General features: G+C 44.7%; 13 protein-coding genes, 1 long non-coding RNA gene and 1 other non-coding gene across 29 annotated transcripts; 9 read left to right on the top strand and 6 right to left on the bottom strand.

The window, feature by feature from the left end:
* The first annotated feature begins 45,120 nt into the window (after positions 1–45,120).
* On the top strand, positions 45,121–52,535 carry LOC148649639 (CD276 antigen-like). The gene is made up of 4 exons (XM_088602585.1): positions 45,121–46,509; positions 49,477–49,830; positions 50,644–50,925; positions 51,058–52,535. The coding sequence occupies exons 1-4, from the start codon at positions 46,467–46,469 to the stop codon at positions 51,177–51,179; spliced, it is 801 nt and encodes a 266-aa protein (XP_088458711.1). The 5' UTR covers positions 45,121–46,466; the 3' UTR covers positions 51,180–52,535.
* A 5,597-nt stretch (positions 52,536–58,132) lies between these two features.
* trnaq-cug (transfer RNA glutamine (anticodon CUG)) lies at positions 58,133–58,204 on the top strand. Its single transcript has one exon. It is a non-coding gene; the product is annotated as a tRNA-Gln (tRNA).
* Positions 58,205–59,838: 1,634 nt separating this feature from the next.
* Positions 59,839–69,683, bottom strand: tslig1 (tRNA splicing ligase complex subunit 1). The gene is made up of 7 exons (XM_088602586.1): positions 69,506–69,683; positions 66,902–66,926; positions 66,430–66,551; positions 64,856–64,938; positions 63,012–63,064; positions 62,287–62,323; positions 59,839–60,597 (listed from the first exon to the last, which is right to left on the bottom strand). The coding sequence occupies exons 1-7, from the start codon at positions 69,585–69,587 to the stop codon at positions 60,511–60,513; spliced, it is 489 nt and encodes a 162-aa protein (XP_088458712.1). The 5' UTR covers positions 69,588–69,683; the 3' UTR covers positions 59,839–60,510.
* A 415-nt stretch (positions 69,684–70,098) lies between these two features.
* On the top strand, positions 70,099–81,366 carry rbbp4 (retinoblastoma binding protein 4). 2 transcript variants are annotated; one of them, XM_088602582.1, is made up of 12 exons: positions 70,099–70,261; positions 71,420–71,564; positions 72,056–72,201; positions 72,738–72,911; positions 73,571–73,686; positions 74,695–74,855; positions 75,246–75,372; positions 75,933–76,010; positions 76,264–76,340; positions 78,880–78,937; positions 79,620–79,730; positions 80,097–81,366. In XM_088602582.1, exons 1-12 carry the CDS (start codon positions 70,246–70,248, stop codon positions 80,157–80,159), a joined length of 1,272 nt encoding a protein of 423 aa, XP_088458708.1. In that variant the 5' UTR covers positions 70,099–70,245; the 3' UTR covers positions 80,160–81,366. The 2 variants fall into 2 exon arrangements, with proteins under 2 accessions (XP_088458708.1, XP_088458706.1); XM_088602580.1 differs by having other exon boundaries at positions 70,100–70,261; positions 71,417–71,564.
* On the bottom strand, positions 72,395–77,434 carry LOC148649636 (uncharacterized). Its single transcript, XR_015925888.1, has 2 exons — positions 76,765–77,434; positions 72,395–74,902 (listed from the first exon to the last, which is right to left on the bottom strand). It is a non-coding gene; the product is annotated as an uncharacterized LOC148649636 (long non-coding RNA).
* Positions 81,242–89,468, bottom strand: sync (syncoilin, intermediate filament protein). 2 transcript variants are annotated; one of them, XM_088602584.1, is made up of 4 exons: positions 88,897–89,468; positions 82,417–83,197; positions 82,005–82,129; positions 81,242–81,593 (listed from the first exon to the last, which is right to left on the bottom strand). In XM_088602584.1, exons 2-4 carry the CDS (start codon positions 83,188–83,190, stop codon positions 81,539–81,541), a joined length of 954 nt encoding a protein of 317 aa, XP_088458710.1. In that variant the 5' UTR covers positions 83,191–83,197; positions 88,897–89,468; the 3' UTR covers positions 81,242–81,538. The 2 variants fall into 2 exon arrangements, with proteins under 2 accessions (XP_088458710.1, XP_088458709.1); XM_088602583.1 differs by lacking the exon at positions 88,897–89,468 and adding an exon at positions 85,545–87,296.
* nhsl3 (NHS like 3) lies at positions 87,366–171,483 on the top strand. 3 transcript variants are annotated; one of them, XM_088602577.1, is made up of 9 exons: positions 87,366–87,484; positions 87,835–88,001; positions 111,346–111,601; positions 162,070–162,225; positions 162,381–162,430; positions 162,621–162,747; positions 163,302–163,409; positions 163,823–167,449; positions 168,102–171,483. In XM_088602577.1, the coding sequence occupies exons 3-9, from the start codon at positions 111,370–111,372 to the stop codon at positions 168,143–168,145; spliced, it is 4,344 nt and encodes a 1,447-aa protein (XP_088458703.1). In that variant the 5' UTR covers positions 87,366–87,484; positions 87,835–88,001; positions 111,346–111,369; the 3' UTR covers positions 168,146–171,483. The 3 variants fall into 3 exon arrangements, with proteins under 3 accessions (XP_088458703.1, XP_088458704.1, XP_088458705.1); XM_088602578.1 differs by lacking the exons at positions 87,366–87,484; positions 87,835–88,001; positions 111,346–111,601 and adding an exon at positions 129,767–130,113; XM_088602579.1 differs by lacking the exons at positions 87,366–87,484; positions 87,835–88,001; positions 111,346–111,601 and adding an exon at positions 155,225–155,943.
* Positions 171,484–171,806: 323 nt separating this feature from the next.
* Positions 171,807–180,117, bottom strand: yars1 (tyrosyl-tRNA synthetase 1). Of its 2 annotated transcripts, none has more exons than XM_088602575.1 (14): positions 179,989–180,117; positions 179,041–179,122; positions 178,332–178,478; positions 177,528–177,703; positions 176,947–177,076; positions 176,430–176,510; positions 176,196–176,288; positions 175,660–175,795; positions 175,448–175,533; positions 174,933–175,068; positions 174,613–174,710; positions 174,327–174,520; positions 173,921–174,062; positions 171,807–173,138 (listed from the first exon to the last, which is right to left on the bottom strand). In XM_088602575.1, exons 2-14 carry the CDS (start codon positions 179,095–179,097, stop codon positions 173,028–173,030), a joined length of 1,587 nt encoding a protein of 528 aa, XP_088458701.1. In that variant the 5' UTR covers positions 179,098–179,122; positions 179,989–180,117; the 3' UTR covers positions 171,807–173,027. The 2 variants fall into 2 exon arrangements, with proteins under 2 accessions (XP_088458701.1, XP_088458702.1); XM_088602576.1 differs by having other exon boundaries at positions 174,613–174,707; positions 179,989–180,103.
* Positions 180,118–181,174: 1,057 nt separating this feature from the next.
* Positions 181,175–184,135, top strand: LOC148649631 (uncharacterized). Its single transcript, XM_088602574.1, has 8 exons — positions 181,175–181,633; positions 181,714–181,829; positions 181,921–181,988; positions 182,062–182,236; positions 182,338–182,434; positions 182,533–182,618; positions 182,940–183,028; positions 183,116–184,135. Exons 1-8 carry the CDS (start codon positions 181,175–181,177, stop codon positions 183,973–183,975), a joined length of 1,950 nt encoding a protein of 649 aa, XP_088458700.1. The 3' UTR covers positions 183,976–184,135.
* Positions 184,136–186,788: 2,653 nt separating this feature from the next.
* Positions 186,789–189,995, top strand: LOC148649630 (uncharacterized). The gene is made up of 10 exons (XM_088602573.1): positions 186,789–187,257; positions 187,337–187,449; positions 187,523–187,566; positions 187,662–187,836; positions 187,911–188,016; positions 188,091–188,176; positions 188,246–188,331; positions 188,492–188,995; positions 189,371–189,829; positions 189,921–189,995. The coding sequence occupies exons 1-9, from the start codon at positions 186,871–186,873 to the stop codon at positions 189,814–189,816; spliced, it is 1,947 nt and encodes a 648-aa protein (XP_088458699.1). The 5' UTR covers positions 186,789–186,870; the 3' UTR covers positions 189,817–189,829; positions 189,921–189,995.
* A 3,401-nt stretch (positions 189,996–193,396) lies between these two features.
* On the top strand, positions 193,397–211,804 carry LOC148649629 (uncharacterized). Of its 6 annotated transcripts, XM_088602568.1 has the most exons (13): positions 193,397–193,872; positions 193,952–194,064; positions 194,149–194,192; positions 194,288–194,462; positions 194,537–194,642; positions 194,717–194,802; positions 194,872–194,957; positions 195,118–195,999; positions 203,434–203,670; positions 209,836–210,387; positions 210,475–211,065; positions 211,231–211,638; positions 211,730–211,804. In XM_088602568.1, exons 1-12 carry the CDS (start codon positions 193,486–193,488, stop codon positions 211,623–211,625), a joined length of 3,654 nt encoding a protein of 1,217 aa, XP_088458694.1. In that variant the 5' UTR covers positions 193,397–193,485; the 3' UTR covers positions 211,626–211,638; positions 211,730–211,804. The 6 variants fall into 6 exon arrangements, with proteins under 6 accessions (XP_088458694.1, XP_088458695.1, XP_088458693.1 ...); XM_088602569.1 differs by having other exon boundaries at positions 209,836–210,123; positions 210,550–211,638; XM_088602567.1 differs by having other exon boundaries at positions 210,499–211,638.
* A 3,211-nt stretch (positions 211,805–215,015) lies between these two features.
* Positions 215,016–221,377, top strand: LOC148649628 (CD276 antigen-like). 3 transcript variants are annotated; one of them, XM_088602565.1, is made up of 5 exons: positions 215,016–215,223; positions 217,652–217,756; positions 218,321–218,668; positions 219,100–219,381; positions 219,639–221,377. In XM_088602565.1, the coding sequence occupies exons 2-5, from the start codon at positions 217,687–217,689 to the stop codon at positions 219,800–219,802; spliced, it is 864 nt and encodes a 287-aa protein (XP_088458691.1). In that variant the 5' UTR covers positions 215,016–215,223; positions 217,652–217,686; the 3' UTR covers positions 219,803–221,377. The 3 variants fall into 3 exon arrangements, with proteins under 3 accessions (XP_088458691.1, XP_088458690.1, XP_088458689.1); XM_088602564.1 differs by lacking the exon at positions 215,016–215,223 and adding an exon at positions 216,152–216,553; XM_088602563.1 differs by lacking the exon at positions 215,016–215,223 and adding an exon at positions 216,582–216,915.
* Positions 221,378–223,101: 1,724 nt separating this feature from the next.
* LOC148649627 (uncharacterized) lies at positions 223,102–226,394 on the bottom strand. Its single transcript, XM_088602556.1, has 8 exons — positions 225,761–226,394; positions 225,426–225,541; positions 225,201–225,301; positions 224,454–224,628; positions 224,146–224,263; positions 223,983–224,068; positions 223,737–223,825; positions 223,102–223,654 (listed from the first exon to the last, which is right to left on the bottom strand). The coding sequence occupies exons 1-8, from the start codon at positions 226,361–226,363 to the stop codon at positions 223,167–223,169; spliced, it is 1,776 nt and encodes a 591-aa protein (XP_088458682.1). The 5' UTR covers positions 226,364–226,394; the 3' UTR covers positions 223,102–223,166.
* A 1,560-nt stretch (positions 226,395–227,954) lies between these two features.
* On the top strand, positions 227,955–230,745 carry LOC148649626 (zona pellucida sperm-binding protein 3-like). Its single transcript, XM_088602562.1, has 9 exons — positions 227,955–228,143; positions 228,385–228,500; positions 228,593–228,696; positions 229,026–229,200; positions 229,286–229,400; positions 229,680–229,774; positions 229,840–229,913; positions 230,139–230,307; positions 230,442–230,745. Exons 1-8 carry the CDS (start codon positions 227,997–227,999, stop codon positions 230,300–230,302), a joined length of 990 nt encoding a protein of 329 aa, XP_088458688.1. The 5' UTR covers positions 227,955–227,996; the 3' UTR covers positions 230,303–230,307; positions 230,442–230,745.
* Positions 230,746–230,893: 148 nt separating this feature from the next.
* mfsd2ab (MFSD2 lysolipid transporter A, lysophospholipid b) lies at positions 230,894–269,492 on the bottom strand. Of its 3 annotated transcripts, none has more exons than XM_088602561.1 (14): positions 269,347–269,492; positions 253,724–253,849; positions 252,171–252,295; positions 243,016–243,139; positions 242,781–242,859; positions 242,367–242,542; positions 240,933–241,023; positions 238,930–239,051; positions 238,327–238,410; positions 235,832–235,915; positions 235,097–235,209; positions 234,741–234,884; positions 233,665–233,841; positions 230,894–233,385 (listed from the first exon to the last, which is right to left on the bottom strand). In XM_088602561.1, the coding sequence occupies exons 1-14, from the start codon at positions 269,389–269,391 to the stop codon at positions 233,331–233,333; spliced, it is 1,545 nt and encodes a 514-aa protein (XP_088458687.1). In that variant the 5' UTR covers positions 269,392–269,492; the 3' UTR covers positions 230,894–233,330. The 3 variants fall into 3 exon arrangements, with proteins under 3 accessions (XP_088458687.1, XP_088458685.1, XP_088458686.1); XM_088602559.1 differs by lacking the exon at positions 269,347–269,492 and adding an exon at positions 261,680–261,718; XM_088602560.1 differs by lacking the exon at positions 269,347–269,492 and adding an exon at positions 259,242–259,778.
* Between the last annotated feature and the right edge of the window lie 769 nt (positions 269,493–270,261).

Genomic DNA, 270,261 nt, shown 5'->3' with positions numbered 1-270,261 from the left:
AAAATACTCTGCCGTGTGGTTCGATTGGTTAAACAGCACGGTGGAGCATTGCTTTACTACATAGTCTCATCACTGATTTTCTCAGCTCTGGCAAACATGGGTTAACTTTTAAGGACAATGGGTTTAATTGTTCTTTATTCATTTTTCGGAATGCTTTACACTGTGTGTCCGGAAGGTGGAGCTTTTTTACTCTCTATAGGAAATACTGTGAAGTGTGTGCGATGCGTTCGTTAATCGCCCGCAAATCGTGAACCTCCGACCTGTGTATCAGGAGATGGATGATGCTGGGGTGGGCCTGATCAGTGCTGTTGTAAGCGGTGTTGATGGACCAGTAGGTGGCACTCTTCCCTCTGGGCCAGAATTTATAACCCGGTGCCCCAGTATGGCGATAAGAGACAATTTGCTACTCTGTAGGAGGTGCCGTTCTACGGATTAAATGTTAGATTGAGATCCTGACTGCTTGGTCGTTTAAAACTGCCATGGCGCTGTTAGTGTGCTTGTACGATCTGACCTCCCCAGAGCTCCCCCTTACTTCAACTGGGGAAGCAAATTCTCACCCCTCCCCTCCCACTGATCTGTGGGCTGCTGCGCGTCACCCTGGTGGGGGCGCACTTCAGTATTGGACGATGTGGGGCCCCTCCTGTAGGGAAAGCACCCTTGGGGTGAAAGGCACTCGTGCGGATGCAAGGAAATATTATTATTAAAACTAATTATTAAAATTTCCTTAAAATTATTTATGCGGGGGAGCATGGCAGTGCTCTCTCCAGTCTCCAAAGCTCTCTGGTCTGGTGTTCGAGTACAACATAGAGCACATTCTGCATGCTCTCCCTCTGGCCTCTGTCTCCAGCTCACCTTGGCCCTGTATAGGCCTACGTGGTCCGATAATAACTCTTTATAATAATAAAGATGGACGGATGACCGATATCTGTGAGGAACTGATGTATATAAAATGTAACACATCGGAACTCCACTTCTCTGAACTGAAAATATATAGTTATATAGTTCCTACAGGAATGTCAGTTGTGCTAGAAAAAGCACTTTGTTTACCTTTGGCTAAATGTGTCTAATGCATTTAATCTGGTTTTTATTTTCTTACAATATCCTAGGTGCAGTTTGGAATTATGGGCCCATGACAAGTCCCCCGTCAGTCTGCTGAAATGCAAATGAAAACATGGTGTATATCAAGACAATGTTCCCAGAGCTTAAGAGAACAAGTGTTTTGTCAATAAAATACTAATAACACTAAGCGGGAGTCTGGGCTCCCTCTCACACAGAGAATTAAAAATTCACATAAGGGAATGGGAGAAACAAAAACCTAAATCAAAACCTTTCAGGCTGGCGTCTTGTTTATGCGCCAGACCAATCCCCCCAAAATTAACTCTTTTAGCCTCCTCCAAGACAAGACTTCCCGAGTACAATTTTTAATTCCTTCACCACAAAATACCCAGTGTTGTGGTAACGGTATATTTTCCTTGAAGGGATGGGTTGTGTCAGACTGTCATTTTAAACTGTCAGACTGGCAGTTTAAGTTTAGAAACCAGTCCCACCCGGTCCCAGTTCTGTCCTGTTTTTGTCTAATGCCTTGTTCCTGAAATTAAACAAGCCCATTGTAGTCCACCCAGTCTGCCACCACCCAAAACAGAGATGCCTTAAATGCCAAGGAGACTTGTTTTCTGCAAAACGTGGCTGCAATGCACACAACCCAGGCAGAGTTTCAGTAAAACAAATATAGTTCATTAAAATATTGAAGATATGCAACCATTGGCTATTAGCGGTGTTTCTTTTGGTTGATTTTATATCTTACCCCCCTAAGCACATAAGTGATGTATGATGGTAAGTGGCAAATGATTATTTTAATGTCTCATTAATCTCATTTGTAATTACAATTGAAAAAAAAAACATATACCTCTTTTTTATTTCATCTTTACTGTAGCATAAAGCAACACTGGCTCACAATGGACATCCTCTGTTAACCTATGCAGTTGGACAACAGATTCTGTGCAATCAGGAACAAAACAGACAAGATAAAGAGCACAACTGATCTTCTGATATGGGAAAGCAAATGGATCATAGTCCAATAACTAGACTCATTATTGCAGTGCCAGACATGACCACTGGAGACATACCCAGCCCCTGAATACTGAACATCTGAATTGGTCTCTAATTTTGTTTTATTTCTCCAGGCTATAACTATAAAAGAGAACCCCCTTCATGTTAGTACAGTGTAAAATACCATAAAGTGACTTTATTTTCTGACATATATTCCATAGTACTAAAATGTCAGAACTTCTTTCATTCACGTTACTGAATGTTTCCTTTGCTTTGTCACAAACCATACAGCACACCTATTCTCTAGTAGAGCAGGCGTGAGGCTGTCTACAGTCCCTCATTGTTAATTGGGCTGACTGGTGTGACTTCTGCTGTCTTGCAAGTGCGAACACCTTCGCAAACGTCTTGGAAGCCTCTGAGACTTCCAAGAGCAAGCCTGAACGAGTGTGATGACTGCTGCCTACACAAAAGAGCCATGCCCATTGTTCACTTTTGTTTGCTCTTGTAAGGCCCCAGAGGCAGGAGTTAACAACTCCTCTGTAAATTGCTAGAGTTTATAATTCTGCCCAGCTCCTCTCCCCATTCATATTCACCCCATTCATGAGTTTTGCAAGATCAGGCAAAAATGAAAACTACATACTTTGCAAGCTTAATCAAACTGATTGATTACCTGGCTTCTTAACCTGAAGCACACATTGGCAGCCCATGATGTTGGAGGTGAAAGTACAGAAACAGAAGAGCTTTGCAAAAGTATCAAGAGACGAGAGTTAATGTATTATTTATCATAGGTCAGGCATTCAACTTGCTCCATTCATCCTTGAGAAGGATGTGCAGACTGAAGCAAAATGTTGACAAGCTGGCTCTTCCAGGCAACATTGCTGCTCGTAAGGAGGGTTTATCTGAATGATGAGAGTGTGGAAATGTAAGAGGGACTAAACAAGTCAGATTTAAATACAAATCATCAATTTGGTCAGTAGTTTATCGACAGGGGCAGCAGCAAGATTCTTCACTGAGATTGTGCCAGTAGAATTATTAGCTGTAGAGGTGGGGACTAATGCAAGTCACTTGGGCGGACACGTCAGCCACAGACCAAAAGTAATGAGCGTTTTCACTGTGCGATAAACACGGTTTGTGTCGGCCAGATAGCAAAGTGAAAGCTATAAGAAACATTGCTGTGCTGAAAACATTGTTTGCACCGTGACTTGGGCTGTATAACTTTTCAGCTTTGAAGGTACTAAAGCATTGTGATGAACAGAATTTACATCATCTCAACCCCCCCCCCCCTGAGGCACGGGCAAGGGGATTTGATCTAATCCTCTCCACGGTGACCTAATTCAATTCAGCGCTTTAAAACAACGGATTGAGTTCGCCCGTCATGCGATGGAAATGCAGACGTCTCTAAGAGATGAGTGAAAATTCTTTGACCAAAATGAGAATCTGATTCAGGCAGAAGTAACCCTATCCTTGTCTTATCCTCCCTATTCACTGTCTTCATTTGTTATACATTCTTGTTGTTCTGTGTGGTTTGTGTTGGGAACACCGCTTGTGCGAAGGAAGTCTGACACTGTCTTGACACACAGGACTACTGCAGATCAGGAAAAGCAGTCATAATCATTTTTTATCTATGCTGAAGCATTCGGTTTAGGAAAAATATTAGCATGGAATTTGGTAAAGTGCTAATGCAAATCCTAGGTGTTCAATTATGTAAGATCATGTGAAATAAAAGTGAGACTTTTTAAGATGACAAGATATTTGCTGGTGTTAACACCTGTGCTCTTAGGAATGGTCATGGGATCTTTAATGGGCAAGAAGACATGCAAAGTATCTTCTCAAAGCTGACACTTCCCACTGCACAGTTAACACATACTGTACACTATACTGGAACATTCTGGTTTGTAAATTCTGGTCCAGAGGAAAGGGTGCCACCTACTGGCTCTTCTGCACTAATTAAAAGCTCCAGCAATCTGGTTAATCCTTGGGGGCCTCCCATCCCCTTACTGGTCAGATCCAGCCTTGCTGGACCACAGAAACCCGAAGAGGTCAGGCTACTGGTGTTAACTCTGGTTTTTACATGGGTGGTAAAGCTGCTGTTTATCTTTCAAAACTGTGGTGCATCTTGGCAGCTTGTGGCTGGGGATGGATTTTTTTCCCCGGTTTCCAAACGTCCTTGGGAGATGACATTGTCAGCCTCCTTCATGTGAAAAGACAGAGGACACAGAAGGAAAACTAGCCTGCTAGTAAATCAGATGCCCAGTGAGCTCCTGTCTTCCTTTTCTTTTCTAATACTTGGAACAACAAGCTGTTTTAACTCTGTGAGCTCTCCTGGTTTGGCAACTCCAGTCGTTCATGAGCTCGCTAGAATAATGACCGCCTTCACAGGCCACCAGCACAAGGTGGGGGTAAAGACTGTGCACGCTCTCCTCCCACACTACCTGCTGGTGTCATTTGCTGTTTCGCACACAGTGCCTGTATGGGAGCGCAAGCCCTTCCCAGGGTGGGAGATGTACCCCTTGCTAGCGGGTGTCAGCAGTAAGCAACAGGGAGGCTGAGGTGCCAGAAGTCCGCGGTATTCTGTCAGACTCAATATTAGACTGAGCAAAAAAGAAAAATGTATTTGTAAAGGTATGTACCAGATAAGTCTCTTGGTATATGTGCACCTTTGAATACAGTATTTGCAATTGCTTTAGGGAAACGTGGAACAAATCTGTCGTGGAGCACAACAAAGCTTTGAAAATATCAATACTTACTTCTAAACACACAATGGCCAAATGTGAAAGTTAATTTGGTGGGCAGCAGTGTAGTTCTTATTACTGTAGGCATAAACAAATGTCATGGTATTCAAATATGTACATCGCTACACTAGCTAATGAGACAACTTCACAGGTTCTTCTTCCAGTGAAAACAGTCCCCTGCTAGAAAATACATTTTTGTTTAATGAATACAAAAGCAGCTCTACTGTTTTTTTTTTCTCCTTAAGCAGCTTTAAAAACAGCCCTGGCGTACAGCATGAGTAATTTCCAATATCCACTTGAAACGCTTACCCGCTGGGCTTAGAGGGGGTTTCTCTACCCATCCCAATGTGCTCCACATTCATTCCGACTCAGCTAAACCCTCCCTTCAAACAGAAATCGGGCAATTAGCCCATTTTTAATTTTCCTCATCCCCGAAACTGTTGGCGCATTTTAAGATACCTAAAAGAAAAAACAAACAAGCTTGAAATTAGAAATGTTGTAGGAATTATTTTTTTAAAGTAGTAATTAGAAAATCTTTAGATCAATTACAGATCCAATTAATTGACTGAGAGCCCAGTTGGATTAGAACACAGTGGAAGCTTGGATCTCAGCACTGACTTACACAGTGTGTATATATGAATGTATATTAATGTCCAAATGGAACAATTATCATTATAAATTATTGTAATAAATAAATTAATTGGCACCCACCTTTTAGGTTTTCTGTTTCGAGTAGACTTTTGTATGTTTTCAATTTGTTTTGTTACAAAGTTGCAACATCAAACATTTTAAAATGGTAGTACTTGTCTGCTTAACTGTAACTCCAGACTGCCAGTGTTCAGCTGAGCTGCGGTCTCATTTTAATAGTTCATTTCAGATAATCACATAACTGGATAATTTACCTCAAATTCAAAATTCAAATTCAAATTTTATTTTGGATGTAACTTAAAAAGTTAAACAGTGTCAGGTTTCTTAGCATATGTATTAGTTTATTTGAAGAATTAGCAGAACATAGTTACAGTTAATCAAACTCATAGTTCAGTTAAGAGTTTATTTAAGTAATTAAGAACTAAACTGCAAAGCAGCAGCTACAAACCCTTTGTATTAGTATGTACAAAAATAGAGACAATAAAAAAGACAAAAATGATTAAAAACCCAGTGAGACCTGTACATGGTTTATTGAGGCGAGGAACTAGCAATGTGGTGTAGCTGAAGGCCCAAGCTAACCTTTTCCAAAGCCAAGTGTTTCACAGCTGTCAGACTACTGCACGTCAGGTCATTAAACCAGCATCCTGCAGGTGAGTCCTCGCCTCTGTGTCCAAACTCCAGATCCACAGATGCTATTTTCTTATGACTTGCTAAAACACATCCACACACAAACTCCCGTTCTGAGCCCCCCTGACTCCAGACTTTCTCCTGTTCTTACAAATAGCAAAGCCCTTTGAAGAAAAACTCTTGAGCTCCAGTCTGTGCTTCTGAATTTCTTAGCCGAGCTCATAAAAATGGAGGGGGAAAAAAGTTATTTTATCCAATTTCAAGGGAAATAGTCTGTCATTTTCTTTCCCAGGAGCAATTACTTACATCCTTTCCTGCAATTTAGCTCAGGTCTTGGTTGTATTTAAATTTTAATAAGCCTACAGATAGGCCCAAAAATGCAGCCTCAATAATTCAGTCTGCTGTTGGATTTTTTTCAAATTTTCTTTCATAACTAGTGTCCCAGCCTGCAATTCCTCAAGCCTGTTCAGAAGCAGCCAATAAACATTCTCATCTGCCTGGGAGATGAATTCAGAGAAGTTATAGCGCCGAGAGTCGCTTTTATTCTTTTCCATTTTAATTTTTAGAGCAAATTATCTGCAGCCTGCTGAAAAAAAAAACGGTTTTGGGCCAGGATGAGTAAGAATGGGTTTCTTCTACCAAATGTCAAAAAATGATATTAATAGCTCAACATAACAGGATATGATTGCTGCCTGCACAATCAATTACACAGAGGGCACTTCTGAGCTGAAATGCAATAGTTCAGACAGGGCCCCAACTGGATTAGAAATAAATGACTAGACACCCCTAATCAATTAAAATGTGTGTAATAGATGAACTCAATCAGTTAGAGGAAAACAAATGATTTATTACTGAAATCACTACTCTGCTAACATAGTACTTCTTACAAGTAACCATTATTGCACTGTGCGCATTTTGTTTTCATTTCTTCTGAATAAAGGTATTTGCCTTAATGCGGTGCCCTCAACGTGTTTTGCAAATGCTGGGAATTACTGTTGACATAAACAACAGAAAAAGTTACTTTTACTGCGTTCTTTCTAAAAAGGACATTGTTGTTCTGGAACTTGTGAAAGGGAGAGCCAACATCCTTCCTCCTGGCCTCTCTGTCTTACAAAGATGATAAGCTTGAACAGAGAAGATAATGGGGGGGGGGGCTGGCTTCAAGCATTTAAACTCCTTAAAAGTACCATCACAATCAACACAGAGGGCTACTTCAGGACCATCAGTCAGACAAGGACACAAGTGGAAAATAAGAGCTCACACCAGAGCCCATCCATGCTAATGAAACACATGCCTAGGAATCCGGTAAGGAATGACTGGATGCGATTTTTGGATCAATGAGGCTCAAGCAGCCAAATGAGCCATGTGGGGGAACTGCCCTCTTATTTATAACCACTCCTATGTTGAGGGGACAGAGCAGAGGAATGTCCATTTAGATGAGTGTTTCCCAGCCCAGACTCTGATGCTGGAGTAGCCCTGTGTCTTCTGGTCTGCATCCCAGCCGAACCTTCTCAGTTTGGCTCAGTGCTCCCTCCATCAGAACAAGTTTGCATGTAGATTCAAAATTGACCAGGAGTCTAGGATTCAGCTCCATTCTCAGGGAGGCTTACTGTTTCAGTGACCTGCTGGGATTCAGCCAGCTGGCCCCTGTACCACTGAGAACACTTCTTGTGAAAGTGTCTGACAGTGACATTCCCACCTGTCCTATTGTTGAGCAAATTAACAATATGGAATGCATCATGAAATGTAAAAACGGCATATGATAAGAGTTTAGAAGTAATAAACTAAATCCCTGAAGAATATACATGTAAAATATATGCATATTATATACAGTATAGCCACCAGCTCATGTTGTCTGTTAGCAACATTAATTAACAGATTAACAAGTCACAGAAGAGCTGGTTTGAACACTGATAAAGAAAGGCATGCCACAACCTTTTCAGACTATTGCATTTCATCCTGAATGTGGTCTTTGCATAATGGATATGTTTCACCACACAGGCATTGCAAACATGAAAGCTTTCGTCAATATTAAAGAAGCAGAGTATACCGTGACACAGATTAGTCTTAATTGCATCAGTTTGTGTGGCTGACACAGAGGATTTGTGATTGATTTCGTTTTGGGTTTGTTTTAACACATCCCTCTTGGAGGTTACATGGTCCAGTGCTTTTAGAAAAGGGCTTGCTGTTCTTTTTTTCTGTCCCTGGCTCCGCCATCGACTCTCTGTGTTTCTCCCTGAGCGAGCTGCTAAACCCCCTGGGGTTCCATCCTTCAGGCTAGACCTCAAACCGAAGCCCTGCTGATGCGCATTTCTTCCCCCAGTTCTCGGTAAAATCACTTTGGTTGAAAACATCTGTTAAATGACTATTGTCCACACTCTGCCTCCTACTCCCACCCACCCTAGAAAATGACGAGAGGATTTCTTTTTTTAAGATTTGCTGCCACAAGGAGGGTCTGAAACTACTCTCTGTGAAAAGGCACTCAACTGGGCACAGGTGGAGCTCTAGGCTCTCGGGTTCGAGCCTGAAGCGTGTCACTAGCGGATTGTGACTGGGATTCCCCAAGCTGCAGTTGGCACCCAGTTCCTCGCGCTCTCCTGCGTGCTGTCACAAGGTTTCCAGCCGTGAGGTGAGAATTGAAACAGCACATAGCTGGCATTTCCAAAAAGGGAGGGTATAACAAAAGTAACTGCTGATTCTAAATTAAAATCTGGAATTTATTAAATTTAAAAGGTAAAACACGCATAACATTGACATAGATATTTTTAAAATAAGGCCCTGGATTAAATACAAGCTGACTAGAACTAATGCAGAAAAGTTTTGGTTTTCCAGATTGCTTGCTTAAACTCAACAGAAACTCATCACCTAGAGTATCTGTACTTTTAATATGAATATGAAGATGGGGGAGTCTGATTTTTCACATGAGCAAACCTATAGAAAACATACTTAGTTTATCTGTTTACTGTGAGTGTGCTGTTTGGCCCCCAGAATAAAAAAAGCGGCTCAGCGATTTCAATCCCCAGCCATGCCACAAGTAAGAGTTCAGTCCTTTGAGTCCAGCCCCTCACAGCACAATGCAACCATCATGGCCAAGTTTAGGTGATTTGCATAATTAGCATGTTCGCTATCTGCATGTAAATTTGTTGACATAAATAGATCTGCATCGTGCTCTCCTGACATGTATTAAAATTGGAATAAATCGATCTGCATGCACAGCTGTGAACCATTCTGTGTAAATGTTGGGGTTTAAACTTCAGAGGTCAGTTCCAAAGTCTTGACTTCCAGTCTGCACAAGTGCAGTAATTATATGGGGGTGGAGTACTAATGGTAATTATATGGATATTGTAATAGTAATGGTAATTATACAGATGCACAAGAGGATCTAGTGCTGGATGGGATGAAAACCGCAGGGAATATCACACTGCAGACTGCAAATCATGTGGCACCAGCCTAGTTCTGCGATTTTCATCACTGTGACCTAGTTTAACGCAATCTTTCATAGTTCTCAACAAATTATTTTATGCCACTTTAAAAAAAAATTTAAAATGCACTTCACAGTACAGTGAGGGATTCCTACAGATTGAGCAGCTGAACGGGGGGGAGGCCAACTGTCTTCTTGCATTTTTGCTCAGCGGGAAATGTCAAGGAAAGCACAAAATGTGAAGATGGAGAGAGGAGCAACACCATTCCTTACTGCAGGCTTTCAGCTAGCAAGTTACCCTAACTTAAAGAAAAAAAAGTCTCATTTGGCACGAGACAGACTCACGCGTGGCTGTTGCACATGTTTGGAAAAAGCACTGTAATGTTGGTTGTACCTGTTTAAGTAGGGTGAAAGGCAGTTGAAATGACTAGTGCAAAACCTCATTGCAGCAAACTGAATAACGATCTGGGGATGGGGAGAGGAGGAGTGGAGGAGGCTCTTTGGGAACAAAGTAACTCCAGTCACAGCTTCTGATCCCCAGAGGCTCACTGAAGACTGTCTAGGATATGAGTGTGCTTGTGAAATTGTATTTTATGAGCATCATTTATTAGCGCATGTCATGCTGCACAGCATCAAGAGTTTTCAAGTGTTTGAGAGTATAACAGACCTCCACACACATTAACTGTCGCTATTAATCCTGGTTTTTATGAGACCCGTGTAGTATATAAACACCCTCTTAATTCGCTTAGCCTCCAGGCACCAGATAAAAGTGTCAAAGTCACTGGCCTGAGAGTGTCAGAACTCTAGCACTCAGTTATTTTCACTTGGAATTCAGTGGAATTCGTTTTTGCCAAATCCTCCTGGCAGTGATGTGAATCTTTCCAGGCTTTGCACGTTTAAGTTTCTAATTAATCTTAGCAGCAATTCCGTTTGCCCATGCCTGGTCAGGGCTGAGACAACCAGAAGCCCATCCTGGGAACTCAGGACCATGCCCTGGATGGGATGTCAGTCTGTTGCAGGTCACACACTGACAATTTAGAGGCACCAATTAACCTTGCTAGCTTGTCTTTATAAATGTGAAGGGAACTGGAGAAAACACACAGTCCCACTCCGCAAAAGTAGGTGGTGCAGGCCGAAATCGAACAAAGGACACAAGAGCTGTGGGGGGAGTTGCACTAACCACCTCTTCCTCCCCCTTCTAAATGGTTTAGTACTCTTAATCTTAGAAAAGTGCAGTAAACAGTGGTTACTGTATTCTCATTCTTCACTGAGAGAGGGGTTAGGCAACTTCCAATCCATGCCATTTCAGCTGAATTACTGAACTGAGCCTGAACCTGTGAACTACCCAAGGTGTGTGATAACTAAGGGTGAGCTGGAGCAATGACCTGCAATGGAAGATGGAATAGCAGAGCCAAGGCTGACTAAATCCAGTCCTAGTGTTGCTCCACCCGTCTTACCAAGTTTCTTCCACCATACAGAGATAAGAATCATTTTCAGGAACTTAAGAAGCTCTGCTGTAATATATATTCTAAATTTTGTTCCAATGACTTCAAAACAAAAGCAAAGCCTAATAAATACCTCAAAAGCAAAATATTAAAATTATTCACATTAAAAAATCGCTCTTTGGCTTCGAAAACCATTTTATCTTTTATAAAAGGTATCCAGCTCCCTCTCGGAAACTGTAAACATAGTAACAAAAATCATTAAATGATCATATTAACCTCTAAATGAAATTGACACTTGGAACATTAATTCTTGTGTGTCACCAGTCCTAATCTATAAGATTTGATTAAAGCCATTTGTTGAATAAGAGCATTTGTATTCATGTTGTGTTTTAAGAACACACATAGTGTAATAATTCCAACATCATTCTCTTCCAACTAACAATTAGCCAATAACAATAAAAATCTGATAATACAGTCGTGACTCTGCATTTACAGCGTGAACAGCCACAGAACTATCATTCCATCATTGATACATCATTAATACATGAATACAGTCTGTTTGCGAATGAAAGACTATCACTTTATAAGCCCCACTAGCTGCCACGAACGACAGCTTGAAATGAAAAAGAAGGGGGAAGATGACAGCCAGTCGATGTAGCCACAGGAAGAGATCTGAATAAAAAAACAATGCAGGGTTGAAAGGCTATACTTGAGTGATTTGGGCAATAGAATAAAAGCAGCAGTAGAAAGCTTTATAATCCATAGTGTCATGTCGCTCAGCAATCCTTCCTGCTCTGCTCAGGGAAATGCTGTTAATAGTGGGAGCCAGAGGTCGACAGCAGTTAAATGGAGAGAGTAAATGAAGCAGACTCAACATGGACATGTACTGTAAGTGCTCTGTGAGAGGGCTGCAGGACAGCACCCACAAGTTCACATCCCAGTCAGCAGAGTGCATAGACACACACTGCCAACGCACCACCAGAGAGGTCTGCAGCTATCTGCATACTGTACTAACAGTACAGGAAAATGTACTCACAGGTCTAAACTATCGCATCACCGTGGAAGGACAAAAGTCCTGGGACCACAGCTGAGAGGCACGACCCCTGGAATAATAGAACAACTAGTCTTCCAGCAGCTGTTTGAATTCAAAGCAGTTTAGGACGGATTGAAGAGTTTGACATGCGTACAGAGAACTGCTCTAGTCTCATCTGAAGGACAGAACACAGAACTCCACTCGGGAGCAGAATGACAGTCTGAGCAGGGAATTTCCTGATAACAGCTCTTTCCCTTTACCTAGATCTCTCTCATTTAAGAACACGAGAAGAACCCACTCATGTTTGGTCATTAGCAACAAATCGATCTGAGGATCTCATTCAGCCCTTTCTTGCAAGAAGCCAGGGCATTGGCATCGCTTCAACAACATGACTTGAGAAGCCTGTTCCACACTCCCACAACCATTTGTGTAAAGAAGTGCCTCCCATTCTCAGATCTAGATGCCCTTCCCCATCGTGTCCACGTGTGCCCCCTCGTTGGACTTTTGCTGTTCTTTTACCCACAAATGTGCAAGAGCGACTCCAGGGAGTGTGCAGGAGCCCCTGGAAGCATTTCTTGTTCTGTTTGTGATGCCGGCTCGTCTTTCAGACACCTCAGCCTGCTGAGAAACAGGCAGCACGGAGGAAAAGGTGAGAGACCAGGGGTAGCTCCAACTCTGGGCTGTTGAGTGTCGTTTTCTTAACTTCCATCCTGTATTTCTCACTTAAAGAGTCTCAAAAAGCTGAAAATCCATTCAGGCCCATGTATATCCCCCAAGGCTTCATGCAAACAGCATTTAGATCGATACTGCAAATCTATGATAAGTAACATAACCTCTTAATTTGTTGTGATGCTGCCAAGTACTGTAGCTGCTGTTAGACAGCCGGCAATAGCTCTGGATGGCCTTTCTCCTTCTGCATTGCTAGATTGCAAACGATATTCCTGTCTGCTTTGTATCTGATTTCAGAGATTTTCATCAGCACGAAACGGAAGGTAAACAGCTCCATGTCGCAGGCTTTTTAGTTACCCTTGAGTGTATTATTCAAGGCAGTAATGGTGCTTGAAGACAAACGCGCTCTGTGTCTGAACACAGCAAGACGCATTAAGCCAGAAACAATTGATGGCTGTTTCGTACAAGTTTGCTTTGGAAAATAAAATCTCCAAACCTAAGGAAACAAATGGACGCGCACGAGGCAGATGTTAAAACGTGGTGGCTCGAAGCCCGGAAGAAGTCCAAAAATTGAAAGCTGTGTACTAAAATACTGTGGAATATTTTCCATGACATTCGCTGCCTTCAGGGGGAAAAAGTGCTTTAGAATGTCATGTTCTCCCATGGCAGTGAGACAAAGGGGCCTTTTTCACTTTAACCCTGCTGTGTGGCTGTGAGGGCTGACACACAAGGCACAGAGGTGAAAGCCGGCACGAAACGCTTATTTCAAGAAATGAAAGCAGTCAGGCTCACATCAGTCTCTTTCCCCTTTCTTCTCAGACGTATTTGTTCGTCCAATAAAACGGCGTCTTTTCGGCTCCGCGTTTCTTTGAAACGCAGCTCCACGATCCCTTTTTGAGAAATGTTAGAATAATGAATTAGGGGATTAACCGTGACATTTATATAGCGCTCTTCACCCTGCAGTAAGACCAAAGCATTTCCCGTGCAGGGGGAGCCGTTTCTCACGCTGCCGGAGTTCAGCTCCGGCCCGGCTGAAGCGCAGGCGCCGTCAAGCACAAAGCAGAGCATCTGGAGAAGCAAGAAGGGTTGAGCTAAGGGGAGCCGCTGTGGAGGTCAGATTGCGCGGTTCAGGGTGGAGTCTAGCCAGGACAGCGGTGCCCCTGGTCCCCGTCCTAAGGCAACGGTGCTCCAGAGGGAAGAGCACCTCCTACGGGTAAGAATGATAGCACTAAGTGGGTCACAAATGAATCCACAGTATGTGACATTCTTTCTGGTTTCATGATCAGATGCTTTGAAGAAGGAAAAAAACGGCTGCTACGTTTTCAAAATTGAATCATAACACAATGGAGAGTACATTGATCAGGAGTTAAGAGGCAAGCCAAGTGGGATTCCTGCTGGTTTGGACTGGACTTAACATGGTTACAGAATTCAACTGAAAATTAAGTGATTCGAGCGGGAAACCACGTTAAAGCTTAGCAGAAGCTGCAAATCTACTCAACACGTCGATAAGGTCCGACTGCAGTGCTGGATTGAAATATCCTAGTGTCTCGCTTTAGCAGGTAGAGTAATGGACTCCGCTCCTGGTGAGAGTGCCGGGGCTGACCCGCTCTAACGTCATGCTCAGTGTGTTTTATAGCCATCCTGTCGCAGCCAGTGACTTAACTAACAGAGGAGAGATCATTACCACGAATCAGTGTCATGCAAAGCTGTTGGTTTATTTAAGAATTACTTTGAGCATCCTTTTAATAATTTAACAATTGCTTAAATTCAGCTGATTTGCGGTACCCAATTATTTTATCCCTCGATATAATTAGATTTTAAACACCGTCCACAACCAGATAATATATCCCCCTTTTTAATAAAGCGCCTATTGAAGAGGATCTTTTTTTAGTCGCAAGGATTTGTAATTAAAGCATGTTTGTTCGGTTGGGGGGTATCCTAATTATAAGCAGTGCATTAATAAAGTAAATCTTGTTAAAACTCTGTGATTAAGCGCCTACAGCCTGGTGCTCGTTTCCAGTGTGGGTGGAAATTAACGCTTTAGCGCCCAAAAGCGATCCGACAACCTCAAAGCCAGTTTTACTACAGCGTCTGAGAGCAACTGGTCTTGGCTCCTGGTCTATACATCTGACAGCTTGGTGGTATCTGAAAAAGATTGTAACTAATGCTGTGCTAAGGTTAAGAGGGGGCCTATTTATCGCTCCAGACACCTGCTATCTAAAATTCTCTCTATCTTCCCGCAGCCAGATACCAATACGCCTTGATTTCAATTTTAGAACATGGCTCCCAGGACAGACCATGCGGTTATTGGCGTCCACATCTATCAGCACCCTGTGTCATTTTAGGCTGGAGTGAACGGTGCGCTTTTGCGAAAAGATCGCACATTCAGGCACATCGACGCAAAGAAACCAGCCTGGCAGCCGGTGTAAACATGAAACGGTGTGTCTGAAAAGTAAAAAAATACGAAACAAAACACGAATGTACAGAATGCTGGCTTTCATCACGGCGGAGACAGTGTAAAAAAACCATTGATCATCAGCCATGACCATTTTAATCACAGCAAGAGTTCATTTTTGGTTATTCTCTGCTGCTAAGAAGGAAAATATATGTTTGCAATTAAACACCAATGGCAGCAGCAACAAGAAGATTATTCTTATTGGGAAACAAAAATTGAACAGAGGTTGGAAGAGCTCAGTAACCCTCGTAAAACAGACTAGTTCTTTGACAGATGCGAAGAGGTTAAATGTCTTTGGGGTTTTTGTTAAAAAAAGAAAAGCTTCAGAGAGGAACTGACGGCAACAGTGGAACTGAAATAGAAACTCGACCATAAAATCTTAATAAACCATAATCATTTTAGGGCACATTAAAATTCTGGGCTGATCCTTGACAGTCATTAAATATTTAATAATCTTCAGATTATTACTTTATTAGTGGATTACATAAAAGAATCATTGTACCGCATAAAAATGAATACTGTTTAATTAAAGTACGTCGAGCGCTTCATAGCAATGTTTGACTGAATCGCCTTTATAAAGTTGTGTGTTGTGCGGTGATAATGTTAACGCAAGGACACTGAAAATGAAGGTTGTACATGGTGGTTTTATTTTTCAAGTGTGTTCTGCACTCAGAGAACAGTCTCGTCTCTAGCGGACCGCCTGTGTGTCACTGATTACGCGTTTCGTTGCCTTCTACCAAAAAGTACCAGATACGTTTCTGCGGTCTGTTGGGGTTCGTAAGCAGCTTATACGGGCTCTTTATTATTAGTTAGTGTTATTAACGAATTCATGCGTGGACAGGAGAACGTGGTTCGTGCGTCATGTGCAGTTCAGCCCTGTTCTCTTTGCCGAAAAGTAATCAATCCTGATGTGACCCACTCGGGGCGATGGCCACGGTCAAAACGGGTCGACAGGGACTATCAGACACAGACTCGGGCGCTGTTTGTTTGTTTGTTTGTTTGTGTGTGTGTGGCTGTTGTGTCTCTTTCTCCCGTCTGTCTCGAAAGCGCGCAGTCCTCCGGCGAACAGGGAGGTGCGGATTAGCGCCAGGTCCCGTGAAGACTCCAAAGACACCTCGACCATCTTAAATCACAGCCGAATAAAAAAATGATGATACGCTCCAACGACCTTGTCTTTACTACAGGAAAGCGAGAATAACCAGCTGTTCCGTTTGGAATCCCTCAGGACCAATCATTCCTGAGTGCCTTCTCCCGGCAGGCTGGAGATGGAGGCGAACTCCATCGCTGTGCCCGTGCTTGGGAACCACGGATTCCCTTTGGTTAACCTGTGATTCCGGAAGCCGGCCAGGGAAGGGATTGTGGGGTGCGGGACTTGTGAGTCCCGTGGGATATCACACGTTATTTGACACCGTGTCAACTAACACAGCTTTCATCTGCAGTAATAGTTCCTGAGGTTTAGGTGAATATTAAAATTCTGCTTTAGCGACACTGTCAGCCCCTCCTCCCGATCTTGTGTGGGATATGAAGAGGCAGTTACAACAGGAATCCTTCATTCTTCAATGGATTAGTAATAATTCCTTATATAGCACTTTACAGGTAATTGGGACTTCCCTCCACCCCCACCAGTGTGCAGCCCCCACTTGGGTGATGCAACAGCCAGTTCGCTCCCCACACACAGGCTCTCAGTGGAGAGGAGAACAGAATAATGAAGCCAGTTCAGAGATGGGGATTATTAGGAGGCCATGACTGGTAAAGGCCAGGGTGAAATTTGGTCAGGAAGCCGGAGTAACACCCCTAATCTTTTTTTTTTTCAAGAAACACCCTGGGATTTTAATGACCACAGAGAGTCAGGACCTCAGTTTTATGTTTCATCTGAAGGACAGTGCCTTTTTACAGTATACTGTCCCCATCACTATACTGGGACATTAGGCCCCACACAGACCACAGGTCAAGCACCCCCTACTGGTCCCACTAATACCTCTTCCAGCAGCAGCCTCAGTTTTTCCCAAGGAGGTTTTTCCCAGGTACTGACCAGCCTCACACCAGCTGAGCTTCAGTGGGCTGCCAGTTGTGAGTTGCAGGGTGATATAACTGCTTGCTGTAATTAAAGGCATGATCAAAATAAATATTGTTTTGAAATGTTTGTTTATTTTCTAAGTCTGACTTAATAAGCTAAATTCATGGTCCCCTATACATTGCAAATTGAATTTTCACCTATTTTTGGCAATAAAGTTATTCTTGTGTCCAGAATATACAGCTCATGTCAGTGTAGGTGAGGTTAACATCAGTTCCTGCTCCTTTTATTTTTGCAAATTCTGGGTCATTGCCTTCACTCCTAGATGCTCCGCGACATCAAAAACTCTGAACTGTCTATCTCCCGTCTGACTCATTTGCCTGCATGAGCCACAAATGCATTATTGACTAAGTTAATAAAACGCAAAGGGTCCATCTTCCATTATACAAAAGGAATAGGAAAGTGCAGAGAAAGACAGAGCAGGAGGAAACCTCTGGGGATTGAAATGATTGGAGAAAGGACCCATCTGCCAGGGGAGCAGTGGTGCAGGGGAGACACAGACACAGAAAGGAAAGGCGATGGCAATGTGTAGCCTGGAATTAATAGACTGTGTGATGGACAGGACCTCTATTCTCCAAGAGTTTTTTATGGGCTAGTTTTCCCTCATTATGCTGGCCATAGAAAATGCACAGCTCCCCCAAAACAACTACTGGAAAGAACTGTACGCTGACAGAAAGGGCTGAATGCAAGACAGTGGGGAAAACGTGGTTTGAAATGTGAAATTGCAGCTCTTTACTTAGATGTTTTGTCTTTGACTTTGGATCCCTAGCCCCAGTGCTTCCTCTGTTTGAGATCGAGCTTTAATACTATTTCCTGGAAAAAATAACAAATTGCTTTGCTGTGGGGAAGTGACTGGCTGATTCATTTGAGAAAGAAGCTCTCTGTGTGAGAGGTGGGGGCCTGCTTGAAAAACTGCTACGGTTATATACTGCTTTGTGCTGTTGTTAATTGGAGCTTGTTTCACAATCAATGTGAACTTTTCTAAAATTCATGAACAAATTCTTTTGCCATATACACATTGATTTTTTACTGTTTATTCTCACTGGGGGCTAAACTCATCCAAACCGAGCCACATTTCTGTTCCTTCGGATGAGGTCGAAAAACGTTAGGAAATGTTACTGTGTAAAATTGATGAAATTATTGATGTGGAACAAACGAGCACATGAATCAAGTACCAATTAAGAAAATAATGTATTTGTTGAAAGTGGGGAAATTAGAATTTGATAAGATTAAAAAACATAGAGGGAGATATAAGCAAATAAACAGATACATAGAGTTGGTAGATAAAACATGACACATGTAAAAAGAGCAGGTTGCACAGTGGCGTAGAAAGAGGTTATTTAAGCATTTAGACCTTGTGCAAACAATAACTTTAATTTTTAGATTAAACAGTAGATGGGTGGTCAGACACTGAAAAGTCAGAAAGAATCTGTTGGAAGTTTGTTAAGCACTGTTTCCATGTTCCTCTCCATAAACACACCTCTCCTGTCCTTCCTGGCAAAAACAGCAATGTATCCCAAAGAAACTGTGAACTTAAAAAGTACAAAATGGGTAAAAACACGTATCACTGTCATAAACCCCACAACCAAGTCTGTGGTCTAACTGATAGCCTGTTCTCACATACTGCAATGTGCACCAGATAGACCTGCACAGCACAGTCACAGGCAGAGGCAGCGGAGAGGACATTTCAGTTCATGCAGAAACCCATGAAGCTGCCCGGCACCTTTTCTGCTAAAATGTATTATTTCTGAAGCAATACAAAAAGGAAAAGGTCCTCAAGGTTTTAGAGGAGTAGCAAAGCAATTGTAGGAATGAAAAAATGACAGGAAAAAAAAACATTCTGAACATCCAATCCCTGTGTAAGGAGGTGTACGTGGTTGCATGGTTGTACAGAGGCTGCATGTAGTTCTGCCCAAGAGTCCCATTAATGGCTACCCCATCTGTTACATCCTACCCCTGGCAGAGCAGGCAGGGCCTTCTGCTGAGTTTAGTTCATTATGGACAGCAGCCGTCTGTCAGCAATGGAGCCAGCATGGGCACGCAGCTGATAGACTGAGGGTCTGCAACATACCCACACTTCTGCGGCTCCCCCATCACTCATTCTCAGGTAGCTGTGAAGGGTGGAAATGGCCTTGGTCGAGTGTAGATTTTCCCCCGTTCCCAGTGCAATTGTGATGAATAACTGGCATGCTCGAACCTAATAAATAAAACTGCAGCCTGCCCCCCAGTCTGGGGTTATAAACCAGAAAACACCATCCTCACAGCGTGACCTCCCACAATACAAACCCCCTTGCGTCCTCCAAGGTTTCACACATTTTATCTTGTCTGTCTTGTTAACTACCTCCTAGGGCACAGAGGATCACAAACAAGCAGCAGTGTTCAGACTTTGATGATTCGTGCCCTGTGCTAGGTAATGGGCAAGTAACATGGTGTGATTTTCTAGATGGATCTGAAGGTTTATCCTGCAAAGTAGCGGGAATGTCGTTTTCGGTGTATGAATTTTCACACTTTTCGGGGAATGAATTGTGTTCCTAAATCGGGTGATATGTGTACTTAATTGAGCTCATTATTTGGAAACAAAGTCTGTTTTACAAGATCGTAATCAGGTCAGCTGGTAATTGAGCAGGGCTCCTGGGTTCAATGGCTGGAACAGGTAACAGGGGCTGTTCAGTTATACAATTAACTGTCCGTATGCTGAGAGGTCATTGGAGATGCTAATGCTATTAGTTCTTACACTCATTTGTAGTGGTTCTAATACTTCTCAGTATAAGATATTATTCTGATTGTTTAAATGAGTATCTTTCACTGAATAGAGGGAGGCTTTGCAGCTATCTCCTTTGTGTTTTCAGTGTCTAGCCAGTGTGTGAGAGTTTGTATCATGTTCTCCAAGCCCAGGTGTGTAATTCTAGACCCCTCTCATCACTCATTACAGGAGTGACAGGCCAGCTACTACACAGAGGAGCTGTATTACATTAACAGCCTGATTATTGCCACCGTCCACACCGTGAAGGAATTACTGCTGCAAGTAGATAAATTTGCATCGCAAATGTCAGTGATCTCTTTAAACGATCGATATTCCCCCTTTCATTCTCTCTCTGTTAATGTTATTTTTATCTAATGCATTATTAAAGACTGCAGATCACCCCACTTTGTAAGAACAAAATGCTCAGGTTGCCCTTGGGACTGAGAGTCAATTAAACGTTTCCCGTTGTTCACTTGTTATGCCATTCTTTCCAGCCGCTGAGAGGTTTCTACTGAATTTCCTGGTGCCAGGTTTGAAAGTACAGTTTTCCCAGTATTGATTTTTTAATGCGTTATTCTTTTGTGCAACGTCTTCGGCACTGCGCTGTGCCCGAGACATCGAGCTGTGAACTGCGGCATGCTGTTCATGAGGAATCCTGTTCTGTGAGGCTGAGAAGTGGACAGAGGGCAGAAAAACAAAAACAGCACCAGCTCTTTAGAAATACTGACGGATTCAGCCGGGACAATATTCTTCAGAAAATGTGCTTCAGAAGATGCATAACTGCAACAAAAGGAACAGAAAAAAACGAAGTAAAAGAATTATAATTGACAGAATTTTACATTTGGATCCTAACATGTTTGTTGCACAGTTTTGATGATTAGGGGGTGTTTATTTAATAAAATGGTTTTTATAACTTCATTGTCTTCAGGTTTTCATTCAAGTCCCTGTTACTACATTGAAGCACAAAAAAGTTACCGTGATAAAGTGCTTAATCTTTCCAGCTTCCAAAAATGATGCACATTATACAATATGTTATGTGCCTTGACCTCTCCCAATTGGTCAGACATTAAAACAAGTACAAGAATCTAATTAAGAAAACTATTACATCAATTAAGGGTTTAGTTAAGTACTCAACAGTTCAGATACTATTAAATGAAATAACACAAAAAAGAGACTTACTGTCACCTGGCAGGGATGTCTTATATACTGTAGAAGTACCAAATGTTCTTCTTAAAGATAAATCAGAGCTTCAGCATCAGTAATCAGTTTAATTAACCAATTAATCGCTCATAATTAGCACGAGCTTCAAAATAAGATTTAAAACTCTTGGTGACTCTGCTGAATATTTGGTGACATATTTCGCCTGTAATTTCTGTATGCAACATTGGAGAAAAAGCACCTTCTAAATGATTGTTACTTCTTTTTTAATTATTAAAAGATTCACTGGTCCTCAGGAAATTAAAGAACATTGATGCCCATTCATTTTAATTTGGCATGCTCAAATACGGGTGGCACAGAGACACCGTGGTTCGCATTGTTGCCTCAAAGCACTTGGCCACTCGGTTCAATTCCTGGGGTACTGTCTGCATGGAGTTTGCATGTCCCCCCTGTGTTTTTTCTGGGTGCTCCGGTTTCCTTCCACAGTCCAAAGACATGCTGGTGGGTTAACTGGTCCTGGGGGGTGTGTGCATGTCTGTGTCAGTCACACACACAGACAGGGGCGTGTCCTGCCCTGTATCAGTTGCTTGCTGAGATTCTAAAGGGGTTAGAAAATGGTTGGATGGAAGGATGGTTAAAATAAAATACTGTTTCATTAAGACGAAATGCACTTACTGTACTGGTTTCAGTTATTAATGAGATATTCATTGCAGATGCTTATAAGATCATTCTGATTAAAAAATTATTGTTTGCTGTATTCTTTGACTCCTACAAAGTTTAGGTTTAGTTTACATTTGAATTGCAGTTGAATGTGCGCGGAATGAATTGAGGTCTCCACTTGATTGAGGATGCCTTTTGGGAAAAAAAAGAACAAGCCAATTTAAAATAAATAAAAAAGCACTCTAACATGGCCTTGAATTCATTCCAGGTACTCCCTCCATTTACATAAATGAAAAAATGCATTTGTTTTGAACAGTTTGAATGAAAAGCCTCTGATAATTAAACTCAATAAAAGCCTCTTCCTTTGAATCAAACATCTAATTTCATACTAGAGGTGAGTGAAATAAATAATTACCTGATGATTGCGATTAAATAGGCGACATTTAGCACAGACGAGCCTCATGGGTTAGCAGATGAGACTGAGATGAAACGAGTGTGTTATTGGGTTGAGGCTGAGCAAACTGGCACCCACTTAACGTTTTATTATTCCACTCTCAGCTTTGAACAGAGACAACAGCAGGCAGGAAGAGCTTTCTGTCTCAAAATGAGATGCTGCAAATATGAGCCTGTGTAAGAGAGAGTCTGATGCTGACGTTGACGTTGTCTGCAGACAACACAGGCACCATGTCTTTCACTGCCACAACAGCTATATCTGCAGAGAAAGAGTGCCCAGGCTCATTGTCAAAGCCTGGACTTACACACTTACACACTGCCAGTCAATGACAAATTACTAACCCAGTAGATGGTGTGTTTTCTGCTGGGAAGAAGTCAAAAGTCTCTTACAAACAACATTTTGCCACAGGTATCAAATCTGTCATTTTTGAAATGCAGCTGAGATGCTGATTGGGACCCAGGGTCTGGAAATAGGCTAATGTCTTCTCAGCCAGCACGAAACTAGAGGGAACGATCGTCTCGTATGATTCCTTAATGACATTCTGCATGGAATACCTAGAAGCATATAGAAATTAATTTAAAGGTCAGCAGGCGTGAACTTTAAATTCTTTCTGCAAAAAAACATTTTCCTTATTTTAGAATCTGTAATTCTATATAATGTAGTTCGTAACCTCTGCCTTCTACACCTGGAAAAACTATTATGTTTACCACAACCCTGATATTCATTTTATTTTGCTTTGAAAACGGCATTAAAATTGAATGTGTTCTTCAGGTCTGCATTATTTTCTTCTTTCTGATTTAGGATCTTCCAAAGCAGAAGTTAATATCCTTTCATGGTTAAGATATTACAGAGAAGCATGGTGGCAAGGCAGGTACTGTAGCCTCACGGCTTTTGGATTTTCAGCTAAATTCTAGCGAGGAGCTCCTTTTGTGTGGAGTTTGGATATTTTCGTCTGTAGTCTTGTCACCTGCCCCTTTCATCCAGTATTGGCTGTGGGGTGCCTTAATCCTTACCAGGAAGCAGAATCTTTCTGATAATCTGCGGATGTGTAACATGTCTTGTCTCTGACACAAGAGTTCAGTCTCAGAAGATGATAAATAAATCAGAAACCAGCAATGTTTAATGTTAACAACTTCAGCAACACAAGCCTCTCGGGACACTTCTTGGTTTTCCACAATCCCGCTGAAAGACTTTTCATTTTGTAGCACGAGAGTTAAATAAGACGTGATAACACAGATGTGTACAGATATGGTCTAATAAAATAAACGTCCAGGAAACATATGAGAATTGGAGGAGAAATCTTCTAATTACAAATCAGACTGGAACAATATTTAACTCTTTCAATTTCTTTTCTCCCTCTTTTTACTTTTTGTCCTTTCTAAGGAAGGGGGATTGAGCTGCTGTATTCTGCTCGTAGTTGTTTCGTTTTCAAATTAGTGGTGCATTTTCAGATTTTTAGGGGGTTGGAACAGAGGTTGTGTGTTTCATGGACAGATGTTGTATCAGGTACAAGGGAGCCAGAAGGTAATAACCAAATCTGTTTAAACTCAAAAAGTATCATCAAGATTGCTTTCATTCTGAGCGCAACAGGACACATTTTAAAAAGAATTTCTCATTTGAGGAGAACACTATGGGGGCAAATCACTTCCAAAATTTGCTGTGAAGGTGTTTTTACATAAGATCTTTTTTCAGGAAAGAAAGAGAAGTACTGTAAGTCCTATTAAAACACAAATGGCAATTATATCTAATTGGGTGGGAAAGATTTTAGGCTGTTTTTGTTTGCTTTATCAGGTTCTGAAACTCAACACTTTTTTCATATACTGGGCTCTCTGATCTACAGGGATCCTTCTGACTGGTATTTTCCTAGTCACACTAAAGGAAATGAGGAGTATAATTCATCCACCCCAAAGCTACGATATTTCAAATCCATCTGGGATGGGAGCAGTACTCACTGATTGGATAGTCGCAAACATAACATTGATTAAAAAAGAGAAAAAACTGAGCCAGAAAACTATATTCTTGTATGGTGGAGGTCTATGATTATATGCTATATCTTTTGTTGTGTAGCTCTTTTAGAGTGACATCGCTTGAGGAGACAGCAGATCCTGAGCATATATTTCTTAATGAGCAGAAAATGAGATTAAGTAAATACACAGCACAAGATCTTTAATACTTGTGTGATGTGTGATTGGTGTCAATATTTAAAGTTAAATGATTTAGTGCACAACATCCAAGTTCTATGGTATTGCGGGGCTAAGATCTCATCATGCTTTAGTTATTCAATTTATTCTTAATTGCTTAATTGACCCTGTGGTTCAAAATCGCTTAATGAATTATGGATGAGTTGGAGCAAAGACCTGTTCTGGAAAGGGAATGGAATGAGCTTCTCTCAGTACATGCTGTGTTCCTCAGTGAGCGCTGTCTTGTATTTTGAAGCTTTACCCGATGCTTAAAAAAAGATAGGGTCACTTTATTGGCCAGATCCAATTCCTTGCATTAGGAATTTGTCTTTTCACTTTCCCCAGCATGCTCTCCATGAGACACTCAGACAGGGAGAGAGAAGCTGGGGGTCAGAGCGCAGGGTCAGCCATTTAAACAGCACCCCTGGAGCAACTGGGGTTAAGGGCTTACACACTTACACTACCAGCCACAGGATACGAACTGGCAACCTTCAAGCTACAGACACAGATCCTTAGCCACAGAGCCACTGCTCTGCCCTGGCTGGGGCAGGAGGGGTTATGTAATAATAATAATAATAATAATAATAATAATAATAATAATAATAATAATAATAATAATTGCTTACACTTATATAGCGCTTTTCTGGACACTCCACTCAAAGCGCTTTATAGATAATGGGGATCCCCTTCACCACCCCCAATGTGCAGCCCCACCTGGATGATGCGACGGCAGCCATAGTGCGCCAGAACGCTCACCACACATCAGCTATCAGTGGGGAGGAGAGCAGAACAGAAGGGCCAATGGGAAATTTGGCCAGGACGCCGGGGTTACACCCCTACTCTTTTCGAGAAGCGCCCTGGGATTTTTAATGACCACAGAGAGTCAGGACCTCGGTTTTACGTCTCATCCGAAGGACGGCACCTGTTTACAGTATAGTGTCCCTGTCACTATACTGGGGCATTAGGACCCACATAGACCACAGGGTGAGCGCCCCCTGCTGGCTGCACTAACACCTCTTCTAGCTACAACCTTAGTTTTTTCCCATGTAACTCCTTAAAATCTTTTCAATTGTCTGAAACTGCAAGCCTAGCGTGTTTTCTTCTCTCTGTCTCAGTCACCGGCACACTGCGAGGGAAATTCTGCATGAGGCACAGCAGGCACAGCCCCGCTCACCTGAAGCGCGCAGACAGCTGTGCTCAGCCACACGCCACCTGGCAGGTGACAGGAGGCTGGGGCCCAGCTGTCACAGCCTCTGCAAATGAGCCAGCAGAGAGCCTGATGAACTGAGATCTATTTTAAAACAACTTTTCCTGGATCAATCGGCAGCTCAGTTTCACAGAACTCATTTGCAGTGCCATCAGAGGGGAGGGCTTTCTCCTGTGTCCCTAAGAGACGAGGAGGATCCATAGGGCTGGATTTTGGGCAGGGCCTCCCAGCCTGAGGCTTTCGAAGGGGGAGGGTGAAAGAGAGAAGGGGGAGAGGGGCGGCCAGGCTGGGGAGGGGGCATTTTTTCTCACTGGTGCATGAACCAGACGCATTCAGGCCTAATCAAGACACGACCAAGGTTTTAACAATAAAAAAAAACACAGAGAAAGAAAAGCCTGTCAATAAAATTGGCATTTCTATTTCCAGGAAAAAATGGTGAGGGTGTTGCAGTACGGGAAAGCTGTCATGTCTTTTCAGATCACTACTGTAAAGTTATTACTTCCTACAAACCCCCTTAGATATTTAAACATCCTTCCTATCCAAATTATTCAGTCTGTCTGCTGACCTCAGCTATGGCGCCATACTTGAACTGCCATTTATGCCTTTACTTTCTCATCTGGATATTCAGAGGCATCATTCCTACACATGTGTCTGCAGAATGGGATTGAGCGAAAAAAGCGAAAGGGTTGTGGTCATGTTCTGTGGTGGAAGCCCAGTGCGATCCTGCAGTCACAGTAAAATCGAGGGAGTGATTGTTAACCAAGGTGAAAATTGTGGTAAACCAAGGATAAGCACAGGAAGTCTTTGGAGAACCTTTTTAAAAAACCTTGATAACTCACCGCAAAAAAACATTCTGACGGGACTGTGCGCTTGATCGAAATGTGGAGAAATACAGCCATTTGCCTTTGCTGAACTTGATTAAACTGGCAGGAGATAATCAAAGGCCTCTAAAAGCAGGCTATCAAGTTAAGTGTTTGAGGGTTGTGGGTTTGGAGTCAGGAGGCCCCAGCTCCCTAAAAATAAACAGCCTTTCCTATTGAAACTGTTTGTTTTTGTTAAGGCTGAGTTACAAAGTGCCTTTCTTGACTCGGCAAATTACTGAGCCCGGGTGGAATAGAACATCTGGATTTCAGAAAATTAGAACACATGCTCTTCTCTTCTTTGCTAATTATCCAAAGCCAATGTGGATCTTTGAGCTGCTTCTGAAAAAAATCCCTTTCAGTTACACCACCCGACTTCATAGTGAAACTGAAGTTTGTCATTGCACTTCATAATGCAAAGCTATTAAAATCTGATCAATCGGTCAACCAGATCTTCTCACACCGCAGATCTACAGTGCACAAATGTGATTTGCAATGAAACGTATCCCTTCATTTTTTGTGATCTCCCTGGACCCCGAAAGATCCCTAAGACCCTTGAAAACCTGTTCTGGAACATCGGGTTTCACAGTTCTGTTTCAGAAGTAGATACTACTGTTCTGATTCAAGGCAAAGATTGAAAATGTACAAGACACTTAAGGCTAAGGTTTAAATGCCAAAAGTATTTTTCTTCTTTGCTTTTTTGTCCCCTTTAAGTTCCTCCTTCCATCACTGAATTACTGCCCTTAAATCAGCACCAGCGCTAAGGTTAATAGTCATTGCTTATTAACCTTAGCGCTGGTGTTTAAAATCTAATGATGAAATTGAAGTTTCTCTTTCTTTACTGGGCTTTAATTTACACTATTCCTCCATTAAATATACAGAAAGTCATGTCATTATGCATTTTTTATATGGTGCTTTTGTATCTCATAGTGGCCCCAGATTCACTCTGTTTTGTGTGACACTACGCTGATAAAGAAAACAGATCTGAGTAACTTCCTCGCAAACAAAAAAAAAAATACATCTGTGTGATGCGAGAAATCCTGCATCGCGATCATTATTGCATTTTATTTCATTCAAATGCCAGGAAAGTGCCTCTGACCTTGTGAGTCCTCTCCCATCTCAGAGTCAACTAATCAATTCCCTGCCGCCACAGTAAATTGCCAATTAAGATCAGTGTGTTCACACTCTCTTACTCGGCTGTGCCAGTCTTGGGCTCTATCGGAATTCCGGAGCTTTAAAACTGAGCTCCCATATGGTCTTGTACTGCAAGGAAAACAAAAAGCCCTTTATCGTCAGGTGATGTGACAGTTTACATCCAAGCTTTACAATTAGTTTTAACAATATAACCACTAACTCTGTTGCTACTACGCATGTAACTGCTATGAATTCTGCCGATATACATACTACCACCAATGATAATTTATGTAAGTGAAATGAAGATATTCCAGGTCTGTGTTTATATCTGCATACACCCGATACACCCGTTTATTTGATCGTTGTCCACTGCTGTGGTGCACAGACTTTGCAGATTCGCAGGGAGTTGATTTGGAGTGGGACATGGCCTGTGGTCACCCATAGAACGTGCTGCCCCAGGCCTGTGGTGACCAGGCTGTTAAAAACCCTGAAGCAGATAATCAATCACACCACCTCTCCCAGGTTCTGCTTGAAATTCTGCTATGCTGTACCAACCCGTCTGACCAGTTTCATATTAACTGTGAGTGCTACAGCGCATTGCACGCCGTGGTTTCCCGAAGGCACTGAATTTTCTAGAAACACAAAATTATTTTTTTTTTCATTTCAGAGGTACAGTATACTGGTACAATGTGGGCACTGTAGTAAAATATTTATGCCGTGAAATTGTTTAGGAGAAACTCTCAGCGTGGCAGGGAGCTACCTGTTAGTACTTCTGTAATCTGTAGCAATGGAAATAAGACAGATCAAGTTAAAGACGTTAAGTATCAATTCATCATTTTGACCTCTCTTCTCTTCTCTTGAGAGGACAGAATATCTGACTCCAGATCTGATCTGACTTCCTCATTGTAAAGAAGATCATGGTAATTTCGCACTGTAAAGGTGTTGAAAGAACAAAGTGAGAAAGATAACCACATCCAGGTACTGTATGTATATACTGAGAAACCTTTATAACTTTTTTTTAAATGCATGAGCTGAACATGAGATCCATCAGAGAGAACCTACAAACCACCAGGGATAACCTGACGACAGCTACACTTTTTGAAACATAAGTCAAAGCTGCTGCTTTGAAGTCTGAGGTAGTTTAATTGTTTTCACTAACCTATTGTATCTGATACCAGTGCCCATCTAAAGGCTGAACTCTAAGCAACAAAGATTCCCTCGTCTTTTGTCCTCTGTAATAAGGCTCGCAAGGTTAAGGCAGAGCAGGAACACTTTAATTAAGACATGAATGGAGCAACCTGCCCCCTACAGTTGTGGCTCCCCCAATCGTGATTAGAACATGACCAGCAAACTAATTGCCCTGCACTTAATTACTGGCATGTGGATCCTGGCATTAATCCTTAATGAGAATTTTGCAAGAGTTACACAGGGCCTTTGTTGAACTATTTCAAGGCCAGGATTATTGCTTTCCCAAAGTAACTCCACCTTCCTCATTTGTGGTGGACAAACGGAAAGTTTTAAAACCCTAGATCATTTTTTTCTGTTATTCAAAAACATATAACATACATTTTCACTCAAAATCAATTGGTTATTAAGGCCGTTTGCTCAGAGTGTGTTTGCTGTGGACTCAGTTTCCTCGATGTTCCTGGCTCTCACTCTCTAGTCTCTTGCACCAGTTCCTTTTCTTTTCTGAGCCTCTGAGTTGCAGGAGCCCTTATCAGTTCCACAATGTTATGATGTTTTCAGGACTTCAATGGTACCATGCTGTATCAGGGCCACACTGCTGCCATGCTGTCAGTGCCACACTGATGCTATGTTATCAGGGCCACAGTGTCTCTTGCCATTTTCCTGCCGGTTTTCAGAGCCCACTATTGACCCTCTGAGCATGCCTATTGACTGCTGGACTGCTGCTGGTGCCACACACCATTTGCTGGATTGGAAGGGGTCATTTGGCAATCCGCTGACTTTAACAATCTGAATATTGCTACACCAAACCAGGTCAGACATTGCGCCACCAAGGATGAAGGCGTTTTTATATTTGGGCTATAGAAAAATTTTTACAGTGTTGAAAACATGTTGAAATTTAATTCCATCGCCTTTTCTTGTTCATTTGTCATTATCCTCTATAAATATACACAACTGTGAGCCAACTTCGTATTTTCAGTAAAATTACTTTTAAAAAATATCAGCACAAGAGCCTTACTATTTTATCATATCAGAGTTTGTATAATGACTTTCTGGATTAGGCCTATACCATTATACTGTTTAATAAAAAAAAAAACATTTTTATTCTTTTTCTAACCTCAGTTGACATAATATACTCAGCTGCAGTTGCTAAACTTTTGAAATATGAGTGTGTGTGCACTCTTCCCTGAAAAACTAAAATAGAAAAATGGTACAGATAGGAAATGAGCCTAAAATTGAGTTATAAAATGAGAATGAAATGGAAAAAAATACTAAAATTGGGAAATGTGCAGCTACGAGAAACACGAGAAAAGAAATTCAATTAAGATGCAAGACATAGGACAAAAATCCTTTCACCAGGAAAGACATATATACAGCAAGGCTCAATTTCTGAGGAAGGACAGATCAGTTATTGTGCATGTCCCTCTTAACGGCTAAATAATTTCATTCTTTCTGAACAGTAGGGTCCTAATGGGGTCAGGAACACAGGCTGTATTGTATTAGCATAGCAGCTAAAGCTGGAGGTTTCTAATTGCCTCGTGTAAATGCATTCTCTTCCAGCGTGCTGTAAATGAGGGTCACGGGTCACGTGGTGTGCTGTGAATCACGCTTGTGAACGCGCCATTGTATTCAGGGCCGAATATATAAAGTACGTCTAGAGCTAGCTGCCTGGCAAAAGCTCAGCTGACCTTTGCGAACTCCAAATGGAAGGCAACAACTGCAGAGTTTATTAGTCTACATATTGTCAAAGCGTCAGGTGTTTGAAAAATGCCCGCAAGTAGATTGTACAGACCACATATCTCCCTCACGGCATCCCAAAGAAAAAAAACAGCTCTTGTCGTGCTGTTGATTCGGTTTTTGAAAAGGGTTGAAGAACAGTTGCAGACTGAGCATCACTGACACAGCAGATGTGTAAGAAAACTTGGTCCCTTACCATCTTCAGTCTGTCTGCCATACTGCTCCTCTTTTTGTCTTTAAGATCCAACAACAAAACAACTAAAAAAATGCTAGAAATTGACTTAAAACTATACTAAATTAGTAGCTGGTTTAGCAAGATTGGGAGATTCTTTCAAGAATCATGCAGCAAGCTTTACATAACTCAGGAGCTTTATGAATGCAGAATTTTGTGTTTCAATTAATCTTCTAAAATTAATTGTTTTTTCTTTCCTTAACTTTGTCACTTGACATTTTTAATGCTTATGCTTATAGTACTGTATAAAGGATTTTCAGGCAAACATGTGTTGTTTGACTAAGTCAGCGCTGTATTAAATCTCAGTGCGTGTCCATGAGAAATGTTTTTTCCACTTCAACTTATATTAAAACATTAATAAATAAATAATAATCCATTATTTCTACTATTACTATAGTACTATACCCGCCTCAGCCCCACTTTAATTTCTCTCCTCTGCTCTTACTGTCACTGCAAATTTAATCAGATTTTTTCCCATTTCTTTTTATAGGGGAGATCTTGTGGGTAGGGCACAAGATTGCCTGACGACACTTCCGAAATTATTTTTCACCAGCCCTTTATAAGCACTCTCCAAGGAGTTGGGACTGCATTTGAGAAAGGACATTGAAAAGGACAGAGGGCTTATCATCTCTCACGTGTGAGACAGATTGATTCCAGGCGACCAAAGATGTCCTAAGCTTTTAGGGAGAAAACGAAAGAAAACACTTTTGCATTACGTCAACAGTGTTATGCGCTGAGAAATGCCAAAAAATCTTTCCATTTGCACAAGTTCCTAGTTGCTAATAATTCTCAAATGCCTCTTTTGCATGTGGTCTTAAATGTGCTTAGACAGCAACAGATCATATAACGATAAGTTAGTTTTACATGGTGCTTTAAAAGTCATCTAAGGGTCTTAATGTGGTCATTAATGACCCAGCTGCATCAGCAAAGTTCCTTCAATAAAGCAGCATTAAAAATGTATCGGTTTGGGATAGCTTATTTGTTATCTGTGCCTTCAGAAACATAATGATACAGCAGACATCGTAGTATAATTGGAGAGTATGGCTGTAACTAGCACAGATGCACTTCTTCAGATTGGAGGAAATTGCACTTTATCTAAAACAGGAGTAGCTGTATCCCATTAGAGAGAGGTCATTATTCTTTCTCCTGTTGGATGGGCTGTGCTAAAAAATGGCCCCATTGACAGCCTTTACGGCTGTTTGTTTGAAATAGCATTCAGATACAGTCTAAACATGCTATTAAGAAGAACAGCAAGGCATACATAATATATACTGTTGTGCAAAAGTCTTAAACAATTTACTCAGATCCGAGTTTTCTTTGCTATTGTAACTATTGTGATTAATATTGTCCTTAACTGCTATTGCTATTAATATAGTTTATATTGTCAGAGAAGCTGCCAAGCCTGTTGTTTAGCAGTCTTTAATTCACACTGATCACGTTGATCCCAACTTGATTACAGCAGCTCAATGTAAACCGTACAGGAGTAGCCAGAATGAAATGTTGCAGTTGCCAACCCATCACGTTAACATGTCCAATCTAAGTGAACCAGGCATTCCTCATCTATAACATCATTTGTTCCTCTTGGCACATCCAAGAAGATGAAAGGCTACTTTTTGTATTCGTTCAAACACGTAGCTGTGTCAGCATGCATAGGCTGCACATGATTGAGAAAATATTTATTCTATGCTGAAAAATAAAGAACAGAGACACAACTTTTCAGCTGTGGAGCCTTCTTAAGGTGTGACACAACTGAAACATTGTGTCTGTGTTCTTTTCAGCATGGAATAAGCCTTTACTTGTTTCTTTTTGTATTATAAAAGACGTCCAGCCCAGGAATGACTGTCCACGTAAAACAAGGAGTTGAACATCTCAGCTTATGATCAACATAACATTGTGTTTTTGCAAAAAGAAGGAGAAATATTAAGTGAACAGAGCTGAGCAGTGCACAGCAAAGTGTCTCGGACTTGCGGTCAGCAGCAGGATTGAAAGAAGAGATCTGGATGTGAAGTGGCGTGTGGAGGGTGGGTCCTGATTAAAGCTGTGGAAGGGAGGGAACAAGCCGGCAGGCACTGTTGAAGAAGAACACAGAGAGTCTGCATCCCTCCAGAGAGGAGGTTGGGTTTATGTGCTCCCTGCACTCTAATAAACAATGGCAGCAGACGAGTCCTTCTGGATATGAATAAAATAAGCTGAGGGAAAGGAATTATAGTTGTTATTTCTTCAGATGGGGATTTTATCTCAATGGATTCTCATTCAGTCCTATTTATACAGCTGGGTATTGTACTAGAACAATCCCAGTGAAGGACCTTGCTCAAGGGTACAACAGCAATCTCCTCCCCATGGACTGGAACCCACAACCTTCTGGTTAGTTAGCTAGAGACACAAACTGCAGCTCCGCACTGTGACTCTCCCAGTATATAGAGAAAAGGAGACACCACGAAGACACAGGTGTAGACAGCTACAAGGCAGGAAGAACCTTTTTTATTAAATAGGGCACATTGTAAAAAAAAGGGACTTTGAAAAACACATGAACTTGCTCGTCGCAGTTTCAAGGGCAAACTCCTATGCCATTATCCTTCCACCACTAAAATCAGCAGTTTGTTTCTCGGTGCTCTGTTTCTTTTTCTCCAGCTTTCAGTGCAGCACGACTTTAAATTGAAAGTTAAAAAAAAAATGTTGGTAACTTAGAAGGATATACAGAACGTGTTTGCAGACTCAAAAAAGTACCCACCGCCCTCATATACACAGGAGAGAGAACGACTAAATGCACAAGAAAACACACAGAGTGGACCGTTTTATCACTGAGGCCCAGGGGAAGCTCTGTCACTGGTCTGTATATTTCACAGTGCACATCACTTCTAAAGCAATAAAAAGCAAGTTTTGGGAACAAGGCGCTTTAGCATAGCACACTACAAACAATGAGTCGGAGGTGCAAGACAACTGCTTCCAGTTGGTAGTCTTCCCAATGTCCCTAGCTGCTCTGAAGCAGGACACGTCGCACAAGTCTCTGGGGTAACATAACCGTGACTTATGGACCCTCTAGTAGATGGTCCATTAAAGAGACCTATTAACAGGCTACAGTGTGGCTCTAGCCTGTGTTAAAGGCTACAGAGCCATTAGCTAGACTCCGAAGGCTGGTCGTTAGTCCAGAGCCAGGACACTTTTACAGGGGAGATAATTGCCTCCAATGGGAGTTTTCCCTCGTGTTCAAATTGACCCATGCATGGTAAGAGTGGAAACAGATACATACAAGAAGAGTGATGAGGTCTAATCAATCAGGATAGAACTTGCTAATGCTTCCTGAAAAAAGGTACAGTATGTGTATATGGGTGTGTGTTGGGGAGTATAGAAATACATGTTAGTGTATGTCACTTGCTGTGTACTCTTTTCAAAACAAATCAATAAAACAATATTCCCTCATAGCTGATGAAAAAAATTGACTTTGTCAAGGGCAAAATAGAACTTATAAGCAGTGAAAGCAATAGTTTTGCAGCACTGACCTCTGATCCCTGTCTCCTCACTGCTCCAGATTAATGAAAATAAGTGAAAGGTACCAAAAAAACATCAGCATCACAGGCCTTAGGGAATAAATATACATCCCAGTCTGTTCAATTATATATAAGGAAAACAATACCTTTTGGAAAGAAGCTGCATTATCTGAAAACAATTCTTATGTAATAATAACTTAATAAGTTATATTATAACTTGTAAGTTACAATAATGAACACATAACAAACATTTAAAAATCTATATTCTTAAAATATCTGGACAATCAAGAGATTGAAGTGGGTTGCAGTGTTTTTCCTAATGTCCAAGCGCTGAGGTTATAAGATGTTTGCAGGCAAGAGCCTTTGTTTAGTTGCTAGCAGTTTATTGATGTGAGAGGCTAAACCCAGATCGGTTTGACTTCAACAACAGGGCCGAGCAGTGTGTTCCAGACAATCACCACACTGATAACGTACTGTAAGTGCAGTGAATTATGTCTTGTACAAGTTATCTATTGGAAATAAGAACCACACAGAATAATCAATCAGCATAGAGCAAGCTAGCAAAGGATTATCAAAGGATCCTCCTCATAAGATCACAGGGAAACTGCTGTCACTTGCTGTTGAGGAGGTGCCAGGGAATCTGCTTTGCCAACAGAACTCATTGAACCACTTTTCTGTGAGGTAAAAGATTGTAGAATGTTTTAGTACTTTGCCATGTGTACTATTATCGTGTTATATCCCTAACACCTTCAGATTATAAAATTCTCATTTGGGAAATACCTGCAAATGCTGTGGCTGGTCAAACACCAGCAGTCTTTAGTTGAATTAGGTCAAGACATTCTGTCAATCCTTGAACACTCAGTTGTCAGATCAGCTGAAATATAAAAGAAAGAATCGAAGAAGGCCCTGGCTAATTACCATACAGAAAGAGACACTGCTTTGTCTAAATGAGGAAAAATAACACAAACCTGTACTTTTAGTATTAACAATAAATTCATAGCCATAATGAGTTTCAAATGACTCAGATCCTGCAAAAGTATATTGCAAAGATAATAAATATAATTTAAATTTTGCTTCTAATAGAAAAAGAATAAGTTAGTTTAAAATGTAAAATTAGAATATATACATAAATACAACAGCAATCTGTACCTATAGGATTAAAAACTCTGCATCCAGCTGCCCTACATTACCTTTTTGGATGCATTGTGGAACCGGTTCTGTAGCAGACATGTGTGTTTGTGCGGTGCAGCCTGGTGCCAGTTGTGTATGAACAGTTGCTGGGCACAGGGCTGTGGACGGCCGTAGCTGTGCAGCACTCTGAGATGAGCAAACCTGCCCTCAGGGTGACACTGCCCGTCTGTTGCTGACCGTTGTGCCCGTCTCCGCTACACCACAGTCTGCTCCCCTCAGCGCTGTCACATCCTTCACCTGGCACACAGAGCCAGGGGCCTCCAGGAGGAAAGATTCTGCTCCGGGACAGAGCCGGACTTCTCCATCCGGCTCTTTATGAACGGTCACGTTCCATCCAGCCGCCCACACAGAAGGAAACAACAGTGGAACATAGTTACTGTGCCCCCCAGACACCTGTTTGTCAACCCCCTGAGGTGTCTTTTTAGCTCTGTGCTGGGCTGCCACCACTAAAGAGAGCAGAAGCTGTGATCCTCACAGAATATTCATACTGAGCTGCAAGCTGTGTTATGATGTTAGCACATATTACCTCAGATGTTCCACCTGACTAGGTTGGTATATATCCAGCGGCTCTGTGTTTGTATTTGTGTGGCAGGGTTACATACAATTGGAAGCAGCTCACATGCTTTGCATCCCAAAATCCACCTGGCTGGTATTTCCTATAGTCTATTATGCTTTTTATTGCTTTTCCCAGTTATTACATCATACAAATGCCTGTTTCCTGAACTCACATAATTTGTGTTACTACGGTAGTTTTGAAGTGCCTCTCATGAGCTCCTGTTAGATGTGGGGTTCAATTTCAGTTGATGGCAGGAATAGGGGTGTGAGTTTTGTTTCAAACTTTGGTGTCAAAAAACGCTGGTAATAAGGTTATTCTTAGGCCAAGTGATGAGGTAAGGTTGAAGATGGGAAAGAATTAGGTTCAGGGTGAGAAAAGCATTAGGAAAAGTTTAGGGCATGAACTAAAGTGAAAGTTTATCTACCCAACTGAATTCTGAATTCTACCCTAGTACTATTAGCTTCATGTGTAATAAACACAACTCTTAACCATCTGGATTACAATATATTGTTTTTATTTTCCAATAGGAATATCACCTACAGTACATCTGCACAAACAGCTCTTGGAGTAGTGCAGTCTTTGACAGGACTTTTTCTAGGTTCTTTTCCATCCGTCTCAGAGACACACGCCATCCACATGCCATGAAAATCAGTCATTCAGTCTCTCGTGGCTGCAAAGTTACACTTGCGTTCTGCCTTCCCTCATCCTCCAGACTGCCGTTGTGTTCTAGGCTAATATTAAAGCAGAGAACATCCATCGTTGAGTATTAAAACAGCGTGTGGCTGGAAAGAAATTGTTTATATCTATTATTTCCCATTGGCAAAAGGCATGCTCATTTAGACCAAGGTATTATTTGGAACTGAAAGGCAGGCCATACACTTCCACTCAATCTCTGTAATTTAAGGCAACGCAATGAGTTGTGTTGTGAAAAGTAATAAAGACCGACACTATAGACTCCAGGGGAGAAACAATGAGTGCAGAAGTGGAAAAATGAAAAAGCTGTGTTGTCACTTTCCTGTGCTGCCTCACAAGCAGAGAAATTCCACATGCTCATCAGTCTGCTCATGTGGGGAGGATAAGGATAAGACAAAATATTCTTTGTAGCAGTTGCTTTTTTTTGCAGCAGACCCAGTAAATGCCACTCTTTTGTATTAAGGACATAGGAAAGGTTACAAAAGAGAGGAGACCCACCCAGATCACATGGTTGCTAGTAGCTAATTAATCCCAGGATCTCATCCGGCTTCCTCTTGAAAGACGCCAGGTATCAGATTCAACAACATGAGTGGGAAGCGTGTTCCATACCCCCACTACACTTTGTGTAAAGATGTGCCTGCTGTCCTGATTGGTGGGTCTCATCTAGCTGCTTCTGGAAAGAAACCAGGGTATCAATTTCAACAATATAGCTGGGTATCCTGTTATAGAATCCCACCGCCCTTTGGGCAAAGTAGTGGCTTTAAAGTTCACTGAAGCTAAGGTCCACATAGAGATGAATTTATTTTCAGATGTATTTAATGTTTTAATGAAGACATTCAATTTTTTATTCTAATTCTTTGTTTTTGATCCATATTGAATGTACTGTGATGGTGAGCCAGCCATCTGCCAAGCTGGTTCTCTATAATCTCATCTTCCGTACATGTGGGAGAATTAAATACTAATCGAATTGAATAGATTGTTGTTGAATGTTATCTACGCCACTTGGAAATATCATATATAAGTCATCAACGTTTCATGTAATAACCCCATACTAGCCTGAAAGTGAGGAATAATGAATCCTCGAGGAGAAAGGAAACATTTTAAAGACAGCAAGTTAGAATCTTTATACCCTTAGATTTCACAACACAAGATAAAGAAAGCTGCCAAGTCAGAAATCTTCCAATTTCAGTGCACTTCTCATGAACATCAACATCATTAAATTCTTTGTGCTTGAGCAGGATTGATAATGAGACCTTAATGTGAAATTCTGTTTTTCAGATTAATGATGCACTGGGAACACAAAAAGTGAAATTAACGTTCATTATATCTGCATTTTTATTAACTCTGTCTACTTTGCTACTTTTCATCCATTTCATTTGTGCTGTGTTTTGTTTGTTTCCAATCTTTAAAAATGACTTTGGGAGGAAATTTCTTCTCTGACTGATCCTGATCTTATGTGAAACCTCCTATAGTGATGCCATCTGTCCCTGTAATTTCGAAACATTCAGAGACAGGTCAGGATTTTCAGCTTGTCTCTAAAGTAAAATCTGCTTTGTTTGAATGAGCACCCAAAGTTGAAGCCTAAGCCTCAGTGACACTCTTCATAATCAGACATATATTCCAGTGAGAATTACTTCCATCACTCAGACCTCCATGGTATTACCATGCCAAATGAAAGTGCCTATTGCTCTGCAGCTCAGATCTGCTTGAAGCAGACTGTCTCAGGCAGATTTTTTTTTCTGAGGTGTGGAAGCAAATGTGGTCCCAGATCATGTTGTGTTGCTCTGAGTAAAGACAAACTAACATGCAATTAAAGAGCAGAGCTAACCATCTGTCCATTAGCCGAACATGGCTTATTCCTGGTTCTTGCTAGGGTAACTCTCCTGGGACACAGGGATCGAGGCAGAATTACTGTCACAAAGCATTCTTTCAGGGCCCTGTGCAGACAACACAATCCAGGGGAGTGAAGAAAACCCGGGGAAAGAGGCATGCAAGGGGCTGGAAGGAAAACAGGGGGCGTGTCCACGGTGCGCTGGTGTTCCGGGGAGGTGTGGCCGAGGCAAACAGTCCGAGGGATTCCAAGGCAAATCCGAGGGTGTAGCAAATGTCCAAGACTGGGTGATCCATCCTGACAGGCAAACAGAGCCTGTCAAAAAAGCTGGAGCGGGATCCGGCGGAGGGTCGGGGGAATAAAATGGGGGTAACGGGACCAGACGCTCCCTGACCCCAGACCCAGATCAGGGCGCCGTTGTGAAGCCTATGTTGTCGAGTCGCTCCTGGACTCGCGGGTAGGCGGTCTTCCGGGCGTCCATCTTCCAAAGCTGAGCCCCGACAGGCAGGAACGTCTGGCTTATATAACACGGGGGCAGGACCCGGAGGCAGGTGCAGGAGATGAGTATAAACAAGGAAGGTCTGGAGAGTCCTTAAGAGGAGGGGTTTACGATCGGGACAATTACACCTCAGGTAGGACGTCAGTCCTTCACTGGGCAGACACACAGTTTGGACAGTTTTCTGAACACTGATTAACCTAACCAGCATGTCTTGTGGAGGTGGAAAAGAAAGAGGAAAACTCTAAGTGCAGTTAATTTAACACATCTGATGATATTTCCTGAAAGTATGGTGTGAGCCGGAATTCATATCACAGTTGTGATGAGATGATACAAGATGATATAGCTGGCCCCATCAAAACTGATCTTTCATCATCCTCTGGTAGGGAAACACTGCATGATTTAAGGCAACTAAATTGTTGATTTGTCCTAGTTCATCTTCGCTCTCTTAGGCAGACAGTCCTTTTGTGCCGTTTGCTGAAGAACGGGAGAATGAAGCTGATGTAGCCCTGCACTCAATGTAATCAGCCTGCGTGTGAAAAAGCACCCGAGACTTGTTTTAACACTGAAATGATTTAATCATGGCTGTCACTGATACCGGTTCATCTCTTATTGTCAGGTAGTTGATCCGACCAGAGAGCTGCGAGTCCTGGAGGATGTGTTCCTCTCTCTGACAGGTTTCACACATCACATCGACATTTTTCCTTCCAGCTGTTTAAGAAAAACAAAATCTCCTCCCCAAATTAAGTAACAAGGTCCCACGGTTCGAAGGAAAATGATCATCAGATTAAGAGAATGTGGGTGGCCCGGCCTCCCAGGGCTGGGGCCCTGGGCTCGATTTCTGGGGTGCTGTCTGCGTGGAGTTTGTATGTTCTCCCAGTCTTCATGTGGGTTCCTTCCAGGAGCTCCAGTTTCCTCCCACAGTCCAAAGACGTACTTGTCACGCCCTCTGCAGCCAGAGGGCGCTCCTTCTCTGTCCTGTCCCTAGTTTCCGGTCTGCTGTCCTTCCGGTCCCTCTCTTTCCCTTGGGCTATATATTTCCGGGTCTTGCACTCTGTCCTCGCTCAGCATTGACGTTCGGATGTCCTGAGACCCGCCTAGCACCAGGGCGCCCCACGTCTGCTCCCTGAGGGCATAGGTTTCTATACGGCACTTCTGAACTCTTTGCACTAATGAGCCCGGGCCTTTTTCCCGTCTCGCCGCTACGCATATGGGTCTTTTTCCGCTCTCCTGCTCCCCACGGTTAGTCCCTTTGGACGTCCGTGACAGTACTGGTAGATTAACTGGGCTTCTGGGAGAATTCACAGCAGTGTGTGTGTGTGTGTGTGTGTGTGTTTGAGTCTGTGTCTGCCCTGCGACGCACTGACGTCCAGTCCAGGGTGAGCCCTGCCTTGCCCCTGCTGCTTCCCGAGACAGGCTCTGGCTTCCTAGCGGCCCTGTACTGGATGAAGCGGTTAGCAAAAGGATGGATTAAGAGTGGAAACTTCAAGTCGAACATGAAGAGAATCTGAGCACCGGCTCAGATGCACTCACGCGCTCGCCAGGACGGGGTCCTAGGAGCCCAAGCACAAAGGGAGGGTGCCTCACTGCGGAGGGATCTGGAGAGATGTGTGCACAGCCATGCACTGGGGCCATCATGAAAAGAGAGCTTCTCGGCATTCGGGCGATAAGAGCTCCGCGTGGCGTTGGCGTGAAAAAGCTAGGAGCTTAGCAATTCACTTTGCGCAGGATAAAAAGCAGATCCTTGGCACTTCCCAAAGGACAGCTCATTTCCATTAAAAAGTCTGGAGATTTGGAAGTTTTCTGATGGTATTAGTGCAAGAAGCCTGTTTGCTGTGCTACCAAAGCTTGTCATGTGAATTCATTATTCCTGATCATGCTTTACAATATAACACTCCCCTGTGCCTTCACTATTCAACACCACAGTGAACTTTCAGACGAATCCTTAGAGGACATTCTAGTTCAAAAGGTTTTAGCTGAGGTGCAAGATGAGCAGGGCTGCAGGGCACCACCATCAAAATCCAGACTGGGCCACTTGGAATGGTTTTAACAAAGCAGGCTTCGCAAGACTACTCACGCTGGACAGGGCACCTGTCTGGCTGGCAGCGGTAGACTTGTGAAGAGAGCGAGCACTGCGCCTGGCTCCGTGTCAGCGGCGGAGGTGCCTTTCTAACCACTGACATCGAAATTCACTTTCAGATGCAGAATGGCGGTAGGAGAGAGAGAATTCTCCGTCTTCGCGCCTTCGAGGACACGCCGGGGGTGTGTCTGATTCTCGCGGGTCGGCGTGATCGGGGGTGTGAATGGAGAAACCACCTGAACAAAAGGAACAGACCGCGTTGCGCAAATTCCTCGGGGACAATCACAGCAGCTACCACACCGTCTGCAAAACGAACCATGAGTTCAGTTCCCCATCCCCCCACGCTACAAAGCTCTCGGCTGAAACCACGACAAGGTCTGTTCCCATGGGTCATGGGGCTCACACTCTCCACACCTGAAGGTGACGTTTTCAAAAATGGAGAAAAAAGCATTAAAGGAAGGGGGAACCTACAGCCGCTTAAAAGTCATAGATAAAAGGATCCTATTTCTTTCCGCTCGGTGTTAACAAAACGTATAAAAAAGTACAAAGCAAGGAAGTTAGACAAAGGTAAAGTACTTTATCAAAAAGCACAAAACCGCTGAGACAGTCTGATTTAAAGAAAATGCACTAAATTCACTGTGCTGTAAGAGTCCCTGCAGAGACACTTCAGTCCTTTGGTGACAAAGAGAAACATATCACACTGAGAGATCTCATTTAATACAAAAGCCTTTATTAATGAAACAAAAGTCTGACGGCTGAGAAATCTTTTGTTTGCCATCATGACTCCAGAACTTTGAATGTCAGGGAGCCCTCAAACAGCAGGAGTCACCTTCTTAGCATTCAAATCTGCAATGTCATGCACTTTTGCAACTTATGTCGCAGTCCACAATAAATGTTAAATTCACACAGCAAACGGGCATACAGAGAGATACGACAGGGCCAAAAAGGTTTTACTGCCCTCTTGTGGTGCAGATATTGGCAGCCACTCGGTTTGTTTCATTCGCCTCATTCCTAATAACTATGCATGCAGTCTATACGGACGCAGTAGTGGTGCAGTAGTGAGTATTGCTGCCTCACAGGGGCTCTGGGTTCAATTGCAGACCTGGGGTGCTGTCTATGTGGAGTTCGTATGCTCTTTTCCTCGAGGTGCTCTGCTTTCCTCCCAGAGTCCAGAGACATACTGGTAGGTAAACGGGCTAAGGGGAAAATCGGTTCTGCTGCCTGTGTCTGGGGGCCCTGCGATGGTCTAGTGTCCCATCCAGGTTGTATCCTGCCTGTCTGGGATCCCCCACGACCCTGAACTGGAAGAAGCGGATAGAAAATGGTTGGGCACTTGGATAAAATGGATGTAATTTATAAAGAACTGTCCATTCCGCTTTAATTATAGGAGGGGGTCCTCATAGGTGGCGTGCCTACTGGTTCTCCCACACCACTTGTAGCAGCAAAGTGGGCTTTTTTTAGAGGCCTCCCATCCCAGTACTAACCAAGCCCAGCCCTGTTCAGCCTGTGAGAAGCTTGTAAGACTACAAGGAGGGGATGAAAACCACTCTTAAAGGAGGCTTCATGAAGAATTTACACATTACGGGGGGACTTTTCTCCCAGGGGAGTAAATAAACCCAGGAGGAAAATAAATCCATTTTATATGGAAAACTAAACAAATTTTGGATTTCTCTTAAATAATGGGCTATTTATTTTAAGAGCTATGTATCACATATAAGGCTTATATACAAAATAAAAAACAGTTTACAAACTGGGGCTTAAACTGCAGTTAGTATTTCTATATTTAGAATGCATTTTTATTGCTGAGATAAAAATTGAAGAACTACTGATACCTAGGCAGGAGAAACCTTTCAGTGTGAGGCTCCTTGTTGCTATACCAACTAGCACTGTTCAGATTAGAACCTCACATTTTCCTCTAAGTGTATGATTCCCCCACTCAACTTCTTGTTGAAACTGTTTCCTAGAGCCTACAAAGTCATTTATGGTTCCAGTCTTTTTTCAGAAAAAAAGATCTTGTTTTACACATTTCAGAAAGAGGCCGAGGCACGTCAGCCTGTAGGTAGTCTTGTCCAGCTTCCGAAAGAAGACAGAGACACAGAGCAGGAAGAGCAATGGGCATGTGCTGAAAGGGGGGCATCCATACGCACATTTCTGCTCTTGGAAAATGTACTCAGGGGGCCACAGATTGTCTAAATGGAGAAAAAAAGAACCCTGAATTCTTGAAGAGGTGACCACCAGTTTGTCCGTGACCAATTCATCACTGATGGGGAGTTTGATAGGGAGAGTGATGATTACACCTGCACTATCATCCATCATTTCCCTCTTCCGTGAGGAAACAGAAGCCCTCCTATCACAGTAGGCCTAATTACTTTTATTAAACTATGTGTGGAGTCTATGTCAAATTCCACTACCCAGCAGAGCAACCCTCTGCCCCGTTAGTTGAGTGAGACTATTCTAAAAGTGCTGTGGCACACCCTTGCAGAGCGCAGAGCCTGTGCCCCGAGTCCTCAGACTGCCAACAGCGAGCCCTACAGAGGTGACACACCTGTGATGACGTCAGAAGTCAAAGACGCTTATACCACATAGAATAAGGGGTTCCAGCCACAGTACCTAGCGTCCTAGGTTTTTATTCTGATCCGAGCTTCCAATTAAACAATTAAACAAACGTTTTTCTTGGGTCTACACATATAGGATTCTTTTAAAGGTCTTATAAATCTGATTTCAATGAAATATTCATTTCATTAAAATGGTGAGCCACGTTTCTATGACAAAATATCACAATCGTGGATTTAATTTAGCAATTAGATCTACAGCGGAAACAGGAGACGTCAGACTACAGAAGTGGAGACCAGTGAGAGGCCAGGTTTCTGCCTGATGCCCTGGTAGCTAGAGCAAGTATGGGATTTTTTTCCCACGTTCACTCTTTCTGGTTCCCGGAGGATTCAGGAGGAACCCCCTGCCGTCTGTTCCAAATCCAGATCGTCTAAAACTGACCTGCTTCCCTGAATAAAACATTTCCACCTTCTTGAGAAGCTGCAATAATAATAATACAGGTAAAACATTGAGCTATACACTATTTTCTGACAGCCTAAATGTTTAGTTATTTTTCTTTTCATACGAAATTAAGAATCTGTTGCCTTTTTCCAGGTAGTTTTACGTTCTTTAACTTCCTACAGGTAAATAGGAACTCGTATCTGATGAAAGAGTTCCCTCTAGTGGACACTGTGCTGTATTAATGCTCGTTTACTTCTTGAATTTGCCTGGGTGAGCTATTTTTGCAGTTTCACTGAACCGTCAAACTGTCACAGCAGCTGCTACAGTGAAGACGGATCGCAGTGAGAAAAGAGATTAATGTTGCAATAACTCTGATGTTTGATAATTGATTAAACTCTAATGATTAAGGCTGGCTAGTAGCCAGTTCTTATCCCGTGTCTGGTAGAGGAATACTATTCCATTAGGCCCCTGAGCAAAGCCCTTAACCCCAGCTGCTCCAGGGGCGCTGTATAAATGGCTGACCCTGCGCTCAGACCCCCAGCTTCTCTCCCTGTCTGAGTGTCTCATGGAGAGCAAGCTGGGGTATGTGAAAAGACAAAGACAATCTTTACCCTGTCTTTCTCACACCTGAAGAAGGCTCCACAGCTGAAATATTGTGTTTCCTTTCTTCTCTTTTCAGCAGGGAATAAACCTTTTACTTGTTGCTTTGCAGCCTACGCATGCTGACGCAGCCACCCACTTGAACTAAATTCCTAATACAAGAAATGGTATTCGTGTATTGTGTATTGGCCAATAAAGTGATCTTATCTTATCACTCTGTTCTCCACCCCACTGGTGTGTGGGGGGCGTACTGGTGCGCTCTGGCTGCTGTCGCATCATCCAGGTGGGGCTGCACACTGGTGGTGGTGGAAGGGATCCCCATTACCTGTGCTTTGAGTGGAGTGTCCATATACAAATCTGAGGAATTATTATTATTGCTGTTGTTATTGTAGCGCCACGCCTGGGGACGGGACTATGGGACTGTATATAGTGGGGCGGAGGCTGGGAGACAGTCTCTTCCCTTCGTGTCTATGTGTTAGTGAAGGTGGAGCGCTGTAACCCCCCTGTCCCTGTGTGTGTACCTTTCCCCGGTTCGAGTTAATAAATGTGTTGTTCAGCCCCAGTCCTGAGTCCCATGCCTTCTCCATTCCGCACCGAAGCCCGCGGTCGTTACATAAATTAAACCTCTGCCGCGTGGCGCGTAGTTTCCTATTTTGCTGTGCATTTTATGTTTATATTTTTAACACTCCTCACAGTAAAGACATGCACCAGACGCGGCTTCGGGTAATCAAGTATTTACAGTCTTAAAAGTTAAAAGACCCAACGGACTCTCTCTCTCTTTCTCTCATGTATTCTTACTATACAGACAGACGTAAATATTAATGAATATAGTAGTCTTAATAGGAAACGGGTATACAGTATGTAGTGGTAAATATTATTATCCTTGTATTCCGTGTATATAATTTAACCATTACAATCGTCATACAATGCATTACTCACGCACAGCCTTCGTATCCACATGCCTTACTATGACTAAGGCAATGACAATTGCCCTCTTGTTCTGTAGGTGCTTAACTGATACCGTGTTTCAGGTTCCAGCCTTCCCTTCCTGGGCTTTTAAATCTCATTTCCTGAGTTTCATGCTCGATTCGCCTCACATCGGAGAACCAAATTAACGAATAATCCCGGGAAAATCGAATGGATTAACTGAAATGATTCGTTCCGGGCGAACAGATTGACTAATTGTGTGATCATCGTCGCGCCACTCGACTATTTCCAGTCTGCCCTGGCTTTTCTCCCTTGTGACTCCATTTAAATACCAGATGGGATGGCAAGCCAGCATCGTCAGGAGAAGTTCGCAACAGAAGCATATGGACTAAAACCCTGTTGCATTTCGATTTCCCTTCATCTAACTTTACGGTGTTTTTTTTTTTACTTTTCGTCTTTGCCAAGTTCAAACAGGAACAGCCTCAATCCACACCTGTTTGTAGTTTGGTTTCCTTCGTCGGAAATAACAGTACAGGAATGTTTTTTTTTTTCGGTTTGATTTTCAGGATGAATGGATCTGGGCTAGAATGGATTATTTTCACAGAAGAACCGAGGCACCACAGCTTGATGTGAACGATAGAACTTAATTTTGTTAATGTACTATCAATGCTTTGTAGCTTTAAAACAAAGTTACACAAGTTTTGAGCGGTCTAGTTTGCCGTTTACATCGAACATCGTACTTAGTTAAAAAAGGCAGAAAGTTGAACTACAGTATTCATTTTTGAAGTGGAATTTACTGCATTCCAATACTAAAAAAAGTCGTCAACAGCTTCGTTGGACGGACTGCAGACCGTGGCGAGAGAGATACCGAATCTGTTTCACATCTACTGTGACTTCCACATCCGAGATGCGCTCTGTCGCGGTCCTCGTCCTGCTGATCGGGATCACAGGTGAGAATGTCTGTTTTGTAATACAAGAGAAGGGTTTCGCAGCGCATTAAACGCAATCCAAAGGGCGAACACTGGCAAGGACTTGACGCGACAACAACGAGGCTCCTTTGTGTTCGCAGAAGGCTGTACAGCAGATGGTTTCGCTAAAGAGACTTCCTAAAACGAGCCCTTTATTGAATTTGATGGTACATAAGGTATTAGAAAGTTCCAGCCTTGGGGCTCGATTTTAAAACTTTTTCTACGTCAAAAGCCAATCTTGTGGGTTTCTGTGTCGACATCACGGCAAAAATCCGGCCTTGGGTGTATTTAATATTCTTTATTGCAGGATCGGTACTGCTTAAACCCGTCACTGGCGAGGAAACTTGTGCTTCCTTAAATCCGATTTGCTAGCGCAGTGCCACGGCCTTTTTTTTTGCTGAATACCTTAAAACAGCCTAGATAGAGACAGAATATCTGTGAGCCAAGGTCTCAGGAGCTTTCTAGTCAAATTACTGGTGAACACAACTTCAAATCTGTCATTGGCGTCAGTATTTTTATTGGATTTTTTCCCCCATCCATATTATAGGCCTCTTGAAAAAAAACATGTAATGAAAGTTGTGTTGTGTTTTGTGTAACCATTATAATATAAAGACTTATGTCTATGTGTGAGCATCAACCAGCGTTTTCTATTAGTAGAACAACTTGCTGTTATTAATACAACACTTTGGGTGAGAATAGGCCAGCTTTTTTTAGAAATCTTTAATCCACATTGTTCGTGACCTTTAAATATGGAAACAAAGCAACTTTGGGTAACTGTATCCGCGTGGCCAGAATTAAGTGCTGCAGTACATATTCCATCACACTCACCAGCCACGTCTACTGGAGTCATTGTCAACTGTTTTTCTGTCAGTATTATTGAGTTTTTGTCTCTATATCCAGGAAGCTACAAGGCCACATGCTGTTTTGCGCAATCTAGATTATGTCAGGATTAATTGTTATAGTAAAATGAAATGGCTGGAGAATTTTGAGGAAGAATTGGGTCTCTATAAAGAACAAAACACATTTAGTAATCCAAAATATCTGAGACCTTAGCAGAGCAGTCTATATATAGTTCATGCTGGGAACTATCTCTGTGAAGAAGTAAAATAACACCATTATAACAAATTACTGCTGAGTTTAAGGTCTCAGTGACCACTGAAATAAAGCTGACAGATATCTGTTGGTGTGTATCCATTGTCTTCACAAAGCAGCCTTGTCCTGCACTTGAACTCTGGCATACTTTGAATTTGCTGAGGGAATTCTTACAAAAACAGCCTTCGCAACCTTAAAAGTCTGCTTTGTAATTCTGGTCAACACATTGATCCATACGATACAAAAATACCATCTGACACCCTCAGCTCTTAAACCCTTCCTTATGTCCAAACTCCTGTGATCCTCATTTTCCATACCCTTATCCTCAAGTCTCTTTTGTAAACATTACAGGGTACGTCATGGTAAAAACAGTCAAACCCATCAGCAGTGGTGACTATACCATATTGAATCATCACAAAGCAAGTACATAATAAATCATTCAGGGTTCCTGTCTGTTGCAGTTAAAACCACATTCTTTAGATATACATGGTATTGTAGAATTTGCATGCAGTTGAACTGCTAAGATTAAATTTCAGTCTTGACTTTACAACCCTTATTGAAATGAGACGTGGGAGGGTTTTTCTCACTGACTGTGGGACACAGACAGCCACTGTTATTTGAGGGGACAAAGAGGTGCAGTGTTATTATATAGGACTTGGTAGTTCATCAAACTAAAGACAGGTACACTAAGTCTTCCGTTTTTTGTATAATTTGGTCTGGTTAAAAAAAAAAACTACTGGTACAGCTTATTGGCATGTAATACCAAAGACTGGATACAAATGTAAATATGTAACTACAAATGTTTAACCTATAATGAAGACTATCTAGCGAATATATACCAATATTGGCTTGCAAGTCTTCATTATTGTAAATCAAACAAATCCAAAAACGTCCTCTAGTTTGTGTTTCATTGTTCACTGTGTTGGTTTTGCCAGCGTCTTTCCGACTCTGAATGCTTGCATCAGGTTCCCTCATAGTCTTCTCTGTTCAGGACAGGGTTCAGTCCCTTCAGCCTGTCAGTGTGGGATATCTCCTTTCAGCCCCCCGAAATGTGTCCTGTTGGTTTTCGCTGGACTGATTCCAGAGCAGCAATATCTTTTCTATAAACATTGTGACCAAAAACAGTGCACGATGTTCTAAATGAGGCCTTGCTAGTGTTTTTTCCCCCTCCAAGCGTTATCTGGATCCCATGTGAATTGTCCCTCAAAATATTCAGATGGAGCCCAACGCTACCGCCAGCAGACACAGACCCCTTATGAACCAGGACCCTTAGAACAGAGAGGGACTCCTGTGTGATATAGAGACTCCTGTGACTTCCTACTATGTGAAATAGTGACTCTTGTGACTTCCTGTGTAAAACAGTGACTCTTTTGACTTCCTGTGTGATACAGAGACTGCTGTGACTTCCTGTGTGATATAGAGACTCCTGTGACTTCCTACTATGTGAAATAGTGACTCTTGTGACTTCCTGTGTGATATAGAGACTCCTGTTACTTCCTGTGTAAAACAGTGACCCTTGTGACTTCCTGTGTGATATAGAGACTCCTGTGACTTCCTGTGTGATATAGAGACTCCTGTGACTTCCTTTGTGAAATAGAGACTCCTGTGACTTCCTGTCTGATATAGAGACTATATTCAGATGGAGCCCAACGCTACCGTCACCAGACACAAACCCCTTATGAACCAGGACCCTTAGAACAGAGAGAGACTCTGTCTCGCGAAGGGTTCATGTCCTCTTTCTGATTCCTGTCTGGTCTGTAAAGCATGACCTCTTTGAGCAGATGTGGTCTGTTTGGCCTGAGCCTTTTCCTCTTGACTCACGTCCTGTGTTCTCCCGTCTTGGTGCTCCTTACCCAGGGGCCTTTGAGGTTCTGGCTCCCCAGGGGCGCGTGCTGGCGGTGTACGGCCGGCCGGCGGTGCTGGGCTGCCGCTACTCTGTGGACCCGGAGTCCCCGCTGGACCGGCTGGTCCTGACCTGGCAGCGGGAGGACAACGCGGACGTGCTGCACAGCTTCTACTACGGGGAGGACCAGCTGGAGAGGCAGAGCCCGCGCTACCGGAACCGGACTGGCCTCTTCGCGTCCGAGCTGCTGAGCGGAAACGCCTCACTGCGCCTGGACCCCGTCAGGCCCCAGGACGTGGGGACCTACCTGTGTTTCGTGAGCAACCTCGGGGGAACGGGCAAGGCAGCTGTCCACCTGAGCTTTGCAGGTAGAGGGTGTGGTCATATAACACGGTAGATCCCAAAGCACCTCCCTTTCCCACGACTTCCCCATAGGGGTTACAAGGATGGTGCAACCCTTGAGATAAAAGTGAGATATAAAATTATAATGCAGATAATAGCATGAGTCAGCCACGTTACAAACAGTTATTCATTCCCAGAACCAAAAATCCCCTAAAAAGGGAGCCAATGTCCTCAATTCAGAGGACAGAAACACTTAGCAGCTTGGTTTCAGACTGATGTGCCGTGATGGCAATAACTTCCAGAAAATGCAGTAACCTGCATGATTTCCTTTACTGAGCATAACATGTGTCCATGAACGTCAAGAGTTGACTGTGTAAACAGACTGGCTAGTCTGGACCTGTGTGCTTCTTGTCTTGATGATTATATTACAGCACCTCAAGACCTTTTTGTGTCAGACAGTCCTGTTCGCCACTTATCTTTCTTTCTGCTTGAGTATTCTTCTTCGCTTGCATTCATATGAAGAAAGGAGGAGCAATTTTTATTTTGGCAGTAATTCATAACAGAGGAAAACAAAACAGGCTATTTTAAAGTCTTGGCACTACACAGTGCTTGAAACACCAGAGGCTCGTCTCAGGCTCTCCTCTTACTGATGGAAACCTTCTTGATTGTGCTAAAAAAAACCAGCTGGATGTGGTGGTAGATTGGATGCACTGTAAAGTGTTAGAAACTTAGATGACCGGATGAGAGAAGCAGTTGAGAGCTGAGCTTGAAGAGAAAGAGGCCTCGAGCCATGTGGCACTTCTCGTTGTGCTTTTAACCCTTATCTCGCTGTCTCGCAGGCTACTACACAGAACCTCGCCTCAGCATTGAGCTCCGCTCCACCTCTGCCACTTTCCTGTACGAGAGTGAGGGGTTCCCGGAGCCACTGGTGAACTGGCAGAACTGGGAGGGCAGAAACATTTCTCACTTCACAGAGGTCGTCCAGCAGCCCAGCGAGGATGGACTGTTCTCTCTGAGAAGTCAGATTGAGGTGGACTCTGCTGCAGGGGCGAATTACACCTTCATCCTGGAGAATCAAATTCTCAGTCAGGTCATCACAAGGAATGTGTGCTTAAGAACAGGTAAATAAACTGCACAAAGTGATGCTCCATCCTGATTTCCTTTAGTTATTCTCTTTGGATTAATGCAGAAAAGGAAAGGCTATTTCAAATGGGGAACACAAAAAAGAAAATGACTTCTTTGTTTTCTTCTAGATGTGGATAGAAACAGCACGGCCTGCAGGAGGGAAAGATGGACAGTTCTCGCCCCCCTTTCAGTGGCTCTACTTTTATATTTTGGATGCTTTTTCGTTTTCCACTGGATGAGAAAAAAATAATAACTTCTCTTTCGTTAAATCCAAAAAAAGCAAACTGCACATTGGTTTTTTCTGAGAGTTGCTGAAAAACACCACGGATATCTGGTTCCCTTTTCTATTTATGGCCTAAAATGCCAGAAGTTTACATCCCGTCAGCCAGTGATCCCTGCCATGGACTCGCCCTGCTGAGGATTGACTCCTTGTTCCATGGGATTCCTGACTTTCTGATATCAATCTCAATATTTATTCTGTGATACACCCAAGACCTAGGTGGGGTTTGCACTGGGATTTCAGACACATTTCTGTTTTATCTGGAAAACCTACGCGACTAAACAGCCCACAGCTAATTTTGGGACTCACTGCTCATTTCCGAATGAAACGGCACTAATGGTGATCCCTTTCAACAGTGCTGCTACATGAGCAGCCCGAGAGAAGCTTTTGCAGATTCCAGAAAGATTCTGTCAACTGAATGTGGAGGAGACCGGGATACCCCTCACGCCACAAAGATTTCTCTATGTCTATGTACTGTACCTCTTTACATGAAGGGTTTAATGAAGATTCCCTAATCCTAGCATTGCTTTTTCTAAAACAAATTAACATGCAAACTGCATCAGGTCACAACTCGCACAGTTTAACTAACAGAGGCCGTGCACTCATAAATCCTTCTTGGTTACTGTTACTACTGTGTTTTATGTACATTACAGTAGGTCATCGATTTTTCAAGGATCGGTAAATATCGGTAAATGTGATCATCACATTTTTCGACAGATGTTGGGTTTTTTTTTTCGTGACATAACAATGTTCCCTGACAAGTACAGTACACAATGTTTACATACTGTACAGTGCCGTATTCCACATTAAGCCAGCCCCGTCGACAGAGCTCCTGACCCACACATTGGAAACGCAATCTCCTGCCTGTCCGCGGCACAGCTGAGACCTCTCCACGGCCCACAGCTCGGGATGAACGGGCACTCACCCAGGCTCAGGGGGGCTTAACGCATGGGGATTCGATGGGGTCAAGAGGAATGCTTGGGAGGAAAACATTGGGAGGGTTCATCTTCCTCCTTCTGACACAAGGCATCGAGTCATTGTCAACCACACAAAGCCTGGTTTTAAAACATGGAAGGCACCAGTTTTAATTGAGTAATCTAGAGAGATTTTCTTCTGCAGCTTAAGGCATTACAGCACCGAGTTTTAGAACCAAAATATCTGTTTTTTTGGATTTGTTCCTGCTGAACCATGTTTTCTAGTCCGCATGATTACTATTTTTTAACCCATAGTTTTTAAGGGCAGAAAGCATGCATTACACTTGTTTTAAATTATTTTCTAAGTACTTACACTTTAATGTATTTTTTCTAATAAAAAACAAAACCCTTTCTTTGTGACAGAAAATATTTTATTCCCTGCTTCTAGACATTCAGTGCTATACTGAAGGAGACAACGTGTGGTCTAGTAAGAATTGCATTTGAAGGATGAATTAAAATAGACCACTCAAGGCATCCAGGCAGTATCTGTGCATAGCAAATACAGTTATGGATTACACTGAAGGACAAGGCTGTTGTGTTCAAGGTATACAGTTGTTCCCCAGATAACGAAGAGGTGAAGGTTTTTCCCCAGATGAAAGTGTGCAGGAGAAGATAACCCTGAGGACACAGAAATGTGGAAAACTTTTATACTTTATTCACTGCTGCTTGCAGCTGTTGTAAGATAAGATAAGACAAGACCGTTTTATATACAATTTCTTGCATTAGGAATTTGTCTTTTCACAGACCCCAGCTTGCTCTCCATGAGACACTCAGACAGGGGGAGAAGCTTGGGGTCAGAGCGCAGGGTCAGCCATTTATATGGCACCCCTGGAGCAGTTGGGATTAAGGGCCTTGCTCAAGGTCCCAACGGAGTAGGATTCCTCTGCCAGCTGTGGGATATGAACCAGCAGCTTTCCAGCCACAGGCACAGATCCTTGGCCACAGAGCCACCGCTCTGCCTGTAGAGCCTGTTGGACTCTCTTTCAACTCGCAGGCTTCTCTTGGAGAGATTACCACACCTCAGCTCCTAAAGAAAATCTACACACAGTAACACAGCTGGTGGCCCAACAGCCTGAAGTCCAGACGCATTAAATCAGAATTTATTTGACCTTTCTCTTAACAAATGAGCAAACATTCTGAAAAATAATAACAAACGAAAGCCTGTAAAGATAGGTGTCCACTTCCCTGCTTTAGTACGTGGTAAAAGCACCGTTTTCTTGAATTGCGAACCACAATTCTGTTTGGAAAGGTCAGTACCAACAGAGCACACATAGACTTGGCAGTGTTTGCACATTCCTCTTTCACAGAACTGCTCAGACTGTCGGGGGTGTTGATGGACTGCAGCCAGCAAGTCTTTCAGCAGATTTTCTCTGACCTTCTCTAAACAGTGTTTTGTTCCCCAAAACGACTTCGTACAAGTTGTAAAAAACAACAACATATACGTTCATCCAGAACTGTGGAGTTAGAGCTACAGATAAAGGACGCGGTTTTGAATGTTATTCGGACGATATTCTTTTTTTGTTTAATTTGAGATTTGGATCCATTATATCTGAGCGCTAATTGATGATTTCAATTGCGAATTAAAATAAATTTGATCAAATTAATTCTTATTAGTTCTATCTGACATGTAGTTTTTAAGAACCCCTGAACAACGGTATTCGAAACTGAGTATAGTTGATTCGTCTCCAAAACACTATCTGGCCCGAAGGCTTCCACGAGAGGGAAGAATATATTTCCGTTTTCAAAGGTGTGAGCCTGGATAAAGAAACAGAGTATGATTTGGTTCAAGCAAGCACGAATCACCGATCAGGGGGCAGTTAGGTCAACAAGTGATCTTCTCCTTTTTTTCTTCTTAATTAGATCAATTGGAGTCTCTAAATTGCCTGTGTGTGTACAGTACGTCCTGCCCTGAACTAGCACTCTATCTGAGGTGTAGCTATGCCTTGCATTCATACACTACCTCCCAGCCCGGTTAGCATCCTGAGTTCCGAACCTTCCCCGGAATAAGACACTTCAGGACAACGGACGGAATTTCCAGACACGGGACGCACTTCGAGACACGATTTCTTGCATTGCCAGACCTTGCAATTGACCTTATGAAACCCAATGCTTAAAACGTCCAGAAAGAAAGAATTTTAAGTTAAACGAAACACAAAAGCCTTTAATGAACATTAATGCCAGACAAAGTTTTCATGCAGTGCCGGGTGGTCTCTGGTTTAAGCAGCCTGAGGGGCTCTAGGGAAGTGTTGCTTTTGCTTTGTGCTTGGTTAGTTAGGCACTGAAAACTTTTAAAAATTAACTTGGTCTCAAAACGGGTTCAGTTGCAGAGTCTGAAGCCGGATACACTCAGTTACCCCACAAGGGGCCGTGAAGCGATTTATATGGCTTTGGAAGAATACTGCTCTACAGTGATATAATTTAGTTGATCCCTAGCCTTGCTGTCCAGGTGGGAGTTTGCTAACCAGAAAACTGCATATTTTTTATTGTCTGAGGATTCATGCTGTAACTCGCAATTGAAATGGAGAGTCACCAGTTTAGGTTCCTGTTGCTTGCACAGGATTATACATTCTTCTTGACCTTACGGCAGCACCACCCCTATAATAATGCAGTTAACCTTTACAAAGCTTTCCAAGCCAACATGTCTCTACAGCGACTTTTAAAGAAGAGACCTTTGCTGTGAATGTTTCAAAGGTGACGATGGCAGTAGTTCTCAAGGAGTTCAAGTAGGCAGCTGCTTCAGCATGCGTGCGCTGATAAGGAACAAGTAAGGGTTTATTTCCTGCTGGAAAGAGAAGAAAAGAAACGCAACGTTTCTCGAAGAAGACTCCACAGCCGAAACGTTGTTTCTTCTTTTCTCTTCTCAGCAGGGAATGCACCTTACTGTTCCTTTGTAGTTCTCAAGGGCTGCACTCTGTGTCCAGGGGAACAAAACCACAGCACTGCAAAAGCAGGAATCAGCACTGCAAGCGGGCAACAGCTGTGCAGGTTATAGGAGTATGGTCCACCCGGAGTCCAGAAAGGTCTGACCCAACCCCAAACTCTCCAACACAACCGGCGAGCCCCAGGGGCAGTCAGACAGTGGTGTGACCCAAGCTCGGACCCCCGGTACAGGCTGAGCTCTGTGAGCCACCTGCTTGCGCCAGAACCAATACGAGCTGAGCTGTTCAGGAGCTCAGCAGCCTGTGGTCCTGACCGGCCTTGCGGATCTCTGATCAGATCTCCACAGCAATCACGAGGACACCCAAGAGTAAAACATGTCTGAGGATGTTTACTGGGTATTTAGGGAATGGTGACATTTGGCTTATCCAGCCTGGCGGGGGGCCAGCCCCCTAGCTGTAGGGCAGGGAGACTGGGACCCCCAAGCAGAGAGAGGTCTGTCTCTGTCTTTAATTCACTAATTCACATAGCTTTCACTTGTGCCCTCAACTTCATTTCACTGCTCACCGTGACGACGTCCGCTGGGTGGAATTTGTCGGCACCTTCGGGGATCGAATACATGGGTCAGGTCCCGTCACTGTCTTCTCTGTACACGCCTATAAAAGTGCAGTTCAGATTCAGGATTGACCTTATCTAACGTACAGAACGGAGAAAAGGGAGATCTTTGTCATTTGTTGTAAAAAAAAGGTATTAAACTGGGAGCAGGCAGGTGTTCATCAAAACAAAAACATTTTTGAATTTATATTGAATTTTGTTTGGAATTTTATATTTTTAATACGAAGATATGTTTTCCTACATTGCAAAGAGAACTTGTGTATCTAGCTGGAACAGTAATTTAAGTCCTTTCCTTTTAAATAATTTTACGCAATATGCTGACTATATTACTGTGAGTTCCATTCAAAGCAATTCTTTTGTTCGCCTTTTTGTAACAACTGTACCATCAGACCCCTTTGTGATTGATCTCTGCTGGCTTGCAAGAAAAAAGCCTTTTGTACTGAGTCTAAAAAGAGAAACAAAGAAATCCTGAAAGAAGAAAGTTTTACATTTCCCCCGTCGTTTATTCGGGCACTGATACTGGCTGACTGCTTAGGTGAGAACTGGCGCGGCACAGCTACGCCATGTGTGTTTTGTGATTAAATCGTACAAGTGCTGTTGTGTTACATGTGTTTGCATGTTTCTTCTTCAAAGGAGAAAAGCTGGGTGAGCCTCTTAATAGTCATTAGTGCTGAACAGATCTGCTTGGAAACGGTTGTAATTTATACTCAGAAATGACAGGGGTTCTACAGTTAATCGATGTGTGTGGGTGGGTTATGGAATCTTAAATCACTGCCTGTTGTCAGAAACCTCGGAGACCACCCAGGTTGCTCAGTCCTTTGAAACGTAAAGGTGTTACGACTTCACCAACCCCAACCTCTGCTCTACAGAAGCGCTTGAGTGTCCTGAGATAACCTCCTATTACTAGAAATACCGACAATCGTCGAAGTCCCCCCCGAGTCCTGTGTTTTTCTCCGCAGGTCTCCCACTCATCGGCTAAAGAATGAATACACGTCCGTCCGGTTTTACCTTTGCCAAAAGCCTTCAGCCTTTCCAATACCGTATTGTTTTGCGGTCGGAACTATAGACCGTTCTAAGAAACGTCTGGAACGGTTCATTCAAATACGAGTAAAAGACTTCCTGACCACTGAAACAGAGGGTCAGAGCTTTTCAGTCCTGGTGCCCGTGATTCCGGAGTCGCCACGTAATTTTAATACCAATAGGTAGCCGCATCAGTATGCGTAGGCTGCCAGGGAACAAGTAAACGGTTTATTCCCCGCTGAAAAGAGAAGAAAAGAAACACAACGTTTCGGCTTTGGAGCGTTCTTCGGGTGTGCATGTGCCGTTTTTACTTACATGTTTTTTCAAGGTAGAGAGAACGGAAAATAACAGGCATTTCATAGGACGGACAGTAGGGCAAAACAAACACCGCTAGATCTTACGGATGTGTGATTCACCCCGCATATCCTCATGATTGAAGCGCCTACATGCAGACCTCGCCCGTACGTGCCATTGCTTTATTAATGGCATTTTCCACTTTCCAGGTCGTCGCTGTGAATGACATAATTCTTCTCTGTTGACATAACTTGTAAAATAACTGTCGCAGAATAGAAGACAAAAACAAATCTGAAGGCAAGCTATGAAAATGAACCCGAACTTTAATCACTTTTTATGGGCCCTGGTTTTTTTTTTATTCCAGTCTGGTTTTGCTTCACTTTCTTCATCCAGTTTCCGTTTATAATGGAATTCAATTGACTTTTTTTTTTCAGGAGAATCAGGTTGAACGGTTAACGACGCGACCGCACGCCATAATAACACAATACTTAAGTTGTTGTTGTTTTTTGCTCTGGTCAGTACAACATTGAATTTTCCATCATTGTAAGCAGAATGGTTTTCCAGTTTGTGATTAAACATCGCATCGATCCTGAGTCAGAGTCACACGACTGTGACTCAGAAAACTAAGGAAGCGAGATAAAGTGACTGGACAACAGAGAATAACAGTCCTGTTAGAGATTCTTTAGAAACGATAAAACAACGGCCATCTCTACACATTCCTGACGCTGCTTCTAAAAGTATACATGTACTCATCCAGCCCGTGAATGGCCTACTCGCACAAGGAAATTAACTACAGCGTCCGCAGAAATTCAACCACATCACGGCGGTGGTCTCTAGTAGGAAAAGCCCACAGAAGTCAATAGTTTTTTTCCACCAGAGGTCTAAGCCGTAGACCTCCCAGTCCTTTAAAAACCGTAGTCATGTTCGTGTCTAAAAGCAGACAGAAAACACGCTGGGGTGAAAGCGAGGTGTGGAGCGGACTGAAGTTAAAGGTTTTGAATGAATTTCATTAGATCAGTCGTCGCAGTTTCCCCGTCTCCGCGTCTACTGTAGTTCTCTTCACTTGCGCGTCACTGCTGTGAAACAACCCGACACACGTTGTGATCTAGTAAGTAGGCGCACAGCCGGTCACCGCGCATGCCAGGTTCCATGGTGTAATGGTTAGCACTCTGGACTCTGAATCCAGCGATCCGAGTTCAAATCTCGGTGGAACCTGCCTGTTTTGCTAACCTTTTTCCAAGGTAGAAAGAAAGGAAAATAATAGACATTTTAAAGGACCTCTCGCAAAACGAACACCGCTCACATCTTACCGGTGTTAACTTGACTGACTCCCCCCGCCCGCAAATCCTCAATGACTGACAAATTCGTCTCCGTTGACGTAACTTGTAAAACAACCGTCGCACAACAGAAGATAAAAAAAACCTTTACAAACAAGCTGTGAAAATGAACCCGAAGTTTAAGCGTTTAGTCATCATTCCCAATAGAAGATCGTAGGGGGCAGCATCGCAGATTACATGCTGAGCAATATTTAATTCTTCAGTCTTCAGAAGAAAAGAAGTAGAAACCGACCCCTAAGGGTGGGGCTCTCATAGAAAATGTACACAATCGGACTCAAAAGAAGGGTGCGAATTATATATTGAGCTCAGGGGGGGACGCATCACGCGTGAAAGAGATTTATAAAAAAAAACCACATTACTAAGGCTCCCTCTCGGACAACTGTAAATCGATTCCGCGTCTGTGCCATCCGTCAGCTCTCTTATGTCCAAAAATACATTGTCCAATTCCCCTTTCCCACTCACAGCGCATCTCATGCATAGGATGAGATGAGCACGCCCGTGCGCTGTGCTTTCATCAATAGTGAGGCTAATTCGTGACTTGAGTTATTTTATACTCGATCAAGCTTGATCCGCATGTGCTTTGCGATATGACCTATACATTACAGCACAGGAATGGTCCGACTTATGTACAGTACCTACTTTGGCACCAATAAGCTCCTGTAACGTTATTATAGGAGTGAACTTTGTATAAGCTAGTCTTTCCTTGGCCACCATTTAGGCAGATCTGAATGAAACTTGCGGTTTCTTGAATTAAATTAGCATTCATTTCAAGTACCTTGTTTGGAATTTTTCTCTCCCCGCCAGAATGTTTATCTCCCCGTCTGTGTGTCAGTGTGTCTGTGTCTCATGGAGAGCGAGCTAGGATATGCGAAAAGACAAATTCCTAATGCAAGAAACTGTATATGGCTAATAAAGTGATCTTATTTATTTTTGCTTCGTCTCTTCAATATCAGCTGCCCTTTTATGTGATAAGCACTCACCGTGTTTATATATTTATTTCCGCAGCTGGTTCTGCAAAAGGCTACATACATCTCCATTAATCCGCTCCTCAGATAAATGTATGCCAAGTGCTTTTTCCGACAGCAGAAGACTCTTTGCATCTCAAGTTTCCATTCTTAGCGAAAAAGCACGGGTTAGATTTTTTTCCCACTCTGTCCACTGCTGGTTGCTCCAGTTAGCCCCGACTGGGGTCACAGAGGGCTCAGCCTCTTCCTCTGGGGAGCCAGCGCGTTTTTATTAACTCCTTAATATGGCAACTTTTTTAACACACACTCTAAATATTCACCAGATGTGCGCCCGCACTTGGAACAGCTGGACTTGCACCACGCCCCCCCCTTCCCCTCACGCACCGCGCGTACACAGCCCACGAGCCCTCGTGGCTCAGCCGGGGCTTGCAGGGGGCTCGGCCGCTGATTGGAGGAGAAGGGGGGGACATCCTGACGTCAGTGCGGGGGGGCTGTCTCGGCAAGAGCTCGCAGAAGACGGCGAACACAAATGCACCCCACACCTTCCTCGCACACAACCCTTTATTGGCCTCAAAACATTAAAAGAAAAAATGTGACTATCGGAAATGGATTTTCTTTATCACCAGCTTATGTACAGATGTGTCAGTTTTCTTCCGAAAAGCTCACAAAAGTCTCAATCACATTCCACTGACAGTGGGCTTCCTCCGACTGGGAGGAAACAGGACGTTCATAGACGGGATCAGGACCAGCTCGTGGGCTTTTACTTCCCCAGCAATCCGGTCGCCTAGCACAGGGTCCACAACATAATTCATTACATAAATCATAAATCATAAAACATACATCTACAAATGCCGATTTGTTAACTTATTTCAATGGTTTGAATGAACATCTTCAATAAATTAAGAGAGACGTTTAAATTCTGTGATTGGTGACGCTCAGAATGTTTCTAAACTGCAAGCTCTAACTGTAACCACACGATTTTATAATTATTCTACTGTTTTTATATGTGTGGGCTGAATTTCCTCCCAACAATGCACGGGAGAAAAGATCTGCCCCCATGGCATATTCAAACACAAACCCATCCTTCACTAAAATCAAGCTTTGACTTGTAGCGCCAGCTCTTGCAGACCTCTTGTCCTGATCCGGGATATCAGCCCTGCTGACAGTGACATAGATCACCGCCCACATCAACCGTCCGGTGAGGCACTAAGGTGTCCTGTTAAATGTCAATAATCACAAAAATCTCTGGCTTATTCTCCTCGTGAATCTGCATCGCTGAGTAGGTGATTGCTTTCACTTCCGTCCCCTTTTGAGGAAAGAAAAAGAGGAAAATGTTTTTTTTCTACTCATGAAACCTACTCATAAACAAATCAGGAAGACAATTCCAATAGTCCTCCATCATATATTTTCATAGTAATTAAACAAAACAATAGAGTTTCTCACAGTCCTGGCCACACAAAACACATTTAATTGCTGCCTGGATTCCTGACACAGACTGTAGCCTCTCTGGAACATCAGAACAGAATGGAGCCTAAAAAACAGACTGACGTCTTTATTGTTACTGCTTCAAAACAATTCAGGTACTGTCTGAGCTCTTAGGTAACAAAAAACAAGGGAGTACCCTCGGTTACGTATCTGTGCTCTATCTTTATTGCCTCACTTGTGTCTGTGGTCAGAAGGTTATGATATCCCTTAATCCACAATTAGCAACCACTGTGTAAGCCTGGTCTCTGTTGTAGTGCATCACTATTTCTGGGTGAGGAATCAAAACAAGACCCCCTGGAACTGCACTGTGTTACAGAAACCTTTTCAGAAAGAGGAAGTCTGCTTCTACAATGTCAGAGGGACAACGGAAGAAGAGATGCATAAGCGCCTATAGAAATTCACTCACAAGAGAAGTCCTATCAGCCACATATTCCTGTTTGGATCTTATCCAGCCATTTCTTGACAGAAGTCAAAGTAACAGCTTCAAGAGCATAGCTTGTTCCAGACTCCCACAACCCTGTTCTCAGTTATGAATGTTGTTTCCCATTTTCTCTTGTGTCTTCTGGGTCATGAGTTAAGGTGGAAATGAAGCCCACTGTGTTGATTATGTCAGCAGGATTTCAGGATCCTTTCAGGATCTTGAATGTTTCAATCAAGCCGTGTAACTTTTGACAAGTGTCATTTATGTTTGTGCTATCTGCATGTAGCACTCTGCACTTGTCTACATCAAATGCCATGTGCCAGGTGTTTGCTTATTCTTGAATTACCTCTAAATCTTTTAGAATTAAATGTGCAGTACTTCCTGTGTTTCCCAGATCTCCTATTTTGACATCATAAGTAAACATGACTAATTTGCTAAAGGTAGCAGAATCTAGATCATTGATCTTAATTAGGATAATCATCCTAAGATCCCTATACATCTACATTATTGCACAGCTCCAACTGTTCCTGTATTTTGTTCAGGAAACTTTTAACAAGTTAAGCAATACCTCCTTTTCAAACTCTGTTCTGATTATTCCTTAGAGTCCTATTACGATAAATATGATCTTCTAGCTCATTTCTAATTATTGTTTCCACAACCTTGTGTGAAAGAGAAGTGAGATGAACCGGTCTATAATTACTTTGTTTCATCATCACATTAATTGATGGGTGCTACATAATTCCCACTCAGGTATTTCCCTAACTCAGAGTTTCATCTATAGTCTAAGATTAATATATCTTTCTTTCAAAAAAGTTGGCAGCACATTATAAGTCCTGTTTACATATGTACTAGTAATGACAAGCTCATAACTAGCTCAGTTTCTCGCTTAAAGTGGGGGTATATAGTAATAAAGCACATGCAAACCACCTCCACAGTGTCTAGACATAACTCACATCTGTATAAGCAGACACTGCAGTCTTTGATTAAATTGGATGAAATCACTGTTATGCCTACAGATAAAAGTGAATGGTTCCCTTCAGCTTTCATGTTCATTCAACACTGAATCCATTTTCAAGAGGCCGTACCTACCTGGGGGTGTTTGGAGATCCTGAACTCTTCTCCCCAGCTAAAAGATAAAAAGAGAAAGAAACAAAAAACTCAACCTGGAATATCAAATGGCGCATATAAACACGCTCATTGTGACAAAGCCAAACCCACCCACCACTGTTTTATACATTATAATACGATATTATGTTTCTGAAATATGTCCTGATTATGCGGAAAGCAATTGCATGAGTGTAACTGTGTAGGTGGGAACACAGAAGCAGAGATGGGAAGATCAGTTCTGAAGAGACAAACTGCGTCATGTCTGGCAGCTGTTTGGAACTCCAGCTTTTGAATAATAGACCATTACTGGATAGGTGCTGGTTAAACCCAAATAGCCTACATAGAGCACTGCAGAAATACAGTCAAGGCTCTGTTCCAGCCTGCATTCGATTCAGTAGGGCAGCAAAATTAATACAGAACTGGAAGGGAAAAGAGTTTCTACCACAGAACCATAAAGTTTAACTGCTCCACCACACCGCTGCGAGAGAAATTCCCGAGCTGTGACTAAACAAGCACTGTTTGCTTTGGTGTTAAAATGCTTAAAATGCAGACACTCTAAGCCGAAGACCAAGGTTGCATCAGTTTTCGAAAATTAGATCATGCAGCTTATCTCAAGGCCTTGATTTCTGGCTCCAAAGCCTTTAAACGCAGACAAGAACAGAGTCATTTTTATCGATTTCGAAGGACAGGGGAGCCTCAGATCTTACCCAATGGAACGCATCCTGAAACGCATCCGGTCGATGTGAAGCACCTTCACTTCCTAAAACAAAAAAAGGTGTCGAGAATGGATGCCCCGGTTTTCCAAAAAGCTTTCCAAATCCAAGCCACAGAGACACGGTGTGGTCATCAGCAGCTGTGTGTCGTAATGTGCTCTTATCCCCTTTTTTCCCACTGAGTCAGGTTAAACTGTTTATTTCAAATGCTAATTTTAAAGCAATGCAAGGCACCCAGGTGTGGCTGCTGAGGCATTTAATTCTGGTTTGCATTTTGTTATAAGATCAACGTCTAAGCCATGTGTTAGTTCTTTACATTGTGATACAATTCCAGTTTCGTAATGGACAACCCCTGTATAACAGACACTCAAGTCAGCAGCCATATCACTCTGCAGCTCGCCACTGGCAGCCCACTGAAGCTGAGCAGGTCTGAGCCTGGTCACTACCTGGATGAGAGAACTCCTGGGGAAAAATCTAAGGTTGCTGCTGGAAGAGTTGTTAGTGGAGCCAGCAGGGGGCGCTCACCCTGTGGTCCATGTGGGTCCTAATGGCTCAGTATAGTGACAGGGACACTTTACTGTAAACAGGCGCCGTACTTCGAATGAGACGTAAAACTGAGGTCCTGACTCTCTGTGGTCATTAAAAATCCCAGAGTGTAACCCCGGCGTCTTGGTCAAATTTCCTATTGGCTCTTACCAATCGTGGCCTCCTAATAACCCCCTATGAATTGGCTTCATTACTCTGCTCTCCTGCACACTAATAGCTGATGTGTGGTGAGCGTTCTGGTGCACTATGGCTGCCATCGCATCATCCATGGGGGGCTGCACACTGGTGGTGGTGGAGGGTAGTCCCCATTACCTGTAAAGCGCTTTGAGTGGACTGTCCAGAAAAGCGCTATATAAGTGTAAGCAATTATTAATTATTATTAATCAAGTAGAACGCTGTGTCAGCATGTGTAGGCTGCAAAGGAACGGGTAAAGGATTATTCCTTGCTGAATAGAAAGAAATACAACATTTGAGCTGTGAACTCTTCCCTACAGTAGGTGTGTGCTGAAGGCTCCAAAGCCAAAACTTTGTGTTTCTTTCTTTGCCTTTCAGCACGGAATGAACATTTACCTATTCTTTTGGTCCTGTATAAATCTTAACTAGGCCTTTATTTCCAAATACACTAGCCTAACATATTTCATTTCCTGTAGTCACTAGGAAGTAATAAGTGAAGCCTGAAGAAGGCTCCACAGCCGAAATGTTGTGTTTTCTTTCTTTTTTCAGCAGGGAATAAACCTATACTTGTTCCTTTGCAGCCTACACATGCAGACGCAGCTACCCACCTTAACCACTTGTAATGCATACCACACATTGTTTCACTAATAAGGTCTACGTGTATGAGTCATTAAACAAGGTGTGACACAGTAATAAAAACTCTTATTCTGTACATGGTTAATAGGTAATGCCTACAGGTCTCATCTCCAGCACTTGCTTAGATGGCAAGGTGTTTTAAACGCTTAGTGACATAAAATCCCATGAGGAGAGATCCCCTCCTCATTGTGGATAATGAAGTAAAGAATTGTGCAATCCACCACAAACAGCTCAGTCTAAACCATGTACTACAAGATACTGAGCACTGCCAATCTAAAAACACACAAGTGCTAAAACCCTAGACCATGTAAAACAGATTCAGAAAGACTGTCCTTAGGACTGTGTCCTCAAGGTATATTACCTGCATAGTATTGAATAGGAAAATGCCTCATATAAAATGTATTATTATAATAATCTTATATCACCTGCCTTTAAGGAACATATAGTGAAACAGGAGTCAGGTCAGTCCAATTCTCACCTACCCTTGGGACGAAGAACTGATCTGCGCTAAATTTAAACAGCCAGTCATCCAGGAAGTGGAAGAGAAGAGAGAGAAGGTCTTCACCTGAAAAAGGGAAGAAATACAGAAAACAGATATTTTCAGCCAGTTCACATCAGCAAAACCAAAATGTCCCTTTAACTCTAAACTGCAAAAACATCTGTGGTTTTGTGGAACCAATTTTTAACTACATTTCATTTCGTTTGTGAACTTGAAGAACAAAAGAAAGGCCGCAGAAAAGCAGAGAAACTGTGACCCCTTGTGCTCATTTGGCTTCTAAGCTACTAAGCGATCCCAGGGAGTCACCCAGCCTGTTCTTGAGGGGTACCAACATTGAGGCAAGTTGAGCAGCTTGTTTCATGCACCCACCACTGCTTGCGTAAAGAGAAAATGCCTGTTCTCAATTTTAAATACAGTTTGTACTATATGAACCTCCACCCGTGTCCTCTAGTGCTTGTTCCACTGCTGAGCACAATGTAACCCACTGAGTTCAATTTCTCAACATTTTTAGCACTAAATCCCCTTCTAATCTCCTCTGTTGAAGACTGAAGAACGGCGTAGTTTTTGCATTTTTCTGACGTGGTCTGAAGATATGAAAATACATTTGCATAACCACACTTGAAATATTTAGCCATTCTTTTTCAGTTTCAGCTCCATTTCACCACTTGTTCTGGATTTTATTATGACACCTAAGTGGACAGACCTGTTTCCGAGGAATGTGGCTTTACACCTCCAGCACCCTCCTGTGTGAACTGTAACGTCTCGCAATATCTCTTGAGAAAAAGCAGAGCCTTCTGAAGCCCTGCATTCACTGCCACCAGAGCAGGAGCTTGGCTGGGCATTTTCAGCCCACAGTGCCACCTACTGGTCCACCGAACACAATTCAACACTTCACAGATACCTCACTTCCAAAAGGTCTGAGATTATATTAATATTCCTCTGCCACAATAAATTAACTTGATTCTTTTGGGAAAAAAAACTCTCACAGCCGCATAATTTCAAAGAAACAGGTAGACAACAAGCTGCAATATTCCTACTCCTGAAACAACACTGTGGCAATTAATAATAATAATGTTTCTTTATTAGCCCTATACAATTTCTTGCATTAGGAATGCATCTTTTCGCATACCCCAGCTTTTCTCCAGGGAGACACAGACAGAGACAGGGAGAGAAGCTTGGGGTCAGAGCGCAGGGTCAGCCATTGTACGGCGCCCCTGGAGCAGTTGGGGTTAAGGGCCTTGCTCAGGGGCCCAACGGAGTAGGATTCCTCTGCCGGCCGCGGGATTTGAACCGGCAACCTTCCGGTCACAGGTGCAGATCCCTAGCCACAGAGCCACCGCTCTGCCCCAATTCACAGGTTCAGTGTTATTTCCCAGAGAAAACAAAAAAATCACAAACAAAAATTACTATATTATACAGGTAGAGTGCCGGCATGTGTTTGTGGATTATACAGGCTTATACAGATCAGAAAGAAATGGTGAATCAGTTAACAAGGAGCCACGACCCACAGGCGAAGCCAGCCTCTTGCTGAGCTGAAAACCTGAAGCTGAGCCTCACCCTCCGACTCCACTTCCACTGTGTCGATCGGCTCCACTGTCTCAGTGTCAGTCATGTACCCAAACATCCCCATGGCGCACTGCTCAAACGCCTCCTCCAGAGTGTCGCCCCAGGAGTGGATCCTGCGCAGAGAAGAGTCACACGCACAAATCCATACAAATCAATACCTTTTATATCATTAAGACCCGGAATGACCCGGCTCAGCACACAAGCTCTAGCCTCTTGCAAACTACAAAGATGATCTCCTGAACAGAGCTCTACTCCTCACTTAGCAAAACGGTCTAAGTCAGAAGATTAATCTGAAGTATGATTTATGACAGGACTGTGAGTCAAGTTGGAATATGTTCCACAGCAGAAGAGATAAGGAAACTTATCACTGTATATAGAACACAATAGATGTACTGTGTTTAAATGCAAGAGGCAAAACATAAAGTAAGGTATCTGTACACTACAGGCAGGAAGGGAAACTTACTGGACATCCGCTGTGTGATCCAGGTCTGAAAAGACAAGAGGAAAAGAGGAAGAATGTTACAGAGGGGAATGCACTGCAGCTGTGAGAGGTGTCCTAGAGGCTGTGAGGGGAAGTGTGGTCACTCAGACCACATTCACTCACACACCTACCCACATCTGGACAGCTGCCAGCCCCAGGGAAAGAGCCATGGCAGCCCTTGAGCCAGCGTCATGGAATGGGTCGTGCCATAGGAAACTGGGGGGGCAGGGGAGCACCAGCAGGAAACGGACACACGCTAGAGCAGCAGAGCTAGCAGCTGCCCTGCCCCCAGATGAACTGGCTCAGAATAATTGCCAGCTTGGCACAGAGACCTAGCCCTGCACCGATTTGAGAACGATCAGTGTGGCCCGAGATTATCCGAATGGTTTTCATCCACATGAAAAATGAGCACCCTTACTATAAAAAAAGAAACCCAAGGGATTTTAAATACATATACACACTTCTTACAGTAGTTCAAATAGGCAGGCTGCGTCAGCATGCGTAGCCTGCAAAGCAACAAGTAAAGTTTTATTCCCTGCGGAAAAGAGAAGAAACACAACGTTTCGGCTGTGGAGCCTTCTTTGGGTGTGGAAGAAGGCTCCACAGCTGAAATGTTGTTTCTTCTCTTCTCTTTTCAGCAGGGAATAAAACTTTACTTGTTGCTTTGCAGGCTACGCATGCTGACGCAGCCTGCCTATTTGAACTACTGTAAGAAGTGTGTATATGTATTTAAAATCCCTTGGGTTTCTTTTTTTATAGTAAGGGTTGTAGTGATTCATAGCCGTTCAGGGACGCCAAATATGTAGTGATTCATATTCGTTCAGGGACTTCTTACAGTCATTTATTGTTTTTTTCTTTTAATTACTGCACTGAGAGATCGCTGAACAAACAAAAACACCTGATAAGGTGCCGAGTCACGTTTTATATTTAACAGCTATTGTCAAACTTTCAAGAGGTTTCATGTGAAACCTAACAAATGTGATGAAACAATGCTCTCCCACCCGCTGCTCTCAAGACAAAATAAACCAGGACTTTGTACCTTCCTGATAAGCTGGTTTAGCAAAGGGCAGAACGAGCAAAGGGGAAACTCGGACTCTTTTAATATGAGGTTCCACGTTTAAAAAAAAAAAGTAGTTTGTGTTTTTAGAAAAAAAACCACAATCACAACAGGAGGTCAGTCTTCGCCTCTTTCCCACAGGCTGGGTGGGAACAGGGCAACGGCTCCGCCTGAATCCTGCAGAACCTGAGTTTTGAGTCGTTTGTCATGTTCTAGTGAATCGTGAGCTCACGGAAAGCTCCAGAACAATGGCTATTCTGTTTGCTGGGCTCCAGGGGAAAGCATCGAACCCGTGGCGCTTCGCAGAAGCAATCTCGCACTGAGCGCTGACTCCGCTTCTGTCAAAGCTGCGCCTCTTACTCACCCTACAGCACAGCGAAGACACCTCGCTCTGTCCACAAGCACATGACAAGACACTCCTGCTTCTCACGCCCAGAGAAAAACACACACTACAGCCTGGGGTGAGAAAATGTGCCAAGCAAATTCCTTGATAATAAATGATTTCTCACTACCCATACCTTAAGACTGTCTCCGGAAGCAATAAGTAACACACATATTATAGAAATATGGAGGAATGCTCAGTGATAAAGTCTATATTGAGAAATGTCTAGGACTGTTATCTAGATATATATAATATACAGTAAAGGAACAAGTAAAGGGTTTATTCCATGCTGTATAATATACAGTATGTATATTAATCTAGTAGCGATAAAGTTAACTTGCCATCCCCAGGACCGAAGTTAGGAAGAGTTAGTGCGCCCCATAGCGGTACTCGCGGAATAATCATGAAAGTTCTGTTTCGGGGTAATAATAATAATAATAATAATTGCTTACACTTATATAGCGCTTTTCTGGACACTCCACTCAAAGCGCTCTACAGGTAATGGGGATCCCCTCCACCTCCAACTACGTTGTTGTTTATAGTAGCGTGTGAGCACACTACTACGGGGCGGAGCGGTGGCTCTGTGGCTCAGGATCTGCGCCTGTGACTGGAAGTTTGCCGGCTCAAATCCCGCGGGCGGCAGAGGAATCCTACTCTGTTGGGCCCCTGAGCTGCTCCAGGGGCGCCGTACAATGGCTGACCCTGCGCTCAGACCCCAGGCTTCTCTCCCTCTCTGTGTGTCTGTGTCTCATGGAGAAAAGCTGGGGTATGCGAAAAGACGAATTCCCAATGCAAGAAACATTACATTACATGACAGCACTCCTATTTTCTAACTTATATTGAGGTAAAGCAACAAGCCTGATAGGCGATCAAGGTCTAGTGTAGCTCGCATTTAATTCACCACCCATTTTCTCAGATTCTAATTCCAGCCGGCTTTTAATAGGAAACAAAAGCATTAAGTTATATAAGATATAATAAGGCATAAATGTAATGTCTAAGTGTTAATAAAGTATCTAAATGTTGACTGTGGTGATCGTAAAGAAAGACGAGCTTGAGTCTGGCACTGGTCAGCTGACAACAGCAACAGAACTTGAAAGCAAAGAATCTGTTGTAACACTAGGCCCTAGAGAAAGACGATCTCACTTACATTCATATTTTTTGTTGATTGAAGGATATTTCGCTTTTAGCGCCTTCTGCGCCTCTGTCAGATCGAGTTCCCGATCATTCATATTTGAAAATATGTATCCACTTCCTCGGGCATACGATTGAACTAACACCACGCATCTGTTACTCACACCAGGAAGTTACATGCAGTAAACCACTCCTCCTTATTTACCTTAAAGCGTGGAATAACAGCACATCCTTATTCTACACCTCACAAAAAACATATACAACTACATTCGTCGGGTAAACAGATAAAAAACACGTGTTTAAAAGTAATTGCTGTTGCGAGATAAACACCCGAAAAACGTTTATATTGTATTTCATTGCAAAACGAGTTACTTTGACTAGTAGGTTCGAGACTATTGCTGCTACACCCCTCCTGTCTGTGTCATCAATATAATCCTTACGTAGATATTTTGATAAAATAAATATATATTTTGTGTTTTTTTTTTCTTAAAAACACAAACTTTTTTTAAAAAAATCTTTAACGTGGAACATAATACTAAAAGAATCCGAGTTTCCAGTCGGAACTTTGAAGTGGAACACGACCGGCGGAGGTCGGGATTGGCCAGCAGATTTTTCCGGAAGTCCGTCGGAGCCTGGTGGTGTTGGCGCGAAGGCGATCATTCTGACAAAGAGCAGCTCTTTTCTTGTTTGTCTTGTATCAGTTTTTTTCCCCCCATTGTTATCTCTCGCCGCGGCTAAACAACCAGATACGCCGCCATGGCCGACAAAGAAGGTAATTAAGGCCTTCAGTTCTGTAAAGTTGTCCGTTTTACCGTCTGCGGTGTGTGAAAAAACCGCGGAATGAATGAATCGTGTCGGTCTCGTAGGCCCATTTTGTGTTCGAGACAGTTTTTGAGTTGAACTCCCCGTCACTGACAGCTAACCTCCTTTATTGCGCAAATCAGTAAAAATGAAATGAAAAGTTAAGAAACTGAAATAGAAACAAATATTTTAATCTACTTCTCGCATAGTCGATCTCCCCGTGGCTAGGTTGGCGTGATGCATATACACATCGGTTGACCGCGACATTGTGTTCTCGTTGGTGATGTGCGTGGTATCTGTGACATGTCGCCGGCCCCTTTCAGTGGTTTAATGGATTTCACGTTTTGATATTAAATGCCGCTTTTGAAAGTGGGAGGGGATTTATTTCTGAGTGAACTGGTTTAGCGCCAAAGTTTAGGCTCAACCTGAAAAAGTCAAGTCTTCTATCGAAAAAGTTTTCGCTCTGCGCTTCCTGCGTTTGCCGATACTCGAAGAGCCTAAACAGTATCAGTGTCGAGAATAATCTCACGAGAGGCTTCACAGCCCTTTCCTTTTTTTATAGCCGACAGTTGTGTGCTTGCCGGGTTCCATATGGAGTACGTATAAACGTTATCGTACTTGCATTTCAGTCTGCACTGATAGCTTAACAGTGTGTATTATCTGCTGCTTTTACTACAAACATTATTTTTGTTTGCTATTTTTTCTACTTTTGAGTAGCATAAAAATGCATAAACGTTTTGATGTATGCAGTAATAGCGTAAACGCCTGAATGCTTTCATCATAATTTAAAAAAGTTAAGAGGTGTACAGAGGACGTTATGTATGAAAACGTCATGTTTTGTTATTACCTACGTTATAAACCTGAGGAGGTCATTCGGAACCTCGAGCTCTGTTTGATTGCTAGAAGGTAATTGATCTATGGATCTAGTCCAGGCGTTTCTTGAAAGAAGGCAGGGTATCGGCCTCATCGCGTGGCTGTGTGGTTCGTTCCATACGCCCACTACCCTTTGTGTAAAGACGTGCCTCAGTTTAACACACTCTTGTTCCAGTTTAAAAAAATTGCACCTCCCTGTAGTTTCCGCTTCTTAGTTTGCGTTAAAATTATCATCCCTTTGGTTTTCGTACAGCAGCGTTTGATGATGCCGTGGAGGAGAGGGTGATAAATGAGGAATACAAGATCTGGAAGAAGAACACGCCCTTTCTTTACGATCTGGTGATGACACACGCGTTGGAGTGGCCCAGTCTGACTGCTCAGTGGCTGCCTGATGTCACCAGGTTTGTCCTCTGGACAATATGGTATCTCTTCATGGTGTCAACCCACATTGTGTTTTTCAGTTTTCCGTTCGGCACATAATATTACAACGAAGTATCCTGTTTTCTTGTGTGTCTGGTGCTTTTTCAAGTTCGAATGGGACGAGTTCAGAAGCGCTACACGTTTGCCTTTCCTCTTTTAATTTTGCTAACCAACCTAAATTGTAAAATAAACAGAAGAGCAATAGCCAGAGGGAACGGTGTATGTCTTTTGAATTCTAATCGTGGTCGTGGAAGTGTCCTCTTGAGTAGAAACCTGAATTTTAAAACTTGAGATGGAAGAAAAGCTTTTTTAAAGCCCATTGTGTCACAGAAGCTATCTTCTGGATACCGACGTTACGGCACCTGCAAAAAAAAAAAGGTTTAGAAAAAGCCAGCTAGGGCTCAGACTCCTGGAATTTGTCCATAGTGGTTGACGTGGTGCCGCTTTTATTTGCCGATTTCTCGTGCTGCAGACCCGAAGGGAAGGACTTCAGCGTCCACCGGCTGGTCCTCGGCACGCACACGTCGGACGAGCAGAACCACCTGGTCATCGCCAGCGTGCAGCTGCCCAACGATGACGCCCAGTTCGACGCCTCCCATTACGACAGCGAGAAAGGAGGTGGGAACGCCGCTGGCCCGCTTGAAATTGTAGTATGGAAGACTGTGCTCTCATACGTGCTGATGTGTAAAATCTAGTTTTTTTGTGCGTCAGGCAGGCCACAGTGTAAACTTAGCTTACTGCAGAATTATGAAGTGCACGTGCTGTGTTCGTGAAGTTGAGAAGGCTGTGATTAAATAAAGAAACCGTTGGCTTTTGGGAGGCAAAATATTATATTCTGTATTAACATAATACAGAAACAATCTGGACTCAGTAAGCCTTTATAATTTAGGGAAGTCCTTATTTGCACAATACAGCAGAGCCTGTGCACAGACGCATGTGTGTTGGGTGACTTCACGGGATGGCTGATGCTGTTTCACACAGTGACAGGGATGGAGAGGTGACAGTTTGAGCTTTCAGTCCGATCCCGCGTCCCGCTTTTCTCTCCCGCGCGGTTCACGGGTCGGGAACGGCAGGAGTAAGTCCGGGACAAGTCCCAGCCTTCCCGCCGGCAGCGCGGTTTTAACGAGATTCCCTTCCGGCACTCGGCGTTCCAGAGTTCGGCGGTTTCGGCTCGGTGAGCGGGAAGATCGAGATCGAAATCAAGATCAACCACGAGGGGGAGGTGAACCGCGCTCGCTACATGCCCCAGAACCCCTGCATCATCGCCACCAAAACCCCCACCAGCGACGTGCTGGTGTTCGACTACACAAAACACCCCTCTAAGCCAGGTAGGCGGGGCTATGTGTTATCCTCCCTGTTGTGCCACTTGACTCCAGAGAACAGATCTTTAGCGGGGGACCTGTACTTCATCGAACGCCTGTCATGGGTTTGCTGGCAGTTTCAGGTTTTGGGAACTTGAATTCAAATTCTGCTTGAATAGTATTAAATAGAATAGCAGCGTAATTTACAGAAACAATCTTGATTTTGTCCATCTCATCTCTTTCTTCCTCCCCAAATGTACAGAAGCCCAGCTGTCCCTCTCTGACAGCAGCATGTAGAAACTCCACTAGGTCTCCAGTGCGGATTCCCAAATGCACTGCCAGCCTTTCTCCCGGAACATTAAAAACAATGAATTGTTTTTTATTACATTGGGCGTTAGCTTCGTCTTCAAGTCTTCATAAGGATGGTTATTAAAAACCGCAAGTGAATCCCGTTGCCTTCTCCCTGAGCTGATATAGATACAGTGTGGATCATCTTATGCACTCCATAGCCACGTCCTGTATTCCCCTTGAGATTTATATCCTATTCAGTTATAACTCTTGTTTATAACTATAATAATTCACTGCCATTGTTTCCTGCTGTTATATTGATACTTGTGTTTTTCTTAAAACAACAGCGCCTCAGAGGTGCTGAGTTCTGTAACACTCGTGTCACTGTTGCTGTGCAGACCCCTCTGGCGAGTGCAATCCTGACCTGCGACTGAGGGGTCACCAGAAAGAGGGGTACGGGCTGTCCTGGAACCCCAACCTTAGCGGATACCTTCTGAGTGCATCCGACGATCACGTAAGAGGCCCATTCCTTTTGCTTACACTGTGTGACTGAGGAGTTCTTCGCATTTGCTTGAAGAAAGACATTTCCTTGATGGAACTCCCTGCATCTCATCAGTAATTATCCTCGGTACAGAACACGAATGATCAATGATGTTCAGCAGCAAAACCTGATCACTCAGTCAGCCTGCTGTAGTGAAATATAGATATAAAATAGTTAAAGGTTTCATCTGTTGTAATTAAAATCACATTAGTATCTCTGTTAAAATATAAGCTGTTTAGACAGGCTTGATGGTATAGGAACAAGGAAAAATCCTTGTTTTCTTGTTACTTTGAGTTTTGACAGCCACCACCTCGAGTTTATGTTGATCTTGACATTCCAGATGGAAATAATTATTTTGCATGTAAAGCCTGAAGTGGTTCGAAGTACTAAGTGCTGCCAGCTGAAGTCACATTAGCAATTGCTATAGTTGTTAGAGGGTAAATGAGTGAATAAGCTACCGTTCTTCTGTTGCTTTTTGTTTAACATTAAGTATAAAATGGAAGTTCATGTGAGTGGACCTCCACTGGGTATGTGGGAGTTCAGTTAAAATGAAACATAAGCCTGTTATCTTAGGGAGGCAAGTTAAGGAGTAGCCTGACATGGAGGCTGGCACCACCTGGCTATCAGGATTCATGGGAAGCAGGAGAAGATAGAAAATTCCCAGCTGTGTTTACTCAGGGTTAATGAGCAAAGGTGGCGTAACTGTCAGTAAGGTTAATACAGTTGCAATTTTCTTGCAATACTGCCCATTTCCCTGAATAAGAGCACAGACCAAGTCCCAAGGTACTTCTCGAGAGCTTGAAATTCAGTGTGTGTCTTTTGTTACTGGAAATTATATTCCTGAACTTCTGCCCAGCTTCCAGTGTGTTTATTCCCAGACCTCCACCTGATAAGGAAAGTCCTCCTACACCGTCCTTGTAGTGTGCGAGCTGACACACTTTCAGTCTCCCTCTCCAATGGTGTGCATTGTGTACCTTACAGACTATCTGCCTGTGGGATATCAGCACTGTTCCGAAGGAGGGGAAGGTGGTGGACGCCAAGACCATCTTCACTGGACACACAGCTGTGGTGGAGGACGTTTCCTGGCACCTCCTGCACGAGTCTCTGTTCGGATCGGTCGCTGACGACCAGAAGCTCATGATGTAGGCTCAAGTCCCCGCTACGACACACACCAATAGATACGTCAAACCTGCGAAAGAAACAAGAGTGCAAAAGCTAATAAACATCAGCAGCAACATTATTTCACATAGTGTCTTTGATGTTCTGATGCATCTGAGTTCTTTACATTTAGGCAAAAGAAAACTCATAAATTACAACTTGGAAAAAAACATTCATTCTGAAATGATGTAAGCTGTGATGAATGTGATTAACCTTTTCCCATTTCAGGTACTGAAAGCTTTGTCTCAGACGTTGCTTTAAAGGGGTAGTCATTATTTGTAAAAGACACACTTTAAATTTAGTTCACGGTGATGAGCTTTTTTGCCAAGTCCGCAGGAGGTGGAACCTTGTTTAATTAAAACATTTTTTTACAGCTGGGACACCAGGTCAAACAACACATCCAAGCCCAGCCATGCTGTGGACGCCCACACTGCTGAAGTCAATTGCCTGTCCTTCAACCCCTATAGTGAGTTCATCCTGGCCACAGGATCCGCAGACAAGGTGAGAGCAGATTCCTTACTGATGCCTCATGTCACACAGGCAGCAGGCCTGCTCTTCACCTCTTAATATGGGGACCTTTCATAGGAGAAGGTGGAAGTTTCACTCGTGCTGGGAGTGCTTTCACCAAAACTCTTCAAGCGTGTGAAGTGTCTGGCCCCTGGTATTGGCTTGTACAGAAAAGGGCTGCAGACCTTTTCTGATCTTAGAAGAACAGAAATGTCCTTTTAAACCCTCATTGTGTGATTTAAGTGTCAATCAGATACATCAATAAAATATATTTGTATATAGGAAATATGAATTGTTACCTCAAAATATTATGACTGCAGCTTAAAAGCAACAGCAGTTGAAGACATTGGGAAGCACTGTAGTTTTAGGATTGTTTTTCATTTAGTATGCTTTTTCTGATGCTGGATCTTGTTTCAGTGGAACATGTCTTTACATATTAACTTGAATAGAAATTACATACACCTTCATTTGGTTGTGTTTTGTATTTTCATAAATTCCTTGTGGTAATAATTTTGGCCTCAGATTTCTTTATGCTATTATCATTGCCTTTCCAGACTGTGGCTCTTTGGGATCTGCGGAACTTAAAACTGAAGTTGCACTCCTTTGAGTCTCATAAAGATGAAATTTTCCAGGTAGGCTTTCTTAAAACTCTGTTTTAATTCTTTGTGTGTTTAATGTTTAAAGTGTGTATTGCCCTTTTCCCTCAATTTACAAACATTCAATTGCGGATTCTTTTTTCCTCAACTCGTTTGAATAGTTAATACCCTTTTTGTTCTACGCAGCAAACTTGTGTGACAGCAGGAGTCTATGAAGCCTTGTGTACATTTCCAGCCCATCTTGATCACCGATTAAGTAACCATGAATTCTCTGCCTTTTCCCCTTCAGGTCCAGTGGTCTCCTCATAATGAAACCATCCTGGCATCGAGTGGCACTGACAGGAGACTCAACGTCTGGGATCTCAGGTCGGTTTTGTCAGTAAATCCTCACTGGGAGTGAGCAGCAGCATGTAGCCTGCCTCTCCTCTCTTTCATCAGGGATGGGTAGCCCTGGTCTTGCCGATTCTTGTAGATAAGCCAAATCACCTTTGCTAGGTTGTCATCGGGTAGTCATCCTAGTATCTATGCAATCTGTAAGGCTCTAGCCATTTAAGAGTGGAGTTGCTTATTCCCTAATTTAGATTGTGCTATTAGATGACTTCGTGTGCTTTGAATTGTTTCAGTCACTGATAAACCACCCCTTTAGAGCCTAAGACTCATGTCAGAGATGTATCTCTCAATTGTGTTTGATTGGTCCTTCGTTACATTAAATTACTGTATTCACAGATTTCTTTTGTTTAAACCAGTCTGCATTTACATCGTACTTTTCCTTGCCCACTGCTTCACTTACACAAGGGGAGCCACTTCACCCTCTGCTGAAGTGCAGGGCCCACCTGGGTGACCAGTGTGCACCTGTAGCACCAGAACAGATCAGTGGGAGGGATGAGAAACTATTTCATTGATCGAATTAAGGGGGGGGGGGGGGCTTTAGGCCAGATTAAATGAACGGGGCTCACTTTTGCCTGGACCCTTACTCTCAGCGTTTCAAGGTATCTTTAATGACCGCAGGTTAATACCCGGTTTGAAGGATGGCGCCCCCCAGTGGCACAGTGTCTCCATGATGGGATGTGGGTGTGGAAATTGTTCTCTAGAGAGAACAGCGCCTCCTGCTGGTCCACCAACACAACTGACAGCAGCATGCCGACGTTCCTTGGAGATCTCACGTCCCTCACGTTTCCAGGCCTGACATTGTTTAGGTTTAGACGTCAGGCTACAGGGGGATAAAGCTGCTCTTATTCTGTATATTATGCATTTTGCACTGTTTATTCTTGACACTTTGTAATTTATTTTGAATGTAAGATTAAGTAGCTAAAGGCGCCAGCTGAGGAAGCTAACACGTGCTGGATGGTGTGCTGCAGTGACTCTTCTTGGCAGTTGTCCACGAGTTCGCTTTTGGGTGGGGTTGGCAGATATGTCATTACAAAATACTTCAAAGGTTAAAGTACACTAGTAATTCAATACTCTTAATATAGAAATGCTAACTGTACAGTTCAGATATACTGTATTATCCAGTGTCTTTTTTTTAATCTGCCAGTTTAAAGCTCTAAAGAAATCTATTAGCAGAGCCAGTGAAACATTTTTACAGAAGGATAGGTTATTTTTCACATTCTCCCGAGTGGGTAGTTTGAAAACTTTAACCTTACAAACACATGCAAGGATTCGTAAGCACTGGTTCTTTGTTTCTTATCCTTTATTTCTCAGTTCATTCAGCCAGCACAATCTTAAAAGTGCTAGTAAGGATGTTCAGAACATGCAAAATAAATGGATGTTACAGTAGTCATTTGTATGAGTTTAACTTGGGCACAGACCCCTGTAAAATCTGAAATCCTTCATGTCAGTAGCTGTCCATGGTGATTTACAGAGCTCTAATGCTTGGATTCCCATTGGGTCTCTGTACTGTCTCTTACTAACGAACACTACGAAAATGAAGCCTCTGCTTTTGCTGACATCTGAGAAGAGTAGTATTTCATCACTCTGCGCACAATAGGCCTTTTGTTCTGAGGTTTCTTTGTTTTTTTGCCCCGTGTGTGTATTTAACCCAGTGATGCATCATATTGTTATTGATGAAATGCAGCCTCTGCAAATACTCTCGGAGTGTATTTTTAGAGGTGGGTTTTAAGAGCTGGACACTCTGTTGCACAACGTATAGAGCTTTAGGGATGGGTTATGTTACTTCATGCTTTCTGTGATCTTAAAGGTCCCTATTACCATTTCTCTATTTTGTGTAACTATAGAAATCTCTTACAATTTCAGCTTAAATCAATTTATCAGAAGAGAGAGCTAGAACAGATAGGACATTCAGCTAAAACCCTTCTCTTTTTTGGTGTTTTTATTTACTTGAGACCACAATTTTAAAACTACCTCTGCCACACAGTCTATATTTCAGCACTTAAAAGGATGGAAAAAGAAGTTGCCTTTATGTCAAGTTTTTAAACATAATTCCTCATTATTCTGATATTACAGTGAGTGTAATATCACAAATACATCTGTACTACCTCTAATCCATCTGTCCATTATTTTAAACCTGCTCATTCCTGATAAGGGTTGGTGCGACCCAGAATCCGTCAGCTGTCCACAGGAAGCAAGGCAGAACTACACCCTGAAGGTGCCAGTGTTTTGTAGGACAATTTAGAAACACCGGTTAGCATAGCCAGCTTGTATTTGGAAGGTGGGAGAGCATGCAAATGTCACACCAGGCTGAAATCACGCCCAGGACCCAGAAGCTCTTGGAGCATCGCTAGCTGCTCCACCACCATCTTTCATAATGGTCATTTTTTGCAGTAGATTTCAGACTTAATACTGCACTGGGTCGGAAGTTGTCATCTTGTGAGAAATGATGGGATTTGTCTACCCCCCTTTCTGCTCTCTCTGACCCGGTTTCGTTGTGCATGCTTCCTTTCTGCAGTAAAATTGGCGAGGAGCAGTCGCCGGAGGACGCTGAAGATGGACCCCCCGAACTCCTGGTGAGTTTCCGCTGGAGCAGGGACACTCAGCTTGCGGTCTTCCATGCTGCTTCATGAAAGTAGCTCCTTAATTACTGCTTACGGATTGTCAATAACTGAGGCTACTTATAGCAGAGTTGTGTAGTGGTGCATATTGGATGGGGCCACAGGTTGCTTATCGGTGCCCTACACAATCAGATGTTGGGACATTGTTTGGAGAATCTATTGAGGAATGGGGACTAAAGGCTCTTGGAACACCCCCTTCTCATCCTGCATGTCCTACAGCAGTTCCAATCTGAGGAAGCTGTATGGGAAGATGCCCTCTGTACTCACTTGCATTGTCATTTTGGTAATAGGACAAAATTTAATTGACATCTGGGTGCCTTCCCTCCTTGGACTTGGAGAATAATCTTTAATCATTTTTGAGCCCCCTGGGAAACCTCTGTTGTTAAGCTGGTAATGTTTCAAGAGAATGTCCTTGGGGAGAAAAGTACAGTACGACCAATATAAAGAGAGAAAAAGATTACATGCCGGCAGGTTCAGCAGAGATACCACTGGTTCCTGTACCTGTCCGCTGTCTGCTTAGTAGACGGGGATCTTGAAGGAGCCACAGACCCCTAACTGTGTTTCCCAAGGGCATCTCAGAGCCCCTGCATGAGTACTGAGTGCACCTCCTAATCCTTGCTCTTTACACACTTCTCAGTTCATCCACGGCGGCCACACAGCCAAGATCTCCGATTTCTCCTGGAACCCCAACGAGCCCTGGGTCATCTGTTCGGTGTCAGAAGACAACATCATGCAAGTGTGGCAGATGGTGAGAGTCTCTGTCCGCTTCGGCTTTCTCGCGGTGCTTCACTGTGACCTTTGCCTGACCTTGTTGGCCTTTTTAGTTTGGAGTTGCCCTGTGAGGCTTGACGGTATTTCACAAAGCAGCGAGGACGAGCGCTGCGTCAGGGCAGCGGAGGGGCAGAATGCACTTTTGCGAAGCCCCGGAGCTCCGGAGATGGTCTAGTCCTTTTTGGTCAATCCAAAACTTTTTATATCCCAAACACCCTGTAGCTAAATCCTGGAACAAAAATGTGCACGAGGGCTGGGGGACGCAAATAAGTGGGTCGCTCTTCTGAAAAAAGTACAGACATCAGATGCTGTCATCTCACGTGAAACATGTTTGCTTTTTCAGGCTGAGAACATTTACAATGACGAGGACCCAGAGGGAACAGCAGATGCAGAAGTACAAGGATGAGGAAAACGCAAAAAGCTTCTCCTTTTCCTGTCCCCTGTACTTGTAAGATTACAGACGCAGTGGCATACAAAGCTAATTTTAATTCACCAGGAACTGTTTTGCTGTGGAACGAACAGTGGCAGAGGCAACCTAAAGTGAAAGAAAAATCCTACATCCTGAAGAAAAACTGCCCCTCTTATTGCTGTAATATCAAGTGTATTTTTAACATGTGGACAACTAATTCCTCTGTATATATAGAAAACACAAAAAAAAGAATAATATTGTAATTTTTGTAGGGAAGAACTTTTTATAAAACTGACTCACGAGTCAAAGTTCAGGGGACCTTCTCAGCTGTTAAGGGTTGGTGCGGAGCTGACATTTGCAACACTGAAGAAAGAAACTTGCTGATTTAATGCTGTTATTTTCAGTCCGGGAAAATAACCGAAAAAAATGCCTGTTGTAGATTTATTGAGCCTTTCTTGCCCCTGCAGATTGAGATTGTCTATTGCACATTTTGGTCTCTGTGTTTTTTAATCAATGTACCAATTAATAGTTTATGGTTTTTGAATTAACTGTTAGCTTGGGGATCCAGCTCCCTTTTTCGTTCTAGACCTAGGGCTGACTCAGTGTGATCGGAAGTCTTTTTGTTTTTGTGGGGTAAGGAATTCTAAGGCTTCTAGAAAGGTGAGATGTCATTAGGCATTTACAAATTCCCCGTTATCTTCTGCATTCTTCATCGCATGTTATTCGTTATGAATTGTGGTGAGCATGCTGGTGTGTTATAAGCTGATTGGGCCCCAGTGTTGATGGGTTAGGAATACACATCCCTTAATCTGTATTAGTAAAGGGGTGGTAATTTTTCTCTTCATGAATTCAGCAAGTCTAGCTTCTGAAAGAAATTAAACTAAACATGGAGATTTGTGCTTAAATAATGTTGCTCCGATTAGACGACTCAGGTTTTTCAACTTTTCCATGTTAGCAAAACGTACGTCAGTTTTAAAAATCACTTTCTATAAGATTCAAAATGTTTTTATCTCGGAAAATTAGCTTTGTATTGTCTTTGTGGATTGATTTTATGAGCTGTTCTTTCTACTAGTGTCGTCTTTGTTTTTTTTTTTTTGGGTCAATTTCCTGTTTCAGCATTGTGACCTTTTTACATATGACTTTCCTGTATCATATCCCTCACTTCCCACTTAACTGCTAATTGTATAAAGTGCATTCAAATAGATTGTTTTTTCTATTTATTCTTAACCTGCTGTATTTTTAATAACTGATTACGTCTGCACCCTGCTGTCGTGTTGGGTTTAAGCTTAATGGCTGAGGCATGTCTTTTTTTTCCAGGGTATATACATATTTCAATTTTCAAAACTGCAAGAACATCCTTGAAGCGATTCAGATGGTCATGTTTCATCAGGCTTCTTTGTGAGAAGTTCTGCACATCCTTCAATATGGTCCCTGTAACACAGTGGGGAAAATTACTATAACATAGTTGCCCAGTAAAGGTCAGTGGAGGTCACATTATTAAAAAAGGATCTTGCATTCAAATACTAATTTTGAAGATAATTTGTAAGCACAGATTGCGGTCTGAGAAAAGATTTTTCAGATGATACTCAAACTATAAGGCTCTAACTTTTCATTTTTATGTGCTGCAGAACAAAGCTCATCTTTGACTAACGAGAATATTGGAATATTGTTTGAGCCAGGAAGTTCCAATAAGAGTGGTCAGAGTTCACACACTTGGCTGGACACTTTTATTGCTGGCAGATCTGGGGATGTAGAAGTTAAAAAATTAAAAGGGAGTTGAATGGGCCAAATCTAATAGCTGGGCAAGGATATGGAGGTGTTATGAAATACTATGATTCTTACTTGTAATCGGCTAGTTCCTTTGAAAGACTGTTCCTCAGGGATTCGATGGCTTCATTTCTTTGCTTCTGCAGATGAACTTCTGTTTTCAGTTCCCTGATGCTGTCCTCTAGTATTTCCATAGTCTCCTGATGAAATGAATAGAAGGAGAATGCAGTTCTTTTCTAGAGAAACAGCTTTGGGACACGGTGCCATCGCTGCAAAATCATAAACTTCCTTTTTTTTTTTAAATTCTTGTCGGGGAATTGTTAAAAAACGTGTTGGATACACTCGTGATGATGGTAGTGAACAAAGACAACTTAACTAACATTCACCTCCCCAACCCCCTCTGCTTACATCTTCCTCATCCATGCATTCTCAAACTGAATGGTAAGATCAGCGGGGAAATTATTTTTAAAATCCTTGGCTTCCTTACCCGGTACTGTAGGACGTCCTCACTCCTCCTGCTCCGCATGAGGGCTATCCGTTCCTCCAGGGAGGTTCTCTGCATGATCAGCCTCTGGACTTCCTCCTGCAGGGGCCACAGCCTCTGCCTCAAGCCTGCGGCCTGCTCCCTAGTCCTCCTCAGAGCCTCCGCGCTCGCCTGCTGCCTCTTCAGCAGCGCGAGCAGCTGGGGCTCGTAGAAACCCTCTAGGCTCCTCCTCTCGTCTTTCAGGTACCGCTCCAGGTCCAGGGAGGCCCTGCGGCACTCGGAGAGGTCACAGTGGTCCCTGGCTCTCCCAGAGCTGCTCCGTTTGTCCCGAAGGGCGGCCAGCTGATCCTGGTGGGCGGCCTCGAGCTGGGGCAGCTCCTGGGAGAGCTGGAGGAGCCGGGCCCGCAGCTCCTCCTGCGAGACCGAGAGCTGAGCCACATCGTGCCTCTGCTTCTCCAGGGTGTACTGGCACTGGACGCAGGCCCGGGCGGCCGCGAAGAGCCGGCGCTTGACCAGCCGGGTGTCCTCTCGCAGGCTCTGGCACTCCACCTCTGCCCGGGCTTTCTGCTGGTGGGCGGCCAGCAGCTCCTCCCGCAGTCCCCAGACCGCCTGCAGCATGGGCTCCTGCAGCTCGGCCAGCTCCCGGACCAGCCCGTCCCGCCGGGCCTCCAGCTGCCCCGCCGCCTCGATGCACTCCTGGAAACGGGCCCATAGCTGCGCCATGGCCTCGCCGTCTGCGCTGGGGCCCCCGGAGACCGGGGCATCACTCTGGTCCATCGCCGTGCTGCAGGGCGGGCGGGTCGCAGAAGGGTTAGGCCCGCCTGCAGGTGTCGCACTGTGCTCTTATTTGGAGTGGTGCTCAGGAATTTGAGATTTCAGGAGCCGAATCGACGCCCCTCACTCCGAATTAAGTTTCGGTTTTGTTTGTAAGTGAAAGGGGGAAGTGGCTGACCCACTTGGTGCTTTTTGCTGGCACAGCGTGGTCTCTGTCAAAGCCTTCGCAGATGCAACACTACCAGGTACTGCTGTCGTGGATGTTTAGTAGGGAATGGCCATCATGAATGAATCAGGAATTGGGTCATTTTGCATAGTACAGCTTTGGTGGCTAGAGAAGATTCTGTGGAGTGTATCGATATAGACCATCTACTGTATGTGTTTATGAACAGTATTCGGACATGGTCTCCACATTGCCTGGCTCAGGAGACTAATATCAAAGTCCATGACAGCAGTGGCTTATAGAAGTTTAGAAGTGGCTTATCTCTGCCAGCAGCACCATTCCCACTTGACTGCTCCACATGCAAGAGGTTGACGGTGAAGAAATTTGTGGTCTTGCAGGCAACAATGTAATCCTATTGCACAAGCGTTACAGTGTTTACTCCTGTCTGTGTAGGACAGATTTAGCTTTATCAGTCAGATAAGTTCCATTCAGCATTAAGCTTTTTGTCTTCACGAGGCTGTTTTCTTGGCTATGTTTTTGAACAGAGATTCCTCTGTTGTGGAGTACTGTTATTCTCTTTTTACCTTATTTTGGTCTGGACTGTTGAACGGTACAAAGCCAGCCCCTGCTGCAACTGTATACTTGGTGACTGGGAGGCTCAGGTCAGGGTTTGACTAACAGATTCCTAGGCTCAGTTTAGAATAAGACTCACAGTACAACTTTTCCCATGTGATTTCTCAATTATTTGTAAAAATAGAACATGGAATCCGTCCAATTCTGTTAAGTGAAAGCTAAGCCTAGTCTTTTTTTTTCCCTACATCACACAGCTTAAACATTGTCTGGCATCCAGGAATTGCCAGGCTTATATATTATCTTTTTTTTTAAAATAGGCTTTACACACAGTGACCAAAACGTTAGGGACCCAGGTCAAAGGCATAGACTGTACCAGGTGAAAAATGCGAGACGATTGAGGAGCATAAGAGAAACTTCCATCGTCTTCCGTGGTCAGAGAATTCCCAGCTGGAACTGGTGTGGTGTATCCTTCAATGCGCTGTGCCATTATTTCAATTAAATGTGATCATGTTGGAAGAATGTGATGGGTGTGGGCTGCAGGCTTTTCGGGACAAACCACATCTTGTTGATCTTGCTGCTCACTGAAGTTCAATACGTTTTCTGGTGGGACTGCCAATATTTTGGCCAGTGCTTCAGTTTTAATTGCATTCGTCATCCCTTAGTCAAAATTGGATCTGTTTCTAAGGTTGTGATGTGTGTGTATAGGAGGCTGTTTTGTAGCTGTGTAAAAGTTTCCAAAGCCTATGAATGCTGTGCGCCACACATACTTTTAAATGCATCAAGCGCACATCATCGGGAAAATGCTCGTCTTGTTGAAGCAGGTTCACTGGCATTGATGCAGATAGATTCATCCTGATGAACATCTGTCATCAACAGGAGGTCTGCAGCTACACTGGAAGCAAGTCAAGCCCTACATCTGTGTTGCTTGTTTTGCTTGTGTGGCAGATGCTGTCTGGTGGGATCCTCGCGGCGCCTGGCTAAGCATGTGCCCGATTCCTGAACCCTGAGCCCTGCTGCCACACATGGCCCCAGCTCAGCCCACGACCATTCAATGCGTTCAGGTCTGGCAGGCAGGGCCGATGTGGCAGTGAGCACTCTCACGGCAGAGAAGGGTTCAGGGCTCAGGCAGCAGCAACACTGGGGCCGATGTCATTCATGAGCACTCCAATCAAACTGAAGCCAGCTGCATCTATCCCCAATCAAAAACCGTCTTTGGTTTTGCCAGAAACACACACGCATTTTAAGAGCAAGTTTCTTCTGCTACTCGGTCTATATTCTACTCGTGTAGACATCGCATTCCAGTCGCTACAACTATGAGCTTCTGTTCAAGGAACTGGCTTTAGCCCTAACCCACCCACAACACAAAATTCATTTCAATTTTATACAGCTAGGGAGGCAGCGCTCCAAACTGACTGCTCAAAACAGGTTGTCAGGTGAACAAAACCACTCTTGGTACGGAGTAAATCTTTCCAGCTACAAGCCCCTGTTTTGCCTGTCTGCCGTCCATGAAATACATTTCGATATCGGAGGCCAAGTCACAAACCCTTCGATAGGTTTACTTCAGGTTTTCTTTTTCAAACAAGCAACATCGCGGGGGAGAAAAAGAAGCAGAATTACTGACCTCCGTTCTTCCTCGCAGCCCTGGTGTGTTGTTGTGTGTCACTCAGATAACGCGCAGGCTGGGTTTATTAATAAACAGGGGGGGAAACAGGAACCCCGGGCTCCAGCTTGTATTTTCTCTCCTGGCACGGCAGCTGCACGGCCATCTGTGAGCGGATAGGGTGTCTCGTGGCTGCGGGTGGAGCCCGGCCAGGAGGACAGAACCGATGCTCTCGCTGACGAGGCCGAGCCTGCCCGTGTGGCTGGGCTCGCGAATGTAACTCGCGCGAAGAGGGGAACCTCGCGGCTCGCTGCTGGGGCTCCCCCAAGACTGAGCTAACTGAACAGGGGGCCCCTTCTCCCAGCCTTGGCCTAGTGCGTAGTTCGGTCCATCCGTTTTCTCACTGCTTCTTCCAGAACAGGGTGGCGGGGGAGCTGGAGCCCATCCCCTCCTGCAACAGGCGCAAGGCAGGGTACACCCTGGGCGGGACACCAGTCTGTCAAAGGGCACACACACACACACGAAATCAGGGCTCATTTCCCCAGACGCCAGTTAACCCACCAGCATGTCTTTGGACTGTGGAATTAAGCCGGAGCACCTGGAGGAAACCCACATGACGTGGTGAGAACATGCAAACTCCACACAGACAGCACCCCGGGTCTGGAATTTGAACCCGGGGCCCCATTCCTGCAAGGGTGCAGTAACCACCACCGCGCCGCCATGCTGCCTTGCAAGCTTTCAATTTGAATTAAAAGTCACGTGGCTTCACATAGCTTCAGTAATGGCTGTCTCACCCATCCTGGTACAATGGAGTTCCATATGCTGACTTAATCGGATCTGTTTGCTTAGTAAATACCTTTGCTGTGTAATGCTAGAGAAAACTGGCTTATGCTGTATTTACAGTAACTCTGTTCTGTCTTTGCAGTCTTGATCGGTAGTCTAAGAACTCCATAAAGCTGAACTTGAGGAGGCAGTACAGCCCATTGAACTTTCAAGTGTTCAATAGAGAATCTCCTCCAGCCTTTCCTGAAGGACCCCATTGAACCTTCTTCAGTGGGATGGCAGGGTGGTGAGCTCCAGACACCTGCATCTCTCCGTATTTACAGCTTGTTGAACTGGTGCACTTGGGAAGGATACTTGTTTAAGAACATAATAGAAATCACTACTAAGAGGAGGCTGTTTGGCGCATCTCGGCTGTTTGGCTGTGAGACTTTTAAACAAATCAGGATGGAAATTTCGACCATATGTCTGGGTCGTTTGTTTCGCTGTCTTGTGTCCCTGCTGTCCTTGTTTCTCTGTCCGTCTGTAATCTGACCGGTGGGTTGACATCATTGATACATCCCAGGATCCTGAGACTTGACTCGACTCCCTTCTCAGTCACTTCTCTCCAGGACTAACAAGATTCGGTTTCTTCAGCCCCTTTGCTTCATTCGGAGAGCGATGTACACTTTGCACGGCTCTGAGGGCCAATAAAACCAACACTTTCATGTCACATTTCAGCATAATATCTGAGTAATTACAGCCATTTTGCCAGAACCACTTACATTTGAAAAACAACATCTAAGAACGTGTTGTTGGCACCATTGAACATCATTGATGTCACCTTTTCATCACTTATCATTTCTATAAATCTGTTCTTTATTTCTCTGTTGACGCATTTTTTATGTTTGATATTATCTGTGCCTATTTATTCATGATCTGGGCTCGTTGGTCTACTCAACATCAAGAACCGGACTATACTTAAACATTCTTAAGAAGTTCATTCCCGGCTTTTGGTTTCGGCGAGATGGTACTGTAGTTCGGACGGAAGAGACCAGGATCAATTATGGAACATTGAGACGTATTAACCAATTCTCGAGCGGACCACAAGAGGGCGATAAGGGACCAGTAAAGTGATGACTAGCGCGGCTGGGCAAAACCTTGTTTTAGACTTTTCTGCGGCGTCGGTGTGGGCGCAACAGGTAGGTAAACTGAAACATAACGCCAGAATGTAACAGCTTTTTTTTTTTAACTTTCGGCGTCTTTAACAGTTTGACGGGTACACGGATCACGCCACCGGGCTCTTTATTTTGGGAAATCTGATGAAAACGTTAAACGAGTCGCAAAAAAAAAAAGTGAAGTTTTCCATTCCGCACGTTATTCACCTGCGATCCAGCGTGCCTCATAGTGCGTGCTTTTTTTTTTAATTTGGAGCTTTAGGTCTGCCGACTTGACGGAAGTTAATTATTACCAGCAGGGACATTATTTCCGAGGAAATCGAGCGAGCAGTCGCGCTTTCCCCCGTAACACTGCCTCCGTGCCTGATTGCCAGGTGTGACGCTCCGACATCACCTGCCAAGCAGCCGCGGTTCCCGGAGACCATGACGCCGAGGCAGGAGCTGTGAGTCTCCGGTGAGCCTCCGAGTTCCTGGGAGCGAAAGAGCTGGAGCGCAGCGAGGACTTCCAGCGCCGCGACTACTAATTCCTTCGGACGCAAAGGTAAAGCAACCTGCGGGTTTCGTGACTACTGCTGCTCGGTGGCTGGGCTCGGTCAAAACTGATTCACACGCTCCGCTCCTGGTAGTTTCGGGCGCTATTGTCGGTCCCTGTTTCCTTGCAATGAAAAGCTCTGTTTTCCGCTCACGACGGACCGGGCAGCCGTTGGGAATCACGGATGACCACGGCAATGTGCGTGACAGAAAGAGGAAAAACATGTAGTATGCCGTTCTGTATGAGGAACTCATTGTATATATTAACTTTCTCCAGAAAGTGATTGAGCGTGACGCGACCCAGCTGGAGCTCCTTTCATTTTTAAACTGAAGAAATGTCGCATCTTCCTTGATTACTGGCGCAGCAGTGAGCTTGTAAAGATTCGTTTTGTTTTATAAGGCAAGAAGCGGCGTTACGGGTTCGAAGTTGTTGGGGGCAGTAAATAATATAAAACAATTATAAAAAGCAAGCCCCCCCTTCCCTCCCACCTTGTAAGTTTGAAACCGAAAGAGTCTTAGCTCAGGTAGGGGTGGGACTGCGTTCACAGGCGGAACAGCAGGATCTCTGTCTGAACAGGCACTGCTGCATTCTTGCAGCGGGCAGGGAGACGAGCTCCAGCCCCGAGTTTTCTTTGTGTCTGTGTTGGGAGGGAATTGCGTCCCGTTGAAACCCCTTTACCTTTTGTAATGCAGACATGCCACGTACACGCGTGGCAGTCTTTTAAGCGCATTTTCCGGAAAAAAAAAAAAAAAACTAGATTTTTCCTGCACAGCTCTGGGGATCGAGACCAGGATGCACTTGTGTGCTGGAAGACGGCTGGAATCTCCTGTGTGAGACAGGGAAAGCAGCGCTGCAGTGCTACTGGCCAGCCAGCTCAGGCAGAGAGGCCGGGTTCTTACTTTACCTTGTGGCCTCACTGCCTGCTTGACGATCAGTTCATTTGCTGGGTGACTTTCTCCCTTGGGGAGGAGTTAGTACCTGTATGTATTCAGCCATGTCCTGTGCCCGCTGTTGCTGACATTAGGCAGCACGTTGTCTCGGTTTCTGTTCGCCGATCTGACTGGGTCACAGTCCTGTGTTGGTGCTTCTGCAAGTTAGGAGAGAGAGGCGACTCCCGGGGCTCCGGATCTCCAACAGTGATGTGTTCCTTCCTCCTGTTCAGATCAGTGGCACCCTCTCCCCCCGCCCTGGTCAAAACCTGCAGCCCTTGCAGCTGTTCCTGCTCCTTGCTTCATTCAGCTGGACTGCGTCTCCGCTGCGGCCTGCTGCTCCGGCAGTGGCTGACTCTGGGCAGGTTATGGAAACGTCTCGGGGGAGAGCGCTTTCTGGGCCGGGCTGTACAGTTCCCAGCGCTCGCGGGCAAGCAGCATGGGCGACAGGCGGGCACAGGGGGGCTGGCCTGCACCCAGACCACGCGAGAGCTCGGCCTCAGTGCAGCCTGAGGAGCTGTGGGCTTGGCTCCCTGCTGGCTTGTGGTGTTGAAGAGAAGGGTGAAGGTGGAGGGAGACCGCACTGGGTTTTATTGACAGAACACTGGGCTGTTTCTCGGCCATTGCCCTCCAGCCTTTGGCCTTTATCTACCTAGGAGAGGTACTGATTAACTTGTCAGTGGGCCTGTGGTCTCAGGGTCAGTGCTGGAGGGCTGTGGGGGTTGTGGGTTTGTCCAGCCCTGTACAAAACCCTTTCCTTGTTGCTGTTCTGCAGGGGCTCTGAGAGGAGCAGAGAGGGAAAGAGTCTTATTGCCACCTGATGTTTCTGGCTATCAGTCTTAGTATGCAGAGGTGTGGCACTGGGAGATTTTCTCTTGGGCTTGTCTTGCTGTGACTTACACAAAGTGAGCTGCCATAGGCGCACAGAGCACAGAGCACAGAGCACAGAGCACAGAGCACAGAGCACAGAGCACAGAGCACAGAGCACAGAGCACAGAGCACAGAGCACAGAGCACAGAGCACAGAGCACAGAGCACAGAGCACAGAGCACAGAGCACAGAGCACAGAGCACAGAGCACAGAGCACAGAGCACAGAGCACAGAGCACAGAGCACAGAGCACAGAGCACAGAGCACTTGCCTTCTACTGGGGAGCTGGCTGAAGGGGAAGCTGGAGTTTGATTTCCCTTCAAAAACGTTGCTTTCTGCAAGCAGGCAGTGGGCTGCCATACTGTTATTTACTTTCAGAATACAGATACTGAGGTTTTTTTTAATTACCAGTGGGTATGACAAGTTGCAATTTGTAACAGGTTAGTTGAGGGGGTGGGAGGGGTGAGAATTTCAAAACTAGAAGCTGTTTGCTCAGCCTCTGCCCTGTCCTTGTGCTTGATGAGCCTTGATGAGCATCGCCAAAAGATGAAAATTAATGGCTGGTGAAGATTTCTCAGGGTTGGTTACAGAGAGCTTGATGAGGTTAAATGTCAACACAGCTGTAATAGTGAACCTTCCTGATCAAGATGTAAAAATATTTTTTAGGTAGCATGGATTTTTCTTAAAATAAAAGGCCCACCACCATCACCATAGCTTTTAACAGAAATCTGTCAGGAAGAGGCTCCCACCTTGGTCTCGAGGCACGTTTAATCTCTGTGTGGGAGGAGAAGTCTAGTGATGCGGGTTTCCCCTGCGAGGACGTTGGCATTGTTCTTCCACGACGTTTTCCCCTTCGTTCCACACTGGTCCCACCTCAGGGGAGCGAGAGGCTTGTCTGGGCTTGGGGTCCTGTAGGGCTTCCTGTCATTCGGGAGTCAGGGGTCAGGGGTCAAGATTCCGGGCTGGGGGCAGGGAGTCAACACGGACCCTGCTGCCCCTGATGCAGGCTGACCCTCGGCGGAGAGGCAGGGAGCCCCTGGCGAGCAGGAGTGAGGAGCTCTGAAGATGAGCACGTCGAGATCTCCATGGAGATTAATCAGACGGGCCAGCTGTTGCACAGCACTCCAGCTGGGCTGACTGAGAGCAGCATTCCTCCACAGCCTTTGATGTGCCCGTTAGGCTTGTGAACCTACTACCTTGCACAGAGACACCGGGTTTTTTTTAGATCGAGTCAGGGAAGCCTCGGTCTGCTGTAGCCACGTTGGCGGGTTTAAAAACAATCTTGTTTTTTTTTTTTTTTGGAGCCGACTGGTTCCAGGGCAAGTCTGTACCTATTGCCCATAAATAACAGAATGCAACGTAGACCAGCCTTAACGCACACGTGCAGGCAAGGGCCGTGTGAGGGGGAGGTCAGCAGGGAGAAGGAAGCACCAGTGTGCCGTAAGGAGGGTGTGAATAGATGGAGTGTGTTTGCTCTGAATCCAGCGGTTTTTGGACCCGGCTTTCAGGGAGAGTATCAGGACTCTGCAGGGAGTAATTTATCTGTTTGGTTAAAGAACAGACGGGGGCTCTGTTTGGGTGGTATTTCTTCAGTCAGATGGGGTTTTTCAGTGGTTTCTTTGATTTCTCAAGGCCGTGTAAGATAGCACCTCTCAGGTCTCTTCCTGGCACACTGAAGTCCCCAGGCCACAGGACAAGTGGGCTTGGAGATGGGGAATGGGGCCTGGTGTCCCACATATGCCACGTCTTTGTTAAAGCAGGGAAAACAGGCAGCATGGAGGAGATCATGTTGAAGTTGTCAATGTGCTGGACTCTCAGTAGAGGGCTGTGGAAACAGCTGCTCCTGATAAGTTCAGCTCAGTACCCTATTGCTTCGAAATTCTGTAAATGCTAAATATCTCAGCAGGTTGTTTCACACTGGTAATCCTTTGGAACCCTCTGCATGAGTGTAATACTCAGATAGACCGTGTTTTTTCCAGTGTGCCGCCTGGTAATCTTCAAAAATAACCTCAGTCGTTTCCCAGAAGGAAAATAAACGATGCCTACTGGAGCTTGGAGGCTGGTGAGGTCGGTGTGTAATCCAGTTTCTGGCCCACTGAGCGGAGCACGAGTACACGAGAGGTCCTGGGATGGGATGCTAGTCCATATGTTGGGACAAACAAAACTGGAACTGGTTTCCAGCTGGGTGGATGGGAGCAAAAGGGAGCAAAGTCAGGAGCACAACAGCAGCGTCTCCAGCAGGGACCTGAACCCACGACCGTCCATCCAAAGCCCAAACCATTGCTCTGCACCAGTGGTTCTGAATCGCAGCCCAGGAGTGAGAGTACGCCGGCTAGTATCAGTGCAGCTGAGCTCTTTCGTTATCAACAAGGTTTATTTTGCTCCAAGATAGATCTTAAGCTACTTGTGAAGCCCAATAGTTAAAAGTCCACTTCCAGCAGGTTTTAACTAATAGTTAATAGGACTGATAGTATGTTCAAATTAAACTCACTATAGTGCTCAGGTGGTACAAGAATCTGTGGAGATCCCCTGGACCAGGACTGGAACTGTTCTACACTGTCCCTGACGCGTGTCGTATACCAGTTTTCAGAGGGGCAACTCCAGTTCATGAGGACAGTGGGGACCTCTGGTTTCAAATCCATCTGTGAACTTACATACATAATTGAAAAATTATGTATTAAGTTCTTTTAATTCCATAAGAAGGTGAATCTTTTTTTTTTTGTCCTCTAAATCATTTGCCAACTAAGAAGATGTGCAGTGTCAGCAGGAATCTGGAACCCCCAGTTTTACACAATATTTTAAAGATCAATGATTGTAGTGCAGGTCTGTTTGGAGTTCACTAATATCTCTCATAGACACTGACAGAACTGCAGCAACCATAACACAGGGCTTTACTTTAAAATTCTGTCCCAGAAAAGACAGTTAATAGCTGCATTTGTCGGCCACAGACGGGGCTTGCGTTTGAGCCAGCTGTGGTTTCAGTGGCAGCATCACGAGGAAATCAGGACTAGAACTCTTAATTATTTTAATGAAGTACGGTTCAGACCAAAACTTTTTTTTTATGTTCTTTGTTTGGCAGTGCGGTGTTCCGTCACAGGGTAGTGAATCTGCAGACTTTTTGCGCCGAAGCCTCATTTGATCTTATTAAGCCATTATCCGCAGGATGAATTCCTTTCGTGAACTTCTCTTCAGATATGACTGTGCTGAATCACATTAGTATTAAATGAGTTCCAGTGAGAGTTTACCACTGGCCAGAGCTGCTGGCAGCTCCCTAAACCTGGCTTTTATTACCAGCATCACAGCTGACTGGGTCAAAGCTGGGAAGCAAGGAAACTTATTGCATGTTGGAATGCAGGATAGAGAGAATAGTCTTTCCATAGTTTTCCAGAGCAGAGCCTGGGGAGCTGGGAAAAGTTGTTAAAACTGATACAGATACACTGAACCTCCAGGAACAGGACTGGACTCCTCCAGACTAGATGAATGTTCAGGAGCACAATTTTTAGCAAATTGATAAATACCTGCTTTATTACAGGTCATTTTTTAAGTGCTAGAAAAAGAAAAGGAAAGATTGTTGGTCATGCCAATTTTTTCAGGTGCCTGTCTTCAGAGATGTGGAGATGTCCCCTTTTGATAAGAGTCAAGCTGTGCAGTTTGTTCAGCACATTCTTTGTGTGGGATCATCCAGCACGGGAGGCTCTTCGGATGTCCTGGAATTTGGTGTGTGGGAGGAGCAGGAAGGTGAATGTCACAGTGATGATGCTTAGCGGTTTTGTCACCGGTACTGACCACAGGAGAAGATCTTTCCTGGTTTTCACTGCTGCTGTAGTTCCCATTTCTCTGGCTGCTTGGCGGCAGAGTTCTGAGGCACTGGGCACTGGAATAACCCTCCCAGCTCTCCGGCTGTGGAGACAGCTTCTCCCAAGCGAGGGTCACTGGGTTGAAATGACAGAGGGCACAGTGCCCATTGGCCCGCTGTGTGCCCTCTCTGCCCCAGGTTGGATTAAACAGCTTTTATAATTTTCCTCTCTGGCGAATGTGCTTTAAAGGAAACAGAAGTGTGTCCTGTTTTCACCCAGCTCAAGGCCTCCTGTTCAACCCTTCCATAATGTACAAAGGCTTCCTGGGCTCTGTGCAGGTGCTAGAGACTCCACTGCCAGCCTAACTCTCCAAAACAGAAAAGAGCACTACAAATAATTAGCTTTTGCCAGGGCTGTTGCGGTTCACCAACAGAGAGCATGGTGTTACGTTAATTGCTTCTTGCTTCAGGTCTACATTGAAAAACTGCGGATTTCCTTTCTTTAAATTCCCCGGCACTTGGATAAATGTCCGGCTCTACTTTGACACCATTGAATCTGCTCATGCTGCTGGGATCATAAGTTCAGTGAGGAAATCATCCACTGTGGGAAGTGAACACATCCTGTCCTCAGTGTGGACTCCAGAGTCCAAAATACATTATGGAAAGTTCTGCAGTCCAACTTGACTTCCAATTCAGCTTTTCAGGCCAGCTTCCTGCAAGCAGGCCAATGCAATATGATCTCCACGGTCAGCCTTTAAATCGCGTTGCTCTTCTTTGGAAGCAGTTTTATTATTAAACCTCACCCAGCTTGTAGTCAAGGACATAGTCTGCTAGACATGGGTTTTAGCTTCCCATCTGTTTTTTCTTATTCGTGAACTTAAAATATTACACCCCTGGGATCAAAAATAGTCTTCCTTATAACAGGATGGGTTGACGTCTTTAGTGTTTTTAGGTTGATTGTTTTTCCCACGTTTTCTAGCGTAGTCTTAGCCGCTGCGTTGTTAGCGCTTTAAAAATAAAAAAAATCCTGTAATTGCACCACACAAGATAAGCAACTTCACCAGAAAGAGAGAGAATAATCCTCACTCGTGTAGGCCGAGAGAGGCCATGTCGGGGCACGTGGTCCCAGACGTTTCTGCTCGCCGGTTCAGGAATGCGTGGCAGTCAATGTGCTTTTTGTGTGTGAGAGAGTTTAGTCTCTCTTCCTGAGCTTTATTATTTTTTCCCCTATTGTTTTTCCTCCACTGATGAATTAGCTGCCTCCGGGAAGAGCCCGAGCCCTTGGCAAAACATTAATGTAAAATCGCTCAAGCGCTTTACACCAAAACTGGCTTTAAGTCATGCGAAGGACCTTTATTAATTTGTCTCCCTGGCCTCGCAGACACTGTCAGCACGTCAGTGGCTCGCTGGTATCCTCTCCAAACGCCACTTCACCGTATCCCTGCTTCCCACTTCAAAAAGCCCGAGACTGTCCGTTTCATTTTTTAAAACTGAATTGTCAGTACATAGTGGCCGTAACCTTGACGTCTGAGACGCTTGGTTCTGGTGAAGTGGAGCTGCGTCGTTCTTCAAGTATCGAAAGCTGCGCGAGGGTGCCGCGTAAAGACCCACTCTAATTAAGCTGTGATTACTTAACGAGTTATTTGTTTTGGTGAGAAAAATGAGCACAACCAAATCTGCCAGCCTGTTGTTTACAGGCTATATATAGTCTCACAGTGACATTTATCAACAATTTGCATGAGTTGCAACTAAGAAGATGAAGCTACAGACATCATGTGCGTCACGTCTCTTCCTTCCTTCCTTGTTGAAACTGGGGTCTGTGGCTGCCTTGGCCCCACAGCTGTCGTTCTCTCCTGACAGACTTCTCCCCTGTCTCTGCCCAGCTGTACCGTCAGGCTCTGCTCTGTTGAACCTCTGCATGGCAGCATCACATGGGAGTTCGCAAATAACTGTTCTTTGCAGTGAGATAAAGTAAATAACCATATAACTGAGTCAATAGAAATGGCTTGCAGCCACTTTTCACTTATCTGACAAATGGAAACGTTCTATTTTTTGTTTAGCTCATCAGAAAATATTTAATCTGCCCATATTTAAGAGCCTCTGGTATAGTGTGGTAGACACAAGCCTGAACATTTATCTATGCAAAGCAGAGTCTTTTCCTGTGCACTTCCTGGTGTGGCCTTCCTTGTGCTGCGGGTGTACGGAGCACTAGTGGGAATCTGACTGAACAAGGGTTTGGTTAATTGTCTTTGGCGTGTACGGCGCTCAGGAGCCGAGCGGAAAGTTTGCGTTACCTCGGGTGACCTGGCAGGGCTGCAGTGTGCGTGTTCGTCTATGGCCAATTAAAACTATAATCCGCAGACAGCAGGCTTCCTCCAGCTGTGGAAGAAAATGGTGAACAAGTTCCAGTGTCTAATTATTTAAAAATAATGTAAATATGCTCAGTTTGTGGTAGGGGATATTACACTCAGTAATTCAATTCAGTGTTTGTATCTTTAATTGCTGTGGCAGCTTTGCACTGCCTTGAACATTTGGATTTGGATAAACTACGCAGCCCAGATCCCTGAGTGCTGAGTAACACTGGGTTTTCCTGCTTTGAGAGACCTTTGGATCCTGTTTGTGTAGGTGGGGGTTTCATGGGACTCAAGAAACTGGCACCACCAAACACTTTTTTTTCTTATCAACTACAGCTGAACTCTTTGCAATTGATGTTATATGACACTGCTGAGGACAAGCCAATATCTGCACATACTATCAGTTTTTTTGGCTCTATAAATGTGCAAATGCTCTCTCCTTAAGATCCGTGTCAGAGGTCTGACAGCCTCTGGTGTTTGTATTAAGATATCACTCAGGGTAGCAATAAAAGTATTATAATGGTAATTCCTTTTTTATTGATTTTGTTTGGCAACAGAAAAATGGAGTCATCCTCCAGGTGTGGGGAAGGGGGTCCAGGTCTGACTAAGAGTTTAAGAGCAGAGCTGTAATTTTAGTAAAGAGTTCATGCTGGAAAGATTACCATCGCGATTCTTGAAATCCATATGGTCGCATTCTTCTGTAGTCACAAGGAGGATCAAGTTAATTCTCCTGAGTGAGGTTTCCTTTATCAGAATGATCTGCCTGTAGGAATGCTACTGCATTGCTACTATCTGCTGCACAGCAACACTCACAGCAAATGAGTGCAAATAACTGATGCATATTTAGTATTTATGTAGAAGACCTTGAGTAGGTTAAGATTTGCATTCAGCTGCAGGGCTGAAAAGAAAGTGAAATCAGAGCCATTTTTCAAAGCTCTGTTTTTGTCCAAGCACATGTGGAGGTGTTTGTGAACAGACCACAGTCTGCACCCAGGTGCTTTTGGGAGAAAAGGTTTCTGCGCACTCTGAGCTGGGAGGACAGGCATGCCAGGCGAAGGATAAGCTGCCAGTTTGTTGCTGGAAGAGTCGGAATCTGGGATGGGTCGCAGTGCAGTTTTCTGCTTGACAGGAGAAGGGTTCGGGAGGGTTACAAGCTGTCATTTTGCAGGTGCTGGTCTGCTTCTACAGAGGGTATCGGTGAACACATTACATGTCCTATTACCCTTCTGCGCAAAAGGTCGTTTAGAGGGTCAGCCAGCACAAATGCCCCATGAAGCCCCACTCCACCTGTTGTAGACATGGGGGATAGTTTTTTGCTTGTGATGACTTATGGTCGGCCTTTTACTGTCAAGGCCTCTGTCCCTTTTAATAAAAGTTACAGGCCTTGTACACAGCCTAGCACACACACGCTAACGCCACTCATCTTCACGGGGAATTAATGGGAAATTAGTCCTTTTCCTTGTCAACTTTTACAAATTTAGAATTGCCGACAGATAAAATATCCAATTGTGTGCGTTTCTCAACACGCAGAAGCCCACAGGAGAAGGAGGACGTGAAGGCAGGCTTCCTGGCCTGCCAAACTCTGTGCCCCTTGTGCTTTGACACAGGCCCATGCAGAAGGAGTGACGCGTCCCTTTCTGATGGTGCCCTGGAGACCACAGGTCTCTGTGTTGCAGAGTGAGCCCTCCTGACACAACCCAGGCTCGAGCCCGAGATCACCAGCTGAGCCACACGAGTTGCCCCGTTTATTGTTTCTAAGGTTTGAAAGAATGAAGCTTCCATATAAATTTAGGTTAAAAAAAAACATGGAATTATCCCTGTTTTGGAAAAACGAGACATCTGTTTCTTGCTTCAGTGCAATTAATGCTCATTGTGAGCTGTTCCTGCTTGTGATCTCACATGTGAGTGTGTCCCTGCACAATAACAATTGTCATCACAGTGCCACTTGCTCTTACTAGTCAAGGGAATGAAAACAAGTTCAATTCTCTGGTGCCTAATCACTGGTCTAACAATAGGAACCTGGATTAAAATGTAGCTTTGCGAACACAAATCACTTTCCAAGGGGCTTGGAATCACTGCAGGCTTTATGAGAACATGGCTATAAAAGGGGCATTTTTTCTGTTTCTTTTGATTTCAGCCAAAGGCTGGATTTTGTTTTTACATCTGAGTGGGCATATTTTTTTAATAGGTGAAAGTATTGCCTGTTCTTAATTTTATTTTTCCAAATGACTACACATTATAGTAATGAGCACTTTTGATATTTGCTCTCCAATTATACACCTTTGCTTGGGGTCTATTTTCCCCCACCACCTCCCAGCTCAAAGAAAGCAGAGCTGGCTTCCTCCAGTCCATGAATGAGGGCACGAGAGTCATTAACTTGAGATTAATTCTTTTTTGCAGAGCAGATCTGGGAATGCACAAGGAGCTGCTATGCTTTGTGCAGCACTATTATTATGTAGTGTGTTCTAGTCACAGTAGCTTTCGTGTCCACCAGTTTAAGGACTAAAGATTGCAGGGTGGGGCTAGGTTTTTTCATTCTGCTAGAAAGTAAACAGTGCGAGTGGGAGTCTCCTTCACTGTTCTGTATAAACTATGACTGTGGAGAGAGGCGGTGTAGAATTACCGGTTGTCACTTTTCAAAGTGCCGTAGGCTTGTTCGGGTGGTAAATGGGCACAAGTGAGCTCTAAAGTGTGTTGATGGTGAAAGAGCACAACTGCTCCCGGCTTCCGGCTGTGGAAGGAGCAGCCCCAGTCAAGCATGTGCTGGGAACATCGGCTCTTTCCTAAAGTAGTGAGGTTAAACATTATTACTGTTTCTCCGAGCTCTGGTGGCAGCTGTGGACAGTTCTGAGGGTGGGGAGGTTTATACCACCGTTGGGGTGAAACAAAAGAGCAGTGCCTGGAGTGCGTGTGTGACACTGCAGAACAGAGGGAACTTGCCTCTCCTTCACTTCACACGTGTTTGAAGTGGCTCTCTGTAGTCCGTTTTGTGTTGTCGGAAAGCAACGGGTCTTTCAATCTTGAGATTGCCGACTGATTAAGCTTCTCACTAAGTTTTTTAGTACGTAATGATCTTTTAGCTATATTCAGAGGTCGCAGTCATTCTACACTTTCTTACATAGGAAGAGGCTTTAAACAAAAAAAAATCAGATATGGACTTTTCTACACCAGACAACTAGAAAAGTTGGGGCTGTCAGTACGATTTTCCACATATATGAAAAGCATAAATTGATCACACCTAACTAGGACATGGACTCCTGCATAGTGGAGCTGTTGCAAAGGAACTTTTTTCCAAAATGTAGAGAGTAGTCTCCTTCTCACTCTGATACAGTAAGAAAACCGCCAGTGTCCTGGTGTCACTCCAGTTTGTCAAAACACTCATGATTCTATAACTGCTTTTCTGATATCAGTTTACCTTTTCTTAAAAACGTAGAAAGTCATCATTTAAGGCTAGAGCTGTAGAACTTTGTTAATGAGCTGTATATTTCTTCTTTCTAAAAAAAATGTTGTCTACATCAACAAACGTAGGCTGGTAAGTAGAGGTTTCACTGCAAACCTCTGTAAGCACTTAAACAACTGACCGCTTGTTTTGAATTAAGCAGCAGAATCTCAGCTGTGAGGGGGAGTGACATTTTCGAGTTCTAGACAAAATCCCAGCATTTCAGATCTTTAAAGTTTTCTCCTAATATCTATAAAACTGAGCAGCAGCTCCCCTGGAGACCTCGAGCTCTTTTCATCCAGTCTGATTGGAAGAAACATGGTATCGGCAATCGTATACTTAGAATTGTAGTCTCTTAATTGGGATTTTGAATTGTGTAGCAAGAGGTCCTATAAATTAGAGCATGTGTGTATTGTATTGCATGTTATTGCATGTGTGTACAGCAATATTACTAAATGTTTTCTTTTACGCAGCACTGCTCTGCTGATCTTTTGTGAACATCATCGTCCTCTCTTTGTTCTGCCTCAGTTTTTCCTTCATGCTTTTTCTATGACTTGCTGTTTAGGTTAGGTCCTAAAACTAACCAGACATGATTCAGAAACATCCCCAAATTACCATGTTGTTCCTTATGCTGTAGTATGATTTGATACTCCTACCCTCTCCATTCATCCTGTTAGAAATCTGAAATCTGAAACTGAAGCTCAGACAGTGGTGTTAGTATTCTGCCGCCATTGTATGTGAATTGTCGGAACAAAGTAAAAATTGAAAACAACCTGTCAGTGGCAGCCTTATGTAAAACTGTACGTTAGGCAGCTGGTCAACAGGGCCTGTCATGAGCTCTGTGCCGTTCTGTAGGTGGTTAAGAACAAAAGCCTTTGACCCAACAGCCTGTTACAGTCAGTTGGGTTCTGTATCAGTGCAGCTCGGAGCCCAGTTCAGGAGCCCAGCAGAGCAACACTGCTGCAGAAGATCCGGTCACTGGCTGAAAGAATGAGGCCAGCGTTATGTACGTGTATCGCCCCTGATGGAGCCCAAGAGTGTTGTGCATGTTGCTGCATTATTGAGGCTCAGGCAGTGCTCTATACATGTTTCACAGGGTGTTAACGTGATGCCAGCAGCATAGTAAAGGTCAAATAAAGACTAACGGTAAATTATATCAACTTAAACTATACATTTCATAAGGTGGAGCCCAAACCATTTAATTTTGAGACCTCACAGCTGCCTTAATATGCTGTATGTTATTAGAGCACTAATGTATTTTTTTGTGGGAGGACTGTTGCTTGTAATGGCTGAAGGCAGATGAATGGCGGTACCGCCCTGTACCAGTCTGCCACCTGATTGAAAGAGATGAGCGACGGACGATGGCCATGCTGCCCAGTAGTGTTAAACTCTGTCCTGGACACACGGTGTATCTGAGAGTGTGCTGGGGTACACCCTGAAACAAAATAGCTTCTGGAGCTGTGTGCTGTTTTCCTGCAATCTGGAATTTGTCAAGCTTAAGAACGTGAGGTATACATTGTGTTATTGGCGTGCTTCAACAGGACAAAGCCAAGCATTTTAATACGCTGATGTTAAAGTGAGAGAAACTGCACAACTGTAATGCATAAACCTAGCCAGCCCTGGTCAAGTCCCCATGGGTTTGTTTGAAACGGGGCCAGCCGAAGAGCAGGCCGGTCTGAATTGTGTTCTGATCTGAACAGAAAGTGCGAGGGAGAGTATTGCAAAAATTCTTAAAAGGGCTTTGCTTATCTGTGTTTATAAAAGGCCTTAACAGCACAGGAATCTGCACACGGAACACATGGGCTGCAAGTTATTAATTTGGCCGACTTTTTCTGTATCCAAAGCAAGTCAAATTTGTACTGATTTATGCTGCTTGAGTAGGGACCCTCTGAACGTGGATCCCTACTCAAGGGTACGATATTAGATCCCCACCTGGGAATTGAACCCGTGACCTTCGAGTTACAAGTCCAAAACACTAACCACTGCTCCTTACTGCTGCCTCATGCAGTTCGCCTGCCAAAAGAAGTCACCTGAGAGATTGAGTCGTGCCCCGCGCAGGAGACGAGGAAGGTCGGGTTACTGCACAACAGCAGTCCTGAGCTGCATTGTCCCTCAGTCTTGGCAAACATGCCAAGAGCGAGCACAGCATTTTCTCTGCATGGCTCCAGGTTGTGTGGAGGAGTTGCTCTTTGTTGCAAACTCTGCAATGGGGAACGGGTTCCTGGATGTGAGCGAAATGGGTCAGATGTGCGTGGGCGTGCTTTGGCCTCTGTCAGGAGAGATCTTTTTCTAATGGAAGTCTTTGGAACGAGTAAGCACCCCACCCCCAATAAAAGGGGTATGCAAGATATTTCTAATGTGGCAAAACTCTGACTGAACTTCAGTCATCAGTTTGAGTGTAGTATTTGAACTTCAGTTGCTCACTATCAACAACAACAAAATAAATGCCACTTCATCTTCCTGGATTCTAGTAAGACGCTTGACTGAATCGACAAGCGAATGTCATTCGGGGGGTGATTGTGAGCACCGAGGTCCGGATCTAAGCACTTTCATTCTTGCACAGTTAAAAAGCCGATGTCTTAACGTCTGGCTGCATGTTGTCGGAAAGGGCCAGGACTGTGACCATGAGGCCGAGCTGCAGCCCGAATCAAGTCGTGTTGCCTTGGAATGCCAAACATCTGTCTTTCATTCCGTTTTACTGCAGTCGCTGAATTTAGATAACCCTTAGGATAATTTAATATAATTAGGCAATTGTAAAAGACCTAATGTGCTGGGTGGCTCAACCAGTACATGCACGGAGCTCTGTAATCTGGCTTGTCTCGGGTTCGAGTCTGGGTTCGGTCCCAAGCCAGCTGTGACTGTGACCGAGATTGTAGGTGCGGTGGCGTGCAGTTGATGAAAACCTGGGACACAGCCCTCCACCACCTCCCAAGAGTCTCTGCAGAGCACACGCCGTCTCCAGAAATGACAGGCTCTGACAGGAGCCCGTCTGCCCTTCCTCACCCCTGCCTTGTGGGTAAGGAAGCTGTTCCCATGAGCCAAAATACCAAGAGGCAATTGGCGGTTCCAGCTCGGGTTCTAAAAGAATTGGCGACTTAAAAAATTGTCGCTCTGTGCAGAACAGATGAGATGATATTTTTTTCTCGGAAAAAAATTAACCCTGCTCTCATAAACTATACTCATGTTAAAAAAACTTGCAAGAAAAATAGATCTGGTTGCTCAGCTCCAGATTAAAGCTGTTATTCTTTTAAAGTAATTAAGTCCAGGCTCCTTTGGAAACCCAGGTATCGTAAAACCTGAAAGGATTATAGCAAGTGAAGTGTTTATCTTCTCTGCACCCAAATATTTTTATTCCTTGGGCTTGAAGAGATGCACTTGACATAGTTTATGGCTTGATCACGTCTTAATACGAAGTGCAGGCTGGGTGCCCAGAAAAACCGTGGGAAGCTTTTCCAATGCCCAGTGATTTTTAAGCACAACCATTAAAGGAAAATCCAGTTTTCTCACTGACTGAAGAAAATGAGGGCATCCTGTGGTGCCAAGGGAAATGTTGCAGTGGTTTAAGATGCTGAAGGATTTTCAGGAATCCGGGAGCCGTGTGGATTTTTAAAAACTGCCTTATTTAGCATTGAGGGCAAAAAAACATTTTTCTCAAGAAAGCAATCCAACATGCCAGAAACTTCACACAGAGCTTGGCCTCCTGTCACATTAATAACAGCCACTCTACATCAAGGAGACTGGAGTCCTGGAGCCTCAAACAGCAATAAAGTCATTCCGCCCAGAATCCTTCTATCAAAAATCATCTCCAGGATCTCCCTTTACTTTTGTTTTGTTGGGATTGGCAGTGGTTTCTTCGCGACTCGGATGTCGGCTGCAAACCCTGTGGCCGCACACGGGGAGAAAGAGGAAGCCCAGGCAGGCTCCCCTGGCCCGCCCGCCTTCGAGCCTCTTTTGGCACCGTACTCCAGCGCTGATTGGAGGAGAGGCTCGTCCCTTGCTGATGGCGTCGGATGCCCGTCTGTGCCCGGTTACCCGTGCAGCACTATGCCATTGAGAGAGCCCTGGCTGGCTTGATCCTTTACAGCACCACTTGGGGAATCCCTGTCACAGCTGATCAGTGAAACGACAGGCTTGAAGCCATTACCCACAGTGCTCCATCTGCACTTCAGTGTGTGCCTTGACCACGAGAGCCTTCTCCTGCGGGAGCGCTGCACAGACGCAGGCCTCCGGCCTGGCAAACACATGGTTTTTGAAGGCAACCCTAAACCATGACTAAATTGGGCAAAAGAAGATGGTACATGCTTTCATTCTTCAATTGAGGCAGCTTGTAGTAAACAAATCCATTCAAAAAACCTCCTTTGTATGAAAACCATACGTTTTTGTTATTCTTCTGAGTAATATATACTCTTGTTACTCAGTAACTCAGTAACTTATGGAGAAGGAACACGGAAACAACTGACAGACCTAAGTACTTGTTTGGGCTAAAAGGGTGCAGTTTAACAAGAACAGACCACAGAGTTGAAGCTGCAAGATCCCTTAACTAGTCACAGGTGCTCAATAAGTGGAACCAGACAGTGTAAGGCATTCTGGAACAGCAGCACTTGATCATCGTCTTACTTGCTCATTTCTTGGTACCTTTCAACTGTACCTTCAAACAACACATCCGTATTGCAGAAAGTAAAATGTTTTTAGATTTGTTTGTAAAATATCTGATGGGGTTTTGGTTAATTATTCTGATCTATGGTCACCTCTTTAGCTCAGCACCTTTGTGAAATGGACATCTGTATAAAAGGTGAAGGGCGAGATGGGTTTAGTACCTGTCCAGGTAGGGTGGTCCAGGGCTGTGGTAGGAAAGGGCTGTTAGCCATTGTCCATGAAAGCTGTCTGTTTGCCTAAATGTGTCTTTGGATCAGCTCAACCCACTGGAACATTTTCAAATGAGTTGTCACAGCGTTTCACATTGTTTTCCAGTTTATTATGGTTATTTTAACAGTCCTTGGAGTTGGGACGTGCCAGGGCTTTTTTACACACCCCTCTCTTTGCAGTCTTTCTGTCCCTTATCCCTCCCTGTCTTCTCTCTCTCTCTCCACACTCCTGCTTTTCTGCTTGTTCTGTGTTCTGCATGTATGTGCTGATAGTGGTTACTTTCTGCTTCATGTTTGAATAAGGTTCTGTATTTATGATCAAACACTAGTTGTAGGCGTTTCCTCTTGACATCATTTCTTGTCCCTGGTAAACAGTTATTATAAGCAATGTTTTTGGCAGCTGTGGTGGAATTATATTAATAGAAGCATTCAGAGTGATTTCTGTTTGGAAAGAATTGTGCTTTTGTTTTGTCCTGCGTATGAGCTTTTGGGAAGTTTCTGAGTGAAGAGTCACAGCTGTCTTTGATCCAGATGTTTTCCTCCTGTCCATACAGCAGTGCTCCTGGAATCCAGAATAGAGTAGTAACAAAGTTGTCAGTAGCTAGGTTGTTGCTTTAGAAAAAAAGGGCTTGTCTTAATAGAAATCAGTGTGGTTCATAAACTTAAGAATTTGAAAATTGTTCTGTTTGCAATTAATTTTGCTTCTAATACTTGTTGGCAGGAGGCTTTCTGGATAACAGATAGCTTTTTAGCCTTAAGAATCTATAAGTATTTAAACCAAATTACAGTTTCACTTTAAATCACAGAACTGGGATAACTATTAATATGCTTTAAGGCTTAAGACTGTTGTTTTACTACACTTGGGCACATCTGTAAATTCATTAAATGTAAAACAAATGTTCAGGTTGCCTTGCAATTGTTTATTCAAATATTCCCTCTTGCAGTTTTTACCTATAATTTGTCAACAGATCTTTACAATTTTTTTTGTCTTTAATTAAGCCCTCTTTTAGCAATTAACTCCTGAAAAATACCAGGGTTTGTCTTTGGTGTGTGGTTCTGGAGCCAAGACAAATGATCCCATGCAAATAATCCAGATTGTGAGCTTTGCTTCCATGAAAACAACATGGTCATCTTCAGTACATCAGTGCAGGGGAGCTAAAATGTTGTTTCTGATTTCTGCAACCATGCTGTTTAGTTCAGCTATATGGTAATGGGGCAACTTTGCTGCTGGTTCCTCTTCCTCAGCTCTGACCTGCAGAGAGGTGTTCAGCACCTGGAGGGATAGGCTCCAAGCAAGGGAAAGACCTCACTGTCCTCTCTTGCCAGGACTGTCTGTCAAGCCCCAGATCTCCATGCATCATATCCTGGGAGCTAATAACTTGTGAAAATTCACAGGCTTATTTTTTCCGTCCTAAGGGCATAATCACATAATTAGGGGTCCAAACACCGCGTTCAGATTGAGATCGTATAGAATGATGTCTCGGCATGTGCATAGCTGTGACTTGCATCGCTCTTTAAAGCGCAGCATTATTGCTTCTGAAACAATTCCCCCTGAAGAGATACAGCGAGCAAACGTCTGCTCACTAATGTGCGTGACAGAATTCTCATCTGGGCAAACACCTTGCAGATGACGTGACGAGGATTATCAGCAAGTAGTAAAAGCTTAAACCATAGATGGAAATGCCGAGGCTTAAAAAGAATGTTGACATCATTCAACACAACATCTTCATGATGCTGTGGGGAAGCCATAAGGAAGTTCAACAGAACGTTACTCAGTGTACAGACTGACATGCCTTGATTTCATATAAATATAGCGTTTGCTTCTGATGACCAAAAAGGCTCCCGAAGGAGATGGCTTGGTTAATGAGCTCCAGGCTCAGCAGTCGAGCATGAATCATCTGGTCCCAAGTAAAAGCAGGCGCACCTTGCTGTGTACGTTCCGTTCGCGAGGAAACTTCGGCTCCACAAGCCGGAGAGGGGAAGATGCCGAGAGCAGCTGTAGTTGGCTCCTCTCCTCCGTGCATCACTCATCGCATCACGGCCGCGGTTTATCCCCGCGGTCTGGCAGGATTTCCTGTCTGGCGGCTCCCCTCTTGTCAGGAGTGAAAGAGCACAGGGAGGTATGAGCGACAGGGGGCTGCAGAGACAGGGGGTGGTGTTGGGGGGGGTAGGCAGCGCTCCCTGCTCGAGTCATCCCCAGGGCTGTAATTAAGAGCTTGACGTGATGAAAGACCAGAAGAAATGTTAATGGCTGGGTTGGGACGTTTTCCGCGCCACGTTAGATGTGTGCGCAGCGCTGCTTTCCTTGGAGGCCCGGAGATCGCCAAGGCAACGGGGGCTGCAGGCACAGCAGGCCGCAGTGTGACCGGACGTGGCTGCTCTGCTACCTGTCCACTCCCGTCCACCTCAGCGGTGTCTGTCCTTCAGTGCACAGATCAATTCTTTCACTCCATCAGGAGCGATTGGCATCAAATCAACACATCTTAAATCAGTGACTTCAGATTAGATTAATTAAATATGCGTAACCTAACTAGTAATTAGTGTCCTTCTCTGTGGTTGTTTTCTGTTTGCAAACTCTGGATTCCGGATGAACTTTACAGTCGTGATGTCAGTGCACAGCTGCTGACAGGGAACCTTTTATTAATACACCTATTAAGGAAAAATGAGTCATTTGGCCTGTATGCAAGATCAGCAGTTGACTAGCGCTGTTAAAGAATATATTTCCTCATTTGAGAAGCTAAACGCTGATGGTAAAAAAATAAATAATTAAAATGAGTTTAAAATGGGGAAGCTGGCAAGTCTGTGCCTGTTTTGTGTGAAGTGTGAAATAGTAATAAAGGATCCTAATCAATGTTAATGTATTATGTAGAATTGGCCCTCTCTTGAGAGCATGGTTACCTTCCTCGTCACTTACAGTATTGGCTGTTTCGCTGATGAGTTGACACTGTAGCTGATGCTGCTGTGACGATTAGTCCTGGTTGTCTGTCAGACTGCTATTCTTAGACGGTCAAAGGTTAAAGATTGCAAGGTTTGCAATCTGTAAGCATGGTCTGGACTGGTTGTTTTGTGTCTTTTTTGTCAAGCAAACAAATCTGAGACCTGATTAGCAGTTTACTGTGTCATAAGCAGAGCTGTGACTAATGTGTTGCGAACTCCGTTTCTGTGCTTGAACAGCTTGTTCCAGCCACAAGCCTGGTTTTGCAAGGATTCAGAGTTCCCAGGACAAGAATGGGCGGATTGCAAGGCACTGCTAGTAACCAAACATGCCTTGCTACCACTCCCAGCTCCGTTTCTGATTTACCCAAGGCAGCCTCTTGACACAACAGTGCATTAATCACTGCTGTCTGGAATCTGAGCTCTGGGAGGTAGCGCGCAGTGCTCGACACCACCTTTCCATTGGTCGTTGTTGCCCCTGCTCCGCTGTGCAAAGGGTGGCTGTTGGAAAGGGCATCAGACCTCAAGGGCACAGTCTAGTGCAGGAACGTACAAGCTTTATACAGATATCTGCGAAGCTCCCAAAACCTTAGGAGTTCTCTCCTTGTAAGACCTCATGTAATGCACATAGTGTGTGGTATATACCTCTCCACCTTCATTGGTTTGCAGAACTCTTCCTATTGAAACTGTAAAGGCCTTTACAAAGGCTGTGTTGTGTCTGAGTAATGATCACACCCTGCCCGATGTGTGGATCAGAATCCATTCTGTGCGATTACAGTCTCCAAGGAGTTTGCGGGTAGTCTGCTGGCACAGTGGTTTGCACTGCAGCCTCGCAGCGCTGGAGCCCCAGGTTCCGAGTGGAGTTTGCATGGGATGAAGAAGTTAGGAAACGAATGGGTGGGAACGCGTTTGCTGGCAGAGCTGCTGGAGTCAAGGTTTGAGTGCAATCCACTCAGCTAAACTAGAGTATAAATGACACATAACATGCCAGAGCCTAGTTAAAGACAAAGTGGATTTACATGCAGCTGTGCTTCCATGTGCATCTGTGAAAAACCTCTGTCCAGAATGACTGTTTAGTTATAACATTATTATTATTATTATTATTATTATTATTATTATTATACTCTTTGTTTGCTCTTCCTTTAGCCTCAGCTGTACACTCCTTTGAAGATTACCTAGAGCATTGTGCTGACCATAGTTTGATAAACAGAAGAGAATGCTTCTGAGGTTCCAGTTTTTTACATCTGGACCAGACTGAGCTTGACACAGGCACAGTGTGGTCAAGTCACATGACCTAAATTGGTATGTTTTACAGCGGACTCGTTGCTATTACTCCTGATTGCTATAATTTACACTGGAAAGAATGGGGGCTGTTTAACTTAAAGGACAGCGTGTCGATTCTTTCCAGTTTCATAACCGGGTGAAAGCTGAGTGTACTTTACAGAGGTTGCTGTTTTCTTTTTTCATCTGTTAATTCAATTTTAAGGTGTAGAGTACTTAACTGAGCCGACACAGCATTTAGGAGGAATGTTTCACCAACATATTCTTGGACATGCACGAATTTCGTGGGAAAATGTTTGGGGGGGAAAGTATTTCAAATGGAAACTATGTGAAAGTTTATTTAAAACTAAGAGCAGGGAGAATCTCTATATGTAAAGGGTTGTGGAAATATGGCACAACTACACTGTCCAAGCTTATACCCTGGTTTCCCTCAAAAAAAGATGAGATCCTTCAATCAATTAGCTGCTAAATACCTAACTACTAACTAAACCCTCTCCAAATGGCTTTGGTATATAACCTGTGTTCTTGGAATGCTTTGTACCTTGTAGAACGGAAGGGCAGTGGAACAGCCACAAAGCTGCTGTGCTGCACTGACCCTCTCACTAAGGTCGTGCCATCCCAGGTGCTGGGAATGAGGTAGTAGCCAGAGGAGAAATAGCCATGTCCCCGAAGTTCTTCATCTGCTCAGGAGACATGTGTTAAGGTGAGGTCATAAATACCAGTGCTTTGTCACAGCAGGTTAGACTGATGTGTAAGAAGAGGCTGGGGCTGGCAGTCACTTTTAGCTCTCCATGTGAAACCTCATGCTTTTGCATGTTTAAAAAGTCACATTAGCTCTTTCTTGTTCCTTTTGCGCTGATGGAGCCATAACTAGATCGTTGCACATGTTTTGGGAAGAATGTGTTGCTGATGTGCTGATCCCATTGAAAATACAAGGATAAAATGGGAAAGGAAATCCCACAGATCAAGTTGCTCTGAAGTCTGTCCAGAATGCTTTGTCATGGTGATTGGACAGAGTTTCTTTGGGAGTTGAGCACGAGGGGGCAGGGCTGAGGAGTTGCCATAATGTTTGAACCCACCGCTAGCGCCAGACCTGTTATTGCTTCATTTTGCTAAGGCAGGGCACCTGCTGTCGGCTGCAGTGGTTACACCTCTGAAACGTGTGCCAGGTGTGTGAATTTGCCTGCAGAGAAGAATTGTTGGAAAAACGCACTAGTGTGGTGTGGTACTGTGCTACCCGGGCACAGTAGTCTATCTGGCAGCCCTGATGCTAGAAAATGACTGGCCTGTACTAATTAATAGCTCGGGAGATGTTTCTATATAATCCTCTAATGCAAGCTTTGTTGCCAGAGTGACATAGAGAGGTGTGTCTGCCTTATAGAGATCGGGCTCTTTTACCTACTGCAAAATCACATCAGGATGCAGTTTCCTGTTGCTTTCAGCATTTAGTGAAAGATTCTGGCTCCGAATTCCCGGTTCTCCTTCGTCAGAGTTGATTTCTGTCGAAATTGTATGGTTGCCTCCCCCTTGTCCAGCAGGAACAGACCAGAGGGAATTCCTGCTCTGAGCTTCCGACGTTCGGTTGTCCTTGTTGGAACTCGCCCACCCCTTACAAACCCACTGGCAACCAAACGGTTAAACGATTCATGTGGTCTTCCCTGCTTTCTGGAGGAATGGCTGAGGTCAGGTCCAGACTGTAGGGCACAGAAAGTCTGGAGCAGTGAAGAGGTTTATTAGTTCAGAAGCAACAAGGGGCTGGACAGACTCTTGAGCGTGGGTGTCGGTTGGTTCATTCGGGATCATATTTCAGACAGCGGTGCTTACCTGCAGCTGGGAGCTGGAAAAGACAGAGATCTGCCCATAGCTGCCTGTTTCACTCCAGAGAGCTCACTGCAGCTTGCTTGATCTCATATCCCTGACGGTTCCCTGGAAAATTAACTCCTTAGTTCTTAAAAAAAAAAAAAAACGTTTGTAACAAGCACTTTGAAAGAACGAGAACATTTTAACATGTGCTTCTGATGAAGAGAGGAGCTAGGAATGCACCACAGCCGGCAAAGCTGATTTGACTGAGCAGGACAGAGGGCGGAGTGGAAAATATGGTTTTTGTAGTGTCATGAGAAGGGAGCTGTGCAGAGAGTGTAACATGACTACATGTGCAAGAATGAGGAGAGAAGTGCCAGCTCATTGCTATGGATTTTAACTGGAAAGCTTGGGTTGGGATAAAAAGTTTGTGCGGATAACTGATCTCTCGTCCATTCTGTCTCTCTCGCGTGGGTGTATGCGCTAGCCCTCACACGCAGCAGACCAGGGGAGGGCACCGATCTGGAGCTCATTTCACCCACTCCACTTTAAGGGACTGTGCACTGGCTGAACTGCTACACCCCACATTGGAGTTACAGGAAATTGGCAGTGATTACTGTTCCCAGCAGAGCAGCGTTTTACTACTGAGGTGGAAATGATCATTTAGGAGATTCGGCAGGCAGGAGATTTTGAACCAATTAAAAAAGGTGGGATTTAGTTTTTTTGGGGGAATCTTTTTTTCCCCCCCCCCTCTGACAAGTTTTATGAACAAACTGGATTTGATTTAGTTTCTTTGAAATAGTTTTGCAGAGACGGTGTATCCAGCGGTCTGTGGTTGGCTCTCTGGTTACTGCTGGGAGACTCCTCTTCGCAATCAAATACATGTGTACAGAATATAGACCTGCTCGACAAACAAGGGGTCCCCTGGCTTGTGACCTGAGTAGGAAAACAAACACTCCCTGAAATCTGTTAGCCAATCTCCCGGACTCCTGATTTTCTCTTGGGATTTGTTGACTCGGGCAGTGATTGCATTCGGGTAAAGCTCCCTGTTTTTTTTTTTCCCCTTCCCATCTCTCGCATCTTCCAGGGCGGGTGTGGGGGGGTTCTCGGGATGTCGGCGAGGAGTTCCGGGGACCTGGTGCCGAAGGACATCAGCGACATCCTGGCCAGGGAGAGCAAGGCCCACAAGAGCAAGAAGCACCGCGGGGGCTCCCTGAGCCGGGCCTTCAGCTGGCTAAAGGGCAAGAAGAAGAAGAAGAGCCCCAGTGGGGCGCAGGTTCGAGGCGGAAAAGGAGGCGACGCCAAGGGCAAGCAGCACCCCCCCGGAGACCCGACAGCCAAAGGTAGGCGCAGCGAAGCTCCGGGCTGCGGTCTCGGACCGCTTCGTCCCTCCCTGCCCCACCCCCGGGTCCTGTGCGTACCTGTGCCGCCCCACCTGGGCCACCTCTTGCTCTGGGTTTAGGAAGCACCTCATTCCTGTGCAGCGCCCTGCTGCCGTTTTTGCAGAGCAAATCACCGCTTTTACAAGACCTTTCCCGCGAAGGCAATGCAGTGTGCTCCAGCAGGGCGCCTCTTCCGTACGGAGATCAATGGGACGCAGGGCCCGGCAGTGCTGATCGGAGCTGCCTGTGAGCAGCTACAGCCCTCCTTGCCCTGGTGCTGAGGAGTGCTGTGGCATGTTTGTGTGGTGAGAGCAGGTAATGTAGCCACACTGCGCCGTATTCAAAATCTTCCCTGCTTTTCAACTGGTTTCTAAGGGAGGGCATCTGCTTTACAATTGTCTGCTCTGCAGTCATCAGTTCCGATCTCTTGTCCTCCTCTCCTGGTTTACAGCAATCCACGTGTGGCCAAGTCTGGCACTTCATTCATTTATGTAATCATTTTTTACGTTTTCATTTGCAAGTTGACTCTTGGAATCTGTGACGTACTGTATGCACTGATTTGGGATGAGTTGCAACCCACCTCAGTACAGCGATCAAGTAAAATGCCGATAATACCAGACTGCTTTTGAAGAGCACACCAGATTCATGCACAGCCTGCCATTTATTTGGAGTGGGAAATTTTAGGATTTTTGTTGAGGTTTGGTGACAAACAGACCTGTCCCTGGTGATCATCTGGGTATCACTAAGCCATTTATTTCGGGGTTTTCACGTCCTCATCACCTCTGCTAAGATGATCAGTTTATTTGGGATTTGTACGTTGCAGCCGCCCACAGCTGGTCTTCCCAACTATTTCTAGGTGTCTTCCCATTTGAACACGGTGACGAAGTGACTGGCATTGCTTTTCTGGCCATCTGCTTTTAGGTAGTGTTTTATTGAGGGATGATCTGTCACCTCTGCCTTTAACTACCTTGGGCCTTCATGGACTCCCTCCAAACTGAGAATGTGCTGCTGTCTCTTGACATTATTTTCAATATTATAATAATGCCTTATTTATCCACGTAGGTCAGCAGAGAACTGATTGTGATTAACAATGACAACTTGGCCAGCGAAGCTAATGCCAGAGCTGCACAGAAAACAAAGCAGGACAGGAAAGAACAATCAATTCAATGCGAATGACATAACAAGAGGTGGCAGGTTTAACAAGTGCATGTGTCAGACAGAACATTTTAATGGTGATTTAATCATGTAATTAAAAATGCCCTCCACTATGAAGGTGTACACTTGCAGCTCACACTAATGGATAGCTCCCATCACTGATAGACGCAAATTGGAATAATTTGAAATGATTAGATTGGCACCCAGAGCCAGTTGCTGCCTTCAGGAAGCTTAATTTTATAACGATACACCATGCTAAATTGTAGGGCTGTATAGAAAGCTGCCATAAAAGAACAGAGTGAGGTGTGTTCCCAATAACCAATATGTTCACCAAAAAGAATGCAATAGTATTACAGAGATTTGTAGACAAAGATCTGAAAGCAATATTGTCTGGATTTTGATATTGCCTCCTTGCTGATGTTTTGCTGTTTAATGCTTTAATTTTTGGTACCGTAATGAGAACCTGTTGTTGTGGCTATTAGTAGGCATCATCTCCATGGCTTTCTCCGGCCTTTAACAAATGTTTGTACATTTTAAATAGGGTTCTCTTTGAAGTGGCAGACAGCATTCACAGTCTGTATACACAGAACTCAATCAACATCTGACATCTTGTGAACTGTGTGTAGTGCTGACAGCTGTGTGGGAACTATTAATTAAACTGGTTTGTCATGAATGATGACACCTGTTTCTGTACCTTTACCACAGTAAATGGAGTTATATAAATGGAGAGCTTTGTATCTCGTTGAAAACCTGTTCTACTCAAACAAGATGTCTCACCTGAAGTGTAGAAACATTAGAGGCCCTAAGAATTTGTTTACTTTAGTAACTGGGATTTCACTTTTCCCTTTCCTTCCATCAGGTGAGCACGGCAGCTAAAGCTCTTTGCACATGTTTATGCTGAACGTTACTTGGCTTGACTTTTTGACAGTGTTTAACATCGGCTAAAAATAACGAGGGCCTTTGCAAAAAGAAAAAAGTACTTTGGCATGCCCGCATAGTAAGCAATTAAACTGCAATTCACTTATAGAGAAACCTTTTACAGAAGTGGAGTGTAAATCGGGTGGCTAGCTGTGTTCTTAGGCCTTGTGTCCGCTTGTGCTTCGCTCTGTCCCAGGATGCCGTCTTTGTGAAGTTCGCATGATCTCCTCATGTCGCTGTTGGTGCTCCAGGATCCTCTTGCTTCCCAGAGGCATGCTAGCTGGATACTTTGTGTCGTTCTGTTCTCTGTGTGTACGAGTCCTGTACATGGCATCCCATCCACAGGGTGTGGTCCTGCCTTGCTCCCTGTGTTTCTGGGATGGGCTCCAGGCTTCTGCGTCCCTTACCAGGAATGAGCGGCTTTGCAGTAGCGTCGTACGTGAAGTTTAAATGATTTACACACATTTCTGCCGTTTCTTGTCATTTGGAATCCTGTTTGCTTTTGTTTTGTTAAGCTGGTGTCATTTTTTTCCAATAATAGTTGCCACGTGTTATAGATGTCAGAGCTGCCCAAACTGCATCTGAATTTTAGGGAATATCTAGAAAAGATATGTTTTTTTTGGACCGGAAGGGTGTGCAGATTTAAGAGACAATGGGGGCAGAAGAGAGACAACAGTTAGTCATTTTGCAATATAATTCTGTTTAGCCTAATACTCTGTTCGGAAGTATTAAAATTGTTACCTATGCAGCTTAATCCAGTATTCCTAAAATAATGCTCAGGCGGATAAGAGCAAATTATACAATTTCACAAGCCTGCAGTTGCCGGGCATGATGTAGAGCTGTAGACAGGAATGATATGGCTCCAGTTGAAGTACTGTACATGTACATGCATTCAGCTTGGATGCCTGGTCAGGCCACTGCTTCAAGGGAGGTGCATGGGAACGTTAAGACTAAATTAAGTAGTTAACATTTCCCAGCTCTCAGCAGCTCACATTATCCTCCTCAGCGTGCAGCATACAGGAGTCTACTCAGTATCTTTGCAGTAGGAATGCAGCTTTGATTGGAGAAATTCCTGGGAAAACTATCTGCTGCTGACATGTTCTGACTGCTGGATTCTTGATTCTGAGAGGAGATTATGAAGGCACAAAGGTTTATTGAGTTAGGGTGATGACTAAGACTAAAATCTTTTAAATGCTTTTTTAATTAGAAAAGCTTTCCTGTAGCCTGTACAAAATCCAGCAGTATTTTTGACAATACTTCTGAATGCTTTTGTCTGTGTATTGATAAACTTAAGTACTGCGATGCTTGCTATGCAAACATTTTTTTTATTTAACCTTTGTTTTAAAATCCTTTCCCACCTTAGGAAAATAATAGAAAAAATGACTCATCTGTTCAAAGTGCTTCCCTGTAGTTGAGACTGAAACACTTCCTAACATATGGTCTTTAAAAATAGCCTGGAATATACAGTAGCAAGCAAAGTAAATCAAAGATCATAAGTTAACATCCACTTTTGATAGGATGAAGATAGAATCTCATCTTGGCATTAGAACCACTCTGTTTGTGCTTGATTGCATAACCTGAAATATGCAAGAAATCATGACCATGGTGATTATCTGGTGAGCCTTTTCATGCTCTTTGCGTGTTTGCGTGCTTTCCTCCAGGTGCTCCATAGTCCAAAGACATACTGGTAGGTTTACCGGCTTCTGGGAGAACTGGTGTGTGTTTGTGTCTGCGGCTGCCTGTTGCTTGCCTTGATTGGCTCCAGCTCCCTTGCAACCCTGAGGTGGATGAGTGAAACGGTTAAAAAATGAATGAATGGACCTGAATGCATAAATGAAACTTATTAGGTTATATATAGAGTACGTCTGTACTACATACAGAGTTCTCAATATGGATAATGGCATCGTTAACCATAGCATGGACTGCAGTGTTCCGTGCAACACTTGGAGCCCTAACACTTAAGAGACTTTGAGGAAATTGAACTTCATCCTCCATGAACATGCCATTCTCTGGTTTGGGAGCTCCCGTGGATGTGCCCCTAGACTGACCTCTCTGGCCACACCTCTGTACGGTAACCAAGGCCCTTATCTCTTGTCACCAAAAAGGACAAATAAGCATGTTGATACAGTTCAGTGTGCAGCCAGCACATACCTTTGAAAAGATACGTGCAGAGTCAGCTGGTGTCTGTAGCAGCAGGATGAGAGCAGTGTGGCTCACGTTGGTCAGTAATCCAGCAGTCTCTGGGGGGGGCAGGCGCTGTTCCCATCAAAGCAGGGGTTCATAGAGCACGTTTTGGAAATGTGGAGGAGCGTTGGAATTGGCCGTCTTATTCCTTAATTATTCCCAGTGTACCGGGGACGCTGTGCCTCATCATGGCGGTGCTCGTTCGTGTTCGTAGTGTTTGTGAGGGAGATCTTCAAGGACACCGTGCCACATGGGTCATGAGCCCCGCAGTCTCCAGTGCTTACTGCGGCTGCCTTAATATGAAAAGCGTTCTTAACGAATGTTCAGGAGGGGCGACTGTCTCTGAACTTTACCGGAGGAGGTGGGCGTGGTGCAGACTCCATTTAAAGCCATCATTAAGTTTCACTCGGTTTGTCTGAAGTCTCTCTGCCTTACGTAATAGTGAGAAACTGATGGTATTTAACCCAAGACTTGCAAGTCATGTTGACATCTGCAAGGAATACGGCAGTTTATTCTATAAAGAAAATGTAACCCTAAAACATCTGGACAAGCCCTCCATATTTTGTTCTAGGCATAGGATGATCATTTTAATACCTTTCAGAAAATGTTTACCTGTATTTTAAATAGTTTTTTTCTTATAGTTATATATAGTTAAGACTATCGGAAATAGGATCGCGTGGAGAGGCTGAGTGTACCTCATTTAGGCTGTTATTAAATGTTGTGCTCTTTTTATTCTCGCGTACCCTGAGAAGCGCACTGAAATTCTGGAATCATTTCCTGCAGAGGAGCTGTGAGGTATTCTTTCTTGACTTGTTTCGCTTTGTGGGAAATGTCCTTGGGAAAGTACAGTATGTGGCAAGAAAATTGTATGACCTTGAGGAACAATGCTGCCTCACTTTTTGAAGGTGAATGGTCTCAGGAACGTCTTGAGCTCAATAGCACTTGCCTGCAATCTTCCAGCTTACAGAGAGGAAAATTCCATTATTCATCATCCTGTGAGAAAAATGTTAAGTTGATCTGCCAGGAATGAGGCCACCCTGTTTTATCAAAAAGAGTAAGACACAGAGTGTTTTGTGCAACATTTTTGGATTAGTTCGATTAGAGAGGAAAATGTTCAAGTCAGCTTTACAAACTCGGAGTTGAACTAAGTGTTTTTTCTGTTGCGTGACATTCTGGTGATGGTAGATGGGGGGCAAACAAAATAACAACGGAGGAGAAATCTAGTCTTTACATCTCCAGCTGAGACATTAACCCAGGACAGATTCCGGCTTCTAAGCCACTTTTTATCTCATTCCTTTAAGACAAAAACTGATAAATAATGAATCACATGGACCTGTTTCCAAAAACCAGACTGGCCTCTTATAGACACCTATTTATTATAAAATACATATAATACATATAAAATACATATATACATATTCCAGGTTAGAATCCATTGCAGTTTTTGTCATTCTTGTATCGTTACGATACAGTATATACATGCATATCTGTGCACATTATTGCAGTGGTGCACATAGAAGCTTACTTTGGTTCTTACAGGAGTGTTCAGCTGTTTTTTTGTCTCCATCCATCTAATCTGAGACACCAGCTCACCTCTTGATGCTTGCAGCCCCTGCCAGTCCTCCCAGCTGGCATTTCCTTCCCAGCTGCAGGGAGTGTGCCCTGCAGAGCACAAATGCACAGCCGTGACAGAAGTGCTAAGCCGAGGGTCTGAAAACATTGTAACAGGCTTTCTGCGCTTGGGGTCTCTCCCGAAAGCTCTCCCGAAATAATTATTGGATCATTCAAATTAATAATCACGCAGCTGTTCGCAGAGTGATGAAATTCTTGGTTGAATAAAATACTGCAGGTTTAACTAAAGGACTGACGGCGCAATCAGAAGTATTATTGAGGTGGTTGGTGGGCCTTTGTTGTTGTTCTGCATTTGGAAACATTTAAAGTCTATATATAAGGCAGACAAACTTTTTTTTCTGTTATTATTCTAGTCCCGTGTGTATGTAGCTCCTCCCCATGTTCGGTTTAAATCTTGCCAGCACAGCCCCTTTGACTTTTCCCTGTGAAGTGCTTCATGGCAGGGAGTAACTGATCTGCAGTGTTACAATGGGAGTTTGCTGTTGGCCGGGTGCCATATACTGTATATATGCCTGTAGTCGCCTGAGAAATAAGTGCTTTGTCTCCCTAGTCACAGGGAGGAGATCCTTGCTTTAACCTAAACAAAAGATAACAGGAGTATAATAAATCACCTTGAAGCAGTAAAACTTTCTTCTGCAACAGCAGTGTCCGTGTTCCCCTGCTCTCATCTGATGAGTTTCAAGCACGATAGGAAAAAGCCCTTCTCCAGAACCCCGTGCTGTTTTCTTGAAACAACAATGATCTCTCAGGGAATTGCTTCCTGTTCCAGTACTGTTAAAGCCATGGGACTAAAATGTGCTGTTGTTATGACACATCATGAGTATCAACTTCCATTTACATTGCTCAAGTTCTCATTTGCCAATATTGTGTGAAATACCGTCTTGCAAAATAATATAAACTAAAAGTAAAAAATATCAAAATTAGGGTGTACTCTTTGTTCACATGTTCATGACCTTGTTATAAAGGTTTCAGTTGTGTTGCGTAGAGGAGACTTGTGTTCCTAATACAGGACCATCTGAATGTATTTAAAGACTCACTGGAACTGTACTATAATGTTGTAGTGAAGGACATGCAATTGTACTGACCTTTTAAATACAGCTTAAACCACAGGGAATTATTACAAAGTTGGAAGAAGGCTGTAACTTAAGAACCTCCAACATAATTGTCTGGATTTGGTTTTGCTATAGATTGTTTCATTGGATCTGTCAAGGCAACATGCTACAGAATAATTGCATCTGGTTTATAACAGTGCAGAGTTACAGCTCTGTGTGAAGATGCAGGTTTTATCAAAGAAGGATATCCTCTGCCCTCGTTCTGACTAGCTTGGAAAGAAAAATAGTCTACCATAGAATGACAGTTTGGGGTTATGCTGTTTGAAAGTGCATTTGTGGTCAGTTGCTTCAGGACTCTTTTCTCCCAGGTTGAGTAATGTATGCTCTATGCAAACTATATCTTTCTGAGGGGCTAACAACACGAAAAGGAAGCCTTCCTTTCCCAAGGTCAGCAGCTTTGATGAAGTGGATTCCCATAAAGCACATCTTCCCCGAACACCACTGTGGAGTATACAAGTTCAGCAGCTGGCAGGGTGCTGGTACTGCCTCTTCTGCTTGGGTCACCATCTTTTTGCTTGGCTGACGGAGTGCCCAGTTAAATTGGAACTTTGTTCTTCGTGTGGACCTGGTGTGTCCTTGACAGGCCGCAGGGCTCCACTTGGTCCAAGTTCATCTTGGTATCTAGATTAGGTTAGGTTGATGGGGGATGAGAGCACAAGGCTGCCCCACAATAAGCCCATCACTGGTTGATCCCCCACCAATACTGGTGATCCTTTGTACAGCTGGGTGGATTGGAGCCAACTGGGCTAAAGTACCCTGGTAATGTGTGTCCACACTGTGGCTTGATCCCGTGGTGCTCTGGTAGAGAGTGCGCAGTGCCCCGAGCTCCGCTCCTCTAGGATGCAGAGGTTCAGGACTGGGGGAGGATGATCTTTCAGGAACAGGTTTACTTTAAGAGCTGTCATGTATCAGATTAGGAGTTGACCATCGACAGGATGTTGTGCATGTGTGGAGTTGCCGACTTGTATCTTGTCTAACTCGACAGCAGGCCCCAGACAACGGGGCTCTCATTTGCTTGTCCTGTGCCACTCGTGCTCTGTCTTAAAGCTTCAGAGGGTTTGTGAATTCCAGGTGAATCAGCAGTTTTGTGGCGCTGGTGTCCTGTCTCGTCTGTAAGGTATTAACTGCCTTAGCTGCGCCACAGTGAGCGATTGCCACACGAGAATGGGCTGATGGAATCTGACTGGAGATTTCCCGGATGATCTAGTTTCAGCCCTGGTTTCTGAAAGCCAGATTGCAGCATGAAAATAGAGCTTTCTGAAACCTAGCAAGTTCCCAGACATCAGGGAATACTGCTCTCCTTACATATTTGTTTAAAAGTGATATAAAACATTAATTCAGGCTCTTTGGCCCTTTTCTTTTTCCTAAGCATTGTTTTGCAAGATATTTTAAGATGTTGCAAAGCCTAACATATCCAACAATTACTTAAAATCAGATTTTTCTGCCCCAAAATTAGTTCCCATTCCCTAATAGACTTGTCCTGCATTTAAACATGTTGTTTCAGTGGACGCTTGCATATGGGTTTTTCTTTTCTCCAGCCAAACATATTCAAATACCAGGGATTAATGTAGTGCCGAGATCTTTGAATGCGATTCAATTCTGAAACACAGATGACTCACATACTGTAAGCAAACGCACTCGTGATTGAAGCCAGCAAAGTCAGGAAAAATATTTACCAGCCCTGTCCCTGCCACCACCTCCAGTACTGACTCTCGGGGCCTGGCTCTCAATCTGAGCTTTGACCTACTTCACTACCCCTGTTAACATTTCACTGCGTTACACAGTAACAAAACTACAAGAGCCCTCCTCCATATGCGATGGTCTTGATCGGCCAGTTTTATTTACACAGTCAGAGTTTGAGATTCTTTTCTGCTGCATCATCCCATTTTGTAAAAAAAATAATTTCCAAGTTATGTTTGTCTTCTGGCTGGTTACATGTCACTTATGCCTTGTGTGATGTATAACCAGGGCTGATTAAATGAATTGCTTAGAGAGGGCAAGCATTCAGGGCCCACAGATCTGCTCCTACTTCAGGTTTCAGAGCAGAACACTCTTATTCAGTCTCAAATCTGGGAGCCGGACCTTTGTGTACATTTGTGTTGAGTAACTTCTCAGTACATAGCATTTCCTCAGTGGGTTCCCAGCTCAGGCAGGGCTGGAAACTGTCAGACCAGGCAGACTGACTAACCTGTTCCAGTCCGTGCCACAACAGGAATTCAGCCTCTAGAACAGAGCACAGTCGTCTGGGGTCAAATCACAAGGTTCTTCCTCCCTGAGGCGACTCTGTAATGAATAATGTTTATTCATTATCCAGTGGCTATAAAAAGTATTCACCCCCTTTGGCATCTTACACACAGTCTCATGAACACACGGAACACTGTGTTTATGAGACTTGCCCATGTCCCGCATTGCATAAGCCATTGATGTAAAATACAGTATTCCCTTGCAGCAGCACTTCTGAAAACGTCTAGTGTAAATAAGTCTTGACGTTAACATATCTTCCTTGGTGCATGTCCTAACTCCAGCATGGGAGCAGAAGAAATGGATAATAGAAAGCTGCATTGAAAATAATTGCAGTCAAGGCGTCTGTTTTGCGGTGTATCCCAGCAACGCTGTAAACAGTCTCAAGTTATGAGATCAGCAGCACTGGCCTGACACACGGTGGGTTTCCCATCACATGGCTTTATCTGATGTGGACGGATGTGCAACAGTAGTTGTTTTTATCCCCAGCCTTTCTTTGATTGCTTTAATTTCTTATCTGTTGTGAGGCCCCGTCTAGTGTTTGATTTGAAGTTTTAGCCTGCAGGAGATTGAAACACCCGGGGGTTTGTGTGGGCATGTTGTGGAGCAGCTCTGGGCCACAGATGGCGTAGGAGAGCAGAGAGTTACCAGGCAGAGGTGACGTGTGCGCAGACGGCTCTGTGAATGGGCAACAGGAGGGTATGAGGATTGGGTGCCTCATGTGTCTGGTTGTGCTGGAAGAATTGTCTCGTCTCAGGGTTGCTGCATTTGTAAGCATCCAGCAGGTGGCTCCCACAAAGCTGTTTCTAACTGTGCTCTAAATGTGGTCTCTAGTGCAGTGAGAGCATTATTTTATGATTCAGAAATTCCTGTGCCCAAAAGTCATGCTCTGTTGCCTAGTTCATTGAACTTAGAGATTGAATGACAGTGTATGTAGCTCTGTGGTTGTTTTGTTTTGTTTTGTTTTTTACACTTGTTTTATAATCGAGAGACTTTCTGTAAGTAAGAATTCCATTGTACCAGTACCGGTTACATATGGCAATAAAGTTCAAGTTCAAGTTCGGAATGAGGGGCTTTAAAGAATTGAGAAACAGGCGATAGTTTTTAAATTCAACGCTTGATAATCTTGATTTTGTTTTCACGGCAAACGTGGTCACTTTGATCTGGGCCTTGAGCTTTCGCTGCAAACTCTTTTCATTTGCTTTTGAGTTCCTTTCTGGGTGGCCACACTGGGCTGCAATCGCCTCTTGAAAAGAAGCCATGAGCCCGGCAAACTTTATTCAACTGTATTTGTCATTATACTTGCACAGGTGCATGGTATAGCGAAAAGTGTTGCTCATTAGTCACTCAGCTGCAGTATATAAATAGAACAGAAGACAAGACAATAGACAGTAACACAATAACAATAACAGTGTAATCAAAACTGCAAATACGCAAACAGAGAAAAGAATACAACAGGACAAAAACAGTTCAAAAATAATCCGGTGATTAATAAATATTACAACTTGTACAATTTCTGAATGAAGTCTGGCTTCTCGAGCCTTTACAGCCGTTGTGCGAGCTACCCTCCCTGGGTCTTCTGCTGCGCTTGCGCGCTGTCTGCCGCTGGTGAGGGTAAAGGTGCGCAGGCCTCTTGGTGTGCTGCTTCTGTTGCCTGAGCCAGGTATTATGAGAAATCACACTTTGGTTAAAATCTCGCAAAACACATGCTACACAACCATTCTAGGTGTTACACAGAATAGTGAGAAGGGGTGAGAAGAGAAAACTGATTTTTAAAAATCTCGGAATTTGACATTTTCCTACATCACATCATAGTGCTCAGAGGTGCAGCATCATAAAGCAGTGAAGATTATCCTTCCTTTGTCAGTAACTGATCTGTCCTCTAGAGGGCCCCAGTGGGCCAGAGCCCCACTTGGCTGAGATGGGGTGCAGAGGAAGACCCCTCTCCATTGTAGGGTGAGCACACACGGTCAATTTTGAGCTGCTGGAGAGGCTCCTTACCACGTCTGGGGAAGGCAGAAGGACACCAGACAAATGAAGGGAGTACCTGCAGAGGGCGCTGCAGACCAGGCTCTCAGAGCTGTGAGGTGCTGGTACTGACATGGCCCTATGTTTCCCCCTCTTGCAAATAATCGGGCCTTAATTCAGATGCGTTATCCAGAAAGCCTGCTACTGTACATTGGGTTCTTACTCTGTTTTACTCCTGCTTCTCAGAGGCACCAGTGAGAGGAGTATCAGAACGATAATACCCATCAACAGCAGGGGAAGTAAAAAAAATATTTACAATTTGTAACCTGCAATCCTTAAAACGTAAGGCATAATCTGTAATTTGGATTTGAATTTCAGACTTCATTTTGCATTTGCTTTCCAGAAGGGCTAAGGCTTTCTGGAATTTGTGCGTGAATCGCTGTTTTGCTGGGAGAAATCTCGTAACTTTCCAAATATGGCCCACCCTTGGGAATGGAAGTGCTGTTTGGGATGGGCCCTGCAGCTGGAGAGATGATATGATACTCAGATTACTTTGCTTTTCCATCTTTCTTTCCTAAAGAAAGGTATTGGCACTGAAAAGCAATTAGAACGGAAGATAATGGATATTTCATGACTCAGATATGAAGTTATGCTCTGACTTCATTTGGATGGCTTTTCCCGGTTTTCCAGTGCTCTTGGATGTAGTAATGGATGGCTTTTTGTTCCCTTTTGTCTATTTTATCTGCTTACATTTAGTCAGTATTGGAATCTTGTATCAGTGGAGTGATCACCTGCCAGGGTTGGTCTCTTTTTGAGGCAGCTGTTCCAGGACATCTGTGGTACTTCTGGGGACATTAAATATCCACTGTATTTGTCAGATCGCATATACAATCTTAGGTCATTCTCTCCTCTTCCTGAAGGGAGCAGTATTGCTACAGCTGAGGCTTTGCATGCTGTCATACACTTTATCATACTGAGTTGGTTCTAGTAGTTTATTGGCCACACACAGAAGCAAAGACCATTACCTTTTCCAGAGACGTCACTGTCACCAGGCACGTTACCTTGCCGAGTCCTGTCCAGCGTTTCAGTCAAATATTTTGAGGTGTAGAATGCTGTAGAATTGAGGAGAAACGCTTGCTCTGCAGCCAGAGACTGTAACGGACACTCCAGGTAGTTGTGCATCATCTTCCCTGTCACACACAGGCCGTCGGCGTGTTTCAAGGAGTCTCAATCTCTAGCTTCTGTTCATAGCACCACTTAATGCTTGAGCGAGAGCTTTCACGTGTGAGATGAGGCGCTGGGCAGTCTGCCCGGGCATGTTCGTATTTGAAGAGAAATTCAGCCATGATGTCATGTAGAGGGTTTTTCCACAGGTGCATTACTTCTGCATGCCACCAGGTTCTGCTGCTCCAGAAAAAAGGGAGTATTGGCCAGAATTATAGGAGTTTTCATCAGCCTGGTAAAAAACAAAATGAAAATAAGTTTTTACATGGTTTGAGGGGAAACAATTCACAAAAAAGAGGCTTCCTTTTAAAAAGGAATTGCAAATGTTGCTTTATATGTCTTGCGTATAAGAAATGTTAAACTGAGGAAGGCATTGCTTCAAAGGCTGACACATTGCTTTGTTTGAGGAAGTTTTGGCGTGTTTTAAGACCGTCTCTTTGCCAGACGGCGGGTAATGTTGATATTTCCTTCCATTGTTTACAACAAAAGTAACATGCAGACACTCCCTGCTGTTCTCTTCCTTCTTAACACCTTTGCTCTGCTGTGTCCTTCTGACGCTAACCTGGAGAGACAAATATTCGGCTTTCTGTGACCCACGTGTCACTCCCCTCCCCCTCCAGAAAACAAGCAGTTCTGAAGTTAATTGAAAATGTTCTTGTGTAGCAATCCCTGCTTCTGTCCAAATACATCTTAAAATTAAACTAGCAAACTCGGTTCCTTTATATACATGTTAGTAATTAATAAAGTTAGTAACTTTATTAATTCCCTACGGGATAATAAAGTATTATCTATCTATCTAGTACTGACCATGGGCCTCAAAGGACCATGGACTATTATATAAGAACTTCTAAAATCTTAGTCACACCCTTATTAGTCCTTATTCATGCTTTGTGATATACAGTGAAAAGAAAGACTTGGTAGGATGTGACACGCACATCTCTCTCTGCCTGGTGGCTGAGATGGCCACTTAAATCATGTTAAAATCACTACAGACATTACAGTGTTTTTTTATTTTTGTGCAATCAAAGATTCTAGATTTTTTTCCTTTTAGTTGTGGTTTCATTATCAAATCTTCTCCGAAAGTAAAAATACTTTAGAAGTGAACAAGGAATAGGCGAAGAGACGATAATCCTGTGCAAAATGTTGTAATGTCACAACACATTTTGCTCAATCCCTACTCGGTTTTTAATAATGCCCCGAAGATCTCCTGCCCAGTTGTCTGAAGCTGGTTGTCCTGGTTTGCGCTCGAGTCCCTGTGGACAGGCCCCTCTGACACGCCCATCTCTGGGACTCAGAGCCGCGTGCAGGAGGATCAGAGCCAACTGGAGAACAGGCGGCGTCCTCGCCACCGTCCCCAGAAGACTCTGGAGCTGACTTACCTCCTCTCAGCAGACTGCATCCAAAGCTGCTGTGCCGCGTGGCGTGATTCAAGCTCGAACCCGTGACACCAGGAACACCAAGCCTTTGAACTGCAGGGCTGCATTTTAATACCACTTGATTGTTGCACTAGTGAAAAGCCTACAGGAGATGCAGCGGTTTCGTGCGAATCAAGGACTAATTAGATTTGTTTGTGCACTGTATGGAAAGTATGCTTTGCGTGTAATTATGTGCCTTTATGGCCAAAGATATGCTGAATCACTCTGATTGTCCTGATTAGATGATTGGGTAATGACAATGTGTTTGAGAAACGAGCACAGAGCGGAGCTGATAATATTCAAATGACAGAGTACTTTCATAGAAATGATGTATTTAGAGCAACACTTAAAAGAAAATTAAATTACCATGTGAGGATACATTTGCAGAATACTGCTTTCATTGAGGGTTGCAGCCACTGAATTAAATCCTGTCATTGTGCCTTTTTTTTCCTTCTGTATGAAAGGCCAAGAATTCCTGCTTCACTGCTGCGCTCTGAAATGAGCTCAAATTACAGGTTCGATTTAGAATCTTTGTCTTCGTCTGCGAAAGTCAAGTTTCATTTATGCTCTTCAATTAGCTTGCTCTCATGCGGAGAAAGTGAAAACTGTTGTGCCTTACTTGTGGAGAGGCAGCAGTGCAGGAGAGAAACTTGACCTGTAAAATCCTGCCTCTTGCAAACTCTGACATGTTGTTGCTGCAGATCAGTATCTGTTACTAAACAGAGAAGGAAAGTCTTTGGCCTCTCCTGCGTTGTCACTTTTTTTTGTGTCCTTTTTCCTCCCTTGAGCTTTCAGCAGTTGTGTGTCAGAGATGCTGCATGTCCATCACAAGGCTGGTTAACAACAGCAGGATGACGGATGACTGGCAACTCTTTGCAATCTTGAATGAATGACCCACACCAGCAGGCTAGAAACGCCCGAGAAGATCCTACCCTTTTGTTGCCCTCTCCATCTGTATTCATCTCCTGCTGTAAGAGGCAGGAGAAAGAAAACAATGGGTCATTTTATTCTTGTGTTTTTGATTTATTTGGACTATCTTATCAGCACTTTGTGTACAGCAGGTCATATCTGTATTAGTAAAAATGACCCAACTAGCATTTTAAAGAGCATCTAGCTCACAGCATTCCAGCACTAAGGCAGGTGAGTTTGTACATTCCTTCCATACAGTGGTTATCAGTCCCTTGGCCTCATTTAGATTCTTGTAGGGTGCTTTGCTTTCAGCTACCAAGGTCAGTTTAGCCTGCAGCTCTGTAATAGTAAATAGTAAAATGCTAGTTGATAAGACATTTCAGTTTTTACAAATGCAAACAAATTCAAAAGCGGTATTGCTTGAGGGTGCAGGGGCTGTCTTAGGTGTTTACTGTGGCAAAAGCAGGGAAAAGTGTACAGTATATATGCTCAGTGAAATCCTAATGAAAGCTCAGAGGGACAGAAGTGTTGGGAGACGCTCATGGGGGAGAAGTGTTGGCTCGGTGTTGAGGAGCAGTGCTCAGTGATCTAGTGGGAGATGCTCTGCTTGTTGCTGTGCAGAGGGCTGCGCCATTCAGATTGGGAGGCCCGGGAGAACTGAGGACCTGTGGGCTTGCTGCAGACTCGGCTGCACCTGTGCATACGCAGGCATGCAGAGAGATGCTCTCTTCTGCTAGGAATGACTCCTGCTGTATCACAACCAGTGAAAGATGTTGAACCCAGAGGCAAAGAATGAGAATAAACCTTGAATTTGGGGGTTTCAGCAGTGGGCCTAAAGATGTATGAAGTCGCAATTGTACAACAGCTTTTGTGAGTGACTTGTGCTGCAAGGCCCGGAGCAGCTGCACGCTTCTGTGTTTCTTCTGCGCCTGTTCCAGTAAACAGAAGGGACCCTGCAGGTGTAATGTGCAGCAGACGTCCTCTCCCTGCATGCCTCACTTTCCTGAAGAATTCTGGGGGTGGAGCTGTTTTTCACTCCGAGCGCTTTCGCTTAATAACCCACTGAGAACATGAGTAGAGAGATTGCAGGGTTAATTTGTAATCTTGACACCAAAACGAACAACCTTTTCGGTCTCCGGGGGACTGTGATCTACATTTCAGGTCCCAAACTAAATGACGCAATGAGTGAAGGGAGACACTTGGCGGTCATGATAGTGAAGAGTACTTTTCACCAGTTCCTCTCGTACGGCAAGGTGTGTCCGTCATAAGGGAGATACTGCCATTATTGTTGATTTTGTATTAGACTGCTTCATCGACATACCAGTGCTAGGTTGATCTCATTTACTGTAGAAATAACTTTCTGCGGAAGAGGAAAAAATGCACAATTGAGGCCCCTGCCGATTTACATGAGTTTACTAACGATGTTGAATGTTAAAACCATGTGTATATTTGCTTTCTGCGTGGTGGTCACACATTGTAATATCCCACCACAGAAAGACCAAGAAACTGAGTATTGATCTTGAAAGATTTAGGAACTGCTCCGAACTGGATATTTTGTAAACTACTTTGGGCAGTTGTTAGATTCTGAAGTTTAAATATTGGTGTGCACTTTTGGCACTAGACGACTGACATTTAAGGGCAAGGATACACTCATATAGCTCATTTCAAATTGCAAATTCACGTCATTTACCATTTTTGGTGTGTTTGTACCAAGGTTTGAAATAAAGATTCATTTTATGAGTACTTCTATTTTGAAAGCTCTGGGTATATACTGTATTTTTTTTTCTTCAAGGCCCTTTTGGAATCCTGTTATATATGTTGGGGTTTATTTTGATGATAATGACTTAATGCCTCCTCTGTTAGAGAATGTGCTGCTGGAATCTGACATTCAGGCCAGTAACATGTCTGTTACTGTTGGGTTAATATATGAAGTACAAGTCCATATGTGTGCCAGATAAGTTAGAAAACATTCTGGATATTTCTGAAAGTGCTTGCATGTCCCACCAACAGAGGACCTTCCCCGGTGCCCCTTGTGAGTGGAGTGCTGGTGTGGGTGACTCATCCCTTGCCCTTTTGCAAACAGTGTAGGTAAGGGCGTGCCACTGACTGGGTCCCACACTGCTGTTCTGCCACCTTTCTCTTAAAAGGGCAGCCGGTTCATGTTGCTGGTTTGCTCCCCCCTCCCCCTTGCAAGTGTGAGTCTGATACTGTTCAAAGCAGAGTCATTTGTTTTGCTTTAACAGCTACATCTCACCACACATGTATGCGTTTTTAATGTATGTTTTAATATACGTTTGGCTGTTTCTCAGTGACAGAGGTGTGGGAGTTGGGGTTGTATTCCAGGTAAATAGTAGACTGGTCTCTTGATAGTTAAGTGTGTAGTTTATCTTCAGCATAAATTGGTATACACCTGATTTGCCGGTTAGATTCAGAATACTGATGGCAGCTTTAGTCTCTTTTTGTAAGCTTTGCAAAAGAGCCTTTTCTCCTACGTAGCTCTTACTTTCTAATGGATGTTCCACAACTGCAGTAAAGTACCAAGCGTAAAAAGGAGCAGACACAAACATCTAAGGCGGGGCGTTGGCTGTCATGTAGGTCTGATGCGTAAGCTACAGTAGGGCTTTGTAACACTGAAATTGACTGTTTTAAGTGATGGGGTTTGCGGACCTAAGTGTTCAAACTGAAAAGCGCTGAATCCGGGCTGTTGGTCACGCACAGTTCATGTCGGGGCACATGGACCTCCAGGCCTGTCTCCCGAGTTCGAGTCCGAGCAGGGCAGCAGCTGGGGGGGTGTAATGTTCGAGAAATTAAGTGCATGCAGAAAAATGTATTTACCGATATCCGTTATCTATCTACCCCTAACCTGCCTGACCCATGGATTTGGTATTTGCGTGTGCATGCACTCTTCCTTCCCAGGACTGTCTAAATCAGCTGGGACCTGTGACAACAGCTATCGGCACATTCAAGTACCCAGGATGCCGAGCCCATCAGCAGCCTGCGTTGGGTTAAACCAAGGTAACCAGGCACTGCAGGAATGGAGTCCCTGTGAAAGAGGCAGATTAACTCACAGTTAAAACACCAATGCTCATTTAATGCTTTATCTGGAAAACCCAAGCCCTACACTTCAATGTGATGGTCCCGTCAGGCCCCTGAATAGGACGAGAAGTGAAAAGCAGGAGTGGGTAAGGGGAATGGGGAGGGGACAGGCTGAGAAAACCCTGTGAATACATTTTGAAAGCCCCACCCACCCCTGCGTTCCAGGGAGTAAGAACTGAGGAGAAAAGGTGGAGAGATAAGGAAGGTAGGGTGACAGAGTTCCGAAATCCCCTCCTTCCTCACATTCCTAGTGGTTGGGCGAGCTGTGACTGATCTGAGCTCTGTGTGCCTGGGAGCAGCAGGAATTGGCTGAGCGAGAGAGAGAGAGCGAGGGAGATGCAACGCTGTACACAAACACACACACACACACACACACACACACACACTCTCTCTCACATGGTGCTTCGCTGCTACTGCCTGAGTCAGGCAGCCTGAGTCAGGGCAGCGCCGGATGTAGCACCTTCTCCATGCCGTCCCGCGGCAAAGGGGTCTCTGCTTCCACCTCCGGGACCTGGCTGTGAAGCAGGCAGCATGGGCAACACGCTCCACAAGAAGAAGGCTCCCCATGCCAAGCCCAAGTCCTTCTGGCACTTTGGGCGTGCGGAGAAACTCAAACCAGGTAGGACAGGGTTCCTGCGATATACCTGCTGCCTTGTTCTGTGGGTCTGAGCTGCCATTGTATGAGAGTTTTAAAGCCGCCCGCCTGGAGCGAGTGAAACCAAACCCGTGTGTCTGACTGAGGATTCAAGGCCTGCTACCTTCAGAGGAGAAATGCCATGCAAGCTCTAACGATGTGGGGTAACCCAAGCTGTCTTACAGTATGTACTGTATAAGAATGCATTTATACTGTTCAGGATAAAAGCATGGTACCTTCCCCACACACTTTGTGCACGAGCAAGTATCTGTATGTAGATGTGAAAGTCCTGCCAGGTGTGTCAGGGTGCAGCCAGCTCCCAGGTATCCTTGACAGCACAGGTAGAGGCTGTTTGCATGTGAGGTTCAGGGTCTGTGTTTCATTTGAGTGGCATGGGTGTGTACCAGGGCTGAAACACACGAGCGGCTTCTTCCTCTCCGTTTTTTATAAAGGCTTGTTAAAGCAGACAAACTGGTTTTTACAGTGTTCTGATGTTTAACTCATAGTGTTTCCTCAGATGCATTGTTTTTCATTTGCTGAGCTCAGTGTAGTTTAGATTAAACGAAACCTTAAATTTGTTTTTGTGAGTTTTTTGTTGCTTCCCACTTGAGCAGAGAACTTGGACTGTTTGTTTTTCTGGGTGCAAGGTTTGAAGTTTTGTTTTCTTGCCTGTTCATTTCATCTTATGAAAGTAAGCTAGTATTTATTAAATAGGTGAGGCAAGCATCTTGTGTTTGAGCAGAGGAATCACAAGTCAACTGGCTGAGTACAAGAAGCTGTTCCAAACAGAATCCTAATTAGGGAAACCAAAAAGATCACCTCCTGATGTTGTAGAATGAGCAGGAATTATTGTGCAGTAGCTCCATGCAAAATTGACTTTTATCTTATTATGCTATGATTGCAGCCATGAATAATGTAAGAGTTGTTGATTGTGCTGGTACATTTCAAAGACCAGCCTTCCATGAAGCGGTTTATAATTTGCTCAAAGACTAATGGGTTGTGAATGTGATGGCTCCTGATGTGAGGACAGCAAGGCCCTTGTGCTCTTTGCACTGAAAGGGCTCCTTCCTCTGAGATCCTATCGATCTGCATGTGGCACCTGAAAGCGTTCCAGCGGAAGCACAAATCGGCACCAGGGAGGTCAGTCACCTTTGCTCCTCAATCCCCAGTGTGGAATTGCTCTGAGTAGAACGCAACTCCATCCCATGAAAAAATAAACTGCATAACTTGCCTTATTCTTGTCTTTTGATGGGAAAATGGTAGCCAATATCCCTTTTATTTGGGGGAACGTGTAGTTTGAAGTCTGCGTATTTCCACAGTGTGTGTGTGCGCATGAGATCTGTTGGATTTGTCTCTGGTGTGGTGACTGGGGGGAAAAGCTGGAGTTTTGTTTAGGATTCCTGCATCAGATGCCTTCCTGTGTTCCTTCACATCCCTCATCCAGCACTGTGCAGGCTGGGCAGGCCTCTTCCGTGGCAGGGAGTTTGTTGATGGCCATGCGTGTTGTCTGTTTTCAGAGTGTCATGACCTCATCCTTTATGATCTTTTTTTATTTTATTTTTTTTGCAAGTGCTTTGGAAGCTACAACCCACTCCACACACGCGTACCCTTCCAGTGTGTCCATCACAGTGCGCCTGCTCAGGCTTTCTGGGTGAGAAGGGTCATAGGTCAAATGGCAGGAAGTGGTCATTCAATTTCTCCCGAGAGAGTGGGCCTAGAATTGGACTGGTGAAGGATATGATCACAAGGACTGTTGATCACATCTAGGGTAAAAATGGACTCTGGAGTGTGTGTCACCCTTAATAAAACATCAGAAGGCCTGTTCTGACACCTGTGCTTAGATGTTTTGGAGATGAAGATCCCAGCAAAAAGCTTTGTTATTTTGAGACTGTTTCCTTTTAATTTGAGTTAAGCATTTTCCATCAGCAATGACTCTGCGAGATATGCCAAGGGGTTAACTCCCAGTCCTGCAGCACATTCTCTTTTTTTCCTCCCAGACAGTCCTCCTTCCTCGCGGAAGCAGGATTTGAAAAGGAGCAATTTCTATTGATCAGGTCCCCATCGTATGCCTCACAGCTGCTTATTAAGTGTAGCATCACACGCCTTCACACTGAAGGGACGTAATTAAGGGTTTGATTTTGCAGCAGAGGAGCGTAGCTGCTTGTTTCTGGTCCTTGGTGGTTGCATGCAATTCTGGGCACAAAAATGTTTAATGAGGATCAGATGGATCCAAAGTTGTTTGTCTACCCATAATAGTCCTTATATCTTTGGCCTTGACAATCTGGAGGAGAATGCTTTTGGATATAAATGCCCATTCAATGTGAAACAAATCTGATTCCGTAATAATCCCAAATACATTAACTGATTTTGAAGAATCTAGTTTTGTGTTATTTAAAACTACCTAAAATACCATAGATGAGGTAGTGTTGAGTTACTAATACTACTACAGCCTATGAAATCGGTAGTTTAAAAAATTACTCCCAAATACTCCCCTGCCTCGTCTCTACATTCTAGAGACAAAAATCAATCAGTTTTAAGTCTGAAATGATATCAAACACACATGGCTGCAGACCAATGGAATTAGCCTGCACAGTGGACCAAAAATGGTAAATTGCTTAAAACAAAGGCAGTGTATAGTGGTGGTTTAGCAGCTGCAATATAGATTTATTGGTGAAACTATGAGCGTCAGGTAGCTCTTGAACATCATCTGGAGTGATGTTGGAGAAGGCTTATTTTCTGGTAATTTACGTTTTTGTGATGGCATCATGTTTATGAAAATTGCTTCTGGGGATGTAATTTTCCAAAGATAACTTGCGTTTGTGAATCAGAAAAACTGTAGGCTAGCTTAGAATTAATGCATCTTGAAGAGGTGTTCATTATGAAGTCAACCTGTTATGAGAGAAGAGTCCTGCGCCACAGATCCCGGAAAATACGTGCTTTGAAGGAGCTGCTGCATCAGTAATTTAATTTTAGGAATGCATTTGGGTTCCAAATATAGACTGCAACATAGCACGGAATTGAAAGGAGGCTTTTTGGCATAAGAGCAATCCTCTTACTGTTGATACTCTTACTGGAGAGTTTAAATTTCATTTTCTTACCACTGTGTGTGATGCCTTTAATAGCCAAAGGCAAATACAATGGAATAAGACCTTCTCGTTGTGTCAACATCCTAGTTCTCTGCCGTATTAAATATTTTTCGTTCTGTTCATATTCCACATCCTGGAATTTTTTTTTTTACGAAGCAAATGAGCACTGCACCTCTTCCTGACTTGGATCGGTTTTTGAGATCACACAGCCTAATCAAATTTAGTTGTGCGTGCTTCAGTTTTAAGGCATTTTTGCCACAAATTGCATGGGAACAATTTCATGGTCATTTTCAGCAGCAGAGATTAAGTAAAGGATTTTGCCAGTTCGGTGGAAGTGCTTTTTGACCAAGATCTGAATGTCTTTGAAGATCTGTTGCTCCTGCTGGTTGCTGTATTTAATTAGGCAGCTCTTTGCCAAGAATCATGGCAAACACAGAAGAGAAGGGATCTTGGGTTCTGTGCATCCTAGAGGTGGAGACAAGGATTTCAGAATGATTGTATGGAGAGTATACACAAGGCACTGAAGGAAAAAGATTTTTAAGTGATTAGGGAACTTCTCTAACTTTGAGATTCTCGTTATCCTTTATCTCTAAAATCAAACTTGAAGGCAAATCAACAGGGGGAAAGCGCATCTTTTGCAAACCTGTTAATGTTAATGGAAGTCATACCTTCATTACAAAAACTTCTGCATAACTAAGGTGCAGGACGAACCAGAGAAATAACAAAGTTATTAAGGTATTTAACTTGTAGAAATATTGGTGAAGCAGAAGGGACTTTGCAAGAGAACACTGTTCGCCTAACTCTCCTTGAAGTCCGATTTATGGAGGTGTGCCGCAGGAAAGGTAGAACATGGACTGTTCGTGCCGTTGAGTGTTTCATTGCTGAACCGGGTCTGCGTTCAGCCCTTGAGACGCTGCGCTGTCAAGCAGATCACATGTGGCTGTGCAGTCTGCACGCTGAGTCAGGCTGCCATTTACTGATCATTGATTGATTGGTTCATCACTCAGTACGATTGCACATAGTTATGTGTTTGTTAGCGGATAAAGATTTTCTGGCATTAATTAACAGCTTGCAGGGTAACTGAGTGGGAAATCAATGATCGGATTCATTAATCAGGACTCAGAAGCCTAGAGAACTATGGACTGTGGACCCTTTCAGAGTACTTTCCAGGATGTGGGTGGGAGGCTGTGTTCCTTGCTTTGCAAATTGTAACAGGTCTATCTCGTTACAAGTTAATACCAAAGTTCAGTTTTATTACTTTCTGAGGGGTGATGAGAATTTAAGTCTGTTGGGAACCTAATTGGTCATGTACCGTTTCAGATTGGCCTTTTTGGATTATGGCTGTACTGAACCATCAGCACAAGAAACCAGATACATACAGTAGGTAGCACATATGGAAACAAAGCAAAGATAAGCCAATTAGCCACAGCCATAATATTAAATTCTGCTAAACTCACTTGATCCGAGCAAGAACTTTTATTGCGAAATTTTATCACGCCAGTTGGGGACGGCTGATCTCAAGAATATAGCTCTTTACCCTCTTTTTTTATTTTGACAGCAAGCAGTTTGCTGACATTTTTACCCCTTTGATCCAAATGTTGTTTGACGCTGGCAGTCGAATTGAAGACGCATTCTGCAGGACCACGTAATGGAAAAACGAAATTGCTGTGAAATCCCAAATCTAATTAGCTGCAGTACCTCAGTTGAATTGTTTCTTTCTGTTGACGTCCACTGCTAACATTAACGGATCTGTAGTGAAAACGTGGAGAGACAAGGGAGCATTATGGCATTGGGAGATGAGCAGATCAAGCCCTTTTTGAAGGTTTTTCAAGTGAAAACGGATTTTGAAGTCTTTCAGTATCCATTAAAACTGTTCTGATAGGCTTGAGGTAGAATAAGCTCTACCATTCCCATAGTCTAGTGCAATGTTCTGCCCCTAATGTGAGGATGTTCCATAAGGAGGTGGTGATTTCCTGTTTTTCGATGTTGCTGAGGTGAGTCTGTATTGAGCTCTTTTTTGGTAGCCATGAAGTGCAGATCAGGGTGTCGTGTTAATAACAGGAGGCACAGGTGTTTTGGGGAGAATTTGAAAGACCTGCTGTGCCGCTGTCGTTCACTAGGGAGGCTGTCAGTTCTTCTGCACCCTGTAGGAGAAGACTGACAAGGGCAGCACATGGCAGGGAAGGATGTCTGATCTCTTCAGCCCCGTTTCATTGCAGAAAAACAAATGGCTCCCTTAACCAAAAAAGAAGGGCCAAAGGAAGTTTAAAAGACGTGTAAGATGGAAGTAGATTCCTTTTTTTAATAACCGCTCATTGGCCAAAATATTAGGGACCCCAAACGAGTTTGGTGCTGGGCATCTGCAAACAGCAAGAACAGTTTGAACAGGGTGTGGCATGAGGCTCTGAAACGTGTGCAGTCACCTTGGTCCTCAGCTAAGGCCCCAGCTGACGTCTGTCACAGCTGCACCCATTTGCTCTGCCTGGGTTTCAACTGTCGCTCCCAGACTGGCAACAGTGTACCCCCCTTCCTTTTGGGGGGGATGGGGGGCTTGCTCCGGAGGGGATGGACAACCCGTTTCTATAGAACTGTAAGTGAAACACAAGCCATCAGACCTCTCCACTTCGTGCTTTCAGCATGAAGGTTTTGTATTTGAATCCAGAACCTCCATGAGCGGTTCTTTCAACATTCCTGAGAGTCTGAAGTTCAGGATGATGTACGTCTCCGGGACTCGGCTTTCCGCCTCCGAAGAACAGCATGGCAGGATGTGAGCAGATTGGCAAGGACATATTGCATCATCCATGCAGTTTGAGTCATGAATAATTAATAGAGGATACACTTCAACCCTCCTTGATGTTTGTTAATGAACACACCCTTTCTGTTTTAAAAGGAGATGCTGTAACAGTGACTAATGTAGTCTGTAAATTACATTTTGTTATGTCGGCATGTCCCATATATTTTTTTGAATCATTGTATTCTTAAACACTGACTTTGAGCTCCTGAGCTCTTTCTTTATTACCGAGTTCATTCTTTATAGGTTAGGTATCTTCTTTCTCCAGCATGTTTTAAGGCATCTTGATACTTTATCAGGAAGGAGCTGTTCTGAACCTGTACGTACAAGTTCTTGACGAGACCTGTGAGTGCAAGCCAGGAGTTTATACATCAGGCGCCTCTCCAGACCTGACCCAGAAGAAAGATCTTTATAAACTCCCCTTCAGCTGTTCTTTAGGTGTACAGGTTAGCAGTGGTTCCCGTAAGCAGTTTTGGAGCTTTTGTAAAAAATAGAACAAACCTCCCCAAAGAAATAGTGCATCAGTGCAGGACATTCCTTTCACATGCAGCAACACTGAAGCTGTGCGGGTGGGATTCGGACTTGAGTGCAGTGAGGTTTGTCTGTCTAGTTAGCATGTTTCCACGGGCGGGTTCGTCTGTGGTATGAGTACTGCTGTAGGTGAAGTGTCTTAGCTCATGTCTGGTTTGTGGATATCGAAGGACCTGCTCGTGGTATAGGGAGAGGGTGACTTCAGAGCAGGGACTAATTTAATGACAAATCAATGAGAAGGAACATGGAGTAATTTGGCAACAGTTCATTTATTCCACATCCTTCCCCTACAGTACAATATGTAATAAAGATGACAAAGGGCATTTCCTGTCCTGACAAATGTGCTCAGATTTGCTTATAATGGTTTTGGAATTATGTTGTTGGGGGAAAGGTGGCTAAAATCTTTTCAAGGCATTAAGCCCTTGTCATAGAAACTCAGGAAGCTTTTTCTGCAAGGTGATCGGACACGATTTTCCCTAATGCCACTATCTCCAACAGCCACATCAGGCAGAAAACTAAGTGTCCACTGACCCCTTCCACCCTGCCAGCTCATGTTTTAAACTTTTCAATTGGCGAGGGGTTTTAAAGCATCAAATGCACCCCTGCTCGGTTCTGCAGTAGCACCTATGCAGTATGCACCTCGGAATGTAGTTCTGGGATGTTGCATTTATTGAATAATATGTACTGTGTGTGTGTGTAAGTGTAATGCATGTTCTGTTGTTTTTACTGTTTTTTGTCTGAGCTGCACTGGAGCAAATACCAAACGACTTTAATGTGGTAATAAAGTTTTAATTAAAATGAAGAGAATATGTAGGCGTACGATGACATTATTCACAGATACTATTGTCTGCGTTGTCAATTTTATGGGTTCTGTCCAGGCTGAGGCCTAGGAAGGGTGGAATAATAGCATGTTATTCAAGACCATATGTATCCAATCGCACAAGGCTGTTTCCTGCATTAGAAAAAAGAAATTCAATTACAGTGTTTGGAGTTCTGGTTCAGACATTTAGAGATGGTACATGACCTGCTCTGGCACGTCATCAGATATCTGCCGACAGAGGCTTTTGCCTGTTCCCAGCGATATAATTGATGTTGGTTTTGTTTTAATGTAGATGCCCGCCCAATGCAAACAATAGGAAAGTAATAAAGTAATGTACCTCGTTACTAAAGCATTGTTATAAGCATCTCCTAAAAGCTCTCAGTGCCCAAAGGTCTGTAATTACGGCCTGATTCCCAAAACAGCACAATTCAAACACTCGCCTGTAAATCTGAACATGTAATGTACTGTCCAGCAGTGCTTTTATTTTTTTTTTAGCTGTAAATGTTTTTTTAAGCTTGAAATTCCTATTTATAACTATCTGGTCTCATATAACGAGGTCAGGGAAGTGCCAAAAATGAGATATTGGAACGAAATTGATTTTTTTTTTTTTATAGCTTGTGTCTGTGTCCAAGACACAGGAGAGAAGAAAAATTGTACCAGAAAGGATTTTTTTTAGACAGGCTTTTCCTTTTGTTCAGGATAGGAAAAATAAAACTGACCCTTAGTCTTCATTCTTTTTAGATCAGCCTGAACAGCTTTCTTTTATGAAATCAAAGTGACTAGTAACAGCAATTGCCTTGTATCCAAAGAACACAAGAGTCTGAAAGGGAGCTTGAACTTCTATGGCAGGAAGGCCGTGATGTATCTGGTGATGCAGCAGGAGCTGAATGAGGGATGTGGCTCAGAACTGCAGATTTGCAGTCCTCTGCAATTTAGCAACCAAATAATTCTGTTGAGTTAATTACCGAGGAAGCTGGAAAATGTTGTGCTGATAAGAAGCCAGCTGGGTGATGAGCTGTAGTTTTCGGAATGGCTCCTTATACTTGGGGTGTCTGGTAGTGGAGTTTTTACAGAGAAGTTGTGCGAGACTGAACATCAGTGTGACTGCATGCTTGATCTTTCAGGTGGTGAACACTTTCAAGGACTTGTATAAATGTGCAGATGTGTGCATTGCCACAGTAGTGATGCTTCTCAGTGTGCTATAAGTGTAGGAGCAGCACACAGTTAGCAAACACACCGATGGCTTTTATCAGATGTGAATCATGCTAGTAAAAAACAATAAATCAAACTTGCTAGACATGAGTAGATTTTGGTACACAGGAGTGTGATAAGGGCAGAGGGAAACCTGAAAACATACTGTATGTGAAGTAGGTTTTGAGAGCTGTTTTTTGGTTATTAAAATAATAGTGATGTCTCGGGTTTGATCTCCTTCATTTCTGTGGCCTATTTGCACACAATGATTGGGTGAAGCACTGCTTGAAGCCCCCTATCCATGAGGAGGAGCTGTTTGTCCTGCTGGAAGACTGCTAAGAGAGCTCGGATCTCTTCGAGACTTCCAAGCTGCAGCAGTGAGTGCATTGATCCGGATACGAGATGGATCAATAGATCAGTAATGCAATCCGAGCTGCATTTTTTTTTTTTTACCGGCATAGGCTGCAATTCACTCTGCTGGGCTGAGTGCCAGAGTCATCAGGTCTGTGGTGGGGAGAGGAGCCTGTACCCTACTTTCTCACAACTCCTGTGGCTGCAGCAGTGTTCCTGCTCGGCCGTTGCTGGATCGTCATTATCACAAGGCCCCCATCACGTGTTTCACTGCTGGCAGAAGTGGTGCATGACAATTTCCCAATTTCCACCTCAGGTGTTTTCACTGCAGTCGTCAAACCACAGAAGATTATTATTTTGGATATTATCTGTATCCCCTTTAGTTTAAAGTGTGTATATTTCGATGGGGCAACCTTGTTTTGAAAGGTGCTAAATGAAACTAAATTGAATTGAATATTAAAGGTACAGCGAAAACTAAATCTAAGGTGTAGTGTGGCCTGAAGTCGGCCCTGTTTTTAGTGAATGATCGTATTTGTTGTGGTAATTGCATGGTGCACTCAGGGAGTGTTTTCGAGACTGTTGTCATAGCAAAACATTTGTTTGCCACAAGATAGCCTTGGACGTCCTTCCACAATCGCTGGCATTTTTACAGTGTGACAGCCAGAAACACTTCTCATGTACGGCCTGTTTAGATGAATAGGCCTTTCATCCGATCAGCTAATTTTTCCCATCTGGTACCATGAGGTACAGCCTCCCTCTCATCGGACACTTAATGCGCTAATGGACACATGTAGCAAAACCGACTTTTTGATCTCAGAAAGTCAGTAGCTATTCCAAAATAGATATTGTTAATGAAAAATAAAAAATGAGAGAGAGCTTTATTATGGTTCCAAGAAAAATCTGTAGCGCTGTCTTAGTGGAGTCGCTTTTTGGAATTAAGGATCTGAACCTGGTGTTCATTTAATAATAATAATACACTTCACTCAAAGTGCTTTACAGGTAATGGGGCTCCCCTCCACAGCCACCTATGTGACGCACCCAACGTTTTAGCTGTTTCGTCTCTGGTTGTTATTTAAAAGAGATCTAATGATTACCCACTTACAGATGTTTTTCTTTCTTTAGTTTTCAGATTCATTGAAAATCTAAGAATTTTTAGGTTTTCATTTCTACATATTTAAAACAAAACAACACACACAAAAGGTGCAGGGGGTGTTAGCTTTGCAATGAATGTTGATTCAGGGAAGCCCTAGCAAGTTTATTCCAGAAGCAGCAATGCATTGAAGGATTGTTTTCTGGACCAAAACAGTGTTCTGCCCCCTGGTACTGAGCTATTAATAACTAACTTGTCGGTGCGCTGCCTTCTGGGTTGAGTTAACAGAGAGACAGATTGGAATGAGGTTAGATAACCCAGCACAAAAAGGTTTTTGTTTTTAAAAGTTATTTTCCAGCATGAGGAATTTCAGCCTGTGGTGTGTGTTCCCTGCCTTGTGAATGCTTGTATCACCTCTTTCTCTCTTTTTTTTTTTATAGCCGCACCGTTAGAATTTGTTAGCTAGAACTGACACCTGTGCTGAAGACCCTCAGTGGCAGTACAAAGCTGACATGTGTCAGGGGGCCGTAGTCAATTCTGTAGCCCATCAGCATTCAGCAAACAAATGCAAGGTGGTTGCTAAAGGCAGAAACACTGCCACAATTTAATCTTTCTTCTCCTGGGTTTTGAAAAGCACGAAGTCATTTAACACAGTAAAGCTGGTCGTTAATCCTGTCTTCCGATTTGGGTCTCCAGACGTTTCAATGTGACAAATCCCACTGGTTGCTATGCACTTGTAATGTTTGTTTGTTGTGGATGATAATGTAGTTTAAACATCACAAAGAGCATTTAAGAGGCCTTGTTCTCCAGAAACAACAGCAAATATTGGTCTCCTAGTTTTTTTTTTATCTTTTAACAGAGGTCCTTTCCTGACTTATGTAAGACTATATATAAACCTTAACATTTAAACTCTGCTTTCATAGTTAAGTAGTGGTAATTCTACTTCTGATTATACAGATTATACTGTTTGAGTTTCTTTTCAGTTTTTTCTTGTTAGCTGCCTGGAACCTAAACTTAAAAACTGAGCAGGAGTCAACGAGTGCTGACTTCTCAGGACAAATATATTAAAATCATTGTCGTCTTATTAGTCAAAACACAAGGACATTCTTAATAGGCCTACTGTCAATCTGTTATTTTAAGGCAAAAGTGTAAAACAATACTATTTATGATTTCTCTAAATTAACCGATACACATTTTGTTGCAAAACAATGAGTTGCTCCTTTCGTGTTCAAAATATCTTGTGCTTGTTAAATCTGCTTATTGGATTTCCACTTCGTCCACTTCTCTTGATTTTCCCTTCGATCTGTGTGCTTCATATCCCCTGATCTTTGGAATTCCCTGCAAGAATCCTGAAGCCCTTATCTCCAGTTCACATCTCGGCCGAAAGCCTACCTGCGCAGTACAAGCTTTCTTTTGAAATACTGCTCTTTGGCTTTGTGGACAGTTGCCTGAGGGTGTGGATGTTCTTTTTGCAAAAAACCGCTGCAGATAATAAAATCGTGCTGCTTTATTCCACCTTGATCATCACGTGCTGTCCTTGACTAATTCTGTGTAACAGAGCAGCAGGCATTTTTAAACCCACTGACTGCAATGTCCATTCCTTATTACATTACTCCTTCATTTTGCTTCAGCTTCATCAGCTCTTGGCTTCTTTTTGAAGAAGTGAAATAGAAACTGACCTTATAAGAGACCCTAATTAATTCTAACCTGATTTAAGTACTAGGTACACTTAAGCTTTGACTTCTCAAAGCAAAGTGAACTAATGAAATTCTCCAGGAGCATTCCATTGTTATCAGGCTAGAAATCCTTTTTTATTTGGAGTAACTGAGTCAGGCGGCAGTTACTGGGAAGGTCATGCATGGGCAGCAGTTCCTCTTACAGGTGGCGTCTTTGCCAGCGTTCACATCGCTTAAAAAATGTGCCTTTAGAATGTTTTAGGTAACTGAGCTACTGCTGTGCTCCAAAATCCAATGGTGTAACAAAGATTTATTGTTGTTTTTTTCATTTTGCCAGCCAAAGCAAAACGTTTGAAGTAGTTCAAGTAGGCTGCCAAGGAACAAGTAAAAGGTTTATTCCCCCTGAAAAGAGAAGAAAAGAAAGAACGTTTCCGCTGTGGTGTAGCACACACGAAGAAGGCTCCACAGCTGAAACGTTGTGTTCCTTGTCTTCTCTTTTCAACGGGGAATAAATCTTTACTTGTTCCAAAGCAAAAAGCTTGCTGAAAACATCTTCAAAGCATATTGGCGCGTGTTGAAGGGCATATTCTGTAGAAGAGCAACATATTCTTCTAGGACTATGCTTACAAGCCTTTGTATGTGTTTGAATAACACCTGTCAATCCCTGTGATCTATCGCAAGCAGATATAAATATATGCCTGCTGTTGATTATGGCAATACAGTTCAGAAGATTTTTTTTGTTGGCTTTTTGGAAAAAAGCCTGCACCTTGAAGCCTACCCTTCAAGGATAAAGAGGGCTTTATACCTTGATCATCAGTCTTCAAACCCTTGTACTTGCAGTATGTAAACAGAGCGTTCTTGAATGCTGGAATGTTAGTTGGCCATTGTTTCCCACATCCCATTTTGGGATGGGCACCCCAAACTTGACACAATCGCCCCTGTGCAGGATTGCAATACAGGATTGCAAGGTGTTGCACGCCAGTTTTGTCTGCTTCTTAAAATTACTGTTGGGAATAATTGCTCTGATTAATTTTAAAATTATTATTGGAAATCTAGCGTGCAACAGTTGGCCATCTCTAAAAACAAATCTGTATTCTAAGTATCAGAGCATGATAAAACTTATTGTGAATTAGTAAAAACAGCCCTTCATAGGGCCCCCCTGTCCAAAACACAGTGATAAGCGATGAGAAGATATGGAAACTCCTAATAAAAATGAGCCATCCTAGAAACCAGGAATGAACAGAATCATCCCAACTTGTTCCTTACTTCAGCGGTCTCTCGGCGGTATCAATGAAAGCAATTTGCATGGCATTTGAATGGGTGGAACTGTGCTTTGCATGGGCTGATATCAGGCATGGAGTGGCAGCACAAAGACCCAGTTCAGATCTTCTAACCATCTGCATCGCCTTACCTGCTCGTTCCCTCATTAAGCTGTGTCCTGTATCCTGTGTTGGTAAAGGAACCCCCCCCCCAGATTCAGACACTTCACAGTCATGGATTGGGAGAGGGAGAGCTAAGCAAGGATTTGCTAGACAGCAGGTAGACCAGATGATCAGATGATCCCTTTCCAGTTTGGGGCTTTTTGAAGTTTGCATTTTGCTTCCATTTGCAGCTCCCTCCTGAAACAATTTAGGCAAAGTTATTTAATGCAGCCAAGCAATTGGCCAGCTCTCCTTTGCAATTCTTCGAATGTTTTTAAATTGTTTTTTTTCCTTAAGAAATTGAATGCATCTGCCATCAAGCAGTGTCTACCTATCACCCTGCTTTTTAACAGTTTATTTTTCCGTGGGGTTTCGTAGGGTTTGCCTACTGTTGTCTTGCAGAACGGGCAGGCGGGGAGTGTCTAGGATGGTAGCAGTTTGTTGACAGGGAAGCGTTAAGCACTTTTGGTGAGGTAAGAGCAGCTGAAATGAATGTCTCTCTTGTGGGATGTGAGCACAGTGTGCTTGTCTTTCCCAGGGAGTTCAGTGACTCACACACACTCTCCTGCCTTGGTGTGGCTCCACTCCCACAGATCCTCTCAAACAGTCGCACATTTCTGTGAAGAGGGGCAGTCCTAATTCGGTTAGATGTTATTGTTTTTCTATACATACAGTACGTCTAACTCATAAAACACTTGATTCTTGTCCTTTAGCTCATGATGTCATCACCTTTTCTGTGTATGCTTTTCCCTACCCTGTTACAAGCATTCAACAGTAATTTAATCATTTTTGCTCTAGGCTGTAAAATGACTCTAAAAATAGGTAAATCCATGGACTTTGTTCTTGGGAATCCAGTTTGAAAAGTTAGAGGAAGGGAAATCGCTGGAATGTATTTTTCAGTTGCTGTCTGTTGCATGTATTCCTGCTTTGGTTTTGCAGATTTTCAAGTGAGTCTAGCTTCTCTTTGTTTAATTACCTTTCCAGAATACCCACGCTTGCTATACTATGAACCCTCTGCATATCATTGTGGAAGAGATCGATTTATCTCACTTTAATGACATCCCTTTATTAACCAAATAACTATGAGGGTCACCTTACAATTCACTTCATCAGTGAAAGTCATCAAGCTCTTATAATAGGATATTGAGGACAGATGTTTCCTTAATTTTTCATTTAGCAATTAGTCTTATAGTCCCTTCTATAATCTTTTTCCTCTGTGCAACAGGAGTGGGAGTATATACTAATTTTTTTTTCTGTGTTTATAGAATAAATCCCATACTCTTCCAGGCACAAATATTTCAGTTTCTTAACCCTTACTCTGTAAAGGAATTTATCTTCCATTCGTTATTGCTTTGGCAACAAAATGGTAGTAGACATTAAATGCTGTTCCGCTCTGGGTTAATCTTAATACAGTATAAATTGTTTACTGTCATTGCCAGCAGCCATATCGCTCTGCAACTCACACCTGGCAACCCACTGAAACTCAGCAGGTGTGAGTCTGGTCAGGACCTGGATGGGAGACCTCCTGGGCAAAACTAAGGTTGCTGCTGGAAGAGGTGTTAGTGGGGCCAGCAGGGGGCGCTCACCCTGCGGTTCATGTGGGTCCTAATGCCCCAGGATAGTGACGGGGACACTATACTGTAAACAGGCGCCGTCCTTCAGATGAGATGTAAAACCGAGGTCCTGACTCTCTGTGGTCATTAAAAAACCCAGGGCATTTCTTGAAAAGAGTAGGGGTGTAACCCCGGCGACCTGGCCATATTTCCCATGGCCTTTACCCATCAAGGCCTCCTAATAATCCCCATCTCTGAATTGGCCTCATCACTCTGTTCTCCTCCCCACTGATAGCTGGTGTGTGGTGAGCTTTCTGGTGCACTATGGCTGTTGTCGCATCATCCAGGTGGGGCTGCACACTGGTGGTTGTGGAGGGGATCCCCATTACCTGTAAAGCGCTTTGAGTGGAGTGTCCAGAAAAGCGCTATAGAAGTGTAAGCAATCATTATTATTATTATTATTATTACAGTAATTTTTATCCACATTCAATGGTAGGGTAGTGTATGTAAAAGAAACAGTGCCATCTGTGACCAAAATAGAGTAACTGCACTTAAATCAAACTGAGCAAATTTACCATCAGGTTACCAATGGATATAAGAAATAACAATGAAGAGCTGCATAAATTATGGACTGTATCATATCTAAGAAATGGAACTGAAAGAAGGCTGTTCTAGCTGTCGTTAAGAGCAGATTCGCACCTAAGTGGAAGACGTGCATGTGTGGATAAATGGAAGTTGGAGTAGAATTATCGGTTTGGAATGGCAAGCTGCAAAAGGGCAAGTAGATGGAGTAAACCTAGAAAAAAGTTCAAAGGAAGTTCTGGTTGTGGGGTTGTCTTTAGGTTTGTGGAGTTACCGGTTAATGATCTGATGACCTTCTGACTCCGCCTTACTTGAAAGTTTAAGGAAGCAAAGATGCACAACTATTCCAGACTGTTTGAAAATGGTTACAGAAAGTTGTGCTGCTTGAGCATCTGAATGAGTTGTGACAGTGTAAAGCCCAGTTATACTTAAAGGGTTGTAGGTGGAATACACAGCAGGCTTTATCACGCGACGCGACACAAAAAGATCTAGGCTACAGTGATCAGATTCCATTTTGTATTCAGGTTAGTACAAGAGTAAGAGTAGCTGTAACATGTGCAGAGTGCTTATTTAAAAATGTTAAAATGGCAAGTGTGCTTGAAGAGAATTGATTGTAGTTGCTGTGCATGGAGTGCATTCTCAAAGGAGTCTCAATGAATCTGTATCTGCAGTGCATCCCTGAATCTTCTCACATACACCTGCAACACTTTGTCTAGTTTTACAGTACCTGTCATCAAGCAGTGTCTTATTTCTATTCATGGCCAGCTCTGTGGAGAAATGAGTTAATGATGGGTTTGAAAAGACGTTTGAAAACCTTATTGTAGCAACAAGTAAGGAAGACAAGACCACACAGGCCTTTGACTGCATTGGTGTTTTTTCTTATCCCTGTGACTTGGAAGATCAGTGGTTGTCAAGTTCAAATTTATAGAATATTTGGATAAACATTTCTCTTTCAACATCTAGTTCTGAAACAAGAGTTATTCAAACAAGAGTGTATCTGAAGGGGTGATAAATCTTCTGAAATCTGCTTATTGTCTTTTGTTTCTGGGAAGAGATGGCAATATTGGTGCTGTGCCAGCAGGATCTTGGGAGTGGAGTTGGGAGCCAGTCAGGGAGAGTCCCCTGGGGCCTGTGCACAGCGGTGAGCTTAAAAATAACACTGGTTCCCTTAGAATCGGACCCACCCACTCTCACCACTGGCTCAGACAGGCGAGCTGAACAGAGCCTCACACAACCGCCCCAGCTCCCAGCTGTCTCCAGCACCAGCCCTGAGAACCTGCTGCCAGGGAAGGCCCCTTTTACGGTTCCTGCAAATTTGTGAAGTTGGTAACTTGGCTTTGTCTTACGTTTTCTTGTTTCTCTTTTTATCGGCTGTCATCGTCTTCGATGTCTTCGCCTGTCTCGCCAGCCCCAGTAAAACCCTGCAGAGCAGCTTTGCTGCGCACCCTCTCTACATACACCGCACTCTTGGAACGTTCCCGTTTATTGCTTCTGGTAAAGTTCCAAAATGGAAGGAATTCAATTCTAGACGTCTATCCTCCAGCAGTTGTCAGGGAAATTCAAGTGATCAATACGTTAAAGAAAACGGTGTGCAAAGTCTTTGGACACTTGAATAAATATGGGTGGGTCCCGTTATTAACCCTGGGCTGTCCAAGCCCAGTTTGACACAGTCTGGATTCTTTTAGTGCGGCAATTGCTCAAAAATATATCCAAGAGCTCCGGGTGACTGTACTTGTGTGTGTGTGTGTGTGTGTGTGTGTGTGTGTGTGTGTGTGTGTGTGTGTGTGTGTGTGTGTGTGTGTGTGTGTGTGTGTGTGTGTGTGTGTAGTTCATGTAAGCTGTTTTTTGTGTTCTCGTATTTAAGACCTTTGCTATGAGATTGTGCAACACGTTAGGAGCTGGATTTTGTTTTTCCGAATATCTTGAAAGAAAGATATCTAGTTGCAGATACAGAAGAGAATAGATGAAATACTGAGTTAATTTGTTCCCCTCTGCTGATGTGACATGTCTTAGGGCTGAGTTTGACAACCCCCCCCCCCCGTGCCCCACCCCACAGCCCGGCATGAGTCAAAGAAACAGATACTATACCGATGTGTGAAAAAGGTGGCCTGGATACTGACACCAGAGCGGCTATTTAAATGGATGTGTCTGTGAGAGGTTACATGATAGGGGTCTGGGAAAAAGAAAGTGACCAGCACGACATTTCTGTACACTGTGGCTTTTTATTTAGTTGTACTGAAGCTTGGGGGACATGGCTTATGTTGCTGTGATACAAGTGAGCCACACTTATCGCAAGTGATCGTTAACGCTGCCGTAACCCATCATTACACTCGGACATGTTTTTCCCTTGCAGCCACAGATGTTCCATTTTGGTACATTGTTTTCATATTGTGTCCTTGGCAGACGATGTGGAAAAGATGTCCACATGTCCATTAAAACAGATTTCCCTTTTTGATGCTGGCAGACGCGTGCCAAGTTATGTTTTTTAGATCCGGGAGTATAAAAATAAAAACATGTTCTGTGCGGGTGCGGTATTTAAACAAGACATCACAGTCGAGGAGTCACAGGGGAATGCTCTCCCCCTGAGCAGCCTGTTCATTTACTCCCACCTGCACTGAACGGGGTGGTTATAAATACAAATCAAAATTTCAGACAGTGTTGAGCTCTCCACTTCCCACAGTTGGGTCTGTCCGAGATGATGCGTTCAGAAGCCGATCGGTTGTTGGTTGGCGAGCTGGTGCTGATGAGCAGTTTTGAGGAAAGGGGATCTGCTGGAGTGTTTTAGTGCAGTCAATCTCTCATTTTGCACCGTCCTTCTTGGCCCTTGCGGTTGTACACAGCTGTAACTCCATAGTCCATAAATGTTTTGGACATTCATTAAGTGACTTCTGGTAACTCTTCTTCCCTTTGTTGTGCAGCCAAGTGATAATGGAAAAGGTCGCTTGTTCTACACATGCACGACAAGGGTCAAAGGAGTTCATTTGTCAGCGTCTGCAAAGAGTAAATCAGTCTTTTTCAGGGGGCTTGATTTAACTAGGTCATTTTAACAAGGCTCCGCTTGAAACTGGGCTTGTCAGTTTATTTTGACATCAAAGCAGCTGCTGACGGCCACCAGAAATAAAGACCCAGGCCAGCAGTGGTGAAGACGCTGAGTTATTGCTTGTCCAGCTCCTGCAGGCTGTGCAGTTTTTCACTGTAGGCAGGTTGCGATCCTATTTTGGTGGAGTATAAATTGTAAATTACCCAGCACATCTCTGCTTTATCTTGATATCCTGCAAACTGTCCTATTAGCACTCACCAAGTTTGACAAAGGGGGGCGCTGAATCAGGCACAATAGAACAGGTACCACAGAACTTGGATATATTTGTATATTGCATGATATAGATGATGTCGACATATTGGTAACCTTTCTCATTGAAGAACATGCCATACAGAGAGAGAGCCGTTGGGCCTCTCTTTCCTGTTTGGTACATGGCAGCTTATTGATCTGAGGATCTCTGTTAGCTGTTCCTTGAACGAAGTCGGGGCATCAGCTTCAACATCATGGCTATGTACCTTCTTCCACACTCCCACCACCATTTGTATAAAGCAGTACCTCCTGCTCTTGGTTTTAAACGTGCTTCCACATGATTTCCAATTGTCTTCCGGTTCTGGGTTGCTGCTGTCTAGCGCTGTATGAAATACTGCTGATTCTCTTTATGCTTTTTATTTATTACAGTCCTGTTGCACCCAGTTGCCATGGAACAGCTGGTTACATTTAATGCTTTAGTAGGCTCTGGGGATATGACCTTTCTCTGTCCCCTTGTCTTGCTTTTAATAAGCTTTCACAAGTTTCTGCATTGCTTTCCTGGGGGGAGGTTTGTCATGTTAATGAATATGGATGATGATGGCATTATATGACAAGATCATTGTTCTCTCCTAAGCTCCTTATTGATGCCCAGCAGGGCATCTTCTAAACATGGACTGTATCTTAGAGCTTTCTGATTGGCCAGCGATTCTTTGACCCCTCCCTCCCCTGGGGGGATTTTCCGAAGTGCCAATGCATTAAGACTAAACTGACAGCACATTACAGGCTGTATCATGTCCTCCTCTTTACCAAAGCATTCCAGCCATAAAACCACCATGTTTACGAGCCTGCTGTTTTCTTCTGATCTAAAAATGTCACCTGTTGTAATCAGGGCGTTTCTCCTTGACATGCCTCAGTTTCTTTTCTCTTAGAAGTGAAACAGCTAAAAATGATCTTTTCCTTAGTCAAGGCAGGATTAACTTGAAGTCTCCCTTGAGCAGAAGTAAAACAATTGTCAGCCAAAGCATGATTTAAGAGGCACCAGAAAACTCAAGCATGTGTGAGCAACTCTAAACAGTTATTTATATTATACTGTCTTACACAAAGAGTTGTGGAAGTATGGCTGGGTAGCTTGTTCCATGCTGTTTAAGATGGTAACTTCATTCAATAAAAAGGATGGATGAGATCCTTTCATAAATTACCTACTATTAACTAGCTCAGAATGGTGTATCAAACTGTTAACTCTATGTACTGTAACTTGCACTTGAAAACTGAAAAGCCAGAAAAAGTGTCTAAGCTGGCCAGATGTCTCAGCCTCCCCAGACTCCCCCGCATAAAGATTTGCTGTGTAGTAGGTGTCTTTCCTGCTCACTTACGGCATACCACATATGACAGTTGTCATTGAAGTAGCAGGAATGCAGGCTTTGAACGTGGGTTGTGTCGTATATTTGCAATGTGTGTGACAAGCTGTAAATGGGATACTTCAAACTCTGGTCTTTTTCCAGTAATGTCTCACATTTTATTGTAAACTACGATTCAATGTTAAATAGCAAAATTAGTCATTGACGGAGCTAATGAACTGTGTCAGTTTGCAGTAGCTTAGTGCTGCCTGGGCTCCAGTGAGCTCTGAGCTGAGAGGAAGATGAAGAAGAAACTTTCCTTGTGACTGAAAGAGAAGGTGTGTTCTTGTCATGCTACACTCCTTGTTCTTTCAAACTCAAACTGGCTTGAAGAGCATCTTGAACGCACGTGATTGTGAGTCAGCTTGGAAAAAAAGCATCTTCCAAATTAAGATTTAACTAAATCTAAATGTTAATACTAGAAAAATGCGTGTTCACCAGCAGCACAGCATACAACACATAGCTGTTTATATTGTATTAATCTGCTTTTCCTTATGACAAGCAATTAGTAACCTATAAATAGAGCATCGCAGAATTAGGTTTATCAAATCATGTTCAAAACAAGATTAGCCCTGGGCTTTAAAACACAAAAATTGTATAAAAGCTAAGCATGTTCATAAGCATCATCATCAATTATGCATACTGAACTATGAAAAATAAAGAGATAGCTTGCCTTTGTCTCATTAATAATGAATAAGAATGTTCATTTGCAGAAAAAATACTTTGAGGCACTAAAAATAACCATGTTGTTCTGAGAAAGTTTCGGCAGCTGCGCAGGGCACACTGTTGCTGTCAGGAGGACAGTAAGTAGGCTTGTGTCCCATCACTGGAATGGAAATCACATGGGTAGCAGTTCCTCTGGTAGGAAGACATGGGCACACAGGTCTGACCTGATGGTGATCCTGCCCTGAACACAACTCTTCCCACAGGGCTGCAGGGCAGGAGGTGCAACAGCTCGTGCCCTTTTGTAGCTCCCAGCTTCAGCAGAGCAAGACACTCTGCTGTCTTTCTGCTGTGGTTTTTTTTTCTGCAAAACACTGTTGCACTAAGCATTTGGTTTCACCTAACTGGAATGATTTAAGCAAAAATGTCCTTTAATTGTTGCAATGGGATTGCTCTTTGGTTCTCTTCAGGTACCTGCATGGCAAAAAGAGATTTCAAAGAAAAGTAACCACATACATTCCTGGGGTTTAAAGGGATGTCCTACACTGACAAGCTGAAGGAATGTAATTGTGTAATTAGACCAATTATTGGCTGAATTTAAGACAAAGAACATCTGTGATGTTACCCTACTCCAGCCCATCACTGCTTGCATTTTTGGTCTTCTGGATACCCCTACAAAAAAAGTAAGTAATGAAACTTGTCTCTTTGAATATCATAAGATCCTAAGATCATAATCGTTTTCTGCCAAAGGTGCCTTTAGCACATATAGTATTGACTCAGGAGGAGGGATACTTATGAAATCAGTAATTTTCTTATCTATATTTGTAATTCATTTTGGAGGATCTGTAGAAGTTTCTGTTCACTCTGACATTATAGAGTGTTTTATCAATCAACAGCAAAACATCCCAATACAGTATATCAAATATTTCCGGATTTCATATTGTCATGCAATACTTTTGATAGGCAGGTTAAGAGTGCACACCTTCAGATCTACTGGGATTGCTGCAGATAGTCTTGGCTTCTCTTTGTGCTGCAAACCCTTTATTGTTGATGTTTGTTGATTTGGCCAGAAGTATAAAATGCGGGCACAGCAGTAAAGAACAGTTCTGCCCGATGACTCCCTGATTTGCTCTGCGGTGACTGAGAACAATAAGCAAAGTCTTCATTCTGTTTATTCTTAGACAGGTTTTACATATTAAATATATGCATTGTATCCATGTATTAGATTGTCTATTGAGAATAGTGTTTCTCCGTCCGGTATCTCCTGGGACTCAAGGTTTAGAATTTTGATAATTATTTTGAAGCTTATTGTTCTGAAATTCTGTCTCCAGCAGCATTTAAATAGTCTGTTTCTGCCATGCTCCACCAAGCTTCCAGTTATTTTATTACATGATGTTGAACAACACTTTGTTTGTCCAGTTAAGCAAATCTTAAATTGCGTAACCATTGGTTAAGGTGGATCAAAGACTTTACTAACTTCGAGGGCTAGATGTGGAGTTTGCCTTTGGGTGGGGAAAATTACTTTCACATGGTGCAATCAGGATGTGAAGCAGTTAAAGTTTTTTGCAGTTCACTTTTGCTACGTGGTGAGGTCTTCAGTAAAGAAACAGTTTAAGAAGGGTTATTTGTAGTTTATCTTTTATTACAGTAATGAGAGATGGGATATACCCTTGAGGGAGTAATTTTTTAGTTAGGAAGCCTGCCTGTTTTTTAGAAGCACGCTGCAGGACATTTCTGGGGTGTGTAGTTTGCAGTTTGTCTTGCTGTCAGTATATTATTGAAAGATGTGGAAGGTGGTATTGCTTAATTAGGCAACGCCTGAGATACAAGGCTGGGAGCCTGTGGGCCTTCCTGGAGCTGGATGTGGGCCGTATCTGAAGACAGAGCCCTACTGCATTAAGGAAAATACATTGTTTGTACCTCTGGTGGATACATGTGGTTTTACAAACTATTCAATAGGCTTAGATTCACTGAGTCAGGTACAGGAGGCCGGTGCTTTTGACTGTATGATGGAGTGGAATCTCTCCTGCTCTCCTGCTCCATGTGTCACAGTGCTCTGTGAAGCCAGCTCCTGCAGAGGTGGGGACTGGCTTCTGTCACCCCTCCCACACAGCGTCGCAGCCAGGCGCTCGTTACTGCGTGCCAGATGGTGCCTGTGATGACCCGCCCATTTTGAGGGAGCCCCTGATAAATATTCATTCTCGTTGCTGGAGCAGCAGAGCTGGGGGGCAGTGGGGTCCCAGTGGTGGTTATGCTGCATGTAAAGGGCTCAGTATAGGGGGTCTTGAGGGGGGGCAGGCGGGCTCCTTCTTACGGGCTTGAACCACCTGGGGAAGGGATGGGTTTGAACTTAGTAATAGCTGCATTGCTCTCATTATTATTGTGGTTTCTGCTGTCTCTTGCCATGTCTCTCATCTACATCTTATTACTGTCTGCTGTCCTACTTATACAGAATTATGGAAATGCACTCCTTATTTTGTTTTGATCATGATCCCTTTTCTTCTTTTGTCTTCTTGTTCGGGCCTCTGCAAGTTTCACACTTCACTGCAGTGATCTGTGAGTACTCTCCTGGCAGCGGACTTGTGTTGATGACATGACAGTGTTTTTCCTTAAATTGTCTTCATGAAAAGGTGGGGGGGGGAAGATGAAAATGTCTGCTGTTATCTTGCAGTGAATGTGGGTGCAAGGAGGTGCTTGTCTAGGAACACTGCGCAAGACATCTGGGAGAGTCTCTGCTGAGTCCAGGGAAGCTTGGAACTGCTGCACTCTCGTTCTTTAATACCTTGAATCCGGTTGATGTTGGTAGTGGAATTTAAAAAATCCATACGCATTCAGTAATCATCCGTGTGAAGGAACGAGGTGTTTCTGCTTCACTTCAGACAACTGTGTGTTGGGCCGTGATGGAGAGAAGACTCCTGTCTGGTGGAGACGCTGTGCTGTGTGGTCTGGCGTGCAGACGCTGTGGCAGATCTCTGTCCTCGGCCCATCAGTGTGTGAGAATCTGGCATGGCTTTTTTCACAGACCGTTTTCTGTTCCTAAAGAGCGGAAAGATTCTGAGGTATTTTAATGCTTTGCTTTTGAACAGCATAAGCCGAAGACACTGGTGCTTATCACTGCCGTTCCAGACCCGTTCCCTTTTAAACCATGATGTACAGAGCCAGCTCGAACGAGAGCTCCTTGCTGCCAGCTCTCTGACGTGGCTCAGCTGGGGCTGCGAGCAGCTCTGAAGTGTGAAGGGGATCCGATTATAATGGGTTTAGCGGTGTGTCGGATTGCAGAGTGCAGCTGGTGGCGGGGCCAGGTGGGGCCGTGTGGGGCCAGGCGGGGCCAGGCGATAAAGGTCCTTCTCTGGGAGAGGAGAAAACTACTCTACTGCTAAATCCTGTATGACCCATATTGCATTGTGATATTTGAGTGTATGCAGGAAGCCTTGTCTTGGATCCAATGCATGTACAGACTGTATGTGTGTACTGTCTATAATAATTTAAATATAATAACGACCTGCTCTCCCCCAAACCAACTTCTACTAGCAAAGCATTTTTAATGCCCTTGGTTATGTCCTGACCCTCCTAAGGCAATAAAATGTAACAGAGATAAAAATTAAAGACATTTTTCAAGTTTTGTCAGAAAACAAATTAAGCACAGAGCAAACTAGGATGCACAGAAGTAGTTAATCTTTATATCTACCAAAGCAACAAATCTCTGTTCTGACTTTTAAGTTACAAAGAAATCTAACTGCAGAATGATACCTTTTTGTTTTTTGTACCAACAAAGACTCAGACACCCTTATTATTTGTATCTCCCTGTGCTATGGTTTAAACTGACAAAGCAGGACTGTTGGAAGTCTGGGCCTGTGTGCTTTTCATTCACAAAAAGCAGCCACCAATACAATGGCTGCAAGAACAATGTGCAACCTGTTCTGAACTGTAACTGCAGAGCTGAGATGGACCCCGTTGTCATAGTGACAGGGTGGACTGTGCCTGCATGCATGTCTGAGGGCCGTGCTGGACACAGGAAGACAGGAAGTTGCCAGCCTGGCATTGCCCATGATGCCAGTTGCAGAGCCAGCTGTTGTGTGTCTGACCTGGAGGGCAGGCTGTCATTCTTGTGTGGCAAAAGGACAGCAGTGGGAGCAGAAGACCTGATGACAGGCAGCTGTATACTGTATATATCATTAGAGGGGCTTAGAAAAAACACTATAAAACATAAATAAAAACAAAAACTGTCTGTTAGTATTTCTTGTCTTTTAGTTACTTGTTTTGACTTTGTAGAAAACAATGTTTTTTATTCTGTATTAAGTCATTCCCAATCCATGCACACATTCATTGTGAGTGCTCACACAATCTGTGCTCTTGAAGTTGTCAGTGTTGGGGTTTGTCTATGTCCATGTGTTGACAGACAACTTTGACGATTTTGTGCTTCCGAATGTATTTGAAGCCTTCTGAAGATTTGGGAAGGGCTAAGCAATGACTAGAATGAAGAATCCTGGCCCAGCTGGCCACACCCAAACCCAGACAGATTCGCAGCAGAGCAGGTTCCCAGTTTGCCAGTTCATATGGTTTTCAGAGCCCCACAGCGTCCCGGCTGCTGACATGTCTTCTGTTTTTGTTGCCCGTGCCAGGGGGGGGGGGGGTTGAGGGGTGAGGGCTGCCTTGTTTTGGTGAGACTGTGGGATCAGACACAGCTCCTGTTTTGGGAGCCTGCTGTCATCATATTGGACACAACACATCCCCCCATCCCCTTCCCAAAGCTGGAATCGTTCAGCCCTTCTAATCCCTTTAAGCAGAGATGCTGGGGGATAAGAGACGGGGAGAGAGTGACTAACAGAGAAAGGAGGGGCTAATCGCTTTTTGTCAGGCTCCGATTGAAGCATGACTCGAGAGCTGCCTTTCGAGAGGGCTGGACCCCTGGCAGGGAGGGAGGGAGAGCGTGGGGCTGGCCAGCACCTGGACTGCTCTGAGCGGTTGCAGACCCCTGCGCTCAAGTGCGTGGATGTTTCCTCCTCTTGGGGCTCTCGCTGTAGCCGTGTTGCCCTCTTGACCCAGCTCCCAGTGGCCGGAGCGAGGCCTGTGAACTCTGCGCACAGATGCGCGAGTGGGGGCCGAGTGCGGAGCGACAATAGAGGGGTGTGTGGGCGGAGGGGGGCCGCCAGCTGGGACAGCAGGAGCCAGAAGGTCCCATTGTGCTGAGGAAGCTGTACGCCGGACAGTCCCGCTCCTCTGCCTCCTCGTTCTCGGAACGCGCGCTCGGCTCCGCAGCCGAGATCTGTCCTTCACTTCCACGGCTGCGGTCTCGGCCTGCGTCCAGAGGCAAACATGGTTGTGTTTTTGAGTAAAAACATTCGCTCGCTGCTGTCCGTTTTCAAAAAGAAGGGTGAGTACATAACAGATTTTTTTTACTATTTTCGTGGGTTGAATGTTTTTAATTCCAGTTTGGTCCCTTGCTTTGATATTGTTGCATTTGCCTGTTTAAAAAAACATTGGGGAAAAGTTTTGACTGCGTTGTGACAGTGCTCTTTTGCTTTTTTTTTGGAGATGGCTCTGTAAAAGGCTGGTCTTTGTGCTGCAGTGGAGCCAACTTTCTCCTCATGAGGGTGAAACTCATTCTGGGATTGCTGTGCTTACAGGACTGGAGCTCACGAAATAAACATGCATGCTAACAACAGACTGTCTCAGTATTACTGCTTTAAAAGGTGGTGCTACACATTTTTATTCATGTGTAAACTGAATGTCAACTGTGTAGTGTTTGAGATCTGCTTATGAAGTCAGAGTTGATTGATTGTTCACCCAGGAGAGGGTTTAGAAACCACAAATGAGAAATTTATTGAAGCAGATATAACTAACACATTACAGGATGAGACTTGCTGACCTCTCTAAAGGGTAAAAAAAGTGTTATACTGTAAAACAGTGTAGCAAAATGGGGGTTCATACCTGCAAGGTACATCCTATGCTGTTGTGTAGATACTGTATGTGGCTGTTGTGTGTGTTCCTGATGGAAGGATTCTTAAAGTCTATTTTAGAAAATGACTGAAGGGTGAGCAATCACGGGATGTTTCAGCAGACACACTGTACTTCGGAACTGGTCAGGAGGCACACAACATAGCCGTTTGTGGGCTGATGTTTGCCAACTATAAAACCTTTTAAATTCTCTCGATTGTTTAGAGAAAGAGTGCCTTGTGCTTCAGAGATTGCTCTGGGGTGCCGTGACTTACAGGAATAAGCAGCTTTCTGATGCTGACTGGTTGGACACACACTGTATTGTGCTCCTAGTTACTATAATGGTGATCTTGTGTATATTGCTTTCCTTGCTTCTAAAGATAGCAGGGAAAATCACAGAAAGTATCTACACTGCATTCTGGCTTGCTATGAACACAGATATGGAATATTCGTTTTGTATGCATGGATCAGCCTTACAAACTGCTAGGAATTTTGCATATATTTTTCCAGTATAGTACATGTAATGTATAATGTTTGAAGACATACCCCAGCTTCTTTCCAGGCATTTGAAAGTTTGCTCTGAGAAGGTAAATTATAAAGTGGATGGGTATCAAAGCCTTTTTACTTTATTCTTTTTGTGTTGGTCATAACTTAAACAGGTACTCCTATTTTAGAGCGTTTTTTATTTTTATAATCAAAGGACCAAAAATCCTAAAATACTAAAATAAAGTTGTTAAATATATGCACACATACTAGCTCATGCTACCATTGTCAGTCTACACTACATTTAGACCATGATGCCGTACAAAGCCTCTGAAAAGTAAAAGAAATGTAATCAGTTGGTGTACAGAGTATTTTCAATTAAATCAGACTCACCTGTTCCACTGTGCTGTTCCCAGACTAGAGTACACACTGTATTGTACATTTAATAGGTACCTTACAATACCATCAATTTTTAAAGACTGCTTTATTGCCTTTTTTCCTACAGTACATTGTGTCACCGTTTCACCTTCACAATGATGCGTTGATTGAAATTGCCTTGATCAGGCTGACTCGAAGCAAGAAGAGGGCAGTCATGCTTTCTGGTGATAAAATGTTCAGAGTCCCTGAAGTCTGCTATATGAAGTGCATTTTGCTTCTGTAGAATCTAGTCGACACCTCCCTTAGCAGTCGGAATGACAGAGAACAGATTTAAAAGTAGAGCTTCATGGAAAAGTTGACTGCTCAGATTCTGTTTACTAGGAGAATTGAACAATGTCTGATTTTGCACAAATGTTTTGTTTCTGTGTACACTGAGTTGTCATTGCTCCTCTTAAATATACTCTTCTCATTAAAATCTGCATAGAACATACAACCATTGATCAGCATTGTTTTGTGAGCAATTCCTTTCCCGTCTTGCTGGATGAACGTTTCCTTCTTTTCCTCCCACAGAGTGCTGATGAATCAATTTAAGCATCAGTCACCTTAGTCAGGGTTATTCTAAACCCACAGAGCAGGATCAGCTCAGTCATGCAATATTGTGGTCGTGTCACAACAGAAATACACTTGAGCACTGCAAGCCTCCATGTTAATGTTAAATGAGCCTGGTTCTCTATTTGTTATATTTCTAATTCCTCTCAGTGTACAAAAAGAAACCAACCAGAAGAAAAATCAATTTACTGTGCTGGATTTTTAATTTTCTTTTCAGGATGTTTCAGCATTTGTTTTTCACTAAGAGGTGTGTTACTGTGTAAAAATATAGGAAAAATAAATTATGATTTAAGGTGACTTGATTTCAGGTTGTTAGTCTATAAAAAGTTTTGCTTTTGAAAGGACATATGGAAAGTCTATAGGCACTGTATATTTACTGTGATCTTCATACTTTCTTAAAACCTTGTTCCTTTTATGAGTGAGTTATTTTCAACTTTTGTTCCCTTGGATCATTACCTGTAGTATTCTGCAAAGCTGCATGACCAGGACAGCCTGCTTAGTGCAGCGCTAGTAATCACATTTCTGACATCTGATACAGAAGTGTGGTTCTGTTAATTCAATAGGTTAGACGTTGAGGCGGAGGGATTCCTTTACTAATGGGCTGCTTTTCTAGGTCGGAGAGCTTTGATGCTTTCAGCTTCCTGGTCCATTGTGTGTCTGCTGTACGGGATGAGGTTTCTGCCGTTCACCAGGCTGTGTGAAGGAAGGTTTAATGAAGGGCTCCACTGTTAATCAGAGTTCACATGTAGCTAAGAGCTCTTTTGGCTTTGCCAGCTGTTTCTTTTTCTTATTGTCTCCTCCAGGTAATGGCTCTCCAGAGCCCCCTGCTCTTATTGTCTACTTTCCATCCTGTCTAATCGATTAACCGTTTAATCGGCAACATGGAGATGAAGCCTCTTCTGTTCAGGTGCCATGTGGCCACGGTGGGGAATCCCATGTGCTGCTGTCTTCACCTGCTCTGTCTCCTTACCACTGCGATGAGCCGGCTTTAGGGTGGCCATCGCTGTGACTGGAAGCTGCTGCAGTTGCTATGAATTGCAGGAGATTCACCAGGCTGGGCCCTGGGGAGACTGGACTGACCCTCCCCTTCCTTCTGAGAGCCGCCCACACTGTTGCTGTCCTGTGCCGCAGACCGTGGATTACAGAACGTACTGTAGCTGGGCAGCTGGGAGAAAATGCCAAGAATGTTCCGGCCTGCTTAGCCAGGTGTTCATCTACAACGCCAGCATTGAAAGAAAGCTTTGGCCCCTTGCTGTTCTTTTTTTGAAGCTGAGGTCTAGTTCCCTGTTTCAGGGAGACTGTATTAAGTGAATTCATCCACTGTTTCATGGCTGTATTTTGGCACAATCTCTAGCTGCATGTGATTCTGAAATGATGGAGTTTATTATCCATTTGCTCATGTGGGCCGTTCTTCTCAAGTCAAACAGGTTCTAAAATACACAGCAGCTGCAAGTCCTGCAAAGTGACTGTAATTAAGAGGTAATCAAGGGATGAATTAACCAGCATTACATAACATGACTGCTGTGTATTATTCACCACCATTAGCAGAATGCAGTGCTGTGAGGAAATGCACAGTGTAAAGTTTTATCAGCAGATGGGGTTTAAGTTCTACATAAGAGATTGAGTGACTGATGCTGGGCATCAGTGAAAGGTTTTCAGAAGATCCCTGCATGAGACATCACACTGAAAATTCTCCCAATGCAAGCATGAGTTGTATTGATGGGAGTGCAAACATGCATGAACAATTATGACAGATTGTCTGGTTGACATGAAGTTCTGTTCATAGCCTACAAAATTAGTCTTGGATATAAATCCTTAAACCTCAGGGATATGGTTCTGCACATCACCTTCATGCTCTTAATAAGTGCTTCTGAAAACATCCACTATGTCAGCAACAGAGAGCACCAGAGTGCGTCTCTCAGGATCATAACTACTGTAATGAATACTACCAGCAGCGCCCTCCAGGGTGTTCTGAATTCGTCATGCAGTTGATATCCTGATGTTTCATAGTTTGGACTACGCGTGCTTTATTGCTACATAAAGCATGAGAAGTCCAACCTGCCCAAAGCTGTGTACTCGGGTATACAGATTATCTGTTCAAAACGTAATACAATCAGATGAACTAAAAAAAACTTGGAGAAGGAGGCAGGAGGAGGCTTCATTTTTGTTGTACATGTAGCAAAGTTCTGACGGCTTTGTTTTATTGTGTTGAGTTGCATCAGTACTGTTGTAGTGGTTAAATCTCAGGGAGTGGAGGCTGTGGGAACAGTGCAAGCTGGACAGGTTGTTGTTGCGATGTCTGCTGTGTCCTGTGTGGGGTCTGAAGGATCTTGGCTTGACTGGTGCTGGGGGGTAGAAGGTCTGTTCGGCTGTCACATGTATTGCCCTGGTGTGAATGGGCACAGGATTTAACCCACGGACTCCCCGAGTTCTTGCAGCCAATGGTATCGGGTCTTGACCAATGAAGAAGAGGGTGTCAGCCCACTTGCATGTTATGGAAGGGAGGTCATGAACCTTTCCATTGTTTTTCATCCTTTTTAAAGACCTTTTGTGCCAGTACATGCAGTAACTGTCTTCTGCTTCTTGGCACAGGTCGCTGCCAGTTGTCTAAGAGCCAGAATAGTCTAAGATGAACTGACACCAAGTCTTCTCATAGCGGGTTAAGTTAACCCTTTTTAATTTTTGTGTAAGTTAGGGATTTTGCATCCAAGTTGGTACTTTCCTGATTCAAGACTTAGTGTGTGGCAGCCACACTGCATTTTTGATCCTATCACACCCGTCTCGCATTTCATTCATAGTGAATTCTTAACCAAAAGGCTTCGTTTTGCTGTTTACGTTGATTGCATGCCTGTAGATAGCATACATGCCAGGATCCTGGGTTGCCACAGTCTGTACCCTCTTTGACAGTGACATATGAAAAGCGGTGGATTTGCCTCCAGCAGTACTTGCCCTTTTGGGATTCGGTCTCCGTGGCAGCTCTGAGTTCAATCTGTTTCATTCTGGTTTTTTGCAACATGAGAAGGAGCACACAGAAGTCTCACAGTAGACTGTTGTTTTTCGCTCCTAGGCTTCAGGTGAGCACTGTCAATAGACCAGAGCTGGCAGAGCTTTTCCAATCACAGCAGACTGGGGAGGAGCATTTCCAGAAACTAAAGGCTTTCAGGAACTGAATTTGCATTTAATTCCAGGTTGCTACACTTGTCAGCAACATGTTGCACTGCTTTGTTCCAGTCACACCAAAGTCTACCAATAACAGTTTTTCTTTACACTCACTCAGTATGAATTCAGAGGTCAGAAATGTCACTCTAGACAACATCAGTATTAGTGTTTCACCTTCATTTTTAGTGAACGTTTTTTTTCGAGGATTAAAGATATGATATGATTGAACACACCGCCAGCAAAAGGCAAGAAAATTGAGATTTATGTAATTAATGTAATTGGGCTGACTGCAGAGTCTCTCCAGCAGCAGTGAGCTTGTGTGTTCAAGCCCTTCAGCTTCAGATGGCCAAGACTCCAGACTGTACTGTATGTCTCACAGGGTGACGGATTGAGCTCAGCTACCATGCCTGGTTGCAAAGCTTTATTTCTCCTGTATTCAGTCCTATTCGCCACTTATGTCTGTTTTTAATTTGTTTTTCTACTTTCACGCTTTTATCAAAGTGTATCTTCTTCCCACAACACAGCAAGCCTATAGCACCCAGGGTCTGGCGCTGGCTTGTGTACAAACGGTCACCCTGGTTTCTCACTTTTCTCCCCCCTTCCTTCTGGTCACTGTTACAGGAGCATAAAGGCACGGACTTCCAGATTCAGAGACAGTTTCTTCCCACAAGCTGTCGGATTACTGAACTCGACCTCTGCCCCTGGCTCACACTGATGTTTTTTTTAAGTTGTATGTAATTTAGCTTGTTGTTGCAGCTGCTGTTCTGTGTTTCTTTTTGGCGATTCCTTTAATGTCTTTGTATTGGAGCACACATGCAGTTAAGCGTTTCAATGCACTTGTGCGTATGACAATAAACTGAGCTGAACTGGCGATGTGCTGCGGCAGTCCGATGCCCTGCACCTACTGTACCTGCGTGCCTCTTCTCGTTCGCAGCCGCGCCCAAGCCAGAGGACGATGGCAAGCTCACGGTCCACTTCAAGGCATCGGCGCTCTTCCAGGAGAACGTGTTCATCGAAGGCAGCCGGCCGCAGTACCTGGAGGACCTGCACAGCGAGGCGCAGGAGGGGCTGAAGAGTCTCCAGCTGGAAGGTGCGCAGCCCTTCTCCGTTCATTCGTCTCGTCTCGGGCCCGTTCACAGCCTGTGCGCTCTGAGCGGCAGGAGGCTGGAACAGGCGGCACAGGCCGTCTCTTTTTACGCTCTTCTGTAATTTTGTATTTACGAATCTGTACGTTTCGTTTTTTAGAAAACGAAAAGGAAAACGGACTGCACCACCGGGATGACCAAAGTATCAGCGTAAGTAGCTGAACGTGAACTGCTAATGCAGTTACTCAAACTCTGCGATATTTACACCTGTCATTTGTAAGAAGGTTTTTAAGCAACTCATACAGAAGCAAACCTCTATGACAAGAAGAAAACTCTTTTGTGCAAGCTCTCTGTGCAAGCGAGCCGCTGTGGACTTGACTTTCCTGTTTGCTTTCTGCAGTCCTCTATGACCCTACAGCCCGAGTCTGAGGCCGTGTACAGGAACAGAAAAGGATCATTAGAGTCCGCAAGCACAACAGCAGACACCGTATCAGCTGTATCAACACGCTCTGCACTGGTGCGCGCAGGTACATCTTTCTGACCAGCCAGAGCCCTGAAGATCAATCTTGACCCGACAGGCTAGAGTGGCTTCATCCCTGGGGGACCCCAAGTTATGGATTACTGAGCCTGATGAGGCTCCTTAGTTGAACTATATGTTTAATTAAACCTTGATAAACAATAATTCGCCTCTTAAGTGTTACAAGTTTGTTAAATCTAATATACTGAGTTGTGATGTTTCTGATCTGGCATTTATGGGTTTTATACATGACTGTACTTTCACTTATCTGAGTCTTCAACTGTGAAAGGCTCCTAAGAGGAATCCTACATCTGTCTGAGAAAATAATTAGGTTAATTGCTTTATTGAGTGCTCAGGTTGGGGTTGGGGGGGGAGGCAGAACACATGGCCCCCTCCCCCAGCAATGTGACAGTCCTTGTCTAAAGAAAAAGAAGACATGAGAAATTGAGAAGAAAAATGTGGGAATGCTGGAATGTCAGACACCGAGGCTCCCAAGTTTAAACCACCAGGGCTGCAGGGCAAGGAGAAGGGTGAACCAATTAAATGGCTTTTTTCTCTCTACAGGCTCTACCTTCAAGCCATGCAATAACCCTAAAAAGCCAGAAAAGACCAAAAAGAGAAGCCGAAGGACCACTATAATGGGAATACCACAACATGTCCAAAAGGAACTAGGTACTGTACTGTACTGTATGTGTCGGGGAGTGTGCGCATAGCTGTTAAAGCAGGGGCTTCACTGATGCCTGAGGACCACAGCTCAGCAGGCTTCTGTATTTATAAATGTAAAACTACTGTAAAAGCACATTCCCTTTGCATCAAGCTGATTCCTTTGGAAATGGAAAATTGATCCCTTCATTGTTCAGAATCTACACCAGTAGTTGCCAAGGAAGGTATTTTGTATTTTTTCCAGACTTAATTACTGGATTGAGTACATGAGGCTCCATCATTTTTTTTATGATATTAATGAATGATCACACTTGCGCCAGGACTGATGCAAAATCATTTTAAAGTCTTGCAGGGACATGCATACCTTTTGTAGGTGTTCTTTTAATTCTGATTTCTGTGTCCTTTGTTTCCCCTTTTCCAAGGGATTGATAGAGGCTCAAGAATACACCACAGTGTAGATGGCCCAGTCTCATTCCAGCTGGCAAACGGAGGCGATGGTTCTGTGGTTATACCAACCATTGATGGAGAAGTGCACGCAGCTAATCATGAGGGCGCCAGGGTCCACCTGCAGGCTATTGAAGCCAGCGAAGAGAAGCTCCTGAAGCGTCACATAATGGCAGTTTACAAAGACGACCTGGCCTTGAACCAGAAAGTTGGCCCCAGGTTCTCTCCCATACAGAGGCCGAAATCCCTGGCTGTGCCAGGAATGACCACGCACAGTGTTATGCACGAGCCTCCAAGCCCCGTGATGTCCATGTCGCCCCAGGCTACTTACATGTCCAAGATCATACCCAACGCCATCCTGCCTGCCTTGGTGGATGTCATAGAGATTAACAGAAGCCGCAGCAGGAGCAGCGTTCGCACCGTCAGCAAGAGCAGCCTGGTGACGGCCAGCCCAGCCTCCACCCGGTCCAGTATGCGTTCATCTGCCCGCAACTTCAACACGCACGACCTCTCCTCCAACAGCTCCAACTGGAGCCACTCCCAGTCTTCCGAGACCATCGTGTCCAACTCCTCCACCATTTCCTCAAAGGGCAGCGCCAAGAAATCCCGGGCCCAGAATGGTACGGAAGAATGCCTTCCCAAGAAGGAGAAGTGCGACCGGATGAGCGTCAATAGCTCGGTCAGCTGGGCGAGCGCCTCCTCCAGCTTGGCCCCAAATGGCAGCCTGGCCGCCAAGCACAGTGGAGGCTCTACGTCCCCGGCTCCTAGCACGAGCAGCATGGTGGAATGCTCAGACACCGCCAGCATCCAAAGTGACCGCTCCTTCAACCGGAACTTATCGGTGATGAAGATGAAAAGGCCCCCTGCCCCCCCAAGGAGGACATATTCCCTGCACCAGGACAAGCTGAAACTGGAGCACCAGGTGGACGAGGTTTTCTCACCGGGTTCCCCCAGCAGTGCCCATTCTGGGAGTCCGGCTTATTCTGCAGACTGCAGCTCTCCAGATGATTCCAGATCTCCTGAGGCGGCCAGCCCACTCGCTGAAGACCAGAGGGCAGCTAGAATTGCTGTACTGAAGGAGAGGCCGGGTTCGAATGACTCTTCCCCACAGAAACTACACTCCCTTGGGAGCAAGTTTGAGAGGACCTTGTCTCCTTCCAGCGGCTACTCCAGCCAGAGTGGCACCCCCACTCTCTCCACCAAAGAGATAGCTGTTTCACCTTCTTCACCAGGCAGGCAGAAAACCAGGCCAGCAAAACCAGAGAGAACTGGCTCCCGGTTGTCTCCTGGCATTTCCGTCTCCTCCTCATTGACCTCTCTGTCATCGGCAACATCAGAGGCTGTTCACCAAGAGACTTCGACCAATGCTCAGCTTGTGCAGCCTAAACCTTCTTCTCCCGTTGTGTCCGAGAGTGCTGAAGCAATCGCCTCACCTGCCGTAGTGAAGCTCAAAGAGATGTTTGAAATTCCACCACCGCCAAAGGTGAAAGCACCTTCTCCTCCTCCTCCTGAGACATGGGTCAACAAAATGCGGACCTTTGAGATATTGTATGGCCATAGTGTCATTACAAATAGATTTGCTACCAAGCAGAAGCAGCAGCAGCAGGAATCGCCGAGGGAGGTTTGCTCAGTGCAGGAGCCAGGAAGTCCAACACAAGCGAAGAACGAGACTCAAGCAGTAGAGAAAACTGAACTTTCAGCTGCCCAGCAAGAGTGTCCAGGACAAAGCAAGATGGAGTCTCCCCCTCTGCAGAAACTGGAGAGCCCATCCCAAAGTAAGAAAGAGCTACCAGCAGCACCTAAGCAGGAAAGTCCACCAGCTCAAAAGAAGGAGCCCCCTCCAGTAATGAAAAAGAGCAGCCCAGCTGTGCATAAGAAGGAATCTGTGCCATTGGTTCAGAAGAGTCCATTACTACAGAACAAGGAGATTTCACAAGAGGAGAAGAAGCAGAACCTTCCCCTTGAGAAGACGATGACCCCAACACCAGTTGCACAGTACCTTGCAGCTCCAGCTCCAGCAAAAGTAGGCCCTTCGCCACCCCCTTCTCCTCCCCCTGCTCATCATCCACCCCCACCCCCTGCCAAGAAGACCCCTACCTCATCTGTTTCTTCCCTCCCACCTGAGCCTCTCCTGGAGACCCCCGGACCCGAATCCACATGGCCACCTCCTCCCCCTCCATTGGACGAACCGGTAGCCATCGTGGTTACGCAGGATGAGCTGGACTTCTCCTTCCCCCCACCACCTCCTCCTGTTTCTCAGGAAGCTTTCCCAGAAATAGGGAGTTCCCCTGCTATACCCGAGAGCTCCAATCATTTGTTGGCTTCAGAAACAATTACAGGTTCTGTAACAGTACAGCCTGAGGAAACAAATACAGTTACCACCACAGCAGTAATAGAAGCAGCACCTACAGATTCAAAGGAGGAATCTGCGATGTTGCTGCGTTCAGTGTCAGAGCTGCAGAAGGCTGAGGTAATTCCTCAAGCACCCACTTTGTCATTGGCCAAAATCAAACCCAGTGAACCTCCTCAGACAGTTTCCCCTCCAGCAGCTTCTGCATCAGATCAGTCTTCTTCTAAGGTCCAAGTTCAGCCTTCTCAAGAAAATCCTCCAGAAGCTGCCTGTACACCACTGGCTTCTTCTACAATCGCACCTGCACCCCCACCAACTGCTCCTCCGGCTCCTCTCCTGGCTCTAGAAAAGCAGGCCCCTGGAAACTTCAGGAAGCAGCCAAGCCTGTCAAGTCATGAGAGTAAGAACAAGGAGCTGCTTTCACGGAGCAAAAGCATGCCCCCACCCAAAGAGGACGCCAGCATCCCTCTGGTGACGCCGTCCCTTCTGCAGATGGTACGTTTGCGATCTGTCAATGTGGGAGGTGACCAAGCCAAGGCCCCCGAGGAGGAAACCAAATCGAGTGATGGAAACGGATCGAGCCAGGACCAGAGCCAGTCCCAGAATCAGAGCGTACCCCAAAAGCCGATCCGCAAATCTCTTTCTCTAAAGTCTCCACCTGCTTCCGCGCCTTCGCCTTCCATGAGACTCCAAGAAGCCATTCGCATGAAGACGGCCGCCATGTCTTCCAAAGATGGATACCAGGCCAGACTCAGCCTACGGTCATCCTCCTCTTCCACAGCCAGCAATGAACCGGGGGCATCTTCCCCAAGGTCCCCAGAGGAGGGAGCCCTTCACAAATCTCCAGCCTCCACTGCCAGCTTCATCTTCTCCAAGAGCACAAAGAAAGTTGTCATCGAGACGCCCTCGTCGCCAGAGGCTCAGACCGATCTCAAGAAGAACCTAGTGGCAGAGCTCATGTCGGTCTCCAGCCCCACTAAAACGGCGACAAGCCCCCCACCGTTCAGCGGCAAACCAGCAACTCAGAAGAAACCAGGCAAAGTGCCACCCCCAGTGGCCAGAAAGCCATCACATGTATCAAACAACCCAGTCAAGCCCGCAAGCCCAACAACAAAGACGGAGAACTCTCTGAGTGAGCAGCAGACTTTGTCCACTGCAGAAGGGGAGCTGAAGGGGCCAGACACACACGAGCAGATAGAGAGCGTGCAACCTGCTGGCCAGCAAGCACTACCAAAGGAGAAAACGGAATCTGCAAGTATGTTTTATTTTTTGCAACGCTGCCCATATTTTGTATTGTGTTCAAACGTTTGGCAGTATTACTAACCCATAGTTAGTAATGCGTTTGCACATTCTCTTTTCACCTAATTTGGTCACTGCTGGGAGCCATAGACCTTTGCTTTACATTTATCTGGGTAGTTGTAGACTTACCCACTGCTTGCAGTTATGTTTCCTTCAGAAAGCATTTTGCTCTTGAATGGCTGTGGTAGTTTGCCCATTTTTCAAATGTGGTAAGCCTGGCTCCTCGCTGTATGCTTGAAAGTGAAGCCACACCCCTTTGATGCTTCTATATGCCTGTATTCCATGCCACCTTTTGGACAGCCTGTGTGTAGCAGCTGATGCCAAGGGCAAAATGCAGAGAAAATGTGAAAATGTCTCCATCTTTACACATATTCAACTCTTTTTTAAAAAATTTGAAACAATCGAGGTCTCTGATGGGATTAGTTTTTTTTTTTTACTGAGAATTTTTCAGCTGCCTTCAAGAATGACTTTGAAATGTCTTTCCGTTCCTTTAATATTTAATGAATTTCCTTAGACGTCAGTTACTTGATTTGCTCTTAGGTCAGTGTTTGTAATGCAGACCAGACGTTTTACATCAGCACAGTACAAATTTCTGTTTTCATACACAGGCAATCCAGAAACTGGAAACCCGGTGACATCTTCCACTTCATGAACGAAGTCCAGCATCTGAAGACTGACCGGTCAGAAATTCAGGAACACCTCTCTCAGGGACCTGAACAGGTCAAAGGTCAAGAGAGAGAGAAGACTGGAGCTTTTCAAAGGGAGGACACTTTATGATAAGCCTTAGCCTAAAAATGGCCTTCATATTTATGCAAAAAATGGTGTTGGTCTTTAATTTCTTTAATATAATAGCTTTATTATGGAGTATTTTTTTAAAATCCTAAAGACTTTATGCTTTGGCGAATTGTAAAAAGAGCTCTAGTGCATGACCTGGGCACTTTGGGCTCCAGTTCTGTGGATTGTTCCCATCTGGTGCTTGACTGCAAGTCTAGGTCTCCACCTAGTGGTTGTAACAGGTAGAAACCACTGCTGCCACGTTTTGGGGGAAAAAAAATCTTCAAGACAGCTGGTGGATGGCCAGTTCTGTGTGTATAACACCTGGAAGCTCTATTTTCCATTAAAAAATGCACTATTCCTTTTTGGAGTGTAGCTGAAAATACTACTACTATATCCCTTTGCTGTTGGTTTTAATACTGTTATTTGTTAAAAAATTAAGCTTATTTTCTTTCTAAAGGACCCAATACAGTATCCATTCCACTTGAAAAGATTGAAAAGTACATCTTTTTTTGTATTTTTCCTTGTTTCAAACAAAGGATGTTACAGACCTTGCAAGAAAAACAGAAATTTGTACTATCCTCTACTTTTCGTTTTGTGTGGGGGGAAAAAGTAGGTTGTGCTTGACAAAAAGGGATATTGCATCTTTAAATTTTTAAAAAATGATAAAGTTGGCAATCATTAAAGCACTTTGTATGAATTAAACCTGTTGCTAGGATGTCCCAAGTTATGGGAATCTGCAAAGCAGTGAGAGTATGGCCGAGAGTATGGTCCAGTAAAGTCCTTCATTCCACCAACTTAAATATTAGGAAATTAGCTGCTTTTTAGTTAGGCTCTAAGGCAAAAATGTATAAGACACTATTGCACTGTTCCCAGAAAATATAACAACTTAAAGAATTCTGTCTAACTTTCAAAGGGGAAACTGGAGTTGTAATTATTTTGTATATTTTGTAATTTTCACCTTTTTTCCCAGTTTGCCTCTTTTTTTCCCAGAAAGACTGTTTGGTTTACTGGGGCTGGATCTAATTCTATTAGACAGATCGCAATGCCTGTTTTAGTCTTGTGCCCAGTGGCTGAATATCTGCTGCTCAAGACTGGACTTCACAAACGTGGACAATTCCTTTGCATTTGAGGTACTGCAGTTTGGGGGGGATTAATGCTAGGTAGGCTGGCTAAGAGCTGGGACTTGGACAGAATAGAAATCTGTTTCTGTATATGTTTGATCTGCTTAAAATTCTGTTCACTAACATCCTCTCCTGAGAAAAGTGAGTTTTTCATGTCATTATTATTTGACTGGTACAAATGGGTAAAGCCTTACTTTTATGGTTACTGTTACTGTTCTATGGAGATTGAAAACAGAGAGCTGTCTTGGTCTTTTGTGCAGACCAAGGTGATAGTCTGTTCTCCAGAGATTTTTGTCCCAGAACACAACCAACCTCCTGGTTGCTGTCAGGGCAGTGATGGGACACTGGTGTGCACTAGAACAACACTCACATTACCGTTTTCTGAAGCCTTTGAATCCTTCATTTGATAAAAAAAACATCAAGTTTTGCTGTTGCGCATTTCAAAGTGTGGGATGTATCCATTTTTGCTTCCTGTTCTGAAGGATAAAGGCTTCCTAATTTTCACTGGCACGGTGCACGCTGGTAATTGGGGTATTGAGTGTTTTGTCTTTTGTCTTATCTTGTAGAATTAAAATGCCCTTCAAGTCAAGAGTGAGGCAGTTGCTTTTTGTAAAGCTTGTTGTTGTGAGTCAACCACATGCTTAGGAGGGAACGGCCGGGCTGAGTTGAGTACTCCGGCATGACCAGGCAGAAGTGAGGAAGAGGAGCACAGTGAAGGGACATGAGCCGTTTGGTCATACAGTGCATGCCACCAGCTGTGGAAAAGGAAACCAAACATGGTATAAACGCAGCAGGTCACCTGAAAACTGCAAACACACCATGGTAAACATCTTCAAGGGGTGCCACTACAGGGGGAAGAGCACATTAGATGGCTTTCTGTCACAATTAGAAGTGTCTGGATGTAGGATCCCCAGTGCCGGTCTTGGAGGGCCACTGTGCCTGCTGGTTTTCTAGGCCTCTGTTCAGAGCCAGCAGCTGGAGAGCTGGGAGAAGCTGCTGAAGAAATGCACGTGGCCAGTAGTGAGCTGCTGCAGGCTGTCACAATCCCAGCTCCACCCTCCAGGAGTCCTACGCAAGCAACCTGACCTTGCTTAGAGAACGAATCTGTTCATTGTTAACCTGCAATAACTTGACCACTGTTTTTCACTTTTTTAAGCCTTTAAGTTGAGACGAAGAAACAGATGCAAGGAATTAAGCTGCCCGTTTGTGCAGATGTTGGAGTTCACCATCGCAGTAGATCGAGGGTCTCGGACACAGTAACTGGAAGACCCAGTGTTTTCTGCTTTTTGATCCATCTTGAGCAGTCAAACACTTAACCTTCTTCTGGATACAAGCAAGAATTTTCTTAAGGTGTTTTACAGTGTATAACGTGAATTATGCACTTGAGTAAAGGTACAGTTACTTAAGAAACATCTTGGAGCCTGCACAGATGTGTTACAGGTTCACAGCAAATTAATTAGACCAGATCTGTAACTGTGAGCTCTGGTGGAAGACTCTGGTCCCTAAATTGTTTCAGATTGTTTCAAGTGTTACAGATGATCCTGGAAGTCAAATAGGGGCTGATCTCATATGTAACATTATATAGTTTACAGCTATGGAAAAGAATTGTCTTTTTTAGGATCACCTCTGTTCAATATCAATAGGTTTGTCTTTGATGAAAGGGTCAAAGTAAGCTAAGCTCATGTTTGTGTTGTGGGCAAATCGCATTACCTTCGTATTCACTGGAGATCACTGACATGTTGTAAGCAGATCACTTCCATCAACAGCGTTACACACTCCTAAACTCATAGAAGGAACTCTTAATAATCTGCAATGTGCTCCTGACTTTTGTATGTTATCTTCTCCATTGTAAGTATTACTTCAAAACTCACTTTTAATTGTCTGTTGCTGTCCTATATATGAATTACATGCGTAAAACATGCAGTACTACACGAAAGTTTTTTTTTATGATTTCAATGGGAACAGGTCTCAGTTTTCCACTGTGTACAAACAATACCTTCTGCCTTGGAAATCCAAAGTAATTATAATACTGTACAGTTTAAATGTCTTTGTTTAAACAAAAGTATAAATAAAATGCCTTAGAATTCTTTAATGTAGTGTCTTGGATTTGATTCTTTCTTGGTGTATTTTCAGTAAAGCCTCCTCCCAACGTAATTGTGAAGATATATCTTGGATGTAACTTATACATGGTAAAAATTAATGTAGTCTTCAAAACAGTTTCTTAGCTAAATTGATTAATCTATGTAGAGGTTAAGGGATTTCAGAGAAACTTAATTAGTAACATGAGATCCATTTTTTAGAATAAGTTACAGGATATACAATTAAACACCTCTTTAAGCACGATATTACTTGTAGAGAGCAGTTCCCCTCTTGGTGGTGAGCTTCCATGCTCATGACAATAAGGAAAACAAGCTGTGACTTGGACAACATTTTATTAATTTACAGGTGGACACTGTTGCTTTTAACAGCGAGATAAAACGAGTTACAGTACAGCCTTGCAAATGGTTACATGGCAATCTGATGAACAAAGTGGCCTTTAGTACCACCTGCAGAGTCCAACTTCACTTGCTTCATGTGCCTGCTGAGACTGGCAGAGGGATTAATTCGTGCTTGATTATTCACTGATGGGCCAGGTGGGAGTCAAGTGACAGGTTACAGGGGTCAGTGCATGACCCAAATAGCACCTGGAGAGCCCAGGTTGTCCAGTGGTGGTAAAGGTATGAAGCTTTTGTCTGTCATTCATCCACTGGGTGAGCTATGAAGCTGGTGATAAGAGAACTTGCAGAGATCTCATAGTCTTTGTAAATCACTTTGGTGGGGAAGCATCTGGCACATAACATCCATCAGCAAGAGGTCCCTACAACCCAGAACTCATCAGCGATAGGATGCCAGTCCATCCCAGGCCTCCCACCACAGGAGAATGTAGACACCACCGTGTCTCTGAAGGTGGGAGGAAAACCATGTGAACACTGGGATAACATACAAGTTCCACAATAAAACCCACGACCTAGGAACCGTGAGGCAGCTGTCATAAAGCGACCGTGGTTTGTACTGAATAAATAACTGACTGATTGGGAGATCGACTCAGTTGCTGACTGGATGGGGATCCTGAGCCAGTTCCCCGAGCTGAGCTGAGAAATAAGAACCTGTGGCACTAAAATCAGAAAGTGGCACCCCCAGGGATTGCCAGCATCTGGAGAGCTCAACTTTCAAGATCATGTTGGTTTTCTGCCACTATAGCTTTTGTCACCCACCCGAAGAACCAGTGTACTGAAAGAAAGACGGTTTCTACTGAGACATGAACTTCGGAAACTGGAATAAATGTAGGAGAAGCCTTGCTGAGCATAAACCTGGTGGGCTGCAGCAAAGCTAAAACATAACCTGCCACTATGATTTTTCCCAAATTAATGTCAGTGCTTTGTAACATGCTTACAAGTTCTTTCGACAATTTGTTAGGCCTTCCAAAACAATACCCTAACCCTCTGTGTGTACATTATTTTATGCGCAGCGTGTTCCCAGTGTCCTGTTTGAACTCCCCGCCCTCTCAGCAGACATGGCTGACTCTTGCCAGGCTGTGCCACACAGGGGCCACGGGTTCAGGCGGACTCTGCAGGGCGGGGGGGGTGCCGGTGGTGTTTAGCCGATGCTGCCGCCCTTAAGAGTTTTACAGGTGATCTGCCCCAGCTTGGTCGCCAGTCTGCTCCCCTTCCACTGAGCCACGCAGTCTTCCGACACCTTCATGTCAACCTGTGTTTAAAAACCCAGGGGCAACCAGGGTCACGACAGTCACAGACACTTTGTTTTTAATTTTCTTTACAATATTTAAAACTTTAAATATAATTCTTTAACATGAGAGGCAGATTTAAATAAATATTAGGATCTTTAATATGAAGTAGTATTTGTATACATTTATGTTAACAGGGACAGATCCACTCAAAGCAGAGGGTGTAGCACCCATGTAAAAACCCAAACTAAGAGTGAGACAGTCCCTGTTCCTACCAGACACAACACAAACATACAGATGCGATAAAACCTGAGACCCTGTGATCAGTAACCATGTTAAAGGAGCAATACTGAGCAGCTTCCCCGCCTGTCATTTCAGAATCAAATTGATTTCAAACTGGATAGACCTCCTATGCATGTGTAACCTTAGTTTTGGTGCAGAAAAAAATGTCACCAAAAAAGGCAAAGAAATAACCTGTTAATGCGAGTGTATTTACTGAGGCACTCGATGTGTAACAGGTCACTAACGTTTGGCTCCCACTCACCACCCTCACAGCTTCCGTTCCAGTGCAGTGGGGACTCTTTCTGACAAACTGCATCTGCCTCACATCTGGCATGAAAGGGACACAGTGCTGCGAATACTGCCTTTCGCTTTATTTCATTAAACTGCATGGGCTGCAAGGCTGTGAGCAAGCCTTTCCTCTTGGATACTCACATTGCAGTAAGACCTGCTTATGTGGTGACAGAGCAGTGGGGTTTCTGAACGGAGCAGTAATCACGGTCTGGGAATCAGGGGGGAGACGTACCTGCAGCTTCTCAAAGACCTTCTTCTTTGGCTTCAGCTCCTCGTCCGGCCTGCCCGCCTCGTACCCCTCCACGAAGACCCGCTCCCCCGGCGCCGAGCCTTCAGGGGGGTCCAGGGGCTCCACTTGCCGATTCCCCTGGCCTCTGTGCCCAGATCAGAAGGGGAAGTGGCGTGAGATGTCTGCAGCTCCCCACGACGACCCCCCCCCCCCATCTCTGGTCCCTCGAGCTGCGGACGCCAGTGATGGTCAACGCCAACACTGGTGAAGAGATGCCACCTGGCTTTCTCCTGCTTCCAGGGAGCAGAAAGATCCGAACCCCGATTGACTCTCCCGTGCCGTATTAGAGATGCTCCCGCCATGCCGCTCGAACCCTCTCTGCGCCCCGGCTCCTGGCGGCGGTACTCACAGGGAGGCGCAGAGCAGCATGGCCTGGGACTCCACCCCCCTCATCTTCTGTGGCTTGAGGTTACACAGCAGCACCACCAGCCTGCCCTCCAGCTCCTCCGCGGGCACGAAGGCCACCAGGCCGCTCACCACCGTCCGCGGCTGCGCCTCGCCCACGTCGATCTTCTCCACGTACAGACTGTCGGCGTCGGGGTGCTGGGGCACAGGGCACAGAGCGCGGCTGGTCAGTGATTCCCACACATACCAACCACAGGCAGAGCCGAGAAGGCGGAACAGCTTTTCGCTACCTTCTCGACACTGAGCACTTTCCCCACTCGGATATCCAGCCTGGACGGGACGATCTCCTCCTCCTCCGGGTTTTTAGGATTTCCTTTGGCTGGCCCTTCTGACGTCAATCAAAATAACAAAAAGAGCAACCAATCAGCTGTGCCACCCACCCTGGACTGCAAGTACTTTAGAGAAGTCAGACGATTACCCAGGAGGTAATATTTAATATATCATTGTACTCGGTTTTGGGGTCAATTCCACACTGATGGTTTGGACGGATACTGAAAAAGAAGCCTACGCCTAATTTTGAAAAGCCAATGGCAGCACCAGGGACACTCACTGTTTTTGGAAGCGCCAGGGTAGGCAGAACCGGTCAGTTTTTTCAGCTCGGGGCTCTCGAACTTCTTCCTGATAGGGTCCAGGAGCTTGTTCAAGGACTCCTCCACTGAAGCCTTCAGATCCCCTGGGTGAATGAGCTGGAGGGGGAGAGAAACAGGAAGAAACAAAATGTGTTGACATGGGAGAAGCGCCCCAGGCAAAGGTAACCCAGAGCGACAAGGCCCGGGTATGCTGAGAACAAGAAACACCGAGATAAAAGTGAATGTGGTCCAACACCAGGCTCGGGCGGAGCAGGTAACCAAAGTTTTGGTTTGAATCAGACAGAACAAGAGGCACCTCTCTACCCAAAGGGCCGGGTGAGTGTGAAACAACTCAGGAAACAGCTGGATGAGGTCCTTGGACCAATTAACTCACAACTACCAAACTAGGCTAGACAGGACAAATGGACTCACATTTGTGATCTTTCTTATGTTCTAAAACCACACTGTGGTTTCAGTTTTATTGCCATTACGTTACCTCTGCTGCAAAGTCCTTCTCCACCTCCTCATAGGTTGTGTAGACTTTGTCACCTCCCCACTTCTCATCCCTTTTAATGGCAAACTCTGCAAGAGACCAGGAAGCAAAGCAATAGCGCTGAGCACTGACGAGGCTACTCTGTGCCTGGCAGGTGACAACAGCACAGTCACCGCTCTGATCTGTAGTGGAGAGGGAGGGGCAACGGGCGTCACCTGAGTGCAGGGAGAAGAGGACATGTTTGACGAAGGACAGGACCCCGTTGTTCTGGATGTTGCCCGGCTCGCAGAACGCCTTCTTCAGCTTCTTCTTCACATCCTCTCTCCTGTCCAGCAGGTCAATCTTGGACTCCTGGAGGAGGCAAACGGGGACTCCTCAGTCACAATTAATAAGACGAGCCACTCTAAAGAATCCCACTGAGAAGGCGTGAGGCGCTTTGTGCAAATAATGATTCTGTGCCATACAGCAATGCTGTATTACGTCCTTAAGCCCAGAGGTCTCGCATTCAGTGTCTTCTGGTTTTTGCTCCACCCAAACTCTCAGTTACAAGACTGGTATCATCTGCAAGACTATAACACTTCTAACCAGGCTCTGTAGTGCTTCAAAGGTAACTGTACCTTTAAAAAATATTATTGATCAATCAGCTGTAAAATACCTCAAGAAAAAGACGATAGTTGGGTTAATTACCTCATTGACAACTCAGTGTGGAGCGAAAAACCCTGTGTAACAGTACCCGAGTACCAACACTCACCTCCTCGGAGGAGCTCATCTTTGTCCCTGTCAAGCCTGGGACCATGGGGTTCATCAAGTGGATACGCTTGGCGTAGCCCAGGGAGGGCAAGTACTGGAAAGAGGTCAGAAGAAACACAGCCGAGACCTTAAAGTCGCAGTTTTTTCCCAAAAGTAAAATCTCAACATTGATATTCATTATTCACCCAGCACTCAAACCTTTTATGACCTGCTATGAAACACCCAGACACTGTACCTTTTCCGCAAGAGTGAAAATCTTCCTCTGATCCACGCCCCCAAACTGGGCATCTACCTTCAAGTACTCCTCATCGAGAGCCTGGCAAGGGAAGTCAGGGAAAGAGATCTTGTAGAAGGAAGGATGCTGGGCTGGAGCTCACTGCATACGGATGAACTTCAAAGTCATCACTGCTCAACAGACAAGCACCAAAGTAGTCCTTTGAAAAGCTGCCCATCACTCTCACATCTGCCCCTTTTGCCTAACCCTGTTATTATAATACAGATAAAAAGGGAAATATTTGGATAGGGACAGCACTTAGAGAAAACATTTAATGCAAAAAAGTTACCTCAGTGATGGCCAAATTTCAATAAAAGTTACAGGTTGCTTCACTCAGGGCCAGAGAGCACACGAAGGGCAGCGAATCGGGGCCAGAGTGCACACGGAGGGCAGCGAATCGGGGCCAGAGAGCACACGGAGGGCAGCGAATCAGGAGTTAGAGAGCACAAGTAGGGCAGCAAAGGTAGAGGAGAGGTACCTGTAGTCCAGGGTACAGAAGCCCGCTCAGTAAGGGGTGCTCCACCTGCTTCACCACCTCCGCTCCTGCCTTCTTGGCGTCATGCTGAGTGACCATGGACGACAGCCTGTACACATCCAGAGTGTACTCCCTGAGGACAACAGGACAGGACTGTCGCATACCGGGCAGAGCAGCACACACTTACCAATTGCAGAAAAAAGCCCAGTCTCGACCCACTGAAGAGGCTCCGTTTAATTTCTTCTCCCCAGTCAGTTCTTCAGACAGCTCTTTATTTTAAACTCACCAACATCAAGACAATGACTTTCTTACGCCATGTTCATCAAAGTTCAAAGATGATTCCTGTCTTAACTGTTCTATATTTAAGGAATCAGATCATTTATCAGTATTTGCTTACAGTTTTAACTTTACTGCTTAGCCATCTGCTGTATTAGTTTAGCAGGTTTATTTCTGTATACAGAATCCTCCCCAAGGTGACTACACTAAGCAAAACACGCCCTGGATGACAGACATCAAAGCTTTACTTTGTGACCATGCGCATCTCCACAACGCCCTGCATGTAGACGACACACACAGAACCTCACCTGCTGAGCTGGTAGTCCGTGCCCCTGATGAACTTGAGCTTGTCCAGTGGCACGCCGATGCTCTCCAGCATGGCCTTGATCACCTGCTCGTAATACTTCGTCCTGAGCTCCAGCAGCTCCCATGGGGCCTTCATGTTGTCCAGGTAAGCGTGCAGGTCAGCAAACAGGATGGTCACCTGCAGGGAGACAGCACAGCTCAGGGTCCAGGCTCTGTCAGATTGTCCAGAAATGCCAGCTGCTGCCCTCTTCAGTTAAAAGCACACATCCAGGTGCCTGTATCTTAAATTGGTTAAACCACTTCCACATCTTGGTCACCCTTTAGGACAAATCTGTCATGAATACACTGTGGCAAAGTCACCCAAGACTGATCTTTTATTCTCTCCTGATGAATTGACCTGATGTCTCTTTAAGGGACGACTGGCCTAGCCTTTCTCTCCGACATTTATAATGAAAGTTATTTTCGCCAAACTTGGCTTAAATGGTATTTCAACAAGACAAAAGTTAAAATGTACACGTACACCTTAAAAACAAACCAGGTTTTAATTACTCAATTTCATAGTCTTCTCTCAAAACAGCGTTCCTCAATCCCACAGCGAGCTGCCAGTTTCTGTAGCTTTTCCTTTTTGAGCTCTGACTCAACTTCATCAACTAATGGCTTAAGTTAATCAATTACTAACTTAACTGGTGTTCATTTCCATCATTTCCAGAACTTCACCAATGCCGGGGACCACAGCTTTGGGGGACAGCTCACCTGAGACCCCGTAAGAATAAAAGCCTGCAGGAGCTCCCTGCTCCTTCACTCACCTCACACCCCGCCTTTAAGAAGTCGGCGATTTTGGACATGGGCACGAAGTAGGCCACATGAGGCTTGCCTGTGGTGGCAGTGCCCCAGTACACCTTCAGCTCCCTCTCCTGCAGCACAGATTTCAGCTTCTCCTCTCCCAGCACCTCCTGGAACACAAGGACATTGTGGACGGTCACCAGTGAGAAGAGGCACTGGCTCGCCAGGACGCCGAGTGTCTCACACAGATGGGTCTGGACACACACTCTTCACGAGAGTACAATAAACCTTCATGAGAAGTGAGGTTCAAGCAGGCCACGAGAGTCCAACACGTCGCCCCTCTGATCTGCCTGGCCTGCTAATCTCTTTCATGCACCCCTTTGAAATATTGACCACTCAGATCTCCTTTTAAGATCTTTCAGTCTGTATTCACACTTCATGCACACAACTAGCCTTCACAGTGTGCTCTTTGCAGAACACTTCCTGGTTCACAGTTTAGTTTAGTTTGTCATATGCACATGTGTAATGAAATGCTTATTTGTATGTATGCTCCAATAGAAAGACATTAAAGGAGTCACTAAAAACATAAATGAAGAACAGCAGCAACAACAACAAGTTAAATTACATACAACTTTATAAAAAAAATCACAGTTTAGCACAGTTTACTGTGGCCCTGATCTCTGCTGAACAGGGTCAGCCAGTGTAAGTCTGTAAAATAGCTCGGACTCATACCTGCAGATTCCTGGTAATGAGGTGGTACTTTTCATCTGGACTCAGCTGCTCTCCCATTGTTTAGTATTCTTCTTCCTGCACACTGGGGAAGACAGAGAGAGAGAGAGAGGGGGGTGGTTTCTGGTACAATAGCGAAATGACTAAAGCGGACGCCAGCACTTTTAATACAGTGCCTTTCATACTCTCTAAACATGAGCTTTTTATTCTTATTTTGTTTTGATAAACACGAGCACGTGCAAATATGGACTTTCAAAACCGGTACGTTTTCGTATAGGATAAATGATAAAGATCATTCCTAAGACAGGTAACTGCGAATCTCCTTTGACTTCTTTGGTCTAAAGACACTTTGTGAAAGAAACTATTGGATCGATGGCGGATAGAAAACTTAATATCCGAGGCGATTATAGTTATAGTTCTCATCACCCCTGACGATCTGTGGTGGGGTTTTTTGGCATTCGAAAGAGCTGTGCTTATCTCAGGCCAGTGACATAATACTTAGGCCACATACAGTATACCCAAGCAGGCAGACAGATACCAAAAATCCGCAGTCATATTATTTTCTACTTTGAAGAATCTCAAACAGGCGGGTCGACTCACAAAAAAAAAAGCCAAATTACTGTTGTTCATCTCGTTGTTTCTAGATTAATACAGCACAGCCTGGGTGTAGGAGTAATTGAAAACCATAATTATTCGCCGCATCCGTATAAGTATGAAAGGAATGAAACCTTTACATATTTCTCAACAACATAAAAAAACACAGTAATCCGTAATTACTCAGCAACAGAACTAGACCTGTGTAAAATGAATGAGTCCTACACGGTGCTCGACGTTTCAGGATATCAGCACCATCCAGATCACAGGAAACGATATAAAACAGATGATCAATAACGCAGGAAAATGTGGTCAAAACGGCCCCGTGGATAAATATAAAAAGTGGATATGTCTTACCGGTGTCGATTCTAAAAGCAGGAAACGCCTCAGCGCAAAGCCAGCCTCACCGCACGCTCCTGTGTCAATGTGTTGCATCAGCGTTAGGAAGAATCTCTGGGATCGGACACAAAACCTGGCAGGAAAAAGTAATCGAACCTCAATAGAATCGATTTCGGCTGTGCGCGCTGTGATGCTCTGCAAGCGAAAGTCGCGTTACTCTGAATCTGGTTTTTACCGGGGTGATATGGACTGACGTTTTAAGCGAAAAGCAGACGTTTCACACCCAGTCTATCATTGTGTAAAAATCTACACTATCGCTGTATTTGGTTGGACAGCTTACAGTCAACCTGTAACCCTGCTTTTAGTTAATAAGTCGTAACAAGAGCTCCAGTATTTTGTACCAAAGGTTTATATTAAGTGTAACTATAGTTCAATATAACTATTGAACAGAAAAAGGTTTAAAGATGGGATCGTCCGGCCAGAAAACATCTGATGTCTTGCTCCGTTAAACGTAGTTAGAATCACTAAACGTATACTTTTTTTTAGAATACTTTTGTAAAATACTGTGTAAAAGGACAGTAGTAAACTCATAAAATACACAGCCATATGTCAACTGGTAGCGTGCTTTAAACTTTTTCAGATTACTTTTTTTTAAATACAAGAAAATGACGCTAGTTAAAAAAATTATTTCATCCTCACCTCTAGTGCCTACTGGGCTGGCAGTGACTTAATTCAGCTGATCACTAGTTTAACTGGATCCATCTTCCGTCAAGCAAGGTCTGCTGTTGTTCCGATTTAAAGGCCAGAAATTGCGAATTATGTTTATTGTGAAATATGAGCAATCAGAAATCTGTTTACCCTGCTCGACACCACGCATTGTTTTACAGTTTTGTTTTAATGTTTTAAGACATTTTGGCTAAATGAATGGGCAGAAAATGTTAACAGTCGTGTCCTCAGGCGAGGCGTTTTTGAATTAATCGTCAACTACTACCGTGTCCTACAATTCTCTCAGCTCTGAACAGGTCATTTCGTATCATAAGTGTGTTAAACAACGCGTGAGAATTAATTTGGTACTAACTAGGAGCAGGTGTCAGCGCTTGCTGCAGCCAGTATATATATCTGACATGGCTCAGCATCGAGCTATCCTATGTTCAAATTTTATTAAGGAGTCGTTTTTCGGAACCGTACAGTTATACGACCGCGTATGCCCTATAGTTGTGCGTTTTCAACAATGAAGTCACTTGTGCTAGGTTTCTACCTCGCGGGGATGCTTTTTCCCGGTGTTTTTTCGGGGCCGATCGAAACGACGCGGGGTCTACTAGCGCCCCAAACAACCGCTCCTCCGCCCCCCGGCTCGGGCGACTCATCGACCCAGGACACGTCGCGACTCGACCAGCTTGACGCGCCCGGGCGCTCATCTCTGCCCGGCGCGCTGCTCAGCCGCTCCAAGTCCGGACGGTCCGGGAAAGGTTCCGTGCGGGATGTGTCGGTGAGCTGCAGGGAGTCTGAGATGGTGGTGAGAGTGAGAAAGGACTTCTACGGCTTCGGGTATCGTGACGCGCGGCTGACCCTGGGTCCTGACTGCCAGCCCAGTAGCCTGGACGAGGATACGGGGGACCTGCTCTTCAAATACAACCTCCTCGACTGCGGCAGTCGAAGACTAGTAAGTCGCTCGATCAATTTAAAAAAAGAGAGGCCACCTAAGTGCTCAGTAACTCTTCAAGCTTGGCTTCCTTATTCCAGATGCCACCGGGCTACGTTGTTTATAAGAACTTCCTCCATTATATCCCGAATCAACGCGCAGCAGCAGCCCGCGGGCTACCGCGTATCAACGTTGAGATCGAGTGCTACTATTCTAGGTAAGAGTTCATGAATTGGGCTTTTTAAAAAAAAAAAAAAAAGACCTCTTGACGCCACAAGCTAACTCTCTCTCTTTCTCCTTTCCAACAGAAAAAACGATGACGTCTCCTTTGAATCCAGCAAAGACGACACGGTCTTTGATTTAAAACTGATGAATGGTAAGCTCAACACTAGTTTGTTTCCAGAGCTGTCCCATTCTCCTAATGCAAGAGTCTTTCTTGTTCTCGACAGATGCTTGGACTGCAGTTTCCAAGACCAACATCTATAACTCTGGAGACCAACTTCATGTCCAGGCATCGTGTTATCCTGCCTTTGATGGAGAAAAGCTTTTCATTAATCACTGCTTTACAACCCTTTCTGGCCACCCAAAGCCCACTCCACAGTACATCCTGGTTGACAACTTGGGGTAAAGTCCCTTAACTGCACATAGTGCCTAAACCGGTTTTGATTAACTGTCCAAATTACCTACATCTTTTTTTTTTTTTTTCCTTCCCAATTCTACTTCAGCTGTGCCAATAACAGGATGGGAGCCAAGTTTGTTTCCCCTAGAGCCGACGATGCAATTAACCTTGCCTTTGATACAACGCCCCTTAAGGATATGGAGGTACATGAGAATGGAACTTGCCCCCAAAACAATGTTGGCATAACCTTGCTCTTTGTACCGAGAGACTCGAATCCCTGAATCCTGAACCTGTCTTCTAGATCTACCTGCACTGCTCCATGTTCTTGTCTACTCCAGAGACCACAGAGGGTTCCAAGTCCTGTAATTATTGTGCAGCTACAAAAAGGTCAGTTGAGGGGCTTTGCTTTTCCAAGGCTTGCACACGAGCTCCATCTAGTGGGGGGGGGTGGGGAAAGTGGCTTCCCCTGGATTGGAAGTGCTTTTGAGGCATAAGTATTTTGATCTGAGAGACTGGCGGTTTCTTTCTTTACTTCAAAGCTACCTTTGATGTAAAGAGATGCAGGCCTATTTCCTGTTTCAATCTTAAATTGAGACCATGTTCAAAACTAGTTTCTGAGCTGCCAAGGTTCATAGGGCCTTTAGTCCAGGCACACTTGAACCTTCGGTGTTCATTCCGTATTCTCTAAGGGGTTATTCTCTTCTGTAGGTGGAAAGACATCGGACAGGTGGCTGATGGCGTATGTGACTGCTGTAACTCTAATTGCACTGCTAAGATGAAGACCAACTTACCTCGAGGTATCTTTTTTTTTTTTTAATCCAGTGTCTAATATTTGATTTTTGTAACTACTCACTCAAAGAACTAACCCTTCTGTCTTTCTCTAGATCTTAAGAGTCTTGGCCCCATAGTGATAAAGGGAGCTTCTCGCAGTAGGGGAGCTGGACTGTTTCCTGGGGCTGAAATTCTCTGGTTTCAGGCAAAAGGTGGGGATCATGGTCAAGGGCATAAACAAGACTTCCAACTGGATGAGGAAGATAGCAGTGGTGATGCTGAGGAGGATGAAGGAAGTGAGAGTGATTTTGGAGAGGAAGATAGCAGCAGTGGTGGTGATGCTGAGGAGGATGAAGGAAGTGAGAGTGATTTTGGAGAGGAAGATAGCAGTGGTGATGCTGAGGAGGATGAAGGAAGTGAGAGTGATGGTGATGATGAGAAGGAAGATTCTGAAGGGGATGAGGAGGATGAAACTGGGGATGAAGAGGAGGAGGAGGAGGAGGAGGAGGAGGATGATGAGTGGGCTTTAACTACAGAGCAGCCTGAAAGTGACCCAGATACACCTGCAGCAGACCAGCATACCACCCCTGCTGGTGTGGGGACTCGGATGCCCTCTCCCCCAGCAGCGGTAGTAGTGAGCTCTTCACCACCAGTGCAGACCACAATGAAGGCTAATGTCACTCTGAGCCCAGGGCCTCTGCTGCAGGAAGCTGACAACGGCACGTCCCCATCCCCAACCTCGCAAGAACGGCCAGAGCTGCTGTCTGAGGAGGATTATGAGGATTCTGAGGAGTTTGGGCTTGAGGAGGACTATGAGAGTGGCGATGACCTGGCTGAGCCTCAGTCTGACCAGGCTGTGCCCGCGCCAGGTACGCTAGCCCGTGAAGATGGTGTCCCTTTGTCCTTGACTCCCTCTGGTGTTGAAGGAGCTCAGAAAGGGGACGACGAACACAAGGCCATGATGTCACAGTAGCCTCTTCCATTTGGCAAAGAAGGCTAGTGTATTCCTGTGGAGAGACTTTACCTCCTGCCTCTGCAGCTGGGATGAATGATTGCAGTAGGTGCGAAACTGATCTGTAAGGCCTGTAATTTTGCAAAATAAAAGTCAGTCTTGATGGGGTTTCTTTTTTTCAGATGGTTTTGACTGCTTTTCTTTTGGTTTTCTTAGCGCCCCCCTCCCCCGTGCACATTATACTGCATTAGTATAGGAAAATAATCAACATCTATACTGTATTGTGCAGGGTTTAAAAAAAAAAGGGAGTGCCTGTTGCGGGGAAATCAGTTGCTTGAGAATTACTATTACTCAACGGTCTTAAAGCTACAGTATTGATCATACTCTTTAATGCCCAAATACAACAAACAGAAAATATTTTTGTAGGCTTTTACAAAAAAGGAGCACAAAATGCTCCAGGGGATAGGATTATGTGAAGGTATATTTTTCCATTAAAACACTGTAGAGTGCTGGAAATACCATGTTCCTTCCTTTACCTGGATCCCCTTTCTTCCTCTTGGGCTGGATTACTACAGGCTGGAGGAAAGAGGAGGCTGCTGAGGGGATGGCATGATTGTTGTAGTGGTCCTGAAAGCAGGCTCACTTCAAGAACCCAGTAAACTTCACTAGTGTCTCCAGCAGGTGTGAAGAAGCCATGCAAAATTCATTTAGGAGCCCCCATCTCCAGCACTCATCTCCCTACTGCTCATCCCCTAGCCTCATACAGGCACAGTCTGCCTCCATCTTTAAAGATGAATAGAAATCAAATGGGCTGGGTGTACGGCTTTCATTGTCCTTGAAACAACATGGAAGCAATAGTGTGATTAAGTGTGTTGTATCAAATTATAGCCTTTGGAGTCTGTTTTCCAGTTGATGTGAAGAGATGGGTATGCAATGCATTGAAATGCTCTGCTCCTCCTGTGGGAATGGCCTGGGCAGGGGCTATGACCCCTGGAATGAGCTTGAACAGAGTTTGGCTTCATGGGAGCTGCCCTCTGCAGATCTAGTGTCTGTTCGTTCTTGGCATGTCTCTCTTGTAGATACATCTGTCTGCCTCAGTGGGCTAGAAAATGCCGTTACAATGAAAGGACTATATGAGACTGTTGTGAGAGTCACAATCCGACCAACATCGATCAGAGCTCACGCAGGGAGGCTGCTCATCTTTTGGGGCTGCCTCTTTTGACCAAAACAACTTGAATACACAACTGTTTATACATTTAATTGGAACAATTCAGGTAAAGTAGCTCACTCAAGGGTGTAGCAGCAGTATCGCAGCAGGGATTTCAACCCACAACCTTCCATTTATAACGCTAGAGCCCTGAGCACTGCCCCACTTGAACAAAGCTGTGAGCGGCTCTGCTGAAATGCTCTCTTCAGTTTTAGCTTCTCCTGATGTCAACGACCTATTGGATCCGACATTGTACTGTATATGTCTTCTGCAAGATGAGTTTCTCTCAGTGAGTAGAGAAGGTGTTCCAGAGATCAACTGGTAAAGTAACGGGTCAGCTCTTTAAGAGCTCACCATGCAAGGCCCAGGAACGATTTGCAAACCTTGATATGCGATGCACAGTAAGAATGATTACAGAGTGACCTCTGGTTACATTGTGGTGATGCTTGCAGAAAGAATCTGTCTCTATCAGTTTGTTTTCTCGGCTTAATGATCTGTTCCACACTCTGTCACTGGTGCGAACTGGGCTTTTCCAACCGTAGCCTATATGAAGAACAGAAGGGGGAGCACGTGTGAAGAAGGACGTCAGGCGTGCTTTTTCAGCAGTTCCACTTCAACTGTGCACTCGGGCAGACATGAATGGGGGGGGGGTTAGTTGTTGTGTTTCAAGCAATTAAGATCTCTCCATGCTTTCAAATTTTCCTAGGGTATTTGTAAATCTGAGGATTTTATTAGGTGCAGTGTTCATCAGAAGAAGAAATAAATGGGCATGACTCAAACAAACAAGCTTTTCAACGTTTGCGCCTCTCAAGAATCTTCTGCTTGTACAGGATGATCCAGTTGGTAGTGCTGTGTGCTGAGAATTGTAACTACAGGCTGAAGATGTTGCATCAACCTATCCATTCTTTGTGTTTTTTCTATCAACTTTGACTCATATCTTGGCTTAACTAGATTTCTAAGCTTATTTTCCTTTAGGATAATGGTGAACATTCCTATCATTATAATTAAATTTCACAGAATAGAGTGGTAAAACAAGGAACTACATAGATTTATTAATAGATAATTGCATTGGAAAGTATAACCAATGTGTGTGGAGGTCAGAGAAGGAGTCACTGTTAATGAAACCTATTCTTTTTACAGAATACAAAATACAAGGGGATATGTCCTCCTTAATTTCTACTGGACTGAACCAATAGCCCATTAAGGCTAGATAGAATTAGAAAAATATATTATATTGCATGTCCCATATCCATTGTTGGAATGAAACTGGCTGCATTTGACATGAACATAATTGGCTTTTTTCTGGGGCCAATCTCACGCCATGGATCAGTGTCACCTGGCTCTCATATGTCAATGAGCAGTGAAATCTGCAGGTGTAGGTATGAAGGCAATTGAATTGAAGTGTGTTTAATCTATTAAATACCACATGTTGCGACTGGAGCCAATATGAGGCAGCCTCGAATTAGTCTTTAATCTACAGCTACAATTGTCCCATTGTTAATCCAGTGTCGATCGTTTTGGGTAAAACCAGATCTGTTTTGAGCTCTATTAGCACTAATGCTGAGCACATGGGGCCTTGATTGTCTTCTGCTATAAATCCAGCCATTTCCTTCTGCCAACTCATTGGATTTTCCTGCCTTAGTCTTTCTTTTTTTTGTTGTTCTTGTTTCACTTCCTCATTGCTGCTTTTTCCCCTCTCTTCTGCCCAAATGTGGCTGTTTGTGTTTTGTCTCTGCTTTGCAGGGACACAGCCTTTTTCTGTATTGAGTGCTCCCAGAAGCTCAGGAGACACCAAACAGATGAGTGAGAATTTGCTGTATTTGAGGGCTGGTGATGAGCTGATGGTTGACGGGGGTGCAAACCTCACAGCTGCCAACCATTCTAGTGTGCAGTCTGATGCCGACTCTCTTCAGGATGTTTCGGTCAGCTGCGCAGACAGTGATATGGTCATCCGGGTCAAGCAGAATCTTTATGGCTTTAGTTCCTATGATGGCCGGCTAACTCTAGGGTCAAACTGTGGGAACAACGGCATGGATCCGATTAGTGGCGACATGCTTTTCAGCTATAGCCTGCAGGAGTGTGACAGTCAGAGGCTGGTAAGGGTCTTGTCTCTTGACCCAATACTGACCACTCGCTAGGCTGAAGCACCCTTTTAATGCCTACGGTCTCGTCCAGATGTCACCAGGTTACATTGCTTATAGGAATGTGCTGCACTACGTCCCGAGTCAGAGGGCTCAGCAAGATGGGGTTCCTCGTATCAATGTGGATATCCAATGCAGCTATGCATGGTGAGGCTTGGGAGAGTGCTCAGTATAGAACATGCTCATCTTGTGTGCTTTCTAAATGTTCATCTTCTTCCAGGCAAGAGAACAACTTTGATAGATTCAGCTTGACTCTCATGAATTGTAAGTACCTGCTACTGTGGATCTCCATGGATGCTTTCGTAGCTTGGAAGCTCCTCTCTTTGAAGCTGAAAATCCTCCTGGTACTGTTTCTCCAGCTGCCTGGACTGCTGCTTCCCTCGCCAATGTGTACAGCATGGGTGATGTGCTCCACTTCCAGGCTAGAGGCTATCTCCAGTCCAGAGGAGAGCGACTCTTTCTCAAGTCATGCTATGCAACCCTCTCCAAAGATCCTCAGTCTCTACCCCAGTACTCCATCATCGAGAACTATGGGTATGACTTGCTCCCTTGTGCTCTATTGAAGCTGAGTACTTGGCACTAACCTGATCTTCCTTCCCCACCGCCAGCTGCATGAACAAGGACCTGGGAGCGGATTCCAGGTTTCACTCTCCCAGAGCAGATGATGCCATCCACTTCTCTGTAGACACAAAGGAGCTTAAGGTGGCATCCAAGGTACAGAACGCCGCAGTTGGCCTCCTGACCATAAATGTGGGTTTGAACTCGCTAAGCTTTCCTGCTCTTTTCAGATGTACCTGCACTGTGTCGTGTTCATGAGCAGATGGAAAGCAGAGCCGCACACGAAGTCCTGCAGCTTCAATGTTGTGAGGAAAATGTAAGATCCAGTATTCCGTCTTTGTGCTCAGCCTGGAGCATCCTTCCTAACAGCCTTTTCTCTTCCTAGATGGGAAGACCTGGAATATGCTAGGGCAGTCTGTGACTGTTGTGACACCAATTGTACCGCTTCCCCTCAGACGTCCATAATAACGGGTACTACTGCTCAGGGTAACATCGCCTTTCTGTCTGCTGGTCTAATGTGGGCTAACAGATGCTGCGGACTGGAACTTATGAGCCTTACCTGTAGTTACTACATGAGGAATACAAGGCTCTAATTTGGCTTGACTTCTGTTTATCCCCGTTCTTCTTATAGATGTTGTGAGCACTGGGCCCATACTGATTGAGGACACTCCCCTAAAGAGCAAAGCCCCTGCCAGAGACCGTGGACTCCTCTGGTTTCAGGTCAAAGGAGGAGATGGTGTGGCAAGCCGAGAAACCCCTCTTCAAGATGCGGAGGGTGACCTAGGAGATACTGAGGGGGATGCAGAAGAGGATGTGGAGGGTGACCTGAATGGATATAATGGATGGGATGATGGTGAAGCAGATGCAGAACTTGACCTGGAAGGAGATACTGAGGGGGATGACACTGAAGCAGATGTGGAGGGTGACCTGGAAGGAGATGGTGGTGAGGGGGATGTGGAGGGTGACGTAGAAGGAGATGGCAGTGAAGCGGATGTGGAAGGAGATGTTGCTGAGGACCTTCCAGTGAACCTGACTGCAACCCTGTCGGCTGTCCCAGCTAATGGCACCATGTTTAGAACACGGTTCAGGTCTGGTAGTGCTGGTGAGGAAGGGGATGCTGAGGGAGATGTGGAGGGTGACCTGGAAGGAGATACTGAGGGGGATGTGGAGAGGGATTTGGAAGGTGACCTGGAAGGGGATGCTGAGGGGGATAATGGTGAAGGGGATGTGGAGAGGGATTTGGAAGGTGACCTGGAAGGGGATGCTGAGGGGGATAATGGTGAAGGGGATGTGGAGAGGGATTTGGAAGGTGACCTGGAAGGGGATGCTGAGGGGGATAATGGTGAAGGGGATGTGGAGAGGGATTTGGAAGGTGACCTGGAAGGGGATGCTGAGGGGGATAATGGTGAAGGGGATGTGGAGAGGGATTTGGAAGGTGACCTGGAAGGGGATGCTGAGGGGGATAATGGTGAAGGGGATGTGGAGAGTGATTTGGAAGGTGACCTGGAAGGAGATACTGAGGGGGATAATGGTGAAGGGGATGTGGAGAGGGATTTGGAAGGTGACCTGGAAGGAGATGCCAGTGAGGGTGATGTGGAGAGTGACCTGGAGGGAGATGCTGGTGAGGAGGATGTGCAAGGTGACGCTGAGGAAGCTCCTGTTGGCCCAACTGCTACGCGCTCAGTTCTCCCAAGTAACGAACAAAAAGGGTCCAAAATGGCATCGGAAAGTGACTTGGATGACCCTCCCCATGAAGTGGGTGATTCCTCTCCTGTTAGCAGTGTGAATGACCAGAATGCAAAAGTGAAGGTTGATCAAGGTATGGGGGAATCCAAAGCTCTGGAACTGGGCAGTGTGGACCATGAAGGTGCTACAGCCTTGGAGCAGAAGGAATTTCCAGAAAAGGACCACGGAAGGACAGGGGTGCCTCCTATGGCTTCTGATGGCAGCCTCTAGCCTTCTACTTCAGGTGGGTGCAATTCTTCTGGTAGATCCACAGCAGGTGTGCTAAGCTCCTCCTGGGATTGTGATGTGCTCATTCCTTTTTGTTCTCTTCACAGGTACTTCCTGGGTCCCTCTGCCTCGGACCTCAATGTGTCAATTGTACTGGGACAATAAAGGTCTTTTGAGCCCAATGGTGGTCTTGGTGTGTACCTGAATGGGGATGCTTCTGGAAGGGGTATTGGAATAATGTAGGCTTGCTTCCTGGTGGGGTAATAGCTGAGAGTCTGGATAGTCCTGTGGTTTGGACTTGGCCTATTAACTTGCATGTGGGATTCAGGTGTTGACTGGTCATGCTGAGTGGAAGGCATGGCTCATTTAAGCCTGCTGCTCTGGGATGGAGACTGCCATCTGCATGCCTTTCCTGTGGGTGCTGATGTCATGGGACATGGGTGTGCCTCTGCTGCCCCACCCTTGGGAGACCAGAAGAGGGGTGGAGAATAGTGTATGAATTCCAGTGGACAGTGCAATCCCAGAATGCAACAGCTAACCATTAAGGTCAAGTGGTGGAAGCAGGTGTGATCTGTAGCTTTAGCAGGCTTTCCTAGTCTAGGTGCAAACCTGGGGATTCTGTGGGGAGGGATGGGTACACAATGGGTTGCCTCGTTCTTTACACTTCAAGGTGTGTGTGTGTATGTAAAAACGCCACTCAATACACCAAACCCTTCTTTTAACAAGCTGGTCTTTAAGTACAGATCTAGAACACAGGACTTCCCTCTCTCTTCACTTTACTACAGAAGGTTGCCTCTGTATCATAAACTTTAGGTTACAGTCTGCATTATAAGGGTGGCTTTGCAATGTGCTTTTACTGTGACAAAGACAACAAAAACTACACAATGAGAGGAGATGGTAGCAGGATATGCATATATAACGGAACCAGTTCTGTAGCAGCCCTTCTACAGAAGAGGTTGTGAGTCTAGAGTTTGAAAGTTTAGGGCAGGTGATATCTTCAGGGAAAGAGTTGCAGAGGTCTGGGCCATAACAGGAGAAGGCCCTGTCACCCATAGACTGTGGTGGGGCTGAGGAACAGATAGACCCTAGCATGAGGATTTTAAAGATGGTACACTGGACTTAGAAACACCAGTGCGTAGAGCATTACGGTAGTCAATTTGGGAGAAGATGAGCATCACTCCTAGGTTTTTCATTTTTTACTGAAGCTGAAGTACAGTGCCATCTACAAGTAGGGTTATGGTATTGGTCTTCCAAAGCTGATGGGGGGGTGCCAGTAAGCATGACAACAGTCATGTCACAGTTCAGATGAAGGACGTTTTGAATTACCTGTGCTTTTATGTCGGAGATGCCATCAGAAGGAACTGAGACAGCCACATCAGTGTCAGATATAGTATGGAGGGAGGGTTTGGTAGTGCCAGCATAATGATCATTAAACGTTGACCAAGTGGAAGCGTGTAAATGCTGAAAAGCAGTGGCCCTGGTTTTGAGCTCTGAAGAACACCAGTCGTCACGAGTCCAATTTCAGAGTTAAATCCGCCAAGAGAGACAAAGTGGCCACGATCAGTGGGGCTTGATTTGAACCATGTAAGAGCAGTGTCAGAAACCCCAAACAGTCTCAAGATGAGTAAGTAAGACATGGTTAACAGTGTTGAAAGCAGCACTGAAATCCAGAAAAACGAGGATAAAAAGAGAACCAGAATCAGAAGATATTAGAAAATCATTAGTGGCTTTGGCCAGGGCACTTTCAGTGCTGTGAAAATGTCGGAAAGGTCATTTGCAATGAGGTGGTCAGTTCCTATGTGCAGTGTACTTGGCATGACTAGGAGCCTTATCCGACACCAAAAATGTCTTGTCAAGGTTGCTGAGGCGCAATGTGCTGCAATGATGCCTGCAAAAGGTGTTTTGAAATGTGTGAAAATGTTTGAGCCCACCCAAGCCTTCTTGTTCCAATACCAAAGCACAGGCAGTACTGTTCTCACCTTGCCCTAAGCAGCTCCGGGATGTAAAAACTCATGTCGGGAACGGTATTGCCTTCAGACGTAACAATTCTTCATGTGCTCTGATTTTGCTTCCCATGATCTTGTTACAAGTTCCAACGTCACACCACCAACAGGTGATTCTGCAATAGTTTGCAGATAAATAGTCCTCACCATCGGTGAGGATGTGTTCATGGCAGCATACATGTCGTCCAGATGTTCTTTAAGGCCTTCTCACCTTGTTCTCTCTACCTCTGTCACTACCAACATGTTTAGAGGCCGCAGAGCTCCAGATGTCTTCAGATTTACTATCGGTGCAAAGAGATAGCAAATCACTTACATCACACACCTTTGGCGCAATGTTAAAGGACGTGTGAGAGACATTGACATGCAGAACAGGCTGAAATGCTGCAAAGTGTAGTGTAGGTGAGCACCACCGGCAACATCAGAGAAGATGGGGAACAGATGCTTTACGTCAGCCGACCTCATAAGAGTGAAAATCTGCCTGTAAAATGAAGAAAAAAATTTAATTCCATTTAAATGTAATTTATTTTATATAGCACCTTTCACAACAAGGTTGCCCCAAGTCGCTTAACAATGCAATTGACCATACATTTTGTCAAAACAGAACAGAAAACCAGAAGGCAACAAAGGAAAGGAATCAAAAACTCCTCAGTAAGGAGACAGAACCCTCTAGGGGTCCAAGGTCAAATGGTTGCCCAACCCCTTTGGGCATGCTCACATTATATACAGGAATGACTTCATTTCTTAAAGCCAAAAATTCATTTATAGCATTAGATTAGTGTATAAAATCAACTCCTACAACATTCTCCAGTAGGTGGCCCTCTTTGCTGAGAACTGTAATTCATGGCCGATAATGTTCTATGAAACAACCTATGCCTTCTAGTATTGTTCAGCACGTTTTTCTCATTGCAAAACGTCTTGCCTTTCGATTAAGAGCTCATTTTCCCCTTGCATAATGCTGAACACTTCTAGCTGTTTGCAGAATACAGTACAAAATGCAGCAACAGGTATTGCGAATATTAAAGAATCAGGCAGTGTGTGTGATGGTGGGAGAAGGGGTCACTGAGGAGAACAAAACTTTTATTTATGAGCTGATTTATCCTCTGTTAGTTGTGCTGAGCTGAACCGGAAGTCCTTTAAGTCTGGTTACAATTAGAAACTGATGAATTCCTCAAAGTTGTGCATTCTGCACTCTTTTCCTTAATAGGTGGTCCTGCTATATTGATTTAACAAAAATGAATGCAGCTGATGTCAAATGAACAGGCTTTGTTGAGAATCTCACACCATGAATCAGTGTCACCTGGCTCTCATATGTCAATGAGCAGTAAAATCTACAGGTGTAGGTATGGAGGCAATTGAATTGAAGTGTGTTTAATCTATTAATTACGACATGTTGCGACTGGAGCCAATATGAGGCAGCCTCGAATTAGTCTATAATCTACAGCTACAATTGTCCCATTGTTAATCCATTGTCGATCGTTTTGGGTAAAACCAGATCTGTTTTGAGCTCCATTAGCACTAATGCTGAGCACATGGGGCCTTGATTGGCTTCTGCTATAAATCCAGCCATTTCCTTCTGCCAACTCATTGGATTTTCCTGCCTTAGTCTTTCTTTTTTTGTCGTTCTTGTTTCACTTCCTCATTGCTGCTTTTTCCCCTCTCTTCTGCCCAAATGTGGCTGTTTGTGTTTTGTCTCTGCTTTGCGGGGACACAGCCTTTTTCTATATTGAGTGCTCCCAGAAGCTCAGGAGACCCCAAACAGATGAGTGAGAATTTGCTGCATTTGAGGGCTGGTGATGAGCTGATGGTTGACGGAGGAGTGAACCTCACAGCTGCCAACCATTCTAGTGTGCAGTCTGATGCCGACTCTCTTCAGGATGTTTCGGTCAGCTGCGCAGACAGTGATATGGTCATCCGGGTCAAGCAGAATCTTTATGGCTTTAGTTCCTATGATGGCCGGCTAACTCTAGGGTCAAACTGTGGGAACAACAGCATGGATCCGATTAGTGGCGACCTGCTTTTCAGCTATAGCCTGCAGGAGTGTGACAGTCAGAGGCTGGTAAGGGTCTTGTCTCTTGACCCAATAGTGACCTCTTGCTAGGCTGAAGCACCCTTTTAATGTCTACTGTCTTGTCCAGATGTCACCAGGTTACATTGCTTATAGGAATGTGCTGCACTACGTCCCGAGTCGGAGGGCTCAGCAAGATGGGGTTCCTCGTATCAATGTGGATATCCAATGCAGCTATGCATGGTGAGGCTTGGGAGAGTGCTCAGCCCCCCCACAGTATAGAACATGCTCATCTTGTGTGGTTTCTAAATGCTTATCTTCTTCCAGGCAAGAGTACTACTTTGATAGATTCAGCTTGACCCTCATGAATTGTAAGTACCTGCTACTGTGGATCTCCATGGGTGCTTTCGTAGCTTGGAAGCTCCTCTCTTTGAAACCGAAAATCCTCCTGGTACTGTTTCTCCAGCTGCCTGGACTGCTGCTTCCCTCGCCAATGTGTACAGCATGGGTGATGTGCTCCACTTCCAGGCTAGAGGCTATCCCCAGTCCAGAGGAGAGCGACTCTTTCTCAAGTCATGCTATGCAACCCTCTCCAAAGATCCTCAGTCTCTACCCCAGTACTCCATCATCGAGAACTATGGGTATGACTTGCTCCCTTGTGCTCTATTGAAGCTGAGTACTTGGCACTAACCTGATCTTCCTTCCCCACCGCCAGCTGCATGAACAAGGACCTGGGAGCGGATTCCAGGTTTCACTCTCCCAGAGCAGATGATGCCATCCACTTCTCTGTAGACACAAAGGAGCTTAAGGTGGCATCCAAGGTACAGAACGCCGCAGTTTGGCTCCTGACCATAAATGTGGGTTTGAACTCGCTAAGCTTTCCTGCTCTTTTCAGATGTACCTGCACTGTGTCGTGTTCATGAGCAGATGGAAAGCAGAGCCGCACACGAAGTCCTGCAGCTTCAATGTTGTGAGGAAAATGTAAGATCCAGTATTCCGTCTTTGTGCTCAGCCTGGAGCATCCTTCCTAACAGCCTTTTCTCTTCCTAGATGGGAAGACCTGGAATATGCTAGGGCAGTCTGTGACTGTTGTGACACCAATTGTACCGCTTCCCCTCAGACGTCCATAATAACGGGTACTACTGCTCAGGGTAACATCGCCTTTCTGTCTGCTGGTCTAATGTGGGCTAACAGATGCTGCGGACTGGAACTTATGAGCCTTACCTGTAGTTACTACATGAGGAATACAAGGCTCTAATTTGGCTTGACTTCTGTTTATCCCCGTTCTTCTTATAGATGTTGTGAGCACTGGGCCCATACTGATTGAGGACACTCCCCTAAAGAGCAAAGCCCCTGCCAGAGACCGTGGACTCCTCTGGTTTCGGGTCAAAGGAGGAGATGGTGTGGCAAGCCGAGAAACCCCTCTTCAAGATGCGGAGGGTGACCTAGGAGATACTGAGGGGGATGCAGAAGAGGATGTGGAGGGTGACCTGAATGGATATAATGGATGGGATGATAGTGAAGCAGATGCAGAACTTGACCTGGAAGGAGATACTGAGGGGGATGACACTGAAGCAGATGTGGAGGGTGACCTGGAAGGAGATGGTGGTGAGGGGGATGTGGAGGGTGACGTAGAAGGAGATGGCAGTGAAGCGGATGTGGAAGGAGATGTTGCTGAGGACCTTCCAGTGAACCTGACTGCAACCCTGTCGGCTGTCCCAGCTAATGGCACCATGTTTAGAACAAGGTTCAGGTCTGGTAGTGCTGGTGAGGAAGGGGATGCTGAGGGAGATGTGGAGGGTGACCTGGAAGGAGATACTGAGGGGGATGATGGTGAAGCAGATGTAGAAGGGGATGCGGAGAGTGATTTGGAAGGAGATGGTGGTGAGGGGGATGTGGAGGGTGACGTAGAAGGGGATACTGAGGGGGATGCAGAAGGAGACTTGGAAGGTGATTCCAGTGAGGGGGATGTAGAGGGTGACCTGGAAGGAGATGGCAGTAAGGCAGATGTAGAAGGGGATCCCAGTGAGGGGGATGTGGAAGGAGATGTTGCTGAGGACCTTCCAGTGAACCTGACTGCAACCCTGTCGGCTGTCCCAGCTAATGGCACCATGTTTAGAACACGGTTCAGGTCTGGTAGTGCTGGTGAGGAAGGGGATGCTGAGGGAGATGTGGAGGGTGACCTGGAAGGAGATACTGAGGGGGATGTGGAGAGGGATTTGGAAGGTGACCTGGAAGGGGATGCTGAGGGGGATAATGGTGAAGGGGATGTGGAGAGGGATTTGGAAGGTGACCTGGAAGGGGATGCTGAGGGGGATAATGGTGAAGGGGATGTGCAGAGTGATTTGGAAGGTGACCTGGAAGGAGATACTGAGGGGGATAATGGTGAAGGGGATGTGGAGAGTGATTTGGAAGGTGACCTGGAAGGGGATGCTGAGGGGGATAATGGTGAAGGGGATGTGGAGAGGGATTTGGAAGGTGACCTGGAAGGAGATACTGAGGGGGATAATGGTGAAGGGGATGTGGAGAGGGATTTGGAAGGTGACCTGGAAGGAGATGCCAGTGAGGGTGATGTGGAGAGTGACCTGGAGGGAGATGCTGGTGAGGAGGATGTGCAAGGTGACGCTGAGGAAGCTCCTGTTGGCCCAACTGCTACGCGCTCAGTTCTCCCAAGTAACGAACAAAAAGGGTCCAAAATGGCATCGGAAAGTGACTTGGATGACCCTCCCCATGAAGTGGGTGATTCCTCTCCTGTTAGCAGTGTGAATGACCAGAATGCAAAAGTGAAGGTTGATCAAGGTATGGGGGAATCCAAAGCTCTGGAACTGGGCAGTGTGGACCATGAAGGTGCTACAGCCTTGGAGCAGAAGGAATTTCCAGAAAAGGACCACGGAAGGACAGGGGTGCCTCCTATGGCTTCTGATGGCAGCCTCTAGCCTTCTACTTCAGGTGGGTGCAATTCTTCTGGTAGATCCACAGCAGGTGTGCTAAGCTCCTCCTGGGATTGTGATGTGCTCATTCCTTTTTGTTCTCTTCACAGGTACTTCCTGGGTCCCTCTGCCTCGGACCTCAATGTGTCAATTGTACTGGGACAATAAAGGTCTTTTGAGCCCAATGGTGGTCTTGGTGTGTACCTGAATGGGGATGCTTCTGGAAGGGGTATTGGAATAATGTAGGCTTGCTTCCTGGTGGGGTAATAGCTGAGAGTCTGGATAGTCCTGTGGTTTGGACTTGGCCTATTAACTTGCATGTGGGATTCAGGTGTTGACTGGTCATGCTGAGTGGAAGGCATGGCTCATTTAAGCCTGCTGCTCTGGGATGGAGACTGCCATCTGCATGCCTTTCCTGTGGGTGCTGATGTCATGGGACATGGGTGTGCCTCTGCTGCCCCACCCTTGGGAGACCAGAAGAGGGGTGGAGAATAGTGTATGAATTCCAGTGGACAGTGCAATCCCAGAATGCAACAGCTAACCATTAAGGTCAAGTGGTGGAAGCAGGTGTGATCTGTAGCTTTAGCAGGCTTTCCTAGTCTAGGTGCAAACCTGGGGATTCTGTGGGGAGGGATGGGTACACAATGGGTTGCCTCGTTCTTTACACTTCAAGGTGTGTGTGAATGTTAAAACGCCACTCAATACACCAAACCCTTCTTTTAACAAGCTGGTCTTTAAGTACAGATCTAGAACACAGGACATCCCTCTCTCTTCACTTTACTACAGAAGGTTGCCTCTGTATCATAAACTTTAGGTTACAGTGTGCATTATAAAGGTGGCTTTGCAATGTGCTTTTACTGTGACAAAGACAACAAAAACTACACAATGAGAGGAGATGGTAGCAGGAAATGCATATATAACGGAACCAGTTCTGTAGCAGCCCTTCTACAGAAGAGGTTGTGAGTCTAGAGTTTGAAAGTTTAGGGCAGGTGATATCTTCAGGGAAAGAGTTGCAGAGGTCTGGGCCATAACAGGAGAAGGCCCTGTCACCCATAGACTGTGGTGGGGCTGAGGAACAGATAGACCCTAGCATGAGGATTTTAAAGATGGTACACTGGATTTAGAAACACCAGTGCGTAGAGCATTACGGTAGTCAATTTGGGAGAAGATGAGCATCACTCCTAGGTTTTTCATTTTTTACTGAAGCTGAAGTACAGTGCCATCTACAAGTAGGGTTATGGTATTGGTCTTCCAAAGCTGATGGGGGGGTGCCAGTAAGCATGACAACAGTCATGTCACAGTTCAGATGAAGCACGTTTTGAATTACCCGTGTTATGTCGGAGATGCCATCAGAAGGCACTGAGACAGCCACATCAGTGTCAGATATAGTATGGAGGGAGGGTTTGGTAGTGCCAGCATAATGATCATTAAACGTTGACCAAGTGGAAGCGTGTAAATGCTGAAAAGCAGTGGCCCTGGTTTTGAGCTCTGAAGAACACCAGTCGTCACGAGTCCAATTTCAGAGTTAAATCCGCCAAGAGAGACAAAGTGGCCACGATCAGTGGGGCTTGATTTGAACCATGTAAGAGCAGTGTCAGAAACCCCAAACAGTCTCAAGATGAGTAAGTAAGGCATGGTTAACAGTGTTGAAAGCAGCACTGAAATCCAGAAAAACGAGGATAAAAAGAGAACCAGAATCAGAAGATATTAGAAAATCATTAGTGGCTTTGGCCAGGGCACTTTCAGTGCTGTGAAAATGTCGGAAAGGTTATTTGCAATGAGGTGGTCAGTTCCTATGTGCAGTGTCCTCAGTGTACTTGGCATGACTAGGAGCCTTATCCAACACCAAAAATGTCTTGTCAAGGTTGCTGAGGCGCAATGGGCTACAATGACGCTTGCAAAAGGTGTTGTTTTGAAATGTGTGAAAATGTTTGAGCCCACCCAAGCCTTCTTGTTCCAATACGAAAGCATGTGTTCATGGCAGCATACATGTCATTCAGATGTTCTTTAAGGCCTTCTCACCTTGTTCTCTCTACCTCTGTCACTACCAACATGTTTAGAGGCCGCAGAGCTCCAGATGTCTTCAGATTTACTATCGGTGCAAAGAGATAGCAAATCATTTAGATCACACACCTTTGGCGCAATGTTAAAGGACGTGTGAGAGACATTGACATGCAGAAGAGGCTGAAATGCTGCAAAGTGTAGTGTAGGTGAGCACCACCGGCAACATCAGAGAAGATGGGTGTAGCGGCGAGGCTTAATAATAAGAAATAATTAAGTGTTCTGGGCTTTCCCAAATGAGGCCCCATTTCTCTGTTCATCTCTGTGGTGCAGCCACAGCGAAACTATTCATGCAGGCTGATTTAAGGTTTCCTTTGATAAGGACAGCTCCCAAAGGGGGATGCACTTAGCTAAGCCTGGCTATCATGATCAATGGTCATCCATTGGCGCCTATCTGTCTAGGGAGTGCCAGATGGACATCTGGACTGCATTCCTAAGTGTCAGGAGTAAGTGGCTCATATCTCACCTTGATCAACCAATCAGGGACTGGTAGGGCCGAGTAACCCACGTGGGACTCTGATGCCCATGGAACTTTCAGCCAATCAGCAAGCTGAAGTTCCTCCAGGCAACACAGAGAGCCTGAGAGATTCAGTAAGATTCAGAAGTAAGATTCAGTAAGATTCAGTGGAATTCTGTGGATTTTTCTAAAGGGAATTCAAAGGAGAATTCCAGGGCAGGATGGCCCAGGAGCAGAAGGCTCCCAAGGGCAGGACATTCTCGCAGCGCGCCTCCTGACCATCCTGAGACTCAGCCCGGACAACCACGGAACGGCCAGTGTGTCCGAGTGCCAGAACTTTCCTTTGTTCTAAGAGTCTAGAGCAGAGGTTGCCAGAGAGTAACCAGAGGATCCACCCGAGGTTAGCACCAGCAGCAGGCCTCGTAAACAGGTCGGAACTGTGGACAGCTGAATCACTATTCAGAACTAGCTCTTCGTCAGGAACGAACTGGTCCTCTTCCTGACTTGCTGGGACCCACAGTCATCTTTTCTCCTGTGCACAAACTGTGCTAGTTAAAGCCAACACTAACTAGCCGGTCAGTGAGCATCAGCAGCGCACCGTCGCAAGCCGCACAGCACAGCCTGGCACACAGCCAGAGAGCGCGGATTGGACAGCAACAGCCTGCAACTGTTTCTTTGTGCCCGCAGGAGATCTGAATCCCCAGAGATTGGATGAGTATTCAACTTCAATGCATTACAGCTCGAGAATTCAATTGTTATCCCAACCAGTTGATATCAATTTAATTCCTAAGAGTTATGTACTTGTTTTGAGTATCTAATGTAGAAGTTATAACCAAGTTCATTTATGAAACGGTCTAAATGAATGATATACTGAACGTATGTCCTCTTGATATATGTAACTCTTTGTAACTGACTGAATATACACCTTTTGTATTCTGATAACCCTCTCGATAAGATCTGTTAGGTTTACATGCATATTCTATGTATTAATAAATGTATCCTCGTGTATTAGTACCTGTGTGTGTGCGTTGTTTGAGTTATGTCGCATGGTTGGATTCTAAAGCCATCAAAAGAATTAATTTTGTGATTTACTGCTACAATTAATAATTGTTCCAGTAAATGCCCAAACCCTACAGAACTGGTGCCTTCAGAGAGCTACATTACATTTAATTTGGCTATGGCAACATTACATGGGGAACAGATGCTTTACGTCAGCCCACCTCATAAGAGTGAAAATCTGCCTGTAAAAAGAAGAAAAAAATTTAATTCCATTTAAATGTAATTTATTTTATATAGCACCTTTCAAAACAAGGTTGCCCCAAGTCGCTTAACAATGCAATTGACCATACATTTTGTCAATACAGAACAGAAAACCAGAAGGCAACGAAGGAAAGGAACCAAAAACTCCTCAGTAAGGAGACAGAACCCTCTAGGGGTCCAAGGTCAAATGGTTGCCCAACCCCTTTGGGCATGCTCACATTATATACAGGAATGACTTCATTTCTTAAAGCCAAAAATTCATTTATAGCATTAGATTAGTGTATAAAATCAACTCCTACAACATTCTCCAGTAGGTGGCCCTCTTTGCTGAGAACTGTAATTCATGGCCGATAATGTTCTATGAAACAACCTATGCCCTCTAGTATTGTCCAGCACGTTTCTAGCTGTTTGCAGAATACAGTACAAAATGCAGCAGCAGGTATTGCGAATATTAAAGAATCAGGCAGTGTGTGTGATGGTGGGAGAAGGGGGTCACTGAGGAGAACAAAACTTTTATTTATGAGCTGATTTATCCCCTGTTAGTCTGGTTACAATTAGAAACTGATGAATTCCTCAAAGTTGAGCATTCTGCACTCTTTTCCTTAATAGGTGGTCCTGCTATATTGATTTAACAAAAATGAATGCAGCTGATGTCAAATGAACAGGCTTTGTTGAGAATCTCACACCATGAATCAGTGTCACCTGGCTCTCATATGTCAATGAGCAGTAAAATCTACAGGTGTAGGTATGGAGGCAATTGAATTGAAGTGTGTTTAATCTATTAATTACGACATGTTGCGACTGGAGCCAATATGAGGCAGCCTCGAATTAGTCTTTAATCTACAGCTACAATTGTCCCATTGTTAATCCAGTGTCGATCGTGTTGGGTAAAACCAGATCTGTTTTGAGCTCCATTAGCACTAATGCTGAGCACATGGGGCCTTGATTGACTTCTGCTATAAATCCAGCCATTTCCTTCTGCCAACTCATTGGATTTTCCTGCCTTAGCCCTTCTTTTTTTTTGTTGTTCTTGTTTCACTTCCTCATTGCTGCTTTTTCCCCTCTCTTCTGCCCAAATGTGGCTGTTTGTTTTTTGTCTCTGCTTTGCGGGGACACAGCCTTTTTCTATATTGAGTGCTCCCAGAAGCTCAGGAGACCCCAAACAGATGAGTGAGAATTTGCTGCATTTGAGGGCTGGTGATGAGCTGATGGTTGACGGAGGAGTGAACCTCACAGCTGCCAACCATTCTAGTGTGCAGTCTGATGCCGACTCTCTTCAGGATGTTTCGGTCAGCTGCCCAGACAGTGATATGGTCATCCGGGTCAAGCAGAATCTTTATGGCTTTAGTTCCTATGATGGCCAGCTAACTCTAGGGTCAAACTGTGGGAACAACAGCATGGATCCGATTAGTGGCGACCTGCTTTTCAGCTATAGCCTGCAGGAGTGTGACAGTCAGAGGCTGGTAAGGGTCTTGTCTCTTGACCCAATACTGACCTCTTGCTAGGCTGAAGCACCCTTTTAATGCCTACTGTCTCGTCCAGATGTCACCAGGTTACATTGCTTATAGGAATGTGCTGCACTACGTCCCGAGTCGGAGGGCTCAGCAAGATGGGGTTCCTCGTATCAATGTGGATATCCAATGCAGCTATGCATGGTGAGGCTTGGGAGAGTGCTCAGTATAGAACATGCTCATCTTGTGTGGTTTCTAAATGCTTATCTTCTTCCAGGCAAGAGTACTACTTTGATAGATTCAGCTTGACCCTCATGAATTGTAAGTACCTGCTACTGTGGATCTCCATGGGTGCTTTCGTAGCTTGGAAGCTCCTCTCTTTGAAACCGAAAATCCTCCTGGTACTGTTTCTCCAGCTGCCTGGACTGCTGCTTCCCTCGCCAATGTGTACAGCATGGGTGATGTGCTCCACTTCCAGGCTAGAGGCTATCCCCAGTCCAGAGGAGAGCGACTCTTTCTCAAGTCATGCTATGCAACCCTCTCCAAAGATCCTCAGTCTCTACCCCAGTACTCCATCATCGAGAACTATGGGTATGACTTGCTCCCTTGTGCTCTATTGAAGCTGAGTACTTGGCACTTACCTGATCTTCCTTCCCCACCGCCAGCTGCATGAACAAGGACCTGGGAGCGGATTCCAGGTTTCACTCTCCCAGAGCAGATGATGCCATCCACTTCTCTGTAGACACAAAGGAGCTTAAGGTGGCATCCAAGGTACAGAACGCCGCAGTTTGCCTCCTGACCATAAATGTGGGTTTGAACTCGCTAAGCTTTCCTGCTCTTTTCAGATGTACCTGCACTGTGTCGTGTTCATGAGCAGATGGAAAGCAGAGCCGCACACGAAGTCCTGCAGCTTCAATGTTGTGAGGAAAATGTAAGATCCAGTATTCCGTCTCTGTGCTCAGCCTGGAGCATCCTTCCTAACAGCCTTTTCTCTTCCTAGATGGGAAGACCTGGAATATGCTAGGGCAGTCTGTGACTGTTGTGACGCCAATTGTACCGCTTCCCCTCTGATGTCCATAATAACGGGTAATACTGTTCAGGGTAACATCGCTATTCTGTCTGCTGGTCTAATGTGGGCTAACAGATGCTGCGGAATGGAGCTTATGAGCCTTACCTGTAGTTACTACATGAGGAATACAAGGCTCTAATTTGGCTTGACTTCTGTTTATCCCCGTTCTTCTTATAGATGTTGTGAGCACTGGGCCCGTACTGATTGAGGACACTCCCCTAAAGAGCAAAGCCCCTGCCAGAGACCGTGGGCTCCTCTGGTTTCAGGTCAAAGGAGGAGATGGTGTGGCAAGCCGAGAAACGCCTCTTCAAGATGCGGAGGGTGACCTAGGAGATACTGAGGGGGATGTGGAGGGTGACCTGAATGGATGGGATGATGGTGAAGCAGATGCAGAACTTGACCTGGAAGGAGATACTGAGGGGGATGACACTGAAGCAGATGTGGAGGGTGACGTAGAAGGAGATGGCAGTGAAGCGGATGTGGAAGGAGATGTTGCTGAGGACCTTCCAGTGAACCTGACTGCAACCCTGTCGGCTGTCCCAGCTAATGGCACCATGTTTAGAACACGGTTCAGGTCTGGTAGTGCTGGTGAGGAAGGGGATGCTGAGGGAGATGTGGAGGGTGACCTGGAAGGAGATACTGAGGGGGATGATGGTGAAGGGGATGTGGAGAGGGATTTGGAGGGTGACCTGGAAGGGGATGCTGAGGGGGATAATGGTGAAGGGGATGTGGAGAGGGATTTGGAAGGTGACCTGGAAGGAGATACTGAGGGGGATAATGGTGAAGGGGATGTGGAGAGGGATTTGGAAGGTGACCTGGAAGGAGATGCCAGTGAGGGTGATGTGGAGAGTGACCTGGAGGGAGATGCTGGTGAGGAGGATGTGCAAGGTGACGCTGAGGAAGCTCCTGTTGGCCCAACTGCTACGCGCTCAGTTCTCCCAAGTAACGAACAAAAAGGGTCCAAAATGGCGTCGGAAAGTGACTTGGATGACCCTCCCCATGAAGTGGGTGATTCCTCTCCTGTTAGCAGTGTGAATGACCAGAATGCAAAAGTGAAGGTTGATCAAGGTATGGGGGAATCCAAAGCTCTGGAACTGGGCAGTGTGGACCATGAAGGTGCTACAGCCTTGGAGCAGAAGGAATTTCCAGAAAAGGACCACGGAAGGACAGGGGTGCCTCCTATGGCTTCTGATGGCAGCCTCTAGCCTTCTACTTCAGGTGGGTGCAATTCTTCTGGTAGATCCACAGCAGGTGTGCTAAGCTCCTCCTGGGATTGTGATGTGCTCATTCCTTTTTGTTCTCTTCACAGGTACTTCCTGGGTCCCTCTGCCTCGGACCTCAATGTGTCAATTGTACTGGGACAATAAAGGTCTTTTGAGCCCAATGGTGGTCTTGGTGTGTACCTGAATGGGGATGCTTCTGGAAGGGGTATTGGAATAATGTAGGCTTGCTTCCTGGTGGGGGAATAGCTGAGAGTCTGGATAGTCCTGTGGTTTGGACTTGGCCTATTAACTTGCATGTGGGATTCAGGTGTTGACTGGTCATGCTGAGTGGAAGGCATGGCTCATTTAAGCCTGCTGCTCTGGGATGGAGACTGCCATCTGCATGCCTTTCCTGTGGGTGCTGATGTCATGGGACATGGGTGTGCCTCTGCTGCCCCACCCTTGGGAGACCAGAAGAGGGGTGGAGAATAGTGTATGAATTCCAGTGGACAGTGCAATCCCAGAATGCAACAGCTAACCATTAAGGTCAAGTGGTGGAAGCAGGTGTGATCTGTAGCTTTAGCAGGCTTTCCTAGTCTAGGTGCAAACCTGGGGATTCTGTGGGGAGGGATGGGTACACAATGGGTTGCCTCGTTCTTTACACTTCAAGGTGTGTGTGTGTATGTAAAAACGCCACTCAATACACCAAACCCTTCTTTTAACAAGCTGGTCTTTAAGTACAGATCTAGAACACAGGACTTCCCTCTCTCTTCACTTTACTACAGAAGGTTGCCTCTGTATCATAAACTTTAGGTTACAGTCTGCATTATAAGGGTGGCTTTGCAATGTGCTTTTACTGTGACAAAGACAACAAAAACTACACAATGAGAGGAGATGGTAGCAGGATATGCATATATAACGGAACCAGTTCTGTAGCAGCCCTTCTACAGAAGAGGTTGTGAGTCTAGAGTTTGAAAGTTTAGGGCAGGTGATATCTTCAGGGAAAGAGTTGCAGAGGTCTGGGCCATAACAGGAGAAGGCCCTGTCACCCATAGACTGTGGTGGGGCTGAGGAACAGATAGACCCTAGCATGAGGATTTTAAAGATGGTACACTGGACTTAGAAACACCAGTGCGTAGAGCATTACGGTAGTCAATTTGGGAGAAGATGAGCATCACTCCTAGGTTTTTCATTTTTTACTGAAGCTGAAGTACAGTGCCATCTACAAGTAGGGTTATGGTATTGGTCTTCCAAAGCTGATGGGGGGGTGCCAGTAAGCATGACAACAGTCATGTCACAGTTCAGATGAAGGACGTTTTGAATTACCTGTGCTTTTATGTCGGAGATGCCATCAGAAGGAACTGAGACAGCCACATCAGTGTCAGATATAGTATGGAGGGAGGGTTTGGTAGTGCCAGCATAATGATCATTAAACGTTGACCAAGTGGAAGCGTGTAAATGCTGAAAAGCAGTGGCCCTGGTTTTGAGCTCTGAAGAACACCAGTCGTCACGAGTCCAATTTCAGAGTTAAATCCGCCAAGAGAGACAAAGTGGCCACGATCAGTGGGGCTTGATTTGAACCATGTAAGAGCAGTGTCAGAAACCCCAAACAGTCTCAAGATGAGTAAGTAAGACATGGTTAACAGTGTTGAAAGCAGCACTGAAATCCAGAAAAACGAGGATAAAAAGAGAACCAGAATCAGAAGATATTAGAAAATCATTAGTGGCTTTGGCCAGGGCACTTTCAGTGCTGTGAAAATGTCGGAAAGGTCATTTGCAATGAGGTGGTCAGTTCCTATGTGCAGTGTACTTGGCATGACTAGGAGCCTTATCCGACACCAAAAATGTCTTGTCAAGGTTGCTGAGGCGCAATGTGCTGCAATGATGCCTGCAAAAGGTGTTTTGAAATGTGTGAAAATGTTTGAGCCCACCCAAGCCTTCTTGTTCCAATACCAAAGCACAGGCAGTACTGTTCTCACCTTGCCCTAAGCAGCTCCGGGATGTAAAAACTCATGTCGGGAACGGTATTGCCTTCAGACGTAACAATTCTTCATGTGCTCTGATTTTGCTTCCCATGATCTTGTTACAAGTTCCAACGTCACACCACCAACAGGTGATTCTGCAATAGTTTGCAGATAAATAGTCCTCACCATCGGTGAGGATGTGTTCATGGCAGCATACATGTCGTCCAGATGTTCTTTAAGGCCTTCTCACCTTGTTCTCTCTACCTCTGTCACTACCAACATGTTTAGAGGCCGCAGAGCTCCAGATGTCTTCAGATTTACTATCGGTGCAAAGAGATAGCAAATCACTTACATCACACACCTTTGGCGCAATGTTAAAGGACGTGTGAGAGACATTGACATGCAGAACAGGCTGAAATGCTGCAAAGTGTAGTGTAGGTGAGCACCACCGGCAACATCAGAGAAGATGGGGAACAGATGCTTTACGTCAGCCCACCTCATAAGAGTGAAAATCTGCCTGTAAAATGAAGAAAAAAATTTAATTCCATTTAAATGTAATTTATTTTATATAGCACCTTTCACAACAAGGTTGCCCCAAGTCGCTTAACAATGCAATTGACCATACATTTTGTCAAAACAGAACAGAAAACCAGAAGGCAACAAAGGAAAGGAATCAAAAACTCCTCAGTAAGGAGACAGAACCCTCTAGGGGTCCAAGGTCAAATGGTTGCCCAACCCCTTTGGGCATGCTCACATTATATACAGGAATGACTTCATTTCTTAAAGCCAAAAATTCATTTATAGCATTAGATTAGTGTATAAAATCAACTCCTACAACATTCTCCAGTAGGTGGCCCTCTTTGCTGAGAACTGTAATTCATGGCCGATAATGTTCTATGAAACAACCTATGCCTTCTAGTATTGTTCAGCACGTTTTTCTCATTGCAAAACGTCTTGCCTTTCGATTAAGAGCTCATTTTCCCCTTGCATAATGCTGAACACTTCTAGCTGTTTGCAGAATACAGTACAAAATGCAGCAACAGGTATTGCGAATATTAAAGAATCAGGCAGTGTGTGTGATGGTGGGAGAAGGGGTCACTGAGGAGAACAAAACTTTTATTTATGAGCTGATTTATCCTCTGTTAGTTGTGCTGAGCTGAACCGGAAGTCCTTTAAGTCTGGTTACAATTAGAAACTGATGAATTCCTCAAAGTTGTGCATTCTGCACTCTTTTCCTTAATAGGTGGTCCTGCTATATTGATTTAACAAAAATGAATGCAGCTGATGTCAAATGAACAGGCTTTGTTGAGAATCTCACACCATGAATCAGTGTCACCTGGCTCTCATATGTCAATGAGCAGTAAAATCTACAGGTGTAGGTATGGAGGCAATTGAATTGACGTGTGTTTAATCTATTAATTACGACATGTTACGACTGGAGCCAATATGAGGCAGCCTCGAATTAGTCTATAATCTACAGCTACAATTGTCCCATTGTTAATCCATTGTCGATCGTTTTGGGTAAAACCAGATCTGTTTTGAGCTCCATTAGCACTAATGCTGAGCACATGGGGCCTTGATTGGCTTCTGCTATAAATCCAGCCATTTCCTTCTGCCAACTCATTGGATTTTCCTGCCTTAGCCTTTCTTTTTTTTGTCGTTCTTGTTTCACTTCCTCATTGCTGCTTTTTCCCCTCTCTTCTGCCCAAATGTGGCTGTTTGTGTTTTGTCTCTGCTTTGCGGGGACACAGCCTTTTTCTATATTGAGTGCTCCCAGAAGCTCAGGAGACCCCAAACAGATGAGTGAGAATTTGCTGCATTTGAGGGCTGGTGATGAGCTGATGGTTGACGGAGGAGTGAACCTCACAGCTGCCAACCGTTCTAGTGTGCAGTCTGATGCCGACTCTCTTCAGGATGTTTCGGTCAGCTGCGCAGACAGTGATATGGTCATCCGGGTCAAGCAGAATCTTTATGGCTTTAGTTCCTATGATGGCCAGCTAACTCTAGGGTCAAACTGTGGGAACAACAGCATGGATCCGATTAGTGGCGACCTGCTTTTCAGCTATAGCCTGCAGGAGTGTGACAGTCAGAGGCTGGTAAGGGTCTTGTCTCTTGACCCAATAGTGACCTCTTGCTAGGCTGAAGCACCCTTTTAATGTCTACTGTCTTGTCCAGATGTCACCAGGTTACATTGCTTATAGGAATGTGCTGCACTACGTCCCGAGTCAGAGGGCTCAGCAAGATGGGGTTCCTCGTATCAATGTGGATATCCAATGCAGCTATGCATGGTGAGGCTTGGGAGAGTGCTCAGCCCCCCCACAGTATAGAACATGCTCATCTTGTGTGGTTTCTAAATGCTTATCTTCTTCCAGGCAAGAGTACTACTTTGATAGATTCAGCTTGACCCTCATGAATTGTAAGTACCTGCTTCTGTGGATCTCCATGGGTGCTTTCGTAGCTTGGAAACTCCTCTCTTTGAAACCGAAAATCCTCCTGGTACTGTTTCTCCAGCTGCCTGGACTGCTGCTTCCCTCGCCAATGTGTACAGCATGGGTGATGTGCTCCACTTCCAGGCTAGAGGCTATCCCCAGTCCAGAGGAGAGCGACTCTTTCTCAAGTCATGCTATGCAACCCTCTCCAAAGATCCTCAGTCTCTACCCCAGTACTCCATCATCGAGAACTATGGGTATGACTTGCTCCCTTGTGCTCTATTGAAGCTGAGTACTTGGCACTAACCTGATCTTCCTTCCCCACCGCCAGCTGCATGAACAAGGACCTGGGAGCGGATTCCAGGTTTCACTCTCCCAGAGCAGATGATGCCATCCACTTCTCTGTAGACACAAAGGAGCTTAAGGTGGCATCCAAGGTACAGAACGCCGCAGTTTGCCTCCTGACCATAAATGTGGGTTTGAACTCGCTAAGCTTTCCTGCTCTTTTCAGATGTACCTGCACTGTGTCGTGTTCATGAGCAGATGGAAAGCAGAGCCGCACACGAAGTCCTGCAGCTTCAATGTTGTGAGGAAAATGTAAGATCCAGTATTCCGTCTTTGTGCTCAGCCTGGAGCATCCTTCCTAACAGCCTTTTCTCTTCCTAGATGGGAAGACCTGGAATATGCTAGGGCAGTCTGTGACTGTTGTGACACCAATTGTACCGCTTCCCCTCAGACGTCCATAATAACGGGTACTACTGCTCAGGGTAACATCGCCTTTCTGTCTGCTGGTCTAATGTGGGCTAACAGATGCTGCGGACTGGAACTTATGAGCCTTGCCTGTAGTTACTACATGAGGAATACAAGGCTCTAATTTGGCTTGACTTCTGTTTATCCCCGTTCTTCTTATAGATGTTGTGAGCACTGGGCCCATACTGATTGAGGACACTCCCCTAAAGAGCAAAGCCCCTGCCAGAGACCGTGGACTCCTCTGGTTTCGGGTCAAAGGAGGAGATGGTGTGGCAAGCCGAGAAACCCCTCTTCAAGATGCGGAGGGTGACCTAGGAGATCCTGAGGGGGATGCAGAAGAGGATGTGGAGGGTGACCTGAATGGATATAATGGATGGGATGATAGTGAAGCAGATGCAGAACTTGACCTGGAAGGAGATACTGAGGGGGATGACACTGAAGCAGATGTGGAGGGTGACCTGGAAGGAGATGGCGGTGAGGGGGATGTGGAAGGAGATGTTGCTGAGGACCTTCCAGTGAACCTGACTGCAACCCTGTCGGCTGTCCCAGCTAATGGCACCATGTTTAGAACAAGGTTCAGGTCTGGTAGTGCTGGTGAGGAAGGGGATGCTGAGGGAGATGTGGAGGGTGACCTGGAAGGAGATACTGAGGGGGATGATGGTGAAGCAGATGTAGAAGGGGATGCGGAGAGTGATTTGGAAGGAGATGGTGGTGAGGGGGATGTGGAGGGTGACGTAGAAGGGGATACTGAGGGGGATGCAGAAGGAGACTTGGAAGGCGATTCCAGTGAGGGGGATGTAGAGGGTGACCTGGAAGGAGATGGCAGTAAGGCAGATGTAGAAGGGGATCCCAGTGAGGGGGATGTTGCTGAGGACCTTCCAGTGAACCTGACTGCAACCCTGTCGGCTGTCCCAGCTAATGGCACCATGTTTAGAACACGGTTCAGGTCTGGTAGTGCTGGTGAGGAAGGGGATGCTGAGGGAGATGTGGAGGGTGACCTGGAAGGAGATACTGAGGGGGATGTGGAGAGGGATTTGGAAGGTGACCTGGAAGGGGATGCTGAGGGGGATAATGGTGAAGGGGATGTGGAGAGTGATTTGGAAGGAGATACTGAGGGGGATAATGGTGAAGGGGATGTGGAGAGGGATTTGGAAGGTGACCTGGAAGGAGATGGCAGTAAGGCAGATGTAGAAGGAGATGGCAGTGAAGCGGATGTGGAAGGAGATGTTGCTGAGGACCTTCCAGTGAACCTGACTGCAACCCTGTCGGCTGTCCCAGCTAATGGCACCATGTTTAGAACAAGGTTCAGGTCTGGTAGTGCTGGTGAGGAAGGGGATGCTGAGGGAGATGTGGAGGGTGACCTGGAAAGAGATACTGAGGGGGATGATGGTGAAGGGGATGTGGAGAGGGATTTGGAAGGTGACCTGGAAGGGGATGCTGAGGGGGATGATGGTGAAGGGGATGTGGAGAGGGATTTGGAAGGTGACCTGGAAGGGGATGCTGAGGGGGATAATGGTGAAGGGGATGTGGAGAGGGATTTGGAAGGTGACCTGGAAGGGGATGCTGAGGGGGATAATGGTGAAGGGGATGTGGAGAGGGATTTGGAAGGTGACCTGGAAGGGGATGCTGAGGGGGATAATGGTGAAGGGGATGTGGAGAGGGATTTGGAAGGTGACCTGGAAGGGGATGCTGAGGGGGATAATGGTGAAGGGGATGTGGAGAGGGATTTGGAAGGGGATGCTGAGGGGGATAATGGTGAAGGGGATGTGGAGAGGGATTTGGAAGGGGATGCTGAGGGGGATAATGGTGAAGGGGATGTGGAGAGGGATTTGGAAGGTGATCTGGAAGGAGATGCCAGTGAGGGTGATGTGGAGAGTGACCTGGAGGGAGATGCTGGTGAGGAGGATGTGCAAGGTGACGCTGAGGAAGCTCCTGTTGGCCCAACTGCTACGCGCTCAGTTCTCCCAAGTAACGAACAAAAAGGGTCCAAATTGGCGTCGGAAAGTGACTTGGGTGACCCTCCCCATGAAGTGGGTGATTCCTCTCCTGTTAGCAGTGTGAATGACCAGAATGCAAAAGTGAAGGTTGATCAAGGTATGGGGGAATCCAAAGCTCTGGAACTGGGCAGTGTGGACCATGAAGGTGCTACAGCCTTGGAGCAGAAGGAATTTCCAGAAAAGGACCACGGAAGGACAGGGATGCCTCCTATGGCTTCTGATGGCAGCCTCTAGCCTTCTACTTCAGGTGGGTGCAATTCTTCTGGTAGATCCACAGCAGGTGTGCTAAGCTCCTCCTGGGATTGTGATGTGCTCATTCCTTTTTGTTCTCTTCACAGGTACTTCCTGGGTCCCTCTGCCTCGGACCTCAATGTGTCAATTGTACTGGGACAATAAAGGTCTTTTGAGCCCAATGGTGGTCTTGGTGTGTACCTGAATGGGGATGCTTCTGGAAGGGGTATTGGAATAATGTAGGCTTGCTTCCTGGTGGGGTAATAGCTGAGAGTCTGGATAGTCCTGTGGTTTGGACTTGGCCTATTAACTTGCATGTGGGATTCAGGTGTTGACTGGTCATGCTGAGTGGAAGGCATGGCTCATTTAAGCCTGCTGCTCTGGGATGGAGACTGCCATCTGCATGCCTTTCCTGTGGGTGCTGATGTCATGGGACATGGGTGTGCCTCTGCTGCCCCACCCTTGGGAGACCAGAAGAGGGGTGGAGAATAGTGTATGAATTCCAGTGGACAGTGCAATCCCAGAATGCAACAGCTAACCATTAAGGTCAAGTGGTGGAAGCAGGTGTGATCTGTAGCTTTAGCAGGCTTTCCTAGTCTAGGTGCAAACCTGGGGATTCTGTGGGGAGGGATGGGTAGACAATGGGTTGCATCATTCCTTACACTTCAAGGTGTGTGTGTATATACATGGGGAAACGCCACTCAATACACCAAACCCTTCTTTTAACAAGCTGGTCTTAAAGTACAGATCTAGAACACAGGACTTCCCTCTCTGTAAGTAGGCTTTTGAGTGAATTCTTGAACCTGGATCACTTTAATACAGAAGCAACCTTCACTATTATAAACTTTAGGTTATAGTGTGCATTTTAAAGGTGGCTTCAACTGCACAATGAGAGAAGATGGTAGGTTGGGGTAGCAGGAAATGTGTGTGTGTATATACAACAGAACCAGTTCAGTAATGGCCCTTCTAAAAAAGGAGGTTGCGAGTCTAGGTTTTGATAGGGTTTAGGGAAATTAGCTGAATCATGAAAATAGAACTTGGGGGGGATGGAAAACATCCTTGAAGTCTGGCTTTCAGATTTGTTTACACATTCTGGAAATCAATAGGGAGATGACAGGCATCATTTGCCTTCTGTCTGCCTGCCCAGAGATGTGTGCTTGGTCCCTGCATCCCACATCTGTGTAGCATAAGACATGGTTTCACCTGGGAGAAGTATGATGATCTAACAAAAGTAGGCATATCTGTGACTTCAGAGCTCCCGTTGTCCTTATGGGGCATTCTACACAAAGGATTAACAGACCAGAAATAAAAAGGACTGTGACCTAACACAGTCTTATATACAGAAGAGGACTTAAAAGTTGACAGTGATGGGGTTTTTTTTAAAGAACCTGTTTTCAATGTTTTAGTGAAGAAATTGTATCACCTAGGATTACAAAAGAACTGTAAAAACATTGCCATTCAAATACAATATAGAAGATATCCTCTTCAAAACTTTAGTTAAAAAATATTCAAATATCACTGAACTGTATTTGTGATATGGTAGTGTTTCCAATGTTTTGCTGATTTATTTACTGTTAAGGTCGATTTATTCAATAGAGTCCCTAACAAAACAAATATCCTTCTCTTCCATGTTTGTTTTAGCATTGAGTTAAAAGATGGTAAAACACTGTTTTTAATGCAGGAAGTTGTTCATTCTATTTTTTTAAATACTTAGTTTGAAAGATTTAAAACTTTGAAAGTCTTTTGAGTAATATATTTTAAAAAGATGGAACGTGAAACCCCATGTATTACTTCATGTTTTTTTATTACATATTACAGCTATGAAGTTATATGAAATGCAAATAGTAAACTGTTATCCAAACGAAAAATATCCAAGGGACAGGCTGAAAAAGCGAATTGCAGGCATTCTCGGAAAATTCCATTTAATGACAATACTTTGTTACAAGGATTTGTGCTCGGCAAACATATGAAAGCGGACAAGAACCAGGCTTCTTCAAGTCCAGTAATTGAGAGTACGTTGACTATTCAGAGTGTACTACTAATAAACAGCTAAACTGTAGTGAGTGCCTCCCTAGGATAAAATCCGGTTCCTGGACTTCAATTTCACGGTCAAGCTCCTTGTAGACGGTCAAGTAATTTTCCAGAAAAAGAAGTCGCTGTTATTTCGTGATCGAAAGCAGCTCGGACTTTACTTTCAACTGCACAAACCGGCAGTAACTGGGCGCCGCAGAACGAGACCGGTTCGGTTCGCGTCACACCTCCCGAAAAAAGAAGTCGCTACACTGTAGCTAGGGACCAAAAGCAGCCTAAATGCTATCTTCAACGGTACAGATGGATACGGTGGGTTTCATTCTTCGTGCCGTTCGTAAAATGGCCAGCTTCACGCAGCTGGGATTGGCGCACAGCGCATGTCCTAGAAGTCTCTGTTGAAGACAAATGTTCGTGTATACACGTAATTTTCGGGATAACTGAATTTGTTGTGGTGGGATGTTAAGCTTCTTCTGACAGAAATCTACACCGTCGTGAAGCTCTTCAGCAGACAGCACTTTAAAGAGCGCATACTGCCCTAGGACCACTAACACAGTCGCGCAGAGACAGGGCTTCATATGAAACAGTGACGTGGATCAGGCTCACAGACACACGTGATCAATTACACGCGGTTTCTTTCGCATTTACAGCATCATCCAAACCTGTTCACAGCCCTGTAGGAACAACAGGAACAATACACGTTCGATTAACAGAAGGACTTACAGATTGGACAAAGTTTCTTACTTAAAAAAATAGCAATGCACAGATTAAATTAGTGTTTGTCGTAAATAAACTCCAGAAATAAAGTCCAGGAATGTTGTGTTATATCCTTATATATCCCAGAGAAACAGTAAACCACCAGAAACCTCTAGATAAGGTAGTTATGGAGTCGTTTTTTGGACTTAATTGTTTACAACAAATATGGCATTGCCCTAGCTATCATGATTACAGTAAAACGTTATTACATTTAAGTAAGACACATTTTTGAATCCTTGACTCAGTCTGTCATGTGACGTTTTTGGCCCCTGTTTAATCGGAGGTATGAATGGATGTGGAGGAAAATGACTCATAACTTTGTCATTCCAATAATTTCTGGCGTGTTTACTATATTGTCTGTGCCATAGTATCCACACACACCTGGCCAACCTGCCTGCTAGTCTCACCTGTACCACGTACTCAGAAATGAAGTAATATTTATGCTATAAATACACACAGATGATTATGCTTATCTATATTTATCTGTGGAACGAAACAGTTTCATGATATTTTTACCTTAACGTCATACTGGGATGTGGCCTTATCGAAAGAATGTCTTTTTAAAAATCACTTTCTTTATCACAGACACCCTGGCGCTTGCAACAAAGCCTTCGGAGAGAAATGTGCTGTAGGATGTTAGTTCAAAAGAGAGCAGGCAAGCACACATCCTTAAAGTAGTAAAGTTTAGTTAGCGTTCTGAATGTTTACCTTGACGCTTCGGAGTTGACCTTTGTATTTCCGCACTTTTACTACGTTTTTACCGAGGTTTTACCACAGTTTTGCTGTTTCAGTACGCCTTACCTAACGGGACGATAAGGTAATTCGACCTTTCTTCAAGTCACTTTGTTACAGATGTGTACAATGAAATCGAAAACATGTAACAAATATATATGTAAATTATATTGTAATACTCTCGGGTTCACGTGGGTGTGCGCCCTCGCTGCTGCCGCCGCCTCAGGTCGGACCCCCCGTCGGGGGCCTCCCTCAAAAAGGACCCAGCCACTTGAGCCAAAGGGAAATCTCCCCTCAGCCCGGCGACTGCGGTCCCAGCTATTCACAGGGAAGGGCAGTGCAATGGTGGCCGTATGCGTTACAACATATACAGTATATTGTGACAGCGGACCCCACCTCCCACTGCGCGCCCCACTCCGCGGTGCGTGGGAATGCGCAGCTATCACACCGGAGGCTCATCAAAGCTGCGCTTTACAGATCCCCACACGCCCGCAGACGGGGCTCATCGTAGAATCGAGCGTGTTCCCCTCCCCCCCCCCCCCCTTCACCGGTGACACAAACATTTACTCGGATCCACGAAAGGATTCTCGCCTTTCCTAGAGAACAGAACATTGGCAGACGACTACACACCGGCACACCGCACAGAAAGTAACAAGCGCTCTGCTGTTGCTCAGGCAGATTCCTATTACATCCGACGTTATCACAATGTGTGTGTGTGAGTACATATACAGTACATCTATGACATAACCGAAGAAGGCTCCACCGCTGAAACGTTGTGTTTATTTTCTTCTGTTTTCACTATGGAATAAACCTTTACTTTTTCCTATCTATAACAACATGACTTTCATGGAAGGGTGTTTTCAACGTTAGGTAGGTCTCAAAGCTGTGACTGTAGTTCAGTTCAGTTCTTCTTGCCGACACCTTGACATTCTAAGGGGACACTTGAAGACGCTCCTCGCTGCTGTTGACAGCTTGTCAGTAAGGATCTAGAGGAAAAAGACTTGGACAACAATTCGAATTCTCTATTATCTCATTGTTTAATAGGAGGAATGAAGGCTGTTACTTAAAATGATGGCAGTCAACAAAGGACAACATTGTTGTTTATACAGCACGACAGACTTACAAGAGCACTAGTCTAATTATTTTTCTTACGTGAATCGAATGAAAAATGAAGACAACGGAAACTGTAATATTTCCTTGTTTGGATTAAAATAAAGCCTCAAAATAGCCACAAACAAAAACCACGATCCTTAGCAACGTAGTAATATAACAACACTTTGTAACCTACGTCAAACGATACTACGTCACATAACTCCGATGACCCCACCCCTCGCTTTTAACAGCCTTCCTCTTCAGAGGCTTGTGCGAATACTGACGAGGTGCTGCTAAACTGCTTTTTACACTGTCGACAGCGGGTAAGCAAATGTATTTACATGTATTTTGGTCATCTGAAATATTGTCGTGTGAGAGTTCTAGATGAGGTCGAGATGATTCAGTCGTTTATAGTCGGGAATATTTATCGATCATTTATGTTTGAACAGACATTTCAGCCGTCAGCATCTGTCATACTTAAAGCGTCTTTAACCACGTCAGGTCAAAGACTTGCATATAATACCTGGCGTACTACAGTAATATGAATTGAAAAGTATATGAAACTTGTTCATTAATACTTATTGTTAAGAAAATAAAACATTCTGTGCGTGTTTTTGCTCTACACGGCTGTCTGGTGTATGGTCTGTTCGACATCAGGGATGATAGAAACTTTAAGAGATGAATGGTAAATATTCTTAGCTTTTTTTCTGCTAGTGTTCTCGGGTTAAAAATATCACCTACATCGATTTTTACCTCTTAGGAAGACTTTTCTATGTTTATAATTAAATCAGATTATCCGATTGTGTCGAACTGTCTCTTCCGATAACTCCCGGATTTCATAAGGCTATAAGTACAGATATGAGAACTAAATGTTGGCTAAGGCTCCTTTAAAACTCGGTTAAACTTAGTACTTATCACAAAGCTTTAAAAAATGAGAATCGACCAAGGAAAGTAATGTTTTTGCTGAAATTAATGTCAGATTTAGCTAGCCCTTGTCATTTTTTTTTTCTCTGAAACCGCCTGTCTTACGTACTCGGAGTAAACTGTCCTTAAAGTGACTGTTAGGTGACACTGGGATATATTCAATTCATCACTAAAATACAGCCTTCAATTAGCCTTCATGTGAAGTGTGTTTCCACCTGGTTCATGACGGAATGCCGTAATTTCAGCAGGCTGTACGCGGAGAGTTCCGTGTGGCAATTTCAGATGTGGTGCAGAAAGTCCACAACAGTTGTGGCCTTATAGCATTAGTACAATACAGAGCGTAACTTGCTTTCAATTGTTTCGTCCTGTCTGTATTTCTAATCAATATTTCGCTATCTCACGTTTAAAACAATTTCTCGGTGCCCAGGCAAAAAGTAATATTATTTAACAGAGGAGTTTGTGAGTTTTCTCATCCCCTTATTTTTTGGACTCCACAGGATATTGTTTTAATATCGGTACACACCCCTCTGCTATGACCCTGAGGCCTGTGAGCACATGCGTTTGCTGCCTATTCCTCCTGCTCCTCTCGGGATCCTTTTCAGGTACGTGTACCTACTTTCACTGCAGGAGGAGTTTCCAAGGGGCACTTTTAACTGGTCATTTGGGAGAAACGACAGGGGCCCAGGTCTTCCTGCCTGTGATGCTCTACTGGCTGTTAATGCTCCTTGTGTTGAGCAACTTGGAGTGAGTCTGTCCTTGAAATAAGGCAGGACCGTGCACTCCTGATGCAGCCTGGCAGGGAACTGTCCTGCACATGTGTCCATGAGAAGTCCCTTTCGAAAGTGATCATGCTTTTTACATTTCTTTTTTAATGTTTCATACAATACAGTGGTGCCCTAGCACTATTCATTTTTACCGTCTTTGCTGATTTAGGAAAAAGTAACTTCAGTGTAGGTGAAGACAGGAATGCGGAGGTAGGCAGGTGTCTTTTTTGCAAGAGAGGACGAGGCAGAAGAAATTCAGCCTCTGTAGTAGCAGCCCAAAGCAAGATAAGTGGCCCTATAGTCATTCCGAGAACCAGTGCAGTCTGTGTGACCCTCTCATGTTTTTGTATGTGTAAGGAGATCCTCTCCCCTCCTCACAGTGTCTCCTTTCCTTCTCTCCAGCCGAGTTTGAAGTCCGGGTTCCTACCACGCCGCAGGTGGCGATCCATGGACAACACATGGTGCTGGAGTGCAGCTTCACCGTGGAAGGAGCTCTAGACATGGGCAAGACCGTGATTACGTGGCAGCGGGGACATGAGGTGGTCCACAGCTTCTACTACGGGCAGGACCAGCTGGGCAGGCAGAGTCCGCGCTACGCCAACCGGACCAGCCTGTACCCCGCGGAGCTGGAGAAAGGCAACGCCTCCCTCCGGCTGCAGGGCGTGGGGCCAGGGGACGCGGGGGACTACACCTGCTCCGTCAGCTCTCTGATGGGGAGCCAGAGGAGAACCTTTGCCCTGAATTTTGCAGGTATGGAGATTTTTGCAATTTTTGTCGATTCAATATCCTGTGGGGAACAAAGTTCCTTTTCACACCAGAGACCTTTAGAGATCCTTGGACTGAGTAGATTTAAAGGAGCTGCCTTTCCTCAGACTCCCAGGGCCTCATACTGATATTGCTTTGCTTTGGACATGTCATGGACTTCAGACATGTTTTTAAATGTAAATGTGTTTGAAACCAAACTGAAGCCCTGTGGTTTTGGTTGCAGAGGAGGTGGTTTATTGTGGTTCATTTTCCCAGGAAAGCCTGGAAATTAGGACAAATAAAACCTTTTTTGTAATCAACAGTCAATCTATAATGTTAACTCACAAGATACAACTATTTGACTGCTCATCACAAAATCAAGCATACGGGTAATTTATCAGGTCACCACAGTTCTGTGTATTTCTTATTATCCTCAGCTTTCTACACTGAACCCCGTCTGGAGATCAAAGTGACCTGTTTGGCTGTAGAGCTCTCGTTGGAATCACTGGGCTACCCTTGTGCCACAGTGCAGTGGGTAGATGAAAAGGGAAACGATGTCTCCAAGCAGGCGGTCACAAACTACCAACAGAATGCCGATGGACTCTTCAGGGTTTCCAGTACCTTAGCAGGAAATAGAAGGGCCAACTCCTCTGTCCTCTTCATCCTAAGAAACGCTGCTCTGAATCAGGAAATCAGCAGGGAGTTCAGCCTAGTTCCAGGTAACAAAACAATGTCTCTGATGGTTTCGTCAAAAGAATTGCGTCATACAGCAAAGGTTCTGTGAAATTTCATACCTTCTCTGTAGTTCTGTGACAAGCCTGTCGGAAAATACAAATGAACAGGAGATAAAAATATTCCAATGAACTGAAAACGAAAACAATATGGATTTTTTTTATTGCATGCTAATGAATTTCCATTAATGTGCATAACCCTCTCGTCCTTCCTTTAATATGAGATCTGTGTGTCCTGGTTTCAGGAGAAGGTCCAACTGGTGAGCAGAGATGCAGGTGGCCTCTCGTCGTGGTTGGTGCGCTGATGGTGCCGATTGTGTTTGCTGGAGCTTTGCTGGTGTGCTTGGAAACCCCAAAGACAATTCTGAAGAATCTGCGACCGTGCCGAGGTGCCAGTGGGGGCGTGTGAGATGGCTAATCTGGGAATTGAGAAACGGTGCCAAGACGCAAAGGCCACTATGGTGCTGTGACGGAGAGGAGAAATATACCCCGTTCTGGAAGTGTTGATCTCTTCAGGCCAGTGAGGAAGAAACCAGAGCTTTCTCTTTTCGAGGAGAAGTGATCTGTGGCTTGGTGAAGACTGGCATCTGTGCCTCAATGCTCCGAGGGTACCCTGAAATCTTGCATAATCTTTTAAACCTCAGTATAGAAGGGAACAAAAAAGCCGGACTTGTTACTTAATAATGACTGGTTTTGGAGATTATTTTTTTACTGCCACTTTTAAGTAATAGGTGAGAATATTGATGGAAGACCAAAGAGATATAACTGTTTTTTATATCCACACCTGAAGAAGGCTCCACGGCCGAAATGTTGTGTTCTCTTTCTTCTTTTTTTCAGCATGGAATAAACCTGTTACTTGTTCCTTTGCAGCCTACGCATGCTGACGCAGCTACCCACCCACATTTATTTTTGCAAATGTATTAAATTACTTTAGTTCATTCCTATTAATTGTCGGGGGGAGCTGGAACTCTCTTCACCAGTTTTGTAGAAGGTGCAAGGTTAGGTTAGCCTCTCACATCTGCACTTCACAGAGATTCCTGGTGCTTTAATTTAAAGATCTCTGTAAATTCATCAAAATATATTTAATTATTAAAGTAAAAAGTCTAGTATTTCGAGACCGTTGAATGGAAGTATGTAACGTAAAATAAAATAAAATAGATAAATAAAAACTTGACAGTGTTGTCTATATAAAAATGTGGAGATAATGGATCAGTTAGAAAAGCGTCTCTGAAGAATCATGGTAAAGTGTAGAAATTCAGTTCTATTTCAGAGGGGAAAGTCAATGAGGGGCACATTTACGGAAGCCCAACATTTGGTAATGGAAACTATTCTGAATTGCAATGGGAAGGTCTGTGCAAGCACTGGAGCCAGTTCTTTATACAAAGTGTTGTAGGAGCATGTAACAAGTCACATGGCCATGGAATAAGCTAATAACTACTAAAGTGTTAATTTGGCTTTTCTTATGTTCTTATTTTTTTCTGTATTTTATACTTATGTAAAGCTAAAATGCTAAAAATTTTTAGATTCCAATGTTTGTGAAGGAATTTTGTAAGAAATGGTGCTTGGCATGTAAACTGTTTATTATTTTAAGCAAATAATTTTCAACACACAGCTATTTATATTTCAGAAAGAGATGTTACTAAAAGATTCTACTTTTTTAAATAAAGCATTCTACCTTTTCTGACATGTTTCTATTTGTTTCCTCAGAAAGAGGAATTCACAATGAAAAATCTATTGATGAGCTCTGAACCGTTGTCACTTTTGCACCTGAGCTAACTGTCTGAGGCTCTGACCTTGTTTACACCTCATAAGGCAACAAACTGTTACTGTCCAAGCATGAAAATATAGGTTTTAGTTCAGACATGCTGCTCATCTTCAAGAATAAAAGCCTGTTGCTCTTTCAAAAAGTGAGTGAAAGACCAGGTTAACCCATTAACTTAGTCTGTCCTCCTTTCTTTATTGCAATAAAGAAATCACGACTTGATTTATCGGAACCATGCGTGGTTTTCTTTGTGGAGTCTTAAAAGTCAGTACTCAGATAATTATTTTTAATCAGTTCCATTACTTAACAGTGCAGTCCCTCTTTACAATATATACTGCATATACACTAACTATTTGTAATTTACAATGCACTGCATTTTAACCCATTTAAATATTTAAGTGGTTGCACCTGCTGCACAGCTCAATCATAATACACCTTATTTTGATGTACCACATTATAGCCAATGCAATTACAGCCAGCAAAAATGCCTTTGTATAGTGCTACCACAACAATACTTGCCTTACAACATAGGAGAACATTTCAGTGACTTTGGACATACAGAACATGATCAGGTTTCCTTTACAAAATATGGCAGTACTGCCATTTTCCCCACTCCTTAACAGGAATGTAATCCGATAACGTTCTGCTTTAGCGACAGCCCTATGTAAATAGGCCTTCCCTCCCACATAGAAACAGTAGTAGTGCCAAGTTCCTGCGTTACCATGGGAACACCGCACCTTCCTGCAGACTGGAATAAACAGCAACGAGTCAAAAGTAGCTGATCATCCACAATCATTTAGAGACTTTTACCCCATTCAGTTAGGCTGCTGTAAAAAAAAAACAAACAGGAAGTGAACAGTGATTCTGTCCTCCAGGCAGTTTCCATCTGTAATACTGGGGGTCCCCACTCTTAAATACTTGTCAGGACTTATTGACAAGAGCTCAATTGTGTTGTTTGAAACAAGCGGGGGCCAATTGTAATGGACTTTCGGGTTTAACACTCAGCTGCACGTGCAAGTTACGGTCTTCTCGATATAGTGCCATCTGGAAATCACCTCCAGCTCTGAGCTCAATTTCAAAGGAAAAAACGTGCAAAGCTGGAGCCCAGCTGAATTTGGGCTTAGAAAGGCACTGAGGGCTCAGCGTTGCTATAATCAGCCCTGCAGAGGGCTCTGAAACAGAACATTCCAATAAATCTGGTCAGCACATTAATATATAATGTGGTATATAGGCCACATGACTATATAATTAGGCTGCCTCATGTTTATATATAATAATGTCCCCAACAATTTAATGTTAGTTTTTAATTTAAGAACTGAATTTATCCTTAAATATACCAGATAAGGATACAAAACTACTACCATGACTCTATTTGCAAATGACCATCAAATAACCAGCAGCTGCGAGATTGAATTTGAGGGCATGTATTAAAGAGGCTGTCATTTCCACTGATATAAATTCACAGACTGATGAGTGATATAGATTTGGAGATCCTGTAAACATCTCTATCTCAGTTTTATGTATAGAGTAAGTTGCACTTCATCTGTTTTTGCTTTAACATATCCTTATATTTGCCCAACCAATTTACACTCCATATGTCCAGTTACCCAATATTTTTTCTCCCCCCCATGAACCACAAATAGAGGCCTCTCACAGTAACAAGACAAACCTATTCCATTGGAAACCAAGCTATGACAGAACATCCAAGCCTTAGACTTCATCTAAATATACACTGACTGCATCTACTTCATTTAATTGACCTGGTGAGTCTGCACTCCCTCAGTGGTTGAAATAGCCCTTTAAGCCAAGGCATTGCCACATATGACCCCCCCAAGAGGCTATGTCCCCTACTAAACAAGGAAGAAATTAAAGTGCTCAAATGGAACAAGCAGAGGTGGTGTTCCTCAGGACTTACAACCAAGCATACAAAGACAAATGAGGACAAATTGTGGCAACTAGGACAGTTTATTTAGCAGATGGACCTAATCCACAGTACCCACACCCCAAGTGATTAAGCATGCTCTTGCCAGGAGCCCTTCCGCCACATTCCAGTTTCCAGCAGGGAGATTCCCTCCATACCGTTGGCCATACTCGAGTCTGGAGAGCCACTCTCCAGTTCAGCGGAAGGACGCTGCATGGGATCAAGGTCACCATAACCTTCAAGTCCACCATCGGAGCGTTCAGCCCCTTGCTCCTCCCATTTCACACCCTCAGACTCGGGCTCCTCCTCCGCAACAAAGGGAGAATCCCCCATTTCTCCCGCCAGCTCCTCATCCCAGAGCTCCTCAAGGTCACCGCTCAGGGGACTGGTCCCGGCACTCCTCTGCCCTGGGCCAGGCCGAGCATCTGCTTTCGCCTCAAACCAGATGGCTCCCGTGTCATCCCACGACGGCTGGGACTCTTCCGTCTCGAGAGCAGCGGCGGCTTCTGTCTTCGGCATGGCTGTCGCAGCCAGGGAGGCTTGGTCAGTGACGAGCAATGGGCCGCTGCTCTCAACACCTGGAGTGCAAAGAAAGTGTTGGAGGATGGAGTTCCAGAGACCTCTGTGGGAAAGCGAGAGGAGCTAAAAAGAGCCACTTACCAACTGACTTGGATCTAGTACCTGGAGCAAGGCATGTGGAATCACAGCAAGCACAGAGAGGATCGTTACCAGGTTCAATTCCCTTCCACCTAAAGGGGAAGGATGTTTAGCAGGACTACAGACTTCAAAAAAGGGTTAAGATATGAACTTTGGATTGCCATTTTTAAATCGGCAAAGATTGTCCCTCTACTAGTGCAAAGCGCATTGAGGTAAACACCTTCTCCACTTAGGAAGTCTCCTAGTTACCTTTTCTCTTGGCTGTTGTAGGTGCAGGATTTGGCGATATTGCTGTCACCACCCGTGGCAATAAACAGCTTGCAATGAAGATAGATCTGGGGGGGGGAAAGACTGGTAAACCAGAGCTTGCTACAGGATCTCCTGTGAACACGAGTTGATGGGCAATACACACCTCAGATGTTGGTTTTGAGCTGAACTGAAAAGCATCAATGGAGAAGTTTATGGTATCGTCAGTTCTTGGTGATATAAATTTGGAGCCACTACCTTCAACTTTGCTGTCTACCATGCACCTACAGTAGAAAGATGTTCAAATTAAGGAACGCATGTTTTACAAAGTGATCTATAGGCTTATTTAAATTTACATTACTAGCTTCAGACATTGGTACATTTTAAAATTCCTCTCGATTTGAAATATTTTAGAAGCAGTTTGCATTTAAAAAAAAAACATTAAAGCTCAAGAGGTTATGTTGGAAAGCTTACCCATAGTTATCAATGACCATGTATCTAGGACTGGAGTTGGGATCCTCAGACATGGTTGCAACACAGGATTCAATATAAATCTTTTCCCCTGCAGAAATCTGGAGCCCGACCACCTGGAAGTTCACCACTTGCCCCAGACTGTACACGTTGGATGGAGCACTTGCTGTCCAGGCAGCTGGAACAAGTTTAAGAGCACTAGCTCAGGAAGAGATCCTTCAAGGGCAAATGGGTACACAGTCATACATCAGAGATGAAGACACTGGGGCTAGAGAACTGGTCTCATGAATTCCTCAAGCCCTGAAGGAGTTGTAATGTCTTGCTCAGTATTCAGTAGTTGAGAGTAAGAGAAGCAACACTACAGGACTAAGATTAACCTGGCAGAGCTGTGAGAAGCAGGAAAGGCTACAGAACTGGATGCCAAGTGTATACTGCCACTACACAAAGCAGGGCAACCCAGTGCTCATTATTGCTGTAACGCCTCACAGCTCCTGGATTCCTACCATGAGCTCAAAAAGCACTGCAGTTGGGTTTGACAGGCTGCCCCTATAAATTTATAATGGGGAGGAATCTCATATTTGGTGTGGGGGAGGGGAGATTAAATACTGAAGAATAACCCAAATTAACTTGACAGGCTGACTTCCTCACCAGCAGGGGTCTCCCCTACAACACAGAACTCACATCTACATTCCTTAACTGTGGAAGACCAGTTTCTCTACACCGGCAATGGATGCCCTGTAAAAGGCTTACCGTTCATGGATCTTATCTCATATCCTGCCCGGCTCTGCAGAATCTTTACTGGAGCAGGATGCCAGGTAGGGCGCACTGCAACCTGGTAGACATGATGATACCTGTAGAAGACATTGGGCTCTCTTCTAAACAGCCTGTTGGAAGTACCCTGAAAAGGATTTCTCTCTTCCTACCCCCCACCACTTCATCCACCCAAAATACACCCACTATGCACCAGCAGCTCACCTCTTATAACGGCACTCAATGTCAACATTCACCAGATGAGCTCTTCGAATGGGGCTGTTGCTGCTTTTGGGCTGGTAGCGAAGGATCATCTTGTAGATCAGGTATCCCGGAGGCATCTTTAAAACGATTAAAAAAAAAAAAAAAAGAAACCCCCCTTTTCAGAGCAGCGAGAACTCAGACACCAAGAAGCCACCCAGCTCAACATGCTGGCGTCGTCCCGCACAACCGCCATGCTTTTAGATCAGTGAACCGTTTCAGTAGGGTTTAATTCCACCGCGCCATGCATTTCCCTCCCCACCCCGAGACGGGCTAAATAGAAGCGCGGAGATCCTTACGAAGCGCTTGCTGCCGCAGTTCACCAGCGGGTAGGTGAAGAGCAGATCGCCCGAGGGATGGTGTGCGCCGTTGCTCCTGCAGCTCGGTCCCAGCAGGAGCTGATCAGAAGAAGCCCCGAAACCGTAGAAGGCTTTCTTGACCCTGACGCTCAGCTCCGTTTCCGTGCAGAGGACGGATACATCCGGGAGAGGGCCAGCCGGCGGAGATGTGGGTGGCGGGGTGCGAGGGACGAGGAGCTGGCGGATAGCAGGCGGCAGAGTCGCGTTGGAGACGTCGCCGGGCACGGGTCTGAGCGCCTGAAGGGAGGGCGGGCTAGAGAAAGCCAGACCGAACCGGGGGATGGGGAGCCTGCTTTTGGACAGCCGCCTCACGGCGCCTAATCTTTCTTTAAAGCTACTCTGCAGATCGGCGTCTGCCGACAATTCCGACGACACACCCCCGGAGAAGCCTTGATCGCCCGGCGAGTCATCGTTGAGTTCAGACCTCTCAGCAATACTAGTTGAACGTACAAATCCTACAATACAGGCCCAAAGAATAAGGTTCATCGTGGGACACGGGGAGACAACAGCGAGTTGTCTTGTAGCAAGTCGTAAAAGGGTCATGAAGTCCAAAAACCTAATACTCTAATCCGCTCCCGAGGAGCTTGTTATAAGCCGCTCAATCACGCGTGGAGCGTGGAGAAGCTGCGTTCTCACGCGCCTTCTGCAATGTCTCAGGTGTGGAAATGCGCTCATCAGTGAGAGACTCATGAAGACAATTCCCTCGTGCAATTCTGTTGCCGTAGGAGCCCCAAGCCTCTCAAAAGTAACTTTATAGAACACAGCCATGTTTAGTGAAGTTCACACACAAACATCTGCCAGAGCATCAGAGATAAAAATGAACGAGGTCGCAGCATGGTTTTTAATGTGTGATTTACGGCACTGAGAATCTTGAATGAACTGCGGTGATGGTTCAGCAGCTCCATAGCGGCACGTTATATATAAACCCTCTGAAAACTGTGCAGTAAGAAGCAACAGCTTTTGAAAAAGTTCTTTGGAGCGTATTTTAATTGCCTTTTTTTAAAAAAAAAACCAAGCTGTATGTTACCAGATGTGAATCCCTTTGTCGGATTAAAACTACAGAACAAACCACCAGCCTTTCCAAATTATAAAGCCAATAGAATATTGCATTCAGCAACTCTCTGTTAAAGTTTTCTGCCTTGTTTCTACCTCATTAAGTCATTAAATCGAATGTGAGATTTGCGAGGGGATTGCAATTTTCATTTAGCCTGGCCCATCCTTTACTTTACATTTTAATGAAATATGACCTGCTGTCTCGGAGGGGGTACATCTTTATGGTTCTAAAGCATTAACAATAACACCATAAGCGAGTATAAGAAGAAGACGCGAGAAGAACGCACGACTACTTCGAAAAAAAGTTCAAATGAGCTCTAGCTGTGTGACACGTTTAACTGCTCTGAATATAATATTGATGTTTTTTTAATTACTTCCTTTCCTGAAAAATGTGAACTTGATGTTCAAGAACACGAGATCTCTGCGTTCGCATTTGAACGTCTGTTAGCAGAACGGCGGAGAGGGGTCCTGCAGTTTGTATTTTCTCTGCCGAAAGCCACGGCGCTGAACACGCATGTTTCACCTCACATTTAGGAAAAGATTACCCGATTGATGAAAACATTTGCACGCTGTAATGAAAAGTGGGTCTGCCCTATGTCGTTAATTAGAGACAATCACCAACATTGCTAATTCGCTGTGCTATATAAATGCTCAAGAAGCACAACTTTCTTTAGTTGAGATTTTCTATTTGATTAGGTGTTCAAATTAAACTCATTCTAGTTTTTTTCTTAATTTAAAGTGAAATGGGGTTATGGGGCGTCTTTTCTTGCTTTTCGGTAATATGGTTGGTTACTGTGGTAGGAGTAGAGCTAGCAGACGATCCGCTAAACGTCGTTTTGGATGATTATAGATCGGATGAGATTAGCTACCGGCAAAATAACGACTCGAAGCAAGATGTTCTATCAGGGGCCAAAGCACCACGGTTGACGCGTCCACCTTCTGACCGTCCTGTGCCCGTGGCTGTCCATCTAAGGCGAAGGCGAAACTGAAACCGGTCCCAGGAAATCTACCTGTACCGGAGTACATCCAGGAAATCATGTTTCCTCCACAATCTCTCCCCGGACCGGCGCCCCAACGGCCCCGGGAGGGCAGCAGCGTCCGGGTGTGGTGCCGAAAGTATAAAATGCACATCCGGGTTCGGAAGAACCTGTTCGGTTTCAGGTGCGGAGCTGAGGAGCTGACACTGGGGTCGGGCTGTAAGAGCAACGCCGCCTCCCGCCACTACATCGTCTTTAACTACGGGCTCCACGAGTGTGGGAACACCCCGTCGGTAAGCGTTCCAGCGGCGCGTTAGCGAGGGTCGGTGCACCGCCTGTTCTGCAACCCCGCATTAATTCGCTTACTTCTACCTCCGCTCCGAATTTAATTGAGGGGACACGGGCATAAAAATGTGCCCGATGTGTGGTCTTCATCTGATTTATTACAGAAGTATGGGGAAACCCATTGGGTTCTTGGCAGGGGTTGTGTACCCATGACCTGGGTGGAGTTCAGTTTATTATTTCCCCACCCAGATTGTCAAAGGGCAGCTAGTGTACTCCAACGTTCTGCGGTACGTGCCCTCCGTGGCCGAGGGGCAGGTCCACCGATCGTTCCCCTTCACGGTGCCGATCCAGTGCCACTACAACCGGTAAGTGACTGACCCGTGCACGGCCAGCCTGGTCCCGTATCCGGGGGTGACCGCACAAGCCCTTTCCCTCTTGACTGGCTCTGTCCCCGCAGATACCAGCGGGCTTACAAGGTTGGCTACCATCCGGTGTGGCCTCGGCGGTCCTACTTCAGGCATCTGCAGAACAACCACAGCTTTGTCCTCACCACCACCGGTGGTAAGAAGTCTCTTAGTGTTTGGTGACCTGTTGACCATGTGGAGGAGGGATTCAAATCCACAACCACATAAAGGATGCATAATAATCCTTACACTTCTGTAGTGCTGTCCTGGTAAAAGCATTTTACAACTAATGGGGACTCTTCTCCTCCCACCACCAGGTGGTGGTGGTGAAGGAGATTCAGCCATAGTGTGCCAGTATGCTCGCTACACACCAGCTATCAGTGGGGAGGAGAACAGAGTGACAAGGCTACTTGACAGAATACTGCCTTAGTAGAGATGGGAGATTCAGACATCCTCCACAGATGGTGTCTTTGCTCCCTGCTCCAGCTCGCTGGGACAGACTCTCCTCCAGGATCACCTACCTCCTGGGCCAGCCCGTGTACTTCCAGGCTGTGGCTCCTTTCATCGCGGAAGGACAAAGGCTCTTCATCCACTCCTGTTATGCAACCAACTCTCCAGACCAGCAGGCCGAGCCCAGATTCACTGTGATTGACAATCTGGGGTAATGGCCACGGGTAGGGGGAGCAGGAATGGGCTGTGGTGTGCGTGTGTGCCGTAACAAAAAGTGTTGCTTCTGTGCTCCTTAGCTGCATGGTGGACAGCAAGCTGTCGGGCTGCCGGTCCAGGTTCCTCCCCAGCAAGAGGAAGGATGTTCTCCGCTTCAGCGTTGATGCCTTCACCTTCGACAGAAAGGCTGACAAGGTAGCTTGATCTTGGTCTCAGATGAGATTAACCAAGACCCCTCTATTCCCAGCAATATTCCTTTCCCCAAGCAAGGTCTACCCAGAACCGTTTTGGAGACCAGTGTTCCTTCCAGTGTACTTCTGCCACCTGCTGGCAGAAAGTGGGTTATGCATCTGTGAATGTTTGGCCACATTACTTGAGTTTCGTCACTGTCACTTCCTGAATCTATATGCAAAGGGTATTGGTTTTAATATACCTCTTATTCACCCCATCTTCTCCCCCCCTGTACATTTTCAGAAAACTGAGCTTTATATGCACTGCACTATGGCTGTAGCCAATGATGCTGCAACACCAGGCACTAAATCCTGCACCTACAATAGAAGGAAGCGAAGGTGAGTTTCTAAAATCTGTATTGTTTTTAGTTTGGAGCCCCTTGATAACTGCACTCTTTCTGCAGGTGGGAGGAGCTGTATGGTTACCATGATGTGTGCAGGTGCTGTAATGCAGTGTGCTCAGGAGGTCGGGGCAAAGGTCAGTCACCAGCAAGCAGGGAATGCATACCTTGTAAAACAGGCCAGTTACCCTAACAGTGCGGGTAACAAGGGAGCCACTTTAATCTGTGGCTGGAAAGGTGGTGCAGAACTTGGAGATAGTGGTCCTGTTGCATTTCTCAAATAAGTGGTCTCTAAGGCTCTTCCATGGAAATGGCTACCCAGTAGATGGAATTACCCTTGAGACTTTTCTTTCATCTTCCAGATGACAATAGAACAATTACCAGTAAGATAGTTCCTATTGAAGCTGTGAAGAGCAGTGCCACACCTCTCTATCGGGAACACCTAAGCTGGCTGACTGGGGAGGAGCAGGACCGCTGGGAAGAAGAGGCCAGTGCCCAGTGGGAGGCTGTAGATCCGGAATCCTGAGAGTGGTATTAGCATAATTGCCTCATGTGTCTTTCTAGGGTTGGGCTTGAGTTATTTCAGGGTTTAACTGAGCTGCTTCATTTTTCAGCATAAAACTTTGAACTGTAACTTCAGATTTGTTTTTTTTCCCCCGTTTCAGAAGATAACACCTTGGCCCTTAGACCACATCAGTGAAAAGGGGAAGAACTTCTCTCATGCCTTCATGTTCTGCAGAGTTGCACTTAGGGATTGGCTCAGACACAACCGGCTCTGTCAAGGGTCCAGGGTCAAGACTCCCGAAGTAAGGAATTACCCTGCATCCTTAATGCTGCTGAGGGCTTGTGCCACTTCTGCTCTAGCTAGGGGATGGATAAACTTCATTCTTCAGAGCAAGAATATAATCCACAGGTGGAAACTATACCATCACTGCAGAAAATAAAATCTTTGAACTTCTTTTGAAAAGGCTCAATGCTGCACTCTTTCATGTTTAAGGGGCATCTGTTAGTATCGACTTGACCTGCATTATTGCACCAGCATCCATCTGAGTATTTCCTAGGAAGGCTTTGCTTCCACGTACCAACATTGTGGATTTAGCTTTGGCCATAAACTCGGTTTACTATTTGGTTCATCTTCCATAACTGCACCCTTTATTATAAGAAGACTTGTCAATATCAAACAAAAACAACTCCTGGACAGAATTAATTTAATTACAAAATTAGTCTTCATGTTAAACATCATAACCACACCAGCTGAGCAAGTATTTACACTATGTACAATAAGAAGGGGTACAGTAATGACCTCTGTCTTCAAGAGCTGCTCTAACAAAAGTTCTCTCTCTCCTCCTCTCCCTCCCCCAAAAGAAAAGCAGCCCCTAGCAGATTGGGGGGGGGGGGACAAGTTGAGGGACGGTTTAGATCAAGTAACTGCTGCCATTGCAGACTAGGTCTTGGTGCTTAAGCTTCTATACATTCAAAGCTCCTGTTTGATCAATTTGGTCTTGAATTCTGCCGCAGGGATCTCCAGCCCTGGTCCTGGAGTGCCCCAGTCCAATTATTCTTCTAGGTCACCTTCAATCACTTCAGTAAAGATTAAGACACTTGTTGCAGTAATTTACTTACATGTTTCAATGAAGGGAACTAATACTGAATGGAACACCATACCTGTTTAAACAGTTCAGGATATAGCACCAGCTGATTCAAAAGGCATCTATAAAACCCACTGGACTGGAACTCCTCTAGACCTGGGCTTGAGAACTCCTGATGTACATCTTAAACTTAACCTCTGAGTTTAAAATTAGTCAGCCTAGTGTCTTTGGCGAAATGTAAAATGATGTTGCACTCCTTTTTAAGCACCTACTGGTTTAAAGCAGAGTTGTCCTCCTGTTGGTTGTAAGACTGTTCTTATGCAAAAGAGTCTGGCGTTTATCCAGAGTAGAAGAGTAGAGTATTACAGACAGGGAAGAGTCAAAGCAATTCCCCTCCTGCTTAAAGACGAGCCAGTGTGGGCTGAGGCCGTCTTCTCCAGAACGGTCCACATACTGCGTGTTTCTACAAAATGTTGCCTTCTTCAAAGGCATAAACATATGTATAACATATGAAGCTGTAATATAATATATATGAAGTTTCTAATTTCCATACCTTTTAAAGATATGAAATCTCTTCTATTTGTGAAACATCCAGCAGCTACCACATCATTAGGCTCTCCACAGTTACCACTAGTAACTATCCATCCCTGGACGCAGTTACCATTTACACAAGACAATTATAGCCCCCTCCTGTCCCACCAACTTACAGTAATTTTCTTCCCCAAAACTGCAAAATAAATATTAGAGTTCTCCAACTTTTTGTTTTACCTTTTTCCCTTACATTCTTCCAACTTATTTCTCAATTATTTGTGAAGAAGTATGAAAGAGCTCATGTCAGCAGCCACGGAGGCTAAGATTTACGTAAACCTTCTCAGTAAACAATACGGCCAAGGGCTGGACACCCTGTGCTCTGAACATGCAGTCTTTTCAGGGAATATTGGTTCCAGCAAAGATCAAAAGTGCCATTAACGCAGCAACAGGGGCTCCATAAAAATACCTCATTTTACAAGTGGCACTCCCACCCACAGCTTTCAGAGAGCAGTTGGAGAAGCCTGTACATCATGCATAAATAATAAATACAAGGAAGCCTACGTAACACATTTATAAAAGTAGGAGCAAGCAGGTCCTACTTACACAAATTGTTCCAACTCGACAGGTTTCAGTTCAATAAATACTTCACTCGGGCTCCTGCCTTCCTCTTTTCACGCCTTCCAACTTTTAGGACTTACTCCCCACTCTAAACCATTCACTTATAAGTGCTTCAAGCAATTCCCGAGAAAGGGAAACATGATCTATAGTTAGTCAAGGTCAATATTAATCCAAAACTGAAACATCCAGCTGCATAAACATGTTTATCGTAATGCACTTGGCAGTAACCAGATGCTGGAAATGCAGCAGCAGGACAGTGGGCAATCGTCATAAACCTGAGGCTAAGGTTTCTTAAGCATTGAATCGTACTGTGCAAATATTGTACATAAAGGGAGTTTCTTGCTCCCACAGTTTGTCATATATTTGTATTAAATTGCTGGTTAGTTCTGCTCTCACCAAAAGCATTTACCCTGCCTGTGAGACTCAGACTTTGTGTTTATTTGATTGCAGTTGCCTTGCTTGTTTGGCAGGTTAGAACGGGTCGCTCCTCTTTCAAAATCGCCCACCCACACTACAAGGAAACGAACACAGACAAGACGAGAAATACAGTTGACGTCCATTCCGTAGGCCGCGTCGCTCAGATTTCCGAGCTGCGGAAGCCCATGTGCGCTGCAGGCCCAGGGCTGGTCAGGTTCCGTTCTGCTCTTTTCCCGAGCTGGGCTTTAAGCAGCAGTGCTGGCCAGAAGTGTTTTTCTCTCAAACCCCCCCCCCCTCCGTTTCATAGGTAAACTCTCGCCGCCCAGCCGGAACAGACCCATCGCCTCCACCATCATCCTGTGCAACGTCCTAGGTGTCCCCGTGCTGGCTGAGCCGCCATTACACTGTGCTTCCCATCTCGTGTGAGTCTGTCTCCGAGTCCTGCTCGCTTTCCCTGAGGGAGCAAGAACCACAAGAGACTTCGTTAGACCCCCTAATGCAGAACTGTCCCTTCTAGCCTTGGTTCCAATCTCAGTTGTCCATTAAATAATTAACCAAATTACTTATACATTAGACTTATGTACAGGATTCTTCTTGAATACTTTTACATTTGATTGAATTAGAACATTCACTCTATTACAGACAAAGGTACCAATAAAACCCCTCAGTTATTGTTTAGAAGTAAACACTTAAACCAGACATCGCGTTGCGATCTGGCGGCGGTTCCCCTCACCGCAGTTCCTGCAGCAGCTTGCGGTTGCCCTGGCGCGTCTCCTCATCGATGGGGTACAGCTTGAAGATGATCAGGCCCAGGATGATCAACACGATGGGTGCCGGCGAGATCAGCATCCGGAGGGTTAAATTCACGGCCTCTGGCTGTGTGCAGCCTCTCGTCAGGTATCCAGCAAAGCTACAGCAGTGAGAATGAAAACAACCGTGAGGTCACAACAGGGATAGTCAAGTTTCACATGTAACTGCAGGATTGATCCACTCGCATACTGTTTAATACAGATACAGCGCAGGGCCAAGCGCTTATGACCCGCCAAACACAGAGCAGACGCTTTCAAGTTAATTCATCCCATTTTGTATTGAGCTATTGGGCCAATCCCAATTTTAGAACGTGGTAAAACAAAAGACAAAGCAGTAGCTAGAGCTTCTTTAAAGATCTTTTAAGAATGCATCAATAGGTAAAACTGAGTCCAAAGAGTTGATTTCAAAGAGAGCCTGGCTTAGGCATTAAATGTTAACCTCATCAATCAAGCCCAGACATTTCCAGCTCTCGAACGCAGAGCAGCACCTCATCTGCAAGCAGTGTTAAACTGGTCCAACTGAGGTCCCATCTGAACCTCTTTAGCTTTTCTCCGTGGCTTTAGAAAACCTGTGGGATTCTGGACACTGATGGCCAGAGATGGTAAGCACTGGCTTAGCTCATGAACACCGGTAATGTTGGAGACAGTGTGCTTTCCACTCAACTGAATGGAACAAGACATCACATTCTGCTGCTGTAGGTGCTCAAAAGGGAAGTTTCAGGAGACAGTTCAGCTGCAGGAGTCAGATCTGGCCTTGTCACACCAGGCACACCTGATAGACTGAAGAGGCTGTACCTCTTCAGCATGCTTTTTCCTGGGTTCTGAATCAACTGCGCTGCAACAGGAGTCTGGCCTTTCAAACTCATCAGCTTCCAACAGAGGCTTGTAAGGCGCCAGACGGCGCCGCAGTGCGGAGGCAGAACCCAGAGTCGGAAGGTCAGAGGAGCCGCCAAGCGGACGTGAAGCTGGTACACGGGTCGGGAGGTTCGGCTGCACTCACTCGAGACTCAGCGTGGAGATTCCCAGGGACACGCCGGAGGCAAATTTGGTGAAGAAGACGTAGAAGGAGTAAAAAATAGCCTCGTAGCCCCGGGAGTCGGGATTTTTCACCTTGAAATCGTCCACTACATCTGGAAGCATGGACCTGCCAGGGACAGAGATGACCCGTTAGATGCAGACCGGCTCTTGACGAGTCCGCACCACACGTCCTTGCTAGTTCATGAAAAAGGTCGTGAACTCTTATGCTCCGAGTGTGAAGGACATACGGATGTGCACTGCATAAAAAGGCATTTGAATTGTGGCCAAGAGTTTCAACTACTGCAGGGCAGTAGGTGTGGGTTTCACAAAGTTACTCACCAGGGCAGGAGGAAGGCAGCAGCCACACTGATGCCAGCAGCAACAGACACCACGTAGGCCACGATCAGATTGCTCTTAATGGAGACGATGAGGATCATGAAGGGAACCACCCACTGCAGGAATCAGGAGGGACAGCAGTCACTCGGAGGCCCCTGGCACAGCAGGACTCACGCGTGCTCTGGCCGGGACTCGAGACCTTGGCGGGCCGTCTTCCGTGTGACGCTTGGTATCATTTTGCTATTTGGCATTACGGTACAGCTGCTGCGCTGTCCGACCACACTGAAGTGAGGGACATCTCAAAAAAGCTGACCAACTGTAGCAAAATAAGTCCATGCCCACAGTCTACACACCAGCCTTCGGTGGGACCCTTCTCATCAGATTGCTGTAGGGATCGTACCTCTAGAATGTGAGGGCAGCTAATTTTACTGCAGGTGCCTCCACTGGGAGCAGCTGCTCAGCTACACCTATGCTGTCCCCTGCTGCAAAGCGGAGATCAACCACTAGAGGGCACCATTAGCCAGTGCTGAACTGAGGCGCTCTCTGGCGGTTCGCTCGAGTAGTTGCTAATACAACTGTGCTGATCAGACAATGGTGTGAACAGGAGGGGGCACCACTGAGCTTATTTCTCTAGGGACATGGGTGATCCCACTCTACGGCAACTTCAATATTATCCTATAGCAATTAGTGTACAAGGGAAAAGGGACCAGCTGACCCCAGCATCACCAGAGCACTCACCGAGATCCCAACATACACAGCGGTCTTCTTCCCAAATCTGGTCAGGAACCACTGCCAGAACGGAATACTCAAGGTAGCAGACAGCTGCCAAAATAAAATTAAAAAAAAAAAGATACTGCTTTTATTTTCCGGAACCGGCATTCAAGGCAGCCGTGAGGGGCAGCGGCCAGGGCTCGGCGCTCATATCTAGAAGGCTGTGGGTTCAGCCCCAGGAAGGATCACTGCTATCATACCCTTCAGACTGCTCCAGTAACATGCCCACTTGTGTAAATGGACAGAAGAGCGCTCTGCTCTGAATAAAAGCATCAGTTAGACACCCAGGGCATGTGCAGTGAGCCATTCTGCACTTTATGTAACGCAGCAGGGAGTACTCAAGGGCTCTCTGCGACCTTTGACCTTGTCACAAAGGCCCTGGCCTGCCACTGGGCTTTTAAAGGAGCACAGAAAGGCCAAGGGCTGTTCATATGGAAAATGGCTTGCAAGCACACAGAGCTACTAAAGTTTGCTTTGGAGGGGGAGTTGCACTGTGAAATAGGCGTCACTGAAGCACATGCCTGAACACTTACTAAACTGAACTCCACATTCATTCTTCTGCCAGGTTTTCAAACACTCCGAGGTTCAAGTTCCAGAGGAACACAAAACCACACGCATGGAGAAATAGTTTTTTTAAACAGATGTTATTCTGGAGTGTGCCGACTCTCAGCCTTTAGTGAAAAAAATCAAACCGTTTGAGCGTTCCCCCACAACGAAAGACAAAATGATTTAATGCCCCCCCCAAAAAGAATTCCAGCAAATCCAGTCTACATTCCTACAAAAAAAAAACAGGTGTGACTCCAAAGACAGTTTAACAGCCCCTACTGTTTTAACATCATGGATAAAGGTTAGCTATTCCCTTAAAAAGTACATTCTTCAGCACTAGGTTTGTAAAGGCCACACACCCATTGGGGTCTTAAAGCAGATCAGAAACAAACTTAGTAATAATGTGCAGCAACAGCTTTCATCTTCAAATCCCTCCAGTTCCCCTAGAGCTCAAATCTACCCTCCACCCCATACCAGCCCCCAGATGGAACCAGCTGGGATTAAAAAACAAGCTACTGTCGTTGCCTTGGCCCTGTACAAACTTGAACAACCCCAAAAGATCTATTTTGCATGACGCCTGGCCCCCTCGAAGCCTGCCCCCATGCCCATCCAGTACTAGCATGATGCAACACCGCCCAAACAAAAGAAAACCCCAAAGCAAAGTTTCCATGGCCACGCTGACCGATGGGGCTCCAACAAAGCTGCCACTGTTCTTCCCCCCCGCCTTGCTGCGCCCCACTACTTTTAGAGGTTCCCATCAGCAACAATAGCAACTCCTTTCACCCTTCCACAGCCCCTCTTGGCTTCCAAAATGAATTAAAGCGACAGACAGCCCCACCTACTTAGCCAAACCACTCTGAGAGACGCTGGGCTCTGCAGACTGCACTGCAGAAGGAGGGCGGGGTGTTAGAGGGTGTCCTTTCAGCGGGGGATTAAAATCAAATTGTTTCTAGCCAGAGTCTGACCACAAATCTCCCAGTGCTGCTCTCCAGCTTGTCCTGAAACTATCAATTGAGTGCCAGCATAAAATGCTTACAGGAGCACACAATGTAATTTATTCTTGTTCTGGTATGGAGTGCTTTCCTAGCTATGACACACTGTACCTTGGTACCCAGCATACCAGCATGGCCTGCAATGCTTTCAATGAGAAAAATGTAACAATACAGGATACAAAAAGATGCCTGTTTGTTGAAACCCTAGTAATTTTCTCAGGCTTTGGCTGATACTTCTGGGCTATGGCCTTTCAGAAGGTTACTTCTGCATACCCTTCTGTACAAAACAATTCAGCATGGAGGATTCCTGAGAAGATGGATACAGGCTTAGCAGGAGTAGGAACGATGCAATTCACGAATTTGGAAAAACTTTTTTTTTTAATTCTTTGGTACAATACATATTTTGATAAGATGCAGTCGGAATGAATTAAGACTTCATTCGTCTTTAGTTGGGAAAATTATTTTTTTACAAATATTGAGTTCACCATACGGATTTGTCAATATCTCACTTCATCAGAATAGATATATTTCTTACATCCTGAGCTAACAACTTCATGGTCAGAAGCACACAAACGCTTTAGTTATGTTATTTCAGAATACAATAACCCCTCCAAGGTAAAGACAAACCAATCAAATATAACCCAAATTCTTAGGAAGGAAGTTTGGAAACTTCAGAGAATGAGTCAGACTCTCTAGGATCAACTCATGGAGCTGAGATCTCATTGATTCTTCCTGGAAGCTTATGAAGCATGTGCTTCAGCAAGCGCAAGACTGTTGCACAGCCAGGTGGGAATGGATGGTTGGGATCAGTTTTCCTTGAACAGCCATTGATTGCTTTTCCCCATGGAACGGCCTGATCCCAGGCCTGAGAAGTGTGTGCAAGACCGCAGTCTTTACAACTCATCTCCACCGGCGAGGTCTTACCATGATGGCCAGCAGGATGTTCTGGAAGTCGTTTCTGAAGCCCAGGGTGTAAGAGCAGAAGAGAGCAAAGTTTCCTTCCAACAGCTGACAGACAGACAGACAGACAGAGAGAGAGAGACAGAGAGAGAGACAGAGAGACAGAGAGAGAGAGAGAGAGACCAATTTAGCCTTATTAAGAAATATTTAAGTTTAAAAAAAAAGAGAGAGCAGAAAACTTTTCCATGTTGGTCAAGTAGGAATATCCAGTCCAAGTCTGGGATTGTTTTGCAAATGTCTATGGATAATGGGGAAGCAGATTTAGACTACCAGGAGCAGGACTGGACGGTGAACAGGAGGCAGTCTCTCTCAAATGGTGTGTCTGAGGGCAGACTACTGTGCCGCAGGATTTTGGAAAAATCAGAAATGAATGAGGAAATGAACTTGAAGAATGAATACAAGCTCCATGTTTCACCATCATCAATCTCTAAGCAGTGCAAGACACTCGGATTTCACATTGAAATAAATGTAGCTTATGATAGTAACTGAGAGCAAAAATGGAAGTTCTGTGCAAGTGTGAGAAAAGTTGCTCTGGACAGGAATCCAGGGAAACGTGCTGCAGCTCACCATGAAGGCCAGGGAGGTGAACAGGAAGCCGATGACCAGCTTGGCGTACGGCCCGTGTCCCATGACCAGACGCATGCCCTGGAAGAACGTCATGGGCTTCTCCGACTTGTGTCGGCCCGCGTCTGTGGAGCAGGACAGGGAAAACGGAAGAGTAGAGAAACCCAGGATCAGCCAAGAGTCCTCTGAGCTCCCTCCGATTTTATTTTTTCCTTCAACTAACCAAGCACTTTAAGAAGGGACAACTCAAAGAGTGCACATCTTAGTACACATTCCAGTACAGGTCTTTGGTACAACCTGCTCTGTTAACCCTATACAGAAGCAGCCTGGTAGGAGGACTGCATGATCCCTGACCACATTCCAGTCTTTGGTACAGCCTGCTCCAATAACCCTATACGTGTATACAGTAATATATACTAAGTCATTATAAACTATTCGCACAGTAGTAAAGTGCTATTGTGTGGTGAATTGGACAGTCCTCCACTAGACCTCCTTTGTATTAGCACATTCTTTAAGGGGAGTGATGGTTGTAACAGTTAAGTTTCATGCTGTCTGGTACTGAAGAACTGAACTGGATCTGGGCCCAGTTCACCGAGATCCTGAAAGAGTTTTTTTTCACCTACAATGAGACACTCCTGGACTGGGGATGTCCTCACCTTCCACTGACTGAATGGACAAGGACTTTCTCTAGGTGTCTGCTTTCCCCATCCTTTGATAGGAGTGCAAACCCTTTCCTTTTCTCTTAATGCTCTTCTGCTACAGCATTAACACAACTCCAGTATATTTTTAAATAAGAAAACATTTCAAATGCAGGGCCATTTAGTATGCCTGCAGCCTCCTTTGTCAAGTCTTGTCGTGTTCTGCTCCATGCACAAAGTAAACACCTCCAACCAAAGGAACAAAGCACAGATAAAGCCAGTTTCACTCTAGGAACAGAGATGAAAGTCATTAGTATTAGTCATCAAGATCGGAAGAGCTCTGTTCAGCTCACGGCACTCTCTGTACGGGTGTCCTGTCCATGTTCAGGATCAGATTGGCCCTTTTCCCTTCCCTCTCTGGGCAGTGAATAGCATTTCAGAGCCGACAAAGCTGTGCTTGTTTCCATTTCAGGCCCACAGCTCCACTTCATACATATTCAAGCAATGACCACAAACCGGGCAGTGATAAAAAAGAAATACTGTGGAACAGTCAATTAAAGGAATCAGAAACACTCCCTCCACCCCCTTTCTCACCAGTCTCTCTCCTGACTCTGTCTGCGATTCTCTGTGATATTTACTGCCTGCTTCAGCTTCCTAGCTCTGTCAACCACTAGGGAGGTTTGATAGTGGTGGCGCTTGGCACCCTTTAATCCCAAAATGAGCATTCTACAAGGTCAGCACACAAAGCACTGGGCTTCTGACTCCAACAAATTTCTGTCCCTAAATCCCTGAATGTAGGAGTCTGTATGTGCAAATTTCTAAGAACATAATGAAGATTCTAAGTAGTCGGAGGTCATTGAGACCATCTGGCTTGTTTGGTTACCAGAAACTAATTGAGCTCATCTTGACAGAAATCAGGATATCCACTTCAACGTACTTTAGACTCCAACAATTCTTTGCATAAAAACGCATTTTTCCTTCTCAGTTTTGAGAGCATTTCTCTGTAGAAAAAAGAAACGATGGGTAAGGCTCCCTGAACACACTTCTTTCAGAGCCTGGCGGTCACCAGATCTGCAAGGTCTCGGGTCCAAGCAGTGTTCCTTTACCACCGCAAAGCACTAGCACACGGGAATCGGTTCTGAGAAGCCTCTCGAACCGAGTGTCTGATTCAGTCTCGCTCCCTTTTCTCCGCGTCAGCGGTCACTCCACTCCACAGGATCCGGGGACTGGATTCCCAATGGCTCTGCGTATGCTCGTCCTTTCACCGGGCATCACCTCGCCGAAGGCAGAGGCCGGCTGCAGGTACTGTACTGCATCGCCGCATTCCGCTCCAGATATTCCCATTCACACCCCAGTCAGGCTGCTCACCTTTCTTCTCCCGCACTCCCAAGACCAGGATGATGGCACAGAGGACGTAAATGGCACTGATGACCCCGGATGCGATCAGGTAAGCGCTTCTCTGTGTGGGAGAAAGGGAAGCATCCATCAGCCCTTCCCGGAGCAGAAGGAGGGGAACCAGGGGCTCGCGGCTCTGACAGCTCCTGCAGATCTTCCATTTAGCACCCAGTTGTAGACCTGGAACTCTGATGCACTTCGTTAATTCTATTAAGTCATTAAGGCCCAAGATGGAATGCAGACCAGAAACAAACTGGCATGGGAGTGTTGGCCACCCACACCTCTGGCCAAACAGACAAGGACTTTCTAGTCCGTGTTTCCCCATTCTTGGACAGGACTGCTGTCTCCTATCGTTCTTTTCTTGTAGTGAATGGCTCTCTTTTCTTACTGCAATAACAAGTCCAGTTTTTTAGGAAGAAAATATTTCAGCTGAAGAGCATGTACTGTATGAGCACACCTTTCTTCACTATAATGGCACAGATTACAGTATTTCTATCAGGCTCCTGTCCATCTTTTAGCAAATGCATACCTTGTAGAGATGAGTCAGACACCTAACAGGAAATTACGTTTCTCTCAATAAAGAGACTACCAATTAATCCCTTCCTAATGAGAACTCAGCCATGAAAGGGCAGCCATTTACAGTTGAAAATGTACCCTTTAACTGAAGAGAAAAATACACAATTAAGACGACTAAGTCACAGAACAGCTTGCAATCTTCTAATTATTTTAATGATGGAGAAGAACCACCAAACTACTGGGCTTCTACTTTAAAGCAAACGTAAGGTTATAGACAGGTAATCTAATTTGAGGAAAAAAAACATTTCAAGATCAAAGTTTGACAAAATTACTGAAGTTGTGAAGGTATTCAACAGTAATTGGCCTGTGATCATACCACCACTTTCTTAAACCTTTATATGCACATAGTTCAAGATTCTAGGACAAAAATGAACAATTTAGAATTAATATAATCCAGTTGGACACAAAAGAGGATCCATCACGGTTGCAAATCAATGGTCTGTACCAATACTTCCTCTGTTCCCTGCATTGCAGCAAGAACGCCTTGTCAACAGAACGTCTGATCATAACCGGATCCGTCACCCTCCTTAGAACCCAATGGACCTCTTGAGAACAGCACCGGCTGTTTTGCACCATTTCCTAAATGGTGATGCACAGAACAGCCCCCAGTTCAACAGCTGAAACTCTCCGAACCGCACATCACATCTGTGATAAGAAAGTTTTCCTCCAGCTCAGGAGGGGAATTCCCCTGCGCATGCAAAACTAGGGGCTCTGAGGAAACGGCCACGAAGCACAACGGTGCATTTTTTGCTTTCTTTCCACTTTTCGGTGTGTAGCTAATCTCTATAGTAGGCCGTCTTGCATCATGGGTTAGGGTTTAAAAAGCCTTACCGTTTCAGCCAGGGACACGTGAGTCTGGGTGGTGTTCATGTCAGACTCAGCAGCCGTGGAATTGAACTCCTTGACCTCATCCAGTTCCCCTCGAATACAGGGGGCATTGGAGGCCCCTACAATCTGTCCCTGGATAGCTGTGCCCAATACCGTCCCAAGCACCTCCACTGTCATTCCTGAAAAAGAGAAAAAGAGAGAGATAGAAGTTACCTTCACACAGACCCGACCCACTGACGGTTCTACATCCAATCCTACGCAGGGAGGGAAGGCCCGAGCAAACGTCTCAACAGACATTATAGGGAGGAATGTCGAACTTCATATCGAAGAAATAACAAACAGTTGTCAGAGAACCTTCTTCACCTTTAATAAGGCTCCAGGGATCATTACTTAAAACACAGGCTGAAGGCCACTTACTGTAGGCGGTGGCCGAGTCCCGCTCCTTCTGCTCCGAGCTTATGAACATGGTGAGGGCCGAATAGGGCACATGGAAACACTGCAATCAGGAGGAACAAGGCAGATTAGCACACAGCTGCGTTCTGCAGGACGGGTTGGGAGCAAAAAAGACTGAATATGCTCCGATGTGGTAAAAAGACACAATCTAAGCCAAATGTGCCGGCGGGCTCCCTGCTTGTCCTGAAGAGGGACTCACCGTCTGCAGGGTCTGGAACAGGCAGTAGCAGACGAGGTACCAGACCACCTTGCCCTGCTCAAACGCTGGGACGTACCAGATCAACATGTACGACGCCACTGCAAACGGGGTAGAGAGCAGAATCCTGCAGGGGGAAGAGAGAAATAAAAACTGCTTTCAGGCCATGAGCTGGACTGAGCCAAACCCAGTGGCTTTTTAAACCTCACTGGAATGCTGGATATGAGCAACGATTTTTTTTTAAATGTCTGGCACTACCTACATATCCAGAATGCACACTCATGTTCTATCAGGATCGGGTTATGACTGGGGACTCCACATTCTAAAAGGCATGGACATGACAGTTTGGATGCATAGAAAAAAACATGATGTCCTAACCTACGTACTTAACGACCTAACACCACAGCCATCTCAGTTATAAACATTGGACAAAAACACAAAGTTCTTAAAAAAGAAGTTTTACACCACAGAAAAGTCAGAGTCCCTGCACACCCCAGAGGTTTCTCATTAAGCCAAGAGCCCAATGTGGCATTGTGTTTAAAGGCACATAATACCCATACCTGACCATGTTACATGCTTTAAAACACAGAACCAGCTGATTGATAAATCACATTACAGGTAAAATGAATTAGCATTTAAATCCATCTCAAGGCCCAAGTGAGGGATTTGTTTCCTGATCAGCACATTGAGAATGGAGATTCCCTGAGGCTGTCCTGTAAAATCAGCCCATCTTTGCTTTGCTAATGGGTTATCCAGGTGTGGGGAGTAGCAGATGGGGTGTGCTGTTTACATTTTCACAGTAAGGGGGATAATTTGCCACCACCTAGAAACATTGCCAACACCCCCTCCCCCGAAGACCTCCACACACTGCCTACACCCCTCATGAACAACTGCTTCTGCAGACATCTGTTCCAGGTGTCGCTTAGAGGGAAGGAAATCGAGAGTTACAGTCACCGGCACGAGCCTGAATGATCCCTACAGCAGCCTGGCAGTGTGCAAAGGGCTTTACCAGAAAAAACAGCAGGCAGGTGAAACTCCCAGCACCGGATTTGAAACGCTCCGCACTCATGAAGAAAACCACACCACGAAACAAAAAAAACAATAACAAACTACATGATCATGAATACAGTTTTTCCACTGACTATGCCTCCCCACAGGATCTGAATAATGTACAAAAACATTTTAGAAATAAAGCCGAGCCCAGATTATCAGTCATCCTAACATGAGTTTTCAATTAAAGGAAAAACAACGAAAAAGGGCAGGAAAAAAACATTTCTGTTTTGTTTCTTTTTTAGGCAGTTCTCCTCCCTGTTTAAAGCTGTGGCATGTCAGATGTCTGGAAATGTCTTTGGACAAATGGAAAGTACATCAGCCACTCAGGATCCTTGGCACAGAGCTGTTAAGTCACACCCGGAGCTGCGACATACCCTGGGAAAGACACCAGAAACCTGATGGAAAGCTGATGGAGGCTCCAGCCCTTCAACCTCCCCGATTAATGAAAGTCACCCCAGCAAACTCACAGGGAAGCCGAGCACAGAGTGGACAGGCAGTAGAGAGGAGCTCGGTAAAGACCCTCTTGTTCGAGGAACTTCGAAACACACGAACTGAAAGAACATGAGAGGCAAAAAAAAAAAACAGCTGCTAGGAGCTGGCAAGAACAAAACATGAATTCGCAGAATCCATGGAAGTCTGGGGGATACGATCTCCTCCTGTAGGCACAAAACATCTTTGGGTCCTCCTTTCTACACTTGGGGGGTGAGGGAGGGAATGGGCAATTTCAGAATTGCATTTCTGTCCAAACAAAATTTGGCCTTGGGGAGACAATTCGCTAGGAAAGAATAGAACCGCATCAGTGGACTGCATGGCAGAGGACTTGAAGCCAGCCAGATCTCGGCTTTCTGGAATGAGGGAAGGACCTGTCATAAGCTCAAGTGGTGAGGTAAGGGCTGCCAAATTCTCAGAAATCTCACAGCAGCAGGGGACCAGGGAATCGTGTCTCCCAGGAAAGAGGCAAACTCCATCTCCCCTGCAGGAAGAAAGCGTCCATTTTTCTGGCGCCTTTCTCGCACTGCTGCCAGCGCTGCAGCAGTAACTCCACCATCAGCACAGGAAAGCTGCGCTGTGGAAACCGGCCAGTACCACTTCCAGGATCACGCCTGCTTTTCCGGTTGCTCTATGAACATCAGTGACGTTGAAGTATGCGACGCAGAAGGCACACTGCGCAACACACTCCTTTTAAAGCTAAATGTTCCCTCCCATGACCTCATGCTTCAAGGTCACCAGAAGCACATGTTGCCAGACATGAGCAACTCTGAACTCTCACTTCCGCCTCTTCCAAAACGAACAGGAAAGAACCGCACGGATCTTGCTAAAGATCTGCGTGGGCACATGGCAACACTGAGGAAGGCATTTACTGAGAAAAAGGGGACACAATTACTCTGATTGAGATTCTCAAGGTTTAAAGAATAAAGACCACCTGCCAAGATTTCTAATTGAAGAAATGTCAGACTCTGCTGTACCCCTTATGAGCTGGAGAGGTCAATTCAAAGCAAGAAAGGGCAAAATAAAACAATTCACACTGAAATTTTTCAATCATTTTCTAGTAGAATGGAGCTCACAGAAGAAGTTGCTCTGGGGATTTATATTAGCTTGAGCTGTACACATCTAAATTAAATCTGGAATTGAACTGGACCCTTGTCTGAGCGACCTCCTTTGATGAGGAGGTGATGGAAAAGTTTTACAATGGATTCCCACTCTAAATTCTCACCTCTCTCCTGATGGAGATCTGAACTCATTGCATAGCAATTTGACCACGATACTCTGCCACCATTAGGTGACACTGAGAATGCCTAGTGATTAACTTGTTTTCAACTTCGCAGACCTCTGATGTGAATAATGATTAATAAGTATTTCTCACAGGTCAGGCCACGGTACGTAGCATTTTGCTTCCAAAACTGACTTATTTTTGTAAAGAGGTAATTTATGCATATAGGTGCCCATTTGCTAATGACTTGGAAGTGTAGAACAAGCAGCTAATACAGTCTTTAAAAAAAACTTAGATGATATATCAGCCAGGTAACTATTTAACTAAAGTTAATCAGCAGTGTCCTCCTGTACTGTGCTGTACTGTTTCGTACTAAAACGCCAGTACGAACAGGCTAGAGGAAGCAGAAAAGGTTCATGTGAATGATTCAGAGTTGGGCTGCTCAGCTCTCGCTGTTCTTCCAACCTTCCATATCAATTAAGACAGACAACAGATTCTACCCACAGTTCAAAGCACCACCATCTTGATTCGAGCGTGCTGGTACATGGAAAGATGGTAGATACGTGATCATTATGTTGACCAGCTTGATCTTTTGATTTAAAGCACGATAAGAAACCTATATGGTCAAAACCCTCTTCAAAGCTTTTCGCTCAGGGGCAAAGCGTGGAGGTGAATTTAAAAAAGGAAACCTTGCTGGAGAGAGGTTGGGCATGAAAAGCAGATAAAAAGGAATATTTTCCCAAAGCAAAGAGAGGAATGTAGGTAGATGTTCTGTTAAAAAGAAGGCACATTTCTCACAGGTCCAAATAAATCTGTTTTATTTGTCTAGTCAGCTAGTTCTAAAACCTGTCATTTCTGTAACAGTTGCTTGTTATTTTGGAGTCTGCAATGATGTTTACCTGCAAGGAAGTGTTTTGGTTTACAGCAGCCCTCAATTCCTCATAATGAGGGACCACAGGCAGCAGGAGCCAGAAACCGCCCTCTCCTCTTGCTCCGTCACCCACATACCAGGGAAGAGCTGCACAAGGGACACTCTCCACACTGAGGGGCTTGTATGCGAGCAGCTATGTCCCTGGGAGCTTAGTGAAGGGCAGCAGGCTGAGGGCATGTCAGCAGCACAGCTCACTCAGACGGGTACGGAGAGAATTGGAGAATCACAGCCTTTTCCTACTGGTGCTGGAGACCACATGAACCCCTATAAGCTCGGCACTGAAGTGCTTCAATATGATGCAAGAACCATAATAAACCACCAGACTGAAAACCTATTCTGTGATAGTGGGGCTGCTGGTGCAGCATGTCTGCCACATGTCACTAAGGTGAAGCTGCACTACAGTGGTGGGTGAAATGAGTCCCTTACTACATGCAAAGCTCTTTTGGATCCTTTAAAATGAAAGGATCTATATAAATGCAAGGATTTATTATTATTATAGTAGGCCACTTTACAGTAAGCCCTCCACACTCAGGTACTCAAGTGAGTTTTGATGTACCTCATTAGCTCTGGCTGTGACTCATCTCCCACGTGTACGCATGTCCACTCATAGGACAAGTACACCAAACCCCAGGAAGACCGCGCTAGGCCAGCGGGTGCTCCCAGAGAGGCCTGGCCCAGGAGCCTTCCTGCGTGCGCAAGCAGCAGTGAACTCGCCCACCCCGAGCCCAGCCCTGGTTCCCTTCCGCTCCGAGCAAGACAGCCGACCGGCAGTAACCTCTCCACTTCCAGGAGATTCCTGGCATTCTCCACCAGACAGCACACTCTGAGCAACGCTTCTTCCTCGCCGCCTCCGATTGGCCGGCAGGCGGTGGTGTGGTGTGGGCGGGCCCCCTTGTAATTTGAGCCTGCGTTTCTCACACACGCATTCTCTCCTCCCCCACCCCCCCTCGTCACCACCGGCAACACACTCGCGCTCCCAAAGCCTGAGGCTGATGCAGTCGTTTGACTCCCTCGACTCGTATCTTCTCACCACACTTCTCACCCTCCCCTCTCCTCCTTATCTAAGACTTGCTTTATTCCCTTGCACCCCCTCACACAGGCATCTCTGGCATTTGATGGTTTAGTGCTGTGTTTCCTTGCCCTCTGTGCCGTCTCCTGTCTGACCTTCAGGACATGTCTGTGCTGCAGCCGGGTGCTCCCCCCCAGTAATACTTCAGTGCTGTGGTTTCCATTTCCTTGATCAGAAAACTCAGATGAGTCACTTGTTATATGTAGGATAACATCTGTTAACTCTCCACAGCCCCTCCTCCCCCCCCAAAAAAAAGTCACAGACATTTACAATGGAGTATTTGAAATTGGAGACCTACTTAAAGGCTGAAGTCTTTGTAATTGTATTTAACTAAGACCAAAGAAGTATCAGGTAAATAAATGTGAATTATCATTTGCCTGGTATCTGAGCAAAGCACTCTGGAAATAAACCTCAACTAGAAACCCCCTCCTCAACCGATTCACACTCTACAGCAACAGTTCATCTAAACCAGACACAAGAAAATAGCACAACAGGATTGTCTCCTGCAGCCAAGCCCAATCCAAAATAAAGAGTTTTCTAAAAAAAGACCTTAAAGCTCCTTTTCCTCAGTTCAAGAAACCAGAAATCTCCCATTGGCAGGAGCTTCTCATCTTCAGACCACAAGCCTATATAAGCCAATAATTCCGAAGAGGTTTAGACATGAAAGAACAAAAAAAAAATGTCGTCTAATAAATCCCTTCCCTCCAAACCTTGATGATAACCATCGCACTTCAATGAAAACAGTTTCTTGCCACTGCCGCAGAGATTATTTTCACTGGCAAGGCCCCAGGATAAATCTTAAGGGCTAAACTGCAGTGGCTACTGGACTGGGAGCAGAGACACCTCGCTGCTGAGCTCTTCAACAGGCTGATGCCCACGTGTGCAGCTACAGAACAGCACTGGTGGGCACAGCCTCCAGACACGCTCCATTTCCAGCTCTTAACACAGTCCTCAAAATAAAAGCTTTTTGTGTTTGCACAGCCTGCTGAGAGTCAGGTCCACATGCACATTGCTGTGCACAATCTGACCCACTCACTCATCCTGTAACATCACACTGCATCACCAGCATCAAACCGGCCACGAGACGGCCCTGTGCAGACTTACTGCACTACCGCACAGAGAGACAGAAACTGAGGGGAGGAAAAAGAACTAGATCTGTTGAGATACTCTGCACGTGAACATTTCAAGCCTCGCCGCACAGCGCTTTCAAGATAGCGTTTCCCTGGTGACCGATTAACAGACAAAATCGACAAGAGAAAGGGGAACAGGTTTGGGTGGTGATCCTTGAAATTAAAAAAAAGAGATTGGACTGTTCTCCAGGTGGTTAGACCTCCGATGCAGACGAGAGAACTGGAATGCAAACTGACTGACACAGATTCCTCTGCGTCTCTCCACGGACTTACTGAGCCCAGAGAAGGGAGACAATGTGGAAACCCTTTCCTTAACAATGAGCAGCCTGGCAGAGGGGCCCAGAGCTTTCTACAGAAGAAATCCTGCCTTCGAAGATCAAAGACACACCATACACCTGGGAGGGGCTTGAGCATTGACTCAGTTTCTGTATCATTAACGCAAAGCCACAGCATCCCAGCTCTGGCTTCTCTCTTTTCTCTTCCTCTTCCTTCTAAAAAAAAAAAAAAAAAAAAAATGAAATAGCCTTTCCATTGTGTTCACTGTTCACTTATGGAATTTCACCTCCCAGCAGAGCGCAGCGCACTTCCGCAGTCAGGTGGGCAATCCGAGGCATGAAAAAGCCGAGGGGGAATGAGGTGAACATGAAAACTCTGCACAGAATCGAACCCAGAACCCAGGAGCTCTGAGCTCCCCACACTCGATCTTGTCACCATTTGCTTAACAATATTGGAATCGCTAATTATTTCTACTTCATCCTACATCCTGGGTTTGCACACTTTCTCCTGGGAACACACACTCTTTAATAATAATCATCATCATCATAATTGAGGTGGGGAGCTGCGTCAGCATGCTTAGGCTGCAAAGGAACAAGTAAAGGTTTATTCCATGCTGAAAAAAAAGGGAAGAAAGAAAACACAATGTTTCGGCTGTGGAACCTTCTTCAGGTGTGTCAATATAAATTATACTTTATATATAAATATAATATATAATTGCTTAAACTTATACAGCGCTTTCCTGGACACTCCACTCAAAGTGCTTTACAGGTAATGGGGATCCCCTCCACCATCACAACAGCAGCCAGGGTGCGCCAGTCCACTCCCCACACACCAGCTCTCAGTGGGGAGGAGAGCAGTGGGATGAAGCCAGTTCAGAGATGAGAGTTATTAGGAGGCCATGGAGACGTTTGGCCAGGACACCCAGGTAACACCCCTACTCTTTTCGAGAGACGCCCTGGGATTTTTAATGACCACAGAGCATCAGGACCTCGGGTTTAAGTCTCATCTGAAGGACGGCACCTTTTTTCAGTACAGTGTCCCCGGCACTATACTGGGGCATTAGGACTCACAGTGACCGCAGGATGAGTGCCCGCTACTGGCGCCACTAACACCTCTTCCAGCACCAGCCTTAGTTTTTCCCAGGAGGTTTCCCATCCAGGTACTGACCAGGCTGACACCTGTTGAGCTTCAGTGGGCTGCCAGCTGTGAGCTGCAGGGTGATACAAAAGCTCTTTGCAAACAAAGTTGCACAGCGTCTGTGCAGGAGAGTCAGAAAAGACTGCGGGTATGGACGAGCACCCAGACCACTGCGCCAGCCCTAGGAGGCCTAGGAGCTTCAGAGCAACACATGGACTGTGCAAGGACACCCCACATCCCTGTAGCCATGTCGATATCTTTGAGCTCCACTCCAACTAGCCTCGGCTCCAGAGGTAAGCTCTCTGATTCACAAAGCAGCTCTGCACTATTTCTGCTTCTCAGATAGGGAGAGACGTTTTATTCTGCTCCTTCTCTGTTTTTCTGAACAAGTCATCTGAACTCAGACTGCTATGAGTTAACAGATTATTGAGAAATGCAAGGGCTCTCTGCAATGTTGGAAAGTCTAACAGCGAGCAGTAATATTTGCCAGGATAACGCCAATAACAGGGAGAGGCAATATGAATGAGGTACAGATGTCTCACTTGTTCACAAAGTGTTTTTGAATAACAGTTTATTGTTTTCCCCATTTCTTACTGAAAGTTGGCCATGTAAAGAAAAGAGGACAAATATTTCTTGATACCAGGAGAAAGAGTTTCGGGCGAAATCAAATTCTTGACTAAAAAAAAGTTGTGCTTGAGCTGCTCATACTAGTTTAAACAAGTTTAACAAGATCTGGATAACACCCAGCAACAGCACTTGTCAACATCCAGAAAGCGTTCAGTGCCCAAGTTAAGCTTGTCTCGTTTTTGGCCATTTGTATATTTCAGAGGTAATACAAACTACTTCAATAATCCACCAGCATCAACACATCTAGATGAACACATGAGTAGCTCAGGCACATACATCTGACTGTCCTTCTGTACTTAAACTCGGACTCCAGCTCCTACAGATATAGGAGTGTCTCTAGGGGTTCAGTGATGTCACAATGAGAATACAGATGTGCTCGACACACAAAGAACAAGTTATCCTTTTATGGCAGAAAGGCATTCCAATTGTGATGGAAACTATGCTGTGTGCACATCACACGCTCACAAGCACGATCAGCTGTGATATTGCAAAAGCTATTTCTGCTTCAACAGCCTGGGCACATGCAAATATAGAAATGTAACAAGTTCTCTCTAGTGCAGTGACAGCTAACAAGGTATGCACACCAGGGGCTAATTAAGTGAAGATTTTCAACCACGCTTTACATCAAGGGTAGACAGGCCCAGTGTTTGAGGATCATAGCTCCACATTTCAATGACTCAGTCATTAATTCAGACAATAATAAGTCAAATCAGCTCATCTTAGCCAAGACTAACATGAGTTTAATTGGCACCTCATATCCTGGACACAAGACAGAGCCAGTAAGAAAACAATTGGAACCGAGTCCTGTTTTTACTCTTTCCTTAACAGCTTAGGTCAGCAATCTCCAATCGTGATCCTGGGAGCTCTAAGGCAGTGGGTTCGGTAGGTCACCATTAAATCACTCATTTCTAAGGATGTAGGACAATTCCAGCATGATGATTAAATATTCGATTTGTTAAATTCAGCAATTTACAGATTATTTAGGACTAAAATCTAAGTACTCTTTAGACTTCAAGAAGCAGAGTTCTCTTAATTGGACAGATGGCTTGCTTGATTCATCAATATCTTAGAGGTGTTGCCCATCTGTAGAAGCAGGTGACATATGTAAGACTGACTGGAATCTCCTGGACCAGGGCTGGACACCCCTGCTGTAGATACGCTGGAGCTCAGTTCTCAACACGGCTTTTACGATGTGACCTCCAGAGTGGAAAGAGCAATACCTACCAGGGCATCATTCTTCCGTATCGGGTCCAGGGGCTCCTGCTGACGAGAAAGCCAACAGTGGGATCAGTAATGGCATCCCAGGCCCGACCAACGAACAGGATGATGGAGGCGTAGGAAGGGTCCAGCTGGCAAAGGAAAGGGAGAGAGCAGTACTTTAATGAAGAGCCATTTCTTCCATGCAGTGTAAAGCAGTATTGTAGAAGTGTCTGGGTCAGAGGCAACTGGGAGTTTGGACACATTGCTGTAGGATATCCTGGTGCAGACATACAAGGCAATTTCAGGAAAAACGTGCTAGTAAGTGATATTTGGGCTGAAGTCCAGTGAAGAATGAACATTGAAAACGCAATAGACACTGTGTAACCTGACTGTAATCTGCTATCCACTACAGCAGTCCTACTCTCAAAGATTTTTCTTTTAGAATGTGCTGTTAAATTTCTATCTAAAGAGTATGGGGGACACATCACCCAAAATGTGTTTAAAAACCAGCTAAGACAAACCTAGGAATGCAGACATACTTAGGAATCCCACTCTGAACCACAGAAGCACAGCCACATTTCGCCGCACTGGGCAAAGACGCCATTCAGCTCACACCCGAGCTCCATCGTACATCCCTCTGGCTGCCATGCCCAATGTCTGCCACTAATCACATGCTGTTCCAAGGTCTCTGGGCACGCGAGCAGACAGAGCTCACTTTTAAATAAACATCCATTTACCCCATTCCTTTGATCCCATAAACAGCACATGGATGTCTACGTATAAGGTCTGTGAGCTCAGATGATCTTTTCTGGCATTCTACTACCTCTCTGGGAACCAGATCTTTCATCTCGGAGTGGCAGGATTAATTGGAATCCCACTGCTTTGCTGCATTAACCCTAATCAGCATCTGAACAATAAGACAAGGCAAGCTCTACCACAGCAGGCCCTCTAACAGCACGTTCTCTTATCCTGGACAAGCTGATGAATGTCAAAAGCTATTGCAAAATGTTTCCGACTTAGACTACTTTTTTTTTTTTAAAGCAGCGTCTCCTGATTATAACTATATCTTGTCAGTGCGTTCTAGATCTATTCAGGACTGCAAGAATATGTTTTATTCTGCTTTGCTAAATGGAAAGTGCTTTTCTTTTATATATATATATTAGTCAAAGCGCATCAATAGCTCAGGTGCTGCTCCTGGGGTTCACATCACTTTGAAATCCAGGTCCATCCAGGCTCTCCCTGGGTAGAGTAACTCTCAGCTCGTGCGATTACAACATTAGGTAAATGAACAAATGACGATGATGAGACAGGCCTTGATGATGGATACAAGACTGAGCAGGACTGTGCACAAACTACACAAATGAAGCCAAGAGACAAACTGGCACAGTAACTCCACATGCAAATCCTCCCGGAAATCAGCTGAAAGAACAAGACGAAACACCTGGGTTACGCAGGTCAGGCAGGTGGATTGCATACAAGAGCTCGCAGGCCTGCGAGAACCTGCACTGGCTCGGTCACCTCGAGCGGTCCCCGCCAACGGCCGCACCACGCCAACGCGCCCAGACACGTGCCCTCACCTGTGCCACGTCCAGCAGGTAGATCTGGAGGAAGAAGCCCAGCGCGCACCCCGTGATCTGGTAGGGGGCGCCCCCGATGGCGTAGCAGATCTTGTTGCATACCGACAGCCTGGTCACCTGCTCGTGCTGCAACGCAAACAGACAGATGGGGAGAGAGGAAGCAGGGGGGTTAATTCTGTTCACGGAAGGAAGGAGACGCCAGTGGAAACGGTGACTCGAAGGATTGCGGCACCCTTGTGCTCCATACGCAAAAGCGAAGCAAATCCTTTCATCACTGATGATACAGTTGAGAGAGTCTATCTTTCCAAATTGCATAATATGTACATATGTAACTGTGCAACTTCCGTAGGGGTGTAGGTTTAACAAATATCAGAACTGATTTCTCTTCCCTTTAGTTCCTAAATTACAGCACGCGTGCCCACTGAGAGCAAAGCAGTCCTCAGCCTCCTCCTCATTCAGCAGCAAGACACTCAGAAATGTGTGACATTTGTTAAAAGGCCATTTCTTCACCCTAACACTTTGCCTCCCCATTCCCCCCCGTCACATAAGAGGCACGACTAAACGTTCAAGAATTTGAGTAACACATAAAATAGCACGTTTTAGTGTCTGATTACACTGCGGGCAAGATAATTGATTCCAGCTTCAGTGGTCTCCTAATTAATTTGTGCTAATTTCATTTCCAGATAATGGCATTCCTGTGCTACTTCACCTTTAACCTTTGGTCCTATTTCTGGGCCCTGACGGATTGGTCACTGTACGTTAAAAAGGAATAAGCTTCATGTACCACAGAACCACCCCCTCACTCTGCAACACCACTGCCCCCCTCCACCAACATTAACTAGCCCTCTAGTTAAGTCAAATCCCCCGTGACATGGCATGAAATGCAGTTCTCAGCAGCAAAGGGAGGTTCTGGTCATCATTGTTTGGCCACAAGCCACGCCCAGCTTGAACTTTCTGATTGGTTGTCACAATAGGATGTTGGAGAGCTTCACACACCAACAGTCACTATGTCAGGAGAGCACACACACCCCTCTGACACAGCCAATCAGGTTGCAGGAGCAGCTTCTCAAACCGGGTCCTGCCTAGTAAAAACCCCAGTCACATGCTAGCAAGCCCAGCAACTCTCAAATCCTCTATGCTTCTCAGTGAGATCAAGATGTAAGATGTAATGTTATTTAATTTTTAAGGGCCTTATAAAGACTCAGATCTATGATCTCCATTACCCCAGGCAAAGCAACAAGACCTACACAGAAAACAGCTCTAAAAAAAAAGTCACTGAAATATTTAAAAGGCACTGTATACTTTCTTAAATCGATCTTTTGTGCCGAGATTGTTGTAGTGATACCGTATACAAAGCATAGTTTAAATGTTACAAATCAGTCAATATACAGAAGCACATTTTTTTTGTCTAGCTGGATAAATCCCGATCTTCCAGTTTTCATTCGAGCTCAGTTCTGGTTTGTGACTTTGTGTAAATGTATTCAAATTCCAGAGATGTCCCTGCAGCCGTCGGCGCTTGCTAATTGAAAGACACCCATAGCGCCTGTCTGGGTGCTCTCAAGGACTGACCAGCAGAGTCCCGTCTCAGTCGGTCTTTCCAATGGGCCTCGTGTGTGGGCCAGAACAGAACCAGGACCACACAGCCAGGGAAACGGAGAAGGGAGCTCGGCTCCATTTCCCACCACTGAGCTGGCGTTAGGAAAAGTAACCATCTCTGGCACCGCAGAGCAGAAACAAACGATTAGCTTAACAAAGCGCTGGATAACCTCACAGTAAGTCCAGCCTCCAGGGCCAACTGGCAACAAAGCCAACTGCCAACAAAGCAATTAAAAACAAATTTCAGACGACTTTCTCTCATTAAATTGGCTCAATGACTAAATGTGCTTTAAACCGATTTCTAGTGTTGGAAAATTTGGTCTTTTCTTACCACAGGGGGCCTGCTGGGATTGCCCAACTAAATGAATTAAAACAATGGTGGAGTTGTTTGGGGACAAATGTTAGCAGTAATACTGTGAAAACCTTATCTGCAAGTTTAACTGGCAGCATGCATGTACTAGTTAGACTGTAATATGTGATGGAGGTTTTTTTTCCCCTCTGTGACACCTGTTAGACATGCAAGGGTCATATTGTCGGTTTCTTCAGAAAGATTCTAGAGAGAGACCAAACCTAGACAGGTGAGCTCTGTACAAATAATTACATCAAAGCCTTCCAATGTTCATCTCCTCTCAGTGATGAAACTGTTGCACTATTACCCATGTGGTGAGTGAATCCTGGAGTAATGACACCTCAGCTACTCTGTATTTGAACATGGCTTCAGGTTGGCTGCATATGACCTTCACAGGAGTCACACACGACAGACAGAAACACTCACAATCCTTTATGACTCCTGTTATAAAAGATTCATTAGTGTTCATAATACTTGGATACATTATGGTCTGTCTTTGTCTCATGGGTAGCAACAGGGTTAGGGTTATAATAGAAGTCATGTCTTTTTTTAAAAAAAAATGGCTGTAAAGGACTGAATGACGTTGGAATATGTAATCAGTCCAAGTGTTACAAAGGTATTGTACATGCTACAACAGTCGGGATTCAAGCAGAGCATTACTTCATTTAAAGATGGAAAAACTCCCTTTGGCTTTATTGCAAAATGAATGGCATTCAATGTCAAGCAGTTTGGGAGTTGGCTGAAAGGTTATGTTTCAGTCCATTCTGGATATTTTTATGTTTAAACTTCATCCAAGACTTCATAAAATGAGGGAAAAAAAAAAAAAAAAAAAAGATGTTAAAAGTTCATGCAGCCTATACTACACTATACTACACTATACTTCAGCTGACCCCTTCCCTGTCCCGCCTGTCATTTCTGTCAGGTAGAAATGTGGTGGGAAACGATCCCTCCAGGCTTTGGCTTCCGAAACGAAGGCTCAGCGGGCAGACGAAGTGGTGCACTCCGTCCCTCTCCAGGCTTTTCAGCATCTGCTGTTGCGTGTTTAGCCAGCCACATCACCCCATTTCCCTTCCGTGACTCGAGAGTCACCCAACAATTACATACAACCGCCGTAAAGACAGGCCGAGCCAGGAGACATCAAGGGGCGCTTTCATGCAAGTGTGGAAGGAGGGGAGTGCATCGGCAGTATGAGAGATCAAAGTCTACACTCCATCCCTCTGGTCTACATTTCTCTCTGTCTCACTGCTTCACCCGTCGCCTTGAAGCGCGAGACGGCGCGGGTGATGAAATCGAGGCCAGCAGCTCCAGGCCTCTGTCAGATGTTGGCAGTGACGTCTCTGGCACACAGACACGTCCGGTGCCCATGTCAACAGAGCTCCGAAAGCATGTCTGGAACAGAGGTTGCATCCGGCAGTCAGCTCACAGTCTGACCTCAGATAAGCCCAGAGGCTGTTAAACCAGATGGGTTGGTGTCCATGTGTCTTTTATTCAAGTGGACAAAGTGCTTCTGGAGACAGGGCACACAACAATCCAGGTCCTAGAGAGCCCCGGTCCAGAGGGCTACCAATGTCACCATTGTATCACCCACTTCCAAAGATATGGGACAGTTCCAGTGTGATCAATTCAACAGGAAACATGTTTTATTAAGTAGAGAACATTTAGGACTAAATCTCTTCTCACGCTTCAAGGACAGGTAATTGAACAGATTAATTGCCTGCCTCATTAACATCTTTCAGATGCTGCCAGTCTTTACTAACAGGTAACCTGTAAGAACTGGGGTCCTCCTGTACCAGGGCTGGACACCCCTGCTGTATACAAACAACATGGATTAAATTCACAGTGTGAGATATTGTCAAAGATCTACAGCTCCCCTTGCACAGGAGGGACAAGGTCAGTAGTATACTGTATGGTGTGTGTAAGTCAATCACCTCCAATTCCCAGACGACATCAGCTATAGGAGCAGAAGAGAAAGTAAATAAACCTGACAGTCTGAATTGAACAAGGCACATGAGCTGACCACAACCGATTGCTTTAGCCATTTACTTAGGCGATAACGTCTTTTACACATAGGATTTGGAAATAACAAAATAGCTGTCACACAGCCTTAATCAAATATGTGACCACTAAAAGCACAAAACAAAGTTTCCCTTTATTTATTTTTTTTTTACAAGAAAGCTATGTGCTACTTATCGATGTTTTGCAATACATCAGACCACAGAAAGAGCTCTTAACGATATTCTGCCACTGGAGGCCTTTATACTCACAGGTTCTCGCTCAGTATTAACACTCCGTGATATTATCTCAGGCTGTACCCGATTATTTCACGGAAAGCAGGAAACAGTAAAGCAACAGAGAACGTGTAAAAGAAAAAGACGTTACAAAGTCAGCAGATCGTGGAAGGGAAGCAGCGATAACGTTAATGTGTTCCACCCATTTCTGTGTATAAACTGGCACTATCGATGCCCGTGGAAAAGCTGCCGGATTCCCTCCGCTGAGTGACGCTTGAGCCGGACCGCACGCGCAGTCGAAAGCGGACTCGGACCGGTGGAGCAGCAAAGGCTCGAGTCCGGCGTCCAGAGCGTTTCCTGCAAACCGATGAATGAACACCGACTTCAGCACAGAGCAGGAGTCTACAAGTGAAACCGTTTACATCGACATCCTGCCGGCGCTGCCAGAATACTGACTTACTCAGCCCCGACTCTGTGCAGCGCACACCCACTTAACGAAATATTTTTCACGAACCTACCGGTGCCCGAGTGACACGTATTGCACGCTTGGCCAACGCAATCTGCGAGAAAAAACGACCTGTACCGAGCGAAATTGCACAGAAGAATGATGTAATCGAGCCTATACGGTTAATTCTTCAGGTTAAGGATAAGGCGCTATCGGTTTCCAACTGTTACTGAACTGCTAGGAGCAGCTGTTGAAGAGAAAAGGGGCGATTCATCTTTAAACCCGGCAGGTCCTAATCCGGCAAATGAATGCGAGGGTTGGATCGGTGTTAATACCAAATAATCACGCGGGGGGAAAAAACCTAACCATCAATCTCTTTTTTTCTGGCTACAGAGACGAGAGGTCAAAAGCTCTGAGCATAATGCCGACGCCTAAAACTGTGTGCAAACTTGGCAAGAGCAGACTGTAGATCCCCGGTTGATTTCATCCGAGCCACATGTTTCAAGTCCAGATCGGAGGAAATTATTCAATTTTCTTCCAAGGGATTTTTTTTTTTTTTTAAGATAACAGAATTAAGAAAACGACAGCGAATACTCGGGGATGAAGACCTGGGGGTTACCGATATTAACACATTTTAACAACGCGGTTCAGTCTCCTTATCATTCAGAACTGGCGCGCACAGTTCGTAAACTCCCTGCTCCAGGATTGTAGCTGGGGGGTTTGCCATACGGTATTTTTGTGCGTTTGGAGCACAAAACAAAAACAAAAAGACTAAAACCAGTGCCTTGTGGAAACTTGGTATAGAGCACTGATCACTGCGTGTTTCACAACAACGAAAATATTTGCATTCCACTTCAGTCACCGAAGGAAGTTTAATAATAATAATAAAATAAGAATTACCTTAACGGCTAATTTGATCCCGTCTGGACTTGTCGGTTTTTGTAATAAATTCGCAGCAGAATACTGTTCCACACCTTCTCCCTTAGCCATTGGTTAGGCTATGAGTCGTTAACCGAATAAGCTGCTCTCGGTGACAGAGCCGATGTATCAGAGCAGTTACAGCAGTCTGTCTCCCGGAGTGCGTCCTGACTTTTAAGAGTATGAATTGAACTCACTCTGTCACCGTGGTTGTAATACTATTGCTGCTGCTATCGACACGCCCACAGTCGCCTTTTTAACATTTAACCCTTTAAAGCGCAAACACGACAGAAGATAAAGTCTGCGCCTATGACTAGAACAAAATAATTTAGCACATTTGAAGGGATATTAAATTCATTAATTTAATGTCACATAACCTTCATGCGCAGAAATAAAACCGTCTACGTGGTGAAGAGTTCAAACATCCCGTGTGGACCGAACAACATGCTCTTTCTGTCGCTCCTACCATCTTCACCTTGCTTTGAAGCTAGGAGCGGGGATTTTAACGCCTGTTTGTTTTATCAACAAAGGCACTATACTGTTTCTAAAGAGTCTTATTTCATTATACACTGGGAGTGGAAAAGTACGGTCTATAAGTCACCTGATGTCATAACTAACACCTCTTCTGTACAGAGCCTATGCGTGCTGTATATTTCCTGCGCGTCCTTTTACAACGCGCTTCATAGAATGCGTATTTCAACAACAACGACTTTTTTTTAAAAAAAACCGTTCAATTAAAACGATTTTAAACTCCCAAACGTAATTAAGAACGAAATTAACAGTGGGAGCAGGTGTGCGATTTGCATCCATTCCAAGGCAAGGCGCTGTTTTTGTGCTGGCAGCAGCTAGGTTAAAATGATTTTACTTTAATTGTGCTCTCGTCACCTTCATCTGCAACGTCAGTAGGCGCTGTTTAAAAGCAATGCATTATGATGAGGTGTTTTTTGGCATCCGCTCTGGTTTCTACAGTTCTGATGCCCCCCTGGCAACTCAGCTGTTCGTACTTGCTTGATTACAAGAACTAGCGGTAACTTAATTCAGTGGGGAAAATAACCTTTAGGGCCAAGGCACATGAAAATCGAGTTTTTTTTTAATAAATTAAAATGTCATCCTTTCATAATATAGTGCCTTTTGCGAGTGCAGTGTCATTTACTTGATAATCACTTTAATTTGTGATGTCGGGGAAGCGTTCTGGTTGACTTTACATGTGGCCTGACACTCCGAGGTCGAGGAATATAGTTTCATTCGGATGCTGTTATAAATACTTCAACAGCTGACTGTGGTACAGTAATAGTACGGATGTGCTTAGTTTGACGTTTCAATTCTAATATGCAAACTGCGAATCTACCATTGGGTTTTTTTCATTTGGGTTTCCCTAAAAAAAAAAACATTGTCGGATACTGTTGACCGGGACCTCTAACAGTCCTTAATGTTCAAAAATACGCTTCACTGTTCCTGACAAGAGTCGCCGCTTTGAATTTTGCGAAGACCGTCGCTCTTTAATAAATCTGATATTCGCGCTTCGGTCTATGCAGTTATACTCCCAGGAGTTCTAGATTCTGCACAATCTCTCCCTGACAGTGTATGACGCGCTTAATGTCGTTCAGGATAGGGATTCGAGGAAAACAGCGAGGTAATTGTCGCCTCATGAACAGATTAACAAACACCAATTTAGAAAAAAAACTATGCGTGCAATAATAGGAGATGAAATGAGATGGTGGGGGGGAAAATCGACATATTGTGCTCTTATAGATGCACATTCGGAGCCTCGGGCCGGAGAGACCGAGCGCGGCGGCTCAAAGACACTCCACGCGGCGCGACAAGGTCTCAGGGTCCGCCACGTGGCCACGTCGGGGCTGTTTGCTCGCGGGCTGGCTCGAGCACTGCGTGGATGCGCTGTCAAAGTCAAGTTCCCCACAGCTGGCGACGCGCGCCGGGAAGCTCGTTCCCCTGCTGGCGGGGTTTAAACCACGGAAACGTCCACAACAACGGCGCCAATAGTGAATAGATTTAAGGTCGTCCGAATCTCTAGCCTTCATAGCCATTTGTCCCCCCCTGAGCGCATAGCACATTGCCTCCAGGACGGGGTCGACGTCATCTACATCCGAAGTGCAGAATCGCCTGACAACACGAGGGAGCGCAAGCACACTGCGCATCAAGCGGCAAACTGAGAAATCGCTGCACCGGGTGCATTAAGTGGGGTGACTTCACGCAGGCCAAACAGCGCAACCCCAGCGTGGAACGTAATAAAATTAACACCACTAATTTTTTTTTCAAATGCAAACACGTCTATCAGCACGACCGGTAAATTAGAGTCTTCACTTCTACCTGACCAGAGAGAGAGGAACCCCGTTTCAGCCAAGCACTTAACTCAAAAGAGAAAGTTTAAACTGCGTCCGCTTCTTCGCTGCCAGTTCTACCTGCTCCAGTCTACGGCGCTGCATCTTCCTGTGTCTCCACGCATTCAGGAGTATTTCGCACGCAGCAATGAACACCTGGCCAGCTGACCGACAGCAGGGCCTGCTTTTAATATCGCTAAATACTCCTGGCAACAGCAGCAGGAGCACGGTGTTATCAATCTGCATTCATTCTACCTGCAGAGTTAATACGCTGTAGCCTCTCTGAAACCAAGCAGCAGCGGGTGCCAGGTGTATCAGTGCTGGGATAAGAGAGTCTTTATTTTTACATTCTTATTCTGTTTACTGTGACAAACTCGTACCAATTTAATTGCACAAGGCTCCTACACTCTTATTCTGAATTAATTATCTCATTAACGATTGTCGTTAATCCAAATAATCGTATTATCCAATTAGACTCCATTATCTTTTGAGTATATCTCAATTGAATACGTTTTATAACAAGTATACAATGCAGCTGTGGCTGCTCGGTGTGTCTCATTCACATTTTTCATCTTGGGGGTGATTGTACACCTTTGGTGAAATTTCAATTGCAGAGCAAATGGGATTACCTCTAAAAGCTATTACCCAACCTAATCCTTAACTGGAAATAGTTCATCGCTGTGCTGGGTGGTTTAGCGGGCAAATCGCTGGATTTAATACTGAAGTGCTAAATGAAAGCCAACTTAGTCACCTGCACAATAACAGACTGCTGCAAGACCTTGGTTTTGGTTTTTCACGTCGGACTGATGTCTTCTGTGCCTGCTTTGGGCAGGATCCCCCGCAGCTGCGGTGATCATGGATGTAAATACTACTGCTGTGAGCACTTACACCTGCGGCGCTTAGAGTGCGGTTGACACCAAATGCACTCAATTGCTGTTTCCAAGACATTCCCCGTCAGCCAAGAGCTAGTAAAATCCTGTGGGAGGCCCTGCTGGAATGGTCTGGAAGTGTCACGCGCTCACTGAAGAGGAGGGCGAAGGCTCCCCTGCAAGTAGGGGATCGGGTGACCGCGGCCGAGGCCCTGCCCCGCGCCCCCTGCCCCCCTCCAGCAGCGCGGTCGCTCTCTCAGCTGCCAGGGGTGTGCCGAGGGAGCTCTCTAACCCCGCTCGGCCGGCTCGAACCCGCCCCCTCAGGCACCGGGGGCAGAGGGGCGTCTGACCGAAGGCCGGCCGCAGCCAGGCGCCCCAGCCCCCCGCTGGACCGGTGTCAGCTGGGCGCCCTGCCGGGGCTTCATGAGCCAGAGCCCAGTGCCAGAGGGGGAGGTTTGCCCGCACCGTTTGGGATGGCGCAATGGACAGGAGGCCAGGGCGCTGCGCAGGGTGTGCGCTTTGTGTAGATGTTTGTGGCGCTCTTTGCTGAAGGATTTGTTTAAGGAGGGATTTTGTTTTCCTACCTCTTCTGTTTGCACGGGGTGGGAGTTAAGGGGGGCTGACCGCTGGAGATATAAAAATAAACAGTTTTTTTTTTTTTTTTACGGCCTGCCACCAATGTTTGTAAAGTTTTGTGGTTCATGAACGTTCACGATAGTCTTGGCACTGGATGAGGTAAAAATCTGTTTGCTATGAGAATCCCAGTTCACCCATAAGCAAATTACTGAATCCACTTTCTCTTTCCGGTACCAGAAATCACATCATATTAATTCTATTCGATTGTGTCCTGAGAGGAGCATTCTGGTCTATGTGCCATCGGCTACTTATTATAAAATATAGAAGTTCCTGTTAAATAATGACTTTTATTTTTTTCTTCAAGACCTGCCTTCGTTCTCCTGAGTGCTTCCTAGTGCTCCATTGCCCTAGTACAGTCTTCACTACTTCTGTATTTTGCTTTACAACACTTCTAACAATGTCTTCATCCTGCATTTGCTACAGCCGTCTAGTATATTTCTCCACTTTGAGCTCCCACAACAAATTTGAAAATCAAATATTCCTGTGTGCTTCGTGATAAATCCACGTATCTTCAAAACACACTTATCACTTAGAACCATAAAAAAAGTTATCAGGAAACTGACTTCTGTTTTGTAGCAGAGCCAACATGTTATGGAATAGACATTCAAAATGCAGATGAACATTTGTCACCAACAGGGTCAATTAACAGAGGGTGTGCTTGAATGTCACAAGCTACTGTGGCCACTGTTGGTAACAATTCAAACTGCCAGTCTGAGATACCTCCTTTGCACCAGGTTCGAGATACTGTTGTATCGCAGTGCCACACTCACTGATGTACCTGTGGCTGGTTGACGCAAAACCATCACTAAAGAGGACGTGGCTCCATTGCTGTCTTGTCCAAGTGAGGTGTTGCTCACACCATGCCATTCTGTTCTGTTGATGAGCATTAGGGGGGCAGAGCGGTGGCTCTGTGGCTCAGGATCTGCGCCCGTGGCTGGAAGGTTGCTGGTTCAAATCCTGTGGCTGGTAGAGGAATCCTACTCTGTTGGGCCCCTGAGCAAGGCCCTTAACCCCAACTGTTCCAGGGGTGCCATATAAATGGCTGACCCTGCGCTCTGACCCCAAGCTTCTGTGTGTGTGTGTCTCATGGAGAGCAAGCTGGGGTATGTGAAAAGACAAATTCCTAATGCAAGATCTTATCTTATCTAGTGAGCACTGAGCCCCAGTGTGGTTGTGTGGCTTGCAGTTGAACTGCTGATGTGTGGGTCATAGTGACCAGGAGCTTCTGAGGCAGTGGAACTGGCAGAGGGAAAATGATTACATAGATGGAGCATGATGATAAGGTGATGCGAAGCATCACGTCCAGGTGGAAGAAGTGGTCTTCCCCGAGTACCTGCTAGATGTTATTCCAGCCAAGCTCAATTACTTAATTGAAGCCTTACATGAGAAGCTGCTTGCATGGAACGTTTGCAGGTTTTGATTTTCTCCTCAGAAGCTTGTAATTTACTATTGTTTGTAAAATGCAACAGTTAAAATGCAACCTACAAGTTTAAGAACTGATAGCAGTCAGACAGTTCAAATTAATCCTGTTATTAAATCCATTAAGGGTTAGTTGTGTAACTGAGAGCATGGCTTGATCAATGAGCAGCAGGCATGTGGGTCTGCAAGGCCAGCACTGGAGCCCCTGTCTTAGATCATGGCCTGTCACTGACAGACTGGCTGGCTGTGCTGTCTTATAATTGCTGGTTATTTCGGACGTAGTCACAGTGTGCCGATTTAGTCCACCTTCCCCCTAACTCATGGCACAAGGGAGATATCTTCTTGATTTGCTGGGTATATTGGTTCCTGACAGCCCTTTTTGATTTTCACCAGGCTAGAGACTCAACAGGATAAATCATCTCGCCACCTGTTCCCAGTCGGTGTTCTCAGTAATTCAGTACTTAAGGAACAGAATCTTTCGAGTGTATCATGAATAGTCATCTCATCTCATCAAAACGACGTAAAAAAAGACAGGCGTTATTTTTCCCATATCATTCTTTTTATGCATCATCATATACATTTCAATGCTGATTACATTTCATGTAGAAGCCCACTTGACTTGCACCTACAATGGGCTTTGGGGATACTGGCAAAGAATCTCAGCTAGTCTTGCTCTCTGCAGCCCGATCTCCGTGTGAACTGTGTTGCATGTTATGTGTTAAGTGTCAAATGACTTCATTTTATTTTTCTGCAAACAACACTCCTAAAAAATCTGAAACTGACATGGTGATCGCTTCAGGGGATCATGATATAATGCGAAAAAGGTAAAAGGGAGAAGTTTGTTTTCTTTCAGTTCTATGCACACAGTCTCATTGGATCATTGTGACAATGAGAGTGGAATGTAGACTGAGCAGAATCGTGTGATTACTGTTTCTGTGTTCTGCCTAACATACCTTACAAAGTAGACCCATCTTTTCCGATCTGCAGCTGGTGACAAAAGTACAGTGATAATACACAGTTCCCCCGCAAAACAAATAATAGAGATTGGTATGTTACACAAGAATGACTAGTGCCTGTCTAAAGTAACCAGCTCGTGATGATATCCCATGATTCCTGAGGACTGTAGACATATAGCAGACCAGGCCACTTCCACAGTGTGGAAAAAGAAAGGAGGCATGCATGTGGGAATTTGTGCCTTTGTTATATCACTGAAGGTAAAAGCAGACTTGGCTAATGCTGTATGTTAATTAGAACAGAGTCAGGGGTTTACAGGTAGTGGATTAAAAAAACACTATCAGGAAGCTCAGTTGAAGCTGCAAGAAGTTATTGAACAGAAGGGCTTGACATCTCATCTCACGTCGGGTGAGAATACGAACGATTGTTCTTCTGTCTCCACTGACATCTAGACCATCGTTATGGGAACATGCCGAGGTTATGCTGCATGTTGCTCTCACAGTCAACCCCTGTGGTTTTCTGTGTGCGTCCTGACCCTTAAGTTTGCCTTGTCGTGGTTTCACACATTACGATTCAGCACTGTGCATGCTTTGCCATACCTGTGTTTACTATCCCTTAAGAAAAATTCAATTTCAATCCACTGTTACCACACCAGAACAGTGTTTTTAAAAGGCAGACATTAATGTTTCATGACGGCACTCCTTAAAACCCATCTGCGCAAATCTGTCAATTACTATCTGGATCTTTGTAGATGACTGGAGCCAAGATGGGCACAAATACTATAAATAAATGGCACTAAATTCCAGAAATTAGGTGTATTTATCACCTAGTCCTCTTGCTGGGATTTGGCTCCAAGCTGTGCCTCTGCAATGAGACGTTCTCACAAACCAATGCTTGATTAATCCACAGATTACTGTCCTCACTGTGCTTGACTCCGCCAAGAACCACATAAATAGTTTCAGTTGACTTCAAAGAGGCAGATTAAATAGACTGAAATATGTGAAAAAATCTGTGCTTTACTTTTAGAAGAGCTATGTGTCAGGGAGAAGTTTCCTGCATTTCTGATCTTGTGCACCACCACAACTTTAGAGAGGAGTAACATTAAATCCTTGTTTTTTAGGCACATATTGCCCATAATAATCATAAGGGGAAGCTGAATAAACATGCACATTTCTCCTTTTCATCTCTTTGTAATTATCTTTGATTTAATGTTTTATTTTATGAATGGACTGATTTTTAACATAAGAACAGAACCTTAACAAGAACTTAACATAAGCTTTGGGAGGCTGTTTAATTAAACCAATTAAGCCACTAATAAACTAATTTGGGCAAAACTAAGGTTGCTGCTGGAAGAGGTGTTAGTGGGGCCAGTAGGGGGCACTCACCCTGCAGTCTGTTTGGGTCCTAATGCCCCAGTTTAGTGACAGGGACACTATACTGTAAACAGGCTCCGTCCTTCGGCTGAGACATAAAACTGTGGTCCTGACTCTCTGTAGTCATTAAAAATCCCAGGGGGAGCGTTCTGGCGCACTATGGCTGCTGTCACATCATCCAGGTGGGGCTGCACATTGGTGGTGGTGGAGAGGATCCCCATTACCTGTAAAGCGCTTTGAGTAGAGTCTCCAGAAAAGCGCTATAAAAGTGCAAGCAATTTTTACTCGTATTATTCATCGCTGGGCTGACTTCTTCAGGGCCATGAGGGCTTTGAACACACTGACCTTTCAGACACGCGGACTCTCCAGAACCAGGACAGGGGAGCTCTGGTGCTGGCTGTCCCTTCTAGTTCTGTTCAAGCGAACAAATGCCTAATCAGAGACACGCGTTTCTCTACATGGGCTTGATGTGCTCTGTGATACAGCTGTCGTGTTTCGTTCATCACTGAAAACCGCAGGTTGACGTTTCTGGTGCAATTATTCATTGACTTATTTTGCTATTTATCCCCAGGTCACTGGCGATGATTAAACCTTTTAAAAGGCCCCAATCTTTTCAAAGATTGGTGTCAGTAAATTGGTTTCCCATGGATCGAGATCCTGAGGGCCTCTCTTTCGCAATAAGCTCCTGGATATCCACATTTTTGGCAGGTGGTTTTGTGGGAAAGAGCAGGGAGTGCCTGCTGCCCAGTGTTCCTGGGCCGCGCAGTGACAGGGTACCTGGGCATGTTCGGACGCGAAGTGCAGATTGAGGGATAATCTTCTCGGCAAAGGCGTTGTTTGGGTTCAGACGATTACACGTCTGTTCTGACATGGGTGACAGATGAGGGTGGTTGTGATTTCATCCTGCATGTTGTCCGCTGTCACGTTTTCAGCGATATTCCTGGCAGCAGGGGGGGAGCCCCCTTGATCCAGGGCTTGTTGAGGAGAAGGGTAGGGGTGTTTATTTCCCAGACCTTACTCAACACGGTCTTCACTGTTTAATTCTATAGCAGCTTTATTATTATTTATTAATATTAACCTGCTTTATTTGGAAAAATGATTGTATATTTTAGTTTAATCTTGTGTATTTATTTTTTCTTTCTCATCTGAAGGAACTTATGCCTGTTATGAGTTAACAGTTGAGTGTTTAAGAATTGTTTTGTGCATTCCTGGCCGAGCAAGGTCTCTCAAATTGAGGTGTAATTCCTGTATCCTGCACTCAGATTGTAGGTGGAAATTCTGTTGCTTTCTAGAAATAAAAGCCTTCTATTTGAAAAGGAGAGGTTAAACCTGTTAACTTCGTCTGTCTTCCTTTCTTAATTGGCATAACAAAATCACGACTTGATCCAGCAGAACCATGTGTGTCTAACACATCCCACATCTCTGTCTCTTATTTGCTAATGGGTCCATGTTGTGTTAAAAGTATTGTGCACCGTGTTGTGTCTTTTACCTGCCTGCAAAGCACATTTCCCTTCTGGCACAATGAAAGGAAGTAAGTTAATCTTGCAGGGGCAAGTGTGGCATGTAGTGGTCAGGGCCATGTGGGCAGGGCCTGGGGTCTGAAACTGAAAGATGGGGGTTCAAGCCCTGGCTGAGGCACAGCTGTTAGGGGCCTCACCCAGATTGCTCTGGAGGGACACTCCACTGTGCATCTGAGCTAGTGACTTTGCATGGAAATGTCTGAAACAGTTTTTGTGAAGGGGAAAAAGGTGATAAAAATAGACTTAAGTGCTGGCTTGCTATGTATAGGAAGAATAGTTAATTGTTCCCATTAACTTTTAAATGTAGCTCCACTATATTGTTGGATATAATTACAAAACAATAATTTATATTATATAATATACAGTATGTTTCCTGACTGAGTTATATAATTAAATATTCCTGTTACAACTACCTCTTTGAGCTGGTCCTTCTGCCACTATTCCTATTGATACAGCTGATACTATTTCTATTAGAGCTGCTATTCCTACAGCTTCTGCTGATATTATTTCTTTTATTACCATTATTCCTACAGGTACTGCTATTTCTATTACTACTGCTATTCAGATTGATACTGCCAATCCTATTCCTATTACTAGTGTTATTCCTATCAGCTACTGCTGATCCTGGTCCTATTACTACTCTGTCCCTATTGATACATCTACAGCTGCTGCTATTTCAACTGCTAGTTCTACAACTAGTCATTACTAATATTACTTTAGTTACAAATGCATAAAACGTTCACAAACAGTTGAAACACAGGATACTTCCTTTCTTTTTACAACCACTTAAACCCGAGAGATTGAAGGTAAGATAACAAACATACTATTCCATCTGAAGACTTTGCCTCAACATTGAGGAAGGCCTGATGACCCCCCATCATCACATGGCCTCTTCACCTGTTTGCCTCCTCTTTCTATGGTGTGCATCATTGAAAAGCAGGAAGTTAATCTATGCATCTGGTTTGTATTTGTCTTACCTGCTGTGGCTCCTCACTCTTCTCCTTAGCTGTCTGTTCCACCATGTTGTGTCAGTGTAACGGAGCCCGTCGCACCCCTGGGTTAAATGGAGACTCCCCTGTCCATCAAGAGGAGCCAGGGTGGAGCTTAAGGTTTTTGACTTGGCGCTCATGGTATAGTGTTTAGTCTTTGTCTAGTCTTGTCTGTGTGATTGTAACACAGCCTGGTGTTTGTCTGCTGTTTGGAACTGCTAGCAGGACCCTCCTTGGAAAGGCTGCAGTTCACAACTTTCTCTACTTGCATGCTTTCTCATTTTGCAAAGCTTTTCCTGAAAAACGCCCTTCAGTACCATCATTTTTTGTCAGGCTTGTGTTTTCTGTGTCTTCTGTGACAACCCTGGATTTACTATCAGTTGGTTATGTCGTGTTCTGGATTGCACAGAACCTCTGTTTGTGTTTCCACAGCAGTTCCCCCCCACACACACACACACACACACACACACACACACACACACACACACACACACACACACACACACACACACACACCAGCACACACACTCGTGCAGATATTTATAAACACCTTATTCAGAGCCGTCAGCTGACAGAGTCAGAGTCCAGGCTGGCTGTGGATGTGGCAGACTGATAGTACTCTGCCCTCCCTCAGCCCGGCAAGCCGGCCGGCTGCCCTTCGGTCTTCCAGCTGTAGCCCTCTCCGAGGACAAGCAGGCCCTGTTCCTATCAGCCTTGTGGTCACCGTGGACACAGGGCCCTCTCTCTGCCTTGGGCCGTCACCACGCTGCTAACTGGATTGAAACGATCCATTGCACAGAGGGCCTGAGGAGGGATCATGCATCCTCAGGATGGAGCCAGCTGTTATGTGAAAAACAGGCCTGACTTTTAATCTATGCATCTGTTTTGTATTTGTCTTACCTG

Source organism: Lepisosteus platostomus, chromosome 13 (assembly GCF_059453375.1).
Source record: "Lepisosteus platostomus isolate fLepPlt1 chromosome 13, fLepPlt1.hap1, whole genome shotgun sequence".
Classification (NCBI taxonomy): Eukaryota; Metazoa; Chordata; class Actinopteri; order Semionotiformes; family Lepisosteidae; genus Lepisosteus; species Lepisosteus platostomus.
Note: the sequence above shows the minus strand (reverse complement) of the source record. Positions and strands in the feature narration are given on the sequence as shown.

Excerpts from the sequence above, each read along its gene's own strand:
- LOC148649639 (XM_088602585.1), top strand. The coding sequence starts at position 46,467 with ATGCGCTCTGTCGCGGTCCTCGTCCTGCTGATCGGGATCACAG. Across the intron at positions 46,510-49,476 it reads CCTGCTGATCGGGATCACAG|GGGCCTTTGAGGTTCTGGCT; the intron begins GTGAGAATGTCT and ends CTCCTTACCCAG. Across the intron at positions 49,831-50,643 it reads TGTCCACCTGAGCTTTGCAG|GCTACTACACAGAACCTCGC; the intron begins GTAGAGGGTGTG and ends GCTGTCTCGCAG.
- tslig1 (XM_088602586.1), bottom strand. The coding sequence starts at position 69,587 with ATGAATGATCGGGAACTCGATCTGACAGAGGCGCAGAAGGCGCTAAAA. Across the intron at positions 62,324-63,011 it reads TTCAGGATGCGTTCCATTGG|CTGGGGAGAAGAGTTCAGGA; the intron begins GTAAGATCTGAG and ends TTTATCTTTTAG. Across the intron at positions 60,598-62,286 it reads GGATCTCCAAACACCCCCAG|GGGACGGAAGTGAAAGCAAT; the intron begins GTAGGTACGGCC and ends TTTCCTCAAAAG.
- rbbp4 (XM_088602580.1), top strand. Across the intron at positions 74,856-75,245 it reads GACGACCAGAAGCTCATGAT|CTGGGACACCAGGTCAAACA; the intron begins GTAGGCTCAAGT and ends ATTTTTTTACAG. Across the intron at positions 76,341-78,879 it reads CTCAACGTCTGGGATCTCAG|TAAAATTGGCGAGGAGCAGT; the intron begins GTCGGTTTTGTC and ends TCCTTTCTGCAG.
- sync (XM_088602584.1), bottom strand. The coding sequence starts at position 83,190 with ATGGACCAGAGTGATGCCCCGGTCTCCGGGGGCCCCAGCGCAGACGGC. Across the intron at positions 82,130-82,416 it reads AGGACGTCCTACAGTACCGG|GAGACTATGGAAATACTAGA; the intron begins GTAAGGAAGCCA and ends TCATTTCATCAG. Across the intron at positions 81,594-82,004 it reads AAGGAACTAGCCGATTACAA|GGACCATATTGAAGGATGTG; the intron begins GTAAGAATCATA and ends ACTGTGTTACAG.
- nhsl3 (XM_088602577.1), top strand. The coding sequence starts at position 111,370 with ATGTCGGCGAGGAGTTCCGGGGACCTGGTGCCGAAGGACATCAGCGAC. Across the intron at positions 162,748-163,301 it reads CTCTGCACTGGTGCGCGCAG|GCTCTACCTTCAAGCCATGC; the intron begins GTACATCTTTCT and ends TTCTCTCTACAG. Across the intron at positions 163,410-163,822 it reads ACATGTCCAAAAGGAACTAG|GGATTGATAGAGGCTCAAGA; the intron begins GTACTGTACTGT and ends CCCTTTTCCAAG.
- yars1 (XM_088602575.1), bottom strand. The coding sequence starts at position 179,097 with ATGGGAGAGCAGCTGAGTCCAGATGAAAAGTACCACCTCATTACCAGG. Across the intron at positions 175,534-175,659 it reads CCTCTTCTCCCTGCACTCAG|AGTTTGCCATTAAAAGGGAT; the intron begins GTGACGCCCGTT and ends GGTCTCTTGCAG. Across the intron at positions 173,139-173,920 it reads AGGTCTTTGAGAAGCTGCAG|GTTGACATGAAGGTGTCGGA; the intron begins GTACGTCTCCCC and ends TTTTAAACACAG.
- LOC148649631 (XM_088602574.1), top strand. The coding sequence starts at position 181,175 with ATGCCCTATAGTTGTGCGTTTTCAACAATGAAGTCACTTGTGCTAGGT. Across the intron at positions 181,634-181,713 it reads ACTGCGGCAGTCGAAGACTA|ATGCCACCGGGCTACGTTGT; the intron begins GTAAGTCGCTCG and ends TCCTTATTCCAG. Across the intron at positions 182,619-182,939 it reads TATTGTGCAGCTACAAAAAG|GTGGAAAGACATCGGACAGG; the intron begins GTCAGTTGAGGG and ends TCTCTTCTGTAG.
- LOC148649630 (XM_088602573.1), top strand. The coding sequence starts at position 186,871 with ATGTGGCTGTTTGTGTTTTGTCTCTGCTTTGCAGGGACACAGCCTTTT. Across the intron at positions 187,258-187,336 it reads AGTGTGACAGTCAGAGGCTG|ATGTCACCAGGTTACATTGC; the intron begins GTAAGGGTCTTG and ends GGTCTCGTCCAG. Across the intron at positions 188,017-188,090 it reads AGCTTAAGGTGGCATCCAAG|ATGTACCTGCACTGTGTCGT; the intron begins GTACAGAACGCC and ends TGCTCTTTTCAG.
- LOC148649629 (XM_088602566.1), top strand. The coding sequence starts at position 193,486 with ATGTGGCTGTTTGTGTTTTGTCTCTGCTTTGCGGGGACACAGCCTTTT. Across the intron at positions 193,873-193,951 it reads AGTGTGACAGTCAGAGGCTG|ATGTCACCAGGTTACATTGC; the intron begins GTAAGGGTCTTG and ends TGTCTTGTCCAG. Across the intron at positions 210,388-210,474 it reads TGCTGAGGGAGATGTGGAGG|GGGATGTGGAGAGTGATTTG; the intron begins GTGACCTGGAAG and ends ATAATGGTGAAG.
- LOC148649628 (XM_088602563.1), top strand. Across the intron at positions 217,757-218,320 it reads CCTCTCGGGATCCTTTTCAG|CCGAGTTTGAAGTCCGGGTT; the intron begins GTACGTGTACCT and ends CCTTCTCTCCAG. Across the intron at positions 218,669-219,099 it reads CTTTGCCCTGAATTTTGCAG|CTTTCTACACTGAACCCCGT; the intron begins GTATGGAGATTT and ends TATTATCCTCAG.
- LOC148649627 (XM_088602556.1), bottom strand. The coding sequence starts at position 226,363 with ATGACCCTTTTACGACTTGCTACAAGACAACTCGCTGTTGTCTCCCCG. Across the intron at positions 224,629-225,200 it reads TGAGATAAGATCCATGAACG|CTGCCTGGACAGCAAGTGCT; the intron begins GTAAGCCTTTTA and ends AACTTGTTCCAG. Across the intron at positions 224,264-224,453 it reads ATGGTCATTGATAACTATGG|GTGCATGGTAGACAGCAAAG; the intron begins GTAAGCTTTCCA and ends TTTCTACTGTAG.
- LOC148649626 (XM_088602562.1), top strand. The coding sequence starts at position 227,997 with ATGCACATCCGGGTTCGGAAGAACCTGTTCGGTTTCAGGTGCGGAGCT. Across the intron at positions 229,201-229,285 it reads ACTGTGATTGACAATCTGGG|CTGCATGGTGGACAGCAAGC; the intron begins GTAATGGCCACG and ends TGTGCTCCTTAG. Across the intron at positions 229,401-229,679 it reads TCGACAGAAAGGCTGACAAG|AAAACTGAGCTTTATATGCA; the intron begins GTAGCTTGATCT and ends GTACATTTTCAG.
- mfsd2ab (XM_088602560.1), bottom strand. The coding sequence starts at position 259,331 with ATGGCTAAGGGAGAAGGTGTGGAACAGTATTCTGCTGCGAATTTATTA. Across the intron at positions 241,024-242,366 it reads ACGTGTCCCTGGCTGAAACG|AGAAGCGCTTACCTGATCGC; the intron begins GTAAGGCTTTTT and ends TCTCCCACACAG. Across the intron at positions 239,052-240,932 it reads GGGAGTGCGGGAGAAGAAAG|ACGCGGGCCGACACAAGTCG; the intron begins GTGAGCAGCCTG and ends CCTGCTCCACAG.